At 43.7% G+C, this 288,358-nt stretch overlaps 1 protein-coding gene across 3 annotated transcripts; it reads right to left on the bottom strand.

Moving 5' to 3' along the window:
• Positions 1–68,745: 68,745 nt before the first annotated feature.
• POT1 (protection of telomeres 1) lies at positions 68,746–257,403 on the bottom strand. Of its 3 annotated transcripts, XM_006278058.4 has the most exons (20): positions 257,277–257,403; positions 239,967–240,100; positions 233,197–233,269; positions 227,735–227,826; positions 204,806–204,916; positions 201,745–201,792; positions 198,959–199,073; positions 166,630–166,760; positions 141,552–141,842; positions 131,096–131,251; positions 113,914–114,077; positions 113,440–113,528; positions 110,684–110,728; positions 106,527–106,683; positions 99,374–99,579; positions 92,594–92,729; positions 82,400–82,494; positions 77,826–77,917; positions 74,445–74,550; positions 68,746–71,097 (listed from the first exon to the last, which is right to left on the bottom strand). In XM_006278058.4, the coding sequence occupies exons 1-20, from the start codon at positions 257,386–257,388 to the stop codon at positions 70,985–70,987; spliced, it is 2,466 nt and encodes an 821-aa protein (XP_006278120.2). In that variant the 5' UTR covers positions 257,389–257,403; the 3' UTR covers positions 68,746–70,984. The 3 variants fall into 3 exon arrangements, with proteins under 3 accessions (XP_006278120.2, XP_059581903.1, XP_059581904.1); XM_059725920.1 differs by lacking the exons at positions 233,197–233,269; positions 239,967–240,100; positions 257,277–257,403 and adding an exon at positions 230,697–230,826; XM_059725921.1 differs by lacking the exons at positions 68,746–71,097; positions 74,445–74,550; positions 77,826–77,917; positions 82,400–82,494; positions 92,594–92,729 and adding an exon at positions 92,846–97,805.
• Positions 257,404–288,358: the final 30,955 nt, after the last annotated feature.

Here is a 288,358-nt window from a genome sequence, read left to right as displayed (position 1 = left end):
GTTCTAATATATTTCATTCAGAACAGAGCTGAAATATATTTGGGGTTGCCTTTTTACTCTTGCCCTAACTAGTCACTCAGATTCAAAGTTAGGATCCTCTGCATTTCTGCTGAAATTCCAAGAGCACTGGGCATGTTCTCTCCCTCCTCTCGCTCCTGCCACCTGTTACTCCTTTAACTCAAGTAGCTATGTGCATCTTAAGATTCCAGGTTTGCTATATAGACCCCTCCCATCTGCTATTGTGTGTCTATATGAATGTACTTTTTGTGGGTTTTTTCCTCAAGTTCTAAAGTTTTAGAAGGTTTAGGAAATTGCAACTTTAATGGTCTCTGAAGGAGGCTTATATTGGATATAAAGTCAAGAATTCAGAAGTAAGAAAATATCAGATTTAAAGTTGCCTACACAACCTTGATTCTGGCCACCTGTGCCTGTGTATCATTATATATCTTTAATAAAAAATCTTTAATTAAAAATGGTGGGGGATGTAAAATATTACTTCTGTTGCTAGGAGAGCAAAATAAAATTTTTGATCTGCAGTGTTGTTGTTCTTCGACATAGACACCCATATGCATTTAGGTTTATGTCTAAACTTAGGCAGCTAACTCCACTACAAAGGCCAGCTATACATGTACATCAAGGCTGCTCTGATGTCCTGTAATTACAGCACATCAGAGCAGACTCGATTGAGTCTTCTGGAGCATGGTAATTACTGTGCTCCAGTAGACTCTAGTGTCACATGTATCAGCATCCTTGCACTGAAAAATGGAGACAGGGCGCTCTAACAAAAGCTCATTCAACAAGCTTTAGTTAAAGCACCATGGTCACCATTTTTCAGCATGGGAATGCTGATACATGTGACCCTCTGGGTGTTTTAAAGAGGCTCTCAGAGTCATTCTAATTGAAGTATCCCCTCCCTCCCACCTCCTGGAGCACATGGATAAATGCCTAAAATGCCTAAATCTCCTAGCATTTTTATTAGGAAGTCTGATAATTTTATTTTCTGTAGTATATGGCATTTAGAGCTTAATAACAAGGTCTCTTCATGTTTCTTAAAGTATATTTTCATACAGAAGTTGTCTAATACACTTACATGATATCTATATTCCTTCCTGACCCCAATATGGTGATTGGTCTGACCCTGACTGTGTCTTGCCCCTCTGCTCACGGTCAGACCAATTGCCATATTTGGGGTCAGGTAGAAAATTTACCCCATGATTCGGTCTGTGGGGTTTTTGGTTTCCTCTGTACTGGGGGGCAGGGCCCTCTACCCAGGATGTCTTGAGCATATATTGGCAACATTTTATAGAAGTGGGGTGTTGACTGCCATGGTTCCCCTGCTTTATCTATGGCAGGTTAGGGTGTTAGGTCTACACTGTGCCAGAGTTAATGATAGTCTTATGCAGAGTTTAGATTATAGTTTGTATTGGATGCTTTGAATAAGGATGATCTTGGCTCAGGTAGGGGGTTGGACTAGGTGACCTCTGGAAGACCCTTCCAGGACTGCTCCTCTACGATTCTGTGACTCTACATTACAAACATAGTTGTGTATAATGTGAGTGTTAGAAATTCATACATTTTAAAACTTTTGAAATACTAGTCATTTAAGTTAGGTTGGCTTTTAATGCTTTTTAAAGTAATAACAGAAGCCAAGTTTAGAATTCTTAGCTTCAGCTACTTTTGAGTCATGAAAGTGCAAAATTTCTGATCAGGAATTGTGGTGAATGTACATTTCTATGCTTGCTTCAACCTGTTCAACTGAGTGTGTTCAAAAGGGAGGTTGTTTGCGAGAGAATTTTTGAGCAAGTGAAAAGAAGTCTGAATGGAAAACACATGTCAAAGTTAAGAATAATTCATGCAATATATACAGTATGTTCTAACACACATTCAGAACAGAATTGAAGCAAAGAAATGCTTTCTGGTATGTGGCATATCTAGGGTAGAGTGTGATTTGCTTTGTAGGGAAGTTATTCAGTTTTTCTGTCACTGAAAAGAATATCATGCAAGAGGACAACGAGGTTTGTTCCGTCCATCCTGCACATTTTCAATTACTCTGCATAAAGGTGTTGGAACACATGAAGCGGAGAAGGATAAGGGAAGTGAAGAAAACTGCAGCACCCCAAGGTGTGTTTATAAAAAGCAAAACATCCAGTGAAGTCTAGAAGAGACCAAGCCCTAGGAAAAGCTATCTGTCCCCATGTCTCCCTGAAGGCAGTGCAGCTTTGTGCTAACCCACCTTTGGGGCTCAGTTCAAATTGCACTAGTGGGTTCCGTGTTACTGAAGCAAATTCTCTGTTGAAATTGATTGCACATAACATATCCCATTTAGAGATGGTTCTGACTCTAAGCTTCAGCTGTAATAACCTACAAACACTGAGGACATTTGGAACCAAATACAGTCTTTATTGGTATTCTTTATACCAGTTATGGTAGAGGCTTGGAGCTCCATTAGGGAGATTATATATCCCAATTATATCAGGTGTTGTACAAGTACACAACCAAAGACAGCTTGCAAGTACACAACCCAAACAGCTTGGAATTACGATATAAGGACAAGATGCAGCAAGTGGATACATTTGGAAAGGGAGCACAGGGAAATATTGAAATAATAGTTAGCAAGACAAATAGCAATCTCAGAACACCTCTCTTCTAACCAGTGCTGATTTTTTCAACATTGTTGTGAAGATTAGCATCTGATGTTTGAAACCCATGTGCTTGAGTAAAAAGGCTGAATGTGGGGACCAGAGACCTGGAGCAAGCAAACAATCATTGTAAGGAAGCCTGGGGAACAGCTTGCCACTTTCCCCACCATCATGAAATGGACTCTACATTTCTAATGTTAACAATAGAAAATTAGTCACTGATCAAAGCCAGAAAAGGCCAGGGCTGCAGGCCCCAGGTGCACAGGAAGAAAAGGAGAAAGTGAAATTAGGCAGTGACAATGCTGGCCAGATCTTGTAGCACTGGAAATAGTACGTGCTATTTTGAGTACTGTACCACACCTAACACTGAGGGCATGATTAAGTGTTTCAGTTGGAGGACTGACATCCCCAATCCGAAGCATATATTAATGATGGATACACAGCATACACATTGAAATGGCTCATCGGCCATCTGAAGTACAAGATCTCATCCTTTTTGAGTAAAATGCCCCTCCATCAATGTCTCACATGCTGCTGAAGATCTTTTTTGTTTCTTTATGATTTGTATGCACTGAGACAAAGAGAGGGGAGCGGTCCTAACTGTCAGTACAAAATAGAAACAGCAGGCACTTGGCAGCAGTAAGAGCTGTTTAAAAATCTGAACACTAACACCTCCTAAGGCACTTCTCCTGGACAGTATAATGAATAAAATACTAGTATTTAATGGGCTGGAATAGTCATAGTTTCAATCTAATATGTCTTTTAGGAAAAGTATTATTTTTCAATGTATTTTTTTTCTCAAGTCATAGAGTGCCTTATGTTATATATCAAGGTGATGTAGGTGTAATGGCTTAGGTAGATTGGTGAGGTAACAGACAAAAATGCTTCCACCTTAGACGTTTGTTGATGTCCACTAAATATATGAATACTGATCACAACAAAGAACCTAAGTGCACTGCACTTTAATTTCACAACTCTGCATTTTATTGTTACTGATTAAGTTTTAGCACAAACATTTTTACTCTGTTGTGCTTCCTGTTTCTGCAATTTTCTGAAAACATGTTTGGTGAAGAAGCCTGGTAACAGTTGTGTAGGGGCTACAGCAATTTGTTATCCCAGGTAGTCATTGTCAAGTTAGACATCAGAGCCAAGCGAGCCAAGTCTTTTAGAAATGTTAGTGTCACTTCATTAACAGGCACCATAGGGAGATTTTTTCCAAAAGAATGTTGTTGACCATAGACATGCACAACTGTGATTGTGGATGCATGATAGTCCTGAAACTATCTGTCAGGCTTTTGCCAACCATGAAATTCTGAATCATGTGTAGACACCTGCACACATCCTTGTTTTATTATCATTAATGACTGATAATAGAACTACATGCAATAACACCATTTAGTAATAATTACAATGCATAATTAGTGTAAGACTGAAACAGATAACCTAGTTGATATTATTCACTTGTGGTTTTTGCAAATCTCATTGGTTCTTGCTGTTAGAGGTCCAGCAGACCTCTACCCTGAGAGAGAGAGGTGGAAAAATCAGCAGTAGTATTCTCCTTCCCTTTGCCAGGGTTGGTGATCTGCAAATGACTAACTGGCAGTTTGGAAGTGGAGCCATGGTGTTAGTTAGAGTATCTTGTCACATTTAGCTTTAGTTGCACCTGCTTCAGTGGTGAATTACAGTATGGTTTGAACTTTTTTGAAAGGCAGCTTATGTTTTAACATTATCAGCAAGGGCATATATAGTGTGAGCCTTATTACTAGCTCAAATTAACTGAATTTGGCACTAACCGACTGAATCAGAGGGATGACATGATTGGATATGTTAATGAAAGGTAATTAGAGGGAACCAACTGGACAGCACCCAGCAGCAGAACCCTTGGAATTTCCAAACTTGATAGACCAAATTAGGAGTCTGAGGCATGCCCAAATTGAGACACTAATAAAAGACCAAATTAAGATGTGTGCATGTGATAGGTTTGTTGGAACAAAGGAATATGCTCACAGGATAAAAACATGAACAGTATGATGATCACAGGGAAACCAATCAACATTATGCAGAAAGAAAGAGTCATCAGAGGAGTGAAGTAAAAGAAAAAGCATAAAGGAGGGGCAGAAAGGAAGTTGGGTGTGTGTTGTCATCCAACAACATCAGGACTGAAAAACAGCCATTACCCACAGATGACTACCTCTACTTTCAGGAACTGATTGGCCACCTTTTCTGTGAAGTAGAGTAATATCTGGGATTGGGTGAGACCATTGAACTAAGTGTTTTTCTCTCTATATATATAAACTATGAATGCATTTAATGTATTAATAAAGTTAGATTTTAGTTAAATTGAATGGTGTGAGGTGTATTCCATGTTGATTCTGGGTTGATTATGTTCTAGCGATCCTTTAGCACCATTAGTATGTAACAGTGGGGTTCAGTGTGGCTCATGAGGCTGCTTTCAGGTCGTTTTGCTTCTCTCAGGAAACCTACCCTTGCTAGATTGTACCCAAAGGGTGTGTCTACAGGAGATGCTTTAGTATGCATTAGATTAATCTAATGTGCAGTAAAGCATCACCATCTACACATGCACAGCAATTACTGTGTAGTAGATTAGTCTAATATGCCATTCTCTAGTACCTGTAGATACTATAAATTGGTGTATTAAACTAATGCACTGAAGCACAGGTGTAGACCCTGATCAGGAGCAAATTTCTCCTGGTTAGCCTAGGCAGCAGGGGACCACAGGGTGCAGGTAGAGCTGTCCTGGTTCCTGGGCAGCTGCCTCCCAGCCATATGGAGATTGAGACACATCCTGATCTCTATGTGGCTGGGATAGCTTTCTTGGCTGCCAGGCAGCTGCCTCCCAGCCACGTGAAGATTGGCCAGTGGCTGGGAAGCAGCAGCCCAGCAGCTGGGATAGCTCTCCCCTGCCCTGCAGAAATCAGGACCAGCACCCATTCCCACTGCCAGCCCAGGGCTGGCTCCCAGGGAAGCCTGGAGATTCCCCTGGATGCTGCAGGGGGGCAGAGCAGGGCAGGAGAAGCCCTGGACTGAACTGCACCCATCAGGCGCAAATTTGCTTCCAATGTTCAAAAGTATGTGGGGCTGCAATTTAATGCTCCTGTGCAGAAAATGCTTCTGTGTAGAAAATCCAGGTGCATTAATTGCATGTATTGACATGTCCAAATCGTTCTGTAGGACAGGAGAGAATAAAATCATAGAGGAAGCATGAGGAATTACACAGCTTCCATTTTCCTATGTGATTTTTCTTGGGCTGATGATTTTACAATAATTTAATTAAGAGTTAGGCACTCTCTTAGAAAGAATGCAGAGATATTTGAGGCCTATTTGAAAATGTGCCCACTCTGTAATGTATGGGTCATGCTGGTGCATATTTTTTGCCTGACATCATTTAAACAAGGTAATAAAAAAAAAGAAAAAAAATTATGTGATGTCGTTATTAATAAATGAATAGAAGAACACAATGCACTTCTGTTTGGCTCAGACTACTAATATTAATTCACAAGGGCTTTTAGAAGCTCAGTCAGGATAACTGAGATTTTTAGCTTTTTTGCTGAGACATACTTTAGAAAAAAGAAATGGTGTTTCATGGGATATGTTGGAAATTTTAAAACATTATATTCCCCTCATTGTCAGATTGATGAAGTTTTAATACCACCAGCAATAACAATTTCTGAATATCTTTTAAGGATGCTGCTGTTATTAATATTGAAAACTAAGCAAACTTGCTGCAGCAACATAAAAATTAAATTGATGAGCTGCAAGTGTTTAACAATAAGATATCAAGTGCACGGGTTAAATGTTACAGAGTAGATTTATAGTTGTAACTAAAGTAGAATGCAGCGCAAAATACAATAGATGGCAATGTTCTATAGAATCAAAGAATCATAGGCTTGGAAAAGACCTTGGGGGTCATCTAGGCCAACCTCATGAAAAATACAGGATATGCTGTTCCCAAATCATCCCAGATACATGCCTAAGCTACCACTTCTTGAAAGCCTCCAATGTAGCCTCCATTCCTTCTCCTGGGCAGCTTATTTCATTGCCATTTCTTACAGCTAGGTAGCTTTTTCCTGAGACTTCATTTCAATCTGTTTTGTTGCAGTTAAACCCTTTCCCTGCTAGTATCTCCCCTATGGCAAGGGAGGACAGCTGTTCTCTCTCTTCTTTGTGGCAGCCTTTAAAATGCTGTGTTTTCTCACGTACAATGTGCACCTTTTCCCACAAAAACAGCTGCTGGAAATTTGTGTGTGCATTACAGCAAGGAAATATGGTAACATCTGTTTCTGCCATAGTTTCATAGCAGGTAGGGTCGGAAGGGACCTGAGCAGATCATCAAGTCTGACCCCCTGCCATGGCAGGAAAGAGTACTGGGGTCAAACAAACCCAGCAAGGTGTTCATCTAGCCTTCACATCTTAAAGATGTGTATTTATATTTGCCCTTTACCAGTTATCTGGGACCTCATCTAACCTCCATGACTTTTCAAGGATCATAGCCAATGGCTCTAGAAATACCTCAGTCAATTCCTTCAGTAGCCTAGCATGCATCCCATGTAGCTCTACAACTTGAAAGCATCTAGTGTCTCTAAGTAATCCCTAACCTGTTCTGCCATTACTTTAGCTATTTGTCTCCTTCCCTATCTCTGCTGCTAACTGCTTCCCCTATTTGCAAAGTCAGAAGTAAAAAAGACATTAAATACTTCAGACTTCTCTGCATCATCTGACATCTGAACTAGCTTGCCTTCTGCATTCCATAGGGAACTTATGGTTTCTCTGGTCTTTTACTTTTGACATACTCATTGAAACCCTTTTTATTGCATTTTATGTCTCCTTCCAGATGCATCTCAAATTGTGTCTTGGCTTTCCTAGTTTTCTCCCTGTATGCCTGTGCAATACTCTTATACACTTCAGTAGTACCATGACCAAGTTTCCACTCTTCATAGGATTCCTTTTTGAGTTTCAAGTCCTTGAAGACATCATTGTCTAGCCAGGCTGGTGTCCAGTTGCACTTTCCATTCTTCTGTCACATTGGGATAGCTTGGTCCTGTGCCCTTAAAGCACAGTCAGCTCTCCTGGACTTCCCCTCAGACTTTCCACCCTGCCTACCAGTCTCCTGAGTTTGTTAAATCTGGTTTCAGAAGAATAGTGGAGCATGTCCAAAGATATATAAGCTTATCTTGGCTCTTTGACTGTATTCCTAAAAAGGGGAATAGGAGCCTTGGGTTGTTCACTAATCTGACTCTCAAAGTCATCCATGTAAGCTTCTGCTGGGCAAAAACAAAAGTAACTGCACACAATCCACAGGGACCAGAACACTGAGTAGACTTATCTCCCTAGCTGCTCAGTTACTGCAAGGAAAGATGTTTTTTCTTTATACTGCCTTTCAAAAAACAAGGCATTTATCTTATTCTGTGGCAAGTTGCATGCAAAAAAATACAATATTTGAAAACTGCTATCACATCCCTCCTTAATCTCCTTTTCCTGAGACTAACCATACCTAGTTCCTTTGGATTTTCCTCAAAGAATTTGCTTTACAACCCCCTTTATCATTTTTGATGCTTGCCTTTGAAATATCTCGTTTCATTATACCCTTCTAACAAGGTGCCTAAAACTAAACACAATACTTCATCCTAGGCCTAAATCAATGCCAAGGAGTACAGTCATATCCTGCATACAATTCTTCTGTTAATGCAGCCAAAACGTTGTGGGGGGTGTTGTTTTGTTTTTTACAATAGCATCACTTTGCTCATTCTTGTTGATTTTATGATCCTTTCTAGCAGTGCTACTGCCTAGTCTATTCTTCGCCAGTCCACAAGCATTTTACTTCTATGTGTAGCACTTTCCAGTGGTCTTTGTGGAATTTCACTTTTTTTCATCTATAGCCCAGTTCTCTAATTCTTCTGAATTTTTATTTTGCCCCCCCAAAAGTGTTTACAGTTCTGTAGCAGGCATCACTTATACCCACAGAGATTCAGAAAGATTGGGGCAATTTATATGTTGCTGGCTACACCAGGGATACGAGGCTGCATCCCAGGAAGGGATGCAGGAGCAGACAGTGCTGCATACCCAGGAACTCCAGAACCATTATGCCATTTGGGGTTAAACATCTCCCAGTGTTGTCCTTGGGATGGGACTCCAATGATAGCTGTCCCACCACAACACAATATAGCCCTCTCTACTCAGTCAAGTACCCATTCTTAGCAAATGGATAGTTGCCTGAGCGAAGAATGAATAAAAAAAGGCTTTGAATGGCCAGGCACCTGTTTTACATTGGTGTGTCTTTGCTGACTTGAGGTTGGAATGTTTGCTTATTTGTTTTTACCAGGAGAAGTGAAATCAAAATGAGATCCCCAGAATTTGACCAAAAGAAGTGTTGTGGGACTAACGTGCATATTTCATTACCTGTCCATCCCCTTATTCTGCACATGGCTGTATTATTAGCATATCATATTAGCATTACTGGTTTGACTGAAGGCCAGGGAACAAAGACCAATCCCTTCTCCTCTGCGCCCTATGACTACAACAAATAGGACCAAAACAGACATTAGATAGCTTTAAAACAGCTTTCTTCTGTATCTGTTAAAAATCACAATGCTAAAGTAAAATGCTTAAAAGTACATTTATCATCAAATTCAATGAATTACTCAAGTTTTTGCAGAAAAAATATCTGCCAAGAATGGTACATAAATATCACTTGTACAATGCAAAATATTGATTATGAATCAGTCACACAAGACTATAACACTTTTCAGATGCTAAAGCTCTTAAAATATAGAGTGATATCAAAGTTACTTGTATATAGATATTAAATAGCATTAGACTGTGAATGACATCAGGTACCATGGCAGAAGCAGGGACAGCTATTTCTCTAGCCTAAAAACCCTGTACACATAATAATGAACACAATTCTGATGTTTTTCCTCAATGCCAGTGTGTTCAATATAGAAAAAAATGAGCTTTAAAGAGGATGTTGCAGACAATTTATACAAGGACAAGAACATTTTAGCAGGAGGAGAAATTGTACAGAAGTAAAATGTGTGTTAACAGCAATACCACAGTTGGTCAACAGAAAAAAACAGAGTGGAAAAGAGAGAAACACTTTTCAATGCGATTGTCATCATTTTAAAAATTGTTTTCTCTCAGTTGTCCATAACAACCACCAGGCAGCATGAAATGGAACCATGGTTCCTTATTACGGGCTTCCTCTGTTTTGTGGTCATATTGGCTTGTTGCTTCCAAATAGCTTTTGAGTCCTGAACTGCTGCTACTGATGTTTTCTCATTTAGAAATAAAAGATTGCTGAGGGTTTTTTATAAAGGACAACAAATAATTATGTGATCAATATAAAGAAATAGAAGGAAAGGGCAAGTCACATTCTAGATTTAGCGGCTTTGACAATGCCCCTTTAATTTGAGTTTGCATTTCGCATGGGCAGTTTTACAAATACGAGCCACACTTGAATTTCACTCTGCTTTATGTATCAGTACACAGTAGGTAACTGTAGATCCTCTGGATCATTGTGTACACACAGGATGTTTACCCAGATGCCCGATGAATCTGCTTGAACAGACTTCTGCAACCATCACATCAAGACCTTTGGTGTGTATGCCTAGGCGAGAGTATGGAGGAGCGGTAGCTGCCCAAGACCTACCATCCCCACCTTAGACCACTGAGACAGAATTCCAAGGTCAGACTGCGTCCAGCCATTCAGTGTCTTGCTGGTTGTAGCTTCTGCCAGAGAGCAACAGAGAAGAACTGCTGCTGACTGCCTGACACCTCAGCAAGAGTGCCTTTCTGACACAGTGATGTTCCTTAGCCTTTCTCTAATCAAGGAGTACCCACAAGGCAGTGGGCAGGGTTTTAGGGCACTGTGTACTCAGTGGGTAAGTATGTGAGAATATTCCACTCCCTGTGAACTTGCCACATTAATGTAGTTCTGGGAGCTGAGAGCCTCCTGGAAGCTGTTGTGCTTTCCCTTAACTCCCCTGAGGGCTCTCATTGCCTCACAGTAAATGTTCAGCTGACATGACCGGGGCTATTGTGATTTTCAATTTACAACGCAGGTGATTCACCGACCCTGCTGTTTAATATAGTGAATGTGTTTCTGTGTCACCTGTGTTTTATGCTGTGCTGGAATCACATCAACACACAGCGATAACTTCAGCAGCATTAATAGAACCCTCATGAAATGTGAATTGGAAAATAAATGAAAAGAGGCAGGGGTAATTTTAGCTGTCACTATCAATATTTCCAAATAGTGTTTTATGCATATTTCCCCCATTTTAAATAGCATGTGTAGACTAGATTTGAAAAGAACATGAAAACATTTCCTAACTAAATTTTGCTTCCTCAGGGACAAACCGAACACACACACACATGCTTACATGCTACAATGGCAGTGATCTTGAGTGCTTGCACTCTGAATTGCAGTGGATGTGCATGCTGCACCCTCCTGCAGCATTCCTACAGGCGTGTAAATAATCTGTGTAATGGGATGTAACTTGTTACTGTTAGGGGAATACATGAGTGTGCAAAAATATGTCACTGACTTGCTCTTCCCAGCTCATGTCATGCAGCTGCTCCAGTAGGACTTACAGGAGGACTGGGTGCAGAGCTGGGATGGAAATGTTTTGCCCATTGGCTTCCCTACATTAAGAAACCAGAATTTGGCCTGAAAATCTGGGTAATCAAAGCAGAAAAAGACCGGACTATTACTGACATCTCTCTCATTTGCAAATGCATGGGAAAGAAACACAATTACCTTCAAACAGGAATGCAAAGTTGCAGGTCTGGCTCAACAACCCTTCACCATGTAGGGCCAAAGAGATTATGGTCGAGTCATGGAGAAGGGTGTATACTGTGTTGGCTGGAGATCTACAGGATAGCTGTGGTTCCTCTGTTCCTGTTTGCAGGTCAGCTCTACCACATTTTTTAGCCCCCAAAATGCAGCACTGTAGTTTGTATTTCATTTCCGGTCGCAGCACAGCCCAATGTACATTTGCTCTGCTTTTCTATTCAGTGCATGCTGCAGTTTTACATGTTCACATCCTGGAATGCATAGGAAAGAGCTCCCTCCCCTGCAGAGCAGAGGGCATTGCTGCCACTCACTTAAAAATCACCTAGCAATCTATTCATTAATTGCTGGGGGAAAACATCAGCCTGTTTAATTTGGCTGCATTAGACAACTGTACATACAGTCCAATCTGTATAGCATTTTCTATATTTAGTGGATGCGATTTCTTACTTACAGTATAAGCCGTAACATTTTACAAGAATGTTAAGTGTTTCTATGGACACATTCTGGAGAATGCTAATTATGTGAAATTCTTCTTCAAAAATAAAGAAAACTTTACATCCCATAAGATTTATCTTTGATTATAAAGCTGTTCAATGACATACATTTTCTCCCAGTAAATATGAGAATATTTCAGGCCAGCCATTAGCTCCTAATCAGCAGGTAACTGGCATATTTGTATAAAATCTCAGATTTTTGACAGATAGAGGCATGTTAACTGTTATTTAATGCTTCAGATTTCAAATTAAATCAAAAGAAATTACAGAAAAAAAATAAAGCTTACAGTTTACACAGTTGTGAGCAAATTTAGGTCTAGGCCAGGGGTTTTCAGCCTTTTTTAACAAGTGTACCTCTTGTGCCTCAGTTTCAGCTTATGTACCCCTTTATATTTTTTTCTTGTTTTTAAGGGATGGGGAGTGGCAGATTGAGGCCCCCCGCAGTGAGGGAGGGAATAGGATTTTTCACAGCTGGGGCAGAATGCGGGATGCTGCCCCAAGAGCCGTACAATGCCATGTGCCTGCTGCCGCCGGGCTGGCAGGGGACAGACACACCCAGCAGGTAAGTGTGTGTGGGGAAGGGGCAGGGCAGGGGAGAGGGAAGGGGTTGGAGGGGGCCTGATCAAGACTTCCTCAGTGCAGAAGGGAGTGGGGCATGGGTGAATGGGGCCTGGGCCAGGCCATGGGACAATGGGAGCCTGGCAGCATGTCCAGGGGAATGGGGAGGAAGGGTGAGCAGAGGCTCCCACCACTGTGTGCACTGTGAGGGAGCCAAGGGTGGGCCATGTGCCTCCTGATCTGTGCGTGGAGCAAGGGCAGGCTGCCACTGCAGGCTGGGCTCTGCTCTGCCTCTCTGCCTTGCTGCAGCACGGCACCACGTGCATCCCATCACTGAGTGGCTGTTGTGGCCATCTGTCATGCTACATGTGCCGGACAAGAGATTAGCTGGTGGGATCAGGGGCTGGAGCCCAACAGCACTAGGCTGCCAGTGCAGGGAGTGTGTCTCAGGCTAGCTAGGTGCAAGGTGCCACCCATGCCTCCATGGCAGGAGCACATGGCAGAGCCCCCTTAGTGCAGGGCAGCCACACGGGTCTTCATGGCACAAGGGGAACCAGCTGCAGCCACAGCCATTGCTTGCTGGGCTGGAATAATAAAGCTGCAGTGCCCCTGGCTGCCCCCAGGTGCAGCCAGCTGCACACATCAGATGGAGCTGAATTGTGCCCTGTCATGTCTGGGAGGGGCCACATGGCTGCTGACCCACCCACCACAGCAGGTCCCAGGAGCAGGGCCAGGGGGGTGAGGGCAGTGGTGCTCCTCTGCAATTTGCACAGGTGCTGCCTGGATGGACAGACAGGGGATGGGGGACTTGCATGCAGCAGCCACCACAACCATCACTACTGCCCCTCGCTGCTGCTGCCGTGCCCCATGCCACTTTCCCATGGCCAGTTGCACGTGCAGCTCCATGGGCTGTTGACAGGCTTCATGCCTGGCCAATCGCATGCTGCCTGTGTGACTAGCCGTGGGAAAGGGGCACAGGGCACAGTGGCAGTGGTGGCTGCTGTGTGTGAGACCTCTCCCCACCCAGCCCAGCCAGCTGGGTGGCATGTGTGTGGCCTGCAGAGGGACACCACTACCCTTGCTCACCCCCAGCCCTACTCCGGGAAGCTGGCACAGAGAGTGAGCTAAGGTGGGGGTGGGGAGGCGCTGTGGTGTGCTGTATGAGGATGGCAGCAACCAGTGTGCCTATCCCTCTTTCCCTGGTAAGAAGCAAAGTACAGGAATGCTCCCGAGAGAGACTGCTTCCACACCCCAGGGCATGCTCTGTCCCCACCCGCCTGTGCACACCCCTTACGACCTTTCTAAGTACCCCTGGGGGTACACGTACCCCTGGTTGACAACCCCTGGTCTAGGGGAAAGTTAATAATACTTCTATTACTGTTGATGTCGCTTGCGTTTATTGCCTCTGGACAGATTACTATATTTACATGGAGCTTGATTGACATCTGTGGTGCTGTGTTTAGATGGTGCAGGCCTCCTCCCACCCCAGTGAAGATCAGAAGCTTTACCTGGATGTTTCTGTTTTCTGGTAAATCTCAATATCTATTATGTTTGAAAGAAGACATTTGCAATTATTCTGATGGCTGTGAACAGTATACATGACATATGGCCTGTATCCATTTCTAGAAATATACTACATCAATTAGTTTAGCAAAAAAGAAAAAGTATTTTAAGTAATATTTTCTGATAGTATCTCCTTATTTAGTATTTATAAATATCGTTGCTAATTGGGACCTTTGGGTACATCTGCAATACAAATAATAAATAACAATGATGCAAGAAATGATCAGGCTGATAAAATTATGTTTTTTTCCCCAGTGCTACAATTAACAGCATAAAATTATGAGATATACCATGATGATTTTAATCAATTAAGATATATATGTTATTCTTCAAATGGGACCAATACCAGACATTTGAGTTCTCCTAAAAGATTCAACAGGGAGTCATGTCAGGCATGTTGTAGGCAGGTATTCTGCCAATATTCTCCACAACTAAAACAGTAAGCCTCAGGATAATTTTCATAGATTTCATAGACATTAGGGCTGGAAGGGACCTTGGAAGATCATCGAGTCCAGCCCCCTGCCCAAAGGGCAGGAAGTCAGCTGGGGTCATAGGATCCCAGTAAGATAAACATCCAGTTTGCTCTTCAAGGTGTTCAATGAAGGCGCTTGAACCGCCTCCAGTGGCAGGCTGTTCCAGACCTTGGGGGCTCGGACAGTAAAGAAATTCTTCCTTATGTCCAGCCTGAAATGGTCTTGTAGTAGTTTATGACCATTCGACCTCGTCATCCCTTGGGGCGCTCTGGTGAACGAACGTTCCCCCAGATACTGGTGGTCACCCCTGATAAACTTGTAGGTGGCCATCAGATCACCCCTGAGCCTGCGCTTTTCCAGGCTAAAGAGCCCAAGGGCTCTCAGCCTGTCATCGTAGGGTCTGCTTCCCTGACCTCTGATCATGCGCATGGCTCTTCTCTGGACTCTCTCAAGCTTCTCCACATCCTTTTTGAATTGTGGAGCCCAAAACTGGACGCAGTACTCCAGCTGCGGCCTCACTAAGGCCGAGTACAGGGGGAGAATGACATCCCAGGATTTGCTTGAGAAGCATCTATGGATGCAAGCCAGCGTTTTGGTCACTTTACTAGCCGCAGCATCGCACTGCAGGCTCATGTTCATCTTGTGGTCAATGATGACCCCCAAGTCTCTTACTTCCACAGTGCTAGCCAACATAGCACTGCCGAGCCTATAAGGATGCTGCGGGTTTTTCTTCCCAAGGTGGAGAACCTTGCATTTATCGGCGTTGAACACCATCAGATTCTCGTCCGCCCACTTGCTGAGCCTGTCCAGGTCAGCCTGGATCACCCGCCTGTCTTCTGGTGTGGATGCTTTGCCCCAAAGTTTGGTGTCATCGGTGAACTTGGCCAGTCCGCTTCTGACTCCAGTGTCCACATCATTAATGAAGATGTTGAACAGTATGGGTCCAAGGACAGAGCCTTGGGGGATCCCACTGGTCACAGGACACCACGATGAGTGACTTCCCTCAATTACTACCCTCTGGGTCCGACCATGGAGCCAATTTTCCAGCCAGTGGATCGTGGAGGACCCAAGGCGACAATTGGCCAGTTTCTCCAAGAGGTGATCATGGGACACCAGATCAAAGGCTTTTTTTAAGTCAAGATATATGACATCAATCTCTTCTCCCTTGTCCAGGTGATAGGTCACCTGGTTGTAGAAGGAAATGAGATTGGTCAAGCAAGACCTACCCGCAACAAACCCATGCTGGCTATCCCTTAAGATGTTGGCGTCGGCCAGTCCACTAAGGATGGCCTCTTTAATAAACTTTTCTAAGATCTGCCCCAGGATAGAAGTTAGGCTGATGGGCCTATAGTTAGCCAGATCCACTTTCCTCCCTTTCTTGAAGATAGGCACCACATTGGCCTTCTTCCAGTCTTCGGGCACTACACCAGAGCGCCAAGAGTTTTCAAAGATCCGTGCTAGAGGCTGGGCTATGATGCTCGCCAGCTCCTTGAGTACCCTGGGGTGAAGATTGTCAGGGCCGGCCGACTTGAAGGTATCCAGCTTCTCATGATGTTCCTTCACAAAGTCAGCATTAATGGAGGGCAGGGAATCACCCTCACCCGGACTTCCCTGTCCCGTAGCGGGCATGGGCATCCCATGGGGCTGATAAATAGGTACTTTGCGTCGGTTTTAAAATAGGTTGGCTTTTTCCTGGGCGTCAGTTGTCAGTTGCCCCATCTGGTTTAGCAGGGGTCCAATGTTGCTCTTGCTTTTCCTCCGGCTCCCCACATATCTGAAAAAGGACTTTTTATTGTCCTTGATGCTCAAAGCTAGTTGGAGTTCAGTTGCAGCCTTGGCTTTCCTGGTATGCTCCCTGCAGGACTGGACCAGTGCAGAATAATCCTCCTTGGAGGTGACTCCCATCCTCCATCCTTTGTAGGCCTTTCTTTTTAGCCTCAGGAGGTCTGCTAGGTCCCTGGAGAGCCAGGGGGGCTGCTGTGCCCTCTTGCTGCCTTTCCTCCGAGATGGAATGGACTTAGTTTGTGCATGGAGGATCGCTCCCTTGAGGAGCAACCACTCTTCTTGAACTCCCCTCTCCCTGTGGTCACAGTCCCTTAGGGCCTCACTGACAAGCCTCCTGAGCTTGTCAAAGTCGGCTTTCCTGAAGTCAAGGACTTCCGTGTTGCTGACTGACTTGCCAGCTTTTCGGCGGATGGTGAAGGTGATCAGCTCGTGGTCGCTGTCACCCAGCTTCCCATCGATCACTGGGTCACCGACTAGGTCATCCCCAGTAGCCAGTATCAGATCGAGCAGCGCTTTGCCTCTTGTTGGCCCATAGACTTCTTGAGTCAGGTAGAGGTCATCCACGCACGAGAGGAAGCTTTGCGCCCACGCAGATTTTGCTGAGCGATCCTCCCATGAGATGTCCGGGTAACTGAAGTCACCCATGACAACCATGGTCCTGGAGCATGCCGCCTCAGCCAGTTCCCGGGCAAACTCCTGGTCAAGCTCAGGACTTTGGGTGGGAGGTCTGTAATAGATTCCCACCATTGTGTCCCCTGTGCCATGTTCCCTAAGGATTTTAACCCAGAGGGTCTCCAGTCATCCACCCTGGTTGCCAATATCGGCTTGCAGGGATGTGTAGCTTTCCTTAACATAGAGAGCTACACCCCCGCCCCTTTTCTCTACACGATCCCTCCTGTACAGGGTATAGCCATCTATACCCGTGGTCCAGTCATGGGTGGAGTCCCACCAGGTCTCCGTTATCCCTATGACATCGTAATTGTTTGCACTGAGCAGGAGGATGAGCTCCTCCTGCTTATTCCCCAAGCTCCTGGCATTAGTGTACAGGCAGGCAAGTGCCCCCTGGGGGGCTCCTTCCTTGCCCACAGATTTTACCAGGCCTGAGGGGGCAGGGGTGGGCTCCTAATTACTATAAGGTAAAGTGGATCAAGGTTTTACTGTGCATCACCTGCTCCGTGATAATTTACATGAGTAGGCTTTTAACTTATAGGAGGTAGAAGCCAACATGTGGCAGCTTAGCCCTTTTTCATGGAGGCCTTTTTATTTAGGCCTCTTCTTTCACTGAGTCCTGAAGTCAAAATGGATTAGCCTTTCTTTTGCTGTGGGGTAAGACTGTGCACACTGTCGCTTATCATGAAGCAGTGATGATTGACAAATCCCTGCTCCTTTTTGTCTCATGACAACTAATTTTGTATCCCCAAATTATTAGTTCTGGCCTGTTGTCTTAGCTATGGGCTCCTTCTCCTACAAAGAAACTATTTGTTGTGCTAAGCCATTCCCTGATATCCATTTTGACTGATGCAGAAGTCCTATGTAACTTTTTAATAAGTACTGTTGGGTTTGGGATGGTTACTGTTAGAACTATTATTACCTATATGCCCAAAGCCCCTCACACTGAAGTACCATATTTACTTGAATCTAAGATGATTCTAAATTTAAGATGACCCCCCCAATAATTAGATTATGAAAATGTATCAATTTTCTATCATTTTACATATATTGAATCAAAATTATTAGGGGGTCATTGTTAATGCACAGTGCTGCTACTGGGCCAGGCTGGGGTCATGCTTGGTGCACCCCAGAGTGCAGCATGCACAGAGCCTGCCAGCACGGAGCAAAGGTAAGGGGCCAGAGACAGCAGCAGACAGAGGAGCTGAGGCTGCATGGGGTGGGGGGTGCAGATGCAATGGGTGGGGAGAAGAGGAATAGGCAGTAGCTGCCACTATGGCCACAACCCCAGGTAGGGGCTAAAACCTGAGCCACAGGAGCTGCCTGCTGCCTGCCCCCCCAACCCGTACACAATTCTAAGACAAGGGGCATTCCCGCCATGTTGAAAGTCAGGGGGAACCTCCATTGGTGACTTGTAACTGTTAATAGTGGGGGAAGGGGAGCACAATTTAAAGGTCCCAGTGGTATGCAGTGGGTTTCAGGGCAGATACTCAAGACAAAGGAGTTTTGATTTCTAGAACTACTTTTGACATCATTTTTAATGGTACTATGTAACTGAAGATGGAGACTGTTCTAAAAAACAACTGCACAAAGAAAACTGTGGTCATATGATTCATATGTGCATTAAAATTTTTAACAAGAAAGTTGTCTCAATATCATTGCAGGACTGTTCTCTTGATTTTCTATCCATGCATGACCATGCTTTTGTGACAGCTAACCATTAAGCAATAACAAATGTAAATGCTTTAAGAAGTAATGGTCTTATGTTGTCAAAAAAATTGTAGATGTCAATCCTTTCTGCTTCCAAACTTCATAATAATGTCTAATATGTTAACAGTTTGTCCACTTTTGTTATGTAGTATTGCCAGGTTAGAAACATGAGCATCTTTCATTGTAATCTCCAGGTGAGTTTTCAGTTGCTGCGAGAAAGTAAAGCTTCTCTCAGCTTATGGTGTAGCCATTGGGATAGTTAAGTAAAGTACGTAGAGGTTTGACAGATTTGGAAGTGTCACGCAGTGCCATGTCATGAAAGGATCTCAGTCTTTTTTCAAGCTGGGTGGACTCCTCTTCCTCATTTCTCTTGGCAGCATTGCCATCTTTGAACATCTGGAAGAAATTGATTTCAGAGTTCAGATCATCTTAATTAATACTGTAAGAGGTGGAAATAGCATCTACACTTTCATCTGATGAGCTCTTGGAAGAAAGAATGTCTTGCAAGGGACTTGAATAGGTTATTCTCAGAAAAGCGGTTTTCTACCTCATTAATAAGGGTATCCAGAGTGCTGTACAATATTTCACTCCTATAATAGTCCTCAGGTTTCTCAAAAGAGGACTCTTCCCCTCCTCCCAGTTTTGTGACACTCAGGATTTAGCCATTGCTATTGCTATATGATACATGAAGTCTTTTGATTGAAGAAGTTTGGACAGGTGGCTTGTTTGCATTAGCACTCTCCACATAAGAAACATGCAGTACAGAAAATTGAAGTCTTGCACTTTTCTGAGAAGAACATAAGCTTCAGCTCCAGCTTTTGAACCTCATGTGTGATTTCATTCAGAGCTTGAACCATTTCATTAACATTGTCCAAAACATCTCTGATAGCCTTAACTCAGGAGTTCCAACAAATGCCACAGTGATTTAAGAGTAGTTGGCCCCCCAGAAAAAAAGTTTTCTGACATAATTTTTCAAAGACAGCATGTCTCTTTGAGCTTATTTCAATGAAATTCATAAAGTCTGGACAACTCCAAAAACATTTTGGACAAGTGGAATGCAGGAAACCTTGTCTAGTACACACAGAGGTAATTTAGGAGCATAGCAGTGAACAGAGTAAGCTAAAGGATTTTCACTAAGTATTCATATGGCCACATCTCATGCTGGCAGCTCCACCATAGCATTGACCAATTAGACCTGAAATATCAAGTCCCAAGGCTGATAATGTACTCCTGATCCATGTGGCAAGTAAAGTGCCATCCGTTTGCAGCATCTTCTAGAAGCCAATAAACTGCTCTTGTGTTTCAAATTACTGGTTTATGTAATGCACTGTGAGATCAACTTGTCATGTTTTGATAGATCCATTTTTTGTCTGCAATGAAGGAAAGCACTTCAGCTTCTTTGACTTCAGTTATGATTGAATCTAGCACTTGTGAAGCCATAATTTTGATTATTTCATTCTGTGTAGGTAGCTGTACACAAGCTGCATAGGTAGGTAAAATACTCCTCTGGGTTAACCATAAATCATTGAATACTCTCTATTACAGTGTCTAAATATGCTTGGTTATCCTCCACTGTTTTTTATATTTTGACTTTGAATATTTCCAAAATCTTTAATTCACTTCCTTCCATTTTTTAAAACAAGTCATTTGAAATCCTGCTTCCCTGTTCGGCACATTGCCAAATGCTCAACAATAAAAACAGAATCACTGTCATCAGGGACACTATTCAGGACGTTTATACTCATTATACCACACTTGCCTGAATTTTCTGGTTTTTGTTCCATGGGCACTGGCTGGAAAATCAATTACTGGCTGATATGGACCTTCTTTGATATTTTCTAAAGCTGCATATGGTCCAAAGCAAGGGTCTCTTTTATTGAAAGCTGCACTAATCTCCATATGAGCATTTGAATTGGAATCCAGAGTATCATTGTCACTCTCGTGGCTGTTGTTAACATCCTTAACTACAGAAGAGTCAGGTTCAGTTCCTGATGTATTGACACTGGCAATTTAGCTTTTTTCATGTAAAAAAAGTCCAAACTTAATTGTCTTTTCACCATTGTACAAAGTTAATTATAGGTACATTATTAAATTAACTCAGTTTAAATGTAGGCTGTCCTCAACCTGCTTTTCAGAAAAATAAGTAAAAAGTGTAATGAAATTCCAAGGCCTAACAAACACATTTGCGGATGCCACATTGACTGAGAAAATGGAAGCTACATGAGAACAATTATTAAGGTGAAGGGTCAAAGACACCCATTGGTTATGTTATCAAAGTTCAAAAGTTTTTAAATAAGCTAGTAGCTGTCAACATTTTTTCAGTCACAGACCCCTAAAAATGGGGAATGGAGGCACAGACTCCCTTTGTATCTCTCTCTTTCTCTTTCGCAATGGTGCTGGATCCTACCTAAGCCAGTGGCAGGGACAGGAAGAGACACTGCTACCTGACCACACTGATGTTACTGCTTGGGCAGCCTCTGACTATGGGGGAGCTGCAACGGGCTCTGCCTGCTACTTGTCCGGTTTCTGGCTGTGGAGGGAGCTGGAGCAGCAGCAGCACAGCCACCTTTCATGGACCCCCTAGACATGCTCCATGGACCCCCCCCCCTCCAATAAATCTGGGTGGGGATATGCCCCACATGCCCCCCTGAAGCATTGCCTATGGGAGACTTTGTCTTAGAATCAAGTAAATACAATAAGTTAGACTCCAATAGCTGGATTCCCATAGATCTTAGAGGAACTTAAACAGGACCTAGCCAGAATTTAGGTACCTATTGAAAAAAACTGATCCAATATATTTTGCTCAGCAGCCACAAAGCTTTCTGGATTCATTACTTGGCTCCATTTTGACTCAACATTTTCTCTAGCCTTGACCTGCTGCATATGCTCAAAAACCAGCCAGACAAGACACTTCCATTGCCTCTCTGGGTAACTCATTCCACTGTTTTACTACCCTCCTAGTGACAGAATTCTTCACAATATCTAACCTAAATTTCCCTTGCTGCAACTTGAGACTGTTGTTTCTTGTTCTGTCATCTGCCACCACTGAGAACAGTCTAGCTCCATCCTCTTTCGAAACCCCCTTCAGGTAGTTGAATCCCCTCTCTGTCTTCTCTGTTGGGTCATTTCAGCCTGCATCCTGAAAAGGTTGCTGACTGCTGGTCTAGGGAACCTAGGAACCTAATCCTGTTCCTTTGGATTGTGCAAATTTAGATGTTGTAATGCCTAAGTGGAAGCATCAAAGGTGATCATGAACTAGCCCTGACTAGTTATCTTTGATGTATTCATGCCATTTTGTGCCCAGGCAGTATAAGACAACCTGTAGTAACTTGATTAAATGATCTTTTCTTCCCTGACTGCAATGCATTGAACTGTTCCCTGACATTTTTGTCTCCTATGGATTCCTCATTCATATGAGAAAATGGCCAGTAGCTCTGTCTGGTCACACAATCACTGATCAAGCCCAAGCGAGTAACTAATGCAATCTGATACCTCATCACAGCAGGCCTTTTAAAATTTGGAAACAAGGACAGTAAAAGCTTAATTATGTACCAGTGACATTCAGGGAATTTGCCATTGACTTCAATGAAAGCAGGTTCACGACCTAAATCTCTCCTCTTTGGTACTGAGAATGGAGCCCTTGTGGAAATGTATGCATGCAGTCCCTCTGCAGTCCATTCTTCACATTCCCACTACCACAGTACTTAAGCTTAATTTGGAAATGACTACAATAATAATTGTATTTTGTCTCATGCAAAGCACACCTTTTCCCAAAAATCAGTTACTGGGAATTGGGGTGCACGTTTTAAGTAAGGAAATATGGGTGGATGCTTTCTCTTTGCGCAGGGGCTTGGCTGTGCTGTATTTCTAAAGTGGAGCTGAGTCCTAGGTACAGGGGCAATGCTGCTGTTGAATCAGCTGGGTGGCCCACCCAGTTCCATTGGAGAAGAGACAAGGTCAGGCAATTTGATTCAGCCAGCAGCATCTGTGGTGTCCTGTAGCTACAGGGTTAGAACAGCCACAATATTTTGCTCTCCCCCACATCCCAACTGGAGCTACCCATGTTTTTCCTGGAAAAATAATGCATTTAACAGTATTTTTGAGGAAAGATCTTTTTTCTTCATTGTGCCTTTCAAAAAACAAGGCATGGTATTTATTTGGGGACATGTTGTATGAGAGAAAACAAGGTAAACATAGCCCTATGTTTTCTGTGCCTCATACTGTGTGTAGCAAAATTTACTACATACTAGCCGCTGAAATGTGTTTAATATTTTTCATGACACCAGCTTTTTTTTAAATACTTAAAGTGAATTCATCACTTATTGCTCACAAATCTTGCTTTGTATTATATAAATCAAAGAGCTGGCTCCAAAAGCCTCCTTTTCAGAGCCAGCTAGCTAGATTTAATTGCTGCTATATTGAAAAAAGTTATTAAATGCCAATTTTATTTCTTCACCTATATTTAGTTTTCTGACCAGAATCACTAAGACATTTATATTCATTGCTCTTAACGTATGCAACCTACAGACAAGGAACAACTTTCTTTATTAAAAGTGTCTTTCTATTCTATATCTTAATAAGAAGTCATTAGACTTGGCTGTCAAAAACTGATGTCAATCATTTTGCAATGTTTAATGCACAAATACCAAGGCATATTTGTGGAAGAAAAGTATGCCCTAAAGCTTCTTGTTCTTGGCCATGATATATGGTATAAGAGAGTAATAAATAGGAAATCTGCTGTCTAGCAATTGGTAAAACAGTTGTATTTATGGTGAAGTTCACTTCAAGGAAATTGATGTTTCTTTTAATAGCAATAAAAAGGTATGACAGTAGAAATAAGTTCTTCTCTACTGTCACTAGACACTAGACAGTGCTTAAGGCATTAAAATGTAGAACACATTAGGTCTCCATCTATCATCTTTGACACATAACAGTCTTTCATTTTTTCTTGATTTCCAAAGATCCCTCACAGTTCAGAACAACAGTGCGGCTAAGATTTAAGGCCAGTCACTATCAAGTTTTCCATAAGGGAATCCATTTAAAAAACATGACAGAATTAAGCAGGGTCATTGCTAGAAACAGATATTTATTTTGAAACTCAAGGTTGTTTATGTTTTGGGAGCGTATGTATTTTATTTTGGAGAGTTTAGTAAACATAGGCCTAAGGCCTTGTTGACCAATTTAAAATATCATAGGGGCATAGCTTTACTCAAGTTGACTAAGCTTGGACAATTTATACTAAATAATGATCTGACTGTATAGCAGAGGATACTAAGCATATATATTGTTTCCTATACAACATACTTTCTTCTCTTTTTAAAGTATTTAAATTAGCAGAAGGAAAATTATGAGTTTCTGTCAAATGTTTTATATTACAAAAACAGGCTTTGCTAAGAAGCTTGGGCAGATGGATGGATGGATGGGTTTATTTTGTTGCCTGGTGAACAGAACCATTATAGGCCTGTGAGAGAAACAGCAGTAACATCTTATTAAAGCATACTGAACATACCAATACAATAACTTCTGGTGGATGAATAATAAGCAATTGTGAATCATGGCTCTACAACTGCAATGCTAGATATTGAGGATATATAAATATGTAAACCAGTAAAACCATTCCAGAGTGGTTTGTATGGTCATTGCAACTTAGGAAAAGAATTTGAGACCCCTAGTTCAATATTTGCTGGTATTTCTCTAAATGAGCTTTTGCAAAACGTGTTTTATATGCCCCATGGGTAAGGAGTAACATGGAGGCAGAAATTTTCCATTTATGCACAGTAAAAGCATGCACTTACTGAATCAAAGCCTGCATAACTGGCTTATTCCATTGATTCCAATGTTACTAATACAACTGGGACCAAAGTCCTACTTTTCCTTATTCAGAGCCTCTCCTCTAACAGCTGGAGTACTTTGTGTTTCCATATTCCACAGGTAAGTAGGACATTGGACGGTGCCATTGCCTATATCAGCACATTATTACTCTGGCTTGGAGCATTTTCATAAAAAGGGAATAGGTTATATTTTGCCCTTGTCCCTCTGTACTGAGCCTGCCAACAGAGGAGCACTTAGTACTAGGTAGACTACCATCTCATCATACATAGATGACACAAGAACTTATCTGAACTTCTGATCTTGTAATAAAGACTCCAGGTGAAATCCTGGCCACATTATAATGAATGACAAAACTCCTACCAACTTCAGTGGCATCAGGAATACTCTCTGCACTGTTTTCTGGATAAATGGTCACATTCTTCTGGAATATCCTAAAGTCTAAGCAATTCTAATGTGAATTTAAACCATAAAGATCTGGAATGACCTCATTAGGAATTAAAGTGACTGACTTGCAACTGTAGCATTGCAAGACCTGTAATTCTTCTAATTGTTAGAACAGCTGGTGTTTCTTCAGCTGGTATTTCTTGTGTGGATGGGACTAATATTTAAAGAACGTTTTGCAGATAAAGGACAAAATCTAATGGTTTATAGAGATGCACACTTTTTAAATGAAAAAAAGATATGTGCAGCATTATATTTAAGTGAAATTTTGGGATCCTGGCAGCAGCCTGGACAGTGGGTCTAATTAATGTATACGATTCAAATAAAAGTATTGAATGCTAGGGTTGTAAAAGAGTTAAACCTATGGATTTAGAAATATTTTTATTATGGTAAACCTCCATCTATTTAGAAGGCACGTGAACTATATCAAGAAACTTTAAATGTCAACCTGAATTTACCTATGTTATGCACATTGTGGTGGTTTTGTCAGAATACTGAGATTAAAAACAAATTTCATAGATTTCATAGACATTAGGGCTGGAAGGGACCTTGGAAGATCATCAAGTCCAGCCCCTTGCCAAGGGGCAGGAAGTCAGCTGGGGTCATAGGATCTCAGCAAGATAAGCAATTTCTCTTGAAGGTGTTCAATGTAGGTGCTTGGGCAACCTCTGATGGCAGTCTATTCCAGACTTTGGGGGCTCGGACAGTGAAGGAATTCTTCCTTATGTCCAGCCTGAAACGGTCTTGCAGGAGTTTATAACCGTTCAACCTTTTCATCCCTTGGGGCGCTCTGGTGAACAATCATTCCCCAAAATCCTGATGAACACCACTGATAAACTTATAGGTGGCCATCAGATCGTCCCTGAGCCTGCGCTTTTCCAGGCTAAAAAGTCCCATAGCTCTCAGCCTGTCGTCGTAAGGTCTGTTTTCCTGACCTCTGATCATGCACATGGCTCTTCTCTAGAATCTCTCAAGCTTCTCCACATCCTTTTTGAATTGTGGAGCCCAAAATTGGATGCAGTCCTCTAGCTGCGGCCTCACCAAGACTGAGTACAAGGGGAGAATGACGTCCTGGGATTTGCTTGAGAAGCATCTATGGATGCAAGCCAACATTTTACTCGCTGTACTAGCAGCAGCATCACATTGAAGGCTCATGTTCATCTTGTGGTCAATCATAACCCCCAAGTCCCTTTCATCCATAGTGCTAGCCAGCGTAGCACTGCCGAGCATATAAGGATGCTGCAGCTTTTTCCTCCCAAGGTGGAGAACCTTGCATTTTTCGATGTTAAACACCATCAGGTTCTTGTCCGCCCATTTCCTGAGCCTGTCAAGGTCAGCCTGGATTGCCCTCCTGTCCTTAGGTGTGGATGCTTTACCCCAGAGTTTGGTGTCATCGGCGAACTTGGCCAGTCCGCTTCTGACTCCAATGTCCACATCATTAATGAAAATGCTGAACAATATGGGTCCAAGGACAGAGCCTTGGAGGACCCCACTGGTCACAGGGCACCACGACAATTGACTTCCATCAACTATCACCCTCTGGTTCCGACCGCGAAGCCAGTTCCCCAGCCAGTGGATTGTGGTGGACCCAAGGCTGCAGTTGGCCAGTTTTGCCAAGAGGTGATCATGGGATACCAGATTGAAAGCTTTTTTGAAGTCAAGATATATGACATCAATCTCCTCTCCCTTGTCCAGGTGATAGGAAATAAGACTGGTCAAGCAAGACTTACCCGCAACAAATCCATGCTGGCTATCCCTCAGGATGTTGCCGTCGGCCAGTCCATTAAGAATGACTCCTTAAAAATCTTTTCTAAGATCTTCCCCGGGATAGAGGTCAGGCTGATGGGCCTGTAGTTTGCCAGATCCGCTTTCCTCCCTTTCTTGAAGGTAGGTACCACATTGGCCTTCTTCCAATCTTCAGGCACTTCACTAGAGCACCAGGAGTTCTCAAAGATCTGTGCCAGGGGCTGGGCTATGATGCTCGCCAGGTCCTTAAGTACCCTGGGGTGTAGATTGTCAGGGCCAGCTGACTTGAAGGTGTCCAGCCTCTTAAGGTGTTCCTTCATGAATTCAGCATTGATGGAGGGCAGGGAATCTCCCTCACCCGGGCCTCCCTGTCCTGCAATAGGCAGGGGTGTCCCGTGGGACTGATGAAAGCCCAACACAAAGTACCCATTTAATAGGTTGGCTTTTTCCTGGGCATTGGTTGTCAGTTGTCTCATCTGATTTAGCAGGGGTCCAATGTTGCCCTTGCTTTTCCTCTGGCTCCCCACATATCTAAAAAAGGACTTTTTATTGTCCTTGATACTTATAGCTAGTTGGAGTTCTGTCATAGCCTTGGATTTCCTGGTTCGCTCCCTGCAGGTCTGGACCAGTGCGGAATATTCCTTCTTGGAGGTGGATCCTGCCCTCCATCCTTTGTAGGCCTTTCTTTTTAGCCACAGGAGGTCCACTAGTTCCCTGCAGAGCCAAGGGGGCTGCTGTGCCCTTTTGCTGCCTTTCCTCCAAGATGGAATACATTAGCTTATGCATCAAGGATCACTCCCTTGAGGAGCAACCGCTCTCCCTGAACTCCCCTCCCCTTGTGGTCATGGTCCCTTAGGGCCTCACCGACAAACCTCCTGAGCTTGTCAAAGTCAGCTTTCCTAAAGTCAAGCTCCTGGCACATTCATGTACAGGCAGGCAAGTGTCCCCTTGGGGGCCCATGCCTTGCCCACAGATTGTACCAGGGCTGGGGCAGGGGTGGACTCCCTTAAGTGCCTTGGCCCTTAAGTGCCTTGGCCTCAGTGGGCCACCAGTGGTGGTAGTCCCCCCGTCCCCCGGCAGGCTTAGTTTAAAGCCCGGTGGAGCAGGTCAGCCAGTCTGGATGAGAAGAGCCTCCTCCCTAGAGGAGAGAGGTGGAGGCCGTCCCTTCCCAGGAGCTTGCTGCCTCTTTTACCAAAGAGCGGGCTGTGGTCATGGAAGCCAAAGCCTTCCCAATGACACCAGCGCCGCAGTTTTTGGTTACTACCTGGATCCTCCTCTCCCCTCTCAGCCCATAGCCCGAGACTGGGAGGACTGAAGAAAATACCACCTGTGCCCCCAGACCCTTTAGCCCCACTCCCAGATCTCTGTAGTGCCTCATGACCCAGCTGGGAGTGCTCCAAGCCGTGTCATTGGTGCCCACATGGATAAGGAGCATGGGATAGTGGTCAGTGGGCTGGAGGAGTTTAAGGATCTTCTCCACATTGTCTCGGATGCGGGCTCCTGGGAAGCAGCAGACTTCCCAGGCTAAGGGATCGGAGCGGTAGATTGCCCCCCTCAGTCCCCCTCAGGATGGAGTCTCCCACGACAAACACTTTGCGTTTTGTCTTGGGGAGAGCGGGGGCGGTAGCTACAGTAGAGCCTGTGTTGCCTGCAGGAGCTGGCAACTCGGCAGGTTCTGCTGGGGCTGCAAGAGGTTCATGCCTGTTGTTGCTGCATAACTCCAGCAGGGCAGGGGCCTTGATGATCAAACATCAAATAGAAGTCTTCTAAAATCTAGTTGCTGGTAAACATGTGGAAAAGGAATCATGAATATGCAGTAATACATTACTTTTAAAAATCATTTATGTGTCAAAATTAAAATATTCTGATTTTTGGCTCCAGACCTATGAGCTTTGTGCAAAAGGAGGCAGAAGATGCCTTCAAAGGTGCTTGAGAATCCCAAGACAGTAAAAAGCCAATGCAGACCACTCCACAACATTGGTTTTCCACTCTCTGCACAGGGGGTATGTTGGGATGGGGCAGGAGAGGGTCACAGCATTCCACCTAATTCCCTTCCATGTCAGCTATCCTACATGGCCTGGAGTACTTTAAATGACCCCCATCCATTTTGGCTCTTGCTCAACTCAGAATCAATGGAATCATTTATTACAGAAGTCACCCTCCATGCCAGAGGGGTAGAGTTGCCAAAGTAAACCGAAGCTTTAAAATGGGCTCCAGAGGTGATCCTGGGAATTGATTGACTCCACAATTAAAAATAGAATTGGTACGCATGATTAAATGCATCATGCTGGTTAATCAAGAAGAATCAGCATGTCTGTCATAACGAGTAATTGTGTCACTGATCTACTGAGACAGTTGTTTGAGGGTGTCAAGAAGCAGGTGGATAAGGCAGAGTCAGTCGATCATAACAGAATTGGAGTTTCGAAAAGCATGTGATGAAAATTCTTCTGAAAAGCTCTTAAAGAAATTAAGCTGTGATAGGATCAAAGGGACGGTCTGTGGACATAAAAATGTTTAAAAATCAGCATATAAGGGGTAGGACTAAATGGAACATCTTTTGTAATGGTAAACTGAGCAGTGGGGGGTCTTTCTAGGTATCTATGTTGCGACCTGAGTTGTTTAATGTGTTCATGAATTACCTGGAAAAGAGTAAATTATGAAGTGACAAAGTGTGCAGAACATCCAAAATTATACAGACAGTCAAATCTAAAGCTGATGGTGAAGAATTACAGGAAGATTTCACAAAACTGAGTGAGTAGGCTACAAGGTCGCAGATGAAATTCAGCACTGGTAAGTGCAAAGTAACATGCCTGGGGAAAAAAACTAACCCTACCTGTGCATACACAATGATCGGATCTGAATTAATTCTTCTCACTCAAGAAAGAGATGTTGGAGCCACTGAGGATAATTCTCTAAAAACATTGGATCAATGTACAACAGTGTCAAAAAGGCAAAGAGACTGTTAGGGAATTATTAGGAAAGGAATGGATAACAAAACTGAAAACATCATTATACCATAATATAAATCCATAGGGCACCTATATCCTGAACGCTGTGCAAAGTTTTGGTCATCCCAGCTCAAGAAGGATAGGACTTTTCATCTTGGAAAAAAGACAATGAAGGACAGATATGATAGAATTTAAATTATAAATGGTGTGGATAATATGAATAGGGAACTACTATTCACTCGGTCTCATGATACAAGATCTAGGGAGCAACCACCGAAATTATCAAGTGACAGGTTTACAACAAACACAAGAAGTACTTTTTCCCCCACACAATAAGTAGTTGACTTATAGAACTAATTACCAGACCATATTGCAGAGGCCAAAAATATAGCCAAAGTAAAAAAGTCATTAAACAAATTTATGCAAGATAAGTCAATCAAGGTCATAACCTCCTGCTCTGGACATCTCTAAATCTGTAACTGTTGATATAACAGGCAGGGTCTGACAGGAGAAGGATCACTTTATGCATGCCCTATTTCTTATACTCCTCTAAAGCAAGGATTCTAAACCAAGGTGGTCTGGATCCCTGGGGGGCCATGAGGTCCTTTTAAGTGTACCACAGGGTGCCACAGAGAAATAGATGTGAAAACACCTATCCATGATTCACAAGATAAACCCAGAGATTTCGTAGAGGACTCTATAATGTAAAAAACATTCTAACCTGCTGTGGTCTTCTTGAGTTCTTTGCAAGCAAGAAATTACTCTATTATTTTTCTGTAGTCAAGAAACACATGAAAGCTAAGAGCTGACCTTTTTCTGAGAGGTGCCTTGAATCTAACAACATTGAGAACCACTGCTGTAAAGCAACTGCTGCTTGCCACTGTTGGAGACTGGATACTGATCTAGACGGAGCTTTCACACGACCCATTATGGCAGTTCTTACAAATAACAAGGTAGCTTAGAATTGTATTTCCCCATTGCATTTTTGGGTACATTGAATGTAAATTTGGCACAGCTATGAATCTACCTAGCTACCTGCCTTGGTCAGACTTTTGCTTCCATTCTTTGTGACTAAATGAGGTATGTATATACCTATGCTCAATCCTATACAATACTGAGCACTTCGCGTGCAGCTGCTCACAACCCCCCACCACACCTTTCCATCAATGGAGGTGGCATCTTCTTCAGGTCTGGGGTGCGTGGAATTGGAGTGGGGGCAGGGCCCTGCATAGGCTGATTTGCCCCAGGCCTCGTACCCTGCTTGGGCCAGCTCTGCTTCTTACACTTAAATATTCACGAGTGTTCTGTGCTTAGCAGAGGCAAGCAACCTGGGCCATGGTGGTTACAGCAGGTACATCATCATTTTTCCTTAAGTTATTATTGTTACAATTATTTTGTGCATGATAAGCCATTGTTAGTTCTGTTTTAAAACACATTATGGAATTATAATTGGAGAACTGTGTGTAATTTCAATTTCTAAGATTTGAATTATGTTCCTTGAATAATCACTTAATTAAGCCCTGACATCACTTAGATATTCGTTACACTTATAGCAGTTGGCCATCTGGGCCTCACCAATAAATAAGTACTCCAATTGCAGAGTCATTTAATAAACTTTCAGTTAGAGAAGAGGAAAATTAAGTTAATTCTTTCATTATGAAAATATTCACTGCAGTCTAATTGTTCAAAAGCAGATCTCACTCAAAGTCAGTTTAGCCAGATAATAACTAGCTTGTCTATTACTAATATACCTAAAGTTTTAAAATTAGATAAATAAGAATAGTTGATAGAGTTTTGCAGTTTGAATATTTTCACTTACCCCACAAAAGATATTAATTCTCATCTATGACTTTTTATGACGTAAATTGACACACACTGGCAGCCTCATGTGTATCAGCGGTGCAGCATGCCTCTACACTGAGAAAATGGTGGCAGCACACTTTGAACTAAAACATGTTTGATGTGCTTTAGTTTAAAGCACATCAAACTTAAAGCTTGAGAGAGTCCAGAGAAGAGCCACGCGCATGATCAGAGGTCAGGGAAGCAGACCCTACGATGACAGGCTGAGAACCCTGGGGCTCTATAGCCTGGAAAAGCGCAAGCTCAGGGGTGATCTGATGGCCACCTACAAGTTTATCAGGGGTGACCACCAGTATCTGGGGGAACGTTTGTTCACCAGAGCGCCCCAAGGGATGACGAGGACGAATGGTCACAAACTACTACAAGATCGTTTCAGGCTGGACATAAGGAAGAATTTCTTTACTGTCCAAGCCCCCAAGGTCTGGAACAGCCTGCCACCGGAGGTTGTTCAAGCGCCTTCATTGAACACCTTCAAGATGAAACTGGATGCTTATCTTGCTGGGATCCTATGACCCCAGCTGACGTCCTGCCCTTTGGGCGGGGGGCTGGACTCGATGATCTTCCGAGGTCCCTTCCAGCCCTAATGCCTATGAAACCTATGAAAGCGCACCACCACCATTTTCTCAGCAAGAAGGCATGGTGTGCCACTGATACATGTGACACACAGGCACTTTTAATTAGTGCAGCTCGCTAATTAAAAAGCACCCAGAGCCGCATCCGAAATGCATGTAAAAATGCCCTTCATGAGGTACTAAGAAAATGTGCATTAGCCTGTCTTAATGTGCAAAAACTAAAGAGCACGCTTTTTAGGTGATGCTTAATGTGCATTAACTAAATAGCACCTTTTTAGTGATGTTTTAATGTGCATTAAAATAGGTTACTGAACATTAAAGCACATATGTAGACATTAGCTAAATTTTAGATGCTAAACAGCTAAATTTAGCTATTAGCTAAATATTGGAAGCTTATATTTCCCTCCCTCTATGTTTCTCAGCATTTTCTGACAGCGTGCCAAGTTTTCAAATATATGAATGAACTTCAGTTTGCCATTAAAAACGAATCTGTTCCTTATTTTATGCAATTCATTTTTATTAAGATACTTAATTAGCCAAATGTAATAGCTCTGATACGAAGTGATATTTACCATTTGAACAAACTTTGAAATAAATTCAGCATAGTATCAACTTAACGTAGGCATGTAGATTTAATAATCATGTATGGGTTGTAGAGTGGGAGACATCTACCCTCCAGTTGTAGTTGAATATTGTAACTGGATGATCCTATTTTTTTTGTGAAATTGCAGGATAGCAGTTATAACAAGCAGAGGTAGATCATATTTTCTGTACACATTTATAGAACTAACCCTATAGGGAATCTATCCCACAACAATATGCACAATGATCTCCAGTGGCTTTCTGTATGACTGGTCTTGCAGCATCCACATATTAATCCTGAACCTGACATGAGCAGCAGTGTAGTAATTTGAGCTAGCAATTAGCTAGCAACTGAACTAGTAATTTCACTTCTGTGGGAAATTTCAAAATGTCAGAACTTCCTAGGAAACGGTCATTCTGGGAGAAAAAAAATGTTTCGGAAACACTTACATGCCCATGGATGAACTCAGGGGTACAGCCTCCTTGAAGTGGGGACAGTGAAAGTCATGAGAGCTCCATGTCAAGATTCCTGAGCTTTTAGGCTGGCTGATGCAAAAAAGTGAAACCCGGGGCTTTAAGGAGTTATCCCTATATCAAAGCAGTCCAGAAGCCCTTAACCCTGAAAGTCCATGCTTCTCTGCAGCCTGTGGTACAGCAGAAGTGTACAGCAATGGACGTTCCTACAATATTTAGGTTGAAACAATTGGCATTTCTGATTAAATCGTTTGATTAGAAAAGTCCCCTCCAACTCCCAGTAGTAATGCCTCCATCATTCTTTAAATTACTCTTGTATCTGAACTGGCCCACCCCACAGCAGGAGATTAAGAAGAACTCTGAAAATATTATTTAGCTTCCAGCTTTCCAAGTAGAAAGTGATAGACCCCCCTCCATCATTTGCCAGCCCTGTCTTAAAATTAAATATAAGTATTTTTTTTAGTTATTGCTCTAACCTGCTTCTTGGTATACTATATATGTTCTTCCATTTACCAGTCTCCACTAAAAAAGTTAATTAAATAGCTGTTTCCTTATAAGCACTCCTTGATTTGCAAGGACTTTCCAATGGAGAGAGATAAAGCTGTGACATAAGAAAACATTTTATACCAGTACTCTGGAGGGGAGTACGGAGCTGTTTATACAGAAACATGCTGGAAGTCTGGCATAACCAACCAGACTTAGTGCTCATAAGAAAACTAAGTAACAGAGACCTGTTAGAACAGGGGCAGGCAATTATTTTGTGCAGAGGGCTACTTACTGAGTTTTGGCAAGCCATTGAGGCCACATGACAGGCAGCCCACGGCAGATAAATATTAATTTTCTAAATTTTGGGGGGGCCCCGGAGGCCAGATAGAATGGCCTGGTGGGCCACATCTGGCCCCCGGGCTGCATTTTGCCCACCTCTGTGTTAGAAGTATACAGTAGGCCTGTGTGAAGCAGTTAGTATTCGCTTTGGATTCAGATTCAGGAGATTCGGGGGGCAGTGATTTGATTCGGTGATTCAAATCACTGTCCTGAATCAATTCAGCTGAATCTGATTCAGAGATTTGGCTGCTGCTAAATCAACTGAATGTCCCAAAAAAACCAACCCATCCCTTGTCTGCTTTTCCAGCCCTGTCAATGGCTGTCCCACCCAGCCCCAGCATCCCAACTCTTAAAAAAATAAAAGAAAAAAGCCCCGCACTTACTGGCTCCTGCCAGGAGGGGGGGAGGGGCAATCCCAGCTCCCACCCCACTGCCCTGCTTTGCATGGGGGGCTCTTCCAGGAGCCCTCAGAGCCCTTACAGCTGCTGCAGCAGCTGGTGAATGCGGGCTTTAAAAAAAAAAAATTTTTAAGCACCAGGATGCTGGGGTCAGGTGAGGCAGCCATTGACGAGGCTGGGAGAGCGGACAGGGGTCAGAGGGTACTCAGGGGGCTGGGGGAGCAGGCAGGGGATGGGGTCTGGCAGGGGTCTCCCCATGGTCCCCTGTCCCTTTCTCCAGCCCCTCCCCTGCCCCCTAGTTACCAGCATGGAGTCTGGGTCCAGCTCCCTGCAGCAGCAAGTAGGGACTGCCTGAATCTCCAAAGCTCTCCGAATTTTTTCCAAATCAATTCAGAGAGCTTCAAATTTATTCAGACCTCTTTATTGGTCTCCCTATTCATTTTAGATTTGGAGATTCAGCCACTGGATCAGGGCGAATCTCGCCCAAATCAAATCAGCACCCAAAGATTTGTACAGCCCTAGTATACAGCAGTTCTTTTCAAGAGGAGATGTGACAAAGCTACTAACCAATACCTTATTTTTAGAGACTGAACAATATAATATTATTCTTGTAATTCAATCATTTAGGTAAAATAAATTGCTAATTTTGTGAAAGATCTACACAGCAAAGTAACTATATATATGACAACTTCTAGATAGATAGATAGATATGGAAGACAACTTCTTCAAGCTTTCCTGGAAAGCTAGAAAATACAGACATTGCAAAGGTCACCAGTAGAGCAACTTCATCTTCATACAGCATTTTCCTTCATTTCCTAGTCTCCAAGGTAGTCACCTCTTTAAGAAGTATACAGATTTCTTTTTAGTAATGAAGAACACTCTTTTGTCTTAAATTTTTCCTTTATTTTGTAGAATTCATGCTTCAATTAGCTTTCTGATGTTTAGCCAAAAATATCATCTGTTGAGTTAGCTCAGTGTCCAGAAAGTTTTAGGCAAATCACTTTTCTTTCCCCTCCACTATTAAAGAGAATATCTGAGTTAAATCCTGACTCCACTGAAGTGTGTAGACAAATTCCTTAGTCACAGTCAACATGACTAGGAGTTTATTCCACCTAATTTGTTCAGCATTGGCGTTGAAGGTCAGATCCTTACCTGATGTAAAGCAGTGTAGATCCATTTAACAGAGCTGAGGACATATATATGGGCTTTATACATAAAGTGCATATATATATATATATATATATATATATATATATATATATGTAATCCTTCTCCTGTGTACCAGTCAGCAGCAATAAGGGCTGGGTTCAATTTTGGGGTCTAAAGGTATTTTACCTTGTCTTGAGCCCCCACCCAGACCATTTGGGAAACACTAAATAAATTACTAGGGTGCCATGCATAAACGAATCGCCTCCTTGCAAGCAATATAAACACAGAGGATAACTTTATTACAAAAAACAAAGGCAAAGAAAACAAAGAAAATCACTAAATACAATTTAAAACACTACCAACTACAGGGCATAGTTCATAGATTGCAACCTTTTGGGGAGGCTTCACCCATACCCAGGCAGTCTGAGACTTAGGGCTCACCCAAAAGGCAGTTTCAGGGGCTTGTCCCTTTATACCTGCTCTTCAGCAATGGGCTGGAGGGAGAGACTTCACTGGATAGTCCTTTGAGCTCCTCCTTGGGAATCGCTGAGCCATGGGAAAATGGGTTCTTTTGGGTGGGTCCCTCGTTGCTCCCTGCAATGCTGCTGGGCGATCCCACTTCCATGTGTTGGGCTGGAGGGGCTCCAGGCAGCATGCTGCATCCCTATAGTTCTAGTCCCAATCCCAGCTCTGCTGGGCAGGAACTGCAAAAGAAAACTTCAAAGGGGAGTTCAGGCCTACCTCACTGGGCCTGAACTGGGCAGCAAAAGTTGGGCAGACCTATACTGGACTGAGGTCTGGGGCTCAGCAACACAGCTAGGCTGAAACACCATAGCTGCAGGAAGAGCAACAAAATAGGCTCCAGCCTATGGCTGCAGCCTGGACATCTGGTCTCAGCTATACCCCATGTTAAGAGGATACAGTTACAAGACAAAGGGGGCCAGGCCCCTGTTGCCAGTAATTGCCAGGACCCATTCCTGGGCAGTTGGCTCCAGTGATTCACACCCCCATGGTGTTAGCCCACTTAAGAAAAAAAGAATAGAAAAGAGAGAGGAAATAGGAGTCTCACACTCCAAAACAGACTCTCTCTCCTTCTATCTGAGGTTTTCCTTTTAAAAAGTTTTTGCTTGCCTCTACAGAGAAGTGGGAAGGGGATCTCTCCTCTCCTCTCCCCTCCCCTCCCCCCCCTCCGGGAGCAGGTTTTCTGGGTCTCAGTGTAGCTGTGCAGCTCTCAGCAGGCAGATGAATAAGAGCCCAGAACCTTAATGAGTTGTTCTTATATACCTGGTGTGACATCACCCAAGCCTTGTCCAATCCAGGAGAGACCCATTTCAGTCTTTGTCCCAACCAATCTGCCTGAAGCATCCTCTGTTTCCTCTGGCCAATGCAGCCAGAGGATTTTACATATTTTCCCCGGATACAGGCCTCAGCTTGCCACGTGATGAGCACATGGCCAGAACAACAGGGGCCATCTTGCCCACATCAAAACAAACACATACATGCAACACAATACACTACCCAGCGTGTGTGTGGGTGTTACATATATAAATACCTTTAAGGGCATAACTTGTGTGCAATTCCTTTGGAAACTACTTTAAAACTGGCAGATGCATTTCTAAAAGTGACCATGGTCAGACCTCCAGCATGTTCCTGTTCAGAAGATATGAATAACTAAAGAGGAGTTAAAGAGAAAAAAAATGTAATTTCCTATGATGTCTCACCACAGGTCTGTAGATTTTCTCTACAGCTATACTGTAGCTGTGTCATGGATAGAGAGCTTCATTTTCCATTACTATTAATGAGGCACATTTTATAAATACAACCATCCTTTCTTGAACGTACCCAGTAGGCTTAAATGTGCACATTCTTTTAAAAAAAAATGTAATAGTAACAAAGGGCCGCCAGACTGGTTTTCACTGTCTGTGAAAATGATAAGTATTCCAGGCAGCTCTGCAGATAAATGGATCCAAAACTTATTAAAGTTTAACGCATCTCTTGCTCACTGCTCATTTCCAGGACAAACCTGTGTAAATAAATCAGAGAGCTCAAGGAAAAAAAGTTGTGTTTTATTCCAGTCTCTAGGGAAAGAAAATGAGCCAAACTTTCTGGCTCCTGTTTTTCCCTTTACTATGCAGCAAAGGAAAGAGAGAACAAGAATGAGGAAAATACAGGTAGAAGGTATGCATCATTTGCATCTTTGGGAACTGGAAATCAAGAACAAAATCCAAGAAAGGATTTAGGTACCTCAGCTCTCCAGGAAGATAAACTCTGATTTCTTAAGACACCCAGGGCTGGCCTGTAGAAAATAGTTGAGAAGTGTATCTGAACTTTGGCCTCTTTCTGGAGCTTTGGGGCACATCCAAAGGAGTGTGCACATTTGGTTTGCGGCACCTCAAAGCGTTCTGAGGTGCCGCAAACAGCAAGAGGTGCATGTGCACTTGTTCATTGCACTGCTAATTTGCATTGTGGCACCAAAATTTGACAATGGGAGATTCTGGTGTCAAAAACGCCGCCATTGCTAAGAAAAGGTGGTGTGGCATACACAACAGCAGCATGCACCACCAGAAACGGAGCTTGGCTGGTCCAAGCCACACAAGCAGCTGGATTGGCATTACTGTGCCACAGGAGGCCCCCAGAACCCCAGGTAAGGCTGCTGGGGCCAGCACAAATACATGCTGCTGGTTTTTGTGCCATGGGGAACATGCGCCCCTGCATGTGTGTGCTTACTCTGGATGTGCCCTTGGCCTCTAATTAAGGACTATAGGCAGGCATCTTTGTCTACTTGGTATCCAGAGCTCAGAACACTCTCCTGAGGGGTACCTTTGCAAACATGGCAAGTGGAAGAGAAGGAAATAGTAGGGTTGTTACAGCTCACTTTATTATATAAGTCTAGTAGATTCATAGAGTCGGAAGGGACCTCAGTGGGCCAGCTAGTCCGACCCTCTGCCCCTGGCAGGCAAGAAAAGAGTCACCAACCCTGTGGTCATGTGATCCCAGCCAGGTGCCTGTCCAGTCTCCTCTTAAAGACCCTCAAGGATGGGGTGAGCACTATCTCCCTTGGGAGCCCATTTCAAATTCTGACAACCCTGACCGTGAAGAACCTTCTCCTAATGTCCAGCCTAAACCTTCCCTCTAGTAGCTTATGGCCATTGTTCCTTGTCATTCCAGGGGGTGCCCTGGTGAACAGATCATCACCTACTTCATGTTGCTCTCCCCTTATGAATTTGTACGCCGCCACAAGGTCCCCTCTCAGTCTTCTCTTGGAGAGGCTGAAGAGGTTAAGGTCCCTAAGCCTTTCCTTATAGGACCTTCCCTGCAGGCCTCTAATCAGGTGAGTGGTCCTTCTTTGGACCCTCTCCAGGTTGTCCACATCCAGCTTGAACTGCGGTGTCCAGAACTGAACACAGTACTCCAGCTGCGGTCTGACCAGTGCTGCATAGAGGGGGAGAATCACTTCCCTGGACCTGTTTGTGAAGCACCTACGGATGCACAACAAGGTGCGATTGGCTCTGCCAACTGCTTCATCACATTGATAACTTACATTCATCCTGGAGTCAACAGTGACTCCAAGATCTTTTTCTGCTTCAGTGGAGCTGAGAAGGTTGCCCCACAGCCCGTAGGTATGATGGCAGCTCTTCCTCCTTAGATGCAGCACCTTGCACTTGTCCTTATTGGATTGCATCCTGTTACTCTCTGCCCACTTCCCCAGCCTGTCTAGGTAGGCCTGGATCTGGTTCCTCCTCTCCAGGGTGTTAGCTGCACCCCATAATTTTGTGTCATCCATAAATTTGGATAGGGTGCTTCCCAGCCCTCCATCCAGATCACTGATGAAGATGCTGAACAGCACCGGCCCCAGAACTGAGCACTGAGGGACTCCACTGCCCACATCTTCCCAGGCTGACACTGACCTGTCGACTACCACCCTCTGAGTGTGACCCTTGCGCCAATTTGCTACCCATTCTACCGTATAGTCATCCAAGGCAAATCTCCTCAGTTTATTTATAAGGATGGTATGGGATACCTTGTCAAAGGCCTTCTTGAAGTCCAGATAAATAACATCCACCTCAACTCCTGCATCTAAACATTTGGTGGCCTTGTCATGAAAGGAAACTAGGTTAGTCAGGCAGGACCTGCCTGCTAAAAACCCATGTTGGTTACCCCTCTGCATCACATTAGCCAGCGGGCTCCCACAGATGTGTTTCTTGATAATTTTTTCTAGGATTTTCCCAAGAATAGAGATAAGGCTGACTGGTCTTTAGTTCCCTGGGTCCTCCTTCCTCCCCTTCTTAAAGAATAGGATGATGTTAGCCCTGACCCGAGCCCACGAGTGCTCATATATCCTTGCCGGTGGATCAGCTATGACCCCCACTAATTCCTTCATTACCCGTGCATGGAGTCCTTCCAGCCCTGGTGATTTGAATACATCCAGTCCCTCCAAGTGTCTTTTTACCGTGTTGGCACTGACCGTTGGTTGGCTGATGATCCCTTTGTTGGTGTCCGTGATGTATGTTGAGGGTTCATCCAGATTCTCATTTAAGAAGACAGATGCAAAAAACTCAATGAAGACCTCTGCCTTGTCCTTGCTATCTATCATTAAGCCCCCCCTGCCCATCTTGTATGGGTCCCCGCACCCTTTTTTTGCTCCTAACGTACCTAAAGAAGGACTTTTTATTGTCCTTAATCCTTGATGCTAGCTTGAGTTCTAGAGTTGCTTTGGCTTTCCTGACCGACTTCCTGTAGGTATGGGTCAAAGAAGTATACTCCTCTTTGCTAGCTACCCCCTGCTTCCATTTCCTGTACGACTCTTTTTTTGCCCTTGGATGCCCCTGGTTAGCCAAAGGGGCTTCCTGGCCCCCTTGCCCCCTTGCCTCTGCCATGCGATTGACTCACTCTGAGTGTAACAGGAGGGACGGCAGGGTCGCCGTGCTAGCTCTTGCTGCCTCCTCTACTGTGCCAAGCTTCGGATTTGCACCCTCCTATTCTCGCCCACCACAACTTTGACGATGTGTTTTTGTGTGGAGGCTACCTCTCCTCCACTTGGCCCTAGTTCTCCTGCTCCGGGTGTCCGGCATGTCTAGGCCTTGCGGGCCTTCTCTATACGCCACCCTTCTCACTAGGGCTCTTCCCTCTGCAAGGCTGCCCTTCTCACCGGGCTCTTCCCTGCAGTGCTGCCCTCTCACCAGGCTCTTCTGTGCAGCTGGGGTCTGTACCACCGAACTCCGTGCCCTCACTGGGGCTGGGGTCCTCACTCTATCATGAGTCCCCTATGAGGCCTCCTCCATCCCTTATAGCCTCACCCAAACCACCGGTGTTAAACAAACTGTAACATAAAATCAAGCCTCTTGGCTACAACTCAAACCTAAGCCCTCTGGCTGTACCAACATTGCTCAGCCATCTTGGAGCTGCTACCCTTTAATCTGCAAGCAGTACCTGCAGTCAGGCTTCTCCTCGCATCATGCTCCAGGAGCTTCTCTCTCTCTGGCAGTGAGCTCCTGCTGTCTTAGATGCCAGTCAGAAACTGCCTCTGGTTTCAGCTCCCCTTCCCCTCATAAGAGCCAGGCCTTGCCTCTTATAGCCCTGACCACTGGCAGGTGTGAGTCGTTCTCTGCCTCCCGTTGCCCTGGCAACCAGCACCTGAGGAGTCTTCCGCGCTCTCTCAGTAGCAGGCACCTTAGTGTCCTGCTACACTGAGCCCAAAGAATGGTTTCCTTGAGGAATGTCCACCCATCCTGGACCCTCAACGTATCCAAGTTCTTAGCTTCTAGTACCCTGCTAACCAATCCCCTGAGTCTATTGAAGTCAGCTTTTACAAAGTTCAGCACCCGTGCCCTGCTGGGTATAATGCCCACCCTTCGCTGGATAATGAATTTAATCATTTGGTGATTGCTGTCTCCTAAGTTGCCTTGAATCTGCAGGTCCCCCCCCCCAAGTCATCCCCTGTGGCCAACCTCAAGTCGAGCAAAGCGTTACCCCGGTGGGACACCTTACCTCCTATGTTAGGTGGAGGTCCTGAATACAGGTTAAGAACCTGAGATAGCAGTTAGATCTAGCTGACTGCTCCTCCCAGCATATGTCTGGGTAGTTAAGGTCCCCCATGACTACCATCTCTCTAGACCTCACAGCCTCCTCGAGCTGCTTGGAAAATTCCTGGTCTAGCTCGTCGTCCTGGTACAGTGACCTGTAGTAGACCCCCACCACCAGATCCCTTTGACCTCAAGCCCCTTGGATCCTAACCCACAGAGTCTCTGCTTGACCACCCTCTGACCCTAATTTGACTAGGGAAGATGTGTACTGTTCTTTGACATACAGAGCAACTCCCCCACCTTTTTCCCTACTCTCTCTCTCCTATACAACCTATAGCCCTCTATTCCCACCACCCAGTCATGAGAAGAGTCCCACCAGGTTTCAATTAGTCCCACTAGGTCAAAGTTGTTGCTTGCTAGCAAGAGCTCTAGATCCTCCTGCTTGTTTTCCAGGCTTCTGGCATTTGTGTATATACACCTAATTCCCCTGGTGGCTGTCCCTGCCCCCACCCCTTAAACTGCTGTCTAATACGATCTTTGCTACATACCTGGGCTGGTCTTGTGGTGTTTCTTGGTTCAGTGTTCTATGGCTCCTTCTACTTGTCCTCCTCTTCCCCCGATGAACCTAGTTTAAACCCCCCAGAGGAGATCAGCCAATCTGAAAGAGAACACATGCTTACCTTTGATGGAGTAGTTAGAGCATTCACCTGGAACTGGGAAAGCAAAGCTCAATGCTTTCAGCCTGGGGTGGGATTCAAATCCACATCTCCCACCTCTCAGGACAGCGTCCTAACCAGTAGGCTACTGGCTTGGCTGAATAAGCTCTGCCAACCCCTCCTGCTGAAGAAGGATGCAAGATTCATGGGGCCAAAAAGAGAGAGTACACAAGAGAGCCTGATTCTATCACCTAGTAGTTAGGTCATGGGGATGGGGGAGGGCATTATGGTCTCTATTCCCCAGATTGTTTCTGCATTTTATCTAATGACTATCCAAAGAAAAATGTATGAAATCTCCTGGGAGCAGAGGCTAGAAAGTATATTCCCAAGTGCCCTGGCTGAGTGTTCTAACTCTATAGGAAGCTCAGGTGCCTAACTCAGTTTTATAAATTCTACTTCCTGAGTTGGGCACCTAAAAGTTGGATGTGGTGATTCTGAGTGTCAGCAGAGCTGCATCCAATGTTCCCTTTAAGGAGTAGCAGTCCGTGAGCATGCCTCTTCAGTCTCTGAGTGTGCTGCTTCAGTCCTGCCTCCCCCTTTTGGCATGGTCCACTGGTAAGTGTCCCACAGTAAGTGTCCAGGTGGGAGTGGGCAGGGTTCGACCACCACCCTTCTCCATGCTAACTGCTGCCCAGAGCGGCATAGTGGAGTGCTGTGGGACAGCCATGGGCTGGACACAATCAATTGATAGATGGCAATACAATCCTTGTCCTAGCTCTGAGCTTGCCAAAGTTGTGAACCCTTCCCAGTGCAAGGGAGATGCAACCTAAGGCAGCTGAAAGCCGTGAGATGCACAGCTTGCAAGACGTGTGTGTGTTCCCCAGGGCAGCAACCTGCGAGCAGAGCTCCAACAGTCACTTGCTGTTCAATGCCTTCTTGGGATAAAATCATCAGTAAGAACTGAAGAAACCAGAAAATCACCCAGCAGAGACAACATGTGCTCACTCTCCTTAATGACATTTTTTTGCAAAAATCTTGTTGGTTTAATAAAAGATATCATCTTCAATTGATTGAACTGAAAGGGAGACACTGGGGCCAGTGTGGGACACTTACCAAAGGTAAGCTCCTCGATCCTCATGTGGGGCAGGCAGCAGCTCCTCCTTGAGGTGAGGCAAGGCAGGGATGGGGCTAGGGGCTGGCGTGGGCTCTGCTGGCTCTGGGGAACTGCTCCACGCCCCAGCCCTGATGCTATGTACCTCCTTGCTCCCTGAGGCAATGCAGGGGTGCGGAGCAGTTCCCCAGAGCCGGCAGAACCTGAGGAGTAGTTCCCCAGAGCCAGCTTAGCCCGTGCCAGCCTCCAACCCCAGTCCCCGTCCCCACCTTGCCTCAAGGAGGAGCTGCTGCCTGCCCTGCAGGAGGAGTGAGGAGCTTAACTTCGGTAAGTGTCCCACACCAGCCCCAGTGCCTTCGCCACACTCTGCACCCAGCTCCTCTCCCGGCGGGTGCGTGGCATTAAAAAGATGGTGTGCGGCAAGATTTTTAATTGTGCAGGGCCATGCATGTGCACAGCTTAGAGGGAACCTTGGCTGCATCCCTTTGTAAATCTAACCCTCAGTCCTAAATTGTTACGTTTGTCCTACTATATTCAGGCCAACACTTAGATCTTACTCTCGACTCTGTAATTTGGGAATCTAAATGTCTAGGAAAACTTTGCTGTTGACCTTTTAAAAAAGAGTATGTCCTTGCGCCAAACAAACCAGTTGTTTCTCTGTATTAGCAAAGGTTTTCTGGAAGCTAGACTGAAGCATGTAGAAATGAGTGCAATGTTCTCAGAACAGTCCTAATAGATAGTCTGTCCTCATCAAAAGAAACTGATGTCCACTTTCCTCTGAAGTCATGATTTGGTATTTCAGGATTGGGACAGCAGGACAATTGAATGCTGAGGTTAAAATGTACCTATGTTTTTTAAAAGAATTAGTGTAAAACTGGAGTCTTGAGTCCTTGTGCATATTCCGAGTCAGATCAATGACTGTAATGATCAAAAAAATACTTTTTTCCCAGTCTTGTGAAGCCTAAGAAGGTCTGGGGTTAGAGAGTTGCTATGCAACTGAAAATACAATAGAAACAGCACATTTTCCTTCTCTAAAATTTCCCTTGCTCTCAAATTTACACCCTTATTGAAAAATTAAATATATGTATTTTACATCTGTAAAGAAAATGTGACAGTTCAGGGATATTTGCCTCAGTCTTCAGGGAGTCAATTTGAAACAACAGCTCTGGGACATATGGGCTGTTCTCATTGATCTCAGTGATGACAATTTAATGAGAGCAATTTGTGTCCATACCGCTAACACCTTCTAATCACACAAAGAGAAAAAAAGCCACATTCTAGAGATCCATATAATTTATAAATCTCATTTCAACTGCAGAAAAGGCAAGTTTAATCAGGCTCCAGGAAGAACTACCATCTATTGCAGTGATTCTCAGCCAAGGTGCTGTGGCACCCAGGGTCCTTGTGAGATCCTTTGAAGGGTCCTGCAAAGTGTGAGGAGATAAGTGAGGTGCAAAGAGACAAGCAGATAGAGACAAGCTTGAGGCTGCCCTTGTCTAGCCAATCCCCTATTCCTAATGCATAGCCCTCCTGCAAGGAAGTAAGCACTGTAGGCTAAGACTAAGCTGGATTCTGTTCCTTTTTGGACATGCTTAGAGTTGTGTAGTGTGCTCCAGCCAGTTAAGACTACGCAAGACAGAAACACTGCACACAGGTGTTCATGAGGGCACTGACTGATCTACAAAAACTCTTGGTGATATCTAAGGGGAGAACCCACCTTGATTCTCACATCTCAGAAAGAGCTTGTAGGACTAGCAGTCAGAAAGCCAAAAGAAAACACTAGGCACATTTGACACCAGGAGACATACAACCTTACAGCACCATTTTCACTGAATCATTTTTCAAAGCAGGGCAGCTCTTTAAGGTGCCATTATAAAACTGTGTGAGAGTGCTGTTTCCACAGGATTTGGGATTCAGCCAATACCATCAGTTCCTTCCACATTCAGCTGCACCAATTTCATCTACTTTGTTACAGATAAAGCAATTTTAAATGAATTTCTGCTAGAGAACCAAACCCATTAAATATACATACAAAGTCCCTTTGCTTGAAGAGGTAAAATGCAATAGAAAGCTTATCTATTAAAGGGCAAGATCTATTAGAGGAATTATTTTCTGTGCAGGAAACCAATACATAATAAAACAGAGGGCTTGATGTATAATAATTACCTTTTTTGTTGGCAGGAGTTCACTTAAACTTTCTGGCAGTGAAATCAATTCACTAGTTCTTCTGCTTTTTCAGGTGTAATGTCTTTACGTCTTGCTTTCCTGTAATTGTTTTGGTAACTGTTAAATCCTAGAAAGATAATTAAATTGAAACACTTTTATTTGTGTATATAACAAAATTATTTTATTAAGCTAAAAATCAAATTATATGGAACACTTTGAAGCAACATCAGGCTTTGTTATCCAGTTTAAATGAGCTTGAAACGTCCACTAAATTAGGTTGAAGCCACAACAAGAGTCCAATACTGCTCACTAGGCTCACAAATCATTCACACTTACCTGTAATGTAACTACTTTGAAGTCACTGGAGATACACTAGTGTTGACTATGGAATATTGATGTCAATGTGACTGACTGAAGAAGTCTAAAATAATTTGCCTGCAGAATTTAAGAATTGACTTTCCAGTCAGACACTAGAGCAGTGCTTCCCAAACTGTTTTCCAACACAACCCCATTTTAACACTTGAAAATTCACCAGAACCCAGATGCTAGCGAAAGCAAAACAGCAATAAAACAGCATAACAACATTCTGTATATAATTATTAAAGTTTGCATAGTATAGAACAACATATAATACATAAGAAAATCTATGTTTTTAAAGTACTTTTGTCAAATATTCCTATGTTATTTACTCAGCAGGCCTAATGAGACGCATGGGCTTGCAGTGTCTCAAAATCTGGCAGTGTTATTGCCCTGTGGGGTCAGGCTAACTCTCAGGATTTCAATATTGCGCTGTTAGACAGGAGGGTGTGACACAGTTGCACACAGACAAACCAGCCATATACACATCCAAACCAGCCTAGGCACATGCATACCTATCACCAATTCAAGAACATACACACTACACACCAAAAATCAGACCACAATCAGTTGTCAATACCCACACACCCCATACACATACACGAATCGCTAATTTGTATATCACACACATGATGACATGTTGCCCTAGGGGGTCAGACCAACTCTCAGGATATCAATATTGCGCTGTTAGACAGGAGGGTATGACACAATTGCACATATACAAAACACACACAAATCAATTAGGTGCATACACACACACACACTACCAGCTCAGGCACATACATATCCAAACTAGCCTAGGCATATGCATACTTATCACCAATTCAAGCACATACACTATACACCCCAAAAGTTAGACAGAGATCACTAATTCGTATATCATGCACACAATGCCATACACACACACACACACAAGCAACTCAGATACACACACGTTCAAAATAACCAGTCTAGGTTCATGCACACCTATCACCAGTTTAAGCCCATACACGCTACACACACCAAATTTAGACAGAATCAGTTACCAACACCTGCACATCCAATACACATACGTGCATTACTAATTCATATACCACACACACACACACAATGATATCTATATATGTATATATATATATATATGTGTGTATTCACTAATTCACACACATACCACCCACCTACACATACACACAGGTGAGTTCCTAAGTTGGGTGTTGTGATGTGTATGTACGTATGTGCTTGGTGTACTTGGGATACCCGGGAAAAGGTTAAGGTAAGAAAGTAGAAGTGTAGGGAGTTAAAGTTACCAGGACCAGGATTAGAACTGGTAGACTATAGGGACCTGGGCTGAAGAACTGAGGCTTGGGGGTAACTTTAAGTTAATTGATCTTAATTGATTAAAAGACAATGCCTAAAGCCTGCAGAACAGGGAAGCATGCCGGCACAGAGTCTGGGACTGGAGCCAGAGCTACGGGGGAGCTGAAAAGGTAGGTAGGGAGACAGAAAAATGGGACTAAGGGAAAGTGTGGGTGTTAAAGGGGGGCTCTGGATGTGGGGAGCCAGAGGATGGCTCCGGGGCAGCTAGAGAAGTTGCAGGGAGTGGCAGTAGGTGCTGGAAGCTGGAGAAAGGCTCCAGTTGCTGGTGAAAACTACAGGACAGTTAAGAGGAGCTGGGAAGCTGCAGGGGTGGGAGGGGGAGGATTACTGAAGGTGTGGGGGAAGCCTGAAAACAGAGAGATGGACAGCAGAAAATCACAGGAAAAGCAGCAGGCAGCAGGAAAGCAGAGAAAGGCAGCAGAAAGTCACAGGGAAAAGGCAGTAGAAGCAGGGGAGGTTGAGAGGTGGCAGAAAAGGGGAGATAGAATTGGGAGGAGATCAGGAAACTAGCAGAGAGGGTGGGGACTAGAGCTGAGAGAGAGAGAATGAGGCTGGCATTTAAGATAGGGAAGGGACTGGGATTCAGTAAAACATGACCCAACTCGGGGTTCCAAATGATAGTGGTTTTATTGAACAGGGAAGATGGTGACACAATGTCAAATTGGTTCCCTTGCACCGCCCCCCCACCCTCCCCACACACACACACAATGGCAGCAGGGGTTAGAGAGGCTTCGTGCAGGGGCTGAAGTCCACTGAAGTCCAGGAGGAGAGACAGACAGACAGAGAGAGAGAGAGAGAGTCCAAATTGTAGGAGGAGGTGTACAGGTAATATCTACCTATCCAGGCTGGAAAAGGGTCCTTGTCCAGTAGATGTTGTCCAGAGTGGGGTCACTGGCAGGGCCTCTGGGTGGATAGGTGGTGTGGCATGGTGCTGGTCCAGATGGAGAGGGCATCCCACTGGGTCTGTGTTTGCTGTCCCTTTTTATAGGGGCAGACCTTGTGTGACCCTAGTGACAGGAGGCATGCCCAAGCAAGGGTCAGCTCCTGGCGTACTGAGCATGTGCGCTCCATGCAGGGATGTACAGTTTCGGGTGTCTGTAATGGTGAGAGTTGCTGGTTCTGCAGGGCCTTTTGTCTTTCAAATGCTGGTCTTGTCTCTGTTCCTGGGTGAGGTCCGTGGTTCCTGGGTGAATCAATGCAAGGTGATGACCCAGTCATTACAGGCCATTCAGTAGAGGCCTGTTACCATTGTATTTCAATCATTCCTAATCACACTTGTTCATCCGGGAACCAATTTACAAGGGAGGGATACATGACTCATACAGTTACAACACGAGGGATGCCCGGGCAGAGGACATAAGATGGAGGCTTGACACATAAAAAGGAAACTTGACATGGCTTTGGTTCACTTACAAACACAGGCCTAAACCATACAATATCCATATGAAACAATAAAAATCAATATGAAAATGATAATAATACAATATACAACAGTAAAAATCAATACAAACCTAATAATAATACAATATAAAACAGTGGATATCCAAAACCAAAAACTTGCTACCAAAATAAAAATGTTTAAAGCTTATCCTAAGTCTGAGCTCACTTATACTTATCTATAGGGAATAGAGAGGGAGAGAAAAGGTCAGAAATGGTTGGGGAAGGGGAGGGAATGCATTTTAAAATAATTACAAAAAAAAAAGAGAAAAAACTGGGGGTTCTGCTACAGACATATATATATGTGTGTATATTCACCAGTGCACACACATGCCACCCACCTACACATACACACAGGCGAGTTCCTAACTTGGATGGTACGGTATGTATGTGTGTGTTTGGGGTACTTGGGATATCTGAGGGAAGGTTAAAGTGAGAGAGAAAGTGTAAGGAGTGAAAATTGCTGGAACCGGGATTAGAACCAGTAGACTAGAGAGAAGCTGGCTGAGGAACTGAGGCTTGGGTTTACTTAAGGTCAAGTGGCCCGAGGGTTACTCAACATCACAGGTGCAAGGGAAAAAGCCCAGTGGCAAGGAGGAGACAGCCAGGAAAGGAACTGATGCAGAAACTTGGGAGCTTGGGGCTGGAAACTGAAGCAGAAATCTGGGAGTTTGGGGGGCAGATACATGGTGGCAAGGAAGAAACAGAAAACAGACAAAAACCCAACTTGGGGTTTCAAAATAACAGGTTTATTAAACAGACAACATACTACGCAGCCCCATGAAGTTATTGGTTCACACACACACACTCACAATGGCAGCAGGAGAAAGAGACTCAGTGGAAGGGCTGGAGTCCAGGTGGGGAAGAGAAGCAGAGTCCAAGCCCTTGGTTGAAGAGAGGGTGAGGGTGATAGCTACCTATCCAGGCTGGAAAGGGGTCCTTGTCCAGTAGGTGTTGTCCAAAGAGAGGTCACTGGCAGGGCCTCTGGGTGGATAGGTGGTATAGCATGGTGCTGGTCCAGATGGAGAGGGCATCTCAAGGAGTCAGTCTTCACTACCCCTTTTTATGGGGCAGACTACCTCTGATCTCCTATGGGGAGGGCCTGTCTAGGCAATGTCAGTCCTGACCCAGAGGGCTCCAGGTGTTCTTATTGAGCACGTGCAGCCTTGGCACAATGGTGGGTTGCCTCATCTTTTGTTTCTTGAATGCTGAGGGTGGGTCATTGGTCCAGGTATTGGTTTTGATGGTTCAGTCATTCAGAGGGAGCTATTTTTAAACCTACTGCCATTGTCTCTCAAGCACCCTCATTCATCCCCATTCTTTCAGGAACCAAGTTACAAAGGAGGGGTAGTATGAGTCACAGGTTACACAACAGGGCATGGGGACAAGATAGAGACTTGACAAACAAAATGGAAACTTGACATTACTTATGCTAATTTACATATGTAAATCATATAGTATCAGTAAAACAGTAATATAGAACAGTAAAAATCAATATAAACATAATAATTATACAATATAAAGGAGAAAAAACAAAACAAATACAACTTGCTACCAAAATAAAATGCTGAAGCTTATCCTATGTCTTAGCTCACTTATACTTATCTATAGGGAATAGAGAGGGAGAGAACAAGTCAGAAATGGTTGGGGAAGGGGAGGGAATGCATTTTTAAATAAAATTTTAAAAAATCCAACAAAAACTGAGGGTTTTGCTACAGTGTGGTTGATATTGCACATCTACTCTCTGATGTGACATCCCTGGACTCTGCTACAAGTGGAGGGGAGTCCTGCCCTCTGCTTCCTGGTGGAGTCCTGGGACCTGCACAGCATGGGGTGGGGAAGGCAGCCGGCTCCATTGAGTGGGGCTTCCCCTGGTGGCATGTGAGTGCCAGGAGCTGCACATGTGCCATGATAAGAGGCAGGCCAGCCTGGCTGCGCTCCTTGCCCCCACATGCAGCACTGGCTGGAGCTGCACACTGCCTGGCAGCAGTGCCTATTCAGGCCACTAGTGCCACAAGCACCTGCTGCCTGATGCTGCCATCAGCGGGAGGGCTTGTGCATCATAGTGGGGAGTGTATGGAAGGTCCCCACACCCCTCCACCCTTCCTCACACCCACACCCTGCCCACCGAGTTCCATGCTTCCTCCATCCCCCTGGGCACGGGCTCCATGCTTCTGCCCAGCTGCAGCTCCCCCACTCCCGCTGCTTCCCTACCCAATGCCCAGAGTGAACAGGACGCTGGGTAAGCCAAGCAGTCCCCTGGCAGATGCAGCAGTGGCAGCCCTGCTGGAAGCTGCATGCTGGCTGGCCCCGGCCCTTCCACGTAAAAGGCCACTGTGGGAGCAAGGCACATGGGCTGGGCAGGGTACAATTAGTTGGTAAGTGCTTGCAGGCTGGATGAAATTGCTTGGTGGGCCGTATTTTGCCTGCCCCTGGATTAAAGTAATTTTATTTCTCTCGACCCCATCTGCTGTTTCTGTGACCCCATTTGGGGTTGCGACCCACAGTTTGGGAACCGCTGCACTAGAGGCTTGGTCCTGATGCGTGCTCTGGTTCTCACTCAGCAATATACTTAGTGATTCTGACAGGATTACTTACTGCCTTACAGCTAGATGTGTACTGACCTACCTTCTTCAATGGGCACCGATGATTGCAGCTATTGTAGATTTTACAAAAAAGTGTGATGTGCTTTTATATCAAATTGTTTGCTTTTTTATATTATGTTTTATATACAGCAACTACAGAACCATTCTGAAGTGATATGAAAAACTGCCTACTGCAGTCTTCAGCCATGATATCTCCAGACACATTATCATTTGTAAGAATCTTCTAATCAGGATCTGAAAGCATTTACAATATTATTGATTAATTTTTCACCATAAGGGAAGCAGGCACAGCACAGCAAAATATCTCACCCAAGTCCATAAAGCCAGAACCATATTTTCAAAACATGAGTTTGACAACTCCTTTTCAAGCAGTTTTTGGAAAAAGCCAGCATCGCCCCTCGCTGCCTCCTCACACCGGAATTGTGTTCTGGGGTCTGGCACTGCCCCCTCCCGGCCTCCCACACTGGGATTGGGACCTGGCTTATCCTATGTCTTACTTGCTGCCCCAGCCCAGCCCTGCACACTGGTGATCAGGTGCTCGATCCAGCACACAGAGGCCAAGCTCCCCATAGGTCTGGAAATTTGACAGTGGAGGAGTGGTGCCACCACTCTCTTGCTGTCAAATTTCTGGACCAGTGTGGGGCCCTGCAGGCTGGATGACATAGCACCGTGGACTGGGAGTTAAGCACCCCTGAGATAAACAACTTCCAACCTTCAGTGACTAGGTAGAGGGGAAAGTAGCACTACTGCTTGCTATGCAAATCTTGCTAGTTTTACTTGACTTTTCTTTTCCTCATCTCTATCTGTATCTGTTTATCCATCTGCTACATCTTGTCATAAACAGAGATTATAAGATTTCTAAGGTAAGGACAGGCTCTATATTGCTTGTATGAAGGCTGCATAGTACAATGGCCTTGTGAATCTTGATTGGGGCCCTATTTTTTGTAGCCCTACAAAAATCATTATCAACCCCAATAAAATTAAGAGGTAGCTGGAAAACTGTTCTCAGTCTCTGATGTGTCAATAATTTTGTTACTAGTTCTGTCCTTAATGTCACCGACTGCAAGGTAGTTGTAATGGGCATAAACGAGAATTTACAAACTGTGTCTGTGCATTTGTCTGAAGGCTATTCTGATCACTTGTCCATTTGTCACTTGAGATAATGCTTCAAACCCGCTTGCCTTTCACATAAACAAATGATTGCTCCAATTTTCTGATTGGGGCTTCATTCCCTTAATTATATTAAAATGAAATACTGTAGATGCTGTGATTGCCTAGGGTCCCTGGCAGATGTTACACTTAAGGCATGATTAACCAGTTAATCATGTTTTAAGTAGTGGCCACATGTTCATACAATTAATGGAGTGATACAGCAGGGAATAAGCCACAAAAGTTATAACACAAAACATGTACAAACTTGGTGGCTGGTTTCCACTGTGCCTTAAATAGAACCTGTGGCCAGGCTGAATAGCTGATCAGGGCTCCCAGCCTGAGGGACATGTTGGAGTCCAGGGTCATGTCCAGATGAGCAGGGGCATGCACTTGCAGCAGCAGCACAAATAGTAGCAGCACAGATTTGTGCTGCTACTTTGTGCTTCAGTGCACACCCCTGCACATGCGCTTTGTTGCAGGACACATTGTCCCACTTTGGGCAAACTGCTGTTACCCAGCTTCTCCAACCTCCCAGTGTGCTGGAGCAGCAGGGGTACAAATGGAGTAGTAGACACTTGGGCCAGCAGCCAGAGCATCTTACTGGAGGGCCAAGACTCCGTTTGTTTTGGCATACATTTGGCGCAAATTTGCAGTGGGGGCACATTTTACTGTTCAACATGTGCAATTTTCGGTACCACAAAGAGGTTTGTGGTGCTACAAACAGCACACCCCTGCTTGTCTGGATGCAGCCTAGAACTCTGATGTCTTACCAAGGCTGGGAGTGCCAATCAGCTGAGTGGTGCTCCAAGCTGGGTCTGCCCGCCATCATGATCCCAGTTTTTCCCTGTACCCGCATTTTGGGATTTGATCAGGTAGGCAGCTGGAAGGCTGCAAACAGCTGTACTGGGCTCCGGAGCCAGGGTCCGTGGTAGCAAGGGAGTCACACCTGCCTCTGGGTGGACAGCAGGGGAGGAGCCTGGAGCAGCACAAACCTGGCCTCTCCCCTGCTATCTGTCTGGAGGAGCAAATAGAGCTGCCACCACTAGGGAACCTGGTCATGGGCTCCATAGCCCAATGTAGCTGTTTGCAGCTGGTCTGGGCTTTAGGCAGCTGCTGCCAGACACAGAGACTGGGATACTTGCAGCAGGGTTTGCAGCCCCTCCCCCCCCCCCCCCCCAGCCACCTGCTGCGAGCAGCCTGGGCTCTGTGGCTGGTGGCAGCTGCCTGGAGCCTGGGCTGGCTGTGGCATGCCAAGCAAAATAGTCTCAGGTGCAATGCCCTATACTGGAGATTGCCAACCCTTTGCTTTATAGGTCAATTTAACAATTGCTGTCCTGTTTGGGAAAATTCTTTACAAAACTAGGATTTTTTAGCTACCTGACAACTCATAATCAAAATTAATGTGCACAAGAAATTGTTGGCCATCATCCACAACATATTCATAGTGTAAGTGAAAAATATAGGATGTCAATTTGCAAGACAGGAGGAATAGAACACCATAATGTACCTGTCTATCTGAATACAGGCAGACATACAGAAGCCTCAAATACATTAGAAATTAATTTATTAGATACATATGCCAATCTGCCAAGTTTCAGATTCCAGTGCCATCTTTGCCTTCCAGAGCCTTCTTTCTGTTTGATTAGATGCCTGTTCAGACAAACCTACCCAAGAATATGAAAATAATTCCCTCAAACCCCAGCTACTGTTCACTTACAGCTACTATTGGCTACCTCCGTTTTGTTGGTCCTAACACAGAACTTTTCACTTAAGCTTGAGATACCAAAGTAAACCAGGAAGAGAATATGGGGTTTATTATGGTTTGTGAGAGATCTTGTTAAGCACTAATGGCTTTAAAAGGGAAATATTTTTGTGCCACCAAATTTACAGCATTTCATATAATCTTTCATCAAATAAATAGTTCCCTCATCCTCTTCATGATGTAAGACAGCAGCCCTTACTATGCACTTTTTGGTTCTGTAAGTAGTTTCTTTAATAATTCCACAGCCCATATCATATACCCTAATTAGAAGCTAACAACAACAGTTGGTCTACAAAATGCTAAAACAACAGTCCTGGGTACTTCATTTGATCTTATAATATTGTTCCATGTTGCTGTTGTAAAATATTCAACCATTAGTTCAGCTATTAGTTGTTCCTCATTCTTTGTGGAATAAAACATCCTTCCAGGTTTCCAAGGCCTTCACCTGACCAGCATCTTCTCTCAGCTGGCCTGTATGCATCTCACTTCAGCATTCAATCTACTTCAGTTCAAGGTAGTATCTCATTCCACGCACAACACTTTGTAACTGAAATGTCTGCAGAAGATAAATGGTAATTAAAGTAGGGTCCAAGCTGTTCAGATGGCAGCCATTGAGTCATGAAACATAGAAGAGGTTTTGATCAAAGTATCATCTACCATTACTAACCTAACAAAAGAGCCTTATTGCAGGTGTAACCAATACACACAGAAGGCCAGTTGGACAAAAATGCAGAAGAACTCAAAAAAGAGCACCCTGTGCTTATTTCTCAAGCTCTGCTTCTCTCTTGGTACAGAAGATTTCTCCTGTCACAGTTGAAATGGTACGATGGAGGAACTTGCTATGAAAAACTGTCAGAGTCAATATACTTTGAAGGTTATGTTGCCACTCTCTGCTTTGAAAAAGTTTCCTACTACAGCAAGAACAATATACGTGCCTGAAGGAACCTTAAACCTCTGAAGGGAAGGTAGGCCAAGATTGGAAATGGGAAAAAGCAGAAGACTGTTCCCGAAAGTTTCCAGTTAAAATTTCACTTAATGGGAAATGTGTTCTATACACTGTGAGATGATGCTATAAATAAAACCCATAATAAAATAGCTGAAGATTTCCCCATGCCTTTGTTTTGTGTATAAACAAGGACTCTCTGAATAAATGCACACACCTTTGGGCTATTTTACATCTTCAGCAAAATTACAGATGTAATGTTCTCTTCATTTGCTGTGTACTAGAAACTTTTGATTCTAACATGCATTACACATAGTACTAGATGAGCTAATGTATAATAGTGGCACCTTAACAAAGCACTGCCAGGTAGAAATAGAAATGTACTAACTCCCAAGGGTTTGATTTACCTTTAAAAATCACCTTCTGATTTCTGCACTGTGTAAGACAAGAGGTTTATTTGCAGTGATAGGTCCCCAGGATTATGTTCTTTCTCTTGGTGAAAGTCCTATTAACACTCCCTGCAACAGTTTGACATGTGTGTACATAGCAAATGTGATTTATGCCCTTAAGTATTAACTAATTGTTTTTAAGGCTTCTGGAAACAGAAGATGTAAAACACTTAAAATGCTGCTGCACATTATTTAATATCAAAATATGGGAAATTAAAAAATGTATTATAACCAAAAAAATGCTTTTTCCAAAATTTCATTTCTACTTAATTGCAGACTGAAATGATTTCTTCTGTTTTTTCCATTAAAATGGTGCATCATTCTGCTGACCTTTTGTGTGTCATTCTCTAACAAATATTAGAAATAATCTCTGATACTCATGGAAGTATTTTAGTAATTTATAATAGAGGTACCTGGGTCTCATCTATACAAAGGCCCTTTTCACAGTGCCAGAGCCTTGAAATGGTACATAAAGTTCCCAAGTTAATGTTCAGATTTGTGATGTTTTCTGGACATGCAAAAGCATTCTTAAACAAAAAAAGTTTGCGCCTCAAAGGAGCCAGGAGAATGCATAACTTACCAGTTCCCCCACGTAGTCTCCACAAGTAACTTTTCCACCTTTGAATGCTTAGGGGACTCCATCTTCTTCTGGTGGCCTGGCTAGTCACAGCTGATCTTTGCCACCTTCTGTCTGTGCTGTGGCTGCAGTACACCAGGGTGTGAAGCCACCAATGATTGAGAAACCTACTAAAGCACAATTCCAAGACCAGCTACCCCAAGCTTTTTTTATCTTTTCTTCACGCTCTAGTTTTGCTTCATGTAGAACTGTGAACACTGAATAGATATTTGAGTTTTTTGAATATTCAAGATCCCAGAACTTAAGTTCAAGGTGTCATGGTGGGTATAGGACACAGAGCACTTTGGACTGAAAATTGTGGTTAAGAACTCTGCTCCTTAAAGTGTAATGGACCTTTTTACCTGAGTACAACTTGTCTGTGCAGGAGGCAGAGGTTCTTCAAGCATTCATCTACTGCTGTGGAAAGTACTCTCACTGCAATGAGGGCCTGTCACAAATCTCACCACTTTCTGCCCCAAATGTAGGGCACACTTACAGAATCAGCCTTCTCCCTTATGAGCACAGATCAGCATGCACATTGTAGGGAGGCAGTTAGGCGGGCCAAAGCTACCATGGAGCTGAGGATGGCAACCCAAGTAAAGGACAACAAGAAATTGTTTTTTAGATATATTGGGAGTAAAAGGAAGGCCCAGGGAGGAATAGGACCCCTGCTAAATGGGCAGAAGCAATTGGTGACAGATAGAGGGGACAAGGCTGAACTCCTCAACGAGTTCTTTGCCTCAGTGTTCCTAAGCGAGGGGCACGACAAGTCTCTCACTGGGGTTGTAGAGAGGCAGCAGCAAGGCGCCAGACTTCCATGCGTAGATCCTGAGGTGGTGCAGAGTCATTTGGAAGAACTGGATGCCTTTAAGTCGGCAGGCCCGGATGGGCTCCATCCGAGGGTGCTGAAGGCACTGGCCGACGTCATTGCAGAGCCACTGGCGGGAATATTCGAATGCTCGTGGCGCACGGGCCAAGTCCCGGAGGACTGGAAAAGGGCTAACGTGGTCCCCATTTTCAAAAAGGGGAGGAAGGAGGACCCGGGCAACTATAGGCCGGTCAGTCTCACCTCCATCCTTGGTAAAGTATTTGAAAAAATTATCAAGGCTCACATTTGTGAGAGCCCGGCAGGGCAAATTATGCTGAGGGGAAACCAGCATGGGTTTGTGGCAGGCAGATCGTGCCTGACCAACCTAGTCTCTTTCTATGACCAGGTTACGAAACGCCTGGACACAGGAGGAGGGGTGGATGTCGTATACCTGGACTTCAGGAAGGCCTTCGATACGGTATCCCACCCCATACTGGTGAACAAATTAAGAGGCTGTGATGTGGATGACTGCACAGTTCGGTGGGTGGCGAATTGGCTAGAGGGTCGCACCCGAAGAGTCGTGGTAGATGGGTCGGTCTCGACCTGGAAGGGTGTGGGCAGTGGGGTCCCGCAGGGTTTGGTCCTTGGACCGATACTCTTTAATGTCTTCATCAGCGACTTGGACGTGGGAGTGAAATGTACTCTCTGTCCAAGTTTGCAGATGACACAAAGCTATGGGGAGAAGTGGACACGCCGGAGGGCAGGGAACAGCTGCAGGCAGACCTGGATAGGCTGGACAAGTGGGCAGAAAACAACAGGATGCAGTTCAACAAGGAGAAATGCAAAGTGCTGCACCTAGGGAGGAAAAATGTCCAGCACACCTACAGCCTAGGGAATGACCTGCTGGGTGGCACGGAGGTGGAAAGGGATCTTGGAGTCCTAGTGGACTCCAAGTTGAACATGAGCCGGCAGTGTGACGAAGCCATCAGAAAAGCCAATGGCACTTTATCGTGCATCAGCAGATGCATGACAAATAGGTCCAGGGAGGTGATACTTCCCCTCTATAGGGCGTTGGTCAGACCGCAGTTGGAGTACTGCGTGCAATTCTGGGCGCCACACTTCAAGAAGGATGCGGATAACCTGGAGAGGGTACAGCGAAGGGCAACTCGTATGGTCAAGGGCGTGCAGACCAAGCCCTACGAGGAGAGACTGGAGAAACTGGACCTTTTCAGCCTCCGCAAGAGAAGGTTGAGAGGCGACCTTGTGGCTGCCTATAAGTTCATCACGGGGGCACAGAAGGGAATTGGTGAGTATTTATTCACCAAGGCGCCCCCGGGGGTTACAAGAAACAATGGCCACAAGCTAGCAGAGAGCAGATTTAGACTGGACATTAGGAAGAACTTCTTCACAGTTCGAGTGGCCAAGGTCTGGAACGGGCTCCCAAGGGAGGTGGTGCTCTCCCCTAACCTGGGGGTCTTCAAGAGGAGGTTAGACGAGTATCTAGCTGGGGTCATTTAGACCCAGCACTCTTTCCTGCTTATGCAGGGGGTCGGACTTGATGATCTATTGAGGTCCCTTCCGACCCTAACATCTATGAATCTATGAATCTATGAAAGGCAAATACCACCCAAAACAAAAGGCCTACAATTCACAATGGGGAGGGGAGGGCAGATGGAACAAATCATGTGACAGGTATTGGTCATGTGTAATATGCAATTGGAAAGTACAAATAGAAATAAGAGCATGGTGAGGGATGGTGGTATAGAAAGTGGTTTGGGTTCTGACTACAGGCCATTTTCTACGTGCACTTGAGGCTGCCACCAAAGAGAACATGCTCACGTGCTTTTGCTCCACACATACTAAAACTGGAAATGGAGCAGCAAAGCCACTCCAGAGACACCCCCCACACACTTCCGCTCTCATACATGCCAAAGGCAGAGGTCCCAATAGAAGTTACTACAGGCTGGTTTCACTACCTCATTTCCGGGTTTATGTCAAGTAGATGGGGCATGCACTTTGACAACAGCCTCAGGAGTACTGGCAAAATGGGCTAGTCTTCAGTGGTTTAGGGATGGAGTCAGGAGTTACGAATCCCAAACCGTAGTCCAGATATTGTATTCACCAACTTGTGGGTTCTTGATTGTACCCCCTAAATTATCTGAGCTCATGCTTGTATACCTGTAGGCAGAGTTAGTAATATGTATTTATTTTAAAGGTGTGTTATGCAGCCCAACCAAAGAACTATGTCAAAAAGTGCCAAGTATTCACTTTAGTCAGCAGTAGAATTGGATATACCAGTCAGAGGTTCAAGGAACCCATACTTTTGCTAGTGACTGTATCAGGTCTAGCTTAGGCAGTTAATGCTGATTTTAGACCAGCCTCCCTCCAGCCTCCAAAAGGGATGTAATTTGAGCCCCTGCAAATCCAGGCAATTCCAGCTGCTGAATATTAGTGGCAGCCAGACTGGTTTTATGCTATGTCACGTACTAGGAAAATGAAACTGTAAGAATGGGAAGCTACAACCAGCTCTTTTCTACATTCCCACCAACCAAGCAAACCTGGAATTTGTTAGGTGCAAGTGCTAATGTGGCTTTGGGGAACCGCTACCAGCTTCCCACCAAGACTTGTAAGTACAGATTTTTTAATGAAAGGGACTTTTTATTCAGAGGCTTCATGTGAAGGAACCTCCATTGCCTTAATGGTTACAAAATATCATGGAGGACTTTAGACTGGTCATGTAAAACTACCGGATAGAGAACTTCATTCTCTAAAACTGGGGAAACTCACTCACTTGCCTTCCTAGTCCCAGCTGAGCTATGATATTAATCATACTATACTATACTATACTAAATTTTCAGGTAGCTTTACAAGTTCTGCTAGAGCCATGATGGGTGAAAATGAGGTAATATTTCTCCATGATTTATGCCACATCTGAGTTCAGGTCTCTAGATACAACAAGATAGAATGTGTCAGGTGTTTTTTATAAATTAAATTTACTATATCATGTCTTGACAGCATGGGAGGCAGCATATTCTGATGGCTAGAACATGGCAGTGGGAGACAGGAAGCACTGATCTATTCTTGGTTTTGACAGTGATTTGTTATGAGATCTTGGTTAAGTCACAGTCTTTCTTTGCCTGAGTCCCTCTTATCTGTAAAATGAGAATGATGTTTAGCATACCTACTCTCTAAGTTGGATAGAACTTTCGCAAGTGCTCTGTGATTCAGGATAGCAGATGCTCTGTTATTTTAAAACATTACTATACCTATCCTGGACAGCTCTTCATCTCACCCTTTCCTTACTTGGACAGGCTTTGTTGGGGGAAACCAAGTGGTTCTTCAAGAGGCTGTGGAGACAGTCCCACATTCCCTTGGAGCTCAGCACTGGAACGGAAAGCTGGTAAAGGCAGCCCAGATCAACTTACCCCAGCGCAATTTATTGCATCTAGCTGCATATATTCTAAAATCAATCTAATGGTATGTAATGCCTCTACCTTTTCTGTTATTGTTAACATGAATTTCAGATGTTATTTTTGAATTAGCCAAGTCATTTTTTAGTCCAAATGGAAATTTCCTTCCACACCTGATAAACCCTAACACACTCTCTCATAATACAGCCAATATTATGACACTTTTATTTCAACAAAGATATGTTATTGTATTTTCTAACATTCAGTCTTCCTGAGCATACTTTAAGAAATCACAGGGGAGCATCTGCACTTTTGGAAGAAATAGAAGGAAATCGTAGACAAAACTCTCAGTGAAATGCAGAACTTTCTTATTAACTTCTGACTGGCTACTTACTGACTAATACATTTTCATTATGAGAAGTGAACAGATGTTTTCAATTCAGTTCCAACTAGGCACATTTACATCACACAAGGAATGGCAAATAACATATCCTTAGTGACAGTCTGCTGCAGAAGAGTTAGAGCACATGGGAATGGGAAGGTTGATCAGGTCTGTATTTTGGCAATATCCATGTTCAGGGTTGTCAGACTAGTACCTGTTGTGAACTCTAAGTATTGTATAATCAAGTACACTTCCATGGCACTGAAGTACAGCTGAAAGTAGCTGAGCCTTTCAAACAAATTGCCCGTTGATCCCAATTTCTCAGAAAGTTACAAGGCAGAAAACATCACGCTGATGTTTGTGTTGGCCCCAGGTTTCCATTATATTAGCTTCCCAGCAGGTCTGAATCAGTTTCACAGTTCTTTGTTATAGTGCATGCGGCCTTGATGTTACACTTGAGCTCACCCCGACACACAGTACTTAGCGACCTCAATATTTAAACTTAAGTGAAGGTACCTGGTGATACATCTTTGAAATGTGCTTAAAGCATGAAAATTTGCTGCCCATTCATATCTGATCAGCAACCTTTTTTACTCACAAAACTAGGCCAAAGACATTCATGCTTTCACAAGCTTTACAGGAGGCCTAAAGGAGCTTTGAAAATTATTTCAGTTTTTACAATGTCTTGAGAGGCTTGTTACAAGCAAGCACTTTATAAGTCATCATTGTATAATAAAGTCCTTGTCAAAGAAATGACCTACCAGTAACAGGCTGTAAAACTCAGCAAGGTGTTAAGATTTTTTATTTTCAATGAAGGGAATTTGCATTGCAATTTTCTTCCTAATTTTACCAACAGTCGACTTCACGTAAAAGAGAAGCGTAACTGTTCACTGTTGGGGAGATCATGTTTCTAATCCCAGGGATGGCAGACAATAAAATTATACTAGCTTCCAAATATACTTCACTGCTCCTTCACTAGACCAGGGCATAGTGTATTAATGGGTAGGAAAGTTATTCAAAGATATAATAAACCTTATGGTCAAATCATACAGAACACAATGAGAAACAACTTTGCTCTAAGATTTAAGATAAAATAGAAAATGTAATTTCAGGCATAGTTAGAACCCCAAAGCAACTGGACCTCACTGTTAGTCTCAATACTATATTAAAATAAACCATAATTACTATTTAAAATAAAAGTAAGGCATGGATTTAAAATTGTAAAAGAAGAAACCACCACTGGCTAGCTTTTACCTTCTGTGGAGTAAATGCATGCATGCAGGCTTATTCAATGGAGCAGGTGACAAATCCCTTCCCTGTTTTTTTATCTCCTGGTTTGTGTGCCCATTCCCTTCAGAAAATGAACCCAGAGCTACAAAGATTGCTAAGAAGCTAATTCCAGTCACTTTAAAACTACAGGTTAAAGGTGACTTCTGTTGCAAACCAGCTGTAGATGCACCTGTGAAATGTCCTGGTTTTACAATCATACTTTCCAGGTTTAAAAACCATTTTTCTTTCCTCACTTGCTAAGTGGGACACCCAGCTACTAGAGTAAAAGTGCTACCAAATTGCTTAAAAATTGAGGCTATAAAATTATTATTCCCCTATATAACCCCTTTCACATATTAGGATCTTAGGGGAAATTTGTAAAAGGTTAAAAAAAGACACAGGAGAGTGATTAGGTTAATAGTATGCCTTTAAGACAGCTATAGTATTACAGTGGTCTAAGAATAATAGGACTTTAAGCACTCTGCCATATGTCTCTGCACAATGGGAAATTTAGGGGCAATGTGCCAGCATTAGCTCTTATATTCCTTGTTTTTGTGGGCTTATGTCAGATTCAATCACTACAGCTGCTTCAACTCTGACAGGAGTTTGCATTGTTAGCATACTAAACAGAAATGGGGATAACAGCATCATTTTTAAGATGGAACAGCCACTTAGTACATAGGCATGCACAGATAGCTGCATTAAATGTACTACTGTCAAGGAATAATTTATATTAGGCCTGTGACTTACTACATTCAAGTCACATGAAGAGCTTTTCCAAGAATACCTTGTGAGGATGTTCCAGGGCTCATTTAGAGAAAGATACGTAAAGAAAAATGAGATGAATTATATTTACAGCATGTTTTCAATTAGTGGATTAGACTTTCATTGTGGGATCCTTCTAGCCATAAATAAAACATTTGAGCGACCTTCTTGGCAAACTTTTCTAGAATCTCCTCAATGAAGTAACAGCTATATAATTCACAATTGCTTGTTACTAGGATTATGGTTAAGTATGGAGAAAACTCTGAAGGGGTAGATCAATAAAGTAATGACATTTTGCATACTGGATATGCAGGAAAAGCATGGAACAAAATGTATACTTAGACATGTAAGTAGGTTAGTGCATCTTTTAGGTCAACATGATAGCCTCTCTCAGATGGCTATGTAAATAGCTGCTGTTATGCCTATTTTCTCTTCAACCAATAACTTGCTGGCAAAAATATCTCCCCCCCCCAAAAGTTGAAAACAAAATCCTCAGAAAGAAAGCCTTTGAACCTGGCTAAATTTTAGAATAAATATAAAATATAAAACCAACAAGCAAAAAGTTTGTGAATGGAAATCAAACCAGGAGCTTTAAACACCATTTAACATTACAGCAGTTTGGTGGAGACTTTTTCTACAGATGTGTAGGAAAAGGATTGACTATAACAATCTCAATAACTAACGGGAACCAACACATTGAAGTAGTTTTTGCACCTCTGTGTTCTATCTAGAACAGTGTTGTAGAGCTTATTTTGCTTTTCCACAACTGTTTCAAATGCCCTTTAATCTCTCCTAGTTTTCTACTGTCCCAAATTCAGCTTTCCCTTTACACCTTAGCCCCTGAACATATGACCTGGTCTGCATGAATAGACCACTTCACCAATCAGCTGTTGCATGAACTGGATCTGTGTACCTTGAATCAATTATAGGATCATGGCTCTAGTAAGATCTACTGTGATAAACTGCCTGCATCGTATCATTGACATTTTTTATTGTCATTAATCTTGTTCCTCAATTTCTGCCTTGCCTTCCATTGCTTTTCTTACCTATCTTTAGTTGCATTTGCTTGTTCTTGATTTTGTAACCTTGCTATTCAGGATGCTTAGAATACCCTCAGTTCAGTCTACTGCTATTCCCCATGTCTCCTTTAGAAAAGGCTTGACAATGTGCCTATTGTGCCCTTACTGTCTGAAAAAGAGTGTGTATTTTTCAGACTGGTTCTGTTTTTATTATGCCATTTGGACATTGGCCTTTATTCATCATTGCATAACTCCTCCTTGTGCCAGCCCCACTATAGTTAAAGCAAGCTGGACTGCTAAAGCAGTAGAACAGTGATGAAATCAGCATTTGATGAAACATGGGGGTATAGAATCACACTTGTCCTAACCATTCACGCCGGCTGAGCCAAGACTTCTAGTTTTTATTCACTGCATTTATGGCAAGTATTAGTTGGAATATTGTGACCCAGCGCTCTCTCCAACTTACTTCCATCACCCATTCCTCCCTAGGGAGAGGATTGATGTGAAGCTTAAAAAAAGTAGTTCTAAGTTGTCTGTGTGTGTCTAGTCCCTGCTATTACAAAAGAAGCAATTGCCACAGAAGAAGATGAGCACTTCAGCAGGTCTGCCGCTCTTGTGCTTGGAGTATCTATTTATGGAGCCCTTTTCCTTTGAGACTGTATGTGAGAATGGAAAACATTTTCAAGAGAACTTACATGACTTGGGAGCTTGAATTCTATTTTGATGAGAAAATGAGGCACTTTAAAGCTTAAATCCTGTTGACTTTTTGAAGTGGCTATACCACTTTGGAAAACAGGACTCAAATTCCCAAGTCATTTCGGTACTTTGGAGGAATGTTACCTTTTACTGTTTTGCCTTGAATTGTTTCTTTTTTTTAACATCCTATCATCTTTTTCTAAAGCCCCTCCCTCGCAAGAGAAGGTTGAGAGGCAACCTTGTGGCTGCCTATAAGTTCATCACGGGGGCACAGAAGGGAATTGGTAAGTATTTATTCACCAAGGCGCTCCCGGGGGTTACAAGAAATAATGGCCACAAGCTAGCAGAGAGCAGATTTAGATTGGACATTAGGAAGAACTTCTTCACAGTTAGAGGGAGCCCGTTCCAGACCTTGGCCACAAGGGAGGTGGTGCTCTCCCCTTCCCTGGGGGTCTTCAAGAGGAGGTTAGATGGGCATCTAGCTGGGGTCATCTAGACCCAGCACTCTTTCCTGCCTATGCAGGGGGTTGGACTCGATGATCTATTGAGGTCCCTTCCGACCCTAACATCTATGAATCTATTAATCTATTTTTAAGCAAGCTTGTGCTTTTAAGAGGGTGCAGACAGACGTGCAGCTCCTCGTTGTAACTGAGAATGCTTTGCAGGAAGCATTCTAAATTACAACAGTCCCCTGGAACAAACAGAAGTTCATGGTTGGTCCTAGGCGGGAGGGGAATCTAGTTGCTGGCTGCAGCCTGTTTCCTGTAGCAATGCCTTCTCCTCTCTGTGGGGCTGCAGTTTTCAGAATGGGAGAGGGGAAAGGGAGAAGAGAGGGTAGGGTGGGTGTGAATTGCCACTAGAGCATTCAGTTTAATTCAGGGGAAGGGTTAGAGAGGTGCAAGAGGAAAACAAGTAAGTCAAAATGCAAATTACTTTATGTACAAAAATGCAAGGAGTAAGGAGAATTAGTCAAGATGAAATGGAAGTCCTAGCCTTGACTGGTATTCCAGAGACATGGTGGGGCAACTCTTGTAATGAGAACATAAACATTTGGTGGTATACTGCTTCAGAAAGAAAAAAAGGTTGTGTTATTACATGATGCATCTAAAATATATGTACTGGTTATCTGGTCCAGGAGGAAAAAGGTAGCAGATCTGAGTGCATTTGGGTAAAGATAAAAGGAGAAAAGTGCAGTGGTGATATTATGGTGGTGGCTTGCTATAGATTCCCAAAGATAGGAGAAAGTGGTGGATGAAGCACTCATCAAGAATTACAAAACTGTCAAAGATAAGAAGGTGGTACTAATGGGGGATTAAACTTCCTGGATATTTTCTGGAAGAATATTATATTAGCCAAACAAAATATTATAGCCAAACAAAATGTCAAGCAAGTTCCTAACTTGTGTGGAGGGCAATTTTCTGTTGCCGACAGACAGATGAGGATATGACAACAGCAGCATCCATCTTGGATCTTATCCTCAACAATAGAAAAAAAATAGTTCAGGATGTGAAGGTGAGAGGAAGCTTGGGAGGAAGTGATCATGATATGATAGAATTAATGATTCTGAGATGAGGAAAACATGAGGTTAGCAGAACTAAGATACTGGATTTCAGGAGGGTGGTTTTTAACCAACTCAGAGAAATATTGGCAAGGTACCATGGAAGGATGACAGACTGAAGTTTTAAAGGGACCAGGAGCCTGGCAGTTTCTAAAAGGCACAATACTGGAAGCTCAGCGAGAAGCTATTCCAATGTAATAAGAACAAGAGACCTGTGTAACTGCACAGGGAGTTTTAGGAAGCCTCAAAATCAAAACATACAGGCAATGGAAGAATAGGCAGGTCACTAAGAAAGGATACCAAGAAATAGCAAAAACATGCAGGCACGAAATCAGGCAGGCAAAGATTTAAAAAACAAAAAGCTACACTTAGCTAGGGAAGTTAAGAACAAGAGATGAGCTCTTAACAGATGGCGAAAAGAAGGCAGAGCATCTCTCAGCCATTTTGCTTTGGTGTTCACACAAGAAAAAAAAAGCAAACTGCAACTGGAAAGCTTAAAAGGGATTATAGAGATAGAGGAAGTAACAGGTGAGGTGGGGGAGTCATGATAACAGGACTTCAGGGAGCTTTTGGTCAGTTTGAATGAATTCAAGTCAACAGGGCTTGATTAACTTCATTCCAGGATACTGAAGGAACTGATGGGAGGGATCTTGGAGTCCTTGAAAGTTATATTTACCAAGTCATGGGAGACAGGCAAGGTACCAGAGGACTGGAAAAAGACCAACATAGTGGCCCTCTCCCTGCAAAAAAGACAAAAAGGAGGACTTGAAGAAGTGTGGACTTGACTTTACTACTCAGGACATTATTGGAACAATTGATAAGTAAGTCCACTTTCAAGCTTCTTGAGGAGGAAAGGCAGATCTTCAGCAGCCACCATGGATTTATTAAGAAAAAGTTATGCCAAATTTGATCTTTTTTGACAAGATAACTAGTTGGTTGGATGAGGGAAATGCGGTGGATATAGTGTACTTGGACTTCAAAAAAGGTTTTGACAAAGTCCGACACAAACTTTTTATGAATGTATTGGAGAAATGTGAGCTATAGACAAGATGGATAGGCAACTGACCTAATAGCCATAAGCATAAATGGATACATGTCAGAATAACAAGACGTGTTGACTAGAGTTCTACATGGATCTGTCTTGGCTCCACTGCTCTTCAAATATGTTTAGTAATGAACTGGATGCTTCCTGGGCAAACCTCCAGATGACAAAACAGGGATTGCAAATACATTGGAGGATAAAATATAAATCAGAAGAATCTTGATAAATTGGAAAGCTGGGTTAAAGCCAAAAGAATGGAATTTAATGCTGACAAATGCAAGGTGCTATATCAAGGGAAGAATAATAAAAAAGTGCACACGAAGTGGGTGACAACTGCCTGGATGGCTGCATCGTGGAGAAGCATCTTAGTCTTGGTGGATCACAAACTCCAGATAAACCTGCCATGTGAAGCAGCTGCAAAAAGAGAAATGCAATTTTGGGCTGCAACAATATGAACATTAGGTATAAAATACAAGAGGCGATAGTGCCACTCTATTCAGGACAGGTTAAGCCTCATCTAGTTTATATTGTGCACTTCTGGGTTCCACATCTTAAAAAGGATGTAGAAAAGTCAGAGAGGGTTCAAAGGTCAGTGACAAAGTGATAAAAGGCTTGAAAGGCAAGTCATATGAGGTTGAGAGAAATAGGTACGTTCAATGGCAGAAAAGGTGTTCAGTTCAGGAGGAAACTTATCAGTTTTCAAATATCTGAAGGTCTGCTATAAAGAAGAGGGAGAATATCTTTTCTCCACCATTGTAGAGTAGGATGTGTGGCAATGGCTTGAAATTACACCATAGTAGATTTAGACTGAATATGAGGAAAAGCAGGATTAAAGGCCTGGGACAAGGTTTATGGAGGGGATAGGATGACAGAAAGGGAGATTCTGAGTCTTCACTTAAAGCTTCTGATTTGCAAATTGTGTACAATTCCCAGGTTGCACTGTAGAGTGGTAGGTTTTTATTTTCCTATGTTTTTGGACGTTGCTGGTTGCCAAATCCAGGTGGGAAGAAATTTTTCCCCCTCTTCTTGCTACAGGTGGGTTTTTTTTTCAACTTTCTCAGAAGCACTGAATGTTGGCTGCAGCCAAGGCTAGGGATTTTGATGGGTATAACCAATGTTCCTGCTGGGACTTAAACCTGGAGGGTTGTGCCTAGATAGTCTTGCTGTTCCACATACATGGAACCAAGAAGGAATTCTACCCATTGTCAGATCAGTATGGACTGTTGGTGTTTTTACCTTCCTGTAGCTGGAGTGGGGTCTCCTTCCTTTAGCAAGGAGCATGACCTTTCAAGTGTATTTTAACAAACTACTTCCTGTCCTTGTAATGGAAGGACAGTGACACTGCTTTTGTCCTCTCTGCTTTACTTGTGTCAAGTTAGCTTGTTCTTGGTGTCTTCAGGCATTTTACCTGTTTGTGCGTGAGAAGGTTGCTCATGTAGTTTTACTTGGAATAAGCTAGATAACCTCCTGAGGTCCCTTCCAGCACCAAGGTTCTATAACTATGATTAGAATAAGCAGAAGCTTAAAGTGAAGTGTAATAGCTTTGCTGGAGCAATGCCACTGGCAGCAAAAAAAAAAATTCTATTTTGAAGCACAGGGATACAAAAGTTCAATGGAACCAAAAAAATGGCATTACTTCTAACAGCATTTATTAATCAGCTCAAAACTTACAGTATGCAGTAGCTGGCCACTCCAATGTTGTACATACAAATGTAAGGGACCTTAAAAGTGTTCTGCCAGGAATCTCAAACACTAAAGATAGTGAAATCAAGACACTTACACTGAAGTGCAAATCTATTACATGTCAGAATATTAAGAAAAATATATTCTTGGTATGCTGATATAGAAAACATTGACTTTGGGTATAAAGAAAATAAATGTCAGTTGCTTTAAAAGGGGAGGGGGCAGTTCCACAGGAGCATGCATCAACTGTTATGCTGTAACGATTTTGCCTTCAAGACCCTGCAGCAATGTAAGTGAGCTAAATAACCTGGCCTCTGTCCTTGAATGAAGCAGGGTTAATTTTGCATCTGCCTCACCTCATCTACACTGCTACAGAATCATGCAGATGCAACAGTTGCATCACAGTAGCTTACAACAGTATCCTCTGATACAAGTTTATGTATACTTTTAATTTTCAGAAAAATATTTACAATTTAACACAAATGTATTTGGCAGTAACAATGTAATGATATGCAACACAACAAAATAAAGGCTTCTTTATCAACTTTAACCCAATTGAGGTCTGGTTTCTAGTTTATATGACAAGCTATAAATTACATGGCACACAAGCTCCTAAGAGGAACGATGTGGAATTAAATTCCACTGAAACACTCTTAAGAGGGATCATCTGAAATTAAATTCCACTGAAATTCTTTGGACATCCAGTTAGGAACTCAAATCTTAACAATTCACTTATCAGCATTTCTCATCAAGCCAAGGGCAATAAAGCAGCTGCTTTCAAAACTCTTGCCAGCACTTTCTTATTTGGCAAGCTGTTGGTCTTATTTAATCAGCCAGACTGTTTCTCCCCACCTTCAAAATGAACATCAGCTACCAATATTAATGAAACTTTGGATAAAGCACATTACACTTCTAGGTTCCTGGCTGAATGTTTCTACAAAGGGTACACACATTTAAGTAACAGAAAGTAAGTTTTAGGATATTTGAATCAAACTATACACACACAAAAATAGTCCAGTAGGTCTCTTACTATACAATAAAATGTTTGTATCTAGTATCAAAGTACTGAACTGTTACATTAAATATATTTGAATTTACTGAAAAAAAACTGTTGCAGATGTTAAGTAATAATTCTTGAGTGATAGGCATGTTAATTTGTTGAATTTTTACATTTTTTTTTCTAGAAAGTAATTCTGACTTTGAGAAAATACTTATAGCAGAGTAAATGTTTTCACTCAGATAGCCAACTAGACTAGTGATATATTGGCCTGAACATGCTGGCTTTAAATTTAGCCACACAATCTGATTAGACCAAATAAGAAAACAGATCTAGACCTATGATCCGACACTAAATTAGCCAGACTGTTTGAGAAGCTGTCAATGTACAGCCAATTACTGAGTGTTAATAAATACAACTTTATATATGCTTTACCTTGCATTTTTATAAAAATATAGAGTCTAATAAAGTTTACCATTAATCTTAGTATTTCAAACATCCTTGCTTTTATGACCTAGCTTTACAATCCTTAACCAGATGAGTATTATTTACTCACATAAATAGTTCCTGAGTCAACAATTCTTCTGGCATGCACAAGGATTACCTGGCAGTAAGACCTGCAGGAAGAACTCTGTAGAAACTACACATCAGTAATAAAAGTGAAGAAAAAGGAAAGCATATGGCTTATGTAGGGCTTAAAAAAATGTGTTTGCACACAAAAATGTCAGGGAATGAAAATTAAATGATGTGGCTGGTTTCCACAGGTGTGCTAAAATAATTTATTTTTGCATATAAAAGTTAATGGTAACTGTGCTTCTTAAGTAACACAACATTTAGAGTCTACAATGTCTTATTGTTTGACTTTGTATGTCCTCTGAGAGTACAGTAACATTAGAGATCTTCAAATATAACAGCTTGGAATGTCTGGATACTAATCTTCTTTTAACAATCTGAATTAAACAGAGGGAATCCTGTGAAAGGCCTAACACTTCTTTTCCCACTCATTTCACAGGACAGGGCCCAGTTAAGTAACAAACACATTTTAGTAGATGTGTAATGAAGCTTAATTCAGAAACGTAGGATCAAACAAAATGCACAAATAATTATGCAGACTTCCTTATTATGTTCACATGGAGAAAATATTTGTAATTAATAATGGTGATAAACTGCCTCTGAAATAGGAACACAGCACTAGACAACATCTTCAGCAACTGTAGTATCAAAAATCTGATAGCAGACTCGCTGTTCCGTTCCATCTCTGACCGTGTAGGACCTGATGAAGCATTCCAGCCACGGCAAGTCATCTACAAATCAGAAACAAAACATGCATTTTCACATGAAGTTTTAGCTCTTGTAACACCAAGTAAAACTCTAGTAGAGCCTTTAACAAGATACACAAAACACACAATCCAGCTGAGAAGGAAAACTAAAAATTATTTTTTATTACATAACAAGCATTCTAGTTTATATTTTAGGATCTGTAATGCTCTTCAGCCATTAGCATGGCTATTTGTGGAAAATTTACTGCTCAGAAAAAAGGAGTACTAACAGTTAGTATATAATAAATATATACTAACATTTTGTAATGAAAAAATAAACTGTTCAAGACAGGGTCATGTGTGGTACATATACAGTATGTGTTAGACAAGGCCATCAGATGTTTCTTCAGGAAACTGTGTTGTCAATCCTTTAACAAACTTTACATTTGTTACCTTGAAGCCATCTGCCAAAGTGGCTAGATCACCAAAGAAAGTATCTACCTTAGCGAATAAATTGTTCCCAACATCATCTTGCATTCCCCACAATTCAAACATTGCAATGAAATGTACCACTGTGAAAAATATCTAAAAATGGCACCGGGATGCCATAAGAAAGGAGTCAGTCCAAAGAAGAGCCACCTGTAATATCAGAGTCTTAAAAGGCAAGCCATATGAGGAAAGGCTGAGAGATCTGGGACTCTTTAGCCTGAGGAAAAGACAGCTGAGAGGGAACCTGGTACTAGCTTACCGCTACACTAGGGGAGTACATCAAGACACTAGGGGAGTACATCAAGAGCCCTGCTCACCAGGGCACCCAAGTGGAAAACCAGGTGCAATGGCCACAAACTCCTGGAAGATCGATTCAGGCTCAAAATTAGGAAAAATGTCTTCACAGTCAGGGTATCCAGACTGTGGAATAAACTCCCTCCAGAGGTGGTGCAATCACCTACCCTAGAAATTGTCAAGAGGAGACTAGACAGTCACCTTGCTGGGGTCACCTGACCCCCAGTTATCTTTCCCGCTTGGTGCAGGGGGCTGGACCTGGTGATCTTCTGAGGTCCCTTCCAGACTTACAGTCTATGAATCTATGTCTATGAATCTGGAGGGAAAAGAAAGATGGGCAGGAGTGTGGCGTCACTGAAGGGATACAGGCACTGAATTAATGACCTGGGCTTCCTGTAGGTCCCCGGAACTTCAGGTTTTCATAGATTCATAGATTGCAAGGGGCTGGAAGAGACCTCACAGATCATTGGGTCCAGCCCCCCCTGCTCTAGGCAGGAAGACAACTGGGTTTAAGTGACCCCAGTGAGGTGACTGTCCAGTCTTCTCTTGGAAACCTCCAGGGTAGGTGATGCATAACGATGAATTATTGTGAAGGATTCCTTGCAGAGATTTCCTTATTAAAATCCCCAATTCAAGGCTTTTTAAACAGAGTGCGTATAGACAGATGACATAACCAGACCCATTTGCTTTCGAATAAATAATCTGTCCAAGTCTACTGTAGCTAGACTCTGACCTTATTTACAATGGCGTTTTACTTTACATCTCCTTCCCTTGTTGCTTCACTAGTAAATTAGGTGTTGGCATTTTTACTGTCATGTTTTCTACCCCTGTTCACGTCAAGACAGTATGACTGGGAAAATGTTAGTCTACTAAGCGGCTCCCTCTCACTGCTGGGAGCAGTGACAGTGCCTTCTTGCTTGTATACCAGTGGCAGATTTCAAGTAAAAAGCTAGATCTCTCACAGCCTCTGTGGAGATCTCTGGAACTTTAATGCAGTAATAAAGAGTCGAGTTAAGATTTTCAAAATGTTGCTATGGCATATCTAAGCTATTTTGTTGAGGGGATTTTTAACACTGGGCTTCAAAAAACTGGACTGGCAACTACAATGCTACCCAGCAAACATTTTGCATCAACAAGGCTTCCAAGGTCCCTGTTTTAGAGACAGTGCTTATCAATGCATTCTGATAATCCTTAGGCCCCTGCCACATGTACAGGCAGACAATAAAATCTGATGTGTGATCCACACAATATCTCCTGCCATGCTACACATGCAGAGAAAGAGGTGCGTTTGTGGGATTGAGCAGCAGATCCCATCAAATCTAATTGCTGGTGTGGCAGGAGCCCAGGATCACAGTCTCAGGCTCCTTCTGCACTGGCAAGTAGCAAGCTCCCAAAGCTGGGAGCCTCCTCAGCTGACAGGACTGCCAGTTGCAGGAGTGCATGGTGTGTCCCTATGGCTAGGAGCCTCATCAGCTGCAGGCTGCTAGCCATGGGAGCACATGGTACACCTCTGAAGCTGCAAGCCCAGATCAGCTGATTTGGGTGCACTTGGCCACATGGTGAATTAATGATGTTATAAGAACCAATGACAAAACTATTCCACATTTTCACTGGAATAACTTTGTGGTTTATTCCTTGTTTTATGACGCCTTGAATACTTTAATGTGCAGCTGCATTACAACTTAAAAAGTGATCAACTGGCTATTCATTCCTTAAGTGTAATGCATCGTGGGGGTCACAGAGTACTTGCTTATGAAGCAAAACAAAAGGTAATAATTTGAGCAGTGGTTTTTCTGCTCTTTGACCTATTTATACCTATCAAAGGAGGGAATTAAAATAGAACACCGTTCAGAAACTTCAGCTTTCCGATTTTAAGTTGGTGCAAAGTTCTGAGCAAAGTAAGAACATTCAGAAACAGAATTTCAATTGATCTTCATGCATTATTGGATTTTAATGTTTCAATATTTTAATTATAAAAGTTAGGGTACAATGGTCTGCCCTTTGACAGATGCCCTTATGCCTCAAATTAATGTTAGTGAATTAAAAGTTCCACTTTACTTCCCCAGAGGAAACGCTGAGAAAAACTGTGATGAAATTTAGGTTTCATCACCCTGAGACTCTGCACCCACTTCCCATGGGCATTTCCTCCAAGAAGAGGGGCCCCAAATCCACAGAGCATTCTCAAAATTAGAACTAAGTCTAGGTCTCAGGTTGAATTACCTTTCAGTTGTCACTACGTTATCGTGACATTTAGGTTAATAGTATTTAGGTTAATTTCGATATAAACATGAATTATCTCTATCCCTACCTGACTATAAATGTTTACACACAAAACTGAATCTATACCTGAGGTAAGAAAGCACATGCGTTACACATTCTCTTGGAAGGACCAAGCCAATACATATCTTTTCCACAAGGCTCTTCTCCTGATAAAGGAATTAACCAAGCACCACATAGAAACAAAAGTAACTGACACTTTCCTTACAATTCTGTATATTTGCAGTACTGCATCTGGTCTGTTCAGTGATCATATGTATAACAAGCCAAAAGCTAAAACACAGACATTTAAGTTTACATATATAGTAGCAGATTAAAGAGAGACAGCTGACCTATTTTTCTTTTGGGAGAAGAGAGTGAATTCATGGTCGCTTCCATCTTCTTCTGAAGAAGATCACTGCTAAGAACTTCAGAGGCAGGAATATGGAAAAACTTTTCCTGGAAGGGAAATGAAGGGTTTGAGGCAAAAGGAAGACAAAAATAATTAGGATCTTGAACATTTTTTCTCCTGACCTTTTACAGGTCTCTTGCATTTCATCAAGTTCCAAACTAGCAAATAGGAAGTAATACTGCCAATACAGAGTTTTCAACAGCATCCAGATATTTAAAAACCCACCAAAGGAGAGTACATATGAACATTATATTACTTGTGTCTCAGATTTGTGCTCAGGAATTAAGAGCGACAGAATACTGCATCACTTGAATGCTTGGACAGCAACATACCACTCTACAGGAGAATGGGTACCATATAATCTGGTTTTATTTAAATAGTACTTTTCTATTTTTAATTTAACTTCCTCATTTAAGTGTTAGAAGTTTTTGGTAGGTTATACACAATGTAGCATCTACTGAGAAAAATATCTCTACCTAGAAGAGAGATATAAAACTTAAAAGATCATACATGCATTCTCATGTAATATACCTCCCCCCTCCTGCCCCCTAGATTTCTGGGCTGATTTGGGCTTCCTTCTTGAGTTTGGCTGCATTTTCACTTCCTGAAATTGGGCCACTCTAGTTGGGCTCCAGATGCTACTACATGAACATATGAAATGGCAATGAACTGTTTTGTGTTGATGCAGAGACTTTCTGATACCCCATTCTGCTAGAAGATCTCAAGGGATCTCATGGGATCTCTTAACTCCCATTTGGTTTTTATACTAGAAAGTTAATTAAGAATGGCCAGAAAGTTGGGAAGGATCAGAGAGGAATATGTTTTGAGATTACATTGTCTTCCTACCTCTAATGTTGCACCCCAACTTCAACTCCTTTATTTTCATCATCCCTTTTTTCCCAGAACCTTTCTATTTGACTGTTGAATTAAGAAAATGAACTGGGAGCGTTACTATAGAAATTAGACTAGAAGCTGGTTTAAAGTTACACTTCAAAGTAGCCCCGCTCCTTCTCAGACACTGCTGGAGTACCTCAGTCTGAGCACTGGGAAGTGGTGGTTCCTTTGAAGTGCCACCAGAAGCAGTGCTAGCAGACGGCACTACAAAAGAAATGGCTTTTTCTTCCTGCAGCCCAGCTGTAGCATTCAGCAACACCTAATATGAATCTGGGCTACTTTGAAGTGCAGCTTTTCTATAGGAACCTGAATTGGGAGATGGTTTATGACCCCCATTGTCCCTGACTGTGTTTCTCAACAGATTTCAAGAGACAGGTTCCAAAGGAGGAAAGAGGGGAACTAGAAAGAGGAGAAGGTCAGCCCAGTTGTCTACTGTTGCAGCTACTGCCTATGGTATTTTAAAATTGACAAAATTGAAGAATAAAAATGAAATAGAAATTGAAGAAGAAATACTGAGTTCTCCTAACAAATTTAATTCTGCTATCAGGAGCATAAGATTTGGGGTCTTTTGTAAATTGATTACACCACAAAGTTATACAGCTATAAGGAGGGGCCTACTCAAATCGTGACTGCACAGATTTTGCAAAAATAGCAAAATTGGGAGATCTTTGTGAAATGCTCAGGGGAAAGAAAACAAAAAACAAAAACAGACCCAACCTTTTCCCCCCTTATCCCCCCCACTAATTACTAAAAATAAAGTACTAACTTCCCACTAGCAGTGCTCTTGGATATGCAGCCTGGCACAAAGGGGGCTGCTGGCATGAAAGCAACTAGGCAAGATGGGTGCTACCCCCACCTCTGATTGACTAAGGGCTGCCTGTCGTGTGGCCCCGCCCCCCTACAGTCAGCAGCGAGGAGTGGGGCTGCATAATGATCAGCCCTTTCCACCAATCAGTGGGGAGGTGTGTGTGTGTGTGTGTTTGTGTGTCTGTGGGGGGGGTGCACCTTGACCCCACTGTCATAAGCCTGTGAAAATGGTGGCTAGCTCCATGATCTGACTGCGAAATTGGCCGGCTGCCTCCCTGAGTTGGGTAGACCCCTAGCTATAAGATATACAGATGAAAGTAATGTTATTCCACCTAAGGCTTTTGCCTTCTCAATTTACGTATACTTTACATACAATTAATGAATATTCCACATCTCTGGGGTCAGGCCATCACTATTTAGAAACAAGGACAGTGTCCACATTTTAGAAAAAAAAAAAAAAAATTTATTCCGTCAAAAAGAGAAGTACTGTTTTCGTAAATGTGGAGGAGACCTCAGGACTAGGTAAGACAAGCACTAAGCTATCCAGGGCAGTACTGAAATCTAGGGGAGACCTGATAAAGACAAGTCCTTTGCCCACAACTGATGTTGGCAAAGAAAAACTTTCACTTAGCAATGATCATGCCTCAGTTCAACCTCACAGGCTACAATATTTAAAACTTTAATTCAAATTCAAAAACTAGATTTACAGAATGGGTATTTATATGACGTTGGCTGGAGACTACTTAAAACAGTACCAAAGTTGTCTAGTAAGTCATGACATTCTTGACCTAACCCAAAAGAACCATCTCAAAGGTGAACTCAAAGGTGAAATTTATATCACTATTCAGAGGTAAATTTAATTTTCATCTTTAGCTAGTTTAACTCATCTGAGCCACCCCTCCAATCTATATTACCTTGGGGTGGCTGTACCAGAAGCACAGAAGGAAAGACAAATGTAGTGGAATGAGTTTCAAGAATCAGTCCGCTCATTACTTGCTTCAAGTTACAGCTAGTAAATACAGATGTGAATCAGAAAAGGGCTGGAAGCTGTGAGATGACTGTTGGTGGACTTTCTATATTTGTAAATTTAGTACTGTAGCAAGTTCTGAACACACCACATGGAGGGGCAGATTTGGGGAGGCTTGACTACCAGCTCCAATGAATGGGAGACCATCCAGAGCCAAACTATGAAGAGACAAGCAAAGATTTTTGAATATAGATGACTGACAGACTTGGGCTAGATGAGAATGGGAGTAAGTAGTAGTATGAACATGCCCTGAATAACCCTGCCCAAAGTAGCAAGACTGCATGATTTCCTACCCACTGAAAAAAACATACAGATAGCTCAGCCAGGGAATTGGAAATAAGTTGATTTATAAACCAACTCTAGTACTTTAGTTAATTTTTAAGCATGCTATTTCCACCCTTCCCCCCCACCTTTTATCATTTCTTAAATGGGTCAAAATGGCATTTTTTGCACTTCAAGCAACTGACAACACTAATAATTAGTAAGCTTAATATACATACTTCCATTTAAACCCTGAATGAGAGAAAAATGAAAATGATGCTGTTCATATTAAAACCCATCACCTTTTGATTCTATTTATCTAAATTTACTTACATAGTCAAAAAGGTATGCATCTAGTTCTCCTGTTCCATCAACCAGTGTAAATTCCATAACAAACACATACTGGAGTGGCTTAATACCTAAAACTACAAGTGGAAAAAATGTTGGGCTTCAAATATTGAATACTCAACTATGACAACATAAGCTGACTGAAGTAAACTTGATGTTTTTTATTACATGACTTACTTTAGTTTATAGTTTAAAAATATAATCAGGTAGTTGGATAGATGGTGGTTGTAAGATGCAGTATACACATTTTATGACAATTTTATCTGGCAAGCAAGTATAATCAGAAACTTAGGAACATTTAAATATGAATGCTATTGTGGAATTTCAATTTTGCTTGAAAAAGTATAGAAAATTACAGAAAATACTTCAAAGCATTTATATTTTTTTAGAGGTGCACTGATACATTGGTCCGATATTGGATCGGCACCTATATAAAGAAAATTTTCTGTATCGGAAATCAGCCCAATGCAGCTGATATTTTGTCCCATAAATGACTCTGCATGTGCGCAGCTGCAGTGCAACATGTACGGAGAGAGGAGCAGACCTGGCAGCCGTGGTAAGCTGCGTGCAGCTGGTAAGTCTGGTGGGGTGGAAGGGCAGATCAAGGCCCCTATGGTGAGGGAGGGTGTGGGCTTGGGACTGGGGTAGAGGCTGCCCAGCCAGGGCCAGGGTGGGCATGGGATGCAGAAAGGGGGGGGGGGGGGGGCGGGACAGTTCCCACCACTGCATGCAGCTTGTTTGGTGCTCATCTGGCAGCTCCTGCTGCTGCTCCCACTGCTTGTCTGGGAGGGCGCAGGGGGGTGCATGTGCCCCTGGATCTGCATGGGGCGGGACTCTTCCCAGCCGGGCAGATCTGGGGGCACACCCTCCCGGATGAGTGGTAGGAGCCACCAGATGAACCACATGCAGTGGCAGGAGCCACCCCCTGCTTCCTGTGCCTCCCTGATGAGCTGCGCCTCTGTCCCGCACCTGCCCCAGCCCCAACCCCAGCCCACAGCTACAATCTGCCCTGTGCCACACAGATCGGGGGGCACCCCCCCCCACCTCCTGCACAAGCTGCTTGTAGCTATCCTGCATCCCTCCCTTCCCTGCCCCAACCCCTCCCTCACTGCCGGGACCTTGATCTGCTCCCCACCACGCTCCTTCCCTCTCCTTCCACCACACCAGACTTACCAGCTAAAGAGCCATGTATTGGAAATAGGATTGGTATCAGCTGATATGCCTCCTTAAAAATTGGCTATCGGTACCCCAAAAATCTATATCGGTGCACCCCTAATATTTCTACTTCCTAAAATATTTCAAATATTTGGATATACCTTCACTTTCATAGATCTTGAAGAATCATTTTACTGCCTGATTTCATTTCCACAGAAGTCAATGGGAAATTTACCATTCACATTCAATTTAAGCACTGATCTCAATCTGTCTTATTTTTACTGGGAAGTTTGTGTTTGGCTTTATGTTATGACTAGCCAATTGCCCGTCAAGAATGGGGGGGGGGGGGAGAGAGCAGGTGGGGATGGAGCCCCGTGGCCCCCCCTGCAGGCCCACTCCACCCTTCCCTCCTGTTGTTTGGGGTCTAGGCCTGCTCCCCCCCTCCCTGGAGCAGCAGCAGGGGGAGCAGGCCCACCGTGGTGGGGGAAGCAGCAGGGCCAGGCCGACCCGGTGGCAGAGGGGGGATGGGAGGAGGTGGCTCAGGGCCGATGCGGGGGAGGGGGAGATGAGGAAGGAGCGGAACCGACCTCTGCCCCCCACCCGCCTACATCGGCTCAGAGCCCACTCCTCCCATCCCTGCCACCGCCAGGTCAGCCCAGGTCCACTGCACCCCCTGCCATTGCGGCCCAGCTTCTCCCCAACCTCAGGCCCAGTCCTACCCTTCCCCTCCCACCACCACTGCAGTGTGCCCACTATTCCTCCCACCACTGCCGTGTCAGGCCCTGCAGGCAGCGGTGACAGAAGGGGACAGGGGCGGGTTGAGCTGGTGGCCTTGCTCCCCCGTGTGGCATCCTAATCCCACTCCCCCCCACACTGCTGTCACCTGCAAGGAGTAACAGGGGGCGAGGCCAGCTCCCCTTTCCACCCCCGTTCCATCGTCACCACCTACAAGGAGCAAGGCGGGGGGGGGTGCTGGCCTGGTCCCCCCATTTAGTCCACTCTGTTGCCCCCGTCTCCAGGGAGCAGGTGGGGGGGGTGAGGCCAGCTGGCCTCGTCCCCCCTCCATCCCGTTTTCCCACCATCATGGCGGCGCTCCACCATGCCACCAGCTCCTGTCAGAACGCTTGTTCGCACTCTGATTGGCTGTTTGTCAGCCAATAAGAGCACGAATAAAATGTTATGGACAGACAGACAGACAGACTTAAGCTTTTATAACATTAGAATATTAAGATGTATAAAGTGTATAAGTCAATGATAAAACTAGAAATCTATTCACTTACAAAAAACTGCAAAACAATACAAACACTGGAAAAAACATTCATTTAATGAATTTTGTTTTCATTTTGAGAGAAGTAAATTTCTAATGGGCACATCATGTTACTATTAGTTATATATTAACTCACACTTACAATCATATTATAAACTTGAAGAGGAGGTTTATGATCTCTTCTTTTACATATCATTATATTTGCATTTATTTAAAAAAAAATATCATTGCAGGCCGAGAGGCATCCTGAGATTTTAAATCCTTATAGGAATGTGAGCCGAATTGAACATAATTACATCCAGAAACTGTTGAGCCTATTTTCCTCTGTTCCCATTGTATATATATACACCAATGATTCTCAACTTTTAAGGGTGCCACATAATATGAGAACTGTTATGGGTGCACACACCTACATATGATTTACAAGATAAAGCCAGAGATATCAAATAGGATTTCATAGTAAAAAAAATTCTGGCCTGTTGTGCTCAGAGTTCTTTGCTGCACAAGAATTATTTTTTGGTAGTAAAAAATGAGTGAAAGTTTAAAACCTGGCATTTTACAAAGGGTGCCTTAATCTTAAAAGGGTTAACAGTCACCAATGTTCATGTTATATACCTGTTCACTGCTCTGTTTTTCCTCCAACAGTTGTCAGGACTGACTACCTTAGAATACTATGGGAAAGATTGTCAAAGGTGACTTATAGACTAATTCCTTTCGACTCCTTATAGATTTAACTCCTCCGTAATTCCCATTGTAATATGTGAGACTAGCATGCTAATGCCCTCTAGTGTTTTTTTCCTTAGGGCCTTTTTTACATGGTGTACTTTGAGATGCTCAAATGTTGCTCAGTGTTAGTGCTAACTTGAGACTGGAGCTGATGCACCTTACGGCTGAAAACCTTCTCTAACTGTCTCTTACCTGCACAGCTGTGACTTGCTACTATAGAGGGCTAGTGAGCCAGGGCAAGCTTCTATGTATGAGAGAGGGCTTGAGACTGAGTGGGTAATGAAATGGGAAGTAGAAAGGAAATGGGGGTGGGGGATGAGTGGTGAAATGAAGGAAGTCAGCCACCAAAGGATAAAATGAAGAGAATGGAAAAAAAGAATTTAAAAAGAAATAAAGAGAAACTAAATTTAAAAAGGTTGAATGTTTTAATAAACTGGAATTTGGGACTGGGGTATGGAAGTTACTAGTAATGTTTCCCAAGGTGGCTGGAAGTAAGAAGTGGTGAGGGAAGGCACTTTTGGGGGAGCTACTGCCTGTGCCCCAGGAAGGAAGTTGCAGCTCATAAGAACCTGATCCAGCCCACTAACTTGTTCCCCAGTAACCTTCCCAGACTCTACTCCTGGACTTGCCTGAGACTTGTGACCTGGCTAGCTGGCATGTGCTCTGCAAGCTGTTTGTGTGGAGCTGCATGCCTGGGGGTGGGAGGGTGAGTTGGACTGGTGCCAGAACCACCCCTGGACAGTAGAGTTCAGGGGGTGGAAAGTCTGTCCACACAGAATAGGAGGGTGGGGGGTAGGGACACGCATCCTGGGATGCTGGATGACGGCAACTTGGGCAGCTCATCTTTAGGGAATGTTCACAAATTAATTGAGCATGAGCTGGATAGCATGGATCGGAGATTAACTTGCCCTGGGGTGGCATAACTACGCTGCCTAAAATGTGTTTAAAACTAGTCTTAAGTGGTAATATGTATACAATTCAGGGGTTAAGAGCTCCAGGAGCCGACTAAAATTAACAAGGCCCTTAAAAGTTAAAAAACCTACTACTGTTCACAGATAAGAACAATTCTTCTTTTTAAGTACTTATATTTAAGTGCATTACATAAACTTTACCTCAACACTACTTAGATATGTGTAACTCACAACTACCTTTTGTTCTCTATATATACAAAGATTCATTACACCTATAGATAAAAAGATTTTCAATTCCTCTGAACACATCATTTAAAAAGGTAAGTATGTGTTTATTTCCAGCCAGGGAAATGCAGATACACCAAATAGCTACAAACTTCCATACACACACAATGCATACAAGATGTTAACAAACTGCAATCCATTCACTGAATATTCTGTATCTAAGGCCCAGAATAAAAGTATAACAGTATTTCATTCCATGCCTACGGTCAACTTACTTTGTGCCACTTCACTAGGTTCCCATGAGGGATGTTCTTCTTCAGCAAGGAAATGTAGACTCTTGATAGTCTTTGGTTTTGAACACTGCTTGCACCTGACAGATAAGAAAAAGATGATAGTACATACGCTTCGGATTATTGAATGATAGAAAAGTAGGGATGGAAGGGACCTCACAAGGATCTCTAGCCCAGTTCTCTGCTCAAAGTAGAATCGTTCCTAACTAAATCCATGAGTGGAAGAATCACTTCCCTTGATTTGCAAGTGACACAGCTGTTAATAAAACCCAGCATGATGCTGGCTTTTTTTTTGCAACAAGAGTATAGTGTTGGTTCACATTCAGTTTATGGCAGTAGTGCTACTCAATCTTTTAGTTCAGTGGGCCACGAGTGGCCCAGCCCATTTGGGGCCCCTGCAGGAAATGGCAGTTTTTCCTTTGCAGGCAGGAACCATTCCAGCCTGCAGGGAGCTGCCAGGAGCGACACAAAAGGGGCGCTGCGTGCATGTGGCCCGGAACATAGCTGGGGAGTGTGGAGAACAGCTCCCTGCAGGTAAGTCAAGGGCCAGGGGGGGGGGGGGGGGGGGGGGGGGGGGCATATCAAGGTCCCCATGGTGAAAGAGGGAGCAGGAGGCTAGGGGCGCTGCCCAGCCACAATGGTGTGTGGGACCCGGGGCCAGGGCAGGGAGCAGGACAGAGTCACAGGCAGCTCATCCAAGGGGTGTAGGGGGTGGTTCTCCACCACTGCACGTACTCTCCCAGGGGAGTTATGAGGGAGCATGTGCCCCCCATATTTGTGCATGGGACAGATGAGGGCTGCTCACTGCAGGTTAGGGGCTCTTCACCCAGCTGCCTTTGCCCAGGGGTTGCGAGTCACCTGCCTGCCCGGGGACAAAGGCAGCAGGGTAGAGTCCCAAGTCTGCAGTGAGCAGACTGCCTCTGCCCTCGCCTGGCTCAGCTCTGCTCTGGCCATGGCAGGGGAATGGGAGGAGGCAGGAAGCAGAGAGGAGAGGTGGGCATATGCCACCCCTCCACAGCCTGGCCAGGTCCACCCAGCCTCTTCCTGGTGGGGGTACTGAGCCAGAGCTGGGCTCAGCCGGGCTGGGGAACTTGCGGGGGGGGGGGGGGGAGCCACCCCAACATCCACCTTGCCCCACCCCAGCCACCCTTTCCACAGCTGCTGCTGCATGCCCCAGAGCTGAGCCCAACCCTGGTCCAGTCCCCGCCCCTGAAGGGGGTGCTACACCTTTGCAGGCTCAGCTGCACAGGGTGGGTGGGTGGTGGCAGGTGAATTTTGGGGTGGCTATAGCCACCCCAAGCCCTCTCCTAGCATCGCTCCTGCCCATGGGGCATGGAGGCCCACTCTGCCTTTGGGAACAGCATCACCTGAAGGGGAAGGGGCCCCTCTCCCTGCTGGAGCCCAGGGCCCCCAAAAATACTAATCCATGACTGCCAGGGCCAGTCTGTGGGATGGACTGGGCCTAGCCCCACACACCTGGATTGGGACCTGCATGCCAAGATCAGGTCTTGGGCCCCTTGTGGCCTTGTACTCACCCTAGAGCACCAGGATCAGGTCCTGCACTGCCCTCACATGCTAGGATGGGGCCCCAGGGTCCTGTGCCACCCCTGTCTGCTCAGATAGTGCCCCTGTGCTGCCACAGCTGGCCTGGCATACCAGTATCAGGTCCTATACCACCCTATGCAGCCAATTTAGCCCATAGGGCCCCTTTACGCTTCCCATGGGTCTGGAAAGTTGGCAGCAAAATATTCAGGTATATGGGGAGCCCTGCAGAACAGCTGATCTGGCACTAGGGACCAGATCTGGCCTGTGGACCAAGCACTGAGCACCTTTGTTCTAGTGTAACCCCTAGGTCCCTCTTTGCAGTCCTGCAGCTTATACAATTATTTCTTAGTCTATATTTTGGCAAGCGATTATTTCATCCTAAATGCAAGACTTTGCACTTTTCCTTGTTGAATTTCATCTAATTGATTGTGGACCATTTTCCCAAACAATCTAGGTCATTCTGGATCCTAGCCCTACCCTCCAGTGTCTGCAACTCCACCCAACTTGTTGTCTTCTTCAAATTTCCTAAGTGTGTACATGATCTCATCGTCCAAATCATTAATGAAGATATTAAACAATACTGGACCCAGGACAGACCTCCGGGGAATCCCACTTGATACCTTCTCCAGACTAGACATTGAGCTATTGACTACTCACTGAGAATTATGATCCAATTGGTTATGTATCCACTTTACAGTACTTTCATTTAGTCTATATATCCTTAGTTTGTTAATGAGAATGTCATGGGAGACCACATCAAGAGCCTTGATAAAGTCAAGGTATATCACATTCACTGCTTTCCCCCCCATCACTCACAGAACCTGTTCAACTTATTGTAGAAGGAAATCAGGTTGATTAGGCATGAACTCGCTCTTGGTGAATCTATGCTGGCTGTTCCTGATCACTTTGTTCTCCTCTAGGTGATTCACAATAGATTCCTTGATGACCTACTCCATGATCTTTCCAGGTATCAAGGCCAGGCTGAATGGTCTATACTTCCACAGAACCTTCTTCTTCCCTTTCTTAAAGACTGGCACTCTATTTTCCCTTTTTAAGGCATCCAACCTATGAGTACTCAAAGCAGATAGCCAATGGCTCTCAAAATTACCTCAGCCAGTTCCTTCAATACCCTAGGGTACATCCTATCTGGCCCTGCCAGCTTAAAAGTATCTAGCTTCTCTAAGTAATTCCTAATCTGTTATTCTACTGCTCTACGCTGCTTGTTTCCTTCCCTATCTTTGCTGCCAATTGCATTCAACATTTGGTAATTGCCTCTTTGTGAAGACTGAAGTAAATAAGGCATTAAATACTTCAGCTATCTCTGTATCATCCATCACTAGATTGCCTTCCACATTCTCTGCAGGAGCTATAGTTTATCTGGTTGCCTTCTTACTTTTGACACACTAATAAAATCCATTTATATTGCCTTTTATGTCCCTTGCCAGGTGCATTTCAAGTTGTGTCTTGGCCATCCTAATTTTTTCCATACATGCCTTTATGATACAGGCAGTCCACACTTATGACCCAACTGGTTCCTGAAAACTACATCTTAAGTTGAAACACCATAACTTGGAACCAATTTTCCCACAGGAACAATGTTATGTGTGATACAGCTGCATCCAGCTGGTAAGTCTGTTGTGGTAGAAGGGGAGGGGGGAGGGAGAAGATCAACACCCCTGCATTCAGGCAGGAGCTGCTCATCTGGGAGGGCATGGGGGGGCAGGTGTTTGCTCCCAGATCTGCGTGCGGCGGGTGAGGACGGGGCTGCACTGCACTGTGCTTCAGGCAGGTAGCAGGAGCTATGGGGGAGGCTACAGTGAAATTTCAGGAGGCTGCAGTCTCCCCATAGCCCATCTTCCCACCCTGATCCAGGGCCACACCCCCTCTGCCCCCATACTTCCCACTGCTCGCATAGCCAGGGTGGGGCACGTGCGGGATAGAGCCGTGGCTCATTCAGGTGGTGCGGGGAGGGGAGGGGTGTGGCTCCTGCTGCTGCACGCTGCTTGTCCAGAGGCAGCACAGCAGCCCAGCTGTGGCAGGTCAAGCGGTAGAAGGGCATAGCACCCACTCCCAACGCTGCCACACCCACCCGGAGCACAGCGTGGTGCAACCCCAGTGCTGCCCGCCCCACACAGGCTTGATGCCATGTGCCTCCTGCTGCTGGGCTGAGACTCATTCCCTGCCCACCTGGTGGTGGGACACATGTGGTGTTGGGCCACTCCCAAGCCAGCTACAGCAGGGATCTGGACAAAAAGTCCAGTGGGCAAGGGCAGCTGCCTTGCCCTGCGCACAGTTCAGGGGGGCAAGTGCTGCTTGCATTTGGACCCTTCCCCAGCCTGGCCTGGCCGGGGCTCTGCTCACCCAGTGGCAGGGGGCATGGAGGGAGATTGTCCCACTCACCTGGCTGGGCTGGCGGCAAGGGGCATGGCTCAGCACAGCCACGTGAATCCTGCTACTTTCATCTCCTGGACTGTGTCTCGGCTGCACCCCACGTGCATCCTGCTGCTCCCAATCGTGGAGCCTTTGACAGCCAATCTCAGTACTGAGATTGAGTGTCAGGGGCTCCCAATCGACTGGTCAATCACTATCGACGGGTTGATGACCACTGTTTTATAGGATTTTTTTCCGTGTCTGAACTCATTGCAGAGATTGTTGTCTAGAAAGGCTGATCTCCTGTTGCGCTTCCCATTCTTCTGTGGCACTGAAAAAACTTGCTTCTGCTACCTTAAAGTACAGCCAGCTGTCCTGGACTCCTTTTCCCTTCAGACTTTGGCTGCGCTCCAGTTCCCATAGTATGTTAAAATCTGCCTTCCTGAACTTCAGTGTCTTTCTGCTGCTGCTCTTCTTCCTTTCTTCCCGTGTCATAGTCAGTCACCCAAGTTACCTTCCACCTTCACAATCTCAATGAGTTCCTTCCTGTTTGTGCATAGCAACTTGAGAAAAGCTTCCCAAGTTGGATTCTGCCATCTGAATCAAAAAAGTTATCCCCAACACACTCCAGGAACTTGCTTAGATTGCTTGCACACTGCTGCCTCTCTCTCAGCAGATGTCCCCATAATTAAAGTCTCCCATGAGACCTATGTCCTGCAATTTGGAAGCTTCCACCAGTTGTTTAAGAAGGCCTCACCCACCTCCTTCTCTTGGGTTTGGTGGTCGTAGCAGGTGACTATCATGGTGTTCCCCCTGCCGCTCTCCTCTCTGACCTTTCCCAAGAGGCTTTCAATAAGCTGAACTTCTACTTTGTACTGAGCCTCAGAACACGTGCCTCCTTTATAAGCAGGGCAACACTACCTCCCTTTCCCTGCTTCTACCTTTGTGAACAAGCTATACCCATTCATGACTGTACTCTAGTCATGTCAACTCTCTCACAACATCTCTGTAATCTCAATTACACCATAATTCTGTACTTGTACTAGGACCTCCAATTCTTCCTGCTTGTTCCCCACATTTGTTGCATCAGTAGATAAATATTTTGGGTATCTAACAGACTGTTCTAGCCTTTGTTTAAGAACATTGCTAAGGCTTTTGTTATTGCTCCACTTGTTAAGCTTTAACCAGGAGCCTAGACTCTTTACTTAGCTCTGAGCTTTTGTCTCCATTTCCTGGTGAACCTAGCCTAAATTCCTCCTCACTTCAGTACTACAAAGTATTAAATCTTTCCCTTTGTACAGAACAAGGTTATTCAAATAAAAGTATTCTATTGGAATACAAAAGACCTTTAAAACTCAAGTTTATTTCAGCATGCAGAAATCTGAGGAAGCATGTAAAGTAGTCAGTGTTAATGCTCTCTATGAATCATGATCAAAAAGAAAATAACTTACTTTAGTTGGAGAAAGATGGCCTAATTGAATAAGCAAGGCTGGCAACTATGCGTTCTTGAGTACATATTCATAAACCAGAACTTTTTGTTGTTTAACAATACACAAAGTGCCATTTTGTAATAGGAGTAATAAATATAAAAATGTACAACGCATTAAAAACATGGCAGGGTTAGTACAGGAATTTGGCTATTCCTGTGCCCAAACATATTTTAACTATGAGTTATTAAAACTACCTCTTCTTTTTATTACTAAGGTATTTATGCATCCTCTCAAACTTTACAGAAAGTATGATAGTAAGTAAAATACAGAAAGTGGATAGAGAAGTCTGTCACAACCCAAAGTTGTGATTTTTTGTTTGTGTGCGCTTCGGCACTGCTAAATTATTTTTCCCGCTAAATTGCAGCTTCCTTGCACGGTAGAGTTTTCTGCTGCAGAAGAGAACCCCGGTGCAACGGAGTATTTCCGCCAAATTTGTAGCTTTCTTTGCATGGTGCATATCTTTTGCATCCAAGAAATGCACGGTGCAAGGAGTTCCCGCCATTTGTATGAAGATTCGTGCCACATTACTGGCCGATTCTAATACATGCACACATGGCGGCTAGCGATTGGCTTGCTAGCCGTATAAAGAGCTTGGGTGGTTTCCGCCCAAGTTGGAGAGAGAGCAATTGGAATTTGAGAGGGACAGTGTGAAGATCTCTAAGCGCTGCGGATCCTTACGGACCCAATGCTTTTCTTAAAAGGCAATAGAGGCCTGATAACCGAACCCGCGGAGCTTCAACAGCTCCGGGGAAAAGAACGAACAGCCTCTAGCCTCTCCCCGTCGCCGATAAATTCCTAGACGTATCCCTTCCTGTACGAGAAACTGCCGAACCCGCAGAGCTTCAATAACTCTGGGGCAAACAACGAATTGTCGTAGTCCTCTAACGAGGATTTAAGCGGAGCTGAACCTGGAAACTGTCCAGCCTACACCACGACCATCTTTGGTGTAAGTAAACAATCTTTAAATCAACCACTACGCGTCCGTGACTAATTCTAGCTCGCCCCCGGTCTTCTCCGGCCCCGCGTGCCCGGGCTGCTGGCCACAGCCCGTGTGCGCAAAGACGGGCCCGGCTTGCCCCCGGCCCGCACAAAGTCCATATCATTTTGCTCTCTTTGCCCAAGGAAACAAAATTACAGAAGCAGTTTATTTTTCTTCAAAGTCAGCTTTCATATCAGTGTATTACAGTTAAAACATAAAACAAACATTTATCTACTTTAAGATTAAAAGTAAAATTTAGGTTAAAAAATCAATGATGCTAATTCTGCCTCATTTGTGTGACTATGAACCTTGGATCAATTAAGTCAATCCAATTTTACACTGGAGTAACTTAGAATGGAATGCAGTTTACTACATGCACGTATGTCCATACTTACACCCCTTACACACTTGCCTTAAATAAATGCCATGTAGAAAGTACATTAGGGCAGCCCAACTTCAGTGTGGCTGGAGGCTGCAGGTGGCACCAGTGTAGCCCCCAGGTTACATACTACATAGGCATGTAGTATGTGACCCCTCCCTGTAAACTGAGAGTCCTGGCCTTGTCATAATAGTGATGGTATGACCTACTTAGGAAACTGAGGCATGGGCAGTTGAAACCTTGTTATATAACCAAAGAGCAGGAACTTTATGTTAATAAGTTATGAAGTGATAATGAACATGAGTGGTCCAAGAAAATGATAATGTTGAGTGACATAGATTGAGATGTGCAAGCAGTGATTGGACCATGGTATGATTGGCAGGTGGCGAGGTAGCAACTACAAAAAAAGCCAGTGTGAGACACCATCTCAGTGTGCGTGCATATGTGTGCGTGTTGTGTGTGTGTGTGTGTGTGTGAGTGTGCAGGAGCGTGTGTGCATGTCTGCATATGTGGTGAAGAGTGTGTGCGCCGAGAAGCTGTGTGAGCTGAGTCTAAGAGCCTGAAAGTTTTGAGTGGTGTTAAATCTGCTGGAGAGGCTGAGAAGATTGGGAGTGCAGGTGCTGAGCGCTGTGTGTGCAGGGACACTGGAATTCCACCTGAGATACTCACCTTTCTTTCCCCCATAGGACGGGTAAAGTATCACCCTTCCCTTTTGAGGTCTCCAAGTACTCCGCTTGTGGAGGAAAGGGTAGAAATCCTCTGCCTGACAGGGATGTGACAGCAGGTCCTGCAGCCTGGGTGTCAGTGTTCTTAGCTGCCACTGCTGGTGACAGGCCGGTATGGCTCTCTGTACATATTTGTATATAGTGTTCTCTTGAGTGGTTGTTAACTAGTTCATGTTGCTATGATTACTGTTAATTTTGGCTTGTAATACAGATTGCTTATTAACCCTTACTTGGTGTTTGTATTCATTAATAGTAGTGGGTCTCAGGGTGGGGCTGGGCAGCAGGACAATACTCTGAGGGGTTAACTCTTTCAGGTGCAAGCAAATCATAGACCCCTGGCACAGTAGAGGCCTAACCAACCTCTGTCCCTGTAATTACCATAGCCCCAGAACTCTCACTATGCAGGCTGTACTGGTGGTGCAAAGCCCCCTGTACCCTATGTAGCAGCAGGAAAGGTAGCCACTCGGGCCTGTGGGCTGCCAGTTGGACAGCATTTAGAAATAGGATAGTAAACAAAACAGAGATATTTAGAAATATTAAAAAAAAAATCTATTCAGACAAGATATATATTATTAAAAGCATGACTGAGATGGTGACAAATTTAAACGCACAGGTAATTCTAGAATCAATCCCATCTCAACTCTAACTTGGCTTTTTGTGTAAAGTGTATATTTGATATTCTACAAGGCTTTCACTTATTGTGGCTTGATAGGTATGTGTAGTAGAATATGGAATGAAGCATCCAAACACCTTGCAGTTCCTAAACGTGCTCTACTTTCTAGTTTGGAAAACTGTGCCTATAAAGGATGCTGGCTGTGAGACTGGCAAGCTTTTGGACTGGTATCTGCCCTAGGAGAGAAGGAAGGGAAACCATAATGTACAAGGGGTGATCCGGACACTATATTCAACTCCTTTGAAAAGGATGTTTCCATAACCTTGTAATAGACAAACAAAGGGGTAAGGGGACATCAGGCCAAATGCAACATTTTACTGTTCCTTCTCATTCAGGCCTCACTAGGTCTTACTGTCATCAGCCCAAGGCAGAATCTATTCAATCTAGGCATCTTCCTCTAAGCTGCATAGGTTGAATAGATAACCAACTGAACTGTTGTTCAGTTTTCAACTGGAGAAGGCGGGGGAGGCTGGCACTGACTTAGGCCAGTAGACAGGAGATGCTATCGCATGTCTCCCAACCTGCAGGCCACTGCCAGCCCGGCCAAGTATCCCCAGCTCCCTGCTGTCCTTCCACAAAGGGCACCCTGTTCAGGTGCTGGCCCACCTTGAGGGAGACTCCCCCTCAGGTTTCCCCCAGCCTGGGTTCCCCAGTCCAGGCAGCCGTGGGGAGCTGAGGAGAACCCCTCTCTCCTCCTTCCCAGCTGCTGATTGCTTCAGGTGCTGCCACAGGAGGGAGGGAGAAGAAGTCATCCTGGATTCGCAGCAGCTGAGGCAAAACCAACTGCAGAGGAGCAGGAGAATTTCCCTCTGTTTCCTGAGGTTGCCTGAGACTTGCATGGGCTAAGGCAAGCAGCTCTGGGGTTTGGGAGGGAAGGGATTCTCCTCAGTTCCCTGGGACTTCCCAGGTAGGGGTACCCTGGGCTGGGGTAGGGGGGAGCCCTCCAAGGAAGGTGCTCCCTGGTGACCCCATGCTGGGTTGCATGGGCAGACACCCAGCCAGGAGGATGACTTCTTCCTCCCTCTTGTGACAGCGGTCAAAGCAATCAGTAGCTGGGAAGGGGGAAAGGGGAGGGCCGCCGAGGGTCAAAAAGTCCCCACCACAGGAGCTTTTCCTTCCCCTACATGCTGTGTAAACTTGGCTAGAGGGATCTGGGGGTCTGTTCCCTTGTCTTTGCACCCCACCCCCATCCCTGTGGGATGAGAGATGCACACAGGAAGCAGACTAAGGAGCTGAGGGGCGAGGTAGTCCCTACTCCACTGGAGCAGACAGCATAGCCCATGGCTACGAAGCATCCTGGGATGCTGGGGGGACTGTGAGTTAACTTGAACCAGGACGGGATCAGGGACAGAAGTTCCATAACTGATTTAGGTTAAACCAGTTTAAGTCTGGTACTACAACCAACCAGGTTTATCTTAAACCAGTTTTGGCCATTTTTAAAGCAATTTATATGCATTGAAGTTCTGTTCTAAGTTTAAACCAGTTTTCTATCACTTAAATTGGTTTATGTGTAACTTCTGTCCCTTCTTTCATTTTTTTTACAGCAAAGAAAACATACTGTAAATTCAAATAACTGCTTTATTAACTGCATCAGCTTGTTAATGTCCTTATTGTCAACTAAATACAAAGGCAGCTCCTGAAACTGCCCTATGAATATGAAAATGAAGCATTTTAATTAGCTGGTAATAGAAAAATAAAATCAAATAGTTTCAGGGAACTGTAAAAAAATACTACGTGGACAGATTTTAAAAATTTAGCATCTCTTTAGAGTAAAGAATCATAATAGGAGTTACTTGGCCCTCAACTATACTTATGGTAACAAGTACCACATTCAGGCTACAGATCACTGTTTCCTTCTGCCACACTGTATTCATTTTTTTAATTGTTAAAAGACAACAGTTTTTTTTCCCCAAAGAACTTTTAAAAGATATGTCCAAAATGGGTGTGAAAGGTTGAATTAACTTTCTATAAATCCACTTGATGTAACTTATAAAATATGGGCACAATATTTAACCTACCCATAATGCCGTATCTTCCCTTGCAAAAGGAATGGAGCAGAAAGATCTAGGAGTTCAAGATCTTCTTGCGTGGATCTCACAGGAATAACACCTTTAAATCTTCTTGTAAATTTCAGAATTTCTTTTTGTGTCCCTCCTTTAACAACAAATAAACAACAATTTATTAACTCAGAGTTCCCCAAAATCTTGATACCTGGGGCACATTATTTTCTGGATTAAAACTGGCAACGTACTTCGTTCTTATGCTTGAGTGTGTGTGTGTGTGTGTGTGTGTGTGTGTGTGTGTGTGCACGCGTGTGTGTGTGTGTGCGCGTGCGTGTGTGTGTGCGCGCAAAATACGTATGCATGCATTCTTTTCTGTAAAACAACTAACATATTCCATTCTCCTGGCAGAGGAAAGTGTACTAGTGCTGAAATGTACTGTTAAAAAATGACATCACTACATCTTTCTTTAAGCAAATGGTTAGTATTTATACTAGCAGTTTCAACCTTTTAGTCTCAAGGCACTCCTCCATAATTCTCTGAATTTTGCAGCACCCTGGTTGAAAATTGCTAAGATTAGATCTAAAAGATCTAAATTCAGACAAGATATGGAGGGGGCTTTGAGGCTAAAAAAGAAATGAGAATCGCTGATCTAGTCCTTGACACTTAAGAGCAAGGACCTCACTCTGCTATGCCTTGCTCTTTCCACTGTCTGCCCCCTCCCAACTCTCAGTCTGTACCTCAGAGAACAAGGCTCCTTCAGGGTCTCACATGCTGGTGACCACCCCTGCAGCCCCTCTTGCTAGCCTCGGGAGGGTGAGAAGATTGGAGGTTATAAGCCAGGCTGCAAATCACAGCTCCATCTGTGCACCTGTCCATCCACTTGCATAAGAGCACACTGCTGGGAGTGTGGGTGGTTGGAAGGGGGCAGCATAGTGGCTGCCTGAGGGAAGGGAAGGCAGCAGCAGTGGTGGCAGTCCCCAGAGGAACAGTCATAGGCACTGATGGAGTAGTTGGGTCAGACACAGGGTGCCGGATGTAAGAGAAGAGCATTAACTTCCTCACACAGGGGATCTCACAGTATTTCTGTTGCTTTTGCGCCACACTAGTGTACCACAGCACACTCTTTGAGAATCACTATTAACTGTATGCACATAATGCTAAATTAAATAATTCAACTCCTTTGGACTGATGGAAATCAATTTCAGGACCTGTGACAAATAACTGACCATGATCCAATGTTAAAAAGGACTCCTAAATTAACTGTAGTGCTGAAATTATGATGTATCCATTATGGTCTAGGAGTAACTGATTATATATATTGATTGTACAAAAATGTGAATACTTATATAATATAAAGCTGCAAATGTGACTTGTTACTGCATGCAGAAATCAGATGTTTAAATAACCACATATTCAACAGAGGCAAAATGAAATGTGCAATTTGCCATGACACACTTAAAAAATATTTTATGGTAGTAAATGACAATTAACAAATTAGCATAGCTTAAAACAACTTTACTCTTGGGAAATGCCTGCAGTTGCCCTGTGCTACTCTCAGGACCATTGCCAAAACCTAAGCCCTAACTACTTGCTTCCCCAAAACCACAACACGAGCAGTGAAGTTGCTTCAGATGTCAATCTCATCTGTTTCTAGGGGAATCAGACGAATGGTGCATGACCAGTCCATGGACTGGATGACCTGGCTAGACAAAGCTTTGGCTGAGATGTTCTAGTTGGGGATAGTCCTACTTTGGGGAGGGAGTTGGACTAGATGACCTCCTGAGGTCCCTTCCAACCCTGATTTTCTATGAGTCTATGATTTCTATGAATGGTGTGTGGCTGGCCCCACATGCTAGGCTATGCATGTGGATCCTCCCATGTTGGATTCAGTGCATGTGACATCTGCTCCAACCATCTATAACTCATCACAAAAAGGCCCAGCTTCCCAGGGGCTTGGCTGCTACCATCAGAACAAGTGAGACCCATGGTTCTGGGGCACTGGTGCTGCTGGGGCTCCAGAATTGCTGCTTTCACCTGGTTGCTTGGCACCCAAACCAGGAAAAGCCACAGTGTTGGAGGCCCAGTAGCACCATGGCTTCTTCCTGCAGCAGGTACAAAATGTCTGGGTGAGAGCTACAGCACTGGAACTCCAGTAGCACTGTGGGAAGCAGCCAAGCACCACGGCTTGTTCCCATGGCTGCAACTAAGCACTCACGACAGACCCGCAGCCTTGGTCAGGGACCTTCCCCTGGTGGCAGCCAAGCGCTTGTGAGCCTAGGCTTCTTCTGATTGTAGTGCTGGGGTGCTTCAGCACCATACATCTCACCCAGGTGCTTGGCTACCCCAAGGGGAAGGTCCCCCGTCAAGGCTGTAAACTGGATAATCTAGATACGTGGGCTGGATCTGGCCGCAGACCATATGTTTGACACTAATGCTTTAGGGTAATCCAACGCTGCTACACTGGAGATCTGTAGTGTGCTGGAGAGCAGCGGCAGCAGTGCCTTGGAAGTGTCCTCATCATTTGCCTCAGTTCTCTGTTTGGAGCATGCAAGCAGCCACATAACTACTATGGAATGTAGCTACAGTGAAACTACTGTGACCACTAAAATGATTTTTTTTCCACATGGAAGCAACTTGCCATTGTAGTTCTTAAATGGCAAAAAAAAAAAAAAAGGATTTTTAGGTAGGAATTTGAAGGAAAGCGCTTGCTAAAAGCATCAGAACTGAAGCAAGGCGAAAAATGAAACAGTAATAAATAGGATGCAATTTTAAATACTGCTTTCATGGGACTTTATAAGACTTTACTGGAAATTAATGTCTTACGTTATTAGAAAAGCTGGGATTTTTCTGCAATTTTTCTGCAATTATGCAGGATCAGTTTGATAAATTTCTCCCTATATTTACTATAATCGCTCTGCAATTGCTGCTTTAAAATACACACCTAATAACGAACACCTTTGGCCAAAATAAGTCACTAAATACCTGCTTCTTAAATCTTGAAACAACTGCAACCAGAAGACGACCCAATTCTTAAAGAGATTTTTCCAGAACCACTCATCCTAGCTTTTAAACAGGCATTGAACCTTATCACCAGAAGCAAACTTCCTATGGCCCCAAGCACACCAAATGGATCTAGACCACACCAACACAAGAAAAGTAAAACCTGCCCACACATTTCTACTACTCCCACAACAGAACCATCACCACCATCACCATTCCTGGATCTTATGTCTGGACCTCCAGAAATGTAATAGATCTTATCCAGTGCAGTGAATGCCATGATGGAAACTATGTAGGAGAAACCAAACAACTGAGTACCAGAATGATAGATTTTCAGTGTGCGTTCAAAGACAAAAAATACCCAATTACTGTGGGTGCACATTTCTCACAAGACAACCACACTCTCTAACCTCTCAGTTTTAATCCCCAAAGGGAATTTACAAAACACCTATTGTAGATGAGCCTACGAAATTCACTTCATAAATCTACTGGATACAAAAAATCATGGCCTACATACAGACATTTAATTTATGACACATTATAAACTACCTGCCATCTGATAACTGCAGGTAACTTTTCTACATTTTATCACTGGTCCACATTTTCTTTTGTTTTTCCCATTCCATCTGCCTGTCTCTTGCTCATTAACTCCTACCCCCTCTGATCTTCCCTGCCACACATCTGCATTTTCACAAACCTGCATTTTGCATATTAGCTTAAGCTTCTATTTGACCATAGAGAGAAGACAAACACCAGCAGACTCTCCCTATGTCTGAAGAAGGGTGCCTGTGCTTGAAAGCTTGCAAAGAACAATTTTTCCAACTATTTAGTTGGTGTAATAAAAGATATCACCTTTGCCCAAATAACCGTATCTGCCTATCTCCTTAATTCTTGAATAGATAACAGGGAAGAAACATAGCAATTACTTTTTGCAATGTAGTTGTTTTCTACAAAAACAAGTGTGCTGTTTAATGTTAAATTTTAATAAAATGTATGATCATAAAAAGCATTATAAGGTGCTCTCTGATTCATGCACATTTTAGATTTGTAGTTTACTATTTGTAGTAATGATGTAATGATTTGTAATGATTAGAAAAGTCAACACACCCAATGTTTCCACGTGCTAGGTGATGTGCAAATTGCACAAGGACCATACCTTTTTATTTACATTTTCACTCTAATTAGACAAAAGGTTGGGAGGAGAAACAAGTACAGAGATGTCCAACAGCTTAGCCGAAAAGCACACAGGTTAGTTACAGAACCGAGAATAGAGCACACGTCTACCAAGCCTCAATCCGGCACCTCTTAAGCCATACTTGAAATGTTACAACCATTCAAAGGATTTAAATAAGTATAAAACACATGCAGCTTTACCAATGGAACCACTGGGATAACTTAAGGTAATTCATAAGATAAAGTTTCATTTAAGAAAATGTTTTCAGTTTACTTATAAATCAACATTGAAGTCTATAAGATTAAACAATAAATGTCACTGAAATTAATTATAGCGAGTATATTGTATGAATACTGAAGCCAATGATGAATGGTACATATTAATACGCTTTTCACTAATGTGATGACATCTTAGTTTTAACCTTTATCCCAAATTAGATTTAAACTTACGTTCAAGGAAATTAAAAAAAAAAATGCTAACAGAAAAACCTCTTTCTTGTGTCCATCTTTCATCTCAGCTGTCCAGTCAAGGCCAAACAACTTCTATGCCAGCAGCATGGCTCAGCATCTCGTTTATGGAGAGGAGAGGGTATTGTACTATACTAAAACAACCTGCTTATGTTTAAAAAAAAAAGTAATACGTGGATCTCCTTAGTTAGATGGAGTTGCCATGTTGTGTTTTACCTCTTCAGGCAGTGTACATGTGGAGAAGGTCAGGGAGGATGCTCAGGAGGCTGGAAAAAAATGCCTTTTGGAACTTGTACCAACAAACAATATGGAAGTAAAACACAAACAAACAAACGAACAAAACCCAATACATTGTAGAAAAATCCCAGGACTGTGGAAGAGAAATAAATGGGCTAGAAGCCCACTAGAACTTCTGTTTAGTGATACGGGAATAATTTACAATTCTGTCCTTCATTCCCACTAATGCACTTAATATGGTGTCATATCCAGCTGCAGAAGCTTTGGTATCTATGCAAAACATCTGTAGCAAAAATGATGAGGTTTGGTTTTAGGAGAAAAAAGCAGTCACAAAAATGGGAAGAGGGTCCTGTTACAGAGGAAGAAAGTTATATTAATAAGTAATAAAAATGCATTCGGAACATGCTGCAAATGCTGCAATTAAAATGAGTCAAATAATAAGCTAAGAGGAAAATGGAAGGAGCTTTGCTATTAACCCTCATGATCTCTTAACTAACTCACCTTTGCTTTTTCACACCAAGGCACTAGGACAATGTGATCTTGCTTGAAATTCAGAAAATGAGGATATGCAACATATTTAAATTCTTTTTTAAATTGCTTTGTTTAAAGTGATGGCTATTTTTCTCTCTAAAAAGCATTCTGTTAAAAATGAACATTTTCTGAACTATATTTATGTGAAACAACACTGACATCCAGAGGCTGACAATGCTAAGAGTAGGCTTGCATTCTCAGAAGCATGCCAAACCTTCTACTTATTTAGTAGGTACTGAAGATCTTTTGAAAGATAAAAATCAGAACTAAACCTATCTATGAGCCCATTCATTATAAGTTTTTTGGTTTGACATGAGAATATACAAAAGTATCTAGATCCTCTCTGGATTACAGAAATTGTAACCCACTCTTCGCATTTTGTATAATCACATCGGTGAACCAGTCAGCTAGCTATAACTAAGAGTTCCAAAGGAAAGTAACATTTAGTTAATCAGTCTGTCCTTGGTTTTTAATTCTCATTCTAAAATGTTTGTTTTTAATTTGGAGAGATACTTAAATCCTAAACACCTAGTAGGAAGGGACACTGTGGCTCCCCCCAGAAGTTACATTTTTTGGGGAATATATGAAAATTTTCCCGAGACAAAAAAAAATGACCAAGCTGCCAAAATGCCAGTGGATCCATACCAGAAGCTGCTGATTCTGTCATGCTGGGACAAACTTAATGTCTAGCCAGATCTTCTACTCCCCATAATACCACAGTGCTCTTCTCTATCTCCTCACCTTCCAGTAGGAAGGGAAGTCATTGGTGACCTGACAGCCTGAGGAATTGCAAGCTGCCAGAGATGTTTGGTGGCTGCACTATCTCTGTTGCCACCCAGTGGTGAGAGCTGCTGAGATGAGGGCTGCCTGGTCAAGGAAAGCTGCTTTCTCCAATTCCAGACAGTTTGAGTGCCAAAAACTTTAAAAAGCTTCCAAACTACCTGCACAGTGCACACCCTTTAAAGCTGACGGCTCCTGAGCAGCCTGGCAATGGCAAGAGGCTGCCTAGTGTTGGGTTGCTCATGCACCTGAAGGTCCTGACACTTGGGGAGGTGCCTGTGGCTACTCAAGAACAGCCTCAATTAACTGGCAAGGGCAAAGGGACTCCCTGAAAGTGGCAAGAGAGGCTGTGTTCCCTACTCTCTCCTGCCACTGCCTGCAGGAAGTCCCTTCACCCTCGCCAGTGCAAATGGCAGTGGCAGGGCTGGTTTACCCCAGATCAATCTGTCACCGAAGGCAACAACTTCACCCTTGCCACACAATGACGAGGGTGAAAGGGCTCTGTGCAGGTGGCAGCAGGGGCTAATTGAGACAGAGCACTACACAAATAACATGGGGTGGGGTATGGTATCCAAATAGGATACAACTGTAATTGTATTATCTTACCTTCTACCATTATCAAACATTTTCCTGGCTCTTGAACCATTTCATTGTGCTTCACAAAATGAACAGCTATTGTTCTTTGTTCTGGGTGTTCTGTATTCCACACAGCAGAATCATACCACAGCTTATCGTGCAATTCTGGATTTGGAAGTGTAGCTGCAGAGTCTTGTAAAATAAAGTCAAAGTCATCTCCATCTGGAACTTCTTGCCTAAAACCATTTGAAGAAGGAATAATTAAATAATAAATGTATTAAATAATTAATTAAATAATTAAATAATAGCAGCTCCTTTGTTTAATAAAGTATGGTATGCAGTTCTTCAAAAATAATGAATTATAACAAAAGTACATGTGATACCTGAAAATGCACTTTTGTGCATATTATTATTTGACGAAACCTAATCTGATGACATGCTACAGCAGTTTTAGGGTTTGATGCTACACAGGCACGTGTGGAGTATTAGGCACTTTATGTCCAATTCAGTCCTGTGTTAAAGTGCCTGATCTTGCATTTTTAGCAGGCTAAGCCTTAATGCTTTCATCCAGGCTGACTTAAGTGACAAGGACTCCTTCTGACATCTCTAGGTTTTCTATCAAGCTCTAAGAAGGCTGATGGCTATAAAATGGTATTTAGAGGTTTGGTTTTGGGAATTGGCCTGTATGTAAAATAGATATGCATTAGAACAATGGTCCAGTGGAATGGCAAGGGTTAAACTGATTCAAAAAGACTGTTTATGACTGTGACAGGGGCACTCTCCTGAGGATGGGTCTCATGTCAGCCTGCCCACCTGTCGTTATGGGGTAATCTGTCCGGTCTCACCTGCCATAACTTTGCTGTTCCTACAAACAGATGGTAAATGTGGGAGACTATTACATGCCCCGATGCCAGGGGGTGCTATCTGTGGCTCCGAACCTCCCCTACACCGCTGCCCATGCCTTGCAGATGGCATCCAGATTAATATTACTCCCAGTCTGAGACTGGAACAAACTGAGTCCAAAGTTGGGCTTCACGCACACGCACATTCACACCACCACCCCGCTCACAAAAGGCCTCTTCTACTACCGCCCCTTTCTCACCTGGGCCTCTGGATTACTGCCTGTTAAGGGGCCACACTCCACTGCCCTGTTCCTCCTTGAGTGGTCCCTCTTGGGCCATCAGGCTTCGCTACTTCCATACTGGCCTCGCCATGCAGGACCTTCAGTTCCCGTGAGTTCCCCTACTCTATGTGGTCTGGTCTTATGCCAACTCTCGGCTAATTCTGCCCCAAACCCCTCACCGGGCACAGGACTGGCCCTTGTGCTGTCCTTCAAGCTTACTCATTTGGTCCTACTCAGTGCACCCCTTGGGCTGTCCTTCACGCCTACTCCGACTTCAGCCCTACTCAGCCCCCTCATATGCACAGCCCTTCAGGCCTACTCGTATTTCAGTCCTACCTGGTGTGGAGCCTCCCAAGGCTTTCCGTATTACCCCCTCTGGGGTCTCTGTTGGTCTCAGGTGGCACTCTGCTTGCTGTGCCTGGCCGCACTGCTCTCACTCCCCAGGGTCTTACACCCCCCTCATGGGCTCAGGTGGCTGCAGCCATACCTGGCCCCAATACTGCCTTCAAAGCCTACCTGAAGATGGGGGCTGGAGTTAAGGTGCCCCTCCTCACCTTTCACCAGGGAGGTAACTGGCCTGGCATTTCCTGGGGACTCCCGCACCACCAGGAGCCCCACCAGGCCATCCTTCCCCAGCAGGGTACAGTTTTAGGTCATGCCCAGGACCAGGAGCCTCCAAATCATCCCTATAAGCTCCTGCCCTTACTTCCAAGATGTATCGTACAGCATTTCAGCCAGGCAATGTTTCTGCCTGGCCTGCCAGCAGTGAACTGCTCTGCTTACACAGGCAATCAGTGTCTCAAAATGGCTGCTGCAATAAAGCACCTGCTGGCTGTTTGGCTCAGCCCTTAAGTGGCAGGCACCAACAGCACCCTGCCACAGTGACAAAGGCCCACTATGTTTCCTTCAAGGCCTACTGTGTCTGAAGCCAGCAGACACAGGCTGGGAAACTGAAGACATGTTCCACACTGTTCCATAACATGAATAGTGTACCCAAACAGAGACAAGGGACTCTGCAGCATTAGCACCAGCTCACAGTGCCAAACTGCAGAGCCCTTGGGACTTCCGGCTTTGGTGGATGGAGAATGGTAAATGCCCAAATGAAGATGTGTGCGCATGTGATGGGTTTGTGAAACAAAGGAATATGCTGGCAGGATAGTATGATGACCACAGGGAAACCAAACTATGATGCCCAGGAATAAAGAGTCATCAGAGGAGGAAGAGGAAGGATTTCAGAGCAGTAAAGGGTCCCCAAGAGGGGAACCTGAAGCTACCATGGACAGATGACACACCACCAGCCCATCTCACCCACCCCACTGGCGGAGGAGGGGGGAGGCCTTGGCCTTTGACCCCAGGCTGCTGACATCTGACATTCAAGAGAACACCTCAGGGTGAAGCTTGCGTACTGGCCAGATGAATCTTCCCTCTGTTACAGCTCTAGGACAGTAGATATAAAATAGTTTGCATTTGTCTTATCTGCTATCACTGTGTATCAATAAAATTCACCTATTATTGAATGGCGAGGTTGTGGTTGGTCTGAGGGTTTGGGTCCATGGAACAAGGTAACTGGGTCATAAAATCAGTGCCAGTGAAGGCCATGCAAATGCATTACTATTTTAGTGTAAAAAAAGACTGCACTTAAATGCTTGAAATTGCGAATTATGTTTATGCACCAGACTATTTTACCTTGCACTCCACCAAAAATAAAACTGCAAGAGCAGAAGCTTGATGCTTGCTTCCCTTGAAAGATTATACCTAAAACTTGCACTTTGTCTCACACACATTCTGTTTCTATTTGTGCCAGAATGAAACCAGCTTGGCATTCCCGACTCAGTACTTTAGAGGGGCTTGCATGATATCACAACTAATCATAATGTAACTACTTACATATGAAGGAACTAGTAGTTTGCTTATAGAATTTTAACAGCAAAAACAACTTCTGTTGTGTGGAAAGCTTTGTTCATTTTAGTAGTATAGGAACTGTGACTGGAAATAACATTGCAAAATAACGTAGCTTAGAATATCTCATAAAGCACTGACTGAAGGCCAGTCTGACTCGTAAGTAAATCAACTGAAAAAAATCTCTATATCCAGAGCACATTTTGATGGACACTATAACATTCAGTATTAATTGCCAATGGAAAAGCAGAATAGACATTTATAACCTATTTACTGATTTGTTCATTTGCTATACGTATTTAAAATACATTTTCAGTCTTTGGCAAAGTTGTGGACACAATTTCTTGTGTATTCTTATGAACAGAGTTAGTCAAGAACGAGCATATCCACTTCCTGGGAAATTCCATGTATGTAACAGAAGTTGGTAATCTTTGTATATGACTCTAAGGCTTTTGGCAGATGTTAGACTTAAGATGTGATTAACCTGTTTATTTGTTCCATAAAGAATAATCTGGCCACACATCCAGGCAACTGATGGCATTTCCACAACACGTGAAATATTTTACGGCCAGTTTCTATTGCATCTTGATTGAATGTGTAGTAGGGCAGCCCTGGTTGACAGCTCCCTTCATGTCAGCAGGCTGACATCCGTGCAGCCCTTCTGTGCTGTATGTGGGGTGTCAAGTTGAGGGGAACTCATTAGCTGGGCTGGGGGTGATGAGGAGCAGTGGAGCTCTCCAGCATGGTTCCTGCTTTTCCCTGCAGCTCCTCTGGGAGTGGAGGAGCAAGCTGCAGAGCTCCCTGAGACCCAGCAGGTGGCTGCTTTGCCCCACAGGTGCCAGGAAGCTGCAGAACAAGTCATTTGACACATCCTGGCCATGGGGTCACTGGAATTAGGGAGAAGCTCCCCAATCTTGGGTTTTCTGTGCACCAGGACCTTTAAAAAAAACCTCACGTGCAGCCGAGCCCTCCACCGTCTTAAACTGGCTCAGGAGCAGTCCTGGGGTTGAGACCGACAATCAGTGATTGTTGGTCTCAGCCTTGGGACCCCTCTCGAGTCTTGCATTGGGTCCAGTGTAGTCTTGGGGCTGAGATGAAACATCAGCTGATGGTTGGTCTCAGCTTCAGGGCCACCTTGGTCCATGCCGGGCTTTGGGCACCCAGGTTTCAACTTGCCAGTACAGTGGTTGCCCAGGAGCATGATCCCAGGCTTTTCCTGTATAAGTAGTAATGGCACAATCTGCAAAATTAGAGGTTCTGCCACACATACATAGCGTGGTAGGATGCATATTTGTTGGGACTGGGGATCAGATCCCAGTACACCATGAAATGAACATGTGCCAGGGGCCTTAGGTATGTCCAGGAGAAAGATAAAAAAAATGGTATGGCCCTGAATAAGAAAGCACTTTTTAAAATATATTATGAACAAAAAAAGCCCTAGAGGAGGTAATATTGTTAATAATGATGCAAAAAAAGACAGTAAAATATTCAATAAACATTTCTATTTTGTTTTTGGAAGTAAACAGGATAATGTGTTTTATCATATGAGGTAATAAAGTGCTTTCCAATCCATTTGTAACCAAGGAGAACATTAAACAGCATCTGCTACAGACAAATATTTAAAAAACATCAGATCTAAATAACTTACACCCAAGAGTACTTAAAGAAAGAGAAAGTGGCTGAAATTTGGTCCAGTGATGCTCATATTTAATAGATCTATGAACACTGGAGACATTTCAGAAAACTAAAAGAGTGCAAAAAAGCCAATATTCAAAGAGGGATATGAGATGTAGATAAGTATACATCTGTTAGGCTGACATCAATCCAAGACAAAAGATGGAAGAGCTGTTCCAAGATAAAATTTGTAAATTAGGTACATGATGAATGCCAGTCCATACAGTTTATGGAAAATAAGTCTTCTCAAACAATCATTCTCTTAGGAGACTACAGATTTAATTAATGAAAATAACTGTGTAGATATAATTTGACTTTTTAAGGTATTCACTTAGTATAAGTACAAGTTAAATGTATTAAGAACAGCTACGTGATGGATCTAAAAAGTAAACATCAGTAGGAAATTATTTAAGAATGGAAATGGCTAGTGGAATTCTATGCATTTTGGTACTAGGCCCAATGCTAGTCAACATTTTCATCAATGAAGCAAACATAAAATCACTACCCAAAGGCATAACTGGGCAGTTCTATGATCTGGATGGCAATAGTACAATGGACAGCTGCTGCAGCTAGGCCTGCAGTGAGATGGTTGCTGTTCTTGTGCCTCCCCCCCAGTTGGCACTAGGGTTGGTGCTTGGGGCACCCCTTCTTAATTATACTACTGTCACTACCAATAACGTAGGTAAATGACAGAAAGACTAATGGAATTATAAGTAATGGGACACAGCTGTCATACAAAATGATCTGGATTTGTCTGGTAAATCGGATTCCAGTCAAATGTATGTAGTTTAATTCAGCCGAATAAAGTTCTACCTCAGAGGAACTAGTAATTCAGGCTATAACTACAGAATAGGGAAACATACCTGGGAATGTAATGACTAAAACAGACCTAGGGGGTCAGAGTGGACAGTAACTCAAATATGAGTTCTTGGTGTGATGCTGTGGGGAGAAAGGGCTATTAGAATAACTGGATTAGTAACAAGGATTGCGGACTACCCAGGTTATTTTATTTCTGCTCAAGTCTTTGGTAAGACAATTACTGGGATAGTGCATATAACTCTTTTCCCCACATTTTAGAAAGGACATTGAGGAATTGGAGAACGTACAAGAAGGAGCCAGAAAATTAATTATAGTCAAGAAAAAATGCATTAGAGTAACTGACTTAAATGCTGAATCTGTTTAGCTTATTACAAGGAAGATTCAGAAGTGACTTCATTACACTCTGCAAATACCCTGAGAAAACACTGGGTAAGAAAGGGTTCATTTATTTTTTGAAGAAGTTATAAAAATAATGGCTGAAAGTTGAAGCCAGATAAATTCACAGAGTTCATAGTTTTAATGGGGAAGGTAACTAACCACTGGAACAAAATGAAGGGGAAGTGGTAGATTCCCCATCTCTTGAATTAGTATATTCAAATCAAGACTGGATACCTTTTGGGAAGATATGCTTTAATCAAACACAATATATTCTTTTTTTCAACACGCGAGTGCCCTGTGCTCAATAAAAGAATAAAATTAAAGGCCTGGAAATCTACAAGAACTCAAACTAAGGGGCCTACTGGTCTAAAGTTTTATGAATACTTAATTTTCTTACACCAATTAGGTTAAAATTAAACATGTGTTCAAGTACATTGCAAGACTGGCACTGGAATGCTCATTACTTTGCAAGATCAGCCCCGAATGCATGTTAACAAATCAATCCTCACAACCCTCCTCTGTAAGGAAGACATTACATACTTTAGACATTATACATTTTAAAGATGGAAAACAGGAAAGTAAAATGTTTTGTAAGACCCCTGGCAGGAGCATGAGAGAATTAGGATTTGAAACCAGAAGTAAGAGACTCCCAGAGTCGCTCACAACCCATTAGATCCCTCTATATCTGAAGCTGTGCTAGAAGGGATTAGGTTGCCTGTTTTATTTAACATATTCAATTCACTTTCCTGAAACAAAGATTACATAAATTTATGCTTGGTTTACAAGACTGAGTTTGGCCACGCCAAAATTGCTCCTGACAATATTATTTTAATAGTATTTTCCTGCCCCGAATAAAAAGAACTTTAATAAATGAAGCCAAACACGGCTTCTAATTCTGTGGAGAGTTACCTTCTTCATAGTACTACAAAAGCCAAAACTAGGTAACTTGGACACCAATACTTTTTGCACTTGTGTACTAAAAAAAAGAATGTAAAGATCGAGCATAGGTATTTACATGCAGTAATTCCATATACTAAATCCAGGTCAAAACTGACTGCCAAATATAGGAACTGAAACTAAGTCTCATTTTTGGATACTAAATGGGGTAAAATAAGAACATCTTATATGATTGCAGATTTTCCCGCATCTGGTTTCAGTAACCTTTCCATCCTTTGCTTGAAATGAAATGGATTAAAATCCAACTCATTTTAACCATTAAAAGAAAGATGGAAATATCAGAAAACCTAGAAATCCTAAAACATACTAAATAATTATGTAAAAGACACTTACAGTGAGTTGCATTTTGAACAATATAGTTTAATGGACTGATAAAGCTTCTGGGGTTTAAAAGTTCTCAGTTTTGCTCTAATGCGATACTGTTGAGGAGCGTGGTTGTTCAAAATGGTATTGAATGCTGTTACATTTAAATCCTGGTGATCTGTCAGCACTGGAAAAGAATAAAAATGTAAACTATCAAAAATAATGAAACAACACAGAAGTACAAAAGACTAAGTGGAAGGACATGACAGGGGTGTGCTTATTTTCCCTATTTTTTTTTAAATAAATGAAACTTTTCTTCAAACATTATTAGACCCTAATGTCTGTAAATTATATTTGAACACTTACACTTCCAAAAACAGATTTTAAATTTTAGCCCTAGTTTTCAATGGCAGCTGGTGGTTGCCTCTCCCATAGCTGGAACTGAATATTAGATTAGCAAACCCTAGGTTTAGGTGAAACAGTAATCTGAACTATGATCTGAAGCAGGGTTGTCAAATATATGGCTCATGGACTGGATTTGGCCTATAGTCATGTCATGTGGCCTGCAGAACTCAGAGGGGCCAGGAATTTGGGGGGCAGGGAGGGCCTCCCCCAAAATCAAGAGCTGGAAAGCATGAAGTTCCACTCCATGCCAACAAAAGGGAGTGAGTGATGGCTGCTTTAACACCCACCATAGCTGCCACTGCATCCAGATCTAGCCTGCAAGGAGACCAGTTGTTGGGTCCAGATTTGGCCCAAGGGGTGGGGTGAGTTTAACATCCCTGATTTAAACCAATTTTGGCTCATCCAGTGTCTATGTTTATAGAGATAGTGGCAGGAATAGGAAATAGGTGGGCTGACTGATATCTTTTAAAGAATGTGTGGTGGTAGGCTAAGCTTTAAAAATATTATATTTCCAATGGTTCATTCTAAGGTTCAATATAAAATGAAGAATGATTATGCATATCAAAAATGTTTACATTTCTTCCTATTTCAAAATGTACCAATGAAACGAAAGCCATATGAGATTTCAGAGGTTGCAGTTCTCCAAGACACCCCCCAACATTAGAGGATGAACGCATCTTAAGCTGAACATAGGGCTGTGCAAAACGGCACTGCTCCATTTCGACTTCAGTTTTGCCGTTTTGAAGGGACAGCGTTTCGTTTTGCTGTTTTGAAGCACTGTTCTGTTTTGTTTAGTCGAAACTGTTTGCTGTTTTGACACGTTTTGACATTTTGCCCATAGGCTATAATGGGGAACCATGAAAATGCCTAAAATGTTGCCATTTCTTGCCCGATTCAAATGAAAACAGCAGGGAGCGTAGCCCCTGCTGAGGCCACAATGCCTGTTAATTTTCAAGGAGATAGGTGCAGGGGTTTCTTGGAAACTGCACCTCAAACTGTTCAAAGCAAAACTCGTGTCACTTGGAAGTGTGAAGGCCCAGGGGGGTGAAAACAGCAGGCATGGCAGCCCCTGCTGAGGGCATAAAGCCTTCTAAGTTTCAAGGAGACAGGATGCAGGGGTTTCTGGAATATTGCACGTGAAATTGCTGACAAGCAAAACTTGAGACGTGTGACTGTGTGTGTATGCATTAATGTGCACCCTCACTGGCACTGGGGCCTCTACATGACACGGTAGTGTGCCCCAATGAGGTCTCCTCCTCCCCTCCAGCCTCAGTCCAGTCTACCACTTTACATAACAAGTAAGCACTGTAGCACACTAGCACTAGCATCTTAGGCAGCTGAACTGTCACAGAGACTTTCTTTCCTTTCCTGCAGGAGCTTCTTCTCCACCAGCTGCCAGCCCCAGCCCTGGGGCTTAGATGTGTCCAGGGGCCTGCCTCCTTCTGGTCAGCTGACTGGGGACAGGTGATAGGTCTAAGGACATGGCACTGGCAGACAAGGTTCTTTGGGTCAATCTGATATCGTTTAGTAAACCAACTGAATAGTTGGAGAAATATATCTTAGCGAGCTTTAGGGTTTAAAAACCCTTCACCAGGCTGAGGAAGCACCTGCAGTTGGTGTGTGCTGTTCCTGGATGGAAGGAATAGTAAAGAAGCCAGAAGCTGGCATTAGGGCTGTGCAAAATTTCACCAGGTGTTTCGTTTCGAAGTTGTTTTGACGTGTTTTGAGCTTAAAGCAGCAAAACTGAAACAAAACAAAATGCTTCGAAACAGCTTCGAAGGAGCTGCAGGATCCAAGGAGGTGTGGTGGGGTGTCACTACATTACCAGCAATGCTGAATATCCTCTTGCTTGGAACACTGGTTGGTGGACTGGATGGGTATTCGTGGACAACTGTGTCCAGATCCAGCCACATCTGGTTGTGGGTTGCCCAGTAGGCCAAGTAGTCACACAGCAGCTGCTCCATGTCCTTGGCGAGATAGGCAGCCACCAAGGCCTGAGTGCTACTTGCCTGATGGTGGCGTCTGGTGCCTCTGGACCCCACTATGGAAGCCATGTCCTTGACCCACATTGGTAGCACCTGTAAAAGGACACTGGCTGGTGGATGGCATGCTGGCATGGGACAGCGGATCCCCCTCTTCCATGTCCCCCTGCCTCTGTCCTTCCCCCTCCCTGATTCTCTTCACCAGCACCTCTGTCCACTGATCCAGGGTTTTGCTGCCACATACGCTGACGCTCCCCTTCACCCTTGGATCACATATGGCGGCCAGTATGTGGACCACACTGGAACTCAAGAGATCAAGCCATTTCCTCATGCCCTCCTTCAGCCACCTCACCAATGCCTGCATGTCTGGTGACAGCGGCTTGCCCCAGCCAGGAACACTGAACTTCTCCATATGGTTCAGAAGTTCCTTCACTACAGGGAGCACCTGGCTAACGAAGGCATCGCCAGCACTGAGGGTCTTGGTGGCCTCAAGGAAGGGCTTGAGGGCCACCAAGATCTTGGAGTTGGTATCCCACTTAGCTCTGTTAAGCGGGCCACTGATTCCAATTTCCCCGAGCAAGGCCATCTCATGGCTGGCCTTCTGTTGCTCCACCAGTCTCTCGAGCATCAGGTATGTGGAGTTCCACAAAATCTCACTGCTCCCCTCTCCTTGTTGTCAGTAGAACCAGAAGCCTCATGCCTGCTAGTTGTAGGAAAGAGGCTGTGTCTCAGTTAGGGAGGTGGGGAGGAACTTACAGCGCTCCCTCTACCACCTCTTCCGCCACTCCCTGAAGGCTTGCCAGCTGCCTTTCCAGCATGTTTCGTAGTGTTTCATAGTGTGTTTGGTGTGCTGGAAAATCTGTGTGTTCTTCTGTAATTTAATATGTATTTATGTAATATATGTAGATAATTGTACGTATATATTTATGTAATGTACGTATTTATGTAATAAATAAAAGAAGTATTTGTATATGTTCCTGAATAAATTGTATATTATAAAATGCAATATATGCTGTGCTTCTCTGCCCAGTGAATGGAATGCACACTGTGAGAGAAAGCACAGATTTTTTTTCTGGGAGGAAAAGAATCAAATTAGACTAACAAAAACAAAAAGAGGATTTTGGGGGAGGAATACATTGAAAGGAATTAATATAATAAACAGTATTAGGAAAGTAAAAGGTACTGGATCCCACTTGCTAGGAATAAGCTAGCAAGTAGGAAGTGATAACCTTTCTCTGATGCTGCTGAGCTGCTGGAAGACAGCTCAGTAAAGTTGATCCCAAGGCACAGAAAAAGCTCAGTTCAAACAATGCTTTTTATGATGTTTTTCCATCTCCCCCCCCGCAGGGATTGGAAGGGACCTCAGAGGAGGATCACAGTCACTGGCCAGCTACACATGTCAATATCAGAGCGGTCTTTCCCCTCACCCTCTTTAGTTTCTCTTTAGCTGCAAGCAAGCCCAGCTTCAAAACTCGAAATGTTTAAAAAGTTTTGAAACGTTTCGAGTGCCCTCATTTCGTTTCAAGGCTGTTTCGAAGCCTTTCATTTCATTTTTATTTTGCTGTTTTGAACTCAAAATGAGCTGAAACAGCGTCGAAATGAAATACTCATCGAAATTTCGCACAGCCCTAGAATATATGTGCATCCCATAGGCAAAAAAGAACACTGGTATACTTTATGTCAGAATACATATATGGCTTAAACAGTTGCATCCACAATGGAAATCAGATACATGCAGCTACTTCAACTGTTTATCTTTGTTACTTGTAAGTAATAAGAAATCTTTCTCCTGTTTCTTACCTGTGACAGACAATTGCTGGCATCTCTCTAAAAATATTACTGGGTCTAGAATCCAGAAAAAACGCATTAACATTTTTTGAGTTTTTGTTACTAAATACACATGCAGAAGAGCATATGAATACAGAATTGATTTCTAAATAAATATACATCACTTGTAGTAGGGCAGAAAAAGAAGGCAGTACGAAACTTAAAATCAGATGTTAACAGTGACATATTTGAGAAAAACAGTTGTTACTGTGTGTGGCACTGATATTTACCACTTTTTATACTGGTAAGATTGGTATCCATTTTGAATAAAGTCACAGATAATTGCTGTGTTTATGTTAATAGAAAAGCAGTTAATGTCATCACGTGACATGCTATTCCCTGTAACTGTGCAAAGAATTTTATTTCCCTTTCTACATCTAAATGGTAGTTTTCTAACTGTGCAAGTAACATTTTTGACACTGATGTGCAGGTAGTAATTTTATTATTCCTGCACTGTGGCTGTGTAAGTGTGCAGGTGCATAGAATGAACATGCACAATTGGTCATGCACTGAATGGGCAGGTATCCACTGTGGACGGGTTAACATAGCTGGTAAGAAATCCTATGACTAATGGATGTTAATGCCAGAGAAGGACAATAGACTTTCTTACAACTAGGTTGTTAAGGTATTTGCCCAGAAAGCAGGAGATCTGGGTTCTAGGCCTACCTCCTCATCCAGACAGGATTTATACAGACATCTCCAGACCTCCTTTTGAAGCTGACCCCCTCCGCAGCCAAGAGAAGGAGATGCATGAAGCCAGGAGGAAAGCTGGAGGACATTTGCTTCTGGGGGATAGAATGAACTCTGGAAAGGAAAAGACTCTAGGTTCTAGTCTGGGCTCTTGCTTTCAATGGGACAAAAAGTTTTGCACTGTACTGCTCTCCATCTAGTTTATCAAATACTACTAAATGCTCGGTTTCTAACGGAGCATTGGAAAGGTAGCTGTGCTGGGAAGTTAGAGATGCAGGTTCAAACCGCTTTGCACCCTAGAACTTGCATCTGCTGCTACTTAAGCAAGTTGAAATAGGACAGTCTCATCTTCTTCCTCTTCCCCATACGTGCCCAGCCAGTGCAAAGCCTACTACATGCACACAGTCTGTGCATCACACAGTTATGCGCCACAACAAAGAGTGAAGGCCAAAAGTAGCCCAGTGCACAGCGAGAAAACTACCATTTAGGCCTACAAAAGCAAACAGAATTCTGTGCTACATTTATGCTTTGTTTGATATCAATTTCAGGTTTTGTTGGTTGCAATGTTGCAATTTCCACAGAGTCAGAAATTATTCTCTTAGTTCAGAAATCCATCAGCTTTTGGTCTGACTTATGCTTTGCATTTGCTCTTTCTTAGAAGTTTTGTTTATCAGCTAAGCTCACATGACTAACAAAAGAAATGTAGCATCAAAATTAATGCATTAATTTAAAGCATTTTAAATTCTGGAAAGTGCTTTATAATAGATTAATTGCTACACTTAATTCCTTTTACCATTAGAGCATCTACATGGTCTTGAGTTTGGGTAAAGCCTGCTTTTAAGCATTTCACAGTGCTTTTAGATTTGACCATGAAAAACATTTATACAGAAAAAGACTTATGAGATTCAGATATTTTAATTCATACATAATAATAGTCATCTTAGATTTTTTTTGTTGATGTTTATGGTCCTGGACACAGTGCAGGTAAGTCTAGCAATTCACTCAAAAGTCATCTTGCTACTTGTCTCACTTGATCTTCTTTCTGGTAGACAGAATTCTAGGAATAATTCATTACTGACAAGCTCCTGAGTGCACAGAAATTAATACCCCTTTTAAACAGAGCTAACACGAAATTAGCTTCAAAACAAATCCAAGCCCTTTCTTCTTCATCTTGTAACAATTATAAGGGTCTCTCTGCTCAACACTAATGACAGTGGACTGTAAGAACAGTCAGTATCACCTAAGTACTTGCAGTTTTAAGGGACCCTACTGCTTATAGAAGGAAATTAATTTGGGAAAGATATGTACAAAGAAATTATAAATTAAATTTAAAAAAATCCAACCATAACTGTAAAAACTTTTCCTTCCAGACACCAGCTCCTTTACATTTTTAAGGAAATGATATCATTTGAAAAATTCAGTACATTAGTTTTTCTTTTTCAAGATGTTGGTGTTTAGATACTAGCACAAATAGGTGTGTCTTTTTGCCAAGTAAAACATTTGGGCAGTGAGCATTCAACAGAATGAAATGGAAATAAGGCTTCTAAACACACAGACATTAGACTGACAGCGTCTTGGTTCTTCGAAACATTTTGCCTTCCTCTTTATCCTAAATACCCAATAGAAAAATTCCTTTCGTTAAATTCTATTATGCAAATGGAAGCAGCCACTTAAGAAGGGAAGCAGGCAGCAAACCTTTGGAGCAAAGAATTTAGCAGAATTGCCAAACAAATACTTCAGTGTGTATGTTCCCTGGACCACCACTCTACAATGCTATTTTTACCACCAACGCAGAGGTGAGGTTCTCACTATCCATGTTTAACTGATCACTAAAAGTTCTTTTAAGGCAGTAATCTTTTAATAATATAAGACCTGCAGTGACATAGAAGCAGCATCAGCTAACATTGGTTTCTGGTTGAATAAGTCATCAACCTTATATATATTTAATGCTCTGTAATTAAGAACATTACAAGCCTTCTTCAAGATAGTGATATGTCTATGCTGCATGGGGACGTGAATCATTTTCCAATTGCTCTTACTTGAAAAACTGTCAGAAGTGCTATGCAATTCCATCGAAGACACAGTTTCCACATTTTGATGCTCTGCGAGATCCAGAGAATCCAGAAATCTATAAAAAAGTAAAGGTTTTAAAAATACAAGTAAATACATTTTCTATGTACCTTTTCAGTTCAGAATGTAGCTGAAATGTATCCAGGCCAGAGAAACTCTGATGGGCCTACAACTGAAATAAGTCAAATGCTTCAGGAATGGGGGTGTTGACTCAGGTAGCAGTTTGAGTAAGTGTCCAATATACTGCCAATGGAGAGGTGGAAAGCTAGAAGCATGAACTTTCATATGAAGTACACTGGGCTGTTGATCTCTTTGCTATTTTCTTTCTATAGACCCCAATCCAATAAAATACTTGGTGAACAATAATCTAAGAATATATACATTTTGCTTACAGACACACACACACCTTCAGGTGAGTCTCAAAAATAACTTCTAGAACTTACGATTTTAATTCTTTAACATCTGGATTACATTCTGGTAGGACCCCAATTCCTCGACCATAACAGGTGCCACCATGAAGACGAAACTCTATATATGAAACATCAGCCTGATTCTCCGGACTGGCTTGCTTTGCACGTAGACTGTAAATTCTTAGAAAGCTTCCAACCTAAACAAAAAATGATAATCCTGAAGATCTATCCCTTTCTTAATTTTTATTACATTTTTTCACAACAATAAGTTGGTGAGCAACTGTTCCAACACACCCAGCTGCCCCATGGATATGGCTTTATATAATGTCTGCTCCTCAAGCAGACATTGCTGCTACAGAGCAAATAGGCCAATGTGTTTCTTTCCCACAGGCATATAACACTTTTTTATTGACTCAGTCAGGCTTTCCAGAGAATCACAAATATGTGGTTCATTTGATAACAGTGAGCATTTGGCCTCATGCACCAGTACAAAAGGAGTAAATTAATAGAACAAAAGTAATTTAATTGTTTAATGAACAGATAATTACCATATTTACTTGAATCTAAGATGAAGCCCCCCCCCAAACAAGGTAAATTTTGATTTTACTTGTACCTTAATACAAGTACCAGCTGGGACACATGATTGCTGTGGCCTGGGCTTCAGGACTTGGGTGAAGCCTTGGCTGAGCCACTGCCTGTCCTGGGCCTAGGTGGCTCATGATGCTGGGGAGGGGGGAAACAGTAGGAAGAGTGGAAGGGAGACTGCACAGAGGGTGGGGGAGACCTGTGGCATGCAGTTCAGAAGCATGGGGGGGACAGGGGAGGCAGTGCAGCCTGCCCCTCCCTTGCTGCTTACCTTCTGCTCTAAGCCCCAACCCCAGTCCTGACCTGGCCTGGCTGCTCCTCCCAACCTGGGCCAGGATGAGGCCAGAACCACTGTTGCAGACTACCCCAGCTACAGCTGCTGCAGAAAGTAAACAGTGGAGAGGCAAATGGCTGGGGCAGGAGCTAGGTTTAGGGGGGCACAGGTAGGGGGGACAAGTGGCTACAGGGAACAGACAGCTTGGGGTGCAGGCACATGTACCAGGCGGGAGGGAGCAAGGGGCAGAGGGATAAGGGGTGGGAGTTTAGAATCTAATTATTGGGAGGCAGGTCATTTTAAATTCAAAGTAATCTTGGATTCAGGTAAAACAGTACTTTGAGGAAAATCAAAGCAAAGAACCAACAACTTTTCGGAGTTCCAAACCATTTAGTACTACTCCAGATTCACTCTCCAATAGAGCAGAGTAAGTAAAGTGGTCTACCTTCTTTACCTGGAATGAATTTTGTTCTGTCTAAAGTCTTTTCAAACTACAAAAATAATGTTAACTATTCACTAAGGTATTTTGGAAGAAAAAGGTCATGAGATTATTTGGCATTTTATGCATTTTAAAATTAATATACTGATAAAAATGTCATTCTTCTTATGGGAGGCAAATTTGCAGATTGTCATGTTAATTCCGTTAAACTTTTTTAAGGAACTTTGAATTCAATTTACTATTAGCCATAACTCCTTTGTGAAACACAAACCAGGACATAAGGTTATTCCAGACTCTCCTGACAAGGAAGGGATTCAAACACATCTCCTACTTCCCAGGAATGCCCCAACTACTAAGCTGAGTTGCTCAGCTGTTTACATCCCTTGATCACTTTAGAACTCAGGCGCAAAATGACACAAGAAGGAATCTTTGTTTCCACTGCCATGTAGTTAGAAATCTTTGTGTGAACACATTGTTCTGAGCAAATTTCCAAAGGTTTAAATTAAAGGGAGGGGGAGGATTGTATTAAGAAACTTAAATCCTCCATGTTATAGGGGTGTAGGTTGTAGCCATGTTGGTCTAAGGACACAGGCAGACAAGGTTCTTTGGGTGAATCTGATATCTTTTATTAGACCATTTTATTAGACCATTAGAGGGTTTATTAAATCCTCCACTGTACCCCTTTACTAAGCTGAAGCTGGATCAAAAATTTCCAGAAGTTACTTTTGTTTTTATTTTTCTTTAACTAGTGCTAAACTCAGTAATAACTGACACCAAACTGACAGAAAACTGTAAGGGTTATTCACTGGATTTACTGCCATGTCTTCAAGTTGTATAAATCAGTAAACTCCAGGGAAACCATTCAAGTTATGCCCAAAATATACAAACCTATATTAGCTAATGATTTAGCCAATTATAGCTATAGAAACATTGGTTTTATGCAATGTTTACAGTAACCTGCCATGAAACATGCTTTAGTTGTTTACACACCCTAATAGTTACCTTTTAAAAAGAAGAACATGTGATTATGTGTTTTGCATTTGCCACATTAGATGATGAGAAATATTGAGATGTGAAGGCACCAGAGATAACATACTGAAAATAATGCTCCATTAAAACTATGCGAGACTTGCTTTCAATAATTGTAGAAATCAATCCTAAGACAAAGAGGGTAATCAAAATAAATGAGTCCTAGAGGGAGACTTAAGAGGAGGAAAGTTTGCAAGGTGTGAAGGGCTGAAGAGACCACTGCTATAATATAGAGAAAAGGCAGAAGTTGTGTCTGGGAAGTGATCATGAGAGCCCAGAAACATCATGAGATGGCTGAGCACAGGCTGTGGGTAGGGGAATAAGATTCACTCAGTAGCAAAACTGCCCCAATTACTGAAGAGGAGGTTAAAAAACTTGAGTTCTGACAAAGATCAGACATCAGTTCAGGCTTTCAAGACAGCACGTTATATACACCCAGGGACAGATGGAGCAGGGGGTGAAGATAATGGTGATCTGACTGAAAGCATGATAAACAGAGTCAAAGGTCCAATCTGATGGCTGTAAGTAAAGCTATTTTGTGGACATGTACATTTGGAGCCATTTCTAAAGGCTCTAAATATTGTAAGATTCTAAAAATCTAAAACTTGTAAACAGATTTCACATTTATTTCCAGAGCATCATCACGACCCCACAGATTTCAGAATTTATTTTAAAACATGATTAAATAATTTGAATAAAAAAGCAATAATAATTTAATAACACTGGTAATAAGCATTCAACTGGAGCAAGGGAAAAAGACTGATTTTTATTAGGATAGCCATCATATCCTTATGGCCTACAATACATTTATTTCAATCAACTCAAGTTACTATGTTTCTCTGAGTTCCCTCTGAGCCTAACCACTAGTGGAGGTGACTTCTTTTTATCTTGGTATGTGAGTTAGCTGTCATTATGTAAGCATTAATTCAGGTCACTGAGTACGAGGGTTCCCACTAACTTTATATTTTTAGATCTTTCTCTTTACCTAGAAGCCAAAATTTTAACTAAACACCTTGCACCAAACCTCTCTTTTCTAGGAAGTGAATTTGGGAAAGCAGTGTTTATTTTAATTTCAGGTGTATTTAAATAAATAATACACACAGACACACATGCAGCAAGTAAATATCAATTTGAGTTCTGGCTATCCTTTAGAGATGTGATTTTATCAGAATCTTAATGAAGTGCTGGATTTAAATTGAACAACTGGATGCTTTGTTTCTGCTAGATCCCTAAAAGTCTTTTTATAGGACGCAATATGTATTATTATTTCAATAACTAAGCTGTTGTTGCCCTTTTTTTCCTGAAAATGCCTCCAACTAAATTAGTGATGAGGGGAATGCATATTTTCTTGATGGAATGGAAATTCGGTACTTTTCAAGGTACTATACTATATCTCATGCTCTTCAATAGATAAAAAGCCTTCATGTAGATTATTTCTAAACACAGGTAAGAGTACAAACTTGCAGCTGTCCTGTTTAAGCTGTGCTCTGCAAGAATGCTGGAAAGATTCTATCTAGATTATTTAATATCTCTCCCATGCTCCTATCCTTCTCCACCCTTCCAAATGAATCCTCTAGGAAAACAGTCTTACTGATAGCAACCGATAATTTATACAGACGTAACCTGCTCCTGTTTTGGAGTGGGATTTTTCAGCTAAAGGGATTTGTTCAGATGTAGTGAATCTATCTAAGATTTTTTAACAAGGTATTTTCTGTGGAAAGTCACATAGCAGACACAATACACTACAATACATGCATAAGAACCTGGATCATTAGTAGTTTGGAATCTACTTAATTTGCAGTGGGTAGCTGAATTAAGGACAGTTCAGTAGACTGCTTCAGCTTTTACTTCAAAGGGCACCACTTCTCCATTCAACAGGAGCTTGTAAGTGACAGATGTGATACCCTTTGAAATGAAAGCTATAACAAACCACAGGTAGAGAACCCCAGAACTCCTGCACAGCTCTTTGTAGTAGCTACACACCCCCCCCCCCCACCTCAGGTTAGTTCACAAATCCTTATCTTTATAAAGGGCTAAGGAACTTAACTTAGTGAAGAATCTAGGTTTTACTGCAGTATAATCTTTAATTTCATAGTTTGCAGTCACTGACCCTTTAACTCTGAAATGATTTTACTGAAGCAACACATTTTAAAATCACAGAAAAATAGGGCTGGAGAGAACCTCAGGAAGCCATCTAGTCCAACTCCCTGCTCAAGGCAGGACCATTCCTGTCTAATCTAGACAAGTTTTTGCTTAGCCGATTCTCAAAAACTTCAGGAACAACCTTCGTGCACAAGTACCAGGCATAATGTCCAAAACATCAAAAAACAAACAGACCCTTTAATGTGCCACAGGTAAAGTAGGGAGACAAAGCTACTGTCAATCCCAATGGTGCATGAACAGGAAGTAGTTTTAAAATATGAAAGAGAGTCACAAAAAGATGACTGCACTCTGCACTACAGAAGAAGGCAAAACTCTCCACAGTCCATGCCAATTTAATTGTACGGTAATATCACTTTCTGATCCCAAATGTAGCAATCAGTCTGGCCCTCTGCGGTGGAGTAAGATGCTCTAGCCAGGAACCTATATGTTTTTTAAGTTCCAGCTGAAGTATCACTACAACCCGGTCAAAATCCGAAGCCTTGGCTATAGCCAACGGTCCATGCTTCTGAGGAAGACAACTTCACACCAACTTCTGATACCTAGAATCATAGAAAAATGGGGCTGGAAGGGATCTTCATAGGTTATCTAGTCCAGCCCCCTGCTAGGAGCAAGATCATTGCTATCCAAACCATCCTATATAAATCCATTGTCTAACCTATTAGCAAAACTACACAGTCAATCCCAACACAACCACAAGACATAACACCCTAATCTGCCACAGGTAAAGCAGGGGGACCAGAGGCCAACATTCTGCTGGTTATTAAATTATGCTCAAGAGATTGAAGGAAGACGGCCATGCCCCTGCTAAAGGCGGCAGCAAATCCCCCTGCAGTCTATACCAATCTGATCATGGGGAAAATTTCTTCCTGATCTGAAACATAGTCTGACCCTGAGCAAAGGGCAAGACCCTCTGACCCTCTACCCAGCACTTCTGGGTTTAAGTCCAAGGAAGAGCACTGGCACACTTCAGTCAAAATCATGAATGTCATGTGCCTCCCAAGGCTGGGCGGGCATAGTGACCACACACAGGCGTCGACACCAGGGTGGCGAGCATCAATCGGCAACTGGCGGCAGTGTCTGCAGCAAGGGGGAGTGGGGGTGGGGTGGCGAGCAGTGACCACCCACAGGCACTGCTGGCAGCAGCCAATGTTAGGGGGTACATGTGCACCTGTGTGCACCTCCTACATATCAGTAATAGTCAAAAACCCCAGCCTTGGCTGTAGCCAATACCAAATACTTCTGAGGAATAAAGACCCCCATCCACACACACACAGCAGCAGGAGGGGGAAAAATTCCCTCCTGCCCCCATGGAGAAGAAATACCCATAGCAGATCACAGGCGTAGCTACTCCTAGATCATCCTCGACCAGTGCTTAACACCTCCAATACTGTGAGGTTCTTTAACTTCCCTAGGCATTCTTTTCCACTGCTTCACTTTTCTAACAGTGAAGAAGTTTTTCCTGATATCCAATCTAAACCTACTTTGCTGCAACTTCAAGCCACTGCTAAGGGTCCTGCCCTTTGTATAGAGGGAGATAAGATCTTCAGATAGTTGAAGACTGCTATCATGTACCCCCATAATCTCTGCTAAAAATGCTCAGTTCTCACAAGTGCTTTGTGTATGGCTTGCCTTCCAAGCCCTTTATCATTTTTGTCGCCCACCTCGGGACCCTTCTCAAGTTCTCCTTACCCCTATTTAGAACGTGGGGCCAAGAAGAGCACATAACACTCTGAAAGAGCCCTAACCAGTGGTAAGCAGAGCATCATTATCACCTCTTAAGTCTTACATCTAATATTCCTGTTGATGTAATCCAAAATTATTTTTGCTTTTTTTGCTGCTCCATTTTAGTGATCATGGGGCTCATTTGTAGAACTGTGTCCTAATTTTTCAGGTCTCTTACAGCTTAAGTATACAGTAATATAAATTGTAAGATAAATACTAATCACTGGTATAAGCTTTCATGTTTGTATAATTATGATTCTGTGTTATTTGGTTTCTTAAGCATTACATTGTATTAGAGCAATAAATTCTTCCATCTTAAAGATCTTAATCGTATTGTCCCTCGCTATATTTTCAACATTGCTAACCTCAAACATTCAAGTCACAAGTCAGGCTACAAAAATGATTCTTTTAAAATAAGCTTTAGTTTCTTTTCCTTCTGGTTTCGGAACCTTCAGGATACATTCACTTCATACCGTTAAAACTTTCTGCAAAACCATGAAGGATAGAAAGTTACTTTCTTAAAATGAAAAATGAGGGCTCCTATACACATGCAGGGAGGCTGGTCTACAGCACGCAGAAGGAGACTCAATTAATTGAGTCTGCTGGAACATGGTAACCACCATACTCCAGCATCATATGCATCAGTGTCTCCATGCTGCAAAATGAGTGGGGCACTTTAAATTAAGCTCATTCAATGAAAAAAAAGCTTTAAAATTTGAATGGAAGAGGTTTTGAACCATATTGTATTTGTCACATTTCAAAACCTTTTTGTATTATTATTACTACTACTGCTACATTTAGAGGGAAGTTTCTCTTTTTTATTTTTCCTTCAGAGTAAGAACAGATAAACAATCAGCAATGAGCACTCTGTCTAAATTTGCGGCTGACACGAAGTTATGGAGTAAAGTAAACAAACTAATGGGAAGGGATCAAATCCAGGTGGACCTGGACAGGTTGGAAAAGTGGGCAGAAAAGAACAGGATGCAGTTGAATAAAGACAAGTGCAAAGTACTGCATCAGAGAGAAGGAATCACCAACACACCTATAAGCTAAGGGATGACCTCAGCAGCACAGTAGCAGAAAGGGATCTCAGAGTCATAGTTGACTCCAAGATGAATAAAAGCCGGCAATATGACGAAGTGACTAGTAAAGCTAACTGCACTCTATCATGCATTAGCAGGTGCATCACGAACAGGTCCATGGAGGTGATACTTCTCCTCTACGCAGCAGTGGTCAGGCCGCAGTTGGAGTATTGTGTCCAGTTCTGGGCACCACACTTCAAGAGGGATATGGATAACCTTGAGAGGGTCCAAAAGAGGGCCACTCAGATGGTTAGAGGCCTGCAGGTAAGGTCCTACCAGGAGAGACTGAGGGACCTGGATCTCTTCAGCCTCTGCAAGAGAAGGATGAGACGGGATCTTGTGGCAGTATACAAATTCATCGGGGTGCAGGGCAGCAAGAAATTGGAGATGCTCTGTTTACCAGGGCACCCCTTGGAATAACTAGGAACAATGGCCACAAACTGACAGAGAGCAGATTTAGGTTGGACATCAGGAAGAACTTCTTTACAGTAAGGGTTGCCAGAATCTGGAATAGGCTTCCAATGGAGGTGGTGCTCTCCCCTACCTTGGGGGTCTTTAAGAGGAGACTGGGCAAGCACCTGGCTGAAGTCATATGACCCAAGCGCTCTTTTCCAGGGCAGGGGCTCGGATTCGATGATCTATTGAGATCCAATCCAACCCTAACAACTAGGAAACTATGAACATAAGAAACTAGGGCATTTTTACACATGGAACAATGCAGCACCGGGAGCTTTGGAAAGTGCCTGGCACTGTGACACTTGCAGTTGTATAAGCAGCAAAATGCATGTCAGCACTGAGAAAATATTGGTGGTGTGCTTTTGAACTAAAACACATTAGAGGTGCTTTAGTTCAAAAGCGCATCCTGACGTTTTCTGTGTGCTGATGTGCGTTTTGCCACTTATGAGAACGGCACTCAGCGCAGTGCAGTTCGCAACAACTTGTGTACAGAGCAGACTTGATTAATGGATCTCTGACACATCACAGGACAAAAAGGTATGTGTATAAATGACACTAGTTTCTACAAAAGTAAGATTTGACATTCATTTTCCCCCAGTGTTCCAAATGTACTGGTATACTCAAAAAGACAGTACAAGCCTCTTATTTATCCATCTGGAGCAGCATGCTAGAAAGATAGTACGTACATTAATCCAACAAGAGAGAAGTGGGAAAATGTCACTGACAAACTGGTAACTGGTCTGCAGCTTCAATTCCCAGTGCCCCAAAATACAGTTTTAAAACAAAACTTTTATGGGCTAATGTTAGCAAGTAGGCAAAAAAAACCAACCAGACTTGAACTTCACGTGAAATCATACAGTGACACAGGGATACCCTCACGTATCTAGCATAACTAGAATAAATCTTCCAGGGAGAAAATAAGAAGCCTGAGAGAAGTCAATTAGAAATAGCTGAAGAGCTGTGAGATCAGAAAAGGTAGTAGGTCACAGAAAAAAGATTCAGTGTTGAAAGAAGGTTATTTATATGGAACTGTCAGCTGCAGAATTAAGTTAGAAAAGCCTCAGAAGTGAGTACATAAAGAAGTTAAGGATGATGTTGAATTGCCTACTAGTAGTATATGGATAACAACATTTTAAAAAACAAATTCAAAGAAAACACCATATAGTCAGACTAGGCCAAGGAGTAAGTTACAATTATTTGGAACCTGATTACACAATGCATAAAATAAATTACAGGTTAAAAATTCTAATGGGATACTAAAAATATATTAGTATTTATTTCTTACAGGATGTTCTATTACTTGTACAATACCACAAACTTCTTTAACAACAGTGAATGCCAAGTTAAACTACTGAAGAGATTACTGGAGCAAGAAGTTATAGCTTCACAAGGGGTAAACACAGTTTCTTGCACCTTGGTTTTGGTTTTTAAATTAACTTTGTTCTCCCTTCCCTTTCTAAAATGGTGAGGAAATTCAGAAGAATTATGGTCTATCAAGTAGTAAAAATTTTACTCAAAGTGCTATTATGACTTTTGTTTTAAAATGAGAGTGACTATGAAGGTCAGACAGTAGCGTCAACTTTGGGTTACTGGCCTCAATTTTCAGTCTGAAAAGTGAATAAAAGCCTGAACCATGCATGTACAAGTTTTTTTTTTTAGTTGAATCAATAAAAAAAAACATGCAAGACAAACCATATTATAAATTTGACTAACAGCAAGAATTCCTGAGCTGTACATATTGTTTAATAGTTAAGTTCTGTATTACTACTTGTATCAAAACCCCCCCAGAAATAAAACTTTTTGATAAGCTATGACTTGGGTCTTTTAATTGCCCAAATGACGAGATTTACCAAGATCTGAGGAAGTTAAACACCAATTTTGGAACTGTGTTTTTATAAAATAACCGCTTACACAATGGAGGCAAATGAACAATTTCTAGAGCACAAAATGAGTCACCTGAGTATTATGTAATTGGACATTAACTATCACTTACTCAAAAAAAAAAGAGATAAGAAATACTGGATTAAAAAAAAACAACACCCCCCCACAAGCATTTACAAGCCATTGCTGCACATTACAAGTTGTTTTGAACTTCAAAATGAAATTACTATGCTGCAGTGTATTAATGAATGATAAAGCTCTCCAAGTTTCTTTGACCTACAGAATATTACTTTTGATTGCATTTTGAATGTATCCATACATAGCATGCTTGTCCATTGTTGGCAACTCCAATTAATTTTTTTGAGATTTGATAACTATTATAGCAAGTAAAGCCAAATATTAACTCATACAGTTATGAATATCAACAGAAAAATCAAGTTAGCTAGAACTATGTACCATGTAAGGCAAAGTGCAGTATTAAAAAATTCCTTTGGGAGGCAGCATTGCATATTGTTAGCACCAAAGCAAGCAAAAGACACTGTTAGTGACAGTATGCCAATTCAGAAAATATATTTAGAAAAAGCATACAGCACTTCTATAAAAACTTTAGCCAGTGCTAACGTATAATTTTGTTTAAAATTAAATAATTCACAACCACTCTATATTAGTACTCTTTGAGGACTAGCATTTAAAGACAAAAAAAGCTTTCCTTATTTGAATCAGAATAATTGTACTAATGAATTACAATTCTGAACTGTCTACAAATATGAATAAATAAAACATATGTTATACTGTTGATTGGTATGTTGATTTTCAGCTAATCAAAATACCAATTAACAACAAAACACGTTGTATAGAACAGGGTGAAAACTCATGGTAGAAATAGGTACTAGAGTTCAACGATGAAAATTAAAAAAAAGTTTTAAAAAAGGTTTATGAAACACATATGGTGAATAACCATAATAACGGCTGAAGCACACACATGCTCATCAGACCAAATTCTCATAATATACTTGGCATGTCTGCATTTATTTAAAACAACACACAATATTTTAAATAAGGTTTACAGCAGCAGCCATTAAGAAGCTAGCACAGGTCAATAGAGCAAGCTGGTAATTATGTCAATAATTTGTTTATACTCACCTTTGGAGCCTGTTATGTTACTGATCAGAAAATATTAAGTATCTAAGTATCTAATCTCTATTTGTGAATCTCAATGTACAACATGCCTGTACAACATGCACTAGTGATCTGTTGATCCATGTCAGCATTCTATATTGCAGTTCATAATGAGATCAAATGTGCTAGGTCAAACTGTGTAAGGAGAGAGGGCAGTGTTAAGGAACAGGTGCACACACTCGCTTATGCTAAGGGAACAAAGAACTAAAGATTTTAGAAATGCCACCTCCCCTTTTGAAAATGGGCAATAATGCTCTGGGTACAGAAAGAAGACCTTACCTTTGTTTATGCCAATTTAAGGAGGGCCTCTTATATGGCTGCAAAGGTACTATGTTTTCTTATTGCCTAGGCCCTAAGAGGTCTGGAGGAAAAATACTTCAGGAACAACGTTGAAGAACCACAAACTTACCTGATACGGGAAGATGAACACAGCTACTCTATGCAAAGTAAAGATGATTTATCAGTAGCAAATAAAATGTAGCTATTATCTAGCTATCTTCAGCTTTTTCAACAGAAAAATCTTGCTGGGAAAAAAATACACGTTACATTCAAATATTGAGTTTTCAATGGCATATGCTGTGAACCTGCGGGCATATCTACACATGCTATTAGCGTGCAGCAATAAACTGTGGTGCAACATGTGACACAGCTTATGACTCACGCGTGCTGAGTTTGAACATGTTTTTGGGACTGCAGCAGGTTGAGCCGGGTTGGAGCAGCCCCAGCTGGCAGAAGGCAGCCTGCCAGCTCGGGTCTGCTCCGACCTGACTCAACACATTGAGGAAGGGCTGGCTGGGGCACGAGGATGCTCTAGTGTGGGAGGCAGCCTCCACAGTGAAGGGCCCTTGTGCCCCAGCTAGCCACCATCAACATTTACACATGCAGGGCTGCTGAGTAAAAAACTTTGCAGCTGGACAGTATTTGTATTTATAAGTACCACCCTTCTGCAGAGTTTATTAGTTTGCTGCAGCCTAATAGGCCACATGTGTAGATGCAGAGATGTTTACTGCAGAGCTAATTAGGCACCTCTGCAGTAAATATCTTGTGTGACGTGCCCTGTGTGTTTTAAACATATTCCTGTGGGAAGAGTGATTGTGACATCATGCTCTGTGATCAGTTATAAATTGACTCTAGCATCCCAACCAGCTTCTCTACACTTTCTATTGTTTACTCACAGATGTCTTGTTCCTTTTAAATCCTTTTGAACTTCTGTAGTGTACACTAAAATAAAGATTTTGTTTTTACATTGTCTTCCAATGTTCTTATATTGACAAAGTTTGTATAAACTAGTTTATTTTTACATTAAACACAATTTCCAAACTGCAGCTCTTGTTGCAAATGATGCATGACAATATTAGAAAGTGTAACCTACTATTTTATCAGTGGTTTACATGACAACAAAATTATGAAGGACTTTCAAGAGCAGAAAAAAATGTCTCAATGAATAGTGTAGCATTCTCTTGCTTCTACGAACTTAAATTGCCAAAATCCCAGCATACAGGCCCTATTCTGGGGGCTCTTCTATGCCCTCTGATTTAGAAAAGCTCTTAAACATGCTTAACTCCTACTGGGTGTGTCTACCTGAGATGTTTTACTGTGGAGCTGCCTAATTAGGTCAGCAGTAAAATCTTCGCATGTACACATGAAGCTCTATTAGGCTGCGGTAAACTACTTATCTCTGTGGCATGTCAGAACTTGTAAATACAAGTACTATCCTAAGGCAGAGTTATTTACTGCACAGCAACACACGTGTAGATGCTGACAGGGCTGGCTGGGGTAGGAGGGTGCTTCAGTGTGGGAACTGCATGCTGATAAATCCTGAACTAGAGCACCCTTGTGCCCCAGCCAGCCCCTCCGCAGAATGCTGAGCTGGGTTAAAGCAGCCTGACCCACCCTGTTAAGCAGGGTTGCACAGGCTGACCCAATATGCCTTCTGCCAGCCTGGGATTGCTCCACCCCAGCTCAACACACTGTGGTCCCAGGCACACATTCAAACACAGTGCCCAGGAGCAATAAACTCTGGCACAACACGCACCAGACATAATTGCTTCTCATTAACTATGCTTGTAGATGCACCCACTATTTTCAAGAGATGTCAAACACAGGCTTAAATGCTTTCCTGATCACTGCAGAACAAGAAACATGAAGAATTAAATGGAATAAAATAGCCAAGTTTAATCAATTTTTCTCTGTTAAAAAGTATAGACAACCTACTTATTATATTAGTAAGCCATTCAGTAAACTCTCTCTTTTACGAAGAACCACCAGTTTTAATTAGGAGTCATTTTAGTTTATTCTGTTGGACAAACAAGCAAAACTGAGTGCACACAGCCATTAAACTTCAAGACTTGTAAAGTTTCAGCATACAGTACCTGGAATCAGCATTTTTATTACAATCTTCCCTAAATACAATCCATCTATTACAGCAAAAAGTAAATGCTGTAAAATGAATACAAAGCAGATTTAACTTTTACATTTCAGGTTTAGCCTTTAGTCAAGAAAATGTATGCAATTAAAGTTCTAGTGAATTTCAGGGACAAATGAATGCCTATTCGACTAATCATGCTGTGAAATCACTTACTTTTATGGTTAGGGGCTGCTTTCTTAACATTTGAGAAAATGCAGATTTAGTATCTTGGGACCATTGTCTGTGTTTCTTTGGTCCTCCAACTCAAATCCAGATTTGAACCAAGTCCTGTCACTTCCCTATCCACCACAGATACAAAACCAGCCTCTTCCTTCTTCTGTCCTTTGGCAATAACAAGGATGTGGGTAACATTTCAGGTCTCTTTCCTTTTCTCCCAGCTTCCCCTTTTCCAGTCTACCTGGTCAGATACAGCTGTTACCTAGCCTGTTAACTGTTCTAATTTTTTACTAAACATCCTTATACATTGCCTTCTGTCACTTCCTTCCATTTCATCAATCTCTCAACAGCCTTTTCAATAACACCACAAAAATCTCAAATCAATCCTTCCTAGAATTCAGAGAGGCTTGTCAATCTCCTACTTCACCATGACCCTGCTTCACAAGCTGCATCCAGACATGCAGGGGCGCGAGGTTTCCGGCACTGCAAACCTCTTTGTAGTACCACAAACTACATGTGGTGAACATTAAAATGTGCCTCGCACTGCAAATTTGCAGCATGGGGTGACTATTTGATACTGGATTTTCCTGGTAACAAAAAAAACATGCACAAAGATCAGCATAATACAGACATGGAGACCAGGCCATCCAGAGCAATGCCTTGGCTGGCGGCCAAGCTTCCGTGCTGCCCAACCTGTGCCCCTGCTGCTCCAGGCTACCAGGTAAGACTGCTGGGGCCAGCACTGGTTCTGGTCCCAGCATCTAGCTCCCCCCCTAGCTGAAGAACCGGGAGGAGCTAGACAAGGGCAGTTTGCCCATTACAGTACAGTTTGTCCCACAATGAAGTGCACGTGCATACACTGAGGCAATTTGTCCTGCTGCGAGCACACTCCCCTGCATGTCCGAATGTGGCCATCGAGTCTCTTTATCCTCTAGTTAGTCTCAGGTAGTGTGGGGATAAAGCAGTTTCCCTACCTCATGGAGAGAAATGAACTGTGGAGTGTTGAGAAAGCATAATAGTAAGTGCCATGCAAGTACCTAACATAAATTTGACTTTGTCTATAACAGAAATATAAAGGGATAGAAGGGGATAAAAATAACAAACAAAACCAGGCACACAGTAACTTGGACTAGTAAGATGCATGCCATACTTAAAACACGGCACAAAACATTCCTAATGTCTAAATATCACATACTGAAACAAGGAAACAAATAATGCATTCTTCAATAGAAGAAGACATACAAAAAACTAGAACTCTGGGTTTCAAAATGATATCTTTTATTAGACTAACTGGAAAATGGCAAGAAAATTGTCCTTTTGTGCAAGCTTTCAGGAATCAAAGTCCCTTTGTCAGGCTCTGGGAAAAGTGTAGATGGTACAATATGGTAAAAAGTCCCCATAGGTTGGAAATAAACTTCATTTTTGCACAGAGGGAGCTGAAGATGGAAGTCTGTTCCTCTGGGTCCATGAAAGTGTCTATTCTTCAATAGAAGAATGCATTAATTTTATTGCAGAAAGATAAGAAAAATCCTTTGTTTTACTTTACATTAGGAAACCAGGTTCAAAAAGCATCTGGTGGCTTTTGCAGTTGGGACCAATACAGACAGATAATTACAGCTAACATATTCTATGTCCCAAAAAGATGTTTCATTAAGTTGTACTTGCAAACACCTTCCTAGAAATAATTTTAAGTAGGAGATCTCCATGTTTACATGATTGTGAAGAGACAAAATAGTTGATAGGATGGTGATTACTTAATTCTCACTATGTGAGTCACAAGGCAGCACTGTGTAAACTAGTCCTGATAAAATCTTTCTTCCCAACAGACTTTAAATATGACTAGCTAACACTATGCAGGTCAGTGTGTAATGTTAGCAGTCTGTTAACTAATTCTCCATTCAAATGAGTTAATAAAACATTAACTACCCTGGCTATTATACTGGATAAAATTCTGTTATGAAAGTGTCAAACTAGAGATTTGTAAGGGTTTCTCTGGCTTTAATATCCAGTGGAATCCCGGGACAAGAAATGTAAACCTGCCAACCACCTCTACCACTCCCACAACAGAACCATCACCATTCCTGGATCTTACACCTGCACTTCCAGAAATGTAATAGATCTCATCCAGTACACTGAATGCCCTGATGGAAACTACATAAGAGAAACCGAACGACAACTGCGTACCAGAATGAACACACACCAAAAATCAAGCAGACAAAAATACCCAATTACTTGTGGGTGCGCATTTCTCACGAGACAACCACTCTCTCCAATCTCTCAGTTCAAATCCTCAAAGAGGATTTACAAAACACCTTTTATAGACAAGCCTATGAACATCACTTCATAAATATACTAGATACAAAAAATCATGGACTAAATATAGATATTGGATTTATGGCAATTATAACTTGCCTCCATCCAATAATCCCAGGTAACTTCTCTACATTTTCCCAGATATATTTTGTCATTGGTCTACACTCCTCTCTTTTCCCCCTCACCTACCTGTCTCACACCTATTAACTCCCATCCCCTCTGGTCTTCCCTGCCTCGCATTTTCATTTTTACCGACCTGCATTTTGCATATTGGCTTAAGCTTCTATTCCACCCAGCAGAGTATACAAACACCAGCAGACTCTTCCTATGCCTGAAGAAGGGGGTGTGTGCCCAAAAGCTTGTAAAAAACAATTTCCCCAATTATTCAGCTGGTCTAATAAAAGATATCACATTTACCCAAAGGATCTTTTCTGTCTACTGAAGATACAGGTGTAGGAGATAAAGGAGCAAGTGAAAAAGGAAACCAGGGAAGTTGAGACGGCTAGTGAAAGCACTTAACGCAGTATGTTCTTACATTTTAAGATTTGGATGCACACAAGTTCTATTAAAACATCATAATTGTGGGTAGTATTAGAAACACCCAGGAATTTTCTGTAAAATAAATCTTCCTAAAAACCATAAAAATATACCCGTTTCCCTTAATTATCTAAACAATGGTTCCATGTTGCTTCTGCAGTAAATCTACATCAGCTAGCAAAATGTAGATTATAGAAAAAAATTAAGAATAATGAAAACAATTCTAACACCCAGATTTAGTAAGCATAAATCAGAACCATTTTGTTATGTCACATGCACATGAGACATCTCTTTATGACTGTATTAATATAATAAATTACGTGTATTTGTAAAATTGGATTAATATTTGCAACAAAAACCCCTCATTTATCCTCATTTTCTGATAGATTGTACATATCAAATCGGATATTTACACAAGTTATGCCATAAAATGAAAGCTACATTTTATACTAACCTATTTTATTCCAAAGCAAGATGGCACTGTTGCTAAAGATCAAATGTTTAATTATGTTGTTCTTTTCCCCACGTAAGCATAATCATTACTGACCCACTAAAACAAATGTGTATTGCAGAATGCAACAGAGTTCACCAAATAAATCACGCCCTCTTCTGACTACAATCAACACTTTAGGGGACTACAAACTTAACTCCACTTTACGTCAGTATCAAGAAATACATTTTCATTTCTTGAATATATAATATTTTCAGTGATGCATAATTTTCAGATTTATATGTTACAGTCTCTGGAAAAAACGGTTTAATTGGAAGGATACTTCATGGTAGTTGCAAGGTAATGAGGATGTTTCACACACACTGAAGGAGGTTTGAATTGAAATAGCAGGGACAGGAAAGATTATAAAGCTAAAACCCACATTTGAAACTATCTAATTACTAGCAGAACTCAACTGCTGCCTTGTATGAAGTGAACCTCAAGTAAATTAAAAAGTTAGAAATGCTTAGTTTTAGGTTACCTTCAGGGATTTTGCTAATTGTACATGGTTATCATAAACTAGAATGTCTACTGTTAGATTTCTCAGCTTATGAATGAGAACTTTATCTCCTTCAAGATCACTTGATTCCACAGGCACCTTCCAGGACTGGTAGGAACATTCTGTGCCATCCCACACCTGCAGTGAAAAAGAAACAATATCAGTATCAATTTATATCCATATCAATATCAATATCAATTATACCAATTATCCCATTTCATACATTCAATATGCAAAAGATATAATATTTAAAAACTGAGTATTTTTAGATGAAATTATTACAAAAAACATACCTACCTTAGCAAAGTAACAACCTTTATTCTTTAAGGAATAAAATCTCCCACTTGATTCATTAGCATTATTTTCTTCTCATTTAAAGAATGTGGAATAAGACCTCCAGAATATTTTTACGTGCCAAATACTAGAAATAGATAAATATTACTACACAGTTTATCACCAGTAAAGCAAATATTAGAGCGTTTATCCTTTAGTTATGCACTGCAAGGAGGTAAATTTGTATGGTTTGTGAAACATTCTGTATTCAAGTTTTGATTTGTTAAAAAGTCTTCCAATTTTTTATATATGTTAACCCTCTGGACAATGCATATTAAGTATGAATTACATACCCAGTTTGGGTATGTCCCCATCTTAGTGAGATGCCCTCATCTAAAAATTATAGATCAAATTTTCCAAAGGTAGATTCTTAAATATGTGTTTAGACATTAATAGAACCTGGACATGTAGAAGTTTGAAAAAAAGCTGCTAAATTGACAGACAGTTATTTCTGTAAAGCAGAACCCACATTAAACCAGAACAGAATATAGGTCACATGCAAATGCAGAACAGAAGAAAGGCTGCTAAGTTTGAGTGTAACATTATCTTGAACTTATGTGTTACACCAGTATTCACTTCTCTTTTGTAGTTGATTAAATAGGTACCAGCAACAGCTTTGGAGTTATGAATTAACAGTTAAGCTAGGGAAGAGATAAGACCTAGTGCAGGGTTCCTCTGGATTTTTGCATCTGGGGCTGCAGATGCCCAGGAAAATGGTATATGCCATAACCATATTTGATTAGAGAGATGTTTTTGATGGCTTTGATATTCAGAGGACTGACCAATGAAAACTGGCACTGGAACAGGAAAGAAAGATCCCTTTTTATGAAGGAAGAGGCCTAATAGCTTAGTACATATCTTACTTTTGTTAAATCTCTTTTCAAAAAAATTAAGTTTCTTGTAGAACAGATCCAGCAAAGAGAAATTACAAAGACTGCTCAGGGGGAATGCCTAGAGATAATATGGGCCTCTGTTAACATGAACTTGAGTTTTTAGAACAGTCATCTGGATTGGGAAGAGGGAGGTAAAAAACCAAACTAATCTCTGATATAAAAAATTATACCTAACCTTCAAAACCCATCTTTTGAATTTATGGTAACATCTGGATTCAGCTGGAGGGGACTTACTGCTGTTTAGACTAACTTCTTTCAAAGATTCCTCTATCAATATATGCAGGCTACAGTGGAAAAGCCTTTGCATCTAGGCAGTTTGGAAAGAAAAACTTTTTTTTTACAGGCACTGAAGGTTTCTAGTATAATGATTCCTTGAGGATACTTTGCTGTCATATGATATATGCCATTCAAACACCATATTTTCTTGTACACAACATACCACCAAACAACATGTGCACATTATTTTTGAAAAACAGAATAAACAGGAAGATCTTTCCTTGAAAATACTAGTAAATAGAAGTACATAACAGAGTAGTGGCTTCTACAGCTGAAGCCTCTGCCAATGGGGAAAGGTGGAGGGTGGGGAGGAAGAAGAAGAGATAGTCTCCATACGCAGCAAGGAGGGAGCACTATGTGCAGTACTGCAGCATTACTTTAGCTGTTTCTCCCAGCAGAGGCAGAAACTGCTGTTATTGTATTTCTTCGCTTATAATGCATGCACCAATTTCCAGCAGATGAATTTTGGAAAAAGGTATGTGTAGGATGCAAGATAATACAGTATAAATTTGTGCTTGTGTCCAACCAATACAGGGAAGATTGCCAACAAAAGCAGATGATGTGTCTGGAACCTCAGAAGCACTCAGACTTACACTGTTAAAAACAGATGATTAAACAATGGTTAGCTTCTTAAAACTGCACTTTGATTTCTAAACTAAACTATAACAACATGGCAGGGTCTTGCACAAACAATTTATCAAAGCAAACAACAGTGGGTGTAATGGCTCAGACAAAAAAAAAAAGTAGCTGGGGATGGGGAAAGCATGGGGAAAGCATGGGGAAAAAAGGGTCTGTAAACTATGCGTCTGCCTTCCTACTAACCTAGAGTTCTTTACCGGGCTTGACAAGCATAGGGATCAGGCTGATATAGTCAATATAGTGTATTTCGACTTTTAAAAACCCTTCAACACCTTAGAAACTTAAGTTGTCATGGGCAGGGGGATAAAATATATTTGTGGATCAGAAATTATCTTAAGAATAGAAAATAAAAGAATGGGTAAAAATGTTCAGTTCTCAGAATAAAAAGTAGTAAATAGTGGAGTCCCCCAAATAACAGGGTTGGGATCAGTGCTGTTTAATGTGCTCAGGAATGTTCTGGAAAAGGTGATGAGACTAGTGAGATGGCCAAGGTCAAAGTCAACACAATGTATGAGTGTGTTAAATGTATCCACCCTTGAATACGTAGAGAACCTCAGGGCCATTAAGGATCATCCCTGCAAGCTGAAAGAAAACGGAAAAGTTCCACAAGGCTGGAAGACGGACAAAGGCTGCTGACAGACATGAAAAAACAATACAGTCCCCCTCCCCACCAGCGCTTTACTTTCAGCTCGGCACACCCCCACACCAAGTGCAGCGCATGCCCAGAAGAGGCATCACATTAGTTTGACCCAGCTCACCCAACATCGGTATAGAGCACGCGCTTCAGCAGGGCTTTCTGGTACAGTACTTTTATCTAACAGCCAACTGAATCAGCGTTAGATAAAAGTGCCTCACACCCACCCAATCGCATGCTGTCTGTCCAACCCTCAGAGCTGCACATGCGACTCGCTGTGGGAAAGCAGCATGCGACTGTGGCATGGGGTGCGTGACAACGGCGGCAGCTGCATGCAAGCCCCCTGCACCCCACGTCCGTCCACAGAGGGGCGCCACTGCTCTCTCCTCTCCCCCCGCCGCTCTGCTTCTGGGACTGGGCAGACAAACACAGTTGCCCCCTCCCCCCGCCATTCAGACCCTTTTGCGCCTCTCTGCCCTCACGGCTCTGCAGGCAGGGGGTGGCCGCAGCACCTCCTTGCCATCAGCTATTGGCAGGAGCCAATCAGGAGTGCGAGCTGGGTTGGGGGCGGGGCGTGCCGCAGTGTGCTGTGTGGAGCTCGCGGTGCCTGGCGTGCCCCTCCCCGCCCCGGGCGAGAGACAACATATGGGAACATGTCAGGGGAGACGCTGCCGCAGCGCCCCAGGGCACGCTCTGTCCCTGCCCACCTGCGCATACCCCTTACAGACTTTCTAAGTACCCCTAGGGGTACATGTACCCTCGGTTGACAGCCCCTGACCTAGAAGCAGCAGATACAATGTATTTTGACTTCACAAAGGCTTTTGACACAATCCCACGTGGCATTTTCATATACAAGTTAGGAAACTAGAGTCCAGTTGTAGTCAAAGAGTAATCAATGGTTACTGTCATACTGGAAAGATGTATAAAATAGGGCTTTTTGCAGGGGATTTGTACTGGCTCTGGTACTATTCAACAAAATTATTAATAACTTGCATGCTAAAACAGAGAATACACTTATTAAGTTATTGGCAATGCCAAGCAGGGTAAGGTTGCAAGCACTTTGAAGGAATGGATTAGAATTGAAAATGATCTTGACAAACTATAGAAGTGATCTCAAATAAACAAGATTAAATTCAAAATGAACAAAACACGACATTTAAATAAGAATAATCAACTACACAGATACAAGATGGGGAGAGACCATCTTATTGGCAGTTCTTCAGAAAACTAGGATTTTGGGTAGATTACAATCTAAACTAGCAGAGGCCAATCTTTTTGGCAAGCATGCCACAAATTAGACCCACACCTCCGAGAGTGCCACTCCAATCCCCTTCCTCTGCTTGATCCACTGCTCTGCTTTCAGCTCCATGCCCTGTACTCCTTGCATGATCTGCTGCTCTGCTTTCTGCCCTGTCTGCAGCTGTGCTGCTTGTCTCTCCTTTGCTGCATGCCACACAGAGAGGCTACCTCTGTCGCTTGTGCCAAGCATGCCACGTGTCGGCCCTGCTACTCTAACAATGTTATACCACTGTGAAAATAATAATATCATACCATTATATTGTTTGCTTATCACTTTGCACAGCACTGTTAATGACTATTTGGCAGGCTTGGACTGAGCATCAAATGCAATAAAAGCCTGGGTAAAACAAAGCCTTGGAATCAAATCAAAGCCTTTTAATATGCTTTTGATTGAAAATCACAGGGCTTACAAGGACTCAACACTGATTATCACTAAGGGTATATAGGCAGGCAGTCATTTGAAGCACTCGGAATTTCCAGAAAATTTGCACCATCGTAAAAATGTGGCATAACCTGTTCAACTGCCCATCATGTGGAGCACCGCAGAACACGGTGAGAGTATGTACTGCTACAGCCAAGAGGCTGATGAAGCATAAGGCTGATCGCAACATGCTTTGTGTGGACACCTCATCTTCAGGCGTTCCCAAGGACAGCTGAGCTCAGAAGGCACCACCAATTGACTGGTTACCACTCAGGGACACCCCTCTCCTCTCTCTGGGACAGCCCCCGCTCTCACTGGGAGTGGAAACAGCTGTTCAGTTTTCACTCTCAAAGACTCATCAGTTATATTCCCAGCTCCTGTCCCTCAACAGCTACATAGTTGAGGATGATGCCATGCTGTAAACTATGTTGGCCTGGGTACACCAGGGCCACTCACAGACAGTGTTCTAGTGCTTTGGGGAATGTTACACAAGCACCAATTACTGGAAGAGCATCATCCTGAGGGCCTGGAATGATAACTTGTGGCATCAAAGCTTCAGGATATGGTGGTCTAGCTTAATGTAGATCTCTACTAAGTTGGCATCATCTGTGCATGACAGGGCATCAGCAGAAGGGCACCCTTCACCATGGAGAAGTATATTGCCATCATGATCTGGAGCCAACACGATCTGGAGCCAACAGCCTCCAGATTGTTGTCAACGAATTTGACGTGGACAATTCCAAAGTAAGAGAGGAAATGCAGGTGTTCCTGTCTATCCATGAGGTGCTAGCTTGTAGAGATTTTGCTTTCAAGTGTAACAGGCTTATGTTCTGCCAGCACCCTTTGGGCTTGCACCTGGCCCTGGGCATCTCATGACCCTGCAGTGCCACGAAAACCCCATGTGCACCTTCTAACAGAGCCGCCTGGAGCGTGGCTCAGGAAACAATGCCCTGTAGTGTTCCAGTGCTGCTTAAAAGTCCCTTCCACCACAGCATAGTACCGGCTGCCTCTATTGCGGCTCCGCACCACGCCTGCAGCTCTGCACTTACAGGAGGGAAAGACCCGCACTGGACTCTGCGGGGAAGCAGGGAACAGGGCTCCCTCTACTCATGGCAGAGTTCGGGACCTACAAAGCAGGGAGCAGGGGAAGCAGCTGGCCCCAGTGCGGGGCGTCCCCCACTGCAGCCTCAGGCTCAGGGAGAAAAGCCGTGATAAGGTAGGTTCCACTCCCTCCCCCCATGCAGCGCTGGCCAGAGCTATGCCTGTGCTGGGCATGAGCATCCTGACCTCCCTGCCTGCTGCTGCTGCCAGGCAGTGGGGGCTGCATGCCATGGGGAGAGTGTGTGGGGGTCCCTACATGCCACACCCTGTCCAGCTGAGCTCTGTGCTCCTGCTGCCCCTCTGGGGGGAGAAAGAGGAGGGAGAAAAGTTCCCCCACAGCATGGAACAGAGCCTCCCCCTGTCCTGCGGGGGCGGAGAGGTCCCCCTCTGGGGCTGGGCAGCATCCCAGACCCCCCCTCCACACCCCACATTGATGGGGAAGAAGCAGGGGGAAGAGTCCTTCACTGTGGCCAGGCAGCCTTACAGAGCCCCCCCACAAGGGTGGGAGAAGGAGGGAGAAGAGCTCCCCCACACCAAACAGGGTCCCCCTCCCAGCCCCGCAGCAATGGGGGAGAGGGGGAAGAGTTCCCTCTGGGGCTAGGCAGCCCTGTGTGCCCAGATCGCTCCCAGCTGGTAGAGAGCCACTGGGGTGGGTCTGCCGGGGCTGGTGACACCTCCTTTCCCCTCAGCTCAGCTTCCCTGTGGAAGGGAGGGCTGCTCTAGCACCCCCAGGCTCCTGGCTTGAGCCACTGCAGGCATGTGCCAAATGTCTATTCACCTGCAAACCGGTTCACTCTCTGCAAGTTAGAGTAACCTGCAAAGACTGAATCAATTCAGGCTCGGGCTTTCTGAATGTTTGTCCCTATCCCAAGTATCCTCATAGCAACTACATGGATGAAACTAAATAGCATCTATACACCAGAATTAACTCTCACAGAAAACATAAAAAAGAACCAGACATGTATGTATAAAGGAATCAGACATTAGGAGTATAAAACAAGCAGTCCCTCTGTGACTTCACTTTCTTTGTGCTCAAGGGAAGTCTACCTAACACCTTTAAAATGTGAACTCGGAAACCAAAATTCATAAGCTGGCTGAACACTAGGAACCAAGGAGTTCACACTGATATTGGTTGTAGGGAACATTATAACCTACCCAATTCTTGAATTCTTCCCACACCTGAAAGGTGATAATAATGATCCTCATCCCTTCTGATCTCCCAGTTGTCAGCTTCTTTTGTTCTGTTAATTCTTTGTCTGCTACCCCTGGGGATCTCTTTCTACCCTCACATTTCACAGCCCTACCAACTGTATTTTACTATAGCCAGGCTTGCTTTTCTCTTCAGACCTGAAGACACTGTTTAGAGTTTGAAAACTTGTCTAACTCTATTCCAGCTATGCAGTTGGTCCAATAAAAGATACTGTCCAAAGAAATCCTGGTCTGTAGCTAGGGTCAGATCCAGAGGGGTACACTTGCGTCTCCTTTGATTTCTGACCCACCCAAAGTTTAAAACCAACTGCCTGCCAATGGCAGCAGCATTTTGATTCAGATAGTAGAGTATGTCAACTGAATCCATTAAAATCTACCTCAGGGGTTGGCAACCTATGGCACGTGTGCCAAACGGCCCTATCCCGGCACTGAGGGCAGGCCCGGACGCAGCCACGTGCTGCCGGTGGGCTGGGCCCTGCCCAGCATCTCCACCGCCTGCTCCACCCCAGCGCAGCTGCTGGGCTGGAGCAATCTGCAACACCACGATGAGGCCGCGGCCTGAGGATGTGCACGGGCCCCAGCCCCATCTTGGCACTGCAGATGGCCCCGGCCCCAGCCATGTGCTGCAGGCAGGCCTGGCCCCAGCCAGCACCACCACCGCCGCCAGTCCCAGCTGCTGCCAGGCTGGAGCCATTGGCCTGTGCAGGCCCCGGCCCTGTCCTGGCGCTGCCAACCTGTGCAGGCCCCGGCCTCGGTCACGTGCTGCTGCCGGCGTGCCCGGCCTCAGCCCTCGCTGCCAGCCCCAGCCCAGTTCTGCTGCTGGGCCCGGGCCGTCAACAGTGTCAGGTGCAGACAGCCCTGGCAGCCAGCTGGGATCTGAGCTGGGCCCAGGCTCAGCCGCAGCAGTGGTGCCAGCAGGCTTGGCCCCAGCCCTCACCACCACCAAGGGCCCCAGCAGAGTGCCACTGCCAGGTCGGGGCCATTGGCAGCATCAGGATGGGGCCGGAGCCCGTGAACCTGTGCAGGACCCAGCCCCATCGTGGTGCTGCCAAAGGCCCCGGCCATGTGATGCTGGTGGGCCCCGGCCCTGCGCAGGTCTAGCACCAGCCAACGCCACCACCGCCATGGGCCCCAGCCCACACCAGGCTCCAGCCCTAGTCCTTTGTTGTCTGTGGGCCCTGGCCCCAATCCTAGGCTGCTGGGAGGCCCTGGCCCCACAGCCCCAGCCCCTCGCTGCCGGTGGGCCCCAGCCCCAGCCCCATGCTGCCCACAGCCCCAGCCCTAACGGGCGCAGTGCCGGCACCTGCTGTTTTCCCAGAGCCCAGGTCTGGGAGACAGCCAGGGCCAGGGCAGGGAGGCAGCAGTTCTTTGCAGCCTCCCAGCTGCAGCTGGCCCAGATTTGTGGTAGCTGCTGATAGCCATGGAGCCTGGGCTGCTCCCAGTAGCCGGCTGGGAGGATGGAAGCCCTGCTGCAAGCAGCCTGGGCTCTGTGGCTATCAGCAGCTACCCAGAACCTGTTTTTCTGGCATGCCGGCACTCCGGCACCTTCCAAGGCAGGCATTGTGGGTTTTTTGGCACTCCAGCTAAAAACCGTTGCCTACCCCTGATCTACCTGTCTCCTTCTAAACTCTTTATTCTACAGGTGTTAATGACCCTCTCCATTTAATGGTCTTGATATTCCACTAATCAAGTTAGTCTTTCTTCTGCAATCCTGCTGCCTGTTAGCTGCTCCTGGTAATATAGCTCGTATTTCACAGCCCTGCAGACTGTTTTTAACTCATTCCAATTTTTAACTCATTCAAACTTCCAATGAAGTTACATTTGTTTTTACTTTGATGTTAAACTGAATAATATACTCCTGGCCCCCTAGCATATTAGTGAAGCTTCTATTTTCTTTTTTACCTGGAGAAAAATAGGTGCTAATTTAAATGGGACAATGCACATCAAATAACTCCCCCTTTTAAAAATCCTAGATTTGCCAATGCCTGTAGCATTTCCTGATACTTTTGCTATGCTCCCTCCCTAGACCTGTGAGATGCTTTGTTCTTGATTCTTGCAGAGCTGAAAGGACATATTTAGCACTACTAGTGAAATGCCTGTCCGTGGTTAACATATATTTAAACATATATACTTAGATATACATATGCAACCACTGAGAAGCTGGTCTGTTTCAGATCACCAAACAGCAAAATTAATTACTGTCCTTTAACAAGAGCAAAAACATAATCAAGAGAAGGGTAGTTTTATAGACACTTAAAGAACAACAAAAGCTATTATAATTCTTGTAGTATTTGATATAAAATCAGAAACACTGCATCACCTGGGCAAAAAGGAATGGATAAATGATGCCATAATAACATTCAATATGTCCTTGATTTCCTAAGTTTGTCTGACCTCTAAATTTAAATATTTTTTACGTAGTTAATATTTTTATGGTATTCCTAGCAAAAATGACATTGTCAAGGTTACGGTTATTAGTGTAATAAACTGGTCTACCATGCTCTGGCTTCTTCAGTTTTTTTTTTTATCTTTACAAGTCCATCAGTTATTTTCCCCCTCAAAGCTGTTCATTGAATTACATAAAACTGACAAAAAACAAGACTCAAACTTGCAACAAACAATAGAAAGTGAAGCAAAGATGATACTTCAAGAATCACTTGTGTATGCCCTTATAAAAGATTTCTCAGCATGAATTTCCACTTATTGAGGTAATGAGCAATGAACATTTTACAGTTCATGAAGTGCTGAAATACATTTTAATCGGCTTTGTTTGACATCCATTCATTTGAATTAAAATGTTTGTAAGAGCTGTAGGGCATATTATAGATTCATAAATGTTAGGGTCGGAAGGGACCTCAATAGATCATCGAGTCCAAACCCCTGCATAAGCAGGAAAGAGTGGTGGGTCTAGATGACCCCAGCTAAATACTCATCCAACCTCCTCTTGAAAACCCCCAGGGTAGGGGAGAGCACTACCTCCCTTGGGAGCCCGTTCCAGACCTTGGCCACTCGAACTGTGAAGAAGTTCTAGATGCAGTTTAAATAACGTTCTTTTCTATATAGTGTAAATAATGTTCTGCATGAGAACATCTTTGCTACTTTAACGAAAGGAATAATGTACAAATTTGCTACTTGCCTAAAAACATTAAACTTGGTTAAAGACAATTGTTTCCTGGTGCTACCATACAGAAACAGAAATACTGAGATGAAAAGCATCAGACTTTTAATACTTTTCCCATCACTTTTAATAGTTTAAGTATCAACTCATGATTGCCAATGAAGAGACAGAGGAATTTCAGGATAAAATCTGTCCACTGTAACAGTTTGCTAATCTGGGAAAATTACATAAATCCCCTTTTATTTTGATGATATTAAGGATTAGTCCCCAGAAACTGCTTTCCTGCAGTGTAACACTTTGCATTTTGTTTCTTTATAGAAGCACCAAAGGACTTATGCATAACTAAAGGGCACCTGAAATCCATCAAAAATGTAGCATAATGAATCCATTCATTCCTATTCGACAAAGTGTGCTACACATTGTATTCAGTTAAATCCTGCAGACATTCCAATGGAATGCCTTGATAGAGAATATAATAAATAAATAACCTAATACTTAAATATTTAAAAATCCACCTTAAGAAGAAAGGAAGATCCATCCACTTCTGCTTTCCCTATAAGTTGGCAAGTGAGGTCAAAATACAGCTTTGGCTGAACACCAGACAATTTCACTGCTGGCCCAGAGATGGAAAGATTACTGGCTCCCCAAACACGTAGTTCTTCTATTGTTTTTTGTTCTTCATCTGTGAAAGTGTACAATTTACTAGAGGTTCGAGGAATGATTGCTGCTCCTGGGGTTCCATCAAACGTCAAGAATGCAAACCCAATGCTGGTAACCCCCTGAATCTGTCCATTGTATTCCCTAATCTACAATAAAAAAAACAAAAAGAAAAATTAGGGTGGACCGCAGTGCACTAAAATACGAAATATTTCTGTCTCGTTACGAGCATAAAATATCTACTGAACATTCTTATTTCTCCAATATGTAGAACACATGTAAGAGGCACCAAAGTAAAAGAACCCAAACCAATACAACCATAAAACAAGCCCAGCATACAGAAAAAATAGAATCAAACACCAAACATTCTCTCTCAGGCAGAAGCCAAAAATCTCTATGCAAATTATACTATAGTTTTAGGTCTGCAGAGCTCAAACTGTTTTAAAAAAGGACAGACCCATTATTATTGCTTCACTGACAGAAAAGCTGAAGCATGGGGCAAAGGGACTGGTCATGGGTACCCAGCAGACTAGTATCTTAGATTGCAGATGTCATAAATTTCAGTAAAGTGTGCTGTGCACTAAATCACACTGTCTGCTAATAAAGTACAGTTAGAGCCACAATAGTAAAAGTGCACCATTCTGTGAGCTACACAACAGAAATGATCCATTTTCCCTTTGATTTGCAAGTGTAGCTCCCATTAAAATGGGAGCTGATAGACTCAAAATACTTCTGCCCCTACTGCTCTGAACAGTGGTTGTCTGACAGCCTCCTGATTTAACTGTCGATCTGGAAACATGCAACACATTCTGCTGTGTTCAAATCCTGATGTATTTTTTCAGATGGCAGGCAGAGTTCTCCTGACATTCTGCAGTCTGTGTGTGATGTTACTGTCACACACTTAGGTATGTGATACAGTTCATAGCTGGCAGTCCTGGCCCAGTTCACCAAATGAATAAGCTGACCCTGTTTGAGATAGGGTTATGAAAGGTAAAAATTATTCTGAATAACTCTTTTCACCATTTTACTGTTTTTATAGGCTATCTTCTGCATACTGAATCTACTCCATAAAATAACCAGCACAGGGTTCCTACTGTTATGTTTAGCTGCCCTGTAACCTTACTAGAGATATAGAAAATAGTGGAAATACAAGAGATAATGACATATAAAGCTGCTTCATAGTTTCATAGTTGTTCAGGGCTGGAAGGGACCTTACAGAACATCGGGTCCAGCCACCCTGCACTTGGGCAGGAAAGGCCAAGTTGGTCCAACAGATGGCACCAAAAGAAAACCTTTTGCTTCTCCCATAAATCTGTGACAGATTTGACAAGAGACAGTGCCAAGTAACTTGGACCTCAAACTTTAGGTTTAAAGCTTTACACAATCCCAATCAAATCAATTAAAACACTGTTTTTACAGTATCAAAAAGCTTGCATTTCAGTATTCTGCTCTGGTCCTTACAACTTAAACCTCCACAGCATCACAGTAGCGCAAGGACCAACAATTAGATTTAAGGGTTTTCATGACATCAATCTGTGTCCTGCAAGGCATAAACAGTTTGATAAATGTCAACTGTCTCAAAAAACAACACCCAACACAGTGGTATTGCTCTTGGTGTTAAATGCATCTGGCCCCATGGGACAGACCTTCCCCTCAACCTGCAGTGCATGTGTTCTTAACAGCAGGACTGGACCAAGAAGTTGCCAACACTTCTAGCTTAGAGTTTATAATGTAGACAAATCAACTTTAAAAAACCCTTTGAATTCATAAACAAAGCATCTAAAGAGAGCTTGCTATTAGGAAGACTTTAATCCCCTGCTATTTTGACATAAGCTCTATCTAAAAGTATAAATGCCTTCAGGATCATTTCTGGGAAGACACAAACTTATGCATTCCCTAGGCTTGACGGTTGGAAGTAGAAACATCTCATTAAGTAAAATTTACAATGTTACCTTTAGGAAAAATTAATCTTTTGACCTCTAATTTTAAATACAACAGTACCTGAAAAAAGGAATTAATTTGGAATGTCTATGTTTTTCATAATTAACCAACTCTCTCTCCCAAAACAAGAAGTAAGCTTTGCTGCCGACATCAACAATATATTCCAGAACAACACAAACTGTGTTGCACCAAGGGGAAAGAAAAGCTTTCTTTCATGAAATGTATTCATTCATTTATTATCAAAATAATTTCAAATGCATTATCAATATTATGTGTAGTATTTCAAATTTATCCTTCTCACAGTTGTTTTGGCTTTATTTCTAATGTATTCATTCTTTAATAATTTATCAGGGACCTACTACCACAGCATCTTGGCTGATTCGATATGGAAAATACAATACTAATCCACTTGGAGATGTAAGCCTCCTATGTTTCTTCAGGAGAAAAACTCAGGAACCTAGGTTATCACATGTTGGGATGCTCTGGACTTCAAACCTATTGTTTCATCCCCACTTATTTTCCCCAACTATAGCCTTGATTTCAAGCCTTCAATATTCTTATAGTCTATCTGTCACCTGGAGATGCTCCACCAGGGGCACCTTCATAGCCTATTCCAAACGAGGTGGTACAAGATGATGACCAATGTCTGAGGTCCTGTGTCATGCTGACTGTATGTCTAGCAAGGAATTAATAATGAAAGCCCAGTTCTAATAGGCCAGACACATTGCTTGGCTAGATGAAAGAGACCCAAGGAGCCATCCTGTGGTGAACTGAAGCAAAGAAGAAGGAAGTGCAATTGAGCAAGGACCTCTTAAAGGTATACTTGATCAAGTGCAACCCACTGGGTAACCCTTTTCGCTTCTTAGCTGCAAAGAAGTAGCAATAAAGCATCAAAGTGAGGAAAAGTACAGCAGAACCTGGATTTTCCTCAGGGTTAGGTTCCTCACCAGATGAAGATCTGTGAAGTAAGTGGGGCTAGACAGCCACAACCAATAGCTTTGTAGGGCCAGAAGGGTGCTTCAATCATTTGCTGCAGCTTTTATTCCAAAGGGTACCACTTTTTCAGTGAGCTGCATCAGATCGCTCTCAAGTTACAGCACAGTGGAGTAAAACAAAAAAACTGTACCAAACAGATGAGTAGCTCATCCTTACTTTAACTGATGTCAGTTAAATGGGCCGTGAAGCACCCTGGATCTATGTAATCTGAGCTCTAACGTACAATAGCAACAGGCCTGTTCATATGTTGAATGATGCAGAGAATTAGGCAATACAGAGTACTCAGGGTGCAGAGTCAAGAGGCCTGCAGTCATTTGTGTGCCCACTGCACCTAACTTCACCAACCGTACTGAGGCACTATTAGTCTTAGAGACAAGGAACTCCTGATAATGATGACTTCCTTATTGCTCTTTTCATAAGTATCATGCTCCTGAAATCTCTATGAGTAATTGTAGTCTAATACATTTGAAAACAACTTAGAAAGTTCAGTAATTAAACAGTAAAGGAAAGGTATTCTAAAAGTGGCATAATGGAGGACATTTGCAAAATCTTAAAGCAATGAGATTTTTCTGTGAAATTCCTTCAGTTTGGGAAAGTGGGGAAACCATTAAGAGGTCTCAATACCATTCATCAGGGAGACTGTGTGGTGGTATCATATAGTAAACAACAAAAGAAAGACAAAATTTAACATGGGAGGTATAGCAACAACAACAATAAAAGTTCTCTAGAGTGGAAACAATTTAACATTAGAACAATGGACCAGCTAACATAGAAAATGATTTCTTCTGACTCGTGCCTAATAACTGACATATTCTAAACCAAAATCACGAATAAAGACCTATAATAGTTGGCAGCCAAATCATCCTAACCAGCAACAAATTGTCAAATAACCGCAAGTTACCATTTAGTATTTAAATTAAATTACATTTAGAAAAGAAAAGCTAGCCTGAGAATTATGCATCATTATTTTCCATTAGTAGCACTACTTGTTATACAGGAAAACTTCATTAGATAGATATTGGGTAGTTCAAAGTATCAGATACTTTGAAGCTATTGTCACTCCCTAGTCAACAGGATAGACTTTTGCATGCTTTACAATATGAATAATTCTAAATACAGCTACTTTAAGATGTGAAGCTGCTTGCTAGTCCGTTGGACCAGGAAAGCCTTGTTAATGCAAAACACAGGTGACCAAAAAATACCAACTTTGAAATACTGTAAATGGATTTGAAATTAATGTACCCATAGTAATTTGCATGTATGAAAACTACTGTGGGTACATACAGACTTAGTTCACCCACCTGCAGACCTTACTAATTGATAAGAACAAGGTGAGAAATTATCCCAATGATTAATTAAGCAGATTTAATGATATGTAGTACAAGAAGTTCCTAATGTAGAACAGCCAATGACTGAGGTGCTCTTTTTCCTTTGGTTAGGTCAATCTAAGTGGTGAACTGTCCTGTCAACACCCTCCACTCCCACTCCCAACAAACCCCACCCTGTAGACCTGGCACTCCAATCCTGGGAAACAGTCTTGATCCTGCCAAACTGCCCCCAATCCCGACATCTGTTTCAAAATCAGTAATTTTGGGTTTCACCCCCCTACCCCCACCTTTTTTTTTTGTAAAAATGAGACAGTGCTAGAAAAAAAATTCTGATGTGGCAATGACAAAGATCACCACAGAAAAATACCTAATGGGGGGGAGGGGGATGACAACGGGGGACAGATGGTGCATATTAGGCTACTAACGAGCAAGCAACTTTCTTCACATACAGTTTGAGGGAGATGCTGGGCAAGTATTTTTAAACTGAAATAGTTAGAAAATAAAATCATGAAATTCTAGGTCCATTGACTTGACGGCAAGACTTCTATTGATTTCAATAGGGCAGATTTTCATCTTAAATATATTTACACAAGACTTACTAATCTTTAGTGTTTTATAAATAGAGCTGCAATAGCCAAGTATAACTAGATTCATTTGTACGGCAAGGAATGTTACTTACCTAGTTAAATGGAGAGGAAAGGGTGATGATAACAAGCCAAATATAAAGCTGAGATAATTGAAATTATCTAGTGAAGCTGACTGTTAAATTCCAAAGGCAAGTGAAATGCAAAGGACTTTAAAAGTATCTGAAAAAGTTGTAGATCAGCTTAAAATGTCTAAAATGTTTCACAAAAACAACAAAAATCTAATTTATTAGCTACTACACTAAGAAGAGAGAATTCCTAAAATAAATCTGAAATTGGTTTGGGGCTGGATTAGACATTTAAAAACATTTTAAACCTGGAAGTCCTTAAATTCAGAATCATGCACATAATTTACATAATTCATAAAAGAATGGCTGGTAGTTGAAACAAAGGCTTTGTTTAATTTTTAATATAGAATGATATTTCATGTTACAAAGATATTTCTCAGAGAAGTTGTTTCTTGAGCTGAACACATGTAATGTATACTGCCTGTAGCTATTAGGCATCCATAGGAAAAAAGAGAGGCTGGTTACTAGCTGGTGCTTTTCAAGAAGCTTTGCCCACAGCACATTCCTTACATGCTTCAAGACAGGCTTTCATTTAATCCCCACGCATCCTGCTTTTTCTCATACTCTCCACTGAAGACATAAGGGCAGTGAGCATTTTTGTTTCCTCTCAACCACAGAATCCCGCCGTGCACGTTTCAAAGATGGGTGGGAGAACAGGATGATAATGTAAATATAGACAACACCTATTGAAGAACTCTGGTTACTATAGCAAATAACATCTTTCTCCTCCTAGTACATGTCCACATATACATTTCACTCTCAAGCTTGCCTTGTTCACATGGAGGAAATACCTTGAATGCTAGTTGAAACTGATTGAAGGAACATTGCAGGGTGCTATCTGCATGCTTCAGCAATGGCATAATACTTGGTGAAGACAGAGCTGGAGTTCCAAATGTCTGGAATGGAAATACTCATGAAATAGGCCACTGTTGTTGCTAAGCAATGGTGGAGTATGGTTCTGACTATCACTGAGGATGCAGCACTCACAATTTCAAAGTTAAGATCCACCGAGATCATAATAGAAATTGCTGTACTCTTATCGTTCTCTCTGGCTATGGAGATTGCCTGAAAAGCTTGGTTTCCCTGTAGATAAAAGGCAAAAGCCCTCCTAACATCCAACATGTGCAATAATACCTCTGCTATGAAGATTTGAGGTTTTGGTTAAAATACCATCAGATGCATCTGCTGACTCAGAGAGAACTCCATAACCACTTTTGGCAGGAACTTATAACATGCCTTCAAAAAAAACTTGTCTGGGTAGAATGCGGTATGCAAAGGAAATGGAAACCTCTCACCCTCTTGATTAAAGTGACAGCTACTTATAAGCTTGTTTTTATGGACATAAGGAAGAATGAGGAGATTGCCATTGTATGAAACAGCAGGACCCTACAGGGCCGGGCAAACTCCTGAAGACTGGATACTCAACAAGAAAAAAAAAACATATTAGGCCCTTGATGAACATCAAAGATCCTGATAAGAAACAACTGACCTTCCATAGATAGGTAATGGGCTGAGACCCTGATAGAGCTTGGAGATAGCTCGTTGTTTCCCTTCCAGAAGGCAGTCTAGAATAACCGGGCTGGGTACAAGGGGAGGGCTGGTCCCAAGCATTTTATCATGCAGGTAAATGTTAAACATGACTTCACAATCTGGGAAGTTAAAGATATACAGATGTCAAGCCTTTCAGGAATATGTGCTTGTCCAGGTAGCAGAGACACCTGACATGTCACAAGACCTGTCACATGATGGTCAGAGCTTAAACCCTGGAAAACTTGAAAGGCCATGATTTACCAGAAACAATGAGATCCACTGATCAAGACAAAAAAAATGGAGCTTCAGCTTCAGCCTCAGCCATATAGTTTTTATAGTTTAGTCTTCTCAAAGCTTTCTGATTTCCTTCAGCCAACAACAAAAAAATGAAGTAAACGAGGAAACTACATGGACAAAGTAATAAAATAAGGAAAAAGTAACAAAGTAAGAACAGACAGAAAATGGCTTTACTGCAAAAAACCTGAAGTCTATGCAGCAAGCAGCAGCTCTGCCTGGAGCCAACTATGAGAGGAACTGAAGGGCAGGAAGCATGCAGTAAGATTTATACCTTCACTACACTGCATGAGGCAGCGCAAGGTGCCTATGCACTGCACCAGATGCTCTTAAAACAAAAAGCCTGTTTACATGAGCATGTGTGTACCTGTAGTGAAATGTACACATGAACAGGATCTCAACATCTTAATATAGTAAGTTAATTTTTACTGTACTAAATATGCAAGCTAATTGGAACTTGACCATTTAAATTAGATTCTCTGAAAAATTTTGTCATAAAGGATTGATGGCCACTCTGTTGTTTTTATGAAAATATTTTTCTCCATAATCACCTAGACTGTTTGATCAGGGCAGTGGCAATGGAATAGAGAAGTAATTTTCAGTAACTCAGTAAATAACTTGTATCCTTAAAGTAAATTAAGTATTTGTGCATGTGTTTAAATATAATGTCAACAAAAATGAATTACTAAAAGCAGCTGCAGGTACCCTTATTCTTAGAATCAATTCAAAAAGAATATCCACAGCTCTTAAAGTGGGATGCACTAAACAAGGCATAAATTAGAGACAATACAGCACAAGGTTTTTCCACACAATTCTACCCAGGTACATATTTGACAATTTCCAGTTCTCTGCTGTACAGAAATTGCTAATCTATCTGGACCCTGTCAAACCTTGTAGCATACCTTTGCTTCAGGGGTGTACAAATGCATTACAGTAAACAGAGCTTGCACCCAAATTATTTCCCTATTATTGCATGATCACACATAGTTCTCTTCACTGCTATGCAGTTATTAAAATAATTTGTTACATAAAATAAATATGTTGGCTTCTGTCTAAGTCCCATAGACAAGTGCCCATATCCAGCACATAAACAGTCACCAGCCTGATTGGTGTTTCTTGGCATTCTTATCAGTAGTCTCAGTAGGTATGTCAATGATGAAAAAAGCATTGATATTAAACTATTCTTTTAAATTTAGAAATGGTCCCTCCAGGTCTGGGGTAACAGACTTAATGCTGAACCTCACACCTACCTGGCTCAGTACTACAACTTAGATAGTGTTCAACACCATAAGCTTCAGAGGAAGATGAAAGAAATCCCATGGTAGGACAACCTGCTTCCACCAAGGAGGTCTTATACCGATCCCTAAAAGTTAGCAATTGAGTTAAAATGGAGATGTCAAAGATATGACCCATGGGTCTTGGAATGCACCAACACACTGCACACTGTGTGCACTGGATTAACCCTGCACACTGGATTCATCATTCAGTGCCACTCAACAGGCCCAGAAGGCATGACGAGTTTGACATGCTTAGATTAAACTAACACTGCACTTTGTGTTAAAATTCCCCAGGTCTACTCTTGCATGATTTTTCTGCACATCCAGGATGAAAAGGGCACCCAAATAAATCTGTATGTACTTGTTTGATTAACCTGCCATGACTACAATATTCACTCGTTTATTGCAGTTATGTCATTTTCTCCCATATGCTTTTAAGCTGTATCATTAGCCAACCCAAAACAAATTGCCATTCTAGCAATAAATACTCTGGTTGATTCTTTATCTTTTTTGATATATGGTGTCAAGATATAAAATAAAATTTACAGGAAAACCTGTCACCTTTGCTTATGCTCTAAAACTGAGCTATAATTCAGAAAAAAATATTAAAACTGAGCTTTAATTAATCTTGGACACAATGTGAAAATAATGGCTGGGATTCACATGTGAGCAGCAATAGTACGCTATAAAAATATTCTGGGGTAGATGAGATTTATTTTCTCTTTTCAAGGTATCAGAATCATACTGTTTCAGGACACAAGCTTTTGTATACAAGGGGGAAATACTCATTGATTAAACCAAAGTTAAAAAAAATCATAAATCATCTCTCAATCCTTCAAATAATATGTCACATATCTTGAAATAAGCTAAATTTGAACCAGATCATGTTAGTCTGCTACCAGTAAAAACTGAAATTAGAGAAAACTAGGGCTGGAAGGGACCTCCAAGGGTCATCTAGTCCAACCTCCTGCCTCAGGCAGGACCTTCCCTATCCAAACCATATTATATAATCCATAATCTAAATTCTACATAGACTACTATCAATCCTGATACAACACAGACCTAAAAACCTAACCTGCTAAAGGTAAAGTAGGGGAAACACAGCAGTCAGTGTCCTGATCCCATGAAATGTTGTCAATATACGTGAAAGACATCTCAGGTAGAGAGCCATGCCCCCACTAGAGGAAGGCAAAACACCCCACAGTCCATACCAATCTGACCATAGGGAAACATTCCTTCTTGACCCCAAATATGCCCATCAGTCTGACCCTGAGCAGAGGGGCCAGACCCTCTAGCCAAGAAACTCCAGCTTTAGTCCCAGGGCTCAAGTGTCTATATACTAATGCTAGGAGCATGGGAAACAAGCAGGATGAACTAGCGCTCCTGCTTGCACAAAACACCTACAACTTAGTAGGGCTAACGGAAACCTGGTGGGATTCGTCCCACGACTGGGCAGTACATATTGAGAGTTATAGATTGTACAGAAAGGACAGGGCGGGGAAAAAAGGGGGAGGGGTTGCGCTCTATGTCAATGAGCAATATACGTCAACCCTCATCAAGACGGAATCCGAGGATGAGGAAGTAGAAGGATTGCGGGTTAGGCTACATGGGGGGCAAGGAGAAAGGGATTTGGAGAAAGGGATTTTCTGCTACAGACCCCCACATCAAGGGGAGGAAATAGATGCGGGGCTTCTGAGGCAACTCTCAGAGACCATAAAAGCTAAAGAGGCAGTAGTCATGGGGGACCTAAACTACCCGGACATCTGCTGGGAGACGCAGACAGCAAAGTCCCACCGCTCACGCAGGTTTCTAACCTGTGTACAGGACCTGACACAGGAGGTACATGGTCCCACTAGGGGGAATGCCATACTGGATCTGGTATTGGCAACGGGGGATGACATGGTAGGGGACCTACAGATTGGTAGCCATCTCGGGGACAGTGATCACCTAATAACAGAATTCACCATAAGACGTCGAGTGGGTAAGGTAACTAGTAGGGTGAAAGTGCTAGACTTTAGGAAAGCTGATTTAAAATGAACTCAGGTGATTAGTCAAGGACGCACTGCAGAGTAGGAGTTTTGAAATGATGGGAGCCCAAGAAGGGTGGTTGTGCCTTAAGGAAATGATCCTTCAGGCACAAAGCGAGATGATCCCCATGCGGGGTAAAAGAGGGAAAGGGGCCAGGAGGCTTCCCTGGCTGACCGCAGAAATCCAGGGCAGCCTAAGGGCCAAAAGGGGAGCACACAAAAAGTGGAAACAAGGAGAGATCACCAAAGACAAATATACCTCCTCTGCTCGTGCTTGTAGGGAGGCAGTTAGACGGGCCAAAGCTACCATGGAGCTGAGGATGGCAACCCAAGTAAAGGACAACAAGAAATTGTTTTTTTAGATATATAGGGAGTAAAAGGAAGGCCCAGGGAGGAATAGGACCACTGCTAAATGGGCAGAAACAATTCGTGACGGACAGGGGGGACAAGGCTGAACTCCTCAACGAGTTCTTTGCCTCAGTGTTCCTAAGCGAGGGGCACGACAAGTCTCTCACTGCGGTTGTAGAGAGGCAGCAGCAAGGCGCCAGATTGCCATGCGTAGACCCTGAGATGGTGCTGAGACACTTGGAAGAACTGGATGCCTTTAAGTCGGCAGGCCCGGATGAGCTCCATCCAAGGGTGCTGAAGGCACTGGCCGACATCATTGCAGAGCCACTGGTGGGAATATTCGAACGCTCGTGGCACACAGGCCAAGTCCCAGAGGACTGGAAAAGGGCCAATGTGGTCCCCATTTTCAAAAAGGGGGGGAAGGAGGACCCGGGCAACTATAGGCCAGTCAGTCTCACCTCCATCCTTGGCAAAGTCTTTGAAAAAATTATCAAGGCTCACATTTGTGAGAGCCCAGCAGGGCAAATTATGCTGAGGGGAAATCAGCACGGGTTCGTGGCAGGCAGATCGTGCCTGACCAATCTAGTCTCTTTCTATGACCAGGTTATGAAACGCCTGGACACAGGAGGAGGGGTGGATGTCGTATACTTAGACTTCAGGAAGGCCTTCGATACGGTATCCCACCCCATACTGGTGAACAAGTTAAGAGGCTGTGACTTGGATGACTACACAGTCCGGTGGGTGGTGAATTGGCTGGAGGGTCGCACCCAGAGAGTCGTGGTGGATGGGTTGACTTCGACCTGGAAGGGTATGGGCAGTGAGGTCCCGCAGGGCTCAGTCCTTGGACCGATACTCTTTAATGTCTTCATCAGCGACTTGGACGAGGGAGTGAAATGTACTCTGTCCAAGTTTGCAGATGACACAAAGCTATGGGGAGAAGTGGACACGCCGGAGGGCAGGGAACAGCTGCAAGCAGACCTGGACAGGTTAGACAAGTGGGCAGAAAACAACAGGATGCAGTTCAACAAGGAGAAATGCGAAGTGCTGCACCTAGGGAGGAAGAATGTCCAGCACACCTACAGCCTAGGGAATGACCTGCTGGGTGGCACAGAGGTGGAAAGGGATCTTGGAGTCCTGGTGGACTCCAAGTTGAACATGAGCCGGCAGTATGACGAAGCCATCAGAAAAGCCAATGGCACTTTATCGTGCATCAGCAGATGCATGACGAATAGGTCCAAGGAGGTGATACTTCCCCTCTATAGGGCGCTGGTCAGACTGCATTTGGAGTACTGCATGCAATTCTGGGCGCCGCACTTCAAGAGGGATGCGGATAACCTGGAGAGGGTCCAGAGAAGGGCCACTCGTATGGTTAAGGGCCTGCAGACCAAGCCCTATGACGAGAGACTAGAGAAACTGGACCTTTTCAGTCTCCGCAAGAGAAGGTTGAGAGGCGACCTTGTGGCTGCCTATATGTTCATCACAGGGGCACAGAAGGGAATTGGTGAGTATTTATTCACCAAGGTGCTCCCGGGGGTTACAAAAAATAATGGCCACAAGCTAGCAGAGAGCAGATTTAGATTGGACATTAGGAGGAACTTCTTCACAGTTCAAGTGGCCAAGGTCTGGAACGGGCTCCCAAGGGAGGTGGTGCTCTCCCCTACCCTGGGGGGTCTTCAAGAGGAGGTTAGATAACCATCTAGCTGGGGTCATCTAGACCCAGCACTCTTTTTCCTGCCTATACAGGGGGTCGGACTCGATGATCTATTGAGGTCCCTTCCGACCCTAACATCTATGAATCTATAATAACATTGCACACCCTAGTGAAAGTCCCCAGCCTCTGAAGAAGGCTTAAAAACACCCTGACACATGTAGCAGAAATATGAGTAGTGCTAGGAAGCACTGCTAGCCACCCCAAAATTCACCTTAACTTCCCCATAGCCACCCCTCCCCAAGTCCCCTGCTTTCCTCCTGGGCTGCTGCCGCCCACCCCATATAGCTGAGCCCACTCCACAAAGCCCACAAAGGCACAGTGCTCCTGGCCCAACCCACCCTGTGGACCCATGTTCTGCCTCTGCCTGTGCAGCCCCGCCAAATTTCTGGCTTCCCTCAGCCCGCCACAGGGAAGTTGACGCTGCCTCTGAGCACAAAGTGGAGGCAAGGGGACCCAGCAGAGGCCAGAAGCATGGAAAATACCCATAGCAGAACACAGGCATAGCTATACCTAGATCATCCCTGACCAATGATTGTCCAACCTCTTTTGAACACCTCCAGTGATGGAGAGTCCACAACTTCTCTAGGCACTATTCCACTGTCTCAATATTCTAGCAGTGAAGAAGGTTTTCCAGATCTAAATTTACTTGGCTGTAACTTCAAGCCATTGGTCCGCATCCTCCTCCTGCATCAAGATAGAGGAGGGGCTTTCCCTCTGCTCTATGGCAGTCCTTCAAGTATTTGAAGATTGCTATCATGTCCCCTTTTAAATGCCTTTTCTTCAAGTTGAACGTCCTTCAGCTCTCTTCATAGGACTTGCTTTCCAAGCCTTTCATCATCTTTGTTGCCCGCTCCGGACCCTAACTTCATGTTCTTTTTAAAGTGAGGAGCCCAGAACTGTATACAGTACTGCAGGTGAGGCCCCTACCAGTGCTAAGTAGAGAGGCACTATCACTTCCTGTGCCTTCCACTAAATGTTTTTATTGATACATCCCAAAACTGTATTTACTTTTGTGCAGCCGCATCACACTGCAGCCTCCTATTGAGTCTGATCTACCAAGACTCTCAAGTCTTTTTCCATACTGCTGTCATCCAGCCAGGTGTCACACATTTTATATTTGTGTTTTTGCTCATTTGTCCCAAGGTGTTGTACCTTGCATATGTCCTCATTCAACTTCAGCCTGTCCCTCCCAGTTTCATGTAGACTGTAAACTTGCTCTAGAAACTTTCTTAGCCAGCATCCAAATAACTAATAAACATGGTGAACAGCACCAGGCCCAGGACAGACCTTTGTAGGACTCCAAGTGAAATCTTCTGCCATTCTGACATGGACCCTTTACCCTTTTGCTTATGGCTATTGATCTAGTAATCTATCCATCTTATAGGTAAGACCCTATGAAGACAGAGTGAGGGATTTGAATCCCTTCAGCCTCCACAAGAGAAGGCTGAGAGGCCATCATGTGGCTGCCTACAAACTCATTGGGGGGGGGGGGGGGGGGATGGCAGCAGGGAATAGGAGACCCTCTGTTTACCAGGGTGCCCCTCAGGGTTATCAGAAATAATGACCACAAACTGAAGGAGAACCGATTTAGATTGGACATAAGGAAGATATTCTTTATGGTAAGGGTTGCCAAAATATGGAACGGGCTTCCAAGGGAGGTGGTGCTTTCCCCTACCTTAGAGGTGTTCAAGAGGAGATTAGACAGGCATCTGGCTGGGGTTACTGAACCCTAGCGCTCTTTCCTGCCTGGAGCAGAGGGTCAGACCTGATGATCTACCAGGTCCCTTCCAACTCTAGAAATCTATGAAATCCATCTGTGAAATCTATAGTATTTTTATCTAGCCCAAATTTCTCCAATTTGTTTAAGAGAAGGTCAAGCAGGACCTTATCAAAAGCCTTGCTGAAGTCCAGATATGCTATATCCACAGCCTATCCTTCATCCACCCAAGTACTTACTTCGTCAAAGAAGGAGATCAGGTTTGTTTGCCACCATTTATTTTTCATAAGTCCATTCTAGCTATTTGTGATCAGCCTTTCCTCCTCCAGATGCTTGCAAATGGCATTCCTTAGGATATGCTCCAGTAACTTCCCAGGTATTCAGGTAAGGCTAAGTGGTCTGTAGTTTCCCAGGTTCTCCTTCTTTCCTTTTCTAAAGAGGGGCACTATGTTGGCCCCTTTCCACTCCTCTGGTACCTGGCCCATCTCCCACTTCATAAAGATGCCAAGGACTCTGAGATTTCCTCTGCCAGTTCCTTTAGGACCCTGGGATGAAGTTCATGCAGCTCTGCTGACTTGAATTCACTCAAACCCAACAAAACCTCTCTGACCATCCCTTTTGTTATCTCCTCCCCCAGCTTGCCCCTTTCCTTATCCAGATAATCCTTCTCAGACATCTGCAGGCAGCTTATTTTTTTGTGAAGACTGAGGCAAAGTAGCTGTTGAGTAGATTGGCTTTCTTTGCATCACCAGTTAGGAGTTCCCCCAGGCTTATTAATACAGCAAAAACAACTTCCTGTGGGTCAGGACATGATCTAAGGCAGATGATCCCCCAAGCTGTATGCTCTACTATCTGAAACAGAAAGTTGTCCTCCACACAAGTTAGGAACTAGTTTGACATTTTATATCTGACTGCATACTTCTTCCAGCAGATGTCTGGAAAACTGAAGTCTCCCATCAGTACCATCTCACAGCTTTTAGATAGATTTATCACCGGCTTGAAGAGTGCCTCATCCATATCACTTCCTGATTTGGTGGCCTATAATAAATTCTCACCATTATATTGGTGCTGCATCTTTCACCTTTCATTGTCACCCAAATATATTCTGCTCTGCTATATTCTTCCCCCAGAACCAAGGAACAAGTGTGTTTTTGACACGCATGGTAAACACTACCTTTCCTCCAAACCTTGTCCTTCTGAATCAGAGTGTAACCCTCAAGGTTGACATTCCAGTCATAAGAGTGGTCCTACCAGATCTCTGTGATGCCAAACAGATCATAGATCTTTTCACAGGCTACATCTTCCAGTTCATCTTCTTTATTCCTCATACTTTTTGAATACATGCATTGGACATATTTTACATTTTGACCTATTCACTTCCCCCTTGCGCCCTTCAAGGCCCAAATTGAGGTGTTCTAGCTTATTTCTATTGCTACAGAATCACATAACAAGTAGAGAGAGATATAAAGGGATCTACTCAATTCACAATTTCTTTGGAAACTGAGAAAAAGGCGGCTTCCATGATCACTGAGAAAACTGGTGCTCCTTGCGATTCTGCATGGAATTGCTCAGGAGGTGGGGCACATAAAAATAAAATGCTGGTGCCCCAGCAGTAAGGGGCAGGACACAAGGGGTTGGCCATGACAAGACTGGGTTAATGACGCCAAATGCCACAAATGGTATGTGATTTTTGCTTCCCTTCTGCATGCCTTAGCAGATCCCTAGTGACATATACTACACTCAAGCAGGAACTAAACTTCCCCTTTTAAAGCAGCTAAAATGTACTTTTGTTCATATTCCAACTGAATTCCCCATGGGCAAATTCTGGACTCGCTGATTAGGATAAGTAACTAAACTTCAGAGTGAGAAAAAGTATGTAATACACTTACCTTTAACATGATTACAATGTATTTATGTTTGATATTTGAACATTTTTAATTAATATGAAATTTCAACTCTCATTTCATTAAAACATACTGAGGCTATTTTCATTATTGGAAAAATGACGAATACCTGTTTAACTATATTTTTTTCCCTATACATTCATTCTACATTATAGCACAGGGGTTCCTAAAACTGTGGTATGTATACCCCTGGGGGCATGCAAGATATCTCTGGGGGGTATGCAGGAGAAATTGTGCTATGGCAGATTTAATTGTAATAATTGTAGAGGTACATGGGCAGCTGGTAAATCTGGAATTTGCAATACGAAAAAGTTTGAGAACCACTGTTATAACATCTTCAGTATAATACACACACACACAAAATAAAAGCTTAGCAAGAAAAGTATAAATGGAAGCAAACAAAATGAACTTTCATGAAAGAATGAAAAAATCACCTACATACAGAGACAAGTTGGAGACTCGTACTCCACTATCCTTGTTTATTGCTGGCCTGAAAACATGATTAGCAGGAGTCTTCTTTACTATCAGAATAAAAAGTAAAGAAATTCAAGCTCAAAGGGAAACAAAATACACAGTACATTTTACTAAACAGTTTACATCAACATGTTACAAAGTATTTTTGTGGGGCAGTAGAGATTCATGAAGATTGCTGAAAATATTTCACTTTTTTGTTTGTTTGTTTGTTTTGGGGGGTTGTGTTTTTTTGTTTGTTTGTTTGGTTTTTTTTTATCAACTGGAAAGATGTTTCTTGCTTGACACTCGATTTTAAGGAAACTTAGATAATGTTTTAGAGACATTCCTCAAAGATGAGGTGCACTAACACTCCAGTGAAGAAATTGTTTATTATGTTTTTAAATACTAAAGTATCGATCAACTTGAAAGTAAACTGACAACAAAAGCTCCTTTTGTTAGATGGGATTTTCAGGTCTGCCCCCTGGCACATATTCAGTTAAAGGTGCCATGAGATCTGATCCCCCATCCCAACAATTATGCCTTTTGCCATGCCACATATGTATGGCAGGAAGTGAGATTATGAAATCAGGGGTCAGATACTAATCATGCCCTTCATAGATTCATAGATGTTAGGGTCGGAAGGGACCTCAATAGATCATCGAGTCTGACCCCCAGCATAAGCAGGAAAGAGTGCTGGGTCTAGATGACCCCAGCTAGATACTCATCTAACCTCCTCTTGAAGACCCCCAGGGTAGGGGAGAGCACCACCTCCCTTGGGAGCCCGTTCCAGACCTTGGCCACTCGAACTGTGAAGAAGTTCTTCCTAATGTCCAATCTAAATCTGCTCTCTGCTAGCTTGTGGCCATTGTTTCTTGTAACCCCCGGGGGCGCCTTGGTGAATAAATCCTCACCAATTCCCTTCTGTGCCCCCGTGATGAACTTAAAGGCAGCCACCAGGTCGCCTTTCAACCTTCTCTTGCGGAGGCTGAAAAGGTCCAGTTTCTCTAGTCTCTCCTCGTAGCGCTTGGTCTGCAGGCCCTTAACCGTACGAGTGGCCCTTCACTGGACCCTCTCCAGGTTATCTGCATCCTTCTTGAAGTGTGGCACCCAGAATAGCACGCAGTACTCCAACTGCAGTCTGACCAGCGCCCTATAGAGGGGAAGTATCACCTCCCTGGACCTATTCGTCATGCATCTGCTGATGCACGATAAAGTGCCATTGGCTTTTCTGATGGCTTCGTCACACTGCCGACTCATGTTCATCTTGGAGTCCACTAGGACTCCAAGATCCCTTTCCACCTCTGTGCCACCCAGCAGGTCATTCCCTAGGCTGTAGGTGTGCTGGACATTTTTCATCCCTAAGTGCAGCACTTTGCATTTCTCCTTGTTGAACTGCATCCTGTTGTTTTCTGCCCACTTGTCCAACCTATCCACGTCTGCCTGCAGCTGTTCCCTGCCCTCCGGCGTGTCCACTTCTCCCCATAGCTTTGTGTCATCTGCAAACTTGGACAGAGTACATTTCACTCCCTCGTCCAAGTCACTGATGAAGACATTAAAGAGTATCGGTCCAAGGACTGAGCCCTGCGGGACCCCACTGCCCACACCCTTCCAGGTCGACACTGACCCATCCACCACGACTCTTTGGGTGCGACCCTCTAGCCAATTTGCCACCCACCGGACTGTGTAGTCATCCACATCACAGCCTCTTAACTTGTTCACCAGTATGGGGTGGGATACCGTATCGAAGGCCTTCCTGAAGTCTAAGTATACGACATCCACCCCTCCTCCTGCATCCAGGTGTTTTGTAACCTGGTCATAGAAAGAGACTAGATTGGTCAGGCACGATCTGCCCGCCACAAACCCGTGCTGGTTTCCCCTCAGCATAATTTGCCCTGCTGGGCTCGCACAAATGTGAGCCTTGATAATTTTTTTCAAAGACTTTACCAAGGATGGAGGTGAGACTGACTACTTCTCGCTATAAGGCACTGTTTTTATAAATCATTATCATAATTTAGCTGTTTAAGTCAAAATTTTCCATATTGATTGTCTTCCTAAAAGTGAATTGTTTTGAAAAGTTTCAGTGACAACTGTTTGGTCATTTCCAAATGCAATTCAGGAAAAATATGATGGACATAAACAATTCCATTCTATTCCTGAGCTTGCCACGAAGTTCCTACGGGTGCGTCCACACAAGCAAGCATGTGCACTTGCAGCAGCTGAAATAGAAGCAGTGCAAATTTGAGCCGGGGCTTTTTGCCTCAGTGCATGTGCCAAGACATGCACTTTGGTGTGGGGCAAGTTGTACCACTTGGGACAAAATAACCCATGCCTGGCTCCTCCCAGATCTGCAGCCAAGGGGAGCCAGAGCCTGAGGCCAGCACCTCTCCTGGCCCCAGTAGTATAGAAAGAGCCCTGGTCAGCAGCTCAGGGCTATTTCCTCTCAGGAGCTTCTGGGGAAGCCCCCGTGAAAAGGGGCTACTAGTTAGCTGAGTGGGTCTTAGTCCAAGGTAAGTGAATGGACACATAGACAGAAGCTTCTGGGGCCCAGTCAAGTGGTATCTGCGGACACTAGCCCCTTGTGACAGCTGGACTGTTGCAGCATCCCAAATCCACTTTTTAAAAATACTCCAAAATCCATGGTCTTCCACAATTAGAACAAAAGACCACTGTACACAGACAGATAGACAGATGGAAGATGAATCAGTTAGGCAATGTTTTATTCATATATTTACAATGTTAACGAAATCTGAAAGCCTTACCAGTGTCTCTATCACCATAATAAAAAATCTAAATATTTATTTGTGTTGATGTGTGCTTTTGGTTTTCTTCTCACACAATGGGTGTGGGGTGGAGGGATGTGGGGTTTGCAGGATGAGGTGAGAAGGGGTGTAGGGGGATGACAGTGGGCATGTGAGTGGGTATGGAGGGATGTAGGGGGATGCAAGTCGGTGTGTGGGTAAATATGGGGGGATTGCACAGAGAATGTGGGTGTGGGGGGGGACTGCACATGGATTGCCCCCCCACAAGGCCCCAGCTCCCCCCTGCAGGGTCTCAGCGTCCCCGCAGAGTCTGTCACCCTGTAGGGTTATAGCCCCCCCGTGCACGGCCCACAACTCACCCTCTGCAGCAGAAGTGGGAGTGGGGCGCTCAGGGCCCAATGCTGCCAACTGCCCCCACCATGGTGCGGCACAGCCCCAAACTGCTCAGAGCCAGCACCGCTTGTGCTGCTCACTGCCAGACCAGCCTGGCTTGCCGTGGCACCACACGCCCTTCTGCAGCCCAGGGGCTGCTTGCACTGTCACCTGGGGGCTGGCGCAACTCATGGGGATGACATGTCACTCCAAACCGGGTTCTGCCGGCACTGGGGCCGCTTCCACGGTGGCAGGAGCCGGCCTGGAGCAACATGTCGTCCCTGCATGCCAGGCAGGTCCTGCCTCTAATGGCAGCACTGCCAGACCCACGGTGTATGCGGAGACGAGGTGCATGGTGGGACCCAGACTAGTGTGGCTCGCTAGTGCAGCTTTGGACTGGACTGGGAAGACAGCTGTAGCTGCAGCTGGGGAACAGCCACACTGCCTGATGCCGCTAGTGCTGCAAAGAGCAGGTGGCAGGGCAGGCGTACGGTGGCCCCTGATCGAGTCCCTCTACAAAGCGCGCAGTGGGACCTGGCCCAGTGCAGCTCGCTAGGTCAGCTTTGGACCAGACTGGGAGGCACAGCTCTGGGATGTGTGGCTCCTGCTAGCCTTTCAGCCTGGGCCAGGTGGTGCTGGGTGTGTTTCAGTGGGGCTCAGGCTGCGATGTACGGGCGCGGTGCTGTGCCTACAACAGGTCATAGCGCATCCCTGCCTGACAGGGCTGGGTGTAGTGAGCTCCTTCACCTATCCCTCTCCCTTCCATTCGCACTGCTGAGAGGGAGGGGGAGCTGCAGCACTGGGGAGAACAGAGGTCTGCCTGCCGCTCACTCTTGTGCTCAAGAGGGATGGGGAGCATGTGTGGCTGGAAGGGGGAGTGAACGGCGAAGGAGCTCACTACTCTAAGCCCTGCCAGGCAAGCAGCTATGCTCAGGAGAGAGAATCAGCAGCAGACACAGACTCAAAGAGCTGGTGATGCCAGCTTGGCTCCCTGTCCCCCTTCCCCTCTCTTGCTGCTGGTGGCGGCAGCTGATTCCCTGCCCTTCACAGTGCTGTGAGCCAGGCAGGCAGCGCTGATCTCACCCTTCCCCTTGTTCTGCCGGCAGAGGGGCTGGGCTCAGCCACGTGGTAAAGAGCAGGCAGGGGAGAAGCTCCCACATGCGCACACAAAACCCGCTGGCACCCCCCACACATGGCGCGCTAGTGGCTTTGTTCACCATGTACAAAGCTGGTGACAACATGGTGCTGTGAGACCGGGCCGGCTCCATTCAGCATGTATAAAACCCGGGTCCCGCCACGATGCCGCTAGCTGTAGCTGCAGCCGGGGTACAGCCACGCTGCCTGATGCTGTCGGCGCCTCAGGGAGCGGGTGGAGGGGCAGGGGTTCAAAAGCCCCCACTTGAGCCCCCCCAGAAACCCACCCACAGACCACACATCCCCCCATCACTCCCCATAATCCCGATATCCCCCCCCACTCCCCATAACCCCCCCATCCCAATGTCCCTATCCACTCATGACAGCTCCTGGGTCCCGATCCTTGCTACGCTTGTTTGCCGCAGCATGGTAAGAGTTCATGCCTTGCATGCTGGGGCAGCAGGAGCACTATAGAGATGCTCTGGCCAGAAACCAGAGCATTGCTCTTGGAGGACTGACTCCTGGGTTGCCTCATGGCACACTCTGGGACCGTGCCCTGCCCTGCTTTTTTCACCCGGGGTATTTTTTGACCCCTGGATATCGAGGGGTCTAATTTTGCCCCCACACTGCAAATTTACAGGACAGGGAACATTTTTTCATTCCTGCACACGCCTCTTGCAGCATCTCAAAAGGGTTTGAGATGCTGCAAGAGGCATGTGCGTGCTTGTCTAGACCCGCCCTATGTGGGCAAGTCACATAAACCAAACCTGTCATGGGGATAGGTGAGGAGTGGGGAGGGTACTAAATTCATGTTTCTTACTTCCTGTGTGCCCAAACTGAATAATTTAGATCCGATCTGAAATAATGTTGACTACCCGCTGCAACTGAAGTCAATGGCAGCTGCGTTTAGAACATTGGAAACAATATACACTGATAAATATCTCAGTGTGCACCAATTCTTTAACTGCAAAATACTGTATCACTTTAGTGGGTAGTATGACAGAAAATTAATGTTCATGAGGCACTCAGATGTTATAGTGATGAGCAAATGAGAAAACCCCATAATGTAATTAATTCTGCCTTCAGAGCGTGATTTGAATAATACGGAGTAAATAAAGCTTGGAACCTTTGCTGAACAATGGATACCTACTCATAAAGGAAACATAGTCCATTCTATGCACTGACTTAGGCAGGAGGGATCTGGTGGAAAAATAACAGCAAGTGATCAAACAATTAAAAAAGTTACAATTATAACATATACATGCACTAAGGAATTAGATTTAGCTGGCATTGGTGACCTAACATTTTAGCATTGCTTATTTTTGAGTGCTTGGCTTTGCCGCTTTAACTTTTTTTAATGTAGCATTTTTAATGCAACATATACGATGAAAATATTTGAGCTGTTTACAAGCACACGTCATATCAACATGCTTCTACTGATTGGGAGAAAAAAGTTTCTTCCCTTCCACTGACACCTCTCTATAGCAGAAGGCATAGATACAAAATTAAGTATTATCACAGAGTCATGAAAATAAATTTCAGGAAGTATTACCATGAAAATAATTAGAAGTAGATAATTTTTCAATCCCTTACCCTGAAATTATCATTTCTTGAAACAAATACTGAGTAAATAACATCAGTGTTCAAAATAATCCCAAACAGAAGCATCTCTTCTGATTCACAGGAACTTTACAACAAAATAAAGTTATTCACCTGGAGCTGAGATCAAATCTAGAAACAGACAGTTCTGGGACATGTTTGTCATAACTTTATGTCATAACTTTAGAAACACCTTGAAAGCATTGTTGGGATACAGACACACTCCAGTGATGGAATTATTTGATGAGTAGATATAAAAAGACCATGGCTACTAGGCACACTCCAGTCCTTTTCACTTGCTCAGGAAACCATAAAGAGATGAGAATAGGGGACAGAAAGCAATGCGAATCTGCAGAGGTAATATACTCAGAACTCCTGTTAGAAGGAGAAATTGCTTTCCTTAAGGATTGCCCTACCAGACTAATTTTACAAACAATACAAGGCAGAGTAGATTTACACTTTATCTGATTAATCTAATAAAGTACATTATTCCTTATGAAAGCTTATGCAACGCTGATAAAGCAAATCCATGGTGCAAATCTATCTTACCTTCTTTCTGACTTTAGGCTAATACAGCTAACTATGTCTCTTTGCTCAAACAATGAGCACTTGACCTTGTTCCCAAATCAAAAAATGAGATCATTTACAAACATGGTCCTGTATCAACAGACTTTGTTAACAATTTTTTCTCAAAGATAACAGCTGAATGGGGATATTGCAAGTCCCGAGCTGCAGTAGGTAAGTATATGATTTTGTCACCTGTGTCTTTTTCTGATTCATCCCAATTGTCTTTGAAGAATTACATAGGCATTACCCTAAAAGAGATACTAAATTGTTCAACTTTATTTCTGTATTTGTTATTTATTTTTTTAATCATACTGAAAAAAACACTGATTCCACATTCAAGACACAGACAGTAGTCTCTCAAATTTCAGAAATCAGGACATTTTTTGTAAAACTGTAATCACAGGAAATAATCTGGCATTATCAATTCATAAAAAAGATAGAGGCTGTTTTAAAACCTGCATATACAATTTGCCATGCTAGATCAAACCAACAGACTTTCAACTCTGGTAGGCTCTCACACAGTGGCCAGAGCCTGTTGCTTTAGCATGGTGTCAAACTCACCTGGATCCCTGAGATGGGTAAGGAATGTAGGACTCATTGCGAGTAGTATCTAGCGTGGGACACAGGGGGGGCCACCACAGCTACCACAATAGTGGTCCAGAAGCAGCAAGGGGCCCAGGGGAGAGGGTCTGAGTGCGTAGCTATGGTCCAGGGACTGTGACTACTACCAGGAAGTTAAATGCCTACTGGGAAGTTTCTTCCTAACCTAGGCAGATGATAATTGGTTTATGTCAGAATCACGAGGGCTTATTTTAAGAGAAAATGAAATTTATTCTTGTCACAAAAATCTTCTGTACACAGACAGTACAGAAGAACACCCCCCACCCCAATCTCACGCTGCTGGTGAAATATCACCCCTCCCTCGAGCTCATACAGAAAATCCTCAAACAACTGCCACCCATACTAGAAGGAGACCCTATTCTTTAAGAGATCTTCCCAGAACCACTCATCCTAGCTTTCAAACAAGCACTGAATCTCGCTAACCTCATCACCAGAAGCAAATTTCCTCAAGTCCAGAACACACCAAATGGATCTAGACCGTGCCATGACAAGACATGCAAAACCTGCCAACACATCTCCACCACACCCACAATTACTACACCCCACAATAGAGCCATCAGCATCCCTGCATCTTACAGCTGTATCTCCAGAAATGTGATATATGCCCTGATGGAAAATACATAGGAGACCAAACAACATCTGCGTACCAGAATGAATGCACACCAGACATCTATCAAAGACAAGAATACCCAGTTATCTGTGGGGGTACATTTCTCACAAGGAAACCACTGTCTCTCCAATCTCTCAGTCCTGATCCTCAAAGGGAACTTACAAAACACTTCTCAGAGAGAAGCCTATGAACTTCACTTCATCAACCTCCTGGATACAAAAAATCATGAACTAAATATAGGCATTGGATTTATGACACATTATAACCTGCCTGGCATCTGACTCTCCAGGTACCTCTCCACTATTTACCTGCTACATTCATCCTCCTTCCCTCTCCCCCACCACCCAGCCTGTCTCTCACCCACTGACTCCTCAATTTACATCTTCACTAACTGTCTTGCATGCATACCAGCCCAGCCTCTGGCTTCTTTACTATTCATTCGATCCAGGAAGAGCACACACCAACTGCAGAGGCTTCCTAGACTGACAAACGGTTTTTAAACCCAAAAGCTTGCTAAGAAGACTTTTTCCAACTATTTCAGTTGGTCTAATAAAAGATATCAGATTCACACAACGAACCTTGCCTGCCTGTGTCCTTAGACCAACACGGCTACAATCTACAGCCCTACAACCTTGATTTTTCTAATTTATTTTTTAAACAATGCTTTTCAATAGGCCTACCCCTATACCAGGGTGGTCAACTTGCAGCCTACGGAGCCATCACATCAGGCCCATGGGGCTACCCACATCCAAAACTGAATGTTCCAGAATCCCAACTATCACTTACGGTATTTACTTTTTTTTATTATTATTTTAGGAGCCTCATCAGTATTGTCAATATCACTTAACTGTAAGTTTTCCAAATCGATTTTCAGCTTTCATCTACAACATAGCTAGCCCAATTAGTGCTAGCTGTCTTATCCTTTATCCACTGTTGGCGTGACTGAAATGCTTAGTACGAACAAAGTATTCTTTGCTACTTCAACATCTCAGTCTTCCAGAAAAAAGTAACAAGAGTAAAGAAAGCCATCACATACCTTTATTCTATGAAATCGAACAATATCTCCAATTTTGTAGATTTTTGGAAGGGCATCTAGATTTCCATTAAAGAGTGTACATGTCAACTTGACATTTGATTGGTCCACAATTGTTACAACTGAACAATAATCTGTAAAATATAAAAATGTAGGACTGAGAAACAGAAAATAGGACTTTTTAATTAACATCCATAGGACCAAATTATGTTAGGTCACTCCAGCTTTCATGAAGTCAAGGGAGTCGCACAAAAGTAAACAAGGAAGTGTGGTCCATTGTGTGGCATGTAAGCCGTTGGAATAGTTGAAAATATTATAGTTGATTCTGACAGGGATTGTGAACCAGGACCTTCTGAGTTATAATCTTCCTTCTGCAACACGCTCGGCCTATTTTTGAGAATGTCACATCTTCTCAAGTTTCTATTTCCCCAATTTTGACTTCTACCCAGAACCCATTTTCAGAGCAGCTGTTATAGCATTTGTATCAGTAGGATCACTTAGTTTTCATCATTCAGGCACAAATTATATCAATGTAATAAATTACATCAATACTATTAAATTGCACACAGCTGTACAAAAAATTCTGTTTTATGTAACTATTAGAAGGGAATGACTGGCAGACCAGATCAAAGGTCTATCTAGTCTAGCACAGTGCTTCTCAAAGTGGTGGCCCACGGACCGGTGCCGGCCTGCGAGCCACCGGTTGCCGGTCCGCAGCAAGTTGCCAGGAAAGAAAGAAACATATTTTCAGAAGCATAACATTGATATGTCACAGCACCACAGTTTGTATGTTCCAACACTCCAGGTGACGTCACGTCGTGCGAGGTGAGGAAAGAGAAAGAAACAGCCAGTCGCGCATTAGTGTAGTGCTGTTACACGCAGTTGCTGCCACCGGCTGAACCGGGCACTGGTCCCTGACCACTGGAAAAAAAATTGCCAGTCTGCCACATCAGATCATTTGAGAAGCACTGGTCTAGCATACTTTCTCTAAACATAACAGAAAAAGATGATAGTTTGTGGCTGCCCTGAAATGAAAGGTTTACATTTTTAAAACAGCCTAATTAAAATAACTGTAAATGCTGTAATGAATTTTTTTTGGCTTTAGTTTATCCAACAGCAATGAATGTTACTGGTCACCTCCCTAACAGCAAATTTACCTTAAAAAAAAACCAAACAACAAACAAAAAGCCCAGAATAATTCACACGCATAATAAACCTCACAGAAGAATGTTTATCTGATTATCTCAAATAATTACATTTGAATGGCATCCCTGTGTGGTGCTGTGAACATGTAGTCCATTCTAACCACGCGGATGGAGAAAAGTCAACCAACCATCATGCACCAGACAGCACACAAAGAGGGAAGGAGCTATATGGCCAAGGGCAATTCCTACCCTAATTATACTTGCCAATGGATTTTTGGGTAGATTTTTCAGTTATTGGAGAGACTGAAAATTCAGCATCAAATCCTTACAGAGGCTTTTAAAGTCTGAGTTTTAATGTTCAACCTGAACAGATACTGTGGCTTGCAATGATGCATCTAAAATACCTACACAATTAATTGCATAGAATTCAACTCATCTTCCACAAACAGATGAGAGATGAAATTTACCCTACCAAGATTTGAAATTGTACTATGAGGAATATTTCCCTGAAGTGTGAGTTTCTCCATAGCTCAAATTTAAGACTTTAACAACTGACTTTTTCCATCTGAGGATAAGTACTACACCCTAGTACAAAAGGGCATTGATTTTCTTGTGGATTTTCTGCGCATGAAGCATACTTTTAAAGAATAAAATTCAGAAACTCAAAGCAACAGAATACTGTATTAGTCACACAATCATGGTTACAAATTCCTGCTACTCATTCTAAGCTCTTGTTTTCAGAGACTAAAAACTTTCCCTATAATATAGGACCTTCTGGAAGTGCACTTTTGTCATAATCCCAGTTAAAACAGAGCTCTTCCAGAATGTAGCATACATTTTGAATGTCCATTAGCTAAAAATCTTTGTAAAGTATTAAACTGGAAAGTTACCAATCTTTATTTTCCCAATCGAAATGTGAAAATTGTTTTCTCTTCTTAATTAGCTGCGACTGAGTCCAATTATTTTCACAAATATTAAAACCAGCCAAACTCTTAATGATATATATATTTTTTTGCTGCTGCTGCTATTATGGGAAAAAATACAGTAAATACAGCAATAATTTTTATCCTGTGAAGTTACTGTAGAATAATAAAGTCATTTTTAATATAGTTTCTAGTGAGGAAAACTCTACCTGCAAGATAACTAAGCTAAACTTAAAGTATTATTAAAGCTCTTCAGCTACAGGATAATTTTCCTTTACTAGATAAGACTAAAGTGCTCAACTGATAGCCACCATTGGGGGAAATATCTTTAATAGTGTCAGTAGCTTTTACCCATAATAATTTGGTAAAAGAAAAAAATTAATGACAAAGTGGCAGCAGAGTGCACTAGATTTGCCTACTACAGTAGAAAGTTTTTACATTTTAGTATTTTTTTACCTCACTAGTTATAAATCTTAAAAGATAACTGATGAAAAATTAAACTATCCGTTAGGCGTTAAAGGTAATCTTGAGCAATTCACCTAATTTCCTCAGTATGATTAAGTGCAAATTGCCTTGGAGTTTTATTATAAGAGAAAAAATCCTGTTACTTCTAAGTTAGGTCTTTTATCACAGAAGCCATGAAAACATAAATTATATCATCTGCTAAAAATACTTAGAATTCTTCTCTCTTTTACTTGCACAATACGGAGTCAGAAGAACAATAAAATTTAAAGTAGTAAATTAATTATTTAATGTCTAAAAAGCAACTGAGTTCGGTATTGTTAACGGTGACTAGTGCAACTTTCCTAATCAAATTATTGAAACAGTTGCTACCAAGTCTGTTCAAATATTTTAGAGTCAATAGTTACTGGGCTCCCAAATGGATTATACAGTAAATGCTACATTTTTAGAGCAGCTCTCCAGCTATTAAAATCCTGTATACCTACCCTTCTAATGAGGCCTAAATTGAAACTTGTAAACAGCAGGTAAGGAAGTTATTTTCTGGTAATTTACGTTATCTTAAGGTACCAGCCTCAAAGGAATAAAACTGAAAAAGTGCCCTAATAAATATGAAGCTGGGAGCTGGCTGATCATTTTTATGAGGCCGATATTTTCAGCAAGCAACTTCAAAGAAGAGCAACTATGTCATGGAGGAGGAGGTAAAGCAAAAAGGTAAAAAAAGTTACATGAACAGCATCAAAGGCTCAATAGCTCCTTTTAGTCCCAAAAACTGTACTCTACAAAAAGCAATACCAACTTCAGCAAAAGGAGGGCAAGAAATTGCTTAGCTGCAGTATGTTGTTGGATCTTTGAAAGATCAAACTGAAATGTAAATGCATCTTTTTTTCAAATAAGCAGATTCTATGACACCTATCCTTGAGGACTAGTCAGCTGGAGGTATATCTCATCACACACAGGTAACAAAAATGAACACCGTCCAGTCCTTTTACCAAACAGATGCATCACATCCACATATGGATGGGATGTATACATAGGAGTGAATGTCTATTACAAGAGGCAGGATTTGATGGATGGCCTATGCAGTCCTGTCCTTATATCACTTAGGCTTCATACACACATTCAAATGACTTAGAAGAATTCTCCTGGGTTTGTTTTGCTAGAAAAGCTTACCCAAAGATGCTTGAACAGATATTTGAAAGCTAAGTCCCTGAAGAGCAGAGAGCTTGCAGTGCTGACATCATGCCAGGGTGCCCCTGTGCACACATCTCAGCACGCTTTGCAGGATTACTCAGTCTGCCTGGTGCACATGGCAGTAAAGTACAGGGCAGCCTGGGTCAGCCATTCAGCCTGAGTTTCCCTGCAGCACAACATGGGAAAGGAGTGTTCTCTGCTCCCTGTTCAGCTTTAGTAGACTCCAATTCGAGCGACATACTGTCTCTGGGGCCTAGAAAAGATGGAGGACAGGGGAGGGAGGGAAGACTGGAAGAGGCAAAGCACCCTGGGATACTGCAGGATTATGCAGCAACTTCTCTTGGAAGGGTAAATTGGACAGGCAGCTTTCCCATGAGAAATCCTGTCTGTTCCCTGATTATTTTTCTCCTGAGGATCTTGGAGTTACTATTGATGCCAAAATGAACGTGGGCTGACAGTGTGGGGAAGTGGTCAGGAAGGCCAACCGCACCTTGTCATGCATCCACAGATGCATCTCAAGCAGGTCCAAGGAAGTGATCCTCCCCCTCTATGTGACACTGGTCAGGCCGCAGTTGGAGTACTGTGTCCAGTTCTGGGCGCCGCACTTCAGGAGGGATGTGGACAACATGGAGAGGGTCCAGAGGAGGGCCACCTGCATGATCGGGGTCAGCAGGGCAGGCCCTACGAGGAGAGGCTAAGGGACCTGAACCTGTTCAGCTTCTACAAGAGAAGGCTGAGGGGGGATCTAGTGGCTGTTTACAAACTAGTCAGGGGGGACCAGCAGGCATTGGGAGAGTCCCTGTTTCCCCGAGCACTACCAGGAGTGACAAGAAATAACGGTCACAAGCTGGCAGAGGGTAGATTCAGGCTAGATATCAGGAGGCACTACTTCATTGTCAGGGTGGCTAGGATCTGGAACCAACTTCCAAGAAAAGTGGTGCTGGCTTCTACCCTGGGGGTCTTTAAAAGGAGGCTGGATGACCACCTTGCTGGGGTTGTTTGACCCCAGTACTCTTTCCTGCCATGGCAGGGGGTCGGACTTGATGATCTGCTCAGGTCCCTACCGACCCTACCAACTATGAAACTATGAAGTGGCCATTTTTGCTCTGGAAGAAAAGTCCTGAAAATCTGCAAGCTGTAATTCATGGTTTCTCCTGGGAGAGCAGCAATTCTCCCAGGAGAAACTATATGTTGCCTTAATGAGTTAAACTTAGCAAAAGTCTTGGTATTAGGCTATTATTGCCTCCGTTTCTAGAATATGTAGCCAAAGTCTAGATAACGCCAAAGACTCCTCTGTATCATACATTCCATATGATATGAAAAGACTCTGTCATACCCAGTTAGGCTTCAGATCACTATAAATCAGAAAGTATACAGCCATGAGCAATTTACTTTTAATGGCTATATTAGCTTACATTTTTCTACCTGTAATCTATTTTTGTTATTTACTGCCAACATCTACAGTCTCTCTAGTGTAGATTCATCTGTAGCTTTAACGACATTTGAAACAAGTCTACAACAGCAAGGTTTAATGACAGAACAAAAATAATTTATGTCTCTACTTCTAGTCATGGAATAAAGTACCAATATGGCTGTACTTAATTCAGTTCTAATAACATTATGAAGTGGGCTTTAGGTCCTTGTTACAATACATTGTGAGCTACGCAAACTGATCAGTGTTGGTGCTAACCAAAGTTCGGAGCAGTCACATGTTCAGACCAGCAGGGGCCTAAAGGATAAAACTTAAAAATCCCACTTCCCCCTTCCAAACTTCCCCTTTGCCTCCTGCTCCCTGGGACTCCCCAGTTCCCCACCATCCTCAGGGATCCCTCCCTTCCCCCCTCCCTCACTTATTTGTGGCTGTCCATGCCATCTGTTCTCAGGAGCAAGCAGAAAAAGGTTAACCTGCCTGCCCAGCCACCACCTCTGTCCCTGCCAGACTGCTGCTCTTTTCTAAGTGATACCCAGAAAGCAGCAGTGGTGGCCGGGCAGGCAAGTTAACCCTTCCCTTCTCCCTCAGGCAGCCACAAGTAAGTGGGGTGGAGGGACTGTAAGGAGGAATCTGGGGTACTGGGGAGGACAGGGGTGGCAGTGGACTGAATCCATGCTAATGGAGGGGGGAAGCCTTAGCATAACACCAGCTGGGTAATATGGATCAGAGATAATCCTGCCCTGCAGTGGTGTAACTTTGAACTGAATAAGGGTGCTTAAAACTAGCTTTGTGTGTCAATGGGAAGACAATCCAGGTGTTAATAACTCCAGAAGCTGCCCCAAATTACAATGCAAGAAGGCCCTTAAACCACAGCAAGGAACAATGGATAAGTACAATCAGAGCCATCCCTAGGGGTGTGGGGCTGGGGGGGAGGGGGCGGGGCAAGCAGCTGGAGCAGGGGGTGGGTGGTGAGCGATTGGAGCATGGACCTGGCTGCATGCGGTGAAGCCTATACGGCACTGTCTGCAGGGCCCCCCAAAGCATGGGGGCTGAGGCAGCCACCCCGATTCACGCCCCGCCCCCCCAGGGACAGCCCTGACTACAGCAACTAAATTGACAATGCTGGCTTTTAAACTGATCTGCAAGCTTCTGGTTCTCGATTCTGGATACCTGAAATTAATTTAATGGTTGGCAGTTTCATTACGGAACCCGTACAGAAAATCCTCAAACACTTGCAACCCATACTAGAAAGAGACCCTATTCTTAAAAAGATCTTCCCAGAGCCACCCATCCTAGCCTTCAAACAAGCACCGAACCACACTAACCTTATCACCAGAAGCAAACTTCCTCAAGCCCAGAACACACCAAAAGGATCCAGACTGGGCGATGACAAGAAATGCAAAACCTGCCAACACATCTCCACCACCCCCACAAATACTAAACCCCACAATAGAGCCATCAGCATTCCTGGATCTTACAGCTGCACCTCCAGAAATGGAATATACCTCATCCAATGCACCAAATGCCCTGGTGGAAAATACATAGGAGAGACCAAACAGCAACTGTGCACCAGAATGAATGCACACCGGAAATCTATCAAAGACAGAAATATCCAGTTACCTGTGGGGGCACATTTCTCACAAGAAAACCACTCTCTCTCTCTAATCTCTCAGTCCTGATCCTCAAAGGAAACTTACAAAACACTTCCCAGAGACAAACCTATGAACTCCACTTCATCAACCTCCTGGATACTAAAAATCATGGACTAAATATAGACATTGGATTTATGACACATTATAACCTGCCTGACATCCAACTCCCCAAATATTTCTCCACTATTCATCCCCCTTCTCTTTTTCCCCACCCCCACAGCCTGCCTCTTATCCATTGACTCCTCAATCTACATTTTCACTGACTACCTGTCTTGTATGCATACCAGCCCAGCCTCTGGCTTCTTCAGGGTGAAGTCTGAGTGTTCATATTGGAGCTTCCTTTAGAACTGTTTTCATATTTGGTACTCTTACAGAGTATATTATGCCTGCTAATATCATCCCTAAGAAAACCAGTGTCTTTTTACAGAGATCCCCTTAAATTCGAATACAGTAAGAAGAGGTGGGGAGTGGGAGGAAACTCATCAACCTTAACTGACATATATATTTGCAATTTTATATCATAGAATTTTGTTTCCAGTGTTTTAATTTACTACAGGTACATTGTGAGGAAAGACGTCAAACTATATTCCATGATACAACTAAGTTCTAAAACAGGATGGGGTAATTATTTGGGCCACATAGATAGTTTTAGGGAGCTGTCAAGGGCAAGTCGGTAAGCCCCTCCCCCGCCAACAATACAGAGCCTACACACCTTGTGTACTACCACCAGCACCCAGCAGTAGCACACAGCCCCCAGCCCTGGTCCTGGACTTGACCAGGCTTGCCCCTGGCCCTGGCCCCAGCCACGGCCTGTCCTGGATTCACCTTGGCCAGAGCAGGCTAGGGTTGCAACTGGGACCCACACACAGTCCTGCCCCTGGCCCGTCCTGCGTCTGCTTGGGATTGCCTACGATGAGCAGTGATGGCAGTCAGGAATAAGCTGCTCCTGGGAGCAGGGAAAAAGTAGTTGCCTCTCCCTTGTCGCTCCCAGGTCTCTCTTGCCCCGCTAGGCGGCCCAGAGGTGGCGCTGATGGCAGCGGTGGTGGAGCTGCAAGGCAGCCTGGGTGTGGGCTCCAAATGGCTGCAGCAAGTAGGGTCTGGCAGCAGTGAGGGGGGAGGTAGCTGCTTTTCTCCCATGTTCAGCAGCAGTTTCTGCCTAGCTGCTGCCACCACTCATCATGGGCGGAAGGATCCAGAGCAGGTGTGGGGAGGCCTGGGGCCCAGGCTGTGTGTGTGGGTCCCAGCTAGTCCAGAGCTAGTCTGCTCCTGTCAGGGCAGGTCCGGAGCAGGTGCAGGGTGGGCTGGAGCTGTGTGTCTGGGTCCCCGCCAGTCTCCATGGGGCCAGCGGCAGCTGGAAGGTGCTGCTGCCACCTGGGCTGCCTAGGACTGAAGTCCAGCTGCAGTGGCCCCAGCCCCACTGTGAACCCAGGGGTGGCAGGACATACTACAGACTGGGTGGTTCCTGGATCAGGCAGGACCTAGGAACCTGCCACAGGCCAAACAGCCTCTTTGTGGGCTGGATCCAGCCTGTGGGCCACATTTTGCCCACCCCTGTTCTAAAAACCAATTCAATATAGAAGCTTGTAATGATTTACTACAACTAAAATTACTCATTAATATTTGCAAGAGTGAATTTTTATAGCTCATGAACATTATAATACAAAAAAACCCCAAGATTAAATGTCTATGATTAAAGTTTAGCCCTCTTTGGGCAACTGTTTACCTACGGCTTTCTAGAATTCACTTACAGAACTATACTGGCTCAATAATCTCGTATTACAGAAAGAGAAAAGGTTATTGCTAATAAAGACACTCATTACAAATTCTGGTCTGATTCTAAATTGCAGTAGTATAAAAAGAATATTATAGGAAACTACATTCTCTTTTAAAAACTATAACAATAACGAACCTTTTCATGGTCAGGGTAAATCAGTAGGCAAATCTTTCTACAAAAACTCAGCTATTGAAACAATGGATTTATCAAACATGTTAAACACCCCCCCCCCTCCCACAATGAGGATTTTATAAAACTCCAAAGTGAACACTCCAAAGATTTAAATGGAAGATATTTAATACAGCTTAATTGTTATTTCTAATAATGGAATCTAGTTAGAGACATGCAAACATTCAGTAACTGCCAGCAACATCTGGCTAAACAAATGCTTTAATCCAAGTGTTTGCAAACTATAGATCACAAGAAATGTCCTGAGATCTCTATTCATTAACTATTTATTCAACCTATTAACATTTGATTTTTCCACTAACCATAAGAAAATATAGAAATACTAAGCATTTGAAGAGGAAAGAAATGAAAAACATGCCAATGCTACCTTCCCAGAAATAGGTTTTTGCTATAATTAACTTCCACAGTGTTTCCCTTTGAGCTGCAACTCTTTTGTCCTATTTATCTAATTTGATTTTAAAAATTACTCTAAAGTAAACCACACAAGTAGGGGCCTACTCAATTCACAATTTCACAGAAACCAGTAAATCCGCAACTGTCTGTGAAATCAACTTAAAAAAAACCTGAATAAAAATAAAATGCTGGCTCCCCAGTGGGAGACAACAGTCCTTGCTGCCTTACAGAATGCCTGGGAAAGAAAGGTACCAGCTGGCAGGAAAACATAAAAAGCAGACAGCAGCCTAGATGGCAGCCACCCCATTAGCTCTCTTCTCCCGTGGGACCTCTCCATGGGAATCAGCGGTAAGGGGTGGGGCCACCAGGAAAAGCCTGTGAAATCGGCTCTTCATGCCACAGTCAAGCTGGGAAACTTGCTTCATCTCACTGCGAATTAAGTAGGTCCCTACACATAAGAATTACGGTACTGAAACTAAGCGACTTACTGCTTTCTTTCTTCATCTGGAAAACAGGAACAATACACACTTACATCAATCACATAGCGCTGCTTGCAGAGCTTTGAAAATATTTGTGCTGTTGTTTACTGATGAGAAACTATTATATTAACATTAACAGAAACGGAGCCCCTGGCTCTTGCCTGCAGGGGCTGCCTGACACTTTTTCAGGCTCTGGGGTCTGGGAGCATGGCCACCTCCCCTTGTGATGTCTGCTCCCTTTTGGAGTCTCTGGCATGCCAACTGGAGGAGTTACAGGCCACAGTCCACAGACTGTATGCCATCAGGGAAGGTAAGCGGGAGATTGACTCCTACTATCAGGCCCTTCACCCTCTGGGGGCGGAGGGTAGACCACAGTCACCTTCCAGGACAAGGGAGGATTTGGGAATCTCCCATGCTGTCCAGCCAAGGGGTTGGACTAAGGTGGTCAAGGGCCCCAAGGTCTGCCGCACCAAGGTCCCCACCCCACTAGAGCTTTGCAACAGGTACGAACCTCTTGCAGGCCCAGTAGAGCCTACTCAGCTGCCAACTCTGGTAGATAACACAGGCTCAACTATAGCTACTACCGCTGCTCTCCCTAAGACAAAACGCAAAGTATTTGTTGTGGAAGACTCCATACTGAGGGGGACTGAGGGGGTAATCTGCTGCCCCGAACCCTTGGCCCCGAAAGTCTGCTGCTTCCCGGAAGCCCATACCTGAGACATTGCGGAGAAGATCCCTGAATTCCTCCAGCCCACTGACCACTACCCTATGCTTCTTATCCATGCACGCACAAATGTCACAGTTCGCAGCAATTCCAGCCGGGTCATGAAGCACTACAGGGATTTTTGAGTGGGGCTAAAGGGTTTGGGGCTGCAGGTGGTGTTTTCTTCAAACCTCCCAGTCTCGAGCTATGGGCTGAGGAGGGAGAGGAGGATTGAGGTAATAAACCAAAGACTGCAGCGCTGGTGTCATAGGGAAGGCTTCGGCTTCCATGACAACAATCTGCTCTTTGGTGAGAGAGGCAGTGAGCTGCTGGGAAGGGATGGTCTTCACCTCTCTCCGCTGGGGAGTAAGCTCTTCTCAGCCAGACTGGCTGAGCTGCTCCACTGGGCTTTAAACTAAGCCTGCCGGGGGTTGGGGAGAACTACCGCCATTGCTGGCCCACTAAGTAACCCTTGAAAAGCCAGCAGGTCAAGACACTTAAGGGAGCCCACCCCTGCCCCAGCCCTAGAACGAGTTGTGGGCAAGGCAAAGCCCCCTAAATAGACACTTGCCTGTCTGTACACAAATGCCAGGAGTTTGGGGAATAAACAGGAGGGAAGCACAGGTAAGTATCAACATCCAAAGAGCAAGGGGCCACAACTGTCCTGGGAGTGGGAGGAAGGCACGAGCACCCTCAGGAGGCCTCAGGTGCCTCTACACTAATGCTCGTAGTATGGGTTGTAAGCAGGAGGAACTATGCCTCCTGATTGCAAGTAAGAACCCAGACTTAGTAGGGCTCACAGAAACCTGGTGGGACCCTACCTACGACCGGGCTGTGGGCATTCGGGGGTACACCCTATATAGAAGAGCCAGGACAGAGAGGAAAGGTGGGGGGGTTGCGCTCTATGTCAAAGAGCACCTCACATCATCAAGGATTAGCTTCGGGTTAGAGGAGGGTCAGGAGGAGACACTATGGGTCAAACTACAAGGGGGGCGTGGCGAAAGGGACCTTACGGTGGGTTTCTACTACAGACCACCCAACCAGGGGGAAGAGCTAGACCAGGACTTCTCCAGTCAGCTTATGGAGGCGGTTAGGTCAAGGGATGTTATTGTCATGGGTGACCTAAACTACCCAGATATTTGCTGGGAGGAGCAGATAACCAGGTCTGACCGCTCGCATAGGTTCCTGGCTGTATTACAGGACCTTCACCTTATCCAGGAAGTGCACAGCCCCACTAGGGGTAACACCTTGCTGGACCTGGTTCTGGCCACGGGGGATGACCTGGTGAGGGGACTTCAGGTCCTTGACCACCTGGGCAATAGCAATCATCACCTGCTGGATTTCACTATCTAACGCAGGGAGTCTAGGGCTCACACCAAGGCTAAAGCCCTTGACTTCAGAAGGGCCAACTTCAATGAGTTTAGGAGATTAGTGGGGGAGGCACTAAGGGCCCAGAAGGTAGAGGAGATGGGAGCCCACGAGGAATGGTCGTACCTTAAGGGGGCGATCCTCCAGGCCCAAAGGATAACAGTCCCTGAGAGAAGCAAGGTGGGTAAGAGTGCTCAAAGACCCCCTTGGCTCAGCAAGGCATTCAGCAATGCCTGAGGACTAAAAGGGGAGCGTACAACCAGTGGAAGACAGGAACTATCACCAAGGAGGAGTACTCCTCCTTGGCCGGGGAGTGTAGGAGGGCTATTAGGAAGGCCAAGGCAGAGATGGAACTCAGGCTAGCATCGAGGATTAAAGCCAAAAAGTCCTTTTTCAAGTACACTGGGAGCAAGAGGGAACCAGGCAATGTAGGGTCCCTGCAAGACACAAACGGTAATCTGGTGGCCGCGCCAGACAAGAAAGCTGATATTTTTAACAGTTTCTTTGTCTCTGTTTTCCTGAACAGGGACCAGGATATCCCACCTACCAGAGGGAGGGACAATCTTGGGGATAGCTCTATCAATCCTTTAGTCAGTGCAGATGTAGTTCGGGATCTTCTGGAAGGGCTAGACATTTTTAAATCTGCAGGTCCAGATGCCCTACACCCAAGGGTGTTAAGGGAGCTGGCAGGGGTCATCGCGGAGCCTTTGGCCTGGCTGTATGAGCATTCGTGGTCACCTGGCCAGGTGCCGGGGGATTGTAAACTGGCTAATGCGGTCCCTATTTTTAAGAAGGGGAGGAAGGAGGACCCAAGTAATTATAGGCCTGTAAGCCTCACCTCGGTGCTCGGGAAGCTCTTGGAGAGAATCATCAAGAAGCATATCTGTGGGCGACCTGCAGGGGAGATCATACTCAGGGGCAATCAGCATGGCTTCACAAAAGGCAGGTCCTGCCAGAACAACCTGATTGCCTTTTACAACCAAGTAACTAAATCCTTGGATGATGGTGTCACTGTGGACATAGTCTTTCTAGACTTTAAGAAGGCCTTTGACACTGTCTCTCACCCCATCTTCATCAATAAATTGACTGTGGCATTGATGCCTGCACAGTTGGATGGGTAAAAAATTGGCTGATGGGGCGCACCCAGAGAGTAGTGGTGGACGGGTTGTACTCAGCCTGGCGAGATGTGAACAGTGGGGTACCCCAGGGCTCGGTCCTCAGGCCCGCACTGTTTAACATCTTCATCAGCAACTTGGATGAGGGGGTGGAAAGCACGCTGTCCAAGTTTGCTGATGACGCTAAGATGCGGGGCGAGGTGGACACACTTGAAGGGAGAGAGAGGCTGCAACTAGATTTAGACAGACTACAAAAGTAGGCAGACGAGAATAGGATGGGGTTCAACGTAGACAAATGCAGGGTGCTGCACCTTGGGAGAAGGAATCCACAGCATACATACAGGCTGGGGAGTTCCCTTCTTGAAAGCACAGAGGCGGAAAGGGATCTTGGAGTCATTATTGACTCCAAGATGAACATGAGCCGCCAATGCCAGACTGCAGCCAGCAAGGCCAGCCGTACCTTGTCATGCATGCAAAGGTGCCTCTCAAGCCGGTTCAGAGAGGTGATACTCCCTCTCTATGTGACATTGGTCAGGCCGCAGTTGGAGTACTTCACCACACTTCAAAAGGGATGTGGCCAGCCTGGAGAGGGTTCAGAGGAGGGCCACACACTTGGTGAGAGGGCAGCAGGACAGGCCCTCTGAGGAGAGACTAAAGGACCTGAACCTGTTCATCCTCAGCAAGAGGAGGCTGAGGGGGGACCTGGTGGCTGCCTACAAGCTCATCAGGGGAGATCAACAGCAAATAGGTAGAGCCCTTTTCTCCCCAGCACCACCTGGGTTGATGAGGAACAATGGTCATAAGCTGATGGAGAATAGGTTTAGGTTGGAGATCAGAAGGCAATATTTTACAGTTATGGTAGCCAAAATCTGGAACCAACTTCCCAGGGAAATGGTCCTCGCCCCTACCTTGGGCATATTCAAGAGGAGGTTGGATGATCACCTGTGTGGAGTCTTGTGAACCCAGCCTTCATTGCTGCCTGTGGCAAGGGGTCAGGCTAGATGATCTGTGCAGGTCCCTCCTGACCCTAGCTACTATGAAACTATGATTCCTTACCCTCCATCAATACTGACCTTGTGAAGGAACACCTTGAGATGCTGGACACCTTTAAATCTGCCAGTCCTGAGAGCTTACACCCCAGGGTACTTAAGAAGCTGGCAAGCATCATAGCTGAGCCACTGGCACGGATCTTTGAGTACTCGTGGTGCTCTGGTGAAGTACCCGAAGACTGGAAGAAGGCCAATGTGGTGCCCATCTTCAAGAAGGGGGGGAAAGTGGATCTGGTAAACTACAGACCCAGCCTGACCTCTATTCTGGGGACGGTCTTAGAAAAGATTATCAAAGAGGCCATTCTTAACAGACTGGCTGACGGCAGCCTCCTAAGGGATAGCCAGCACGGGTTTGTTGCGGGTAGGTCTTGCTTGACTAATCTTATTTCCTTTTATGACCAAGTGACCTATCACCTGGACAACAGAGAAGAGATTGATGTTGTATATCTTGACTTTAAAAAAGCCTCCAATTTGCTATCCCATGATCACCTCTTACCAAAACTGGCCAACCGTGGCCTCGGCTTCACTATGATCCACTGGCTGAGGAATTGGCTCCATGGTCAGACCCAGAGGGTGGTGGTTGATAGAAGTCAATCACTGTGGTGCCTTGTGACCAGTGGGATCCCTCAAGGCTCTTTCCTTGGGCCAACACTATTCAACATCTTCATTAATGATGTGGACACTGGTATCAGAAGCAGACTGGACAAGTTTGCCAACAACACCAAACTCTGGGGTAAAGCGTCCACACCTGAGGATGGGAAGGCGATCCAGGCTGACCTTGACAGGCTCAGGAAATAGGCAGATGAGAACCTGATGGTGTTTAACACTGAAAAATCCAAGGTTCACCACCTTGGCAAGAAAAACCCGCAGCATGCTTATAGGCTCGACAGTGGTACACTGGCTAGCACTACGGACGAAAGGGACTTGGGGGTCATGATTGACCACAAGATGAACATGAGCCTTCAATGTGATGCTGTGGCTAGTAAAGCGAGCAAAATGCTGGCTTACATCCATAGATGCTTCTCAAGGAAATCCCAGGACGTCATTCTCCCACTGTACTCAGCTTTGGAGACGCCGCAGCTGGAGTACTGCATCCAGTTTGGGGCTCCACAATTCAAGAAGGATGTGGAGAAGCTTGAGAGCAGAAAATCCACAAGCTCCTTAGGTAGCATATTCTAGTGCTTAAGCACCCTCATATTTGGAAAGTTTTTTCTAGAATCTTCCATATTGCAATTAAGTCCATTATATCTTGTCCTTCTTTTGTAGACATAAAACAATTGAAAGCCATCCTCTGTACAACATATGCTGTATGTTAAAACTGTTCTGAAATGCTCTCCTTAGTCTTCTCATCTCTATACTACATATAATTACAGTTCTTTCAATCTTCCCTCACATTCTATACCTCTAATAATTTATTTTGCTCTTTTCTGGATTTGTCCACATCCAAGTGCAGTGCCACAAAACTGGACACAGTACTGTAGGTGAGACTCACTAGCTCTGTTCCAGTGCTTTTGTGAACAGGTTAGTCTCTTAAGGCTGCACCCAGACAACCATGGCCATGCAGTATATGCAGACACCTACATATTCAGGTGTTCCCCATGCTACCACCTGGCAGAATGTTTTTTTTTGACCCTGGGAGATTCCAGGGGTCAAAAACTCACGTGGAAAAAAAGCAGGGTAGTGCCTGTGGTGGCAACATGCGTCACCCAAAACCAGAGCCTGGCTGGCCAGAGCCATCCTCTGGCTACTGGCAGGCTCCCAGATGCAGGAGCACCACAGCTGCAGCTTCCCAGGCCCCCAGGCACCCCACCCAGGGTAACTTACCATGAAACAAAGCACACGTGGCACAGACATTCCTCAGAGACAAGTAGCAGTGGCACTGCTTCTTATCCTCGGGGAAACAAATATCCACTTTCGTGTAGATGTGGCTCAATACCCTGCCCTGCTTTCTAACCGACTTCATAATACCACAGCTAACTACCTTTCTCTTTCCAGTGATTTGCACAGAACAGTCCTAGCAGCTGCTACTCTGTGACATGAGTGTGCCATCCTGGACCCTGCTCAAGAGTCTCCAAAAGCTCCTCTTTGTACTTCTTCTGGAATGGGCACAACCGACTCCACTGTCCTTTCCCTGCCCACCAATATAGGAGATTAGGGCCTGATCAACCTAGTGAGCAGGGTGGCTACCTTCTGCTTGCAAGCACCTGCTTCTTAATGTTGAACCCTTCGCTTGGCAATGGCTAGCCTTTGTTTTCCTGCATCGGGTGGGAGACCTCAAACTCAATCAGAACCTCTCTCTCTTGGACCCTGACTGCCTTAGCTGGAATGCCCTTCCACTCTTCTCCCAGTCTTGCCTGGGCCTGGAGTCTCCTTCTAGGCAAGCAACTGTGATTTCCAGAGCTGCTGCAGGAGCCACTGATCCATAACCTGGCCTTGCAACAGAGGGCAATAAGCCTTGCCTCCAGAAGCCTCATCGTTTCTTGGCCTGTTCACAAACCATCAAGCTATTTCTCCGCCCATGGACAGCAGTGAGAATGGCAGGTCTGGTACCCTGCCTCCCTGCACCAAAGAAAACACTAGTGAGATGTTTTGAGATTTTGTCTGGGAAGGCACTGTACATGTGGACAATCAAAATGCATCATACCCATGTCCTCACCACCCACCTTGGCGCTTCCTGGAGGCAGCGCCTCATGACAGCTCCACAGCCCACCTGACCTGTGCAAGGTGCCCATTGCCACAAGAACCAGTGACTTCTAGTGGCGGCTGTTGCATGGGGTCCTGGCCACAGGGCACTTCTGCCCACTACTTAGACCTGGCAGTGTTGGCGGCCTGAACTTTCTGGAAGAAGAGGTGGAAAAGATTTTTTCCAGGACTTCCTGGACTGCCTCTGCTGTGGCTACACTTTGTGGTTGTACTGGATATGAACTTCTCTGATGCTTTATATATTTTCTCTATCCCATACCAAGCAGCTGAAGGGAGCATGATCTCTGCCTGGCCAATTTCCTGCTGGGCCAAGCCAAGACTATAATCCTGAAAGGCTGCAGAAACTGGCTTGCAGGGGCCATCTGTGACTACGCCCTGCAAGTTATCTGCTTGGTCTGGGCACAATTCGCATTTGAGTTTGGATACTTTACACCTTGTAACAAAATTTGGACCGGTTTGTATTACACTGAGCCATTGAGGGGGCCCTCTGTCAGGTAGAAGATGAACAGCTAACCTTAAATGTGTAACCCCATGAAGGACTTTAGGGGAGCAGGAAAGGGGGGTGCGGTTAGTCTCTAGTGATATGGGTGTTTTGTTACTGATTAATGTTTAATGCCACACACTTTAACCTTTCTGTTTTTAATATTTTTCTAAAAAGGGTTTTAAAAAAAATCAAAAACAGGAATACACAGACACAAAACCCTTGCTGGGGACTTTAAACCCCACAGCCAGAAGCTCTGGCAAGACTGCTGGACATAGTGGATCAGGAGCTCCCAGAGAGGAAAGCCAAAAGACTTCCCCCACCATGGACTTTAAATCTGCATGAAAATCACTGTGTAGGAACTATTGTAAAAATGTATTTATAGACTATGTTGCGAAGATGAAGTATTTCCTCCACTGCTATTACATTTATGTAGTCTTGTCCCACAGTGTTATTCTGGGAACTGGTATTCTGGAAATGCTCAAACTGCCACATTTTTCTGGCTGCTTTTTTGTCATTAAAAGTATGCTGGATATTTTACTTTATCTCCGTGTTAGATTACTGCTCTTGGTAACACTAAATAATTCACACTGAGGTTTGTCCCATTAAGATTTGTTCAGTTTGCAATTAAAAGCATCTTTTTTGTCAGTCCTAACACGTCTTGGAAAAACTGTCTCACTAAAGTCTACTTGATTAATGAGTCATTGCCTATAATTAAGATCCACCAGAGTCAATCTTACCTTATTCATATTTGTGCAATCCTACTGCTTTCAGTAGGCTGTGCAGATATAATTCAGAATCAAATCTGGCTTTGAAAATAAAAATACATATCAAGTGTTGAAAGTTCTCTTTAGCTTTGCATGGCTAGCCAGAGATTAAAAAAAATAAGTTGTTGAAGCTAGCTACTATGATTGAATTCACATTGGGAACAGATCAGTAAACTAAGATACTATTACTATACAAGCATGTTCATAATATAATCACATTTTAAAGATTAAAAATATACTTATCCGGATATGAGTACCAACTTGCCTTTGACCAATTTTGATTCTTGTAAAGAATTTATATTCCTTAAAAGCAAAATGCTTGTCTTCTCATTGTAAGCTCTGTCAGATGAGGAGTACAGCTTTCTTTGTTATGTTTACATAGTCTGTAAATTGGATTTATACCAACTTAAAATACAAAGGGGTTGCAACTTTCCACCCCCCTCCCCTGTAAATATCTAAATTTGAGAAAAGGATAACAATGCAAAGACAACAAAAATCAGTGATAAAGACAGTAGGAATCCTCATGAACTTTAACTTAAGTAAGTACACAAATTTCTGCAGGATTGCAGGTACTCTGGGAAGAACTGAATTGAAGCTATAGTGTATTTTGATTCACTGGGAGGAGGAGAGATTAATGCAGGGAGTATGTAACTGAAGAGCAGGAATTTATTTTAATTCTAAAATGTAGTACGCACTGCAGTTTAATTTCCATTCAGAACCTAGACTGATTGGAGAAAATCTTGCACTTAATCCATTCTATACAGATTACATTTCAGTTGATTTATTAAAATCTACTCAGGCCATGGATAGACGTTGTCTTTGTAGCACTACAGAAGTCAAAGGGACAGACACGTACGCTCCTTATAGTACTACAGAAATGATAGAAGCCACAGTGCTCTGCTTTCCAGTGCCATAGTACTCTGCACATGCCCCCCCACATGCCCTTCCAGACAAGCAGCAGGAGCAGTGGCAGAAGCCACTGGGCAAGCAGGCGAGTGCTGGACAAGCCGCCAGACTACTGGCTCCTGGACAAGAAGCATATAGTGATGGCAGCCCACCCGCACACCCCCTAGATGGGCTGCAGCTCCGTCCCGTGCCTGCTCCGCCCTGGCTGGGCAGCGATTGCCCTATCCCATCCCAGCCCCACTCCCTCCCTCACTGCGGGGGGGGGAGGGGGGGGGGCTTGATCTGCCCATCCCACACCCCTCCCCTTCCACCACACCAGACTTACCAGCTGCACACGGCTCTCCAAGCTGCTGGGCTGGTACTGGAAATCAGATCGGTAATGGCTGATATGCCTCCTTAAAAATTGGCTATCTGTATCGGCCCCAAAAATCTCTATTGGTGCACCCCTACTTCCTAACGAGGCCAGGTGAGCTATCAAAGGACCCACTGCTGCCCCTGTCCCCAGGGAGAAGAAATTCCACTTTCCACCCTTCAGAGGTGACTCTGTAGCACTCTAGCCAACAGCACTGTACCTAGACTCCTGGAGACCCCAGGTGAACGTTTAGTATCAGGCCCCACTTCACAAGAGATGATGATGACGATGACGACGACAACGACGACCATTTTCAGGCCCCCTTTCTGTCTGGGCCCTGGGCGACCGCCCAGTTCGCCCACGTGTCCGGCCCTGCCAGCCAAGGGGCTCTGCATGAGAGTGCATACCTATTCAACCTTTGTAGAACTACATTTTTGTAGGGCTTCAAAGTGCTGTGGCACTTCTGTAGCAATCCAAAGGCACGTCTATCCACAGCCTTAGATCCCTCAGAATATTCCATCAATTTCCCTGTTTTTATTTAACTTGCACATTTTACAAAGCACAGATCTACAGGAAAGCAAGTTAAAAGATAAAAAGAAGAAAACAAAACAAAACTTCATCTCCCTTCATAGTTGCACCATCTCATTATAACTGTGTAGGCATACATTGTCTCAACAAAGACATTTACTTAATCTTGCAAGCATTTACATACATTTATCTCACTGACTTCAATAGCACTTCCCATATTTGTATGTAGAAGTTTCCCTGAAGGATTAAGTTGCAGTATGTATTATTGGTTTCTTGTGAAATTTAAATTACAATTCAACAAGATACAAAATGGTAACTGATTAGAGTAAATTTTCAAGGACAACTTGATGGCTTATGGGTTTGATATTTCTAAGTCTAAGATGGCTCAAGTTAGTTGAAGGCACTAGAAATCTGCTTAAAATAAGTTTTTCCTTTTAGCCAGCTGGCGGCGTGCTCACTGGGGAATTTAGCTTGGGTTTTATTACAACTGTACATTTTTTTCATTAATTTATTGTGTATGAACTGTGGTCTATGAGGGTCATGTAGTGCCCTTAAGTTCTGCATTAGGAATTCATTTATACAGCAAATATTACCTACAAATTCAATATTATTGCATTTAGCCTACTAAAGCTCTAAGAAGTGGTGTCATTTAAAGCTATATGAAATGCCTTAGGGGGGAAAAACCTTTCAGCTCTGCAAGGTTTTTTTACTGATCTCTAAAATGATGCATATTAAAACGTGTATTGTTTTACAGGAAACTCTGGCAGCTACTAAGTGATAATAAGATGAACAGCTGATCTATCTCAGTCATCTTGGATTTAAAAATATGTTTCCACACAGACTGAAGAGAGGAGGATCAGCTATTGATTGTACTGTAAATAAAACATGAATCGTATGTGATAAAAAACAAAGATGTACATAACATTGCTTCTCAAACACTGAATAGCTGTAAGATTCACAACTTAATTAATAGCCTGAGCTTTAGCAGACCAAAAGAAAAAAAACCCCAGCAGACTACTTTGTAACACTAGGCTCCATCTGTTTATAGCACAACAAACAAAAAAACAATGAAAGCAACTTCCACCCAAACAGCAGCAGAACTCAAATGTGAAAAGATGTAGCCCATTCAATTAATATTAACATGCCTGAACTAGACTATAAAATAGGTTAGATTAAATGGAGATATCTTCTGGCTTCCAGATGTGAACTATCACAACAACAACACAAAAATGAGAATGAACACATTGCACTGTTATAACTGACAATAACTGAAAGCAATCTACTGAATTAAAATGCACTAGAACTAGGAGAAGCTTTTAAAAGAATGTAGTAAAATAGTTAACTATTTTGCTGAAAGCAAGTAGTTGGTCAATTATGATTTTATTAGGTCTCATGCTTTTCTCAACCAGATCCTGGTGTTAATGCTTTTACATTAAAAAAGAAAGAGGTTTTAATTCCACCTCCTTCCCACAGTTGTAGAAACAAGTCTAAAAGCATAGGACCTAAAACCCTGTAAGCAGGGGTGTCAGAGACCAGATCCAGCCCATGGAGTGGTATCACCTGGTCCACAGGGCTCCTGGGAGCGAGGGAGGAAGAAACTGGGAATTCAGAGGCAGAGCACACCACTGAATTGGCATATAGACCCCACTGAGGACAAATGTCAGCAGTGAAGGGGCAAGCAAGGGCTGCATTTAGACCCAACTCCAGCAGTGGGAGTGGGGGTTAAATCAACTTGTGAGGAACCCCACAGTTCAGATCTGGCTTGGAAGACCAAGGAAGCTTGACAACTCTACCCAGAGGAAAAGAACCCAACCCCCCTACCCCCCCCAAACACATCCATGAATTCTTGATGCTTCAATCATGATTTTCATAATTTCATAGTTGTTAGGGGCTGGAAGGGACCTTACAACTCACCAGGTCCAGACCCCCCGTGCATGAGCACGAAAGACTGCTGGGGTCAGATGACTCCAGCAAAGTGGGCATCAAAATGCTTTTTGAAGATCTCCAGGGTGGGTGACTGTACCACCTCTGGGGGGAGCCTGTTCCAAACCCATGGCACTCAACTTGTAAATAAGTTTTTCCTGATGTCTAGTCTGAAGCGATCTTCAATCAGTTTGTGGCCATTATTTCTTGTCCTCCCCTGAGGGTCCTTGGTGAATAGATGCTCCCCCAGGCTTGATGTAAGCCGCTGATATACTTATAGGCTGCCACCAAGTCCCCTCCGAGTCTTCTCTTCTCCAGGCTGAAGAGTCCCAAGTCTTTCAGTGAGAGGTGCACTGATATATCGGTCTGATATTGGATTGGCACAGATATCAAAAAAAACTGATCATATCAGAAATCAGTCTGATTTGGACGATAAATGCCCGTCCGTGCATGCAGCCACAGCGCAGCATGGAGCATAGCCTGGCAGCTTGGAAAGTTGCGTGCAGCTGGTAAGTCTGGTGTGGTGGAAGGAAAGGGGGGAGAGAAGCGGAGGGAAGGGGCGTGGGGGGTGCAGATCAAGGCCCCCATGGTGAGAGAGGAGTGGGGCTGGGGCAAGCTCTGCCTAGCCGGGGTGGGACAGAGCCGCAGCTTGTCTGGGGAGCATGGGGGAGGGGGGGCAGCTCCTGTTGCTGCTTGTCTGGGAACCACTTGTGCAGCAGCTCCCACCACTGCTTGTCCAGGAGGGCATGGAGGCAGAGGCAGACATGTGTCCTCGGATCTGCACAGGGTGGGGGCCAGCCAGGAAGAACCCCACACAGCCCCAGCCTAAGGACTACTGGGGGTACGCATGGAGTGCAAGTAGTGGGGTGCCTGGGGTAGGCTGCCCATCCTCCAGCTGCTGGTTTTCCTGCCGCTGCTTCCCCTCTGCGGGGATGAATAGAAAAAGACACTCCAAGTAACTAGATTATAGACATGGAAAATGAAAACAGATTTGTAAGTTTCCATGTCTAAAATCTTCTAATTAGTGGGGAATCATCTTAAATATGGAGTGGTCTTGGATTCAGTTAAATGGGGTAAACTGCTGAAAATTGCAGTTTTATATACAAAAATACCATACAAGACCTGTGTTACATACGCCAGAGTCTTTAATAACGAGATATGGATTGGCCAAGCAATTTTAACAACCAATTCACCCAAGCATCTACTAATAAAGAGACTAAATAGGAAAGCAGTTGGCTGTAAGTGAAAGCCTATTTAAAGTTGCAAGTTAATCACTACTGTAAAGGAAGAGGCAAATATTTTTAAATTACATTCTCAAAATGCATAGCTATCTGAGTTGTGGAGCTTTTAAGGATTTACATCATATTAGCTAGGCAACTTGTAAAACAAACTTACTTATCAATAACTTCCATGTTACAGTAGTGTAAGAGTGATGTTGTAGCTGTCATGGTCTAGATACTATATGAGGGGCAAGGTTTCTTTGGGTAAGAGATGTCACCTAAGAAATCCTTATCGATAAGTGGAATTCTTTAAAATGCATTGTCCATACACACTTTCCCACTGTGCACACATTTTCCTGCAGCACTTGAGATCACAGAGTTTTCTCCTTAGCAGTACTATGCAGAACAAGGCCTGACCCTCCACATCCTCTGCACAAAACTGTTCCTTCTCCTTTTAGCCTTCTCAACTACAGAATCTCAGAGCGCCAATGGATGAAGGGAGTAGAATGTACAGATGGACAACATATCTTAAAGAACTACAGTTTTTAGCAACTTTTTTTCCCATTCAAGTGCTTGTTCAGATAAGATGTACTTTACACTGGAGTGACTCCAAAGCAGTGCCCCAGACTCCAGGCCAGGGTTTTGGAGTCCTATGTGATTAGCAACTAAGAAACTCGTATACCAAATATACTACCTGTTTCAGAAGCTTCTGGGACAGCAAAATGTAATGTGAATGAGCACCCTGTAGGGCAAGAGATGTGAAAGTGTCCCAATTCCAAAGTCAAGGCAGTCATAATTTCATACTTTCATAGTTGGTAGGGTCGGAAGGAACCTAAGCGGATCATCAAGTCTGAGTCCCTGCCACGGGCAGGGAAGAATGCTGGGGTTAAACAACCCCGGCTAGGTGTCTATCTAGCCTCCTGTTGAAGACCCCAAGGGTACGGGCGAGCACCGCTTCCCTTGAAAGTTGGTTCCAGCTCCTAGCCGCCCTGACTGTGAAGTATTGCCTCCTGATGTCTAGCCTGAATCTACTCTCAGTCAACTTATGGCCATTGTTCCTCGTTACTCCCGGTAGTGCTCGGGGGAACAGGGACTCTCCCATTGCCTGCTGGTCCTCCTTGGCAAGTTTATATCGCCACTAGATCCCCCCCTCAGTCTTCTCTTGTGGAGGCTGAACAGGTTCGGGTCCTGTAGCCTCTCCTCGTAGGGTCTACCCTGCTGCCCCCTGATCATGCGAGTGGCCCTCCTTTGGACGCTCTCGATGCTATCTACATCCCTCCTGAAGTACGGCGCCCAAAACTGGACCCAGTACTCCAACTGCAGCCTGACCAATGCCGCATACTGGTGGAGGATCACCTCTTTGGACCTGCTCGTGATGCACCTATGGATGCATGACAAGGTGCTGTTAGCCTTCCTGACCATGTTGTCATACTGGTGACTCATGTTCATCTTGGAATCCATAGTGACTCCCAAGATCCTTTTCTGCCTCTGTGCTGACAAGGGAGTTCCCCAGCCTGTAGGTATGCTGCTGGTTCTTCCTCCTCAGGTGCAACACCTTGCACTTGTCCGTATTGAAACCCATCCTATTCGCATTCGTCCACCTCTGTAACCTGTCCAGATCTGGTTATAGCCTGTCCCTCTCTCCTAGCGTGCTCACTTCTCCCCACATCTTAGTGTCACCTGCAAACTTGAACAAGGTGCTTTTCTCCCCCTCATCCAAGTCGCCAATGAAGACATTGAACAGTGCAGGCCCAAGGACTGAGCCCTGGACAACCCCACAGCCCACATGCCTCCAGTTGGACAAATAAATCTTGCCTTCTTGCAGTGCTTTACTAATTGCCTCTTTACAATAATCCCCCTTGCATATGCATCCTTATATTTCATGTAATTGCTTTAAACATTTGAAAATGATTAATAAAACTGTAGGATGCAGTCTTCTGTTATGTTATCCTCTGTTATGCAATTTGTTGGAGTGATCCCATACCACAGCTGGCTCTCCCATGAAACAGACTGTGCTCAAAAGCTTGCTAAGAAGAATTTTTCCAACTATTTAAGTTGGTCTAATAAAAGATATCAGATTTACCTAAAGCACCTTGTCTGCCTATGTCTTTACACCAACATGGCTACAACCTACACCCCTGAAGCAATAGCCTATATGGTTTCACACACACGAGGTGGGGAGGGAAGGGGGGAGAAATCAAACACTGCCTACCTGCTCTTTTTTCAGCCACAAGAGCCAAAATAAGAGAAACAGATGTATCTCTGGCTTTCAAGAAGTAAGAGCTAACTTTTATTGCATCTAAAGAGAGGAAAATTACCTGCTTAATGCACACCACCCTGGGCAATATCCTGATGCACAACTGAAAAAAGGAATCTTTACGATTCTCTATATCCAGTTAAGCTTTTCTATTAAAATTACAAGTTGAGAATGTTTCAGTGAATCCAATTTTTCAAATCATTAAGACTAGCAACATATGAATAGGTCTAACATAAGCAAACAGCTATCAGAAGGCACCATTTATTTGCTCAAGAATTTGACAAGGCCACTTCAGTGACAGAAAGACCACGACACACAGTCCGTGAAAAAGAAAAGAACCAGTTCTTGTGAACCAATACTGAAATAACATAATCTAGAGATGTTAATACTGATTAAATAAGTACCTGTTTGAACTCCTCGGATGCTACTAGTTAAACAGCTTCTACCAGAAAACCATTATTGGGCTGGTTTCTACCAGAAACCCAGCCCACACCTGTACTCGCTTGTTCTGTGGGCAGCAGCAGCAAGCTAGGAAAGCCCCTTGCCTGCTGTTGCTGCCTGTGGCTTTACAGGGCTGTGGTGGGGCTTGCTGCTGCTGCCTGTAGCTGCCCCCCTTCTTCTCCTAGCAGCTGTGTGCTGGCAGCAGCAGCAGGCTGGGAAAGTCCCTCACCCACTGCTGCTGCCCACACACGGCTGTCCATGGAGCCTTGGCCCAGCTCATTGCTGGCAGTGGATGCACACATGCTTCAGGGCAAACAGTGGGGAAGGGGCTGGGGTTGCTCTGCCATAAGGATTGGGTCCCTCACGACTCCCCGTTGCATGAGGTACTAGTCCTCCCTCCCCCTCTCCTCCTCGTGCCTCTCTTCCTCTTTTTCTGGCCTGCCCTGACGCCTTCAGGGGCACCATGCCACTTCCCTTCCCCCCAAAACTGCTCTCTGCCCTGCGTTAAATGATAACCAGCAAGGTATACCGGTAATCAATATATGAACATTTAAGTATTTAAATGTTTAACCATTCACATCCCTAATATAAATCACTTTGACTCTTGAGACAAATTTTGTTCTCTGCTCCATATGACAGACTCTCATTTCTAGCCTTGTATTCTCCCTTAAAAATGAGGTCTTTTAGAGACTTCAGTGGCAGTACACAGAGCAGGGGGCATTCTCCCATGGCTGGAACTGTCCTGGACCTCTGGACCATTCTCCTGCAGCAGGAACCAGAGCCCCAGGAGGATCCCACCTGCTGCTGGAGATGGTCCCACTCCATGCTCCTCTCTGGGTCACCCAGAAAGGGTACAAGGGGCAGTAGGTAGAGGCAGTGCAGCTGGATCCATCCCACAGGGGGATAGGTTCCACTGTATGTAGTGTCCATTGCCTATGCAAAGACCAGTTCTGCAGTCTGGGCATGGACAGAAGGCAAATCCCCAGGGCTTGATTATTCCCTAGACTGTTCCAGTCTGGGAGATGCTTCCCTCTATCTCCCCTTATACAGATCTTGGTTTGGGATGTTTCCCACCATGGGAGAACACCCCCTCCCCACCTGTCTCACCAATCAAGTAATTGGCAGGACGGGCAAGGAGGCATTCTCCTGAGGCTGAAATCCTCCTGGGGCTCCAAGAGAGTTCCAGTCCCAGGCATATCTACCTCCTAGTCTGTGCCAGAGCCCAGGTCAGTTCAGTGGCTGGAAGGGCATTGGGTCTCCACAGGACTTCCTGACAGCTCGTCTTCAGTGGACTATAAGGGATCCAATGATCCCCACCCTCTTGCTCCATTGGAGGAAGGGTAAGAGGGCAAAGGACTGTGAGATACTGGGTGTCCTCAACATGAGAGAAACAAACAGCCATTCAAGTTCATGCAGGAAGGGAGAGATCTTCCTGATCAGAAGTGAGAAAAAATTATTGTGAAAAAGCCAGTTCTCTTCCACAAGAAATCCCTTGAATGACTGTGCACTCTGTGCTGGGAGAAAGGCTTTTCTCCCAGCACAAAGTGCATGGACTGAGGCACCATCACTACAGATAATCAGCAGTTGGGGGTAGGAGGAAAGGGAGGGGATAAATCACAGTTTGGTAAAATAGTGAAAATAATGCACTTCTACCAAAAACAGAGTGCAAGAAGTAGTCATACTGGATGACCCAAATGATGATTTTTGGTCCTCATATTGTTATATTATACAAAAATATTACAAAACTAACAAAGTAAATGATTAAAGAGCTTCATATAATTTTTTCAACTTAAAGCCCACTACGCAAAATAATTCACAATTCATCACTAAAATACCTTGCTAGCAGCACATCATGATTTGCTTTTCATATATGCATATTAAGTATTGTATAAGTATTTCCAACTCTAGTAATACTTTCAGAACACACATGCTGTTTTGTACAGCAAGTGTTGACTTCCTACAAAACAGATACAAAACAACAGATGACTTAAGTAAAGGCCAAGATTTATAGTTTAGAAAAGTTACTATGTAAATACCTTCACGCAATATAATTTTTGTATATCAATTAATATTTGTAGAAAGTGATTGCATTTATTTTAATTCTGTCTCAGGAGGAAAAACATTAGTTACCAACTTTCAGCATCTTAATGACAGTACTTCAAGATTTTTCAGGCATTGTTTTTAAGTCAATATATTGTGTTTCGTAAATTTTTTTTATAACTCAATGGCACCAGGCTGGTTGGGACCCATTCATTCTTCAAACCCAGCTTCCTGCTAGCGTACACATGCACATCATATAAACCAGGAGTGAGCAAAATACGGCCCACAGCCTGGATCTGGCCTGCGAGGCCATTCTGTCTGGCCTGTGAAACCCCTAAAAAATTCAGAAAATTAATATTTATCTGCCCCTGGCTGCTTGTCAAAGATGACAGGAGACAGGCAGTAGGACCCAGTGGAAGCAAGTGGCATGCGGGAGTATGGGGCCTGCGCCAGCGCTGGCAGGGCAGCAGAAGTGTGGGGCGCAGGCTGGCAAAGGTCTATGGAACCAGGCTGGGCTGTGCCAGCAGGGAGAAGGGGAGCTGACCCAGCTCCACTAAGCTCGTGCCAGCTGGGACCCCACTTTCCTGCCACCCTGCTCTGGGCCCCACCAGTGGTGGTCCGGAACACTATCACATGCCCTACGCTCCCACCTGGCTGCTGCTGGCTTCCACACGCCCGCTTGCTCCCAGTCTCCCCTGCCCCAACTCCGCAGAACAGGCAGAGACAAGCATCTGCAGCCCTGACCCCATGCTGGCCCACCTCAGCTGAGCAGCAGGGACACGGAACAAACTGGTGCTCAGCATGGGAAAAAGTGCCTCCCCCCCCCCAGCTAGTGCTTCCTGGTGCAGCCACCCAGAGGCACTAAGGGGATGTCCTGTGTCTCTGCTGTGTCATCTCTGCCTCTGGGCTGCCCCGTGGAGCAGCGGTGGCAGTGGAAAGCAGGCATAGGCAGCCTTGTGGGCTGTGAGCGGCTGCACGAGGGAGCGCCGGCAGCGGGAGGGGCTCTATGCAGCTGGGCAAGTATCCCTCTCTCCCTGCTGGCGCATCCCAGCCCAGCTCCATAGACCCCTCCCAGCCCACACCCTGGACTCCTGCCACCAGCCCTGGGATTCCGGCATGGGCTCTGTGCTCCTGCACACCGCCCCCTTCCACTGCCCCCTGCCGCCACTTCCCCACTTTCCTGCCTACCCGCTGGCCACTCTGCACCATGTGGCTCCCATACCTACAATACCATACCCACACATGCGCACATCCCCACAAACCCCATACCCACCCACCTGTACCCCCCTGCACACCCCACACAATATATGAGTAAGACTGCATTTTCAGCTATTATGCCATCACTTCTATATATACAGCACAAACGCACACAAAAAAGGACATTTTTTTTAATTAAATTAAAATATATCGTTACAAGCGTCTGGTTTTTAGTATATAATTTGGTTTTTTCCCCCTTAAGGTGGCAAAACCTCTTTCCCAAAGGCAGGGCCATCCCTGGGGTGGGGGGTGAATCAGGGCAACTGCCCCAGGCCCTGTGCTTTGGGGAGCCTCACGGAGCTGGACAGAACGGTGGCTCCATGTCCAGCCGCTCGCTACCCACCCGCCTGCCCTGCTGCTGACACTGCCAATGGCGGTGGCAGTTTCTTTGGGCCCAGGATCAGAGCAGGGGCGGGGCCCCACATGGGCTGATTTGCCCCAAGCTCTGCACCCTGCTTGGGTTGCTTCTACCCAAAGGAGTACTTCCAGGGACAACGGAAGGGACTTCGGGTGGCAAAAGTCAGAGGTTAGGGGTAGGACTTCCAGTCCCTAGATGGAGACCAAGAGACAGAGATATTCAAGTGGTCCTCGACAGCTTGCTGAAACTTGGTTAACAGCCCTCCACCTGAAATAATTGCCCACCCTGATATAAACCATTTAGTAACTGATCATCTTTCATTTTAAAATCAATTAGTTTTGGTCTTCATTACTCATTGCGGAAACTCATTGCTTGTACTATAGTGGTTCTGAAACTCTACAGACTATGGACACTCCTTGTCATAATTAAGGCACCTCTACATAACTTTTATGAATTGAGCAGCACCCCATTTAAGAAAGTATCTTAATACAATATTTACCTCCTTGCAGAGGGGGTCAGGTATTCAGTGCAGGTGAGCAGCAGACAGGAAGAGCCTGAGCCTACCCTTGTCTGCTTATCTCCTCACACTTCACTTGCTTCCTTATACTTCCGGTGGCACCCTGGTTGAAAATCATTGCTCTAATGGTTAAAACCTTCTTCTGATTCCCATTCAAATTTATTCATGTCATCTGGCCCCCAGGACTCCCCATGGGTCTGAAAATTTGGCAGCAGGGGAGCAGTGGTACTGCTCTCCTCTTCCTGGACCCATCTCGGGACCTGTGGGGAAACCCTGGCCCTATACCCTAGAGCCAGCAGACAGGGGTCGCACCAGGCCATAGGCCCAATCCTAGTGTGAGAGGCCAGGATGAGGCAGTGCCAGGCCCCCAGCACCCAATCCCAGCATGCAAGAATTGGGAGGTGGTGCCTCTGGGCCCCAGGATTCAATTATGGCACACAGAGGGCTGTGCCAGGTTCCTGGTACCCAATCCTGGAGGAAGAGGACAGTGTCAGACCACTGGAACCAAATCCCAGAGCACAGGGAGAGACTGGTGCCACGTCCCAAGGCCCAATCCAGCCCTACGCTACTAATATGGCCCACTAGGACACTGCTATAACTCATCTTCATTCCATATTACTTCACTCCAGGGATCCCGGTTTTCCGTTTGCCATGAAAAAACGTGGTAAAATGCAGAATTTCTCTGTTTATGGAGAAAAATATGGGGAACAGCGGGTTTCCCCTTGCAGACTAGCAGAGTTCCAGCTTGCAAGGGGTTGGGGGGGAGCAGGATGAAGGCACCAGGCAGAGAGCGGCAAATGCATAGTAGTTCAAGGCTCCTAGGGGTAGCACCAAGCTTCCCCACCCCGCTCTGCCTTGTCATGCTGGGTCCGGCCCCACTGGGTCATGGAGGCTCCTGTGGGGAGAGCTGCAGGGTGGGGAGCCCCAAGCCCACAGTGGGCAGCCTATACCCACCCATCCCCCATGGGCTCCACTCCAGCTGTGTTGCCCGTGAGGGAGGGGGAGCCTGGCTCCATGCTCCGCTGCAGCTGCAGCAGCTGCTACCTCCCACAGGGGCTCGGGCATTACTGGAAGGGGGAGAGCTGCGGATTTGGGTCCCTGGCCCTGGTCGCCCTGGCAGCTGGGAGCCCTCCCTGGCAGAGCTGGGTGGAGGAGGGGGTTGTGGGTCAGAAGTGAGGGGCAATGGCATGGACAGGCATACCGGGACTGCTCAGTGCCACAAAGCAGTGGGGGGAAGAGATGGAAGGAAACAGGCACAGCTAGACCAAAACCCTGGTGGGTAAAGGGGGCAGGTGGAACTCTAAAAAACCCCAAAATTAAACATCAACATTTATAGGTATTTAGAATTTGTTTTATTATAGTGATTGAGGCACTGGTAGGCTTCTAAACACCTTTAGAATTATAAATATATCAATAAAACATTGTGTTCAACAGAAACATACATATATATATATATATATATATATATATATATATATATAAAAACTGTGCTTCATTTTAATCATGGAAAAACATAGATTTGGGGGTTTTGTGGGGGGGGGGTAATCAGAGAATTTGCAATTTTTAAACAGAGAAAACCATGATCCCTGCTGATCTCTATCCCTATATAAATCCAATCCTGGGAGGTTAGAGCAGACTCTGTGTTATCTTGTCAGCTCTTCTAAAGTTTATCACCTATTACCAAACAACGCTACCCTACCACCTTCATCATCCTTCTTTCCTTGTATTCTTTATAAGCTTCAAAATCTGTGTGGAATCATGACTGTTATTCCACTCCATTTGTGTTATTATCATAACACCTGGTTTTATGTTCTGCACAAGCAGTTCAAGTTTCCTTGGACATGTCTATTTACAAGAGTTGTATCACTTCAAATTTTACTGCTACAATAGAAGCATTCTCCCCCTCCTCCCCCTCATCAATATCATTATTCATTTATGAAAAGGAGAATATATTACACTGCTGCAAAAAATGTTTCTACTGTAATAACTGTATTCATGCCAAGGTTGTTTTAGTATAACTTTAAGAAAAAACAAAAATCATATGCCAACTAATACAAACTTGTGTGTAGCTCAGGTCTTAATTTAAAAGCCAATATAATAACCAATTACCAAGACCAACCCCCAAAACTAACCTCATAATAAACACAGGGTTTGTTTCATGCTAAAGACCTGATAAATTGTCCACCTGTGTATATATAGAGCACCTTCTAAAACTTAAACATAGTATTCTAGCATAATGCCATAATCAATCAGCATCCTACCATAAATAATTTATGCTCTGAATAACAGATAAAATAGCATTACATTTGGCCCATATCACAATTTCATTCACCGTTGATATGTCACAAAACAGTCATCACACACACCATAGCAGAACAATCTATGCCCTAAAAAAACAGGTACAGCCCTTTTATACTTCAAATCATTTCCCCTAGTTAGAATGGACTATTAACTTAAGATTGTTTTTTTGGTTTTTTTACATGTTGCCTTCACCAGTCTGTCTAAACTGAACTATATGTATTATGTAATGGAGAAAGCTTTTAAAAATCTATTTTCTAGGAATAAGAGTAACTTGTTATTTTGTTTTCTTAACTTTAACACTGAAGCTTTGTGGGCATGGAATTAGCAGAAAGCTGGAAATATCTATTTAAAAAAAAAATCCTCTTTGGATTAAGAATTTAAATGTTTAGTTTGATATAGTACGTACCAGTTCCTTTGCTTATATATGGAGGCTTGAAGAATTTTACAGCACCATACAAGTTGACTGTAGTACCTCCTTTAAGACGATTCAGAGGGGTATACATGTATTTCGGAGCAACAGGCTGGGAAGATAAGATAACATCTGGGTATGACAATATAATTCAAACAAATATTATGCCAAAACTATTTCTTTATAAACATTTTTTCCTCTTTTTTCTCTCTTTATTTTTAAAGGCTATCTGGTCCAGTTCCCTTGGGTGGTACAGCAGGATTCCATCTTCCTCATTTTAAAAGCTCAAGATAAATACATCCACTGTCCACAGGCAGTGAGTAAGCATGAAGAAATTTCATTTCCACTCTCCACTGCTTTTCATGATTGTTTCCCTTATTATATACTACTGCATTCAACTGAATTTGAACAAGCCTCTCTTAGTGAATTAAAAAAAACCCAAATATGACAAAGCACATTAAAAATACTTTTTTGATTGCTTTGAACATGTGCATCAGCGTAGCATCTGAAGACATTTATAGGTCAACCTGTGGCACGCATACTACAAGTGGTATGGGCAACTTGTGGTATGGGTATGGTACAGCAGATCAGGGAAGAGACAAGCAGCATAGTGGTAGATAGGGCAGGAAGCAGAAAGAAGAGCAGCAGATGGGAGAAGAAAACACAGAGCAGAAAAAAGCACAGCAACCAATCAGACAAGGGAAGGACACTGGAGTGGCACTCAGGAAAATTATGGGGCTAATTTGTGACCCACCTCCCAGAAAGGTTGACCCGCCACTGCAGTAGTACATAGGGACAGGCAATTTTTCTTTGTACATTAGACAGAATTCTGATTTTGGATCTTAGCTCTCCAAGCAAGTCATAAAGGAATAATATTTTACACAGTCACCTACAGAGGCAACTTGAGGTTGAACAATATGCCAGTTTCTTTCAAGAACAATAAAAAAAAGGTTCCAAAAAACTAACAAAAATTTGTGGATATCAAAGCTATACCAAAAGAAAATCTCCACTAAAATACATGCAAGGCCCTGGCAGAAATTAATACTGCAATGGGATCTGAGGAATTCTATCACAGATGCCAAAAAACACAGATCCTGCTATGCCAGATGTGCATGACAGCACACGAGTTTGGGGATAAAATGCCTCAGGTCCCATACCATGTCAGGGGTCGGCCTCGATCAGGGAAGGGACCCTCTCCCGCCTAGACCTGTAGGGCGTGTCCAGACGAGCGCGCACGTGCCTCTTGCCTCGCCTCAAAGGGATTTGAGGCGGGGCAATGGGAATGAAAAAATGTTCCCCATGCTGCACAGGGATAAAAAAAAAAAAACGCTCCGCAATAGAGCAGAGCAAGGCATGGTTCAAGACCGTTCCTGGAGCCAGTCCTCCAAAAGAGACACTTTGGTTTGGGCCAGAGCATCTCTTTGGTGTTCCTGCTGCCCCCGGCGCGGTCAGAGGTAAGTTGGGGGGGGGGAGGGGAAGGGAGGGGTTTCATAGGTGTGGGTGGGTGGGTGAGGCATGGCAGGGGGATGTGGGGGGACTTGGGGGAGGGGGGGAATATCCCTGGGGCTGTAGGGGTGGTGAGGACCTGGCCCAGCCCCATGTGGCTCGCTAGTCCGGCTTTGCATCAGAGCGGGTCGCACGGCTCCGGAAGGTGTGCACAGAAGCCTCACCTCCTGGAGCCCTGTGACCCACTCCGGTGCAAAGCTGGACTAGCGAGCCACATGGGGCTGAGCCAGGTCCTCCCCCTGCAGGCACAGGAGGCAGAGGCAGGAGCCAGCCCTGGGGCCCAGCTTATGCTGCCACCCAGCTGGGCCCTTCCTATAGCAGCAGGACTGCCTGGTGGCAGTCCAGCAGGATCCGGCTTGGCTTCGCACGGTCCCTGCGCGCCGGGCCAGGGAACACGAACCACCTGGGGCAAGCAGGACATGGCGCGGCTCAGCTCCTCACGGTCCCCGGACATTTTTAAAAAGACATGCAGCTGATTGACAGAATGAGCTGACTGGTAGGAACTGAGTATAGGAAACAGCTCCTCAGTCCAGGAGACAAGTCCCCTTGTCTCTTGAAAATGCATAGTGCAGCCCACACACCGGGACATTTAAAGCCACACATCTTTAAAGCGCTGCACAGCTTTATATATCCTGGGGTGCAGAGTCTGAAGTCAGGGATGTGGCTCTCCACTTTCAGGCTCCCCCACATGCTATCATGTTCAAAGGACATATGCATAGCCCAGCTGGATGCATATCCCTTGAACATGCCTGACTGAAATTTTGAGATCTTGGCAGGAAATATATTACAAAGGTATACAATATTATTTGCAAATTGTTTAGTGCAGAGGTTCTCAAACTGTGGTCTGCAGACCACCACTGGTCCACGAGCTTCATTCAGGTGGTCCGCAGAAAGGTGACCTAAGGCAAAAGCTGATAAACATTACACCCAACTTCCCAGAACTTTGCTCAAAAACACAGGCACATCCATTGCATTTGAAAAGTTAGACTACTGATATTAAAACATGACTTGTGTGCTTTGATTTGTAGAACAAAAACAAGTTTATTAAGTGGTCTTCCCAGACCCTCAGCAATTTTCAAGTGGTCTGTGAAAAAAAAGTTTGAGAACCACTGGTTTAGTATATTTTCCATGCTTTCAAAATGCAGAACCAAAGAAATGGCTGTTGAAAAAGTAGCTGCTAGGAAAGGAGATGGAAGTTTTCCACACATTTATTTTAACTCAGAGTGAATCTTTTTAATGTTCTATTGAATTTAAAAATGACTATAATGTAAACTCACCATGGATGCAGTTTCGGAAGCAGTGATTGGGCTCGACTTTGTATAAATCTGAGCAAAAGAAATGGTCAGCAGATTCACAGATTACAAATTTGAAAACACAATACAATAGTCTAACAAATAAGAATTGAAACTGCTTGACCAAATATTTTTTTAAAAAATCTTTATTCTCAAACAAAAAGACAAGTCTCAATTCAGGTTCTACAAAATAAGTCAACAAAATGTTTTTCCTCTTCCTTTGTGCATAATTTACGAAACCACCCAGAGTAAAACTATGCTTTACAGAGAAATAGAAAGACATATTTATTTCCAACTATACTGGAATATTACAAAAATAAACAATCTATAAAAAGATATATTAAATCTATTAAAAGATCAAAAAGATTTGGTTGAGGTTTTATAAACATGGTATGTTTAGTTTGTGCGAGTTCTACAGCTTCTTCAAGGGATAAATTAATCTCCATTTTTAGTGATTCTTAAGGTTTTTCTTTAAAAAATGCTCACAGTATACTAAACAGAGCTAGATGTTCTTCTAAGCCATATTCTGAGCTTGCTAATGGCCCTAACAAAACTCAAAGCAGAAGCAGGACACTAAAAAAAAAATACAGTAAAGGATCCTATGCTGGACTCTTCCTGTCAGCAGAGGATCACTATAGTGGAATACAGCTCTAAACCATACTCAGACAAATCCCCTAAATTGGGAAGTAGAAGCTAGAGGGCATGGCTGCCAGGAAGGTATGATAGTTTTCCCACGGCAAGTGAATCTTCCCTGAATATTTTTACCCATATTATAGTCACTTGATGCCTCAACGATGAAGATGTGCTATGATCATCAACTACTTTGACTGCACAAAGTATTATTTTATTTTAAAATAATTACAGAAAGATGTTTTAAAATTGGCTTGTGGTTTTTGTGATCAAGAAACTACTATAAAAGCACAAGATTCACAAAGGAATTTGAGCACCTAAATCCTATACAAGTGCAGGACAACAATTCACAGAACCTAGGCCTTCCCCTTTTCATGGATGCACCACCATCACTGTGCTAACAAAGTCATGTTTCGACTTCAAAAGAAAAAAAAATACAAACCAAACATGAGTACACAAAGAGTACCAAAGTCTAGGCAGGGAGTTTTAGGCTGTGAATCCTATGCACATGTTTAACTCAGGCTGCACATAGGTACCTAAGATTGGGAAAACAGGATTTCTGACCCTTCTTTTCAGCATATCCTGTTGGATGACTTGCCTGTTCCCTTACTTACCAGTGAATCTCCTTCATAGGCATTTTTCTCCTACCTCTACCCAGTTTAAAATATAGGGCTTAACTAGTGTTCGTGTCCTGTACTTCTGGTGCCAGGTCCCTGAAAGCAGTGTGGGAAAGCTTATATTGTCACGCTTGAGCCCCTTTGTGGCTCTTACCCAAAGTCACTAAGACTTTCCCCTGCCACTATCATGTATGTTAATTTTTATAGTATTTATGCTTTCTATTTGCTGTGATTGTTACCAACTGTGAACAATAACAGGTTGCATTATAACACATTTGTAATTGTTCACAATTTTATTATGACTTTTATACAGTTTTCCACAGAGGTTCATTTGAGAAAATTTCATTCAACCATTTTGATTTTAACAATTTAAAAAATATATATTTTCTTCTTCATTTAAAAAAAAATCAATTAAACTTTTATTCAGATAAAAGTTTGAAGTTTGACACTTAGCCCATAACTGCCCATATATTAGGGTGTTCTACAAGTAAGGGCAGACAAGGTTCTTTGTATAAATCTGATATCTTTTATGTCCTTAGACAGCTACAACTTATACCCCTAACTATAAGTAAGGGGAAAATTTAAAATGGAAGTTGGTAGTAGTCAAAAAGTCAGAGTATGCTCAGAATAGTCATCAACACACCAAAAGGCAGTCTGCCTTCTTTGATATTAGGTGGGTACTGCTAGGGGAATAAAATTCATAAGGCTCCCTGTTTAGCATGGCAATACCTGAAACTGCTGCTTGGATAATTTACATGAGTAATACTGGAAATATCTCCTTGAAATATACAGCAAAGTTTATTAAAGATTGGCTTTTGAAAGACAAAAGAAAGTTATAAGACTGAAATGGGAAAAAAACCATACACACAGAATATCTGGGTCTCTTCATAATTTTCACTGCTCTCTGTAGTACTCAAATTTTGAAGTTTAATTTAAGAAATATTTTTATCTTTTCTACTGTAGATAAAGACATTCCTACGTAAACAGATGTTTTGCTGACGTATTATTCTAGCCAGCCAGAGGCAGAAGCAAAAGAAGGTAATCATTACTTCCACATCTCAAAAGCAAGCATCCAGTCAACAACATTTATATATATGCTAATGATATTTAAACACATTTTTTTCTAGAAAAATAAGATTTATAACACTAGACTAACATAACCTTTAGTGTTGCACAGATAAAAAGAAAGGTTTTGGAAATTATAGTTAAGGCTGAGATTTTATTGTGTGCCTCTAGGAAACGGCACAAAACTTGCAGCTGAAGAAGAAAGGAGCTTATAGCGGTCTTTAGGCAACAAAGACAACCGGGGGGGGGGGGGATTTTGCCATCTGGGTTCAGGGCTCTAAAAGCCCTATCACTGTTCCACTGATGGGAGAATCTCCCTGCTCCGTATTACAAACAGCAGTAATAACCAAGGCCACTAAGCGTATTGTAATTTACTCCATACATTTTGCAACATGCTACACCAGTTGGAAAAAATGGACTTAGAAAAATATTGCAACTTGCCCGAGTGAACATTACTGTATGGTCCTTAATGATTAGATCCATTTTTTTTTAATGCTGCGTACATAAATGTACAGTAAGGAATGTTGATGTATTTACTTTTTAATGTACCATAAGATTTCTCTTGCATTTGAAAATGTTCAAGGTTTTGCACTAAAATTGGCTATTTCTTGACAAGGAATCTGGCAAAATCTACAGTGATTAACTTTTTTTCTCTCTCATTGTTTTACTTCAAATAAATAACAAATCAATGCCGATTTGGGTACTTAAAGGAGCAAACATACTTAGCCACATACATAAATGGTTGATCCAGCTTCTTCTGACACTTCCAGGTGACAGCAATGTCTGCCATCTTCACTTGCAGAAGGTGATGTTGCCAAATTAAATCCAGCTATTAACATGGTGTCCTATTAAAAATATAAAATTAAACCAATAACTGACACTTTTTCTTAGAAATACTGTATATCCATACCAACTTCCTATGAATGTCAACAGCCCTGTAAAATATCAGCCCAATATTACATTGAGTTCAATATTACATTGATCACCAAAACAAAAAACAAGATTTGTATCTGTTAGTAGCTCCAACACATGTAAAATCAGCATGCAATTTCTGCAGTGGAAAATATATATTAAATTATTCTTTTGCTGAAAACTAGCCTATGGCTTCAACTAAGCCCTGGTTTCAAGTATTCCCCAAATTCAAAACCGTGACATCTCATCACAGCCTCAACTGGTGGAATTCTATGTCTGCACTACAAGTCATTCAAGTTGATCAGAATATTTCCTCTTCAGGACTTAAATAGCTACAAGGACACATGGAAAATATACCCTTTCTTTATTTCAGACATTATTTGTAATCCCAAATCTGATCACTTTTAGAGGGATGTTTTTTTTTAAAAAAGTGCATTCATAACAGAACATAGTGCTGTTATTGGGGGAAGATGGGTACCTCTCCAACCAGAAGGCAAGTCAGAAATGCCACAGGGAGCACCGTGCATGCACGTACGCACACACTTCAACAAAAAGAGGATGCAAGAAGCTCTTATTTCCAAAGACATTTCTAACTAATGGAGTGAGCAAAATGAGTTCTAAAGCATTCTAAAGATTAAGCAGCAGAGCAGTACTAAAAACGCACACAAATTTTGTCCCTGAAACACATAATTCACATTTTTATAAGTCCTTTAGCAACATGAGCAACTTGCAATGAGTATATTTTATAAATAAAATCTTATATGTATGTATGAATATTTTTAAAGGCCATTCTTTCAATGCAAGTTTTTAATAAGGAAAAATATGCTTCAGTCTCTTTCTATTCCTTCTTAAAAAGGCTGTTGGCACAGCAGCTCATCTGGCATAGAGCCCAAAGAAAGTTATTTTATGAAGATTGCCTTTTGCAAAGGTACTCCCTATGTTATAGGTTTGAGGGGGTTTTGTTTTATTTTTAATAGTTTTTAAATGTCAGCGATTTAAAAGATATATTAAAAGTCACAATGGAACACCCTGACATGAAAAGGTTCTACTTGAGGGAGAATGCTATACCACTGGTTTGTCAGAAACAGAACAGGGAAAGCTATGTCACAAGGAGAAAGAAAAGATTAGTACCTTACCTTTTTTGAATAAGGAAAATGGTGAAAACTAAGGAACTTCCTTCATCTGCATGCTTTAGCCATTTTGCACCTCTACAGTACATTTACTGACATAAATTTAAGGGATATCTAACAATGACCTTAATAGAAATGGCAAGTCAAAATGTATATTACAGTATATTTTGCATGCATACAAATTTCAGGCAAGCCTCAGAGGTTAGGACATTCAAGTACAAACAAAAAACAATAGAATCAGTGGTTTTACTTGGTTTATACTTTCAGTTATAGCAGAATATTAGGGGTGTGCGAAGTGGGCCCTATTCAATTAGGATTCAGCCCAATCAGGGACAATGATTCGATTCGATGATCAAATCAGTGATTCGGACATACACACAACTTTAAAAGTTTTTTCTACATACCTTGAGGTACCAGGTGTGGCTCATGATCACCGCCATGCTGGGGTCCATGTAGAGTCCCACAGGAATGCGGGGAGGGGGGACCTCCTTGTGCTTGGCAACGAACCCAGAAGTGGACTGGAAATACTTCCAGTCCACTTCCAGGTCTGCCAGGGATCGCGCTGGCCCCCCCCCCCCCCCCCCACACCTCCCCAGCTTGGCAATCAGCCACAGGGGGACCCCGGGTGCCCCACCCCCCAGACCCAGGAGGCACGTCACCAAGCTAGGAAGGCACGGGGCGGGGCCCAACGCACTCCCCAGCAGACCCAGAAGTGAGCCGTAAGTGCTTCTGGTCCACTTCTGGGTCTGCTGTCGAGAGCACTGGGGAGCCCCCTGTGCTCCTATGGGACACTCCATGTGCCCCAGCATCACAACACTCACGAACCCCTGCTACCTAGAGCTATGTAGAAAAAACATTTAAAGCTGTGTCTATGTCAGAATCTCCAAATCTTTCAGTATCAATTTGGAAGGTTCCGATTCGATTCAGAGAGATTCAAGGGTTCTCCAATTCAATTCGGATTTGGAGATTCGGCCACCAAACTGGACTGAATCTCTGCCAAATCAAATCAGGGACCGAAGCTTTACACAGCCCTACAGAATATACAATGATGAGATTTAGACAAATCTGAGGTCACAAAGTTAACTATAGCAGCTGAAGACACAAAGTAAAAGTTGTCATAAAGATTCACTACATCATGATAATGCTTCAATTCAACTCCTCACTGTAATTTATAATTTGCATTGCAGTGGTATCTAATAACCACAATAAAAAAAAAGAAAGCACCTCAGTATGCCAAGTAGGATTTGTACATACTAAAGTCATAGCGGTGACCACAATGCAATCCAGACTAATAGCCAAGTCTAAAACACTTCAAAAGGAAGTTGTACAAATAGGGTATCTAAAGCAAAGAGAAACAGTGACTTGCTCTTGGGCACAGCAAATCAGGGACAGTCACATAGATTTCCAGTCTCTCTCTAACCAGTAAGGTTATATATTTTTTGCACTTCATGAAAAGTAAGGTCCCTTATATTTAGCTGTTCCAAGTCCTAAAATGAGAATAAATAACGCCAGAACTTTTTCATTTTAATGTATGACCATGGATCTGTGAAGTAAGTATAACCCAATTGATATTTCACCACCCTTTTGAGATGCAGCTAAGATTTTAAGAAACTGACAGAAAAAATAATGTTTTATATAAACTACCAATGGTTCATATAAAATGAGATAAACTCTAGGCACCATCAGAAGATGAAGCTAGACTTAAAGCAAACACAGTAGAATCCACAGTCTTTAAATATTCATTATGCCTCGTGCAGAAGAATTTCCATGCAGACTTTATTCAAAAAGAAAAAAAAAATACACGGTGTATAACTGATAGTAGCAACTATCAGTTTGTTGTATCCATACTGATATTAACATTAAGAGAAACTATAAAAGAAACCAATACTCCTGCATAAAGAGGTCATAGCTGAATTATCTTTACAGTATGTGAAATAAATGACATTAAAGTTGTAATATCTAAAAGATTTTCTTTGCAAGCAGAATGCTTGAGACAATGCTTAATTGGTCTAAAAATAATTTCACATGCATTTAAATATCAATGATCTTTGGTGAAGAACTAAAATTTTGAAAACATTTAGAAAGAAAAAAATAGATGCAAAGCAGTCTGGTAAATTAAGATCAAAGTCCACTACAACGGATAATCAACTATATAAAAATACAGATTAATTAAACAGACAGAGGATAAATATACCTCTTGTACCTTACTATATCTTCTGTATGTATTTATTTTTCCTACTGTATTGAAAAACTTTGATCTTGGTTAATGAATAGTGGGATAAGTAATGATCTCAGACATTCACTTAAATATATCGCTGACTCGACTTCAGGCTCCTCAGACTCTTATAGAATGAAAAGCCTATATCTGAACTGAAAATATAAAGTGGTCTGCAATTCTTTTGAGAGACTCACAAGGTCATTCAACTAAAACTAATTTTCCTATTAGGCATTCCAAAAACTTACAGTTTACTTAAGGTTAAGGTTTCATAGTTTGTAGGGTCAGAAGGGACCTGAGCAGATCATCAAGTCCGACCCCCTGCCATGGCAGGAAAGAGTACTGGGGTCAAACGACCCTGGCAAGGTGTTCATCCAGCCTCCTTTTAAAGACCTCCAGGGTAGGAGCCAGCACCACCTCTCTTGGAAGTTGGTTCTAGATCCTAGCCGCCCTGACTGTGAAGTAGCACCTCCTGATATCTAGCCCGAATCTACTGTCTGCCAGCTTGTGACTGTTATTTCTTGTTACTCCTGGTAGTGCTTGGGGGAACAGGGACTCTCCCAATGCCTGCTGGTCCCCCCCGACTAGTTTGTAAACAGCCACTTGATCCCCCTTCAGCCTTCTCTTGTGGAGGCTGAACAGGTTCAGGTCCCTTAGCCTCTCCTCGTAGGGTCTGCCCTGCTGCCCCCTGATCTTGCGAGTGACCCTTCTCTGGACCCTCTCCATGTTGTCGACATCCCTCCTGAAGTGCGGTGCCCAGAACTGGACACAGTACTCCAACTGCGGCCTGACCAGTGTCACATAGAGGGGGAGGATGGCTTCCATGGACCTGCTTGGGATGCATCTGTGGATGTATGACAAGGTACGGTTGGCCTTCCTAACCGCTTCCCCACACTGTCGATCCATGTTCATTTTGACATCAATAATGACTCCAAATCCTTTTCTGCCTCCGCACTGACGAAAAGGGAGTTCCCCAGCCTGTAGGTGTGCTGCTGGTTCTTCCTCCCCAGGTGCAGTACCTTGCACTTGTCAGTGTTGAAACCCATCCTGTTCTCATCTGCCCACCCCTGTAACCTGTCTAGGTCTGATCGCAGCTTATTCCTCCCTTGTAGCGTGCCCGCTTCCCCCCACATCTTAGTGTCATCTGCAAATTTGAACAGGGTGCTTTGAACAGGTTACCAAGTATGTGCTTCTTTCAGACACTACTGACCCAAGCACCTACCCTTATAGGAAGGATAGTGGCTTGGTGGATGGACAGTTCATACAACTCTATGCATTTCACATGAATGCGTCTGGTCCGTCTCACACCACCCAGTACAGCATTGCCTCACTACCTGCTTGCTCACTCCTAATACAGACTTAGGAATCCTAATACAGGAAGGCCTAGAATAGGTGCAAGAAGAGCCAAGACTGAAAGCTCAATTAAACCTGTGATGAATTGGGGATTTCCAAAATCAAACTAAGGCAGGGGCTTCCTATTTTTCTGAGCTCCTGAATCCACCTGTGGCACAAGCCCAACTTTTACAAGTGGATTTCCACAGGAGCTTGTGACCCAAAATCAGGATCGTAACCATTTAGTTTAGAAAGAGCTGAACTAAGCTCTTGATCCATCAAGATGTTGAGCACTTTGGCCCTGATCCATCAAAACATAAGAGTTACATCAGGCAGATAAGTAGTACCCTTAGATGAAATTAAACTGCTCAGAGAAGTGAAGTCAAATATGCTTAAGTACTTTGCTCGATCAAGTGTGCAACGTAAGACCTCAGTCTTCTTGGTGGCTATTAAACATGCGTCTCCAAAACAAAAACCTAAATTACTTGTTTTTCTTTACAAACCATGCTTTTGTAAGCTTCCATAACCCATTTAATGTTTGTAAAACAAAAGATTTGGGAAAAAGACAAAATTCAGCAACAAGCAGAATTGATCAATTATAGCTTATACTAGCAAATTGCCTGTCATGAATGACGGGGGCGGGGGGGGGGGGGGGGGGGGGGGATAGAGCACCGCCACCCAGCACCGGACAGTGCTACCACTCCACTTCTGGCCCCGTGCACCCCTCCATGTCCTGCCCCCCTACCCCCTGCTGCTCTACCCTGCACCACCCCCGGCTCCCAGGAACCGGGGGGGGGGGGGGGAAGGACACAAGCTTGCTTGTAGTAGTGGCTGCTGACACCCGGCAGCATGAAATATGCTCACCCTCCCTGCCTCCCCTCCCTCCCCGCTGCCTCCCCTTCTCTGCCGGCTCTTATCAGGGCCAGGCAACAGCAGCACAGTGGGTGCACTGCCACCGGAAACCTCCCCTTCTCGCTCCCCTCCCTCCCTCTCTCCCCTCTTCCCCACCGCCTCCCCCTCCATGCCAGCTGCTGTTGGGCAGGAGGCAGGGGGTAAGCAGTTCATAATGCTTTGGGCCCTCACAGCCAATCGGCACGCGGCCTTCTCAGCAGCGTACGTGCAGTTGGCCCAGAGAATTATGGGCAGACAGACTAAGGCTTTTATTATGTTAGAATGCACATCTAGTTCCTCACCATTTATCAAATGTCTGGCAGTTTTAATAAAAATAAATCTATCAGAATATTAGCTGCTAGAATTTCTAGAAACACGAGCCGTTAAAGTAAACAGCTACAACTGAATATTTAGAGTTAATAAAATTGCTTAAAGCCACTGAAAACATAAAACCATTTGCTTAAAAAAAAAGCCCACCTGCAATCTCCCATTAGGGTAATAAATGTTTACCTGTATCTTTCCCTGAGATATTTCTCATTTTAGTAGAATAAGGAGCCTGATAAGCAGCCTGTTACATTTGTGCAAAATGTGCTGCTGTGTTGTTCTATGACGCTCAACAAGGGTATAATTTATTCACTCCCATGGGGTATATTTTTCCTCAATTTTAGCATAAATAAATCAAGGATTACATCCCTCTGCACTGCTGTGAAATCAATGCAATGTATATGAAAGTATATATAAAACTGAAGAATTAACAAAGCACTGCCCAACTGGTGGTCTGCAAACTGCATGCAGCCCAAGGGCTCCCACCTGGTTGCCATGCTCTCCTTTCCCCCTCCCCAGTTGCTCCTGGCCCAGTACCTGAGCTATGTATGTGATAGATAAAGGAGCTGGGATACCAGCAAAGCAGGTGGGTCATGCCTGTGGCTGGGACAGGGAGACAGGTACTGTACACAGGGTGGAATGAGGGAGGAGGAAGGAGTGGGGAGTAGACAGGTTACTTTTGCTGCTGAGCTGTCAAAGTGCCTGGGAGAGGGGGAAAGCTGGGCTACTCATGATGGGAACATGGTGCGAGGGGGTTGCTGGACAGCCCATAGAGCTGGGAAAGGGGGAGAGCCGAATTGCCCATGCTGTGCAAGCAGCTCAGGGGGAACAGCAGGGGGGTGCGTAGCCGACACAACTTGCAGTCCCTGGTTGTGTGGTAACCAGAGCATGTGGTAACCCAGCTGCCCAGAAGTTGGATGGCCCCGATTTAATACATACAAAAGAAGGCTTTCCTATAGCAACATTTATGAAAGGCATAACTGGGAAAGGTCCAGCTTACCCAATGCTGTGGTAATCTGTTTTCATAGAACATTTAATTCTGATGCACATTTGGATGGATTAACAGAGGTGAGAAAACACTTAGGGTCAGCTGCTTGCACTATAACAAGCTATACTACCATCTGAACTATAAAGTTAGAGCAACCCTGACATTTGCATTTTATCTCAAATTACCAAATTCTTCATTTTTGTTAACACAAGATGCTGAATCTTAAGCTTTATGAAAATTCTACTAAGTAACTGAAGAGAAATGGAGAAGGGATATTTTCAGATCCCTCTTCTCCAAAGCCTCAGGCTACAATGTTTTCTAATCCAACATGTGGCATATTCTCCTTCTAAAACTGTCACGTAATCCAAATTTATTTTCTTCTACAGAAACATAACCAAGACCCTCTTCTTAACCTCCCCTTAGTACACATGGGGTCCAATATATAAGAAATCAGTAATAAATCCCATCCCTTCCCTACAAGCTTTGTACCTGTCCTTTTGGCTATCAGACTTTTTCAAAATCCCAACCTACTTCTCTCCAACATGTTCTTCCAGAGACATAAGTGAAGACCACTTATAATCAAATTACAGGTCTTAGAGTATTTCACTTATGCAGCTCCTTCAATAAAAGGAGCTGGGATAAGACCAAAGCAACAGAAAAAAAATGGGATGTATAGACATGAGAAGTGGCAAGATACAAGGCTCTTGCTAACAGGTTTCTCACTTGGACAGTAAATCTCACTTTACTTGGTTGTATTTGCTTGCCTCATCTTCCCTCCAGTGATCAAGAATTATTCTGGGAATGGCTACATGAATCCTCATTCTCTCATGGGCTCTGTGGCAGAAGGCCACCTTGGTTTCTCCCCAAAAACTCTGCTCTGTGACAGTCTGGTTAGGATGGGCCCTGCAGAGGGTACACACCTTACCCCATCTCTTTAGGTAACCTGAGCTAGATACATTCCTGAGGGAGGAAGGAAACCTGCATCCTCTACTTACGTGATTGGCATCACACACCTAGGTGAGGGGCTTGGGCTCCCTGGTAGGTTAGAGATTGCCAGTCTGCCCAGCAACCAGTGATGCATTTCAAATTGGCTGGCTGGCTGACAGCCAACAGGTACTGGCCTCCATTGGACCAGGTAAATGAGGTCATAAGGGCTAAATTAAGGACTGCCCAGGAGGAAGGGGCAGCAGCCATGAGGAAGACTCAGAGAGAGAGAAGAGCTGGACCATCTGAAATTTGGTCTCTCTCTCAAAACTCATGATCAAGGAACTGCCTGCCTCCGGATGATACTTGGAGTAAGCTACCTGAGATCTAACTATATAGCTTGCAGTAACTCAGATGCATGATCAAAGGCTACTCCAGCCACCCAGTTTGCTCTATGGGATTTCTCTGATACTACTCAACTCTGTACCCTATTCCTATCCTACTCCTTGTAACCAATAAAGTTTTCCTTTGTACCTAGCGTGGGAGACTTATTGGGAGTGGGTCTGGATTACGCCTTGGGGTCCCCTTGGTTCGGCTGACTAAGGGAGACCACTACTTGTGCTTTCGACTGAGGGAAGCACCCCAAGTTCTTGAAGTGAGTCAGGTACCCTCAAGGGCTACTAGGCCTGTGTTTCCCAGGGGGCGCAGTGCAGGAATCAAGCCTGTCCCTGGGTGGTGGCAGCTCTACCTCCAGGCTTGTGGGTGTGCTCCAGGAAAGGGGGTTGGCCAGACATGAGGCACCCCCTGGGGAGGCACTCAGAGCCTGGAAGGTGGTCAGGTGCAGTGAGGTGGGTGGTTCAGTGCAGGAGCACTCCCTACTGGCCCGCCACAGGCTCAGTGCTTCCTAAAAAGCACTGAGGCATCTGCACACAGAACAAAGTCACAAGAGGAGGACTTTGGACTTACAGCAAACACAGAAATTCTGCACTGACAATCCCACCGCTTATACAGCACAGTGGGCTTGTGTAGCTTTCAGCAAAGAATGGATGGGAGGCTTGGACCACTTGCAACCATGCCATTTCTTTACCATTTCAAATAACTTACTCCCTCCCTGTTCAAATTCAGCATGTGGTGTTCTAGCTATACGGAGCCTTGCAGATTCAGCATAAGCTTTTCCCACCTAACTTGCAGATGAGGGTTGATATCAAATAAGTTATAGACCATTTCTGTCCAAGTTATTCTGGATCCTAAACCTATCCTCCAAAGTATCCACAATTTCACCCAACCTGGTATCATCTATACATTTGCTAAGCATGCACTAGATCCCTTCATCCAAATCATTAATGAAAACATTAAAGAATACTGGACCCGGGACAGACCCCTGGGGAGCCCCACTTAATACCTCCTCCCAACTAGAGTCATTGATGACCAGGGATCATGGTTTTCCTTGATAAAAAATAAATAAATAAATAAATAAAAAATAATTTGCAAATTCTCCAATACCTTCCCCCCCCCCCCCACCAAATCCATGATTAAAATGAAAGGTCCCTCACAGCCCCCCTGGCCCTGCTGGTGCTCCTTACTCCATCCCACAGCCCTGCTGGTGCCCAGTGCTCCCCAATCCCACTGGAGCGGGCCCCCAGCTGCCAGGACCATAGGGCCAGGGACCCAGGTTCACAGCCCCCTGGCCCTGACAGGAGGCAATGGCTGCTGCAGCAGAGGAGGGAGCCCTGCTGCCAGCTCAGGCAGTGGGGAGGGGGCAGCTCTCTACTACAGTTTCCGGGGAAACTGGGGGGGCACTCCACACTCTGGGGCGGGGGGGGGAGGGACACAGCAGGGACCGGTGTCCCCCAAATTTGTGTGTGGGGCTCAGACTCCCGCCCTGTTGCTCTCCCCTAAGGCCTCCACAGCCCAGCAGGTGCAACCTGGAGTGGCAGGGAACAGCAGAGCTGTGTGGGGATCTCCTTGCCACTGCAAGCTCTACGCTGTCCTGGTGACACATCCCCTGCACACACGGCAGCAGTAAGGGGCACAACCCAGTACCACTGCCCCTACTGCTGCCACACGTGCAGGAGACGCATTGCCAGCGCAGTGTGGAGTTTGCAGTGGCAAGCAGCTTTTCTGCATGGCTCTGCTCTGTCCTGCAGTGCCAGGTCCTACCTACCAGGCTGTTGAGGCTCCAGGAGAAAGCAGCAGGGCAGAAGCCTGAGACTGCTGCGGGCAGCCAATGCCTGCCACCACCCAAGCACAGATCGGCGGGGTGGGGGGAGGCGCAACTCCTTCTACATCCCGAGGAGCATGCACAGCTGTGAGGAGCCAGTCAAACATGTTGGTCTGTTCTCCCCAAACCAGGATTTGCATGCTACAAGGGAGGAATAGGCTGCAATCGGACCTGGACAGATTACAGGGGTGGGCAGATGAGAACAGGATGGGTTTCAACACTGACAAGTGCAAGGTGCTGCACCTGGGGAGGAAGAACCAGCAGCATACCTACAGGCTAGGGAACTCCCTTCTCGTCAGTGCAGAGGCAGAAAAGGATCTGGAGTTATTATTGATGCCAAAATGAATATGGGCCGGCAGTGTGGGGACACGGTCAGGAAGGCCAACCATCTTTTGTCATGCATCCACAGATGCATCTCAAGCAGGTCCAAGGAAGTGATCCTCCCCCTCTATGTGACACTGGTCAAGCCGCAGTTGGAGTACTGTGTCCAGTTCTGGGTGCTGCACTTCAGGAGGGATGTGGACAACATGGAGAGGGTCCAGGGGAAGGCCACCCACATGATCAGGGGGCATGAGGGCAGGCCCTACGAGGAGAGGCTAAGGGACCTGAACCTGTTCAGCCTCCACAAGAGAAGGCTGAGGGGGGATCTAGTGGCCGTTTACAAACTAGTCAGGGGGGGACCAGCAGGCACTGGGAGAGTCCCTGTTCCCCCAAGCACTACCAGGAGTGACAAGAAATAACAGTCACAAGCTGGCAGACGGTAGATTCAGGCTAGATATCAGGAGGCACTACTTCACAGTCAGGGCGGCTAGGATCTAGAGCCAACTTCCAAGAGAAGTGGTGCTGGCTCCTACCCTGGAGGTCTTTAAAAGGAGGCTAGATGAACACCTCGCCAGGGTCGTTTGACCCCAGTACTCTTTCCTGCCATGGCAGGGGGTCGGACTTGATGATCTGCTCAGGTCCCTTCCAACCCTACAGACTATGAAACTATGCCTTTTATGTCCCCCTTGCCAACTGCATCTCAAATTGTGCCTTCTCCCTGCATGCCTGTGTAATATTCTTGTACTCTGCTCTAAAACTATGACCAAGTTTCCACTTTTTACAAGATTCCTTTCTGAGTTTCAATTCCTTTGAGGAGATCACCATCTAGCCACGCTGGTCTCCTGTTGCACTTCCCATTCTTCCTTCTCATTGGGACAGCTTGCTCCTGTGCCCTAAAAGATCCTCTGTAAAGCATAGCCAGCATTCCTGGATGCCTTTTCCCTCAGACTTGCCTCCCAAGGGATCCTATGCACCAGGTCCCTGAGTTGGGCAGAGTCTGCTTTTCTGTAGTCCAGTGTCCTTATTCTGCATCTCTCCTTCCTTCCTCCCCTCAGGATCTTGAACTCTGTCATTCTGTGGTCACTATCATCCAAGTTACCTTCCACCTTCACATTCTCAACCAATTCCTCCCTGATGGTGAGCAGTAAATTGAGATGTTCCTCTTCCTGGCTCTCTCTACCATCTGAATCATGTAAATAAACAACCTTCTATAAAATAGCAATAATACAGTTCCTGCTCTGTATTTTTATTAGTGCCTTGTACAATTTCAAGGACAGTTTAAAAACTAATCCATTTCTTCACCACTTATTTTTGACACATCTTATAGAAGCTTCTCTCTGTGGGAGAGTCTCTTAAACTCTCACCAATTAGCCACCTTTTCTTTTAAAATCAACTTATTACAAAATCCTCTTAAAAAATTCAAAAGACTCATTACAGTAACATAACTCACTTCTCTGAAGCAAAACCCTTTTTAATATGCTTTTGGAAGGATTCAGAAGTGTCTAGCTATACACTATGTACTTTACAGATTGTTGTTTTTGCTGAAATAACTTTAATGACCCTCAATATAAAAATAAGAGAGGCCATTCTCCTTTAAGCTGCTTTTCAGAGAAGACATGGGGGACAAACTCCAACACAACAGCAAGTATCAAGGAATATTCATTTTCTTCAGCAACATTTAAACTGACGTTTCTCTTACAACCAGTGAATTTACCAACTTTACCTATTCTTTTTCTTTATATCTATTGTTGCATAGTTGATGGTGCATGATTTCTAAAGTGATCCCAGAAGGCAACACATTACTATTTTACTAACGCCTTGGGTATTGGAGTTACATTTCTGTTTACCCTTTGGAAAAGCTTTACTTCTAAAGCTGTTCATGAGGTAGGTATTATGGGGAGGTTTGAAAATATTTCAGCAAAATTAAAGAACCAGGCAGCATTCTGACAAATAAGATTTCAATATTGTGTCAAACTAGGTCTTAACTAACACTGCATTTTTTTGCATGCAACAGACGCAAATAAAACACGCAACTTGTTTTTGGATGGTGGAATGGAGGAAAAAAAGATTTTTCTAGAGCCAAGACTGGCTATGTAACAGAGAAAGTCCTCCTGGAAACTTGAATTTACCGACAGGAAATACGGCATCCTACAAGAGAGTGCGGGTAAGGCAGCAGGCAGAAGTAACTTTGTGGTGCGGCCTCACCCAGATCATCTTCTGGGATGCCACGCTTCCTGGACGCACAGACCCATATGGTGCTCCCTGCTGCCTCTGATCACCCTCCCCCTGCTCCCAGCAGCAGAGAAAAGCAAAATATTGGACATCTGGTCAGGGCAGGGACTGGGGTTATAGAGAAATTGCCTTTTCCTCCAGCAGGGGAAAGGGGCGGGGAACCTTTGAAAGCAGCGGGGAACTCGGTGGCCGGCTGGTAGCACAGGGGTCAGTACCTATGCTTGCAGGAGCGGAGTGGGCAGGAGACGCTGCCCAGGGGGAGCAGGCTGTGGCCAGGCTGCCTGGCACAGCATGGGTGGGGGAGTGCCACAAGTCTCCCCTCCTCTTCCCTCCAGCCCACGATGGGGCCAGACACACTCTGTAGCTGTCTGGGTGAATCAGAGCCACCGTGCTCCAGTCAGAACAGGGACAGCAGATCAGGAGCAAGGGGCACAGGGTGGGGGCGGGGGTGGTCTGTGGGTTGGGAGCGTGGGGTACTGGTAGCTCCAGGGGGCTGTTGGTCGAGGGTGAGAGGCACCAGCGGGGGGTGGGCTGCAGGTCAGGAGTGAAGACCACCATCATGGCCCACAGGGGGCAGGTTACTGCATTTTGGGAGTGAGGTGCACTGGCAGGGCTGTGGTAAGTGTGTTGGGAATGTGAGGGGCAGCAGAAGGCCTGGGGGTGGAGAGGGCTGTGGCTTGGCAGCCCTGAGGGACAACAGCAGGGGCAGGGCACTGGCATGTCACTGCCCACCCACTGTCAAACCCGCCCCGTCCCCCCACCTCCGCATGACAGGTTTCCTCTTTCTTGGACCTAGAAGTATGGTAACCCTACTTAAAAGGTATTTCTAGAGTATAGCGCATGACCACGTACCAAGCTCTGCTAAAAAAAAATACTTCCAAAGCTACCTGTGCAATGAGTCTAAATAAACTTCAGAACAAGAATAACAAAGAAATTTGGTAACATGAATGAGGGAGACACTAAGAGGGTTGGATTTTCTAGTTCATCCTGAAACCTGATAAATAAAAGTGACATTGGTGAGAGCTTGAAAACCTACCATTTGAGTAACTTAAATTACTTAAAAGCCACTCTGTGAATGTCTTTGTAAGGTGTCATGACCCAATGATTGTGCGCGTGCTTCGGCACTGCAGAATTATTTCCCGCCACATGGAGCTTTCTTTGCACGGTGCAATTCTCAGCTGCAGAGAGAAACCCCAGTGCAAAGGAGTTCCCGCCACCCGTATGTAAATTTGTTCCCCATTACTGGCTGTTTCTAAATTATTCCCATGTGGCGGCTAGCGATTGGCTTGCTAGCCATATAAGAGGCTTGAGCAGTTTCCGCCCAAGTCGGAGATCTCCGAGAATGTCAGGAGGATCCTGAGAACCCCGATTCTGGGAATTCCGGGAGAAATCCGAGAGAATTCCGGCAAGGAGTCCACGATTACCTCGTGGACTTCTACGTAAATCTCGGACCGACTGGTGGTTTGACCAGCCATCAAGAGTCTCTCCCCGTCACCGAACGATCCCTGACGTATCCCTGCCCTGAGCGCTCGTGGAGAGTCACAGCTCGGACTCTCGTATTGGTTCAGAGAGCTCTCATCGTTCGAGTTTTCTTTTTTTCTTCTATCTACAACTGTAACCAAGCAAGTTTTCCTGCCTGCACCGCGACCATCTACGGTGTAAGTAAAACAATCTTTAATCAACCTCTACGCGTCAGTGCCTAATTCTAGTCCGCCGTGCCGACTTTCCCAAGCCCACGTACCCGGGCTGCTGGCCACAGCCCCTCGGCCCCGACATAAGGCAATTCCCCTGCCTAAAGATACCATAATTATGATGCAGATTCTTCATTTAGTTGTTTTTATCTCCCAGAACACACGTGCACACACTTCAGGGGACTTATCTTTCCAGTCTCCTGCTGCAAGTATGACTTTAAAAAAAATATTTAGTAGGATTTATTGGTCATCTCTGACTAGAAAGAATTTTTAGGAAGTCTGAAGTAAGTGTCACACAGAAGCTAAGAACAGAGGTGGCATTTGAGGCCATTTTTCTTGATCAGAGACAAAACCTAGGGCAAAAAAATAAAATAAAAATAAAGCAGTACAGTAGGGGTGTGTGAAGCTTCGGATGCCAATTCAATTCGGGGAAGATCTGGCCCAATTCGGAAGCCAAATCACTGAATCCGAATTGAATCAGGACAGAAGAAAAACAAAAACCTCTGAATCGATTCATATAAGATTCAGAAGGCAGTCTTTCAGGGGAACAGAAACTGAGAAGAGGAAGGAGGAGCAGGGCGGGAAAGACTGACATCTGTAGGTGGCCAGTGACTGTAATATTTCCTTAAGTCCTGTTCCAGTCACAGTGCTCCAGGGGAGGGATGCAGAAACAAAATATAAACCTCTGTCTGTGCCTTTTGTTAGCTGTTTCTGCCTAAGCAACAGCATCTGAAAAGTACTGGACTGGTTTGCCTTTTACCTAGTCATTCTCCTGCTAGCTTCTGTTCTTAGAAAGGATTGGATACAGCTTACTAACTAGACTCCCTCTACTTATCCCTATCAAATGCATTTCTTTCAACTGATTCTTTCCCCAAAAACCTCTTATTTGTTCTTATTTCCCCCTGCTACATACACTTTCTTTTTAAAAAGCTGCATTTTCCCTGGCAGTGTGATCCATAACTGTACAGGAAAGCACATACATTACACACACTCGCACAGAGAAGAAGAGATATTATTTCAGTTACACACACAACAGTAGTAGTAGTCAGAAAGTCATACATCAGAGAAGAGATATTACAGCTACACACACACACACAGACACATTTTCCAGCACAGGAAAGATTAATATGAAGTGAGCTGGAAAGGCAGGTGGCAGGTCTTCTGGCAGGGGAGGGAGAAGGGCTAGAGGGGGTAGGGGGAGAGCTAAAGCTGCAAGTTTCACCTCCCCTCCTATATAAACAAACATAGAGGCATCCTCTTTCCTGGCAGCCATGAGTCTTCTGCTGCCAGTGGGAGCAAGGAGGTGGGAGCAGTATCTGTCCCTACACCTACACCACCACCCCTAACACCAGAAATCGTCACCAGCAGCAGAATGACAGTCTCCTCCACCCCAATTTCACCTCCCAACATGAGCCTCCCACTGTCAGAGGAGAAACTGGAGCTCAGGTGAGCTCAGCTTGGCTGCCTGGGATGCCATCTGCAAGGGGTTTGGGGTTTAAATAAACCCAAGCATGGGCTTTTGGGTTTAAAACCCTTCATCAGGATGAGGAAGCATCTAATTGGTATGTGTGTGCTCTTCCTGGATGGAAGGAATAGTAAAACAGTCAGAGACTGGCATGCAATGCAAGCAAGAAAGCCAGTCAGTGAAAGTAGAAATGGTGGCATCAGAGGGTGAGAGAGACAGGCTGGGGTAGAGGGGGAAGGGAGATCTAGCAGGTAAAAGCAGAGAGGTACCTGGGGAGTAAGATGTCTGGCAAGCTGTAGCATGTCATAAATCCAATGTTTATGCTTAGCCCGTGAGTTTCTGTACTTAGGAGGTTGATGAAGTGAAGTTCATAGGCCTAGCTATGAAAAGTGGTTTGTAAATTCCCTTTGAGGATCAGGCCTGAGAGGTTGGAGACACAGTGGGGGGTTTTTTGTGGGAAATGTGTCCCCACAGGTAGTTGGGTATTCTTGTCTTTGATAGATTCTGGTGTGCAGGTTGTGGGGGTACTGGAGATATGTTGGCAGGTTTTGCATATCTTGTCATGACATGGTCTGGATCCATTCGGTGTGTTTTGAGCTGTAGGAAGTTGGCTTCTGGTGATGAGGTTAGCAAGGTTTGGTGCTTGTTTGAGTTTACAAACCACTTTTGTACAAGAGCAGTAGCGCTCCAGCCTGAGGCAGCATTAGCATTTACTTTCTCCTTAATTCTGCTTATGGTTAAACATTTAGCATTTGAGTGTCAAGACACCATACTTTCAACCATCAGACTGGAAGAGGTTCTGGCTGACAGAAAGCTGCATGTGCCTCTGTACTTGAGAGGTGTCTGTGGCTCTTCAGCCACAATTAAATAAAAAGAAAACTGACTACATTTCATTCATTAGCTCAGAGGTGTCCAAATTGCAACACACGTTACAGTCTCATGGGCAGCCTCCATGTGACATGCAAGGGGTAGGGGACAGAAAGCAGAGCAGAGCTTGGGTAGGGGATCAGAGTGGCAGTAGGGATGGCATGGGGCTTAATTTGTAGCATGTCTAACAAAAAGGTTGGCTCCCACTGCATCAACTTATTACATTAAAATGTATGGGGGAGAGACAAGATGAAGGTTCAAAGAAAAAAAAGATGATGGTAAAATGTAAAAAGGTAGAAACCAGAAGCAAGAAACCTCACAGAACAGCAATACAATTCAGACCTGGGAACTCCAATAAAATCTTAAGCTCCTTTACAACAAGGCACAAGAGCTGTTCAGTAAAGCTTCCTCTAGTGTGGTCTATATTCCACAGGTACATTCAGCGTGATGGAGAACTTTCTCAGCATGTAAGTACTGCAGACACTCAGCTTTGTTTTTCACTCAGCCTTGTACTAACAGCACTCAATAAGCCAACCTTTTTTACAACAATTGGGCAATTAAAGTAATTATTATATATAAAACTGGAATTTTCAGATCATAGAATAATGCTGCACAATGTGTGTTCTCAAACTTCATGCCTTCTTTACATATTTATTTGAGTACAAGAAATAATAGAACTTTCTAAATAAAACTGACAGGTTTTTAGCCAAATATTATACCATGATTATTCTTGTTTGCTACTTCAGCAATCTCTGACACTGCTAGTCTTAATTATTAAAGATCCCAAACATCTTTAGACAGATGTTATCCATACAAGGATATAGGATACCCTAAGATTCTAGAAGTTTGGTAGACATTAAGTAAGCAGAGAATTAGGAAAAAAAAAAAAGAAGATTGCTAGCTTAAATTATGGGAATGTATTTGGTAACTAAAGGATTTGCTAAATATCTCCCTAACACAAATACATAAGTGAAAATAGACAGCTTAATAGACAATGGAACTACCAAGATATAGTGTCTTTCATGTAGCGTCATAAATAGAAACAAAGTGTGTATTTAAGCTGCCTAAATATGTTTTAAAGTCATAAAAAATTAAGATACACTCAAAGCTAAATATGTAAGTAAAATAGGAAACAGATTGGATAATATAACATTGCTTGCACCTGAAACTCTACGTTGCTAAAACAGATCAACCTTGTTGCATGCTGTTTCAATAAGCACTAAAAACAAAGCAACATACAGAAGTCTCACTAAACTTAACTGCTTTTCAGACAGGTCCTGTGCCTTGTGTACCTTTACTCTTACTGCTGTTGTTACTGTTCATGATGTTTCTTCAAAAGCAAAATCAACGTTAAAACAAAAAGCTATGACCCTGTTATATTACTCCTGTTTCAGCGTTTTATTAGATTACTGGCTACACAAGTGATTCTGAAACTCGGTTGCCGACTCAGGATTAGAGTTCTGTATAGCTGACTGGACTTGTCTTGTTCTTCTAGGTTACAAATAAACTTTAGCACACTGTAGCTGATAAATCATGTAAATATTTGTCACGCTTAACATTAGATAAATGTCAAACGTAGAAATATGACATATACAACATGACATCAGAATACATCTGTAATATCCTTACTGAAAGAGCGTATTATTGGTAAATAAAAACAAATCATTCAGCATTGTATTATAAAAAAAGATGAGATATAGTGGTCAGAAATCACAATTCTCTCTTTCAGATTTGGCTTGAATTCACTTTCAGATGCTTGACAAATCCTGACTTCTGTCAGTTTCTGTATTTGAAAAACAGGATTAATATTTACCCAATTTATGGAGGTGATACAAAGATTAAGTCACATTTGCTTGGTATTTTGAAGGTGTAGCACAGTACCCATTTATTAGTTTGAAAATACAGTCTTCTTTCTCTATTTAAAGTTGCTCGTGCCTGATGCCCTGTAGTATGAGGTCTTAAACAGCTTTTCTTACAACTGAGCAATTTAATTATTTTACTTAAAATAGCAGTTTTCAGATCATAGAATAATGCTACACTGTGTGTGTTTTCAAAGTACCAGATTCAGTCATTTACTTAAAGAGCATAGATCCCTTGTCATATCTGTGAGGGCACAGAAAGGAGAGAAGGAGTAAGGAGAGAAATACTTCACCCTTTCTGGGAGGTTAAACAGTTGTTCAAAGAATATACACAGTCCAGACAGAGACCACTGTCATTGAGAGTCAATGAAAGGGGAACAATATGTCATTGCCATGTCTTTCCTTAGGCTAGCTATTTAAACGCTGCTGGAAGGCAGGCATGTTTGGGAATCCATACAACTCTGGTCTCTGAAATTGTGAGCAATAAGGCAAACAACCTTGCTGATCTAAGACTATCTGCTTCTCTAGTGGCCAACCACAACTAGCTACATCTATGAATAGGATTCTTGCTTTTTTATTAAACCCTGCTGAGTCAAAATTCTGTTCCTTACAGATCTCAAATTTACTCCTCAGTTAATAATGCACAATTTTTAAAAACCCCTTTTAGAAGTGCTACTAGTATAATGAAAGCTCAGGTCACAGGGGAGGTATGAACACTGATGCTAGTGCATGCCTACCGTTTGAAGTTTGCTGCTTGAGGGCTGTGGTTTCCTGCTCAGCTCTCTGAAACTGATCTCTCTGATCTTCTAATTGCTGCTTAGGGCCTTGTTATGCTACTTGTACTTTTATCAGGAAGGGCATAAGTTATTTAATTTTCAGAAGACTCAGCAGCCAGTGTGGCAGGGAATAGACTCTGGAGCAAAACCACCTGGATCTGGATACCTCCCCCTAATGCTGCACAATGTCGGCAAACTACGCAGACTGCCATTGTAACTGTTCTGCAAATCTCCTGCTGTATAGAGAACTGAGGGCTGTCAAAAAAATACTATTCTTCCCCAAATGGAATAGAAATTGACATGGGTCTTGAGCTTCAGGGCATGCCAGGCTAAAGTAGTGAGAGATTCAATCTGACAAATGTTTAGATAAGGCTATCCAAAGTTATATCAGAACCCAATAAACCACATCAAATGAAACAAAGGGTACTTTCTGACCTGTAGTCATTACTACCATGGTTCAAAGATCTTTTATATTGATTTGCAGAAGCGAACAAGTACCAAATTGCTGAAAAAGGATCCATCATCAATTTCAAAGCCAAATTCATATCACCAAATGCACTGAGCTTTCAAATACATTTCAAACCCAACCGATAAGGATCCATGGTGGAAAACATGCTACAGTGAAAGACTATAACACCTTCAGCTGTATGTTATCTAGGGCAAGGTTACAAGGCTAAGGCTGTGTACAAGACTTTCATTTCTACTGGAAAAAAAATTTTCTGGTAGAAAAATAGCATAGGAGCTGAACTGTAGAGATGTTCTTCCAGGCAGGGGATACTAGAGGGATGCTCCCTGGGCTGCCTCCACCCTTAGGGGAGCCTGTCAAGTGGAAGCTGCTGAAAAGCAACAGCTGCCATAGAAAGCCCCAGGGGTCCCTCATCCCTGCCACAACTCCATCCTGCCAATCTCCTAATTTGCAAGAAGTGGGGAATCCACTCCTGGTGAAAACTGTCCTGGTTCTCCCTCCGCAGGAAGACAGTCCCACTCCTTGCACTACTCTAGCTGATCTGGGGTGCACGGAGAAGGGGAAGTACACCACTGCTGAGGAAGGGCTCTGGAAGCCTTGCCACAGGGGTACAAGAGCCTGTCTTGCACCATACTGGTTCTGAGCTGATCCAGAGCAGCACCGGGTGAGACAGGGACATTTTGCTATAGTGGTAAAGCTCCTGAGTCTTGCTGTTTCAGCATAGAAGTCTGCCTCATCTAGCACTGTTCTGGGTCAGCTGGGTGGCAACATGAAGCTGGAGAGGCCAGAAGACAGACTTGGGGAAAGCTTCTGCACAACAGGCTCCCAGACCCTCTGGATTTTAAATCACTACCACCACTGCTTAGCAGAAGCAGATAGGAGGGGAAGCAGATAGGAGCTGCACAGAGAAAGAGCAGAGAAAGCTGCATTGGCGAAGTCCTTGTCTGCTTCTTATATGGGGAACTCTAAAGAAGGGAAGGAAGCAGCTGCTTTCCATGCTTTCTCCAGACTAGAGTGAACCCAGTCACAGGAAGGCATGGGACTTTTCCTCTGGCGCTACTACTCTGGTCCCCAGGAGGAGCTAAGCTGGGAAAGAAGTAGTACAGACATTCAGTTTCTCCTCGAAGAAGTTGTTGCTTTCCCAGAAAAAAGTTACAGGCATACAGATAGTTGCTCCCATGTTATTTTTCTCCCAAAGCAGCCAGATTTGCTCCAGAAGAAAAAGCCTGAAGTACAAATTCATTTTCCATTGGACAGCCGTGATTCTCCTGGTAGAAACTGAACACCTGTATGTGGCTTAAAACACCTCAATCTTTTTTTTTTTTTTTATCCAAGAACAGGTCAAGGAACAAATTGACCAGAGTCTACAAGTACCTATTTGTGACAGATGGCTCCTGTATCTATTGGCAAAAACATAACGAGATCCAAAGTTTCAAAGTTGAAACTAGACAAATTTATACTACAAATAAAATATTTCTTCCAAATAGTAAGGGATTGCCATTAGACTAATAAAACGATATGGCAGATATTCAGTCTCTCAAGGTCTTCAGATTAAGACACGATTTCTTCCTAAAATATGCTTTATAGCTGCACTGAAGTTATAGGCTTGACCAGCTCTTTGGCCTCTGTTGTGAATGATAAACCACTCACAATAGTTCCTCTCAGACTTAACCAACAGCTCCACCTGTGACAGAGGTTGTTCTAGATCAGTATTTCTGTCAAACAGTCATGGGAGTTTCTTCATTCTGATAAATCTGACATAATACAGTTAAGTAATTTTTAGTTGGTTAATTAAAAAAAGTCCAAGTAGATATTTTCATGCTTTTGGAAAACTCCATCCAAGAAAAGTTCTACTATGAAATACCAAATTCAAGTGAGAAGAAATCCTGGTTTAAATGGTTCAAGATTTCCTGATTTTTTTTTCAAGTGCCACTATAGCCATGACTGTTCAGGGAATGCAAGAGAAACAAAATGTGTTTGAGAATATCTTTAATTTGACCATCTATATAGTTGGGAGCGATATTAAACAATTTTGGGGCACAAAACTTCCTTCCTCAAGTTTGGGCAAGAAGCAGATACAGCCTATGCCAAATATAACAATCAAAACAGTTGCTCTTTTGTCTAACTCCATTATGTACATACACATAGTCATTTGAAAATAGATTCTTAAAGAGGAAGGAAGGAGGAGACATAAAATATATGGACCAGAACAGAGCGGTCTTGGAATTTTCTTCAGTCTCTGACCTCAATGACTGTTTTCACTCCTGAATAAACCATTTTTCATAGATTTACACATTATTTACATCAAAGACTAATTCACTAACATGAGGCTATGTACTGGATTCATTCTCATGTAGAAATTTTTCTTTTTAAAAAGTAACCTGCAAATCACTTTACAGCAAAACTAATAAGAGATATTCAGCTCTTTAGTGATTTAAACTTATTTCATTTTTCCTTCTTTAAGCCCATAAACGTTCAGACTCACCAAGACGGTCAGTTTTTACATGGATTTGATTTGACAACATGAATCATACTGATATAATCAAACTAACCTTGTAACTCTGCTGAAGCATGAAGCCAGACTGCCAACAAAGGAACTGTTAAACGTGGTTTTATTTTACTGTTCCGAATGTTTATTCTATGGTTAGATTTGTTGCCCATGCTAAGTAAATTTACTAATCTACTATTTCTGCAATATGAAGCCATTTGGCATTTTCAACCTACTTAGTGTGATTTAAATCAAGTCAATTGTGAATCTATTCTCCATATCAAAATGCAACAGAAAAATTACTTGAGTCATTCTTGGACAACCTCTCGCTCATTCCCAATTGTTTGCTACATAAACAGGACAACATTATGACGATATAGATTTACTACATTATTGTAATTCTTTGTTTAATAAAAACTTAACATAACTAATTAATATTTCTGGCAATTGATTGATATCTCTCTTGAAATCTAACTTAACTCACAGACATACAAAAAGAGAAGAGTAATTTCTAAGATATCAAGGAAAACCTCTCAAAATAAGGGAGAAGAAAGGATTTACCCCTTGATGGACAACTTTTGCACAGTCCTTTGCCATTTTTCCGAGGAATAAAATATTGATGCTGCTGGTTCTTGAACACGAATTGTCCATATCTACAAAGAAAAGTAGAAAGAATCCATATTATTATACTATAACTAAATGGTCATTAAAAAGGAACTACACATTTTATAAAACATACAAACACATTTAAAAAGGTACCCATTGCCAGCTGGCAGGGTCTGGACAACTTGTTGTACTAGGTCGCCAGCAGCTAGGTTGTGAAGGGGCCAACCAGGATCAGAAGGATTGTGCAGAATTCAAGGGTCAGGAAACCAGGAGGCAAGAGGTCAGTCTGAGAAGCCGAGTAATAAAGCTGAAAAGTTGGGCAAAACACAGAGTCAGAGGGCTAGGCTGGGTCAGGTAGCCAGGAGATCAAGTTGGGAATTGGGTTGAGGGAGAAGCTGAGTTAAGAAGCTGAAGAAAAGTAAGGTAGAGAGGGGAGTCTGAGAGCGAGCTGGGTCAGGTAGTTGAGAGATCAGGCAGACAGCTGGTAGAGACATGAACTGTGAGAAACAGCAAGGCAGTGTGGGTAAGGATTCAGCCTCTCCCTCAACCCAATGCCCAGCTTGATCCTGTGCCTATTCGACCCAACTTGCCCCTGCCCAACCCTTCAGCTTTCTGACTCAGCTACTCAGACTGATCTCCTGGCTTCTGGATTCATGGCACTTGGATTCTGCATATTCCTCCCAACCCTGGTAGGCCTCCTCAGACCTGAAGCAACTTCTGGATCTGGCTGTCCATGACCCAGCACAATAACCACAACCAGTTACATAACCAATACTGACTGTATCAAACTGAAATATTTACATCTGAGCACCATTTAAAACATGTTTCTAAAGAGCATCAACATATATTAAACAGAAGGCATTTTTACACGTGTTTTGGGACATGGTGCCAGGCGCTTTAATTAGTGAGCCACATTAATTAAAAGCACCCATCTGTCACATATATCAGCGTCCCCACACAGAAAAATGATGGCAGAGCACTTTGAACTAAAGTTCATGGAACATGTTTCAGTTCAAAGCGCCCTGCTGCCATTTTTTAAGCATGAAGATGCTGGTACACGTGACGTGGAAGGCTGCCAAAGCGCAATTTCCATGCTCCAGCAGACTCAATTAATCAAGTCTGCCAGCATGTTGGAATAGGCTTCCTGCAAACCTGTAGATGCCCAGAAATGGCAAATATTCTGCTTGAAAAATTAATTATACAGTATTAGGAAGAAGATAGTATTAAATCTTATTTGACTCTATCAATGTAGAATATGTTATAATACTATTTAATATGGAGATAATCAAGGATTTGGAAAAAAAAAATCTACTCACTTATCTCAGGTAAAAAGACTTCCTTGGTGAGTAAGGAAAGTTATGCATGATTAAGTGCAGAAATTAAGCATTCATTTTAAAATAGATTTCTAGCTACAACTGTTTAAAAAATAACTTCCCATATGTGAATCGATACACTGTCAACTTCTTCAGGCGGTGAAAAGACTGGTACCTCTGTAGAGCCTTGTAGCTTTCTTGAGCAAGAGAATGAAATTAACAAGACCCTGGGGAAGCTTCGCTTCTAGTCTTCAGACTTCTGTGGTTAGCAGCGAAACGGATAAGAATCACATCCATTTCACTCTACTGCTGCTATAAGCAACAGTAGGTACCATTACTACATACAGAGGAATACCTACACACAAAAACAGCACTTGAAGCTGCTGGATAGGTAGAGTAACAAAGAAGCCACAGCCAAGACAGCTGATCGGCATCAAGCTGTGGAGATCCTCTAAAAAGAAGGCTGAAGGGAGACGTATGAAAGAGGGAAAGAGAAGGAAAAAAGGAAAGAAATACTACTTCTTATCCCACACCAGGGGAAGGGCTTCAAATTTGAAAACTTAATAGCCAAAGTCTTAATTCCAGAATAAGAGCTCTTGAGCAACATTTAGATAGATCTTCCCAGGAAGCAGGAAAACCAGCTTCTCTACATCACGTTCCTTTTAATCTCATTCCCTTCTCTAATCTTTTATTTCTGCTTCTAACTAGGCAATTGAGTCCTACGAGTAGTTGATGCCTGATAAATTGTTTAAACCTCCAAAGAATCACCTAAACTGTTGTTTTAATACATTTAGCCTGGAACAGAATAAAGTACGTGTGCACAGATAAAGATATTTGGGGCCGATACTGATAGCCAATATTTAAGGAGGCATATCGGCCAATACTGATCTGAGTCCTGATACAGCTGCCTCCAGCTGGTACATCTGTTGTGGTGGAAGGGGAGGGGGGCAGATCAATGCCCCCTGCAGTGAGGGAGGGGGCAGGGGCAGGCGCTGCTGAGGTGGGACAGGAGGAGGGTCCAGAGCTACGACTCATGGGGGGCAGGGGGGAGGTGGCTTGGCTCCTGCTGCTGCTTGCACCCTGGGAGGGCACCGGGGGGGGAAATGTTCCCCCTAAATCTGAGTGGGGTGGGCTGCAGCCAGGGCTGCGCGGGGCTTTTCTTGGCGGGGGGCTGGGCTCCAAGCGGGTGCCAGCGGTGCTGGGAGGATGCTGCATCCACCCCAAATTTTGCTTCTGCTCTGCTGCCCGGCGCAACCCCAGCTCAACACCCCACTCATGGCAGCAGCGAAACATGGGGTGGATACAGCATCCTCCCAGCACCACCAGCACCCACTCTGAGCCCAGCCCCTGCCAAAAAGAGCCCCGCGCAACCGCAGCTGCAGCCCACCCCACCCCATGCAGATCCAGGGGGCACAAGGCCCCTCCCCCGCTCTCCGGATGCAAGCAGCGGTGAGAGCTGCCTAGGCCCTCCCTGCAAGCCACTTCTCTGCCCCCACCCGCCTGGGTAGTGTCTGTCCTTGCCCACTCCCTCACCACAGGGGATGTTGATCTGCTCCCCCCACACGCCTTCCCTACTTCCTCCCCTTCCACCACACCGGACTTACCAGCTAGAGGCAGCTCTCCACACTGCTGGCTGTGCTCCTCGCTGCCCAAGTGTTGCGCTGCAGCTGTGCACAGCACAGGCATTTATCGGCCAAATTATCAGCCCCATCGGGCTAATATCCAACACAGCTAGTTTTCTTTATATCGGTACCAATCTGGTATCGGACCGATGTATTGGTGTACCTCTAGAATAAAGCAAATTAACAGGTTTGGCATAGTATTTGTCCATCAGTGCAATGGCATCAGTAAAACTTCTGTTCCAAGTAACAGCCACAGTGAGTGCAAAAATACCATATTTACTCAAATATGAGACAAGGTTTTTTCCCCCCTCAATGAGAAAAAAGCTCCTCTTCTTATTTGCTTACAGGGAAAGTTCATTAAATACACCCTCTATTATTAAACTGCTGCCAAAAGCAGCATGTTCTCAGTAATGGAAATGAACTATGAAGCTGATTAAATGAAGCCAACACTGAACTATAAAACACATGGCCCATATTTGGCCAACAGAGATGGGAAATGTTCTTTTTTTTTGGGGGGGGGGGGGGGGGGGGGGGGGGAATGTTTCTGACTCTCTCTCTCTCTGTGGTTATATATATCTACACTCTGAGTATCACTCCACAAAGAAAACCTTAACCTGTTACAAAAACCACACCCGTGCACATGTACAAAGATCCACTGGCCACCCAGACCCGTTACAATATCCGTACCACGTGCTACACACTCAAACAAACTCTGGTCTGTCAAACCAGGCAACCCTTTCCTTTCATCCCCACCCCACTTGTGGGGTCACATACTCAGTTCACCTGTTGTCCAGTGGGAGCTGAATGACCCGCTGCTGCTGTTGCCGTCTTCCGTTCCATTTGTTTCTTCCTCTTCCTCACTGTCACTGCCCCCTTCCCTGCTAGGGGGAAGTTGGAAGATCCTGTGCCACATGTCTTTGTGCCAGGTGGCTTTGGCTGCGCCTTCTCCATCCTCCACTACTGACTCTTGGTAGTAGGTCTGGAGTTCACTTAGTGCCATTTTCACACAGCCTACTCCCTCTACGTCCATATGCCTGTACAACAGGAGGTTCCTGGCCTTCCACAAGGCATACATGACACAGGATGCAAATGGGTTGAAACAGGCTAACAGGTTCCCCTGATGTTTGGCAAGGTGCCCGTACAGCACCATTTCTCTGGTTAGCTGGGTGAAGCCGGTCACCGCTTCACAGAGCTGCTTCATCTTTTTCCATACCTCCTTGGCGCAGGTGCAGAGCCAGAGGATATGGTCAATTGCCTCGGTGGCTCTGTGGCAGTTTGGCCACAGGCAGCTGGGTCTCCACAGCTGACCCTCTCTATGCCTCTGGACCCACACTGGCAGGGATCGGTGGGCTATGACCCAGTTCAAATCCTTGTGATCTTCATGCAGATCCTTGTGGTCGATGCACTCCCACAAAGTCTGGCACACAACGCCCAGGAGCAGGTTCACGGGCAACGTGATGTCCCTCAGCCTCACCATCTCCTGGTTCTTCTTGTGGTTGCTCATGGTTGCAGGGCCTGCACTCTGCAGGCCATACAAGCTGCAGTACTGGTTTAGGATCTTGTAGAACCACAGTGCATCCACGGTCTGTGGCTGGTCGGGGTGAACACTCCCCAGTGTCTCAGGATATGCCCTGGAAAATATCTCCCCCAGGCAAGTGGTTTTGGATTCCATGCCCGTCTCCAGCTCGCAGATCTGACTCATATACTTGGCCCACAGGAACAGGAGGATGTCTGGCATGCCCCTGCTCCTGGCCCTCTCATCATTGTACAAGGTCTTCCTGGTGACTTTTTCCCATCTGGAGCCCCAGAAGAAAATGCATATGGCCCTCTGGGCGACAGACTCTTAAGGGGGGGATGGGAAGGAGAGACCAGTGCGGTGTACAGAAGTAGCGGTAACAACACTGCCTTCACCAGCATGACATGCTCCCTGCATCCCCCTCCCCACACCCACAGACAGGGAGATGGGACTTATCACAAGAATAGGTTAGTGCAGCCCACCTAAATAAGATATATGGCAGTACCCAAGAATTATATTCAATACCTGGGAAAGTATTTTAAAACATTATAAATTTTCCATATATAGAATCTAATAAAACTGGGGAGGGGTCATCTTATATTCAAGTAAATACAGTAACGTTGATTAACTTTTCTGTGTGGTTTTCCCCATGGTTACAAACTGAAGAAATGAACTATTAGGGCAGTTTAGGCAAGTAACATATTGATGGAACAATATATAGTTACAAACTACAAGTCTCTACAGTAGGAAATCTACTGAACCACTAAGGTAAGGCCCTTACTAATGATTCTGTGCTATAACCTTAAAATACTACTTGTTTGAGGAGAAAGAGACAGTTTTTATTGCGCTAAACATGCTAGAGCAGCTCTTTAATCACTGTTTATTATTATTACTGGCATAGCAAAACCTTAAAGATATCCTAGTAATTTCAGGAAAAATAAAGAATGCTATATTTAAATAGAATACCTTGTAGTAAAATCTTGAAGCAATCTGTTCCATTTCCAAGTTTAATTAAAGGATAGGAGAGAGTAACAGTTCCCTAAAAGGGAGAGAAGAGAAAAAACTAATTTACAATAATAAAAACTCTAAAATGAACCTCTAGACAACTGTAGGTCACCACAGCAGCAGTAAACTGTAGATGTATCAAAGCATAAATCCACCTTTTTTTCTTGAGCATTAGGCATGACTTAATATCATGCCCTGACAAACTCTTCATTAGGGAAGGTTTGGAGTATTTTGTTTGGTGTGGGTAGAGAAATTAGCTATGCAAGGGATGCTGCCAGAAATTATCATGCTAATGTCAATGATTACCTCTAAAACATAGGTCATGTAGTTAAATTAATAATTACAAAGGTAAGTTCTGTTAGTTAATCTCATTCACAGAGTAAAAACATGGTTTAGAGGACGACAATTAAACTCTCAGAAGTGATGACAGATTAAAAATATTTTGGAGGAAAGTAATAAAAACTTGTACCTGAAATCAAAATTAAGAGTCCAGAAACATAAGAGATAAAAGAATTTCACATAAGTAAATAATCCTTTGAATAAACATTTAAATCCTTGGGGGAACTAACTAGAATAGCGGTATTACATAAATCTGGGGATGGTCGGATCATCTATTGAATCTGTCAATGTGAAAGTAGCAAAGGCAGCAAATGCTTTAGTGGCTATAGGGAAAAAAACACTTCTTATAATGAAACTATATTTGTAGTAAAGTCAGATGAAAGCCTGGAATTACAATAGTGAGCTTTGATGCTACTCACAATACAAATATACATTAATGCGCTTTGTTAAAAGAATGTCACCCCAAAATATTCTACTATTTAAAAAAAAGGAAGTTATGCTATTCTTCATGCTGTGCAGGCTACACACAGAGATCTTTTTTAAAAAAATAAAAAAATTGGAGAGAAATTTAGAGGACGAAACAAAAGTTTGAAAGTTAAGTCTATGGTTTATTCAAGAGAATTAGCTATGTTCAGTGTATAGAAAAACTACCTTGGACAGAGGAGGAAAGACGCGCAGTCTTGCTAAAGGACAGGCCAGTTAGTCTCACTAGCTAACCAGAATGGAAGAAGTCATAAACAGCGGTTTTATAGTGCATCAGGGAAAAAATAGTACTGTTTTCCAGCATTTAACCTTAGTGGAAAAAGCTGTCAAAAGAGCTTGTGAAACCACTGACACTTAAGTTAAATAAAGTTAGTTAGTTACTTAATATGGAGATTTTTAGGAGTATAATCAGTCCCATCGCAACAAAGGGTAACTAACCGGAACACAAACCCAGAATTATTAGGGCTGACAAATAATTATTAGCTGAATGTTTTCTAAAAACAATTAATTAAACAAATACAATTCTCTACTCCAAATATCACTGATTTTTTATTATACTAAAAATAAAGTCTAATAACAACTTCATTGATGCCAAGGTAGCAATAATGTTTCATTTTAAAAAAAGCAAACAGGAAGTTACAACTTTAGATTTTTTAATGGAAAAAAGCAACAATTTTTGAAGAGCAATATTAAGTATCATGGGTGCATACTTTAATGACCATTGCACAATATTTTATGGAAGGTTCTGGAAATACCTCCATAGACATGTAAACAAAGATTTGTTACTTCTTTTTATTTTTTTTTTTAATTTTGGGCTTTATTTAAAATTACTAGAAAACAGTAGCTGGTTTTACTGAGCAACATATAAACAAGCCAAGCAAGAAAACCATATTTACCGAAATCCAAGACAACTCTGAATTTAGGACAACCCCCAATAATTAAGATTCTATACATTTTATTCTCTCGCCCTCATACTCCCCTTCTCCCCCACACAGTATGACCTACTCTGTGCTTCTCCCCAATCTATGCTGCATGCCCCTTCCCCTACTTCATGAGCTACCCCAAGCCACCTAAGAAGCAACAGTCGTGACAGTTAAGACCCCAAGGCCCAGGGCTGCAGCTGGAGCCTTAGAAGGTAGTCTGCCCCAGTCTCTACTCAAATCGAAGACAAAGCTTCTTTCCCCACCCATGTTGAACAGGAACCCCGCCCTCCCCTCCTCATTTTTGATTCAAGTAAATATAGCAAGTCTTTTCATTTACTCAAGTTCAGTCTTCTACAACATTCTGTATAACCCAATTTTTCTTTGGTTTCATAACTGTGCATTTAACATTGCCAAGGCACGAAAAGAGTTTTTCATTATTTGTGCTGGGGATTGCAAAAAGACAATTGTCAAATCTGAAAAAGCAGTCTGTCCTAACCTGCCAGAACTCAGTAATGTCCTTTTCATTCAGTCCAATACACATTCACTGGGATATTACCCTCGAAGGCTCATTTGCTGGAAGAGATATGATTATCTAAGTAGAAAACCCTACAGGGTTAAGCACTTCAACTACATCAAGTAAGTGCACTTGGATGACATAACTGACCATTTTGCTCCTAGTAATAATGCAGCATCCGGCACATGTTTTTCTTCTGCCCCTTCTCTCCTCCCTTTGTCTCTGAGTACTCCAAAGCTTATCAAAATTGACTAGAAGAGTTTCTCCTTGGAGAAAGTTCACACATGTTCCCTTCTGAGAAAAGCCAAAGCAGTCCTCCACCATCCTAGGGTGCTTTGTTCCTGCCCCTCATCCCACATGCTACACCCCACTCCCCTCAGACTGTGTTACTCCGTCTAGATTCTATTGTTCTAGCCAAGTAGGGAGCAGAACACACCCCCTTCACAATTCCCACATTGTGCTGCAGGCAGGTTCAGCCAATCAGAGCTTTCCAGTGCACTACTGCCATCTGTCTCCAGGCAAACAAGGGAGCCTGCAAAGCACACTTAGATATGTTTACATGGGTGCTTTGGCTGCACAGCACAGCTCTGCTCTTCAGGTGGGTCATAATTCAAATGTCTGTTCAAGTGTCTCCGGGTAAGATTTTCTGCCAGGAAAACAAACCCAGGAGAGTTCTCCCAGATCATGTAAACATGTGTACACAACCTCAATTTCATTGATTCTAATGCAGAAGTTTTTTCCCCCATGGGTGTTTCATAGAACAAAAGGGAATTGGAAAAAATTTTGAACACAAAAAAGCATTCCTGAAAATATATCAGATATAGTGGGACAGTTCAGAGAAATACCACCACCACCTAATTAAACTTCAGACCAAATATTTCTCCAACATCTTTGTCAAATGAAGATAAAAGTAGAGGGCATAGTGAATTTTAAAACCTGCCCCCTCTCCCTCTCCCTACTCCTGCCCCCCCCTCCCCCCCAAAAAAAATAATCAAATGACTGTCCAGCTAAGTTTCTTTCTACCTCTGCAGTATGGTAATCACTCTAGCATGACAGTAAGTATGCACTGCTACCAGTGAGAGGATACCAGTACATTTTACGTTTGCTTCTAGCCAGGTTCTTCAGATCGCTTAACGGCACATTAGCAGACATATCAGTAAAAGTTTCCATGACACAAAAAGGGCTCTCTTTAGTGATGTTGTCTTTATGACAAATAGCTCCTGCATAGTCCCGAAGAAGAAGAATGCACTGCATTTTAAAGCATGCCTACATCTATGCAAACCATGCAGTGGGTCCAATAAAAGATATCACTCACAAAAATCCTTCACTCTATTTTAGTCATCAATTCATCCATGATTACAACAGAATCAAACTCTCAGTGTGAAATAAGTGTCCTAGAACAGGGGTGAGCAATTATTTCAGCTGGGGAGCCACTTAATGAGTTTTGGTGAGCTGTTGAAGACCACAAGGGTAGCTCTGACAGGTGCCCTGCCCCCTGGTCGCCATCATGGGACTGGAAGTCCCACCCCTGACCTTTGCCACCAGAAGTCTCTCCCTTTGCCCCTGAAAGTACTCCTTGGGGGGGGGGGAGGGGGTGTCCCATCTTCAAACCAGAAAAAAACCAAATCAAAAATATTTTTGTCCTGATTTATTTGATTGCATAATGTATATATATAGGTGATTGCATAATAGCTCAAAAATAAAGTCTTACTCTTGTATAGTGTGTGTGCGTGTGTGGTGGGAGGGGTCTGTGTGGGGGGGGTTGTGAGGGGGTGTGGCTGTGTGTGGGAGGGTGTAGGGTAGGTTGTGGGGTTTGTGTATAAGTGAGAGGATTGTGGGGGAGGGTATGGGTGTATGGAGTTTGTGGGGTGTAAGGGAGGGTGGGGGGTATGCCCCCCACATTCTCCCATGGTGCACAACCCTGCTGCCAGTGGGCCCTCAGGGTGTTCATGGCCCATGCAGACACTGCTGCCTGGCAGCACAGGCCCCATCCAGTTCTGGGAGCCACGTGTGGAAGCAAGGAGCAGAACCAGGGCAGACCACCTATCGCGCAGAGCTCTCCACAACTCATGTGCAGCTCCTGGTACTTGTGCACCACCAGGGAGAAGTCCTTTCAATGAAGCCAGCTGCCTTCCCCACTCCCTGCCACCACATGCCATCTGCTGGGATGCCAGCATGAAGCAGGGGCCAGATCTCCCCATCACTTCTGGCAGAGTCCCAGGAGCTACATGTGGTGGCAGGGAGAGGGGAAGGCAGCCAGGTCCATCGCGTGGGACTTCCCCGCAGTGGGACACAAGTCCTGTGAGCTCAACGTGAGCCACAGGGAGCCCCATGCGATAGACAGGCCAGCCTGGTTCTGCTCCTTGCTGCCACATGCAGGTCCCAGAACTGGCTGGAGCTGTGCACTGCCAGGGAGCTGCACCTGTGCGCGCCATAAACAACCCAAGGGCCCACACCCTGCTGCTGCTGCCACTGGTGGTGGGACTGTGCACTATGGAGGGAGCGTGTAGAGGGGGGTCCTCTCACTCCCCCACACACTTACACCTACACCCTGGCCACCCGAGCTGTGTTCCTGCCACCCTGCAGGGTGCAGATCCTGGGATCCATGCTCCTGCCAGCCCCAGCCCCAGCCCCAGCCCCACTCTTCACACTCCCACCCAGCTGCAGCTTCCCCTCTGCCTGAAAGCCACTACTTCCCTACCTGCTGCCCAGAGCCAGCACTGCAGCAGGGACAGGAGGAAGAGCTGCTGGAGGCCAGGAAGCCAAGCAGGTGCCCTGGCAACTGCAGCAGTGGCAGCAACAGCAGCAGCTCTGCCTACAAACTGTGCATGCTGGCCATGCCAGGGCCCTCCTGTGCACGAGGGTCGGAGCGGAGCCGCAAAGGCTGGGCAGGGTACGATTAATTGGTGGGCTCCCATGGGCCAGATGAAATTGCTTAGAGGGCTGGATCTGGCCCTTGGGCTGTATTTTGCCTGCCCATGTCCTAGAAGATGATGGTAAGAAAGAAACTATATGCAATCAGCTGTAATACTGTGTACACATTTTATATCATCCCCAGACACATTAACTGCTCTGCTTTTCTACAGCAGGCATAGATTTTAGCAGAAATATTTTCTAATATAAAGTCTGCTTTTTGTCTGCTATAACATTGTCCTCTTAAGTAAAGTAATTCTTGTTATGTAGTCTGTTAGGCTTTCCTGCAAAAGTTGTCCTTGCAATGTAAGTGGGAACACCAAATCTTGTATACTCTAAGAAGCATCAAGACAGTCACAACTAGGAACAGGAAAAACACAAAATCTAGGAAAATGGGGACCTCATTTGTTAAAAGAACCTTTTATCTTTGCAGAAAGAATAGATGGTAGACTGGGATCATATTTTCATTTTCTTAAAATCTTCAAGTATTTCCTCTTATTCACTAAGAAATGGGTCAATCCATATCCAGAGCTCACTCTCAAGCTCAGAGTTCATTCTTATCCACATCTCACAGTGACTGATCCACCTCCACCTGTCAGACCCTTCTCTGCAGATGCACAATAAGTAAAACACTGACTGAAAGTCTGAACTATATGAATAGAGCTGCAGGAAATCTAGCAATCCTTTTTAAAAAGTGGACACAATGGAAGTTTGGGGTTTTGATTCTGATCCTCCAAGTATTGGAAGCAATAAAAAAAAATTTAAATTACATTTATAGACATGTGATTGGAAGATATATTTTGAAAAGAAATGATAAGCATAGTAACAGGCCTTATACATAAACTTCAGATGAACTCCTCAGTGTAAGGCCTGAAACACTATTTCCCTCTTTCACTTGAACTCTGGGCCTGGAGCTGAGAACACATGCCTAAATGTGAACTGTTCAACTCTTCTAAAACAGTCCCAGTTTAAAATAACTACCAGGCAACTGAATGCCGTTATTATAAAATGTGGTATGCTTTATAGTGAGGGAATAAAGAGAAAAAACAATCATATTTTGATGTGGTAGCTGCCATTAGAATTGTCTGTCCATAAAACTGGGAGATAGTATTTCTTCGTACAAGAAATGTGAAATGCCTTTAAAAGTCACCAGACCAGAAAACTGATTTTTATCCAGAGTACTGTTATTTAGGGTTTGGGGGGCTTTTTGTTTGTTTGTTTGGTTTTTTTTTTTAAATCAAGCTCTGAAATCCCTCATATGCTGCAGTTTTCTGTATGAATTAGGTGTTGTCTATACATTTGCAGCGTCTAAAATTGAAATCTTTAGACTTAAATCTATACAGATAATGAATACAAGAGGTGAAAAAAAATCAGTGACAAAATTCCCACGTGCTTTAGTGGTGCCATGTTTTTAGCCAAGGTGTGTAAACTCTATGTAGTCATTTATACTAATTTATTCCTTAGTCCAGGGAGGAAATAAAAGCAGAGGAGCTATTCAGTGAGAACCTACACATTCTTGGTACATTTACCAGAAAGTATGGAAGATACTAATTAGTTACCTTAAAGTATTTGTTGGCGTGATCGCAACCCAGTTGCAGATATTTTGAATCCACTCTTTGCAGGTGGCTCGGTAGTGCAGTTTCAGGTGCTCCATTGATGATTTTTAGCATGTGAATAGGCATAGCTGTTTTATCTAGATTATATTAAAAACAAAGACACCAATTAATAATATGGCATTAGTTTGTTCATTTAGGAGCTATAAGAATTTGCTGCAAATGGTTAGGAGGGGAAGCCTGTTCCATTAAAACCTTTCAAAGGGATTGGCCTCATATGCCTTAGTGCTATTAGCAGGCTGAGAAGTATATCAGGTCTGCACTTGCCTAAAGCTAAGATCTCAAGTCAAACCAATTTAGTTCCCAAGCATTTCATCATATTTTTCAAACTCGCATTAAACTTCTTTAACAAAATCCTGCTCTGCTCATACATAATACTTAAAAGCATGTAATTAAAAAAGTGATCATTGTGAATGTCCCTGTCTATAAAATGCATTTTAAATATGAATAATAGATTCTGAAACACAAAGCCAAAGAAGAAACAACCAACAATCCTGAAAGCAAAAAATGTTTGCGCGTCCTTCTAAGCAGTTTATTACCATTCAAAATCTACAAGTCTCTATATATAGACATGCAATTTGAAAAAAGAGCATCATATACAGACCTCATATGCCTATGCCTATGTAGATACATTAATACTGAATATTATATGATAAAAAGTAAGTTTTAATATATATTACTTTATTTCCTCATTACTTGGTCCTTTTGGTCTTTGTTTCAAGCTGTCCACTTAAAGAAAAGTTACCTGCCTATGGGCACGTCTACATGAGATGCTTTGAGCACAGTACACTAATTCTACTGCGCATAGTGCAGTGGGCAAAACCTATGCTAATGCGCAGGAGATGTAGTCAACTGCGAATTAGTAGTAAATTTAATTTACTGTGCATTAACATCACAAAAACACTGTTTGCACTAATGTGCAATAGCACCAATTATGGTGCATTGTTAGTACCTGTCATTACAGGTACTAAACTTAATGCACCATAATTACAGCAAATGAACGTGCAGACACACTCTAAGTCTTATCCTTTCACCGGTTTCAGGCAAATTAAGCAAATGATCTATATTTTCTGACTGGAACAAAAATCAAAACACCCCCTTTGTTTGCATGCTCATACTCAATGTCCTACTTGATAATACAGAGTGCTTCCTCCAATTATATTATAAACACACATATACATGTGTACACAGAAAGTTTAAAGAATAAAAAACGTTAAAAACCTGATTTTCTGCACTTTAGAAAAGAATTACACTTACTCAATAGGTAATAGACTATATTTTGATTTCACTTCAGAAGAATGAACAGGTTTCATTATTTGAGCCCATCCACATTATCTGTTTCCTACTACTACTTTGAATTCTAGGCATATTGAGCCATTATACAGCATTTATTATTCAATTGCAGAATTGATCAGAAGCTTTCACACATACTAAGGTAAAAAATGTACATGAAATAGAAAGATGCAGCGTACAATAAAGAGGCAACAAAATAGGAAGAGAAAAACACTTGCATCACAGCAGAGGCACAGCTTCAAATTTATAAAACATCAATTTCATACTAAAAGATATAAACTGGTAGAGCAGGTCCAGATGAGCACAGATGTGTGGTATGCAGCACCATAGACCCATCTTCAGCACCACACACTCCACACATGTAGGTATTCCCTACGCTGCAAATTTGCCACTTAGGATTTTTTTTACACTGACAAAAGTCCCCTGCATTTCTTTTATATCATGGGCTTCTTAATCTCAGGCATTATATATGTTAGGCAGCTCTGTCCCATACTCATGCAGCCAGCTGTAGAAAGGCATGAGGTTTGCAGTTTGCCTTTGGAAAATATTCTACATAACTGGAGATTGAATCCAGAATGAGAACTCTTTTAGACAACAAATATCTGTTACTAACTAGAAAGGAGTGCTTCCCATGTGCTCTGATGGGAAGTCCAGAGAGGAAGACAGGCTACTACCAGTTATTCCATTAACTCAAATAGTAGAGGTGTATACTTTGGACCTAAGAGATCCAAATCCTGCTCAATGAGCCATGTGAAATTCAATAAGATTCTACACGATAGAATTTCTATATTCACTTTTTATTTTTAAATGTATACAGGCAATTACATTAAACAGGCACACTAGCAGTACTGTACACATACCAGATGTCTGTTCTGACACATGCCTATTAATCGCAGTTAATGAATCACAGCTGATTAACATGCTCCAGCACCCTCCGTGCCATGTGTATGCAGAGTCCCTGTCCTTCAAAATGGGAGTGGGGGGTGCTTTAACTGAAGTTCATCGAACAAGCTTTAGTTAAAAGTGCCCCCCCAATGCCATTTTGAAGCATGGGATGCTGAATACACATAATGCTGCAGGTACTTTACTTATAGCAGCTCTTGGAGCTACTCTATGACAACATTTTTCATCTCATGATCATTTTTAAGATGCCTATATCCTGATTTTTTCACTGCGCTTAGTATTTTTTTTTTTTTTTTATAGTGCCTCATTTAGTACACAGCTCTCACTGACGTAAGTTGCACTTGTGAATGCTGAGTGGTTCTGCACAATTCAAACTTAGTGCCACAAAGATGACGGCAACACAATTATCTGCAATCCATTTTAAGTTCCAGTAAAATGATGTGCTCAGCAACATGCAAAAACTCGATAAACACAGGGGTAGAATCCAGTTGTCCATGGCAGTAATCAAACTAGCAACATGTAACAACCCTTTCTTCTTCTAGAAGTGTCCATTTCATTCCCCACACTAGATCTGTCCAACTTTAGAGTAGCTGGAGGCATCACGCCACACCAGTGGCAGACCCTGGGTTATATGCTATGAGGGCTCCCTGGGACTTATATTTCACGGGCAGCACAAGCTCTCCACCCACCCACCACCATATCAGTCAGCAACAAGTGCCTCCCCTCCTTTCCATCACCTGCTGGCACTGCCACCAAGAAAGCAATCTCACTCGGCTCCTTCCTACAGTGCCACAAAGAATTCAACATAAGACGTCGAGTGGGTAAGGTAACTAGTAGGGTGAAAGTGCTAGACTTTAGGAAAGCTGATTTAAAATGAACTCAGGTGATTAGTCAAGGACGCACTGCAGAGTAGGAGTTTTGAAATGATGGGAGCCCAAGAAGGGTGGCTGTGCCTTAAGGAAACGATCCTTCGGGCACAAAGCAAGACGATCCCCGAGCGAGGCAAAAGAGAGAAAGGAGCCAGGAGGCTTCCCTGGCTGACCAGAGAAATCCAGGACAGCCTAAGGGACAAAAGGGGAGCACATAAAAAGTGGAAACAGGGAGAGATCACCAAAGACGAATATACCTCCTCTGCTCATGCTTGTAGGGAGGCAGTTAGACGGGCCAAAGCTACCATGGAGCTGAGGATGACAACCCAAGTAAAAGACAACAAGAAATTGTTTTTTAGATATATAGGGAGTAAAAGGAAGGCACAGAGAGGAATAGGACCCCTGCTAAATGGGCAGAAACAATTGGTAACGGACAGGGTGGACAAAGCTGAACTCCTCAACGAGTTCTTTGCCTCAGTGTTCCTAAGCGAGGGGCACGACAAGTCTCTCACTGGGGTTGTAGAGAGACAGCAGCAAGGTGCCAGACTTCCATGCGTAGACCCTGAGATGGTGCAGAGTCACTTGGAAGAACTGGATGCCTTTAAGTCGGCAGGCCCAGATGAGCTCCATTCGAGGGTGCTGAAGGCACTGGCCGACATCATTGCAGAGCCACTGGCGGGAATATTCGAACACTCGTGGCGCACGGGCCAGGTCCCGGAGGACTGGAAAAGGGCCAACGTGGTCCCCATTTTTAAAAAGGGGAGGAAGGAGGACCCGGGCAACTATAGGCCAGTCAGTCTCACCTCCATCCTTGGCAAAGTCTTTGAAAAAATTATCAAGGCTCACATTTGTGAGAGCCCGGCAGGACAAATTATGCTGAGGGGAAATCAGCACGGGTTCGTGGCAGGCAGATCGTGCCCGAACAATCTAGTCTCTTTTTATGACCAGGTTACGAAATGCCTGGACACAGGAGGAGGGGTGGATGTCATATACATAGACTTCAGGAAGGCCTTCGATACGGTATCCCACCCCATACTGGTGAGCAAGTTAAGAGGCTGTGACATGGATGACTACACAGTCCGGTGGGTGGCGAATTGGCTAGAGGGTCGCACCCAGAGAGTTGTGGTGGATGGGTCGGTCTCGACCTGGAAGGGTGTGGGGTAGTGGGGTCCCGCAGGGCTTGGTCCTTGAACCGATACTCTTTAATGTCTTCATCAGTGACTTGGACGAGGGAGTGAAATGTACTCTGTCCAAGTTTGCAGATGACACAAAGCTATGGGGAGATGTGGACACGCCGGAGGGCAGGGAACAGCTGCAGGCAGACCTGGATAGGTTGGACAAGTGGGCAGAAAACAACAGGATGCAATTCAACAAGGAGAAATGCAAAGTGCTGCAACTAGGGAGGAAAAATGTCCAGCACACCTACAGCCTAGGGAATGACCTGCTGGGTGGCACAGAGGTGGAAAGGGATCTTGGAGTTCTAGTGGACTCCAAGATGAACATGAGTCGGCAGTGTGACGAAGCCATCAAAAAAGCCAATGGCACTTTATCGTGCATCAGCAGATGCATGACGAATAGGTCCAGGGAGGTGATACTTCCCCTCTATCGGGCGCTGGTCAGACCGCAGTTGGAGTACTGCGTGCAATTCTGGGCGCCACAATTCAAGAGGGATGCGGATAACCTGGAGAGGGTCCAGAGAAGGGCCACTCGTACGGTTAAGGGTCTGCAGACCAAGCCCTACGAGGAGAGACTAGAGAAACTGGACCTTTTCAGTCTCCGCAAGAGAAGGTTGAGAGGCGACCTTGTGGCTGCCTATAAGTTCATCACAGGGGCACAGAAGGGAATTGGTGAGTATTTATTCATCAAGGCGCCCCCAGGGGTTACAAGAAATAATGGCCACAAGCTAGCAGAGAGCAGATTTAGATTGGACATTAGGAGGAACTTCTTCACAGTTCGAGTGGCCAAGGTCTGGAACGGGCTCCCAAGGGAGGTGGTGCTCTCCCCTACCCTGGGGGTTTTCAAGAGGAGGTTAGATGAGTATCTAGCTGGGGTCATCTAGACCCAGCACTCTTTCCTGCTTATGCAGGGGGTCGGACTCGATGATCTATTGAGGTCCCTTCTGACCCTAACATCTATGAATCTATGAATGCCCCAGAGACCTCAGGCCCCACAGCTACAGAAGCAAGAACAGGAGTGGGGGGTACTAGCAGCCAGACAGGAGCCCACAGGCCACATGTTAACCCCTCATGAGCTGCCAGTAGGACAGCCCTGTCCTTAGGAAATTCTCAACTTTCCCAACAAATAAAACAGGTATCTGTTGATGATCAGACCAAAATGATCTATTACTATGAAATACAAAACACATTAAAAAAAGTCAGGTGACAGGCATTTAAAATTGGGCATCCAAAGTTAGTGTGCACTTATTGTATTCGCACCTTCCTGTTTCAGTTCCCAATCTGTACAACAGGGATAATACCATCCCTTCATCTTACAGGGCTGTCATGAAGATAAATGCATTGGTTGTGAAGCCCTTGGATACTGCAGCGTTGCCACCACAGAAAAGCCCATGAGCAGATTAATAGTTCTATATCCAAGTAAAGGTTGTGCAGCAAAAGGTCTGGGCCTGAAAACTAGGATAGAACATGCTGGCACTGTGCAACATACATTTACACTGGTGTACACCAGCAGTAGACGGACGCACTGCATAAATCTTACTAGAATCCATGAAATATTAAATGTAAAACTACATCAGTGCAGCTGTTGTGTTCCTTTCTGTTCTAGGGTAACCGTTTGCTTAATATAAATAAATGATTACCAACTCCTATACCACCTAGTAGCAAGAGTTGTAATCGATGGGATGGCCACACCGTGAAGGACCGTTTCCAGTGGTGTCCCCCAGGTATCGGTGCTTGGATTCGGGGGTGGAAAGCTCAATGGTTATGTTCACGGACAATACCAAGCTATGGGGAAACGTGGGCATACCAGAGGATGGGGCAAAGATTCAGGATGACCCTGACAGACTGGATTCATGGGTAGAACGAAATCAGATGACGTTTAACAATGAGAAGAGCAAAGTCCTTCAGATGGGCAGGAAGAACCCTCACCATAACTACACAATGGGTAGTGGTCATTGGGTGGTGGTCCAATGGAACACCATTTGAACAAGAACCGGAGGGTCACGATCGACCGGAAGATTAATGAGCCAAAGGTACGATGAGGTTTCCAGAAGGGCAAACAGAACTGTGGCATACATCAGCCAACGTGTGGCCAATAGATCCAGGGAGGTGCTCCTCCCTCTCTATTCGGTGCTGATGAGGCCTCAGCTGGAGTGCTGTGTCCAGTTCTGGGAACTGCACTTCAAACAGGATGTGGATAAACTTGAGAGGGTACAAAGAAGGGCCATGCATGTGGTCAAGGGAATGGAGGGTAAGCTGTATGAAAAGAGACTCTGGGAACTGGGCCTATTCAGTTTGAGTAAGAGAAGGCTGAGAGGCAACTTGATAGTCACCTACAAGTATGTCAGGGTAAGCACCAAGAACTAGGGGAGCAACTTTTCAGGAAGGCACCTCAAGGGAAGATGAGGACCAACGGGCATAAACTAACAGAAGATAAATTCAGGCTGGACATAAGAAAGAACTTTTTCTCTATGTGGGTCACCAGAATCTGGAACACACTTCCAGCACAGGTGGTGCAGTCACTCTTGGAGGTGTTCAAGATGAAGCTGGACAGGCACCTTATTGAGTTTGTCTGAGCCCAACTTCCTGCCCACGGCAGGAGACCGGACTCGATGATCCTACAGGTCTCTTCTGGTCCTATGATTCTATGAGACACTGTGATAGCACATACCAAGGCAGCTACACAAAAATTGCTAGCTATGTGTGCTCTAAATACCAATGTACTCTACATCCGAGTGTTAAACCAGTGTAAGGTTAACACCAGGACTACATGTGGTCAGTCCATAAAATGTAGGCAAAAACTAGACATTTAGACTGGGCAAGGTAAATTCTGTGCAGTGACAGAACCAGGGATCCTCAGGCAGGAGATGAGAAGTAGGGAGCAAAAAGTAAAACACAATATAATTAAACTAAACTGTAATGCATATAGATGAATACTGCAGATTTTGGCATGTTCTAACTTTGCCTGGTATTGAAATGTTATTTTTTAAATATTTTTAATAAAATGTTTAGGAATGCAGGCAGTAGTCTGCAATGATAAGGGACATCATACCACAGAAAATAAAAATATACCATGAGTTCTGCAGACATAAATACTTCTTCCCCATTCTATTACTCCTTCAAGAGCCACTATGGGAATTTATACATGTGCTCCAGGAGGTGGAGGGGTGCTTTAATTAGAGAGCCACTCCAATTAAAGCACCTGGAACATCATGCGCATCAGCATTCCCACGCTGAACGATGGCAGTGGGGGTGCTTTAACTAAAGCTTGTTGCACAGGCTTTAGTTAAAGTGCCTCTGCCGCCATTTTTCAGTGTGGGGACACTGATACACATGACAGTGAAGACTGCTGGAACATGGTACTACTACACTCCAGCAGACTCAATTAATCAAGTCTGCTCTGACGCACTGTAATTACAATGCGTCAGAGCAGCCTTGCTGCACGTGTATAGGTGTCCTATGTGTTTGTAGTAGCTGGAAAGAGATCCTTATAAAAAAGAAAAAAAAATTACAAGGTAGTAATACACCATTATTATTAAGCTGAACAATGCTGAGTCCAAGTGAACAAATAATTGCTGCAACATTATGGCTTCTTATATTGTAAAAATGTTCCTTTTTGAAACAACTGAATTATGAAAAACTACAGAGGTCATACATATATAAAGCTCCATTTAAAAGGATCAAAAGGAATTTTTGTTTTAACCATTCTAAAAGAGGTTCCTTATTACTACTGAGACACCGTCAGATATCTTGTAGCTGACTTGTCCTGAACTAAGAAAGAAACACCAGTGGATATTTAGCAAGATGCGATTCCTACAACAAATGCAGCTTTTTAATCTTACTTTAATTAGTTTTTTTGATAAAATAACATGGTAGTTTGCACTTCACTGATGTGCCACTATGCTATAAACAATGACAACTGATAAAGGAGGTTTTTCTGCAAATATGATCTGTTCATCAAAGAAACAGAGACTATGCCTATATGCCCTGTTATAATGTCAAGATCTTGCCTATGACTATTCGTCATAAGAAATTCTTAAGTTTCTTTACAGCTGTGTTGTGTCTTCTAGCCACAGCTTTTTGGAGAGTTGCCATGTTAAGTAGGGCTGGGTGAAAAATAGTTCTCACAAATAAAACTGAGACATCTTGAACTTTTCACACAGGTGCAGGAAAGAGGGACAAACACCCTATAATAATCCCTAGTATGATGGCTAGAGCAAATTTCTGAGGTATGGAAAGCCAGGTTCAGGACTGTCTGATTTGGACAGGTGATTTTGACTTAAATCAGCTAAATACTTATTAAGTGCCCTAACCAATGGATTAACTATTCAGAAGGTCAACCACAGAAAACATAACAGAATAGGTGGAACAGGTAACTGATAATCAGGGATCCTGGTTTTCTCTGATAAAAAATTGCAAATTCTCTGATAAAAAACCCAAAATCTGTGATTAAAATTAAAGGCCCCCCTGCCCTGATGGTGCCCCTTTTTCCCCCCCACTACATCCCCCACAAGCCTGATAGTGTCCCTCTTTCCCTCCACTATAGCCCTGCTCATGTGTCCCTTGCCCCCCACCCACAGGCCCTGGCCCCCCAGCCCTGCCAGAGGGGGCCCCCAGCTGCCAGGGCTATCAGGCCAAGGACCCAGGTCTCCACCCTAAACTATCACCAGATTTTAAGACCTGTGGGGAGTGCTCTTGCTTGCATATAACGTGCACCCCAATTTTCTTCAGCTGATGTAGAGGGTTCAGGTTATATGCATGAAAATACAGTATATTCATTGATCTCCCTTAGAACTCCACTCAAATCCCTCCAGCACTCTACTATGGAGAGTTTCATACAAAGATTAAAAAAAAAAAAGTTTCTTGGAAAAAGAAAAATTATGCAAGTAGAAAAAGAATTTACTTCAAATATAATTCTACCAGTAATTTATACAGTAAAAGTGAAAAGATAACATTTCAAACAACATCTGTTAATGACACAATGAAATGAAATCTCCTTAAAAGTTTGACCTTTGCAGTCAAATCCTTGAAATGCTTAGCTTTGCACACTTTAATAAATGTAATATTTAGCCAATAAAAGGATGCTTTTTCATGTACACTGGGAAGTTCCTGATGGTGTTCTTTTTTAACTTCAATAAAAGCCATGTTAAGGAGGGAAAAAAGTCCAAAAGATGCCTTAAAATATAGTCCATTTGAAATTTAAAAAATAATAACAAAATCCATGACTAGCAATGCAATTGTTGGCACATCAGATGCGTAATACCTGTGCAATTGTTGGCAGATGGGATGCAGCCGTAGAGTTACCCTGCGTACCAGACCCAGTTGCAGAGCAACTGCACGTGCTGGCTCAGCCCCATGCACCAGAGGAGTTGAGCTTGTGTGTGGGGTCAAGCTGCAGCCAGAGCTGGCACATGGGCTCAGGTTGGCAGGTGAAGTTGGACTGTGGCCAGATCCAGCATGTAGGGCAGACTAACGTGTAATTGGTACACAGGGTTGCTCTGCAGCCATATCTGTTGTACTGACTCCATGCTGAAGCAGGCCTTAGGAATGACCCCATCCATGGGATCTGGTCTGTGGACTGGCCCCACACCACTCATCTGACCAGTGGAGCTTGTCTAAACAATCTACGGAATCACTACAGTGATACACAACCATGAGTGCTAGGAATGGAAAAGGCAACCAGGACTTGTAGTAGTGATGGTATCTTTAAGAGGGATGGAGGTGAGGAGGGGAATGCAACTAGGTTACAGAAAATACAGTGTTAGCCAACTAAGCCCAGGTAGTACACACCACTAGAGGACAGGAGCTTAGACCACTAATTCACAGAGAACTGAAACTTCCAAACATAAAAACACATATAGCCCGATTTTCATGGCTGCCAAGCAACCAAAACTCCCAGAAGCTTCTTGGATAGGAAAATCAGGTATTCCTAGCCCTCCCATCTGCAAGAATAACCTTCTAAGTGTGATCTGACACAATGCTGGATTCCCAAATCTAGAGTGACCGCTTGCAGTGAGTCTGGTATTCATACTGCTCCACAAACACTAGTACAATGGGACCAAAATGCCAAATTTCTCTATGGCAGTTCAGAGACTGCAGCTCACTGGCTGTGTCCTTCTTCATATCCAAAAATAAGGGCAAGAAACTCCCTGTGCAATGTGTCCAGAGAAGAAAGCAACTCCTAGCCACACCCTCTTCACCAGGACCTGAAGACTTAGTAAATCCTAGAGTTTAGCCACATCTTTAAAATTGTTAAATGTAATCAAAACACAGATATGGAAGTGGCCTTTTATCATTGAGTTCAGTTACCTGCATTAGGGAAAGTGACAGATTTTTTATCATTCCGACCATCTGGTATCCAGACTTATGAGGTTATACTGTAGTGGTGTTTCATTTTAATCAGGGAAAAACACAGATTTGGGGATTTTTAATCAAAGAATTTGGGATTTTTAAACCGCAATAAGCAGGATCCCCGAATAATCTACCTTAATGTACTAATCTCTCTTCACTTCACGTGTTAATGACCCTGTGTGCATTTAAATGGTCTTGAAATTAAACTATTCCAACATTCCACTATTCAAACAGTCCTTTTTTCTGCAGTTTTGTTGTCTGTTAGACATTCCTAGCAATACCTCTTTTCTACTTCACAGCCCTGCAAACTACTTTTAGCTGTAGCTAAAAACCTTAACTCAGGTGTGGTAATATTAACTCTGGTGTAGAAATGGCTGAGTGTGAAATATTGGAGGCACTGTTAACATGCTCAGGAATGCTAGATTTTGCTCTACAAATCTAAATAAGAGACATACATCTAACTATGACTAGAGCACGAGTTTAACATTAGGCAAGAAGTCAAAAATAGTTTGCTGTGTTTTTTAAACTTATTATCTAACAAATTAGTGCATTAACTAATTCTAATACCTTTCAGCAAAGGAGAAGGCAAAGCAAGTAGAACAGGCATGTATTGCATGCAGACAACATTTTGTGGCAAAGAAGGATTAAGTACAGAGTAAAATCCTGTCTAGTAAGTTTGCCTCTGGAGTATTTTTTCATTTCACTTTGTAATGGGAACATAAAATCAAGTGCAATTAATTATTAAGATTTTAGAAATGTTTTATTATTTCTTTTTACTATTCCAAAGATAATTGGAATAGTTGAAATTTATTTTTAAAAGGCATATAACTTTGATACAAATAACATCTCTAGATTTTCATTTTTATTTGCAATTTGTCACATCCTGTTTACTTTCTTTTCTTGAAAAAGCTAATGGTCATAATTACTTAAAAAGGTATTTATGTCAAGAAATGATGGAATACATATTGAAAATTACATGGTTGATGGGTAAAATTTTTTTTCAATTAATTTTGTCCTATGCAACTGTACTCCTGTTATAATTTAGTTATTCTGCAACACACTGCACCACACTTTGAACTGTGAGAATACAAAATATGGTATTTTCCTTTAAAAGGAATAAAAAAAATACTCTAAAAATGTTCTATCCCAAGCCTCTGGGTAATGCACAAAAGGACTTGAGTCTTACAAGGAATCTACACCAATCAGCAAGTTGACCACAGTTGCCTCAACTGCCCAACAGGAAATGCCCAGGAAAGGAGTGATAAGAGAACTCACCCATGATTTAAGACCTGGGCCCAATTTCTTTCTATATATAAGGCTATTAAAAAAATAAAAATAAAAAAAAATCACATATCAAGGGCCTTAAATATCATGCCATTCACAAGCTTATGCAAGGGGGGTGTGGGGAAAGGGCCTTGATAGTGGGCATCTACTACAGACCACCTCACCAGGGGGATGAGCTGGACCTGGAATTCTCAGATCGGCTCACGGAGGCAGTAAGGTCAAGGGATGTGGTTGTCATGGATGACCTAAACTACCCAGATATCTACTGGGAGGAGCACTCAGCCAGGTCCGACCACTCATGTAGGTTCCTAGCTGAGATACAGGACCTCCACCTAACTCAAAAGATGCATAGTCCCACCGGGGAAAATGCCTTGCTGGACTTAGTCCTTGCCACAGGCGACAACCTGGTGAGTGGTCTGCGGGTACTCAATCACCTGGGTGATCATCGCCTGCTGGAATTTACTATCCAGCGCAGGATAGTGAAAGCAAGCAGCAAAGCAGAGGTCCTCGACTTCAGGAGGGCCGACTTCTGTAAGCTAAGAAGATTAGTAGGAGAGGCACTGGAGTCTCGGAGCTTCAATGAGATGGGAGTCCAAGACGGGTGGTTGTTCCTCAAGGAGACAATCCTCCAAACTCAAAGGCAGTCAGTCCCAGTGCGTACTAAGGGGGGCAGAAGTGCTAAGAAGCCCCCATGGCTCGGCAAAGGCATCCAGAGATGTCCAAGGACAAAAAAAGGAGACGTACAAACAGTAGAAGCAAGGGGCTATCACCAAGGAGGATTACACCTCCATTGCTCAGGACTGCAGGGAGGCTGTTAAGACGGCCAAGGCAGAGATGGAGCTAGGGCTAGCGACCAGAATTAAGGATAATAAAAAGTCCTTTTTCAAATACATAGGAAGCAAGAAGAAGGTAACATGGGGTCCCTACAGGATAGGCTTGGCAATTTGGTGATTGCAGCAAACAAAAAAGCTGACCTCTTTAACAAATTCTTTGCCTCCATATTTCTGGACAGGGACTGGGACATCTCCCCCACTAGAATTGAGGACGGACCAACGGGAGACACTGCCATGCCTAGGGTCAGGGATGACCTAGTTAGGGAACTTTTGGAGGGGCTGGACATGTTTAAATTAGTAGGTCCAGATGCTCTTCACCCGAGGGTGCTGAGGAAATTAGCGGGGGTCATAGCAGGCTCGCTGGCATGGCTCTATGAGCACTCGTGGGGCACTGGCCAGGTACCAAAGGATTGGAAAAGGGCCAATGTGGTCCCCATTTACAAGAAGGGGAGAAAAGAGGACCCCGGCAATTATAGACCAGTCAGTCTTCCCTCAGGTCCTTGGGAAGACCTTTGAGAAAATTATCAAGGAGCACATCTCCAAGGGCTCAGCAGGGGAGGTAACACTGAGGGGCAACCAACATGGGTTCATTGAGGGCAGGTCCTGCCTGACTAACCTGGTTTCTTTTTATGATCAGGTCAGAAAGTCCCTGGACAAGGGTGTCGGGGTGGATGTCATCATCCTGGACTTTAAGAAGGCCTTTGACATGGTTTCCCACCACATTCTCTTAAAAAAACTTGGTGACTGTGGCACTGATGCCTACAGTCAGATGAGTGGCAAATTGGCTAGTTGGTTGCACCCAGAGAGTGGTGGTGGACGGGTCATTTTCGACCTGGAGGGACATGGGCAGTGGAGTCCCCCAGGGCTGAGTCCTGGGGCCTGTACTGTTCAACATCTTTATCAGCAATCTGGATGTGGGTATGGAATGCACACTGTTCAAATTCGCTGATGACACCAAGTTGTGGGGCGAGGTGGGGACGCTGGAGGGGAAGGACAGAATCCAGCTAGATCTAGACAGGTTACAGAGGTGGGCAGATAAGAATAGGATGGAATTTAACACAGACAAGGGCAAGGTACTGTATTTAGGGAAAAGGAACCAGCAACACACCTATAGACTGGGGAACACGCTTCTTGTCAACATGGTGGCAGAAAGGGATCTTGGAATCATTGTTTGACTCCAGGCTAAACATGAGCCGCCAATGCAAGGAAGCAGCCAGTAAGGTTAACCGCACCTTGTCGTGCATCTACAGACTCATCACAAGCAGGTCCAGGGAGATGATCCTTCCCCTCTATGCAGCATTGGTCAGGCCACAGTTGCAGTACTGCGTCCAGTTCTGGGCACCGCACTTCAAGAGGGATGTGGCTAGCATTGAGAGGGACCAGAGGAGGGCCACTCACGTGGTCAACAGGCAGCAGGGTAGGCTCTACAAAGAGAGGCTAAAGGGCCTGAACCTATTCGGCCTCCACAAGAGATGGAGGAGAGGGGATCTGGTGGCTGTTTACAAACTCACCAGGGAGAACCAGTGGGAATTGTGGGAAGCTCTGTTCCCCCCAGTACCACTCAGGGTTACTAGGAATAATGGCCACAAATTGTTAGAGAGAAGGTTCAGGCTGGATATCAGGAGACGTTACTTTATAGTTAGGGCTGCCAGGCTCTGGAATGGGCTCCCAAGTGAGGTGGTGCTCTCCTACCTTGGGGGTCTTCAAGAGGAGGCTGGACAGATACTTGGCTCGGGTGATATGATCCCAGCATCCATTCCTGCCTAGGGCAAGGGGTCGGACCTGATGATTTGTTTAGGTCCCTTCCAACCCTAAGTACTACGATACTAATCTTCTAAAATTAAAGCCACTGGATAAAATACTTCTATTCCTTGAGGCAGGATTTTAAGCCAGGTTTCTGTTCGTACCAGGTAAGTGCTCTAACCACTAGGGGAGTGTGAGCATGACTGCCTTTCTGACCCAATGAAATGTCATTTCTTTTTAAGGAACCTGAAACCACTCCTACAGCAAGAGTGTCTTCAACACAGAATAACCTCCAGGATGGCTGCCAAGTCACCTTCTCAACAGGCAAGAGATGTAGGTTTGAGCAACCAGGAAACTACACTCAGGTCTTTCATATTCTGAATGACTGTTTTAACCACTATGGGATATTTAAAAAAAGACTTCTTCCCTTCACTGTTCCTTGGATAGAGCCCAGTCATAAGGCCCCCCTTACCTACCTTTTGTGTTCAAATCACTCCTTTCTATTTGGAAGCTCTACTCCCTGCAGTCCCTCCATAGCATCTGATGAAGTAAGCTGTTGCTGATGAAAGTGTATGCATCTCTGATTGAATTAGTCTAATGGTGCAACTCTGCCTTCTGCCTGCCTTGCCTTCTGCTTGGAGCATGCCTCATGGATCAGGCTTCCGCTGCCAAGATAGGGGAAGGACCAAAGGACCACACAATTGATGGATTAGGAATTGCGGGTTAGAGGGTTAGGAATACGTTAGAAGCCCAGCATTATCAGGACAGAGTCCAGGAACGCCCAGATGTGGACCTTTAGACACAAAGGGAACACTGAAGCCTCCCAGGTTAGGCAGTGGCTCAGTGGGAGTTCTGAGGATAACTATTTTGGATGCTAGCACCCAAGTACTGGAAGTTCGACAGTACTTCAGCAATAAAAGATCTTTTGTGGCATTACCCCTTTGAACTTTATTTGCTAGGCTTCTGAAGTGCTTTTACAATAAAATTGATTATATCTATTTTACTCCTATTAAAACTACATCTTAGCATTTTGGGAAAGATATACTAGAAATAAACTCTCAAATTAGTTGTTATTGCTCTCCAGTGCATATTTATTCAACTTCATTAGCAGGCTGCAGCTTACTACTTCATGGACACAATCAATACTGTATACCAGAAAGAAGGCATAGTACAAGTACAACAAATGGGAAAAAAGAAAAATCAGTTGAGTAAGAAAAATAACTATATTACTTTTATCAAGACAATTCATTACTGCTTGTCCATGCCTTTTCAAAAGCATAAAAAGCTAAATCTTGCATAATTAGTGTAGTATTAGGAGATATATATATATTTAAAGGTTTCAGTGTAAGACTATAGGTAGCAAAAGTTCAGTATAAGAAAGTATTCTCACATAGGAACAAGACTGTATCAGATATCAACATGTGTCCTATATGTATACTACAACAATTGCACATTAGGACATATGTTGTTGGCTGCAGGGCCTACAGGTGCAGGAACCAGGGATTATTATTGTGCAGGCTCCCCCTGCACCAGCAGCAAGGCACAATTTTAGCCTCGCCCCCTTCCTCTGCCATCAGCTGTGCTCATAAGATACATCTTAAAAGAAAATATAATGTGCCACAGATATTTTGCTTTAGTGCCTGCCGTGTATACTCCTCCATTCTCAGTCTCTGTCAGAAGCCTTTAATAGCGCCACATCAGTCAGATAAAACAGAAGACCAGAGAGAGAGTACAATGACTGACTCAAAGACAGGTAAGTACCTTAGTCCCTTCATGACTACAAAAACTTAGTATGCTGCCCCCAGAGCTGCAAGCTTACATCTTCTAACCACAGACCTTAGGACTTTCTTATTCAGAAAAAGTAAGTCCCTCAGGACCCTAACGCATCTCCTATATCCTTCATAAAATAAGTGAGAAATAGCAACTTGAAACAAATGCTTGTTAACTGTACTGCCGGAAAGGAACACAAGAGAGGCTGTATTATACGTTCACGTTAATTGACGTGAAGTTTCTCACTCATTCAAAAACATTTCCACATGTTTTCTGTCCAAATAGCTCCTACAAAATACACCTAGCCTGAGCAGAAGGGCACTGATCCAAAGGCAAAGGGAACATCAGCAAGTACACCTGGGAAGCACGCTAGGGGCAGACTCCTTCCTGCTCATGCACAAAGTACTACAGACCATTTAGTGCCCAAGACCAGCAATTCTCCACCTGGGGGCTGCAGCCCCTTGAGGAGGCTTGAGATCCCTGCAAGAGTGTCATGGGGGGGGAAGCACACAATGCTAACACTAGATAGAGCACAAGAGAAGAGAAACTCGCTCAAGGCAGTTGGGAGGAGTAGGACGGATGACTTTACCCTGCTAATGAAAATAAGAAAAAACAGGAGGTGCGAATGACATTGACATATAGTTTTTTCATCCAGAAAATACATCGTTAAGGGGATGGGAAGAGATTTGGGGGGGGGGCATAACTGGTCCTGTAGGCCCCGTGGGAGGGGGGAGAGGGCATGACTCGCCTCCACCCCGGAGGAAGAGGGGCAAGGCTCAGTCTCAAAAGGGAAATGGGGGCATAGCCCAGCCCCACAGCGCTGGAAGTTTGGGAATCTGGCAGGGGACTGGGGGGGGGGGGGCGCTGTATCACTGGCCACCGCTTCCTCACTACCGGCGGGCCAAACGCGATGGCTCCGCGGCCACCGAGGTAGGATCAGATGAGACACGCGGCGGCGGGCGGCGGGGCTGGAGGCGCGGCCCCTCCCGGCTCAGCCCGCCCGCGCAGCAGCCGCAGGGGAGGGCGCACGGATACCTGTCCCGGGACGCGACCCAGCCACCTTGCACCGCGCGCGCTCCGCCGCGCTCACTGCGCAGGCCCCGCCGTGCTCTGAGCATGCGCTGTGGCCACGCTGCCCGCCGAGCATGCGCAGTGGCCGCAGCTGAAGCAATGGTCCGAATCCTGCCCTCGCTTGTGGCCGGAGGGGGGCGGGGCGTGCTGACACGTGTTGGGGGCGGGCCTGTGCTTGCGGGAATGAGGGAGAGAAGAGGAGGGGAAGTAGGGCTCAGGCCCTGCCTGCAGCAGAGGTGACTGGGCCTTTAGTGCTGGGGGCTGCCAGGGAGAGGGCCGTACCCAGCTCCTTCTGCTCTGAGGGGTTTGGTCCAAGAGGCCACGCTGCCATGTCAGGGGTAGCCCATGGCCACGGTGGCGATGGTCTGGCATCTGGTGGTTGGCACACTCTTGCAGGCAGCGGTGGTATGGGTCATGCTCCCCAGGAAGACCTTCAACACTTTTGGGTCTCCTGGCAGAGCAGGCTGGAGACACACTTCACGCCACCATGCATGGCAAGCCAGGTAGCAGCCAGCCAACTTGGTGACACCCTGGCCCCTGTCACGTAGAATTTTGTGGTAACGCTCGCTGCCCCCTTTCCCCAGCCCTGCCCCCTTCACTGCTGCAGGACATGGCTCGGCATGTGCAGGCTGCAGTGTCATATCCTGGGGAGCCTGGACGCACAGTCTGTCCCTGTGGAGGCATTGTTTCAACCCCATGGTTAGTCCAATGCGTTGTACTCCAGTCAGGAGGCATGGTAGAGCTAGACTAACTGAATCAGACTCCACCTTATGTTCTACTGGACTTGAGACTAAGCCAGCTCACTACCTCTCCCTATAGCTGTCCACTTTTATAGCAGTTATACCCTGCATAACCACATTACAAAGCAGAAGGGGAAGCAGCTGCCAAAGGGCTACTTTTTCAAGCTGGGGAACTGACGGAAAACATGGCATGTCTATACATTCATTAACAACTTGGATGAGGGAGTAGGAAGCTCAGTGATTAAGGTCCCAGGCAATAGTAAACTGTGGGGAAATGAGGGCACACCAGAGGAAATGGCAAAGATCCGGGATGACCTTAACAGACTGGATCTATGGGCAGAACAAAATCAGATGAGGTTTAACAGGGAGAAGTGCAAGGTCCTTCACCTGGGTAGGAAAAACTCTCACCACAACTATACAATGGGTGGTGGTCCGCTGGCTGGCACAGCATCTGAACGAGACCCAAGGATCACAATTGACTGGAAGATGGATACGAGCCAACAGTGTGATGAGGCTGCCACAACAGCAAATAAAGTTCTGGTGTGCATCAGCTGATGTGTGGCCAATAGATCCAGGGAGGTACTCCTCCCTCTCTATTCAGTGTTGGTGAGGTCTCAGCTGGAGTACTGTGCACCACACTTAAAGAAGGATGTGGATAAAACTGAAGAAGTTACAAAGAAGGGTAACCCGTATGGCTTAAGGGCATGGAGGGTAGGCCCTATGAGGACAGACTCCAGGAACTGGGCCTGTTCAGTCTAAGTAAGAAAAGGCTGAGAGGTGACTTGATAGCTGTCTACAGGTAAGTCGGAGGGAGCAACAAGAACTAGAAGAGCAACTCATCCAGGAGGGCACCTCAAGCAAGGACAAGAACCAGTGGGCATAAACTAATAGAGTAAATTCAGGCTGGACATAAGGAAAAATTTCTTCTCTGTAAGGGTCAGCAGAATCTGGAACACACTTCCAGCACAGATGGTGCAGTCACCCTCCTTGGAGGTGTTCAAGATGAGGCTGGACAGGCACCTTGTTGAGCTCATCTGAGCCCAACAACTTCCTGCTCACTGCAGGGGACCGGACTTGATGATCTTATGGGTCTCTTCCGGTTCTATGCTTCTCTGATTATCTATGATGCTAATGCACTTTTGCTAATGTGCATTAAATTGAGCACCTCCATTGTGAGGTACTAGAACAAAGGTGCATCCGCCTATTTTAATGCATTAGCAAAAGTGCACATTTCTTGGGATGCTTTAACGTGCATTAAAATAGGCTAGTGCACATTAAAGCACATGTGTAGATGCACCCACAATTTGACAGCTACTGTCTCCCTACATTCTCCAGGAGCACTCCCCCTCCTCCCCCCCCCCCCACTTCATTGTTATGAAACCCCTTAAAAGTAGCTATTGAAAGGCTTGTAAATTGAGGGAGCTCTGTTTCAGTCCAGAGCTGGCAGTAAACAATGCTGGTTAAGCACATAACATTTCCACTGCTGAGCTATTAGGAGCCCTGAAGCTCCCCTCAGTTGCAAAGCTTCTAATAGTTTGTAATGAGTGTTATGACCAGTTTAGATAAATGCATGCTTTGCATAAGCACATAGCCTCTAGACTGAAGACACACTATGTGATTACCATATTCACTCCATTAAAAGATTAAGCTCCCCCCCCACATTTAAACACAGGAGGAAAAAAAGCCCCACTCCTTAGGATCAAGAGGCAGTGCAGTGCAGGGCAGGCAGCTGCTGCTGCAGCTTCAGCTCCAGCCCCAGCTCTGGTTGGGGGCAACTGCTGCCTACCCCCCTGCTGCCTCTCCCCCGCACCCTGCTCCTGCTTCTCCCTCTCAGGCTCAGGCCCATGCTGTCCCCTGTCTCCCCACCACACCACTTCTTCCTCACTCCCCTCCTTACCTTTCCCCTTGTGCCAGCGGACTCCATCCTCACTGAAGCCCGGAATTGAGCACAGTCCCAGCTCTGCCATGTAGTAGTGGCTCCAGCTCTGCACAACTGCTACAGGGCTGGGCTGGGGTCCTGTGCCCCAGGCTGCAGCGGGGGTGGAGCCTTCCAATGCCAGAGCAAAGGTAATTGGGAGGTGGAGGGGCAGGGACTTCGGGGCAGAGGGAAATGGGGGGGGGAAGAGGGGAGTGGGGAGCCAAGGCTGGGAGGTAGGGGAGCAGAAACAGTGCAGAAGGGAGAAGAAGTCTGGCAGGGGCCTAAGGTTACAAGGTGGTAGGCACAAAGGAGGGCTAAGAATGGGGCAGGGGGCAAGCTGCCTGCCTGCACCACCACCTTCACACTGCCTGCCCCCAGCACATGCCCTGCTATTGCCTGTCCCTCACTGCTCCCAACACTGGCTGTCCCCTCACTGCCTTCCCTATTACTCCCTCCAATAACAATGTATACATTTTCCATGTATAGAATCTAATTATTGTGGGGCTGTCTTAAATTCAGTGTCATCTTATATTAATGTTAATATGCTAAATGGAGTACACTGTATTGCCACCCACAAAAGTTCAGAAGACTTGAGGCTGGGCCAAAAGTGTATGTGGTGATTTTGATTTCTCTGTTGATTTGAGTCTCCATAGCCCCTTTCCCCACTAATTGTGGGTGTGTGTATGTGCATGTGTTCACAACTCTCACAAGTAAGGTGGCCTGACCGGTGATATGATAAACAAGTACATACCAGCACAATGGGCCTCTTTACCAAGCTTGGCCAACCCTACAGTTTTCATAGAGGAGCTCCCACTGCAGGAAGCATGTGAGCAACTTTTGAGTCCAGGCAAACAACATGTTGGGAGCAGGAAGAGGGGTTGCTGCGTCTCTACCCCTCATTCCCTGTTATTCCACCTTGCTGGTATACCTATGTGAGATAGGACAGTGGAGAGCACACTCAGCTACTTTGGCTTGAGAAGTGACCAGGTCATTTCTTTGCAGTTCCTGTACAAAAAAAAAAAAAAAGAGAAGCTCCCATAAGCCAAGCACTGCAGAAAATGCAGAAGTTAATTCAGAATTCATTTTTGTCTTCATCCCTTAGCTCTGACTCTAGAAGATTCAAATTTTCACAGAGAAAGGCTATCAAGCAGGAGGCATAGGTGCCAGGTGGTAATGTGGACAGGCCTAGTGATGTCTAGTGTCAACTTGTCTGCTGTCTAGTTCATGGATCTTTAGAATTTATAGTCTGCAATGGATTACAAAGAGCAAGGCCAACGCACTGCATTATAATTAAAATATGTATTTATCATATACATTTTAAAAATATATAAGATATGTATCTAGTTAAATATAGTTATATTAAAATGGCAGGAGGCACCAAAACAGGCTGCGAAAACAGAGATGTTCCTTTTTTTAAGGGAGGACACATGGTCCCCTAGCCTGGATGATGTTTGGAGGAAACATTGACACATGCCAAAAATCCATTTACATTGTGTGCCAATGCAATATTATAATGTACATGGCACAATATCATGACAGCCAGGTTTTTTCCCCCCCCCCGTCAGACAGATTCAGCCTTTTCACTCTAGTACCTCTGGTATTTGTCTAGTGCCAGCCTGCTCTGTCTCTCCATAATCTGCTCTACAGTTCCTGCTGACAGACAGCTTTCCTTTCTTGCTTCTCATCAATTAACTATTTTAAACAAGTCCCACTGGAAGTCACATCACTTCTTCCTTCCTCATACTTCTGAATTTCTTTCTCCCTGATCTACCATTTCATTTAAAACTATATTCAGCTCTCTAAATCATTTAATTTGTACTTTATAAGAAAGGCATTACAAAGAAAAGTTGCATTTTAAGTACATGTTAAGTAAAGATATCCTCGTGGGAGATTCTGTGGAATTTCTCTCTTTGATTTTCATTATTGACAAATTACTCTGAAAATGGATTTCTTGTTCTGAATCACTGGCGTTCCCATCTTCCAAGTGTTAATCTCATACCTTCCCTGCAGAGCTCAAGGGCTTGATTACAGGCAAACACAATAATAGGCAAGTGTTATAGAGAGAAAAAAAATAGGCCACTGTCCCATTTTGCATTTATACTATTTTATCCACTGTGAGGGAGGGCAGCAGGGCAGGGAGCCCCGAGCCTGCAGCACTCAGCCTACACCCACCCACTGCCCCACACACAAATCTGGGGGACATGTGCCTCCTCATGCCACCCTCCCCAGGAGTGCACAACCCCATTTTTTTTTTTATCATTGCAACCCCAAATGAGGTTGCAACCCCAAGACTGGGAACCGCTGCCCTAGTGGCCACTGCACTTGGCTCTCCAGGTTACTTTTAAATCAAAAGATACAGCTAACTTCCTTCTTCCCTTGTGATTTTCTGACTGGAAGTGACTGGGAAGCTGACTTTCTACCTATTCCATAAAAGTTAAAGTTTTCCTTTTTTTTTTCCCCCCCCAACCCAATATGTCTTTTAGCTCAGAGCAGTGCAGGCTAGCCACCTGAGCAGACTGACCTGGGCCACACTGGTTTCTATCAAACACTATTAAACTAAACCAGGGAGCAAATATAAAATCCCAAAGAAAATCTTAACTACTAAACATTAACTGAAACCCCAAATAATTAACAGTTCTTTCAGTCACTGGCAAACCAATCAAGGGGAACTACCATGGAGCCTGATCCATTTGGAGACTCAGCCAGAGCTGCTGTTCAGGGAGTTTACCACATGCCAGCCAAAAGTAGCAAGTCCTGGGTAGCAAGGCCCACCCTGAATGATCCTGCTGCTCCTTGCCATGAGGGGTTACTGCTCTGCTCCAGGGGCTCTACCATCTACACCTGCCAAAGTAGTAAGTGCTGCGTAGGGAAGCCCATACTGGAGCTTGCTGCCACTCTGCAGCTGGGGATCACTGCTCCTTCATCTCCTCCACTAGGACTGAGGGTCTGCCACTTCTCACTGTCACCAAGGGTCAGCACCCGCACTGCTGCTGGCATCCACTGCTCTACTACTGCCAGGTGTCACCACTGCTAGAGTTCTACCACTCTTTACTACCAGGGGGCTGCTGCTCCCCTTTAGGTTTCCTATGAAACCACAGCTTTTTTAGATCCTGATCTACTCGACAGCAGGCTCAGGAATTCTCTCTCTTTTTTAGTGGCTAACAAGTGTGTACCTGAGAACCCACTGCAGAAACTTGTGATGACAAATATTTTTCCTTTGCAAATCTCATGGCCTTCACACACACTGTCTATACTGGAACTGAGGGCCACCTCACTACAGACTTCTGCACCAATCACAGAGTGCTCACCCTGCTGTAGCCTTTATGCAATTTTCCCTTTGCAATAATTGTGAGCCTATACACTTTACATTTTTGGAAGGAAGGTCCTGTGGACACAAAGATCTGATCCACCTGGCCCTTCACATTTGCACACCTTAAATATAAACAGTAAAAACAGGCACAAGTAGCCCACAAAACCTCCAAACATGCATATTAATAAGGGTGTGTAGAGAAAGAATATGCAAAGTTACCGTAACAGAACATAACCATAACAAAACCTGCATAACATCACCAGGGTTATACAGAAACAACCATATAGAGGCAATAGTGATTCTTAGAAGGCTTTATCTATTAGGGAGTAAAAAAAAAAATCTCTGGAAACTGAAATAGAGTCTGAAACTGGGAAAATCCCCATGGATGTCCCAAGCAAAACGATGTGGATTCCTCCTGAACAGACCTAGTATCTTTTCCTTCTCAAATTGCTTCTTAAGAGCTGCCACTCTGATGCCTACAGGAAATTAGCCAAGTAACAGCAAACAGGGCAAGTTATAGTTATGAAAAGATTAATCTATTTATGTATTTATTTATACAACACATTTTTAAAAATGGTAAGTCACTTTTAAGCAATTCTCACAACAAACTTACATGATCACACAGTCTTATTGGTATCTTCCTGTTTCCTGCTCTCTCTCTCTGACTACTTTTTAATCACTGCTTTATTGCTGCTTAATATTATTGCTAATACAAACATCAAGAGCTCTTAATTTGGCATTGGGCTATCACATATACATGTATATTCTCCCTGCCACCCAGCTGCCCTGGTCATGGTATAACGTGGCTTAGCAAGGGTAGGTAAAGATCACCACTACTGAAGCCCTGCAGCCCCAGGCTGGATCCAATGGTTCCATGAGCCGTAGATTTCCAAACCTTGATGTATTCAATTGAGTTTGGAGGATAGAACAATAACCAGAAGCAGTATATCATCAGAACAAAACTTGCTTGATTTCAGCAGACTTTCCTACTTTCAAATATGTAATGTTAATCTTAGTTTGACTTTCTTGTTTCTAATGATTGATTTGTGATAATTCCAACTTAACAAAGTCCTCACTTCCCCCTCCTACTTAAATTACTGATAAATGACTCACAAACTTAACTGTGTCTTGTTCCAAGTTTTGCAAGATATATTATCGTGAAGCTTTCAAGATTCCTGAAATGTTCTATAATTTTGCAATAGCAACATAATAAAAAAAGACTGTTTCTTTTTTATTAAGAAGAGGCCCGAGACTCAGAATTCTATTCTTGGCATTGACTTTCTGTGTGACTTTCAGTAAGTCGTATAGTTTAATATTTAAGGGTAGAAAACCGTATTTAGGTACCTAAATTGTAATCTGCAGTTCCTATTGCCTCATGATCAGATTCCTTATATAAGAATAGGATTGTCAGAAGTGCTTAAGTTAATCAGTTAAAGAGACTTGTATTTCTAACCCACTTGAACAATTTGAAAAATCTCTTTCTTGGGGTGACATCCTCACCCCAATGAAGACAATCAGAATAATTTCACTGACTTCAGTGGTGTCCAGATTTCCCTGGATGTCTAATATACCCGACGTAACACTCGGCCAAGATTTTCAAAGCAGGCTTAAATTCACGTATATCATGTAAGCTGCTGAGTGTTCTCCACTTCTGAAGATCAGGTAGGGTTCTAAATATGGATTTAAGTTACTTCTCTGGATTTGCGGCTTCTAGTTTTGAAAATCCTGGCTCCAAGTCAGTTAGAAATATTGGGGGAGATTGTCAAAAGTGTCTTAAGGGACTTGGCTTGAGTTTGAAAGATTAGTCACTTTTGAAAATTCTACCTGTCCTTGATTTCATGCAAGTATTTTGATTATAAATAATAAGAAAACAATATTTAAAACTAAAGGCTATGCTCCATGTTCCTGTACAATATAGAATAAGCTCTGCATGAGATATTTCATAGTCCATTGAAATACTGTTAAATTAAAATTATGCCCATAAAATATTATAGATAATGCAATCCTCAGAATAAAATTTTCTTCAACCAAGAGTTACTTCTTTACCTGACCAAAACAAGCAAAAATATTTTGTATAGATATAACCAGTAGGGGTGTGTGAAGCAGGCCCTATTTGATTTGCATTCTGCCTGAATTGGGGACAGTGATTTGATTTGTTGATTCAGATCACTGTCCCCGATGCGATACAATTCTGAAGATTCAATACTGATTTGGAGAATCAGCGATTTAGACATAGACACAGCTTTAAATGTTTTTTCTACGTGCCTTGAGGTACTAGTGCGGTTCGTGAATGCTGTGATGCTGGGATAGATGGAGCATTCCATAGGAGCGTGGGGGGCCCCCCCCAACGTGCTCAGTGGCGAACCCAGAAGTGGATCAGAAGTACTTCCAATTCACTTCCGGGTCCACTGGGGGGCGTGCAGGGGCCCCCCCCCGGCTCCTCAATCATCTGCGAGGGGGACCCCAGGTGCCCCCCCCAGACCCAGGAGGCACCAGTTGCTGAGCTGGGGGGTGCGGGGGGACCCCTCCAGTGTGATCTCCAGCAGACCCGGAAGTGAACCGGTAGTGCTTCTGGTCCGTTTCTGAGTCTGCTGCCAAGCATGCTGGGGGAGCCCCCTGTGCTTCTGTGGGACACTCCATGCACCCCAGCATTGCAATATTCACAAGCTGCCTGCTACCTAGAGGTACATAGAAAAAACATTTAAAGTTGTATCTATGTCTGAATCGCCAAATCTTTCCGAATTGATTCGGAGGGTTCCAATTCAATTCAGAGAAATTAAAGGGTCCTCCGATTCCATTCGGATTCAGAGATTCGGCCACTGAATCAGGCCAAATTGAATCAGGGACCAAAGCTTCACACAGGCCCAATAACCAGCTTCATTGTCTGGCCAACTTGTATTATCGAAGGCATCATTCATTTAAAGCTTTGTTTTAGAAAACTATGTACAAAGGGCCAATTTTGCTCAATTATGAGAAGACAGAAATCATTTTCACTAAATATAAAAAATAATCTGTTGCTCACTTGACCCTATACACTTTACAGCAGTCAAAAATCCTTATTTTTAAGAATGATTAAAATGACTATGCTAGACATGTTAGATATTTGCCAAAAATAAATTTCTACTAATTCCATGTCTACACACAAAATTCACAAATAATTAATTAGTTATGAAGCATATGGCTATACTGTACATCTTGCAGTCAAGTTCAGTGCTTAATTATTTGCCTCCTGTAACTGACATTGAGGCACATGGGTTTTGTTATGTCATTCTTGGGACATCCAGAATGCAATATCCTATACCAATTAGACTGCAAACAATTATTCTACATGAAATAAAAATATGCATATTCAATATCTGTATTATTGTATCATCTAGATGTTTTTGGCTGGGCTGAGGCTCAATTGTGCTAGGTACTGTACGAACATATATTGAGAGAGAGACTCCTCCAAAGAATTTATGGATCTGAATGTAAAACAGCAATGTTGATCATACACTTATGGGGAGTGGTGGAGGGAGATGGGAGTGGCAGCAATACAGACATAATTTAGTTATACTATTAATAGCTGTGTGTACAATTTATAGGAACCAAAGTGGTTTATGTTTGTATGCCTAGAGAAAAATACATACATTAATTGAACTGGTCCCCAGCTATCAATGTTCAGTACTGGGTAGAAGTGTTCATCATAGTGATTCTCAAGAAGGCATGACATAGAATGGTTTTATATGTTAATTTGGGGTGGCTGTTTCAAGAATAAGAAGTCATTGAACAAAGTGAAAAGGCAGTTTTAAGAAGAAAAACTAACCAAGTGGTAAAAGGTTAGTAAACAAACAAGAACTGTTAAAATGGTCATCTTCCGTACCAGAGACAAAATTAAAATAATAGAATTCTGAATGTACACACACATAACATTTAGACTAGTTTAAAATGCAGTTCAAACCCAAAACAGACAGACAAGTCTGTTAAATTAGTTTAAAGCTATTGAAATGCTTCAAAAGTATACCTGGAAAGCAGCCAGTGAACTAGATTATTGCAAACCAGCTCAGTGTTATGTGTAGACACCAAGTGTTCCATGACATGAATCTAGTCAGTCCTCCAGTCACAACTCCTCACTGCATTGCTCCTCACCCTCTAACTGCTACAATTGGCTGCTGTTGTGAAGCCTGCACTCTAGGTGAGGCTATCTATGAGTACCCTGAGAGGAAATCCCCTCCAGCTCACCTGCCATGCCTTTGGTGTTAACAAAAACAAGGAGAATTCAGTGATAAAATATAGGGCTACTCACAGCACAGGGGGTCAATGGTCTGGGGCTCCATGTCCCCTACACCTTGCCCACACACCATCCATAGTGTTGCTGAGGATATCTTTGCCACCCAGGCCAAGCCGCTGGGTTCTCTTGAAAGTATCAGTGTCAAGTTTATGCCAGTGAAGTTCTTCTGTTCCTCATCTTCTGTGAGGCAGTGGTCGGCCTAACAGTTACTATCTGGATATCCATTCTCAAAGTATCAGAAAACAGTCAGGTTAAACAAACCCAGTGTGACAGGGGGAAAGCTCAGGGCCGGGACTCATCATTGGCCGCCCGTCTGTCTAAGGCAGCCTGCCCCGATTCACTTGCCACAATAAGGGAGGGTGCCCATTAAGTGCCATGATGCCTAGGGCATTATACTTGGCTCCAACCTTCCCTATAGCATGTCCCATGCCTCACAGATGGCATCCAAAGTGAAAACTGTCTCAGGTGTCCTGATACATGCCTGGGCCTCCTGCCTTCTCACTAGGGCCTCTACTCACACTCTTTCACTCAGGCCTCTAACTTATGCCCTTTCACTGGGGCTTACATCACTGAACTGTGGGGCTGGTCTCTGCACCCTCATGCACAGCCCTTCAGGCCACCTCTGTGAACCCTACTCTGTGCAGCCTACTACATACTTTAAGCCCCCTCCCTGGGGCCACTACTCTGCCCTCTCTCACTGGGGCAATGGGGCCTTATGCCCCATGGGACTCAGGTGTCTTTAGAAATTCCTGGACCCTTCCTGTCCCTACTATGGGGATACCCACCATTTTGTGAGGGCTTAGGCTATAAGGCACCCCATACTCACCTTTCACTAGGGAGGTAACTGGTATGGCATTTCCTGGGGACCACCTCCCCCACGAGCAGCCCCACCACACCATCCATCCCTAGCAGGGTGTAATTTTATGTCATGCCCCAGGATCAGGAACCTCCTCCATCCCCATAATTCCTGCCCTATACCTCCAAAGGTGTTCTGAGAGCAGCAGCTCCAGCCGGGCGATGCTATCCCTCTAGCTGCTTGCAGAAACTGCTGGCCCTACTGCCCAGGGTCTGCTCTTATCACTAGCATCTGGGCCATCTTCCCAATCAGGTGGCCTCCTGCTGGCCATGTGACTCCTGATTGGGAGTTCAATCACCTACAAGCTGCCTTGCTGCCTGCTCTGGTCCTTAAAGTGGTGGGCACCAAAGGTGCCCTGCCACACCCAGATATACAAATAATAATATACTTCCCCACAGGGCAAGTATAAGATCCTTTACTCCATGGATCCATCTTGGGAGGCTTCAGACAGGGACTTGAGACTCCTTAGCGAAAATCGTAATCAAGGTTCTGGAGTATACCACTCTTCCTGGTCCTCTGGGATGTCCCAGTCAATGTACATAAAATAATATAAACCAACACAGGGATCTCTGCCTCCTTGACTGGGTTTACAAACAAGAAAACAAAGACAAACCCTTCCGAGGTACTAACAAATAAAGAGAAAATAACATTTGCATGCATAGGCCTCTGTAGAGGCAACTCTTCTCAGACTGCAGTATTTGGCTCTTCCAGAGTTTCCACCCCCTCTCATGAATGAGGGCAGCCCTGCAGGTGGAGACTCCAGTCTCAGTCCCCTTGATTCTCTCCACCTTGGGGTACCTCGGGAGGTGTTTGAACCCTCCCTATAGCAGGCTCTTCCTCCCCCACTTTCCTCTTGTACCAGGCTCTCACTCCCAGCTCTGGCTCCTTGCATGGGGCTGCATCTCCCAGCTTTTCCTCCCTGTACTGGACTCTGTCTCCTGACTCTACTTCTCTGTTCCAGCTCTGCCTCCCTGCTCTGGGCTGCATCTCCTTTTATCCTACAGGCACAGTGTGGATCTCTGAAGTCATTGGTTGCACTTCCTTGATGCGATCCTTGGCCAGAAGCAGCACACAGCTATAAACCAGTGTTGCAGCATCATTCTCTGCTCTGCTGTTGACTGCAGTGTTCCTGCAGACAAGGCTAACAGGCTGTCAACCCATCCTGAGGCTTGTTCTGCTGAACTGTGGCTGTCAGTTGCAGTTTCAACACAACAGCCCAGCATCTCGCTATCACAGCTGCTATGATACAGGTCTTGAATTCTACTTAAAGACCATTCACTCCCTACTGTGTCCTCACTCCCTACTCAACCACAACCCCTATTTCTCTCTCCTCCCCAATGTTACCCGTCAGCTCTGTATTCCTGGGGAATACTGGCACAGTACCCAGCCTGTCTGACTCATGAAGGACTCTCCCCATCCCACCCCCACCTCTGCCTGAACCAGAACTGATCAGAAGAAGGACTTACAAAAGGCAATGAAGATACAGTGAGAGACACACCTAAACCCCTCCGGATAAGGGTGACAGAATTAAGGCAACTTCCTAGTCTCATTTGCATTAGAGATGGGAAATGGAGGCACCTCCATTAGCATTCAGAGTGGAGAACAGAGATTCCAAGGTAGGGACCGCATTGAACTCTGGGACCAGAGAAGCAGGGGAGCACTGCATAATGGGGGATCCCTGCTCCAAATGCTAAATCAACCCACGTCTACACACACCCAGCTCAGCATTTATCAAACCAATTCTAGTGATGACTCCTTTATTGGTACCCAAAACACTGAATCTGCCTGTTTGCATTATATCCCTGAGTAACACTACCTATAGCCAGGAATGATCAGCTCCCGTTGCCCAGCATAACAAAAAGAACTATGGTATACTCCCTTGAGCCATCATTTACCCATAAACAAACATATTGTTCTCCCTTGAACCATTGTTATTTCCCTACAAACCCCCTACCCAAGCTCAAGTTTCTGTTCTGGTTCTTGGATCCAAAAGCTGCACCAGTTCCCCTGGGACTTCACATTCACATTTCCTGCCTGCAATACTTTCACTGATCATGCTGGGGGCTCTGCCCATCTCAAACCATCTGGACCAGAAGCTGAACAGCTTGTCTGCAAGCTCCCCAAACACCTGGGAACCTTGACCGGTTCAAGCTTCACTGAGTGGTGAAACCCCAACTCTCTCTCTCTGTAGCCTGCTTTCTAAACCTCAGACTTCTTTAATCCCCCTCTCTCTCCCCCTGTCTCTCTTACTCTAGGCACAGCTTTCTAAACCTGACTTATGCTGATCAAACTTGAGCTAGACTTTCTCAAATACGCAATTGAAACTTTGTAATATTGTAACTGTTTGGTGTGTTTGTCTCTCCTTGTCTGGCTATTATTGCTAGTGTCATTACAAGTTTAATATACCTGGCAATAAAATAACTTTTATGGCCAAGTTGAATACCATACTCTCTCTGAGCCTCACTTACTGTTCCTTCTTCTCAACTTCTCTGCAGCAATGTTTCTTTTACCTAAGCCAAAGATCCCTGTAAAGCCCAAAAATCGTGTGGGGTTTGCTCATCAAGGGAGTTACTACCAGGACAACTGGGGCAAGAGATTGGGAAGTGCTGAGCCAGGGCATGTGAGGGTGTCAGTCTGTTAATGCCTATTGACCCAGCTCGGCTCAGATGTGCTCCGTTCCTGTGCTGAGTCCAGGGCACATGAGGGTGTTAGCCGGGCATTGCTGAGTAACCCTACCCGCTCAGACATGCTCCGTTAGCTTATGTACATGTGTCTGACTGCATTTTTATTGTTGCCCTCCTGAACTAAGCTCTGTGCTGAGTCTGGGGCACATGAGGGTGTCAGTCTGGAAATGCTGAGTAACCCTGCCTGCTCAGACATGCTGTGTGTGTGTTTGATCAATTTGGTGGGTGGAGGAACCCAGTCCCATTGAAACTAAGCCCTGCACGGTAGCTCCATTGGGGGTGAGGACTTGCAGAAGGGAGAGATAAGTTCCATGTAGAAAAACAAGTAACACAAGCAGTACATTGATAGAATTACAGAGACCCCAGAAACATAACTAATAAATGAGTGTACCCCAAAGGGACAGGCAAACCTGGTAACACCAAGTCCAAACACTCTCCATTTCCCAAGCATCCTAAGCCAGCCAAGCACAATGAAGAGTTTGGTGTCAAGTGCAGGCTACTGGACATTATTAAACTCTTCAAAGAGTGACCTCCAAAGCGTGGGTACAAAACTTCTCTCATGTCCACTCACCAACCGTGACGTATCCTGGGATGAGAGCCAGAGCACTTCAGTGTCTAAAAGATAATCATTCTACCTAGAATGCTCGTGTGCTGTATTCAGGATGACCTGGGTATTATCCAGAATGACCTAGATTAACTGGAGAAATGGTCCAAAAATCAATCAGATGACATTCAACAAGGAAAACTGCAAGGTCCTGGACCTAGAATGGAATAATTGCATGCACAAATATAGACTGGGGAATGATTGGCTAATCTGCAGTACTACAGAGAAGAGCTGGGGTTAACAGTGCATATAAGCCAACAGCATACTGGGGTGCATTAACAATGTGTCTCTTGCAAAACAAGCAAAGTGATTTTTCCAACCTACTGGGCCCTGATGAGGCCTCACCTGGAGCACCGTGTCCAGTTTGAGGCCCCACACTTCAAGATATAGGCAGACTGAAAAGACTCCAGTGGAGAGTAGCAAAATTATTAGAGGCTTGGGAACTCGGATTTAGGAAGAAAGGCTAGAAGAACTAGGGTTATTTTAGTATGGAGAAAAGGCTGAGGAGGGGATCTGATAACAGTCTTCAAATTTCAAAGAAGATCGAGATGGACTATATTCTGTGGCCATAGGGGACAGGAGTAGGAGCAATGCCCTTAAACTGCAGCACAAGAAATTTAGGCTGGAGTTTAGGAAGAACTTGCTTACTATCTGGGGCTGCTAAGCATTGGAATACTTTACTTAGAGATGTTATGGACTCTTCATCCCTGGAAATTATCAGAAGCAAATTAGACAGACACTTGACTGAAATGGTTTGTCAGGGATGAGCCTGCCTTTAGCAGCAGGCTGTACTATGTGACCTTATGAGGTCCATTCCAGACCTATTTTCCTATGATCCTATGACCTCACCCACAACAATTGTGAACCAATTCCGAAACAGTGACATTTAGGAACAGTTCAATTATAACCTGTATCCAAACCCAGAATGAGTAGCTAAGTATTGTTAATAATTACTGCTGAATTGGTGGTTTCACATCCCAAAGTTCTGAAAACTTTTGTACAGATAATTTTAATAAGTGCAACCAACAAAGTAGATCCAGTGCAACTGAGATCAGAATCTTAATTGGTGCCTCATGTTTATTACAATTTACTGTACTGTATTAAAAGGTGAGTCTATTTTGCCCATGCTAGTGGCTATAAATTAATGTCCTATTTACAAAAGTATTTGAACCTTGAGGGTTATAGTCTTATGGTGTTCTAGAACACACACTCAATTTTTTTCTGAATGGGTTGTTGCTTCCATGTTTGTGGAAGTCCTGGTTAACAGAATGTTATGCAAAGGTATAACAGGGCAGCTCTGTGCTCTGGGCAGCTGCAGCACACAGGGCGCCTCTACACATGCACAGTAACCTAAAGCTGTAACCAAACATTACTGCATAGTACAGGCACATTTACACACGCATGTCTGTACTGCTCAGTAAATATGGTGATTTACATCAACTTGGGCATAAATTTGATATCTGCATGATGCAGGTATCAAATTTACACTCGATTAGTTACTGCACAGTGATGCATGTGTAGACATCTTACTGCACAGTAACACTGTGTCTGTGGACTGATTTGGGACTAACTTTAGCCCCAAGTCAGACCACATGCAGTGTTAATGCGCTTTAACTCCTGCATGTGTAGGCACTGGCCTATGTGCACTTACTGTGCAGTAACTTACTGCACAGTAAATTTAATGCAACATAATTGCACATGTAGACATGCACAGAGAAACACCAGGTGCAGTACTACTAGCAGCAGAAGCAGCACATCTTAGCTGCCAGCTGCAGCGGCTGCTATTTTGTTCCCCTCACCAGCAATGGCAGTACCTGAGGCTGTTGCCCCAGTCGCCACCCCACCCCTCCCCGCCCACACACAGTTATGCTCCTAGTGTTGTATTAGTATAAAATGCTTTACCACTCCAGCCTTTAATGGACTCAGGGAGCAGACTCATATGTATAGAAGTCTCACCCGAAGAATGCAGATTTCAACGGGTTGCTATGAAATAGCAGGGTGTAGAAGCAGTCAAACTGACTAAAAGACAGGTTTCAGAAGAGAAAAGGGAAAAGAAATAAGGCAGCAACCAGGAAAGAATGAGAATGAGGTAGGGCCATTCCTCAGTTGACTGTGTGAGGGCACTGTGACAGTCATGACTGGTCAAATGATTATGGAGGTACCTGCTAGCAACTCCATAGTTAGAGTTACAGTTCTAAAATGCACTTAATAGGAGCATATACATTCTTAGTTTTTCTGAAAAAGTAGATGGCCAAGAATTGGTGTACAATTTCATGCAGGCTTAGCTTTTATGCCCTTTGAATATGCTGAAACACCTCCAGCTACCTCTGGCAAATAAAACTGATGTTAACAGAAAATAAACAAACATTGTAGTTAGTGTAAGATTTTGGAACTTGATTCAAAGTGTTATGAAGTCATTTTAAGACTTTGTATTGATTTCAATGTGCCTTGGTTCAAATACCTCTAAAGGGATATTTGATAATATTTTTGCCACAATTTGAAGGCAGCATCTACTTCTTTGTTTGAAATGAGACATCTTTGTTTCTTAAATTAATACATTTGACAGTTATGTTCTCATTGCATTTTGTACTTGACAAATTAGTTTAGCAGTATCATCCTATTGTCAAAAGTGCAAACAAATCAATTAATCTTATATTGTCCTCCCAATAGCATTCTATGGAAGTAAACAATAGCTAGGTATTTGTTTGCATAACTGTTCAACAGCTATAATGCTCCTTAGCTCTGATGATAGTACAGTATTGTTCTTTGTATTAAAATCTCAGCTGTCTGATTAGTGACAGCAGTATGTGTTGTCTTTCCTGATGAAGTACTTTGTGTGATTATATTAGCTAAAGAAGTTATTGCAAAAATGAATCTATCTGGGATTAGTTCACATTTAGTTAATGACTTAGTATGCTGCATGTCTTGGGATAATATTAATAGGAAAAAAATACTATGGAAGCAATGAATCCTTTTTTGTACTGCAAATACAGGAATAAATGTAACATTAATATGTTACCAAGAATAAGCGCAGCATTAGTATGCACCCGCTAATTAGAATCAAAATGGTGTCACAGAGGATTTTAAATATTTAAAATGCTCATATATAATGATGGAACATTCATTAGTACAACACATGCTCATATCGTGTGAAAATTTTAAGTGCACTCAGGTGGCAAAAGACAGTAAACAACGATCTCAGGTTGCACCTTCAGGGCTATATTTTCAAAAATGCATTGAAAGAGGTTAGGTGAGAAGCTGCGTGCACAGATAAGCGGATCTATTTTCAGAAGAGCTACTTCATGGTGATCTTAAATTAAAAAAAAAAAAAAAGATTTATATCCTTATGGTGTATATCAAAGGTTGGGAATATTTTCTGTTTTTAAAAATATTTTATAACTGGTTCATATACTTCTGAAATGAACTTTACCTTCCATTATACCTGTAGGAGGTACGGTTAACTCAGAATGATTGCCAGATCAAGCCTAGAAGCCCAATTCAAAACATAAATGCAGATCAAGGCACATAAATACATGATGAAGTAACTTATACATGAGATGCAATGAGCTCCATGTGACATCCCACATAACTTAGAATAAGGTATTTGCTTAATCATCTTGCTGAATGGATGACTTGGGTCAGATTTTCACAACAGTTTAGGCATCTAAGCCGTTTTGAAAATCTGACCCAAGTCCCCTAGGTAGAGTAACTACCTAAATCCCCTTGATTTAAATGAGGATGAGGTACATGGCTTTAGGCACTTTGGAAAATCCAAACTCTACAACTTTACAAAGCAATATCTTTGAAGTCTGGCCCATATACTCCAATTCTGCTACCTTAATTAATAGACTAGATGATTAGGCTATGACCCAAATCCTATTTTGCCTCTGATTTAGATTGCTATTTGCCTCAAATTAGACATCAGACAACTGGGCCCCATTTTACCTCCAAGACATGGGTTTGCCACTCCCTCACTGGACAGACCCACCACAGTGCACGTCCTTGCTGACCTGTGTCTGTGCATGAGTCAGTGTGGGATAGGTCCCAGCCAGGAGGAACTGGGAGTTCCCTACTAACTGAGATGCACCCTGAGATGTTCCCTACAAAATGACATGCATCTCAAGGCATGTCTCTTTAACCAGCAAAATCCAGGCATGAACACCTAGCTTGAGGGGCTCAATCATGCCAGGGAATTCCCCAGGGCTCACAGGACTGGGCCCCTTCAGCCTCCACAGCACTTGCGAAGGGTGGCTGGAGAGTGTAGGCAGCTCTGGCTTCCGCCACCAGCAAACAGATGTCCACTGCAGTAAAGTGGCAGAATTTATTACTACCTTTGTCATTGTCACAAATTTGGGCATTTGTGGCACAACAAAGGGTATGGACACCTGCTTGCTTTGCCTTTGTACCCCCATACATTTTTTGTATGGTGGCACAAAGGCAGGGAAGGGTGACACTTGTTTCTACCCAGGAATCCTGGGTTCCTGTTCCTGTTCCCATGAGTGGCTATCTGTTTTTTCCAATGACTGACTATTTCATGTAAAATACATAAGCAATCCTAGCACCATAGACCAGATCCCAGGTATCCCCCTTCCCAGTTAATTGCCTAACTACTACACTTGCAAGGTCACATTTCTTTTTGCTTCTTCCCTGGACTGCTCATGGAATTTGCATTAAATGGGCTCTGAACAAGACAGACAGACAGTGCTGGGCACACCTACACGTGCTATTAGCACATAGCAATAAACTCCAGTGCAATTTGCACTGGACTTAGTTGTTCCTGGGTGCAGCATTTACATGTGTGCCCAGGACCGCAGCACTATGAGCTGGGGCAGAACAGCCCCAGCTGGCAGAAGGCCCGAGGGGATCAGCTTGCCAGCCCAGGGCTGCTCCAACCTGGCTAAATGTGCTGCAGAGGGGCTGGCTGGGGCACAAGGGTCCTACATTGCAAGGCTAGCTGGCAAACAGTCCCTGTACAATAGCACCTTCATGCCTGAGCCAGCCCTGGTCACCTTCACCATGTGTGTTTTGGACCACATAACTGCTCCAATGTAGGATAGAGCTTGTCCTGGAGAGTACTATCCTACAGCAGAGTTAATTATTTTACTGTGCCCTAATACAGGGGCATGTGTAGATGGTAAAGCTTCACTGTGGAGCTAATTAGTTAGCTTTGCAGTAAAGCACACATGTAGATACACTCACAGATTCTTAATTTTAAATGTATGTAAAAGTGTTTGCTGGATTGGGGCTACTAGCTATACAATATAAAGGTAAACATTTTACAAAGAAAAGAAAATAGGAATGCAGAGTTTTGCCTATACTCCATGTGGTTGAATGAATATTGCTTTAGAAAACAGATCTGCTTCTCTTATTTACATGTATTTTATGCTGCTGCAGCTACACTGATTTTGGCAGGGTTTACACTCTTTCCTTAATTTTTCTTTCCTGACCTTTGTGTTTTTCATTCTTACTCTTAAATTTGCATTAATGTTTGCATCTCATATGCCTATTTGTTTTAATAAGGCATAAAAGAATAAAGAGAAAGGAAAATTAAATACATTCAAAAGTAAGTAAATAAGGGAGGGGGGAAGTTCTGTTCACAGTGACTCAGCATATATTCTTTAGAAGTATCTCAGTGTTGTTAAATATTAGGATCAGCAAAGAACTTCTAAATCATTTTCATGGGACTCCCTTGTAGGAGGCATCTTAGGAATTTTCTAAGACATCCTTAATTCAGAAAGTCTTAACTCAAAGGCTTTAACAAGTTGAGGGCACCTTAAAACTAAAGCAATTCAGGGAGCAGCCAGCACTCTTAATCTCTTTAGCTTCAGGGCTCTATGAAAAACTGCACAGAAATTGGTCTCATTCATGACTGACCCTCCCACTTCAAAACTTTCATAACTTTAAAAAAAAAAAAAACCTGACCCATTTCCCTTTTATTTTCAATTGTTTTCATTTTTTATTTATTTCTTAAGACAAATAATAAATCTAGCCAAGCTTCAAGTTTCTATGTTTAGCCATTATTGAGAAATACAAGCACAATATTTAAGAAAACAATGGAAATGCATATTTTTTTTGTCTAAAAGCAGCTGAAGTATTATTCAGACTTCAAAAAAAAAAGTCTCTTTTGGAGGCAGGCCATAATAATAACCTCAAAATAATTATTTGAGCAATGCAAAAAGGGGGTGGGGATTACAATCAAAACCATTTCTTCACATTTACTTTAGCACTGGGCAAACAAATGTTATGATGTGTTGTTTTTATTTTGCCTCCCCAAAACTGCCAGACACTCTGATTTGCAATACCACTTAAGGACTTCCCAAGATGAAAAGTATGAAACCACTTTGGGTAATCATTCCAATGCTGAACCACCCTCAGAGTTAGAAAGAAATTCCTAATATCCAATTTAAATTTCCCTCATTGCAATTTATTGCTGTTACCTCTTGTTCTGTTCCCTGTGGACACAAAATAGTCTATCAACATCTTTATAGCCATCCTTAATGCGTTTGGGGACTGTTATCAAATCCTGCCTCAGACTTGATCCTCCCCCTTGATCAATAGGAATAGATCTTTAGGACCTGATCCTTCCAGATGCTGATCTTTTCAGAGAGATACTGAAGGTATGTCTATACAGCACAAACCTGTGCCATGAAGAAATAGCTCATGCTAGTTCTGTGCACACACAGCTGCATATAATAACTTACTATTAAGTTAGAACTACATTTAGCATTCCCATCATTAGCATGCTAATTAACGCATTATCCTGCGCAAACTGATGCATTAACATGAGTATTTTACTTCAGGTTCTGGAGTTAGTGGGGTATTTCTGGTTAACACGACCTAGTCCCATAAACATTGCATTTGTGACCTAAACTTTTATTAGGGTGTTGTTATATGTAACAATTTAAATACATGTTCATGGCCCTTAAACCAGGAATGTCCACAAATTAAGGAAGGGAAACACATGCTAAGGGCCCTCTGAGTGGCTTAGAGATAATCCTTTTCCATCAAGAATGACGTCTAACTAGTTTTTGGCAGTTCAGGTTGTGGTCACATGAACCTTAGATTGCTCCACAGGCTCAAAACCAGTTAGAAGTGGTTTTCCAGCATCCCAGGAGGTACCGCTCCCAATTACTCTATCTTCCCTTTAGCAGTGACAGCAGCTAAAGGGAAGAATGCCCCCTTCTGTCCCATTCCATGCTCTTCCTGGATGCCGGGGCTCCCTCCTACCTCACAGGACTCCCCTTTTGCCCATCTCTCTCGGGACTTCTCCCTTGCCCATCCCCCGCAACCCTGGGGCTATCCCTCTAAGGGCAGGTCAAATTAGTGCTCATTACAGGGGTATTAACCCTTAATGTGTGACTAGTCAAAGCACATGCTACTTTTAATGCCAATTAAAAGTAGCATGTGCTAAATGTAATGTGTGACAAGGACCTTAAACTGCACTGAATAGTATTTCTAGGTTGGTTTTAACACTTGCAGTATTGTCTGAAGGAAGAGGAGTCTACATTGGAAAACTATAACAAACTTGACAATAGGGTTATTGTGCCTCCACAACATAGCAACACTTGGTAGAAAGATAGGTCTGAAAATAGACTCCTGAAGAGCCTCATATTTTTATATTAACTCAGTCTTTGAATTATAGTTTGAATGCCTTGCTTTTCTCTCTCTGAATGTATTAGTTACATTTGATTAGACATAGTGGGTGTGTCCAGAGGACTGGGAACATGTGGTATGCAGTGTCACTGACACATCTGCAGCACCACACACCGCACACACTGCACATCCAGGCATTCCCTGTGCTGTTCATTTGCAGCATAGTTTTGGGCGGGGGGAGGGGGGCAATTGACACTGGTGTCTGGTGTCAAAAAAACCCCAAAAATCTGCACTTAAAAAGTGGGGTAGTGCACATGGCAGCAGCACACACCACCCGAACTGAAGCCTGGCCAGCCAGCACCACACTGGCTGCCAGCCAGGCTCCTTGCTGTCAGATCACCCCAGCTGCAGCCCCTGGAAGACCCCAGGCACTCAGGTAAAGCTGCTGGGGCCAGCCCAAGTGCTGTTTTCCCATCTGTGTCGAGAAAACAGCAAATCAGACACCACCATGGGACACAGCAGAGGAAAAAGGGAATTTAAAAGGATGCTGAGGGAGTGCCCAGAGAAAAGGGGAGCAAGGTGAAGATAGAGGAAACAGAAAGAAGACTAGAAGAGAAACTGACCTTGAGGCTTGGAGGAAAGCCTCAGTCCCCAAACTTACCCAAGAGCTTGTGAAGCAATGGAGGAGACCACTCTGTCAGTGGGTCCAGTCCCAAGGGATGAAAATAACTGCTTCAGGACCCTAGAAGAAAGAAGAGATGGGGATGAGATTACACCTCTAGAAGGGGTGAGTCCATCTTGACCCTGAAAGTAAGGGCAGAATTAGAACTGTGAGGTGACTGTCTTGGGACCCATGTGGGGAAGAACAGGGCAAGCAGCCAACTTAGCAGAAGACCCCAACTAGGGGGCTCACAGGACTAAGACCAGATTCTCTGTCCAGTAGGCAAGCAACAACAAGCCCGGCACATCTGGTGTGGTTAGGGCAGGGTATGGGGCCCTGCGGAGATAAGCCAACCTCCTGAGCCTTTAACTGAGTTTTTGTCTCCCAAAGTATTTGGCACCTTTCTTTTTAACCATCAAGGCATGGCAGAAGAATTTTCAAAGGATAGAACACACCTGTTACAGCAGAGACGCAACTTGGCTCCAGGCAGCACAACCTAGCTCCCTTACAGTGTCCCAGGCTAGTTTAGGCAGTGTAGACCCCCTAGAAATGGTCTGAAATAGAAAGCCTGGTTATGGTTATGTTGCTCAGGTGTGCATTCGAGACCCTTCTAAGTCATTTATAGTGACCAATTACTGGGCTGGGGTAGACACAGAGCAGGAACAAGTGGGGTTCATCTCTTGGTGGCAATCTGAGGTACAAAAGGGAGATAATATAAAAGTGGCCTATCTGGTCTGAACAATTCTTCCTTATACGTAGGCTTGGCAGAATTCAATTTTTGTGGGTTTTGTTTTTTTTTTTTTTTAATAATTTTGACTGCTAAGATTGGTGTTTTATTTTTGAGCATTTATTTCAATTTTTTTCCAATTAACATTTTCAGGATTGCACAAAATTGATTTGGAGAGGATCATCAAGGAGCATATCTGTGGGGGGCCTGCAGGGGAGATCATGCTCAGGGGCAGTCAGCATGGGTTCACCAAAGGCAAGTCCTGCCAGACCAACCTGATTGCCTTTTACGACCAAGTAACTAAATCCTTGGATGATGGTGTCGCTGTGGCTGTAGTCTTTGTAGATTTTAAGAAGGCCTTTGACACTGTCTCTCACTCCATGCTCATCAAAGATTAAGTGACTGCGGCATCAATGCCTGCACAGTTGGATGAGCAAAAGTTGGCTGATGGGGCGCACCCAGAGAGTAGCGGTGGACAGGTTGTACTCAACCTGGCAAGATGTGAGCAGTGGGGTACCCCAGGGCTTGGTCCTCGGGCCTGCACTGTTTAACATCTTCATCAGAGGCTTGGATGAGGGGGTAGAAAGCATGCTGTCTGAGTTTGCTGATGATACTAACATGTGGGGTGAGGTGGACACACTTGAAGGGAGAGAGAGGCTGCAACTAGATTTAGACAGACTACAAAAGTGGGCAGATGAGAATAGGATGGGGTTTAACATAGGCAAATGCAGGGTGCTGCACCTTGGGAGAAGGAATTCAAAGCATACATACAGGCTGGGGGGTTCCCCTCTTGAAAGCACAGAGACAGAAAGGGATCTTGGAGTCATTACTGACTCCAAGATGAACATGAGCCGCCAATGCCAGACCGCAGCCAGCAAGGCCAGCCATACCTTGTCATGCATCCAAAAGGTGCATCTCAAGCCAGTCCAGAGAGGTGATACTCCCCTTCTGTGTGACTTTGCTCAGGCCGCAGTTGGAGTACTGCATCCAGTACTGGGCACCGCACTTCAAAAGGGATGTGGCCAGCCTGGAGAGGGTTCAGAGGAAGGCCACCTGCTTGGTGAGAGGGCAGCAGGACAGGCCCTACGTGGAGAGACTGAGGGACCTGAACCTGTTCAGCCTCAGGAAGAGGAGGCTAAGGGGGGACCTGGTGACTGCCTACAAGCTCATCAGGGGAGATCAACAGCAAGTAGGCAGAGCTCTTTTCTCCCCAGCACCACCTGGGGTGATGAGGAACAATGGTAATAAGCTGATGGAGAATAGGTTTAGGTTGGAGACCAGAAGGCAATATTTTACACTTAAGTTGGTTTCAGATTTTGGCCACCCTCCCAGGGAGGCGGTCCTCACCCCTACCTTGGGCAAATTTAAGAGGAGGATGGATGATCACGTGTCTGGGGTCTTGTGATCCCAGCATTCATTCCTGCCTGTGGCAGGGGGTCAGGCTAGATGATCTGTTCAGGTCCCTCCTGACCCTAGCTACTATGAAAATTGGGGGTTTTTTTTCCCCCCAGTTTTTATGGACTGAAATTTTCAGGATTGCATGAAATTAGGGTTGTGGAGGACAGACAATTTAGAAATGGTAGTATACTGGTAAAAACCTTAAAAAAAAAAAAACCACACACACACGTCAAAATATAAAAAGGTAAAAATATTTAAAAAAAAAAAAAATACATAAATCATACCCGTTTTAATCTTCATCAGGAAAGAGCTAGGCAGGCAGGGGAGAGGTGACGGTCACCCTTGCGCCCCCCACATGTAGCCAACCTGGCTTGGGCAGAACCCTTGTGCCATCAGACTAGAGCTTCAAATATTTTCCCTGTTTTCCCCCTCCCACCTCTGGGCTTTGGGTAGGGGCTTAAGTAGCTGGTTATCTCCCTGCAGCCTGCCTCCTGCACCTCAGACAAGTCATTAGGCTGCCTATGAGTTTTCTTTTTAACCCCTCCATCTTCTGTCCCTCTGTCTCTCTTTTTCTCCCGTGTCCAGGACAGGGATAAATGTTCTTGTTACAGTCTCTCTTCTATACATTTTGGTTATTGCTGATGGAAAAAGTTTTCCATTGGTCTGTGAGTTTGAGGTGAATTCTCCATCTATTGATGTTTATCAATAAAAAAAATTGAGTCCTTTCAAGCCTACTTACAGGTCATGGCTTGCAGAGCTGCTCCACTAGGGCTGTAGACCCCTTCAAAGTTAACCTCTTCAAAGTCCATAGCAGACAAAGATGCATATTTCTGAATGATGTTCTGTAATCCTTCCCCCAATCAAACTTACACAACAGATCCACAGTAGATGGTAATGAGTGGGGATCCTGGTTTTCTCCAAGAAAAAAATCCAAATTCTCTAATAATTTTTTTAAATTCCCAAATTTTGTGATTAGAAAAGCCCCAAATCCACATTTTTCCATGATTAAAATGAAATGCTACTATATATAGGCAACAGTTGAACATGTTTGGTTTAAAGTTATAAATATATCAATAGATCTGGAAGCCTACAAGTGCCTCAATCATTATAAAAAATATTTTGTTTTTATCATAGAAAATTAGAGCTCTCCCTGCCCCCTTCACTCACCAGGATGTGGGTCTAGCTGTGGATGTTTTGCAGTACTGAGTAGCCCTGATATTCTGGTGCCCTGCCACTGCCATTGCTCTTCACTCCCAAGCCATCTCAACACAGATGTTTTCCTTTTTTAGCATGGTTTTCTTCTTTTTTGTCTGCTGCGCCATTTTCCTAGTCCCAGACTTGAACTCCAGCAGCTGGGGTAGCCGTGGCAGCCTTTGAACTGCCGTAGCCCCAGCTGGTTCTTTTAATTCATCAGGGCACGGCATCTTTCCCACCTTGGCTTGGCACAGTTTCTTCAGCATCCTCTGGTAAATTTTGTTTCCTTAGATTCTTCCTCGCTTTACTGTGGCAGAGTGTCTTGGCCACGCTGTCACAGACACATGAGGAATGGGAGCAAATGAACAGGAGTTTCTCCTATTGAAAAAGAAATATGGACTTGTTCCCAGAAATCTGTAGTGGGACAAAATTTCATGAAAAAATTTCAAGTTTTATATGATGTCTTTCCCTTTCCTCTTAAATTGGGCTCAAGGCTATTAATTTACACACTTTCTTAAAGCTATCAGACTGGTTCCCAGGATGTCTGTCAAACATTACACATGTACAGAACAAACTTCCCTCTTGAGTTAGCATCTTGCTAATACTGGTCTCAGCACACTGGCAGACTGACCATAGTCAAGTTCTATAGTTCTTCCTTAATTAGAAGGTGTAAACCCACCCTCCTGGGGTCTTCCAACATGGCTGACTCACAGCAATGGGAATATGCAAAAGTCATTTAAAAGAATAAACAGGACTATTAGAAACATGTTCATCTGAGAACAATGCTTTTGGATTCCACATGCCTGTGTCCCCCTTCACTAGAGTTTCCTATGACATTTGAGATAAATGAAAAGAATGAAGGTTTTGTTCAGTTTTGTTGACCACAGCTCTGAGCACCACAAGCTATGAGAAAATGGTTATGGCTTCCATAGGCATTACTTTCCAGAAAGTTCTCAAAAATCCATTAGTACTAGAATGGGAGCCTGGGCTTCATATGCAAGTAAGCAAATACTTCTGAAGAATAACAATCACCATGGCAAAGAATAGTTTAAGTCAAAGTATAACTTAAATCACTCTGTTTATCACCTAACTCCATGGAGGATATGGTAGAAATTGGATTGTTTTGGAAACTGTTATCAGTACTAATTCAAATACTGCTCCATGATACAAATATATAATGCCCTTTGTCTTCAGTGGAAGTTTTATGTACTGCACTAAGAGCTGAACTCAACCCATGAACTCTGCTCAGTTGCATTCCAGAAATTAATGGATATTTATAGACAATTGTGAACAGTTCTTGTTATGGGAAGGTGCAGAAAAGAAAGTGAAATAAAAAAAAAGATAGGACAAGAAAAAAAAAAGAATAAGAGAGATATGTTTCACATTTTTATTCTGTGTCAAGACAGCTATAAAATTACTGAAAGTGGAAAAAAAAAATATCCATAACATGTCTTAGGGAATAAACTAGAATGATTAAAAGCTTCAGAAAAAAGGGGAAACTAACAATAAGGAGCTCAGAGTATTGATTACTTAAGCAGAAATACCCCCTCAGTACACTTTAATATTTTATAAGGTTCACATAAAAGCTAAAAGGATGTTAGCAATTGGTGGGTCTTGAGAGACATCAGAACTCATCATGCTGGGCCATGAGTCTCTGGAAGATAATACTTTTCCTTAAATCAATGTAAAGGTAATGGATATTCTTTTTAACTACAGTTGAAAGTTGTCCAGGATTTTCCTCCAAAGTTTTAAACACACAACTTTTGTATGGGTAATAAAAAAAACAAACAAACTTACAGGGTGTGCACATACTGGACTAAGCTCATTTCCATCAAATGCAGTGTGGGTTGACATTGACACACACTATTTTTTTTTATTAGATTATTGCTCCCAAGTATTATTAGTTTAAGGTATCCAGAAAAGTGTGAAACATACTTTAGGAAATAACTAGAAAGTTATCATTCCAGTCCTGAACAATTTGGACAAGATGAATTACACCTTGGTGTAGCAGAACCAAATCCCAGGGATGGCCATAACACACCCTGGTGGCTTCATGACTCCTGCCCTGTTCTGGCTCCTAATGTACCCTCCCTCTTCTCCTTCCTGCCACACGTTGATGAAGTTACTGGTTCTTGAAATGGGAGTCTGCCCCAGGGTCCCAAAGTGAATTCTTATATACAACTAGTCAGCGAGTTCCTCCCAAACCCCTCCGATTACCACCTAGCCCTCAAGTGCTAGGCGTGGTCCTCCTGGCCCATCTATGCTTCGGAGCATTAAATTACCTTAAAAGCTAATTTCATGGCATTCAACCTCCCTTAGAGCCCCGCCTATGCCTCACAGGTATTACCATTCCATCAGTTTCCCTTATTGGGACCTCAGCTTTGTCAGCCTCCAACTCTGCTCTCACAGCCTCCCCCCCCCTTTTGCCTTGGCCCACTGAAAGGAACATTAGTTTATTAGGTACCAGCCCTTGCCTTAGCCTTCTCAGCTTTGGGCCCCAGGTCCTAGTCTTGCCCCTGTAGGGCTTTGGTCTCACCCCTTGAGGGCTATGTGGCTCCTGGCCCCATCTTTGCCCTTCTCAGTCACTGGGTCTTCTGGCCCTGGTTCTCACACTCTTGAGCTATGGCCTCAGATGGTTTAGGTTTCCACCCTCACCAGCTGCTGCCCATCAGCACCTCAAGCCTAGCCCCTGGCTGGTCTCAAAACAGTTATGTACCCTTCAGGCACCAGTGGGACCTCTGTACCACCCCTAATAGTTCCAACCCAAATTAAAATTCAAATGAAAAGCAGAAGCATCCTGGCTGTAACTAAGACTCTCAACACACTGACTGTATAACAAAATACCTCCTCATCCTGGGTTCCAACTCCATTCAAGCTCCCAGCTCCTTACTTCCTGTTCCCAAGCACAGCCACGGCCACAGCCACCTTGCTGCAGAGCTATTCCACCTATGGCTTGCAGGGCCAAACTGAATACCCTGGCTCAGGCCCTGGGCTTATATGCCTCCCAAGTGTCCTTCTTCTACCCATGTGGCTCCCCAACCACCTGCAGGTGTTTCTAATTGGGCTTGCTGGCTGGCCTCCAAGGCAGCCTACAGCTGCTAGCCTAGCAGCTGTACCAGTGCCCTGGTTGCTCAAACAGGGCTCTGCCCTATTATATTATTGCAGAGCTGTGAGCTGTGCAATAGGCACTCTGCTGCCCAAGCAGGCTCTGCCCTATCCTACTGTCGCAAAGCATTAGCACTCCTAGCCTTTAAGTCCCTGGCAGCCTGTTCTCCCTCAGCTCATAACAAGCAGCCTTCCCCACCTGGGGATCTCCCCACTGCTGTTTCTACCATATAGTAATGGGGAGCCCCAGGCTCCCTGTTACACTTGGCTTTAGCTCTGACCCTTTTCACTATCGTAGTCTGAGGAAAGAGTAAGAAATTAGGCTTAAATATCAGCTGGTTGGAAGGGTTCCTGGTTTACAGGTAATATCAATTAGTATTAAGCTGGTATAGCTAGCTGTATTCTTCTCTTTTGATGATCAACCAACCCCTTGAGATTAGGAGGATGACAACTGCGTGCAGTGATGCTTTCCTGGCATAAATAACCTGTAGGATCTAGTAAAAGCTACGTAATACAGTGTGTCACCTAATGAGCTCTTTCCACTTAGTAAACATCAACCATACTGGTGGTGTTAGCAGAAAGATATTAGAATTTCCTAAAAACATACTTTTGTTGTATGGCAGCTTCTCAGACAATAGCTAGTCATTGGAACTAAAATAGCTACTGTCCTCTGAACTATTTGCTAACGCACATTGTTTCTAAACTAGCTGTAAGTGTAACAAGCCCTAGAGTTTTTCTTGAGATGTCCCCCAACATTACATTCCACTGAGCAACGTTGACTTGATAAACTATGAGAAGATCAGAAAAACTGACACATTTGTCAAGCCTGAACTGGTGCTTAAAGACAGATCATTTGACAAAGTAAATCATGTGAAAGCCATGTTCAAGGAAACATTTGACAAACTGTCAAAACTTTCTTGGTCAGGAGCTGGGTAATGTTACTTCTAGATAAAATGGTGGCTCTGTCAAAGAAATTAATATTCATTCTGCATCAATACTGCTCTTAAATAAGTTTTCCCTCCTTTGAAAATCCAGCTGAACCATAATAGAAATCATGCTTAATGTCAGATTCATTTAGGCATTGATGCACTATAATTTATCCAGTTAAGAGATGCACACTAAAGGTCTCCTGCTAAGCTGACATAAATCAGCATAACTCCTTTGATTTCAGTGAACTATGCCACTGAAGGCCAACTTTTTGGCAGGTGTACCGAATATTTAGCCCTGTGCCTTCTTTGAGTACCATGCCAATTCCATTGCCCTTCCTGCTGTGCTTTCTGCTCCCTGCTCTGATCTAATTCCCTGCCATATGTTATTTGCCCCCTCCCTGATCTGCAGTGTACAACATGCAGAGGGTGTCTATGTAACATGTGGCACTTGCACCATAGGTTGGCTACACTTGAGCTACTCTGAAAAAAACATTCACACCACAAGTGTCTTTAAGACAAGAGTCTACCCTGTCTTAATATTAATCACATACCAGCACCAAAGGGGTAAAAGCAGGGCTGGGGAAAATATGGCCCACAGGCCATATCTGGCCTATGGAGGGGCTTTGTCTGGCCCATGGTGAGTCCTTTGGCATTGTGCCACAGTGGCACGTCCCCTGGGCACGCAGCAGGGCTGGGACAGTTTCTCACTGGACTCCCTTTCTAGGCAGCCCAGGCAGTGGCAGCTGCTGGCCCCAGCCCTGCGGTACTAGCTGGGACCCATACACAGCCACGACCTGCTCCGCGCCTGCTGCAGACTTGCCTGCGGGTGGGGTAAAAGTGTGCTCAGGGCAGGGGAAAAGCGGCCCTGCCCCCACACTGGGCTGCCCAGTGGCTCCTCTGTGCTGCCCACACTGCCCACGGGGCAGCTCGGAGGCAGCAGTGACAGTGTAGGGCATCCCAGCGTGGGCTCCACATGGCTCCTGCAGGAAGCATTGGGCAGCGGTGGAGGGAGGGGCCACTTTTCCTCTGCACCAAGAACACTTCTGCTCTGCTGGTG

Source organism: Alligator mississippiensis, chromosome 4, assembly GCF_030867095.1.
Source record: "Alligator mississippiensis isolate rAllMis1 chromosome 4, rAllMis1, whole genome shotgun sequence".
NCBI lineage: Eukaryota > Metazoa > Chordata > Crocodylia > Alligatoridae > Alligator > Alligator mississippiensis.
This window is presented reverse-complemented; position numbering and strand designations above follow the sequence as displayed.

Coding starts and splice junctions, on each gene's coding strand:
- POT1 (XM_006278058.4), bottom strand. CDS start 257,388: ATGCTCGGCGGGCAGCGTGGCCACAGCGCATGCTCAGAGCACGGCGGG. Junction 201,793..204,805: donor AAGCTGGATCAACCATTTAT/GTATGTGGCTAA, acceptor TCTTTTGCTCAG/ATTTATACAAAGTCGAGCCC. Junction 166,761..198,958: donor ATATATAAGCAAAGGAACTG/GTACGTACTATA, acceptor TATATTTTACAG/ATTATTGTTCAGTTGTAACA.